The sequence below is a fragment of the Argentina silus genome, assembly GCF_951799395.1.
Source record: "Argentina silus genome assembly, chromosome: 9".
NCBI classification, from domain to species: Eukaryota; Metazoa; Chordata; class Actinopteri; order Argentiniformes; family Argentinidae; genus Argentina; species Argentina silus.
In genome coordinates, this window is record NC_139663.1 from 18,858,856 (window position 1) to 19,106,355 (window position 247,500).

The 247,500-nt window shown below is 43.1% G+C and overlaps 13 protein-coding genes and 1 long non-coding RNA gene across 28 annotated transcripts; 5 read left to right on the plus strand and 9 right to left on the minus strand.

The window, feature by feature from the left end:
- Positions 1–2,518: 2,518 nt before the first annotated feature.
- Positions 2,519–27,522, minus strand: trpm4a (transient receptor potential cation channel, subfamily M, member 4a). Its single transcript, XM_083677120.1, has 28 exons — positions 27,341–27,522; positions 22,238–22,299; positions 21,636–21,813; positions 20,843–21,023; positions 20,367–20,536; positions 19,994–20,171; positions 17,711–17,775; positions 16,533–16,772; positions 16,260–16,362; positions 15,930–16,048; positions 14,130–14,435; positions 13,581–13,682; positions 13,254–13,382; positions 12,590–12,719; positions 11,601–11,746; positions 10,988–11,100; positions 10,643–10,750; positions 10,446–10,492; positions 9,775–10,007; positions 9,391–9,506; positions 9,110–9,242; positions 8,400–8,574; positions 7,924–8,089; positions 7,548–7,729; positions 6,952–7,084; positions 6,293–6,365; positions 5,910–6,003; positions 2,519–3,539 (listed from the first exon to the last, which is right to left on the minus strand). The coding sequence occupies exons 1-28, from the start codon at positions 27,410–27,412 to the stop codon at positions 3,511–3,513; spliced, it is 3,783 nt and encodes a 1,260-aa protein (XP_083533246.1). The 5' UTR covers positions 27,413–27,522; the 3' UTR covers positions 2,519–3,510.
- A 5,798-nt stretch (positions 27,523–33,320) lies between these two features.
- scaf1 (SR-related CTD-associated factor 1) lies at positions 33,321–44,190 on the minus strand. 6 transcript variants are annotated; one of them, XM_083677113.1, is made up of 11 exons: positions 44,038–44,190; positions 43,737–43,894; positions 43,094–43,147; positions 42,843–42,956; positions 42,208–42,287; positions 41,653–41,753; positions 37,712–41,554; positions 37,462–37,544; positions 37,043–37,354; positions 35,993–36,121; positions 33,321–33,932 (listed from the first exon to the last, which is right to left on the minus strand). In XM_083677113.1, exons 3-11 carry the CDS (start codon positions 43,145–43,147, stop codon positions 33,795–33,797), a joined length of 4,854 nt encoding a protein of 1,617 aa, XP_083533239.1. In that variant the 5' UTR covers positions 43,737–43,894; positions 44,038–44,190; the 3' UTR covers positions 33,321–33,794. The 6 variants fall into 6 exon arrangements, with proteins under 6 accessions (XP_083533239.1, XP_083533240.1, XP_083533242.1 ...); XM_083677114.1 differs by lacking the exon at positions 43,737–43,894; XM_083677116.1 differs by having other exon boundaries at positions 37,043–37,282; positions 43,737–44,190.
- Positions 44,191–48,188: 3,998 nt separating this feature from the next.
- On the plus strand, positions 48,189–59,153 carry LOC310809875 (chaperone Ric-8A; the record flags this gene model as incomplete). The annotated part of the gene is made up of 13 exons (XM_083677395.1): positions 48,189–48,278; positions 48,551–48,598; positions 49,576–49,593; positions 50,325–50,423; positions 50,821–51,431; positions 52,876–53,011; positions 54,032–54,220; positions 54,661–54,755; positions 55,883–56,033; positions 56,856–56,951; positions 57,773–57,917; positions 58,628–58,898; positions 59,018–59,153. 13 exons carry the CDS (start codon positions 48,189–48,191, stop codon positions 59,151–59,153), a joined length of 2,085 nt encoding a protein of 694 aa, XP_083533521.1.
- A 3,376-nt stretch (positions 59,154–62,529) lies between these two features.
- On the minus strand, positions 62,530–92,514 carry prr12b (proline rich 12b; the record flags this gene model as incomplete). Its single annotated transcript, XM_083677111.1, has 16 exons — positions 62,530–62,874; positions 64,785–64,880; positions 66,238–66,369; positions 66,783–66,880; positions 67,798–67,917; positions 68,243–69,030; positions 69,658–69,791; positions 70,358–70,474; positions 71,285–71,802; positions 74,486–75,314; positions 75,993–76,067; positions 77,489–77,692; positions 78,486–83,080; positions 83,465–83,626; positions 84,643–84,800; positions 92,432–92,514. The coding sequence occupies 16 exons, from the start codon at positions 92,512–92,514 to the stop codon at positions 62,740–62,742; spliced, it is 8,244 nt and encodes a 2,747-aa protein (XP_083533237.1). The 3' UTR covers positions 62,530–62,739.
- Positions 92,515–94,929: 2,415 nt separating this feature from the next.
- Positions 94,930–99,765, minus strand: prrg2 (proline rich Gla (G-carboxyglutamic acid) 2). Of its 3 annotated transcripts, XM_083677160.1 has the most exons (8): positions 99,515–99,764; positions 99,362–99,379; positions 99,159–99,266; positions 98,619–98,782; positions 98,412–98,445; positions 96,917–97,049; positions 96,489–96,632; positions 94,930–96,142 (listed from the first exon to the last, which is right to left on the minus strand). In XM_083677160.1, exons 3-8 carry the CDS (start codon positions 99,241–99,243, stop codon positions 96,100–96,102), a joined length of 603 nt encoding a protein of 200 aa, XP_083533286.1. In that variant the 5' UTR covers positions 99,244–99,266; positions 99,362–99,379; positions 99,515–99,764; the 3' UTR covers positions 94,930–96,099. The 3 variants fall into 3 exon arrangements, with proteins under 3 accessions (XP_083533286.1, XP_083533287.1, XP_083533285.1); XM_083677161.1 differs by lacking the exon at positions 99,362–99,379 and having other exon boundaries at positions 98,709–98,782; positions 99,515–99,765; XM_083677159.1 differs by lacking the exon at positions 99,362–99,379.
- An 8,279-nt stretch (positions 99,766–108,044) lies between these two features.
- On the minus strand, positions 108,045–114,278 carry rras (RAS related). 3 transcript variants are annotated; one of them, XM_083677163.1, is made up of 7 exons: positions 114,139–114,278; positions 113,455–113,564; positions 113,039–113,126; positions 112,550–112,652; positions 111,485–111,593; positions 109,704–109,822; positions 108,949–109,497 (listed from the first exon to the last, which is right to left on the minus strand). In XM_083677163.1, the coding sequence occupies exons 2-7, from the start codon at positions 113,539–113,541 to the stop codon at positions 109,410–109,412; spliced, it is 594 nt and encodes a 197-aa protein (XP_083533289.1). In that variant the 5' UTR covers positions 113,542–113,564; positions 114,139–114,278; the 3' UTR covers positions 108,949–109,409. The 3 variants fall into 3 exon arrangements, with proteins under 3 accessions (XP_083533290.1, XP_083533289.1, XP_083533288.1); XM_083677164.1 differs by lacking the exon at positions 108,949–109,497 and adding an exon at positions 108,045–108,134 and having other exon boundaries at positions 113,455–114,278; XM_083677162.1 differs by having other exon boundaries at positions 113,455–114,278.
- LOC310809742 lies at positions 108,857–121,494 on the plus strand. The gene is made up of 3 exons (XR_014554409.1): positions 108,857–108,955; positions 112,084–112,147; positions 121,355–121,494. It is a non-coding gene; the product is annotated as an uncharacterized lncRNA (long non-coding RNA).
- Positions 116,061–119,273, minus strand: LOC310809713 (uncharacterized protein). The gene is made up of 5 exons (XM_083677126.1): positions 119,142–119,273; positions 118,728–118,835; positions 118,439–118,598; positions 117,900–118,023; positions 116,061–117,573 (listed from the first exon to the last, which is right to left on the minus strand). The coding sequence occupies exons 2-5, from the start codon at positions 118,818–118,820 to the stop codon at positions 116,373–116,375; spliced, it is 1,578 nt and encodes a 525-aa protein (XP_083533252.1). The 5' UTR covers positions 118,821–118,835; positions 119,142–119,273; the 3' UTR covers positions 116,061–116,372.
- On the minus strand, positions 120,701–141,930 carry ap2a1 (adaptor related protein complex 2 subunit alpha 1). 3 transcript variants are annotated; one of them, XM_083677122.1, is made up of 22 exons: positions 141,454–141,930; positions 141,191–141,278; positions 137,582–137,793; positions 135,815–136,008; positions 135,550–135,679; positions 135,194–135,295; positions 134,797–135,056; positions 134,083–134,251; positions 133,602–133,739; positions 132,724–132,906; positions 132,153–132,250; positions 131,755–131,986; positions 129,452–129,637; positions 128,815–128,969; positions 127,580–127,651; positions 125,423–125,505; positions 125,198–125,288; positions 124,928–125,050; positions 124,700–124,816; positions 124,478–124,547; positions 124,139–124,273; positions 120,701–123,263 (listed from the first exon to the last, which is right to left on the minus strand). In XM_083677122.1, exons 2-22 carry the CDS (start codon positions 141,255–141,257, stop codon positions 123,186–123,188), a joined length of 2,895 nt encoding a protein of 964 aa, XP_083533248.1. In that variant the 5' UTR covers positions 141,258–141,278; positions 141,454–141,930; the 3' UTR covers positions 120,701–123,185. The 3 variants fall into 3 exon arrangements, with proteins under 3 accessions (XP_083533248.1, XP_083533247.1, XP_083533249.1); XM_083677121.1 differs by having other exon boundaries at positions 141,191–141,930; XM_083677123.1 differs by lacking the exon at positions 127,580–127,651 and having other exon boundaries at positions 141,191–141,930.
- Positions 141,931–145,548: 3,618 nt separating this feature from the next.
- prmt1 (protein arginine methyltransferase 1) lies at positions 145,549–151,240 on the plus strand. Of its 2 annotated transcripts, none has more exons than XM_083677140.1 (10): positions 145,549–145,598; positions 146,675–146,770; positions 146,919–147,074; positions 147,489–147,552; positions 147,906–148,048; positions 148,353–148,440; positions 148,530–148,645; positions 148,756–148,906; positions 149,572–149,693; positions 149,830–151,240. In XM_083677140.1, the coding sequence occupies exons 1-10, from the start codon at positions 145,572–145,574 to the stop codon at positions 149,911–149,913; spliced, it is 1,047 nt and encodes a 348-aa protein (XP_083533266.1). In that variant the 5' UTR covers positions 145,549–145,571; the 3' UTR covers positions 149,914–151,240. The 2 variants fall into 2 exon arrangements, with proteins under 2 accessions (XP_083533266.1, XP_083533267.1); XM_083677141.1 differs by having other exon boundaries at positions 145,553–145,598; positions 146,684–146,770.
- Positions 151,241–160,087: 8,847 nt separating this feature from the next.
- Positions 160,088–162,714, plus strand: tmem11 (transmembrane protein 11). 2 transcript variants are annotated; one of them, XM_083677166.1, is made up of 2 exons: positions 160,088–160,335; positions 161,902–162,714. In XM_083677166.1, exons 1-2 carry the CDS (start codon positions 160,289–160,291, stop codon positions 162,416–162,418), a joined length of 564 nt encoding a protein of 187 aa, XP_083533292.1. In that variant the 5' UTR covers positions 160,088–160,288; the 3' UTR covers positions 162,419–162,714. The 2 variants fall into 2 exon arrangements, with proteins under 2 accessions (XP_083533292.1, XP_083533293.1); XM_083677167.1 differs by having other exon boundaries at positions 160,321–160,379.
- A 29,473-nt stretch (positions 162,715–192,187) lies between these two features.
- Positions 192,188–198,330, minus strand: lin7b (lin-7 homolog B (C. elegans)). Its single transcript, XM_083677157.1, has 7 exons — positions 198,213–198,330; positions 197,843–198,042; positions 196,477–196,595; positions 196,000–196,071; positions 194,336–194,545; positions 193,500–193,663; positions 192,188–193,338 (listed from the first exon to the last, which is right to left on the minus strand). Exons 2-7 carry the CDS (start codon positions 197,916–197,918, stop codon positions 193,317–193,319), a joined length of 663 nt encoding a protein of 220 aa, XP_083533283.1. The 5' UTR covers positions 197,919–198,042; positions 198,213–198,330; the 3' UTR covers positions 192,188–193,316.
- Positions 198,331–200,506: 2,176 nt separating this feature from the next.
- On the minus strand, positions 200,507–212,205 carry snrnp70 (small nuclear ribonucleoprotein 70 (U1)). Its single transcript, XM_083677169.1, is given in 11 exon segments — positions 200,507–201,987; positions 201,989–201,995; positions 202,528–202,627; positions 202,869–202,970; positions 207,968–208,049; positions 209,444–209,506; positions 209,741–209,805; positions 209,891–209,945; positions 210,122–210,184; positions 210,592–210,745; positions 212,022–212,205. Coding segments are annotated over 10 exon segments (1,494 nt in total). The 5' UTR covers positions 210,739–210,745; positions 212,022–212,205; the 3' UTR covers positions 200,507–201,177.
- Positions 212,206–221,184: 8,979 nt separating this feature from the next.
- Positions 221,185–237,564, plus strand: pitpnbl (phosphatidylinositol transfer protein, beta, like). 2 transcript variants are annotated; one of them, XM_083677150.1, is made up of 10 exons: positions 221,185–221,282; positions 228,164–228,194; positions 231,553–231,698; positions 232,552–232,657; positions 233,687–233,755; positions 234,505–234,588; positions 235,177–235,254; positions 235,482–235,589; positions 236,200–236,361; positions 236,751–237,564. In XM_083677150.1, the coding sequence occupies exons 1-10, from the start codon at positions 221,263–221,265 to the stop codon at positions 236,796–236,798; spliced, it is 852 nt and encodes a 283-aa protein (XP_083533276.1). In that variant the 5' UTR covers positions 221,185–221,262; the 3' UTR covers positions 236,799–237,564. The 2 variants fall into 2 exon arrangements, with proteins under 2 accessions (XP_083533276.1, XP_083533277.1); XM_083677151.1 differs by having other exon boundaries at positions 236,200–236,322.
- Positions 237,565–247,500: the final 9,936 nt, after the last annotated feature.

Here is a 247,500-nt window from a genome sequence, read left to right on the forward strand (position 1 = left end):
TATTTTAAAAATAGGCTGTTATTTATAGTGTAAGTTTGGGTGTTCTGAGGTGAAAAGGGGAGAGAGTAATTTAAAATCCTCAGCCTAGTGGATGCAGTAAGACTTTGGCTGTCCAACTGTTGGTTAGATGTGACGTTTCAAAACCCTGCTATCCATTCACCTCCGCCAACCTTATCCAGATCTTGATCCGACCCAAGTTCTTTCCATGTAAGGATCGGCTGAGGTGGGACATCGTTTTCCACGATAGAGCAAGGGAGGAGAGAGATAGAGAAGGAGATGGGGGTGGCGGGGCAGTGTTAGCATTAATGAATTAACAGTTGCAACAGTTAATTAATTGACCGTTGCAAGCTCAATTCATAACACAGCAGGGGTGGGTGTTACTCCACCACATACATAAAAGGGTATATACAAATTCACATATAGGGAGAGAAGCTTGTGATGGGGCTTACTAAGCAAAGGCTCTTTGAACGTGTTAGATGAACACAAATTGTACCTTAAAATAGTTAAAAACATACAATATAAAGGCAGTGTTGGGAGGCGTTCCACTACATGTAGCTCAACTATTAGTTTAACTACATTTAATCGTAGTAGTGTTCAGTAGTTAACCACTTGTTTGCCATGTAGCAGTATAGAGAACTACTGTCACTACTCAAAAAAAAAGTTACAAAATCACAGCAAATAAAAAAGGAATTTCATTATTATTCCAGCCTTTGGACTTTAAAATACCCTACCACCTCCCTCTTTCCTCTTGATTGCACTTCACTCTCTCTCTTGATTAAAAAATCTTGTGTTTTAACTCAGTTGCACGCCTACGTCCGTAACACAAACTGTTTTGTACGAGTTGCAGTACAGTATGGACCAGGGCCGAAACGTCACAGAAACACTGGCCACACTGAAGCACATTTATGAAACTAACCAATTCCACCGAAACTACTTATGCGTTCACATGTGAGCTGTGCAAACCTAAAGGTAATACACTTTCCACAGCAAAGACATCGAAAACAAACTGAAGAACACATATCAAGGTGAGTTTGTTTGCTAGCTAGCTAGCTGCCCGGTACAGTAGACTCTCCGGTAGCCTAGCAACCTCGCTATCTTAGCTAGCTAAATATCAGCGTCATTTAGACTCAAATGGCAAATGTCAGCTAATGGAATAAGGGATCTTGCAAGATTTGGATGAGAGTTCGTAGTCCTAGATTATCTCTAATTCCTAAATGGAGTAGAAATATGCATAAACACTTCTCTGTAATTGAATGCATTGTTGGAATAAATTGCAATTATATGAAATACATATTTATAAGAATAACTAGTAGATCACTACAGAGGTGTACGACAGGCCTCCCCACGGGTACAACCCTGTCTAGTTTACTGCCAACTGGTGGAAATATATTATAACTGCATAACATGAAACCGTATGGAGCCTAACATACCAGGTATATACACTGTACCGTCCTCAAGTTCAAAGGACACTATGCGATTTTAGAATTAGTACAGTGCCTTCGGAAGGTATTCAGACCCCTTCACTTTTTCCACATTTTGTTGTGTTATAGACTCAATTTAAAATAATTTGCCATCAATCCACACACAATACCCCAGAATGACAAAGCGAAAACACGTTTTTTGGAAATGTCAGTAAATTTATTAAAATTGAAATACAGAAATACCTCATGTGCATAAGTATTCAGACCCTTTGCTATGACACTCTTAAAATGAAATGCAAAAGCTGAAATACAAAAATGTCATCAACAAATCACTCAATAAGTTGAATTGAGTCCATCTTAATGCAAGAATAATAAAGTTCATGTAATTTTGGAATTAATATCTTTGTTTTCATAGGGTCTCTGATTTGCATAGGAATCAATTACACACTGTGTGGAAAAAGTGAAGGGGTCTGAATACTTTCCGAAGGCACTGTATATAGATACATGGAAAACATTCTTAAAATTATTCTTATCATTATTTGCCTGTGTTTTAAATGTGTCATTTTTTTATTATCAGAGGATACATCCATCACAATCTGAGGAAATTGATACATTGCAGCAAGATTACCAGAAAAGACCAAGACATCATCTAGTTCTGCAAATACTTATTATTTAAATTCAATACAGGTCTGTCTGCTGCATGTGAGCAGCATTTCAGTGTCAGATAAGGACAACATTTGTTATTGGCCTAGAAACATGTTCTGCAAAGTGTTTCAACAATTTGCCTCTTTGTCTACTAAATTACACATCCTGTTAACATTCTACTCCAGAGCGATCTGTTCTGGCAGTCATATTTCTTAATTTATAATACAACATATTCACATATATTTCATATAATTTCATGAAGTAGTTTTGATGTATTGAGCTACTTTTTTTCAAAGTAGCTTTAGTTTGACAAACTATATTTTTCTCAAGGGTAGCTTTGGTGTAGTTTAACTTCAATTGTAAGTAAGTAATTGGTAATTTGGTTAACTACATTTTCTGAGTAGCTTCTCCAACACTGTATAAAGGCCCAGAAATCAAGCATGACACAATGAGGCACTTTAACATTTATTGAAATCAACTAAAATTCTTAAAGACCCGGCACAGAGAAAAACATGATTTCCAACATTTTGGTTTGAATTTGAGCATCACAAGATCAAGTAACTCTAGTTCAAAGTAACTCACCAAAAATAAATAGCATCCAACTCAACAAACAGGAAAGCTTCATGAATCAACAGAGACATGCTGTAGGCTGCTAATGAATTGAAAAATGTGTTAGCCAGCTGAATAAATTAAATTCAGCGGGCATACAAAGTAATGTGAGGCACATTCCCTGGCTTGGGAAATTGTGGTCATCACAAAAGCAACTTTTTGTTTATTTTTTACCACTGTAGTGAGAATTGTAATGAGTAACCTAGCGTTAACCTAAATAATTTGATATTGAAATCAAGGTCGGCATGCAGGGCCTTTAACAAAGAAAGTAAACAGGTCCAAGGACTCCAATAGCAACATTAAACAAATACAAAGAATATAAGAAGGCATAAAATCATGTTTGCGTCATTTTAAAATCACATTTAACATGCATAACCTTCAAGAAAACTCAGCAATTGATACTTATTTACATGAATCTTAAGTGTCACCACAAACATTTTTGGATGACTGGAAAATCTTTGCAAATCTTTTGCAAAACCAAAGAAGGAAAGGAACATGCATGAATTTCATTTAAACTTGCCTGTGTTTATGCTTTGTTTCCTTGCAAAAGGGGGCTGAAAAAGTATGGATAGACCATTCTATAGCCCACAGGAACATACATCGGAACAGCATTTCCAGGTAAGTGTAACATAGAGCAATAAAGGTCCTCATACAACTTGTTTTTTTAAAACAGTAAAAAAACAAGTTTTTTGGCATTCTTTCACACAATTTTGCCCTGAGTGACTGTGTGTGTGTGTGTGTGTGTGTGTGTGTGTGTGTGTGTGTGTGTGTGTGTGTTCGACAAAGAGAGAGAGAGTAGATGAGTTGTCCACATTTAATTTGCTAGCAGAATGGGTCAACTAGTTGGAGAGAGTGGGGTCAGATCTGCAACAGAAAACACAAAAGAAACTGGAATTAACACTCATTGTCCTGAAATGTGCTTTAGTTTATTCCCACATTATCCACATAATTCCTGTCCTGTTGGAGACATTGTAACAATCTAGCAACAGCACTTTCACATAATTTGTCTAAATGACAAGAGCATTAACTAATTAAATTCTTTGTTAAGGGCAAATTACTTGTCAGACTTTTCCCATGCAGAAGGACTTTTTTTCTTGGATCTGAAATCAAACAATAACTAAAAAGTAGAGATTGAATGCGTTTTGGATTGTTTTGACCAAGTAAATGTGTCCATTGACACAATGTTGTATGCTACGTTGTGTGTGTTTCTTTTTTTATGTATAACTGTGTGTATGCTGCCTTCTTCTTGGCCAGGGCTCACTTAAAAAATAGATGTAAATCTCAAGGTGACTTCTCAAAAATACCATGTTTAAATAAAGGATAAACAAAAACATTGTTTTTTTATCTGCATGATTGTCAAATTATTCTCTGTTAGCTTTGGCATATACTGAGTGTACAATCGGGAGTCCTTCAGCATGTTCAAGGATTTAACAAAGTATTGTTTTGTCCTGCTTTGTGTCAAAACAAGGCAAGTCTGCATATCTTTCACAGAAAGTATAGATAGACATGTTATAGATAGACACAAATGCTTTCTGTCATGTGAAATAGGTATAATAATAGGTATAATGATACCATGTCAGCTCAGCAGTAGGCATTTGCGACATTATTACTAAAAGGGACATTGCACCTTAAAATACAAATTAACAACGTACTGTACATTGGCTGTGGTCGATTCACTGACACAGGTTTTTGGATATTCAGTTCCCATATTTTATTAGCATTGTCTTAGGGTTCCATTCATTCTGAAAATATGTCTAAAACGACTCAAAAACATGCCAATCCACCTCTTCTGTGGATCTCCTCACTAGTATGCCCCTGAGTCTGCTATAGATTTTTTTTATTTAAAAAAAACACTATTATACTACAACCCACTTAGTGTCCAATGTATAATCCAATTTGGATGACGTAATCAAAACATTCAAACTAAAAAAATGGATCAAAATTACTTTTCAAAAATCTAGAGCAGACATACAATTCAGAGAAGCATACAAATGGGATAGGAGTTGGATTGTGGTGTTTGTAAGCTGTTCAAATATTATGAACGGTGCAAAATATGGCTATCAAGTATCTCAGTAAAGGAGTTAAATATACAATAAATGTCTTGGTGAATTGACCATAGCCAAGGTATGTGTGAGACCATGTCAATGTGTATGTTGGGTGAACTATCCCTTAGTCCCTTAATTAAACTTAACAATTTGCTCCCATTGACACAGTTGCTGTACTTTTGACAGTGAATTATAGACCAAACTTAAGTTTTATGGCCAGCTCTTGTTCTCATTGAAATCCATGACCACAGCTACCTGAAAAAGGCCGGCCAAAATAGATACTGCACTGCATGTGTATATGTATATGTACTGTATTTTGAGTGTCAACTTGAGCCTGCCTGGGGTGCCAGACGGGCTGGGTTTACACGTTTGGGATAATTGCACCAGGCAAAATCTGTCAAGCACAGCAAAGTATTTCAAATGGTTTCAAATACTACTACTTGTACAGTGCCTTCATTAAGTATGGACTTTTTCCACATTTTGCTGTGTTACAACCTGGCTTTAAAGTAGATTTAATAGATTTTCTTTGCCACTGATCTACACAAAATACCAAAATGAAAATGAAAATTATTTTTTACTAATTAATTAAAAATGAAAAGCTGAAATGTCTTGAGTCACATCCTTTGCTATGACACTCCTAAAATTAGCTCAAATGCAAAAATGTCTTCAACAAATCACTCAATAAAATTGAGTCTGAGTGCAAGGATAACAGGTCAGGTAATATCTTTGTTTTTATAAAAACAAAGATACATGTGTATTCTTTCCGAAATCACATTAACTATTATCCTTGTACTCAGATGGACTCAATTCAACTTATTGAGTGGCGTGTTGAAGACATTTTTGCATTTTAGCTAGTAATAGACTACTTATTGCCTCAATACATTTCAGCTTTTCATTTTTAATTAATTAGTAAACATTTCTAAAAAATAATTTTCATTTTGACATTATGGGGTATTTTGTGTAGATCAGAGACAAAAAACATGAATTAAATCTATTTTAAAGTCAGGTTATAACACAACAAAATGTGGAAAAAGTCCAGGGGGGTGAATACTTACTGAATGAAGGCACTGTCATACCGTATAGGGCAATTCAAAACATGTTATCGACCATATTCCTAAATCAAACGTACAGTAAATAGCTTGTAAATGTCATTGCTGTGGCAGGTCTAAGAGTTAGGTGGTAACTGTACCTCTGAAAGTGGGTGCAGGACGTGTGGGCTTGATCAAGCTACTCTGAGAGAGTGCCTCTACCATCCAGGAGAGGGCATTAGAGCAGTACTCCAACTGTGAAACAGAGAGCGAGAGAGAGAGAGAGAGAGAGACGGAGAGAAAGACCGGTGAGTGACCATGACGGATGGTGTTTGCACAGTGCTGAGCAGGCAGACACGACAGCTGCAGTCCAAATGCAGACAGAGAACGCACACACCAATCCACAGAGAGAGAACACATACACCAATATATATTACACACATACGCACACAGAGCCCGCCATTAGGGTTACTGGAACATGAGGCACATGTGTCTCATCACCACAAGGGCACAAAAAGTGGGGTGTACGGCGGCCCACACTGACCTCTGTCTCCAGCATTCTCAGCCTGCGGTCGTGATCGCGGATCTCCCCCATCTGTTTCAGGACACTGTCCACCCTATGGAAAAAAACCAACCCATCCAAGCTATCAATCATGCAGGGGCTCAGTTCAACTTCCATTCCAACATCTCATCGATCACCCGAATTGATTCAGGGTTCCATAATTCCAGTTCCATAATAGAACCAAAACTCTACACCTTCGGAGCATGCTGTTTGCAAAACAAGTCCCCCCCCTGGCTTGATAAGCCTGGTCGTGTCAGATGGACTGAGAAGTAAACCAATGGTGAGCGAAAAAAGCACCTGCGCTGAGCTTTGGCATGGAGAGAAAAAGTAGCGCAACGGCATTGAATTCTGAAGCATTAAAAGATATCTAAGTTGGATAAATTGCCGAATTGCATGACCATCCACCTCGACTATTAACCGACATAACCCTCCATGTACTCCCCAACATAAATTACAATTAGTCCTTAGTATCACTGAGACCTTAAGTAAAGTAGGCTAACCACTAAATAACTACTTCAGTGAAAAACAAAGGGAGCATGCAAAGTGAGGGAGTAGGGGATGAAATGAGGCAAGGAGAAGTGATCAGATAAGTGAAGGCCAATGAGGCAGCACTAAGCACAAGGGAAAGAGGGATGGCTCACTTGACAGAGGTACGTTTGAGTCTCTCCGTGTCACTCTCCCTCTGTATTTTGTTCTGGGCCGAGAGTAGATTCTCCTTCTGGATGGCCTCCCACGTGTTCAGTCTGCTGGCCTTCCTACCTCGCAGCTCCAGGACTGAGGGAGGAAAAGGAGAGGAGGAGGAGAAGGGAGGGAGAGAGAGAGGGGTAGAGTGGAGGAGAATAAGGAGACAGGTTAGGGTGAGTAAGGGCAAAGAGGGGGATTGGTAAGAAGAGGGAGGAAGAGATATCAAGGGGGAGGGGGGAGGGGGGTGTGGAGTGATGAGTTAGATTGCCCTGTCATATTTTTACATCATCAAAAATAACCCATTAAATAATAATCTTTCCTTTCATTCTTCACCCTCTCTGCCTCTTTGTTCATCTCCACAATTCTCTCTTTCTCTCCCCCGATGTACATGTTCCATTTCCCCCCCTTGCTCTTTCCTTCTCTCCTACATCCAAGCACTTCTCCCCCCTCCATCCATCTCTCACTTTCTCCATCTCTTCCCATCCACCCTGCCCTGCTGTCTCCTCCTCCATCCCCTCTTCCTCATCCCCCCCCCCCCCCTCTCCTCTCTCACTAAAGTGTCGGATCTTGACGGAGGGGATCTGGCGGATGTATCTTTTGATGAAGAGGTGGATGTGGGAGATGATGATGAAAGGCGGGGCGAGGGAGGGCCTGGCATGGTACTCCACGATCAAGTTGTAGCGCTGGAACTTCCAGTAGGTGTCACTGTGCTCCTGCACTTTGTTGAAGGTGTAGCTGTGTCGGGTTACAGATTCAGAATTATGATGCAGCCATTAGTGCTCTGTGTTTTTAAAAACACACTCAACCAGAAAAGTTCTACAGGGTCTAGTCTTGTGAAAGTCAAAGTGCATGTTAGACACATAGGTTCTACACAGTGCATTTCTATCTGAACGTTTTGTAACGTTCCTGCATGAAGGTGCCAGTGTTACCTGAACATGGCGATGAGCAGGTTGACCAAGAGGATGTTGGTGACCAACAGGTAGATGACCAGCAGGATGACCACCAGCCAGTTGGCGTAGGTGCTCATACAGGGCTCTTCACCGGCCTCGATGAGGGTGGTGTTGTTTGTACAGCTCACCTTCACCAGCTTGTCAGCTGTTGAAGAGGTTGAAACAAGTTCAGACTATCAAACTGTACCAAGCCGTACTCTGCTGGCACTTCCCTTTCACATTGCATCTTTCAGCATTGTTCGGGTTGTTAAAGGGATGTTCGGGTTGTTAAAGGGATGCTCATCTTGTCCCACAACATATCAGGTCCAAGCCTGCTTGTACCAGTGCTGAATGGCCATGACGATGTCTAAAACCACAGAGCAAGATCCAGTAGAGATGGGAGAAATGGTTGAAGAGCAAGAAGACAGCTGCACTTTTTAGTCAAAAGGACATACCATACAAACTTAGCCACATACCATCCATTTCATTTATGGGGATTTGTCCAAATATGTGTAGGTATGGCCTGTAGAACACTCTGCGAAAGATCCAATCGGGACGGGGGTCGTAGGAGTAGAGAAGTGCCTGATTGGCCACACCATAGGCCATGAGCCACACGGCCAGGAAGAAGAGGAAGAAGAACACGTCCTTCATCTAAGGATCAGGAAGAAGGGATGAGGGGTAAATGACCACATCGCTAACCCTTATCTGGGATCCATAAGCACACAATTACCGTTTCATTCATTCACATAGGGTGAAATCCTAACTCAAGATCCGTGCGCATAACTCGAATCATCACGCAAGTTTACGCAAGCAGATCTTGAGTTAAGATTCAACCCTTATTAAATTCATTCATTCACTTATTTGATTTACTCACATATTGAACCTTTATTTTATTAGAAAGTCTTGTGGTTTTTTAACCTCTTTTTCACACGATTACATTCAGATCCCTGGAATAGCTGCATGCAGACTAAATGAGGACACCTAAAACTACCTCAAAACTACCATCCAAAGTGCTGCCCATAGTTATAGACTTGTTAAAAAACAATGTTATAAGTAGTTTGAAAGCTGTAGGAAGAGATTTTTTTTAATTTCCACCTTCAAAACAAACCGAAGAAAAAGACAAATCCTAATGAAGTAAATAAAGTAATCTGTCTCTAATCTCCCTTATTCGTTTTTTGGCTCTCACCATTTTGCCCACGATGATGATCTTGGGGCCTAGCTGCTTGTGGATGGCAAAGATGTGGATGAGCCTGAGAGTGAAAACCATGTAGTCCAGGGCCATCATGGCCCGGCCAAACTCATAGGACCAGGGAAACATCCTAGAGTAGAGAAAACACATCTGGTTGCATTTGCAGTGTCCTACACGTACAAACTGTACGCAGAAACACGCACGCACACACGCAATCACCCACCCACCCACCCATTCACACACCCAACACACCCCCACACACACACACACACACATACCTGCAACACAAGCCCAGTGAAAAGAGTAGGATGGCTGTGAGATCACACTTGTTCCACATGTCCTGGATGTACGTCCTCATTCTCTGGTACACAGTGGTGCTGCCCACAAAGAAGGTCTGAGAAACAAATATAAAAGAGAGAGAGATGAGATGGATGCACACATTTTTTTATCTTTATATTTGTGTGTATGTCTAGAAATTGTGAGCATGTGTGTGTATGTGCATGTGACGTGTGTGTAATTCCTTTGTGTAACACATGTGTAAGTGTGGGTGTGTGTTTGGGTAATCATGTGGGTGAAGAGTGTAATAAGTGGTGTGTGTGAGTGTGTGTGCGTGCGCGCGCGTGCATGCATGCATGCGTGCACTGTCTTCTCTTCCAGCCTACCTGTCGGATCTCCTCACACACCAGGGTGAAGACCCAGAAGTAAAGCACCAACTCTGTGGTGGAGGGACCGTCAGGGGGCGGCCCCTTGAAGTCCACCAATAGGACGTAGGCAAACAGGCAGAGGAAGAGGAAGTACATCAGCACATTGCCAAGGAACGATGTGACGGGAGCAAACCAGAACTGCCGCCACCGCAGGAGAACAAAGGGAAGCTTAGGAGTGGCGGGAGAGGAGCCTGTGGAGAGATACACCATTAATGGGATCCTGTGGAGAGATACACCATTAATGGGAGTCTGTCATTCTCCCATTCAAACCCTTGGCCTTTGATCCATTCATTCAAAGATGAGACTCTGGTTAGATTCCAAACCAAATAATTCTCTCCTCTGTGTGGTTGACTTGCCATCAGATGTCTAGGCCTTAAAGATAATTTCAGTATATTTTACATGATACTGTATATACCCCTTGCTAATGATGAATATGACTTCAAGATACTGTAATGACACTGCGATGTCAAACATCGCACCCCTCTCCTTCAGTGAGAGCTGCGAATCGCCGATCAAAGGGGCTGTGCCATATGGTTACATGCCCCACGCCTAACCCTAACCGCAGTGTTAGATAGGGCTTTATGACAATGAAATAAATATTGCTTTTTCTTTTGCAGATCAAAACACACCTTTAGGATTGGCCCTTAGAGCAGCATAGTCCTCAGCATCCTCTTCACTGAGACAGGAATACAAGAGAATTACTGAGAGTCAACATGACCCCCCCCCCCCCCCCCTCCTCCACACACACACACACACACACATACTGTAAAAGTACTGAAATGTATGCTAAATAACTGGCAAATGATGTCACTGAGAGTGTGTTTACGTTTGCATGATGTCTGTGAGGGAGAACACAGTGGCATCTCCTCCGTCCATACTGTCGGTGTCTCGCCCATGAGGCACCTCCTCCGACTTCACCTCGTCATCCTGCTCCCTGAGAGCGAGAGAGAGAGAGAGAGAGAGAGGGGTGTGTACTCAATGTGTCCCCACCATGTGTTCTCCTTGGCAATGTAAGATGTACTATGGCCAAGCAAATAAAGTTTATAACACACAAAAACACACACGGAAAGAGAGAGAGAGAGACCGACAGACAAACCCAGAGAGACAACTAGACAGACAAACAGACACAATGACACAGGCACACACACAAGTACAGTGTGTAGCTGCTTACCTGAAGCAGATGAGTTTGGTGTAGACGAGGGGAGGCACAAAGAAGGTGGTGACCAGCTTCCACACCTCGGTGCACCTCTCCATGTCTCCCCACCAGATCTGAGACAGCAGAGACTGCCGGAGAAGAGAGGAGATCACTCACTGTCCTACGGTATGCTCTCAATCACCCGTCTTCTTTCTTTTCATTGATATTTTGCACCCAGCATCTGAAAATGTGTTTGACTACTTTTGAGCAGGTTTAGACCCATAGACCCAAAGCTGAGTGACCAGATCTATACCTGGTCCCAAGTAACAGAATCTAAACCAATTATACATAAATTTAACAACACTGACCACTGGATTTTGAAATACCTGCCCCTGCACTCCGGGTTTAGGACCTAACCCTGAATTCTGGGTTCAATAGACGATACGATAGCTTTATATATATTTAAAATAAATAAATAAATAATAATAATAATCCTGGATTGAGTAATTACCTAATAAATAGATGTAACCCTAAACTCTGGGATTGGTACAGACCAAAACCCTAAACCCTGGATTGAGTCCAGACGACCCATCCCTAGTCCTGGTGTTGAGTAAAGACCTAACTCTTGCCCCTGGTTTTTGACACTGACCTGCACCCCGTCGTGGCTGAAGAAGAGACGGGCGTCTGCTGCGGTGGCCATCTGCAGACAGGTGCCACCACTCCACACTGGGGACTTCCGAATAAGGAGAGTGAAGGAGCGGCTCTCGCTGCTCTGGTAGCATTCACTGAAGACGTCTGGACAGAGACAAAAGGGTCACATGACACACATTGTGACACACATGACACTGTACTGAGCATGACAAGAGAGAGGAAAGGGTCAAAGATTCAACAACAGGATTTGTCTTTCTTTTTTTTTTAAAGGTGGAAATTCAAAAAAATATCTTCCCACATCTTTGCCATCCGCAAGCAGCTAGGCCCCAAGATCATCATCGTGGGCAAAATGGTGAGAGCCAAAAAACGAATAAGGGAGATTAGAGACAGAGGACTTTATTTACTTCATTAGGATTTGTCTTTTTCTTCGGTTTGTTTTAAAAGGTGGAAATTCAAAAAAAATCTCTTCCTACAGCTTTCAAACTACTTATAACATTGTTTTTTAACAAGTCTATAACTATGGGCAGCACTTCGGATGGTAGTTTTGAGGTAGTTTTAGGTGTCCTCATTTAGTCTGCATGCAGCTATTCCAGGGATCTGAATGTAATCGTGTGAAAAAGAGGTGAACAACAGAGTCATGTTCAGCATAATCAGGGAGTATACGTCACGACTTGAAATGACTTGAGTGACGCTCAGTGTAACACAACACAACGCACTAATTGGTCATGCCTGTAGTATTCTTCATACACTGTCTAATCATATTCAACTCATTATCCATTGTCCACGTGCATGAAAAATGTATGATTTCTCCCCACATTGAATGCTATACACCCTCAACAGATCCGCACACAAATAGGAAGAAGGGTGAACAAATCACTAATAACAATAATAACAAACAAACAAACACACTTGCCCAACACAATTAACACTATAAGTACACAAACTACAACACCCTCACAGAACATACACACAACTAGGCTTAACTACCATGGGCCAGGTTCTCAAACTTCTGAGCCAGCTCTTTCATGGACAGTTTGGTCTCCGTCTCACTCTCCATCTTGGACAGCTCCCTCAGCATCTTACAACCACTCAGAGCACTGAGGACAGACTCCCCCGCCTGGGAGAGAGAGAGAGAGAGAGAGGGAAGAGAGAGAGAGGGAAGAGAGAGAGAGAGAAGAGAGTAAAGCAGAGCGGAGAGGGGGAAGAAAGAGAAAGGGAGAGTGAGAGATTATTATTATTTTTTTTTTTTTTTTGAATTTCCACATCTAGTGAAGCAGTGGCCTCACATTGCCTCAGAACAAAAGTCGGGTGTTCCTCTTCAGCTTCAGCTGTCCCCTTAAGCATGTACAGAGCACAGACAATCAGGTTAGCTGTCATTATGCCTCTCAAATAAACACCCAGTTTTGGCAACGTGAGGGCACTTTATCGTGAGGGCACTTTATCGTGCCCGGAGTCAAACTGACAGTAAGAAGGAGAACAAGAAAAGGTGTGAGGGACATGGACTATTGATATCTGTAATTCCTGTTGTATTGTTTTGCATTGGCAGCATTTCCTTGAGTTGTTGTTGCCAAGTGTTCTTATTCCAAAATGTATTAATTGGACCAAAATGACACCGGCACTAGTGTTAGGCGCTCTTGTGTTAAAGTGTTACCATCTCCCAGAAGTAGACAGCCATCTCGCTGCGATTCTGTAGCACGGCCCAGATGAAGAGAGAGGCCCAGGGAGAGGCACAGCGATGTTCCCTGTATAGACACTCACCCAGGAGCAACTTATTCACTTGCTGAGGGGAGAGAATGGAGAGAGAGAGAGAGAGAGAGAGAGAGGAGGGGTGGGGGGGGGAGAGACCATTGTGAGTCACAAACAAACTAAGGGGGCACTTCTTAGAGATAAGGACAACGCTGCTAGTAACAGGAGTTCCTAAGAGAGAGGTAATCAGAGATAAAGGCAATGCTGCTAGTAATAGAAGTTCCTGAACTACCTTGAGAGCTCTCCTTGTGCTCGTGCTGGGGTCCAAGCCCAACGGACTGTAGTAAAACGGCTGACACACATCCCCCAGGATATCCCATAATAAGCGTGACACCTATCAAACAAGAGGAAAAGCATACAAGTCATGCACATCGTGTAGTTGTAGCAGAGCACTGTTTAACTGAGCAAAATCAGTTAAACAATGACGTTAGTCTTGTGATGTTGACGACTTCACAAGCTCAATACGGAGAACCCCATTACGGTTTGGAATGTAATGTGCATTCTTTGTATGTGAGGTGCAGTATGTCTGTAATAAAAAATAATAAAGTTACATTTTATTTGAAATCTGCTTTTCAATCTCAAGAGTGGTATTGGTGAGTCCATTATGAAAAAAATGTTTAAATTTAAATCTGATTACATGTTGAACGGCAACAAAAACTCCTGACGAATTCAATGAGGTCAAGATCATTATCATCGTCTCCATGATCATCATCAGCATCATCAACTCGACACGCGGTGGGTGACCACATGCAACCAGCCCCCCCCCCCCCCCCCCCCTTACTTCATAAAGGCTGAGCTCCTTGGCCGACGCGGGTCCAGTCAGGGGGCTTAGGGGGCTCTTGGGGGGTGGTGACCCCCCTCCGTCCAACATGTTGGGCAGAGACCCCGCCAGACCCTGCCTCTCACTAAGGCGCCGCTGAAGCAGCGTGTAGACCAGGGTGCTGTCCGACAGCGAGTGGTAGAGGCTCTCCAAGCGCCGGTAGGTCAGGTAGTCCAGGATGTTGAGGCCGTTCTCGGTGAAGAGGCGCACAAACTGGGGCTTGTCGTTGACCAGAGCGTCTGTCATGGAGTCCTCAAGGTCCTCGTACTGCGAGGGGTTCAGAATGATAGTCAATATATTGTTAAACTTTGACATAGTGTTCATTAGGGACCAGCGCCTATTTGCTTCAATATCATAGGTCACCCGGCTGTTATTGGAGACAGCCGTTTGTTGGAGATTCTGCGGCTGCTGGAAGTTTTACTGTATAAAGTTTGCAAAAAAAAGTGTCCAGTAAACAATATTTTCCATTTGAATGTCTCCTGAATGCAGCGCAGGTGTGTAGCGCAGGTGTGTAGCGCAGGTGTGCAGCGCAGGTGTGCAGCGCAGGTGTGTAGCGCAGGTGTGCAGCGCAGGTGTGCAGCGCAGGTGTGTAGCGCAGGTGTGCAGCGCAGGTGTGCAGCGCAGGTGTGTAGCGCAGGTGTGCAGCGCAGGTGTGCAGCGCAGGTGTGCAGCGCAGGTGTGTAGCGCAGGTGTGCAGCGCAGGTGTGCAGCGCAGGTGTGTAGCGCAGGTGTGTAGCGCAGGTGTGCAGCGCAGGTGTGCAGCGCAGGTGTGCAGCGCAGGTGGTTCAGTTCGGTGAACTTGACTAAGACTTGACTGTTAGTTTCTAAAGCCAATAGGCTTTAGCTCAATGGGCTAACACTTGACTCTAGCTTATGCGGTACATCTAGAAATCATGGACCCAGCTTTCGAGAACTTTGAGAAGGGAGGGTCTTCTACCTCTGCCGACAAATGACAAGTTTGGGGCTCAGAAAAAAAGGTGGAAATTGTGCTTTCTATAAATCGAATTAAATCTCTATAGCTTGTGTAGACAGCTGACATCAGCAAGCCTCTACAAGTTAGCAACAAACGCTTTGTCCATGGGAGACATTGACGATACGACACAACCAGATTTGGAAGAGGAATAACGGTGCACGTGTATGTCCCTCCCCACCCGTCCATATGGAATGTTGGGAGCATATGCAATTTGTGGGAGGCCCTACGAGACCAGGCTAACACAGTGTGGTAGCACATTATATATGATTTGGGCCGGGTTCAAACCCAATCTGTCCATACATATACAAATGTTTCCGCACTACAGTATGCCTTCTCACATTGTCGAGTCGGATTGGGTTGGGGTATTATCTTGACAGAGTATTGCTTTTCTCAGTTTTCTGTATTCTATATTTCGTAGATTTTTTTGGGTCTCGTAATTTGTTTCCTGTTTTTGTCTTGTGATGCAAGATGTATTGCTACAGTTGAGGACAGTGAGTGAATGCACACACTGAACTGGAGCATGCAGATATCAAGAGTGTTTAGAGCAATGTAATTGATTTGATTTAAGACTTGTAACGTGTGACTGAAGAATGAAGAATTGTTTTTATTTATTTTTTATCCCATTTCAGAAGTCTGTATCCGAACAGGACAGAACTGTCTTTGCTTCATATAACTCTTTTACATTGATGTAAACGGCAGATCAATGGACACCATAAGCTAAATTACATAAATGAAAATAAACAGGTCAAATCTGTCACAGTGCTGTTTACTGGCTATAAGAAACTCACCCTCCATTGGATATCTCCGTTGAAGAGTTCACTCTTAGCGATGTCCACCCTGTTCCAGGCTACGGCAAGCTTCAGCTCCTCTGTGTACTCACTGGCCTCGCTGGACACCCGTTTACTGGCTGACAACACACGCACACGCGCACACACACACACACACACACACACACACACACACACACTATTAAAATTAAGTGAGGGATTAGAGTGCTGAATTGAATGCCAACCACATCTCAGCTATCACCAGTCAGGTTCTACCAGTTACTGTTCACTTGAATATTGGTTCAACTGAACACGCACGCACGCACGCACACACACACACACAGCAATTACCTCTGACTAGAGCTTTCAGGAGCACAGTGTCAAAATCATCAGGACCCTCCTGCTCGCCATGGAAGACTGTGATCAGATCTCTGTTCTGATATATACTCAGAGCCTACAGAGAAAGACAGAGAGAGAGAGAGAGAGAGAGAGAGAGAGAGGGGGGGGGGTATTAGAAATAAGGAAATGCTGCTAGTAGCAGGACTTCCTAAACTACCTTGAGAGCTCTCCTTGTGCTTGTGCTGTGGTCCAAGCTCCCCCAACCCCATCCCAACCTCCACTCACCCTGTCCACTAGTTTCTCCAGGTCCGCCTCAGCAGGAAAGTATCTCCTGACCCTCTCGCGGGCCCTGTCACGGAGCTCCGCACTGGGCCCCTCGCCTGCCTCGCCCTCAGGCAGGGGAGAGGTGGGGCTCAAGGGCACCGCCGAGAGGTCATCCAGCACCTCACAGATGAGGTCCGCGGCCGGGCCAGAACCAGCCAGGACCAACCAGGGAGTGGCCTTCTTCAGAGAGAGGTCAACTCTCTGATATAGAGGGAAAAAGAGAGGGAAGGACAGAGAGAGAGAGATCTGTTTGAATGTTGAATGTTTCATGAATGTTGTGTTCATGAAACATAGCTCAGAGTCAGAGATAGGTCAGAGTCTGAGATATTATAGAGCCCTTTCTCAAAAGTCAGAAAATCTGTCCTCTCCTCGATTCCTCTGTCCTCAATTCCTCCGTGACCCAGAAACCGATGTGTGGTCTCCATATTTAAGAGTGTATAAATTGTCCAACAGGTCGATTCCTCCCTGTCCTCGCCTCCTTGAGGAGGCGTCCCACTGAAGGACACAGGCTCGTACCCTGAATGAGTAAGACTTTGCAGGCATTCTGCTTACGTGTCAAACTCATGCCCACTCGTGGATCCACTGTATCTTTGACGATACGTAAATTAATTATGAAGATTCAACAAAGCGCGGAATACATTATCCACTAATTATTTTCATAATGACAAATAATAAACGTGTGTGGGTGAGGCAAAATCAACTTTCTCACAGACGAAAGTGGCGTCTTATATAGAGTTGAGCAGCGGACAACAAATTGAACCACTCATCAGATATAAATATTTACCATCTACAGTTAATGATCATTTTTGTTGCGGAATCCTGTAAAAGATCAGGCTTCCATATTTGCTAGGCTATTGTATAATCTTTCATATAATCATTCACTAGCTGCTAGTCTAGGCTACACAGCATTTATTCGGTCATTTCAATAGGTGCATCACCATGTAGAAGAAAATCAGGTGAGGAACATCCAATTTCTTACGTTTGTTTCCTTTCACCCTCACGTCCTCGTTCACTCTCCTAGATCCCTCTCCTCGTTTCCCTGTGACGTTTTCAGTAGGACGCGAGCGGAGGACAGAGGAGAGGACACAAGGAATCGTGTGACTAACAAATGAGAAAAGGCTATAGTGTTGTTGTCATACCTCCAACATAGCGGCTTCCCCTGAGATGAGCATACACAGCACCGGGATCTCAATACTGCCGCTCCCTGTTAACACAACAGGTCATGGGAAGGGTTTTAGGAGAATGAGGGTGTTAGGAATTCCTGTGCCTAGACTCCTTACTCCACTCACTCAGTCCCCCACTGGCTCCAAGGAGGGTGGGGTCATGTGTTCACCACATCTGGCAGGTGCCGGGGAGGTTGGGGTCATTGGGTCATGGGTCTCTGGCCAGGTCCTTCCCCACCTCTGATTGGTTCCAATCAGGGTCTACCTGCTTACCCTTTAAGTCTGTTCACAGTTCACAGTTCCAGCACTATGCTTACTTCATGGACAACCATACCTTGGCTATTGCTTTGTGTGTACCTAGTGTTGAGTGCATCAGTACTACAGTAAGAAGACATTCTTTGAGTTCGGGTGCAGGAATAATGACTCATACCTGGCCTTAATGGGAGTGAATTTACTGAATAAAGTATTTGTCATTGTTTGATTTCAGCAAATCGCAAGACTGCGAGGCGTGGCTCAGAATCAGAAATGTATGGTGAGCAGGTACTGGGGGAAGGTGCTGTGGGAGATGATTGATGCAAGGTAAAGCCAAAGGCTGTGCAACCGGCAGTTTCTCCCGGTCTTTCTATTCAGTAAAGAAAATCCAAGTTTGAAGGGTGGAAATGTCTGGGAACAGGACTAGCTACGTGTGGTTTTAATTTCTCATTTCCAATTATTATGTACATTCATTTATGCTCATTCAATCTGTCATCACCCTCACCACTACGTATATTTCCTCTGGTTTCCTTCTGTAGACCACTTCCAACACTTCCCGTCAATAAAGCGCTCTGTGTTACAGCTTGCCTTATTCCCCCTGACCGGGCAAGGTGTCAGTGGGCCAATAACCCTACACCTAGACAAACTTCAACTGTGGCCTGGAGGGTGTGAAACCAACTGAGGAAGACGTTTGTCATCATTTGAACTTGACCAATCACACCAATGCAATGTGTCTTCAAACGGAGGAGCTTCAAAACCGGCACAGAGGTGGGATGTGGTAAAGAGAAGGGGCACGTGGGGGGGTTCTGTGGGAGACAGTGGTAAGGAGAATAACCAACGGCTAAACGGCTATGCGCTGCTCGATATGGCCGGCGCTCCTGTTCAGTGAATGAAGGCCAGTCAATGAGTGAGTGAAGAGATTCTGGTGAAGCGAGATTGATGGGTCACAGACCGGCAAACAGAAGGGTCTCCCTCACAGATTGTTAGCGATAAAATGATGGCAAGATTGTATTCATGAATGTAAATCACTAAACCATCTCACCTATACCTAACATTCTAGGTCTTGAGGTACCTGCGTCTGGTCTCCTAACCTTTGTCTCCACTGCAACACTACAATTGTTTTTCCCGATTGTGGTACCTCATTGGGAACCTAAAGTCTGTGTTTTTTTCACTCATACAAATTGATTAATAATCTAAGCTGTGTTCTTCTGGCAACGATAAATAACAAATAGCAACAATACCACTGGTTTTGCACGGTTTGAAATGTATGGAAAGTGATGATGAAATAACTCTGTAAGTGTCCCACACATTGCAGCAGGACACAAATGCAGCCCCAGATTCCTTGCTGGTGGTTTTTATCAGATACCCAAATGTAATGGTTTTATGTTACGTCAAAGAGGATAATGCAAAGTAGGCAGCCTATCCTCGGGTTCATGTAGTCTACTTTCTTCTTGTAAAACTAGTTTTTGCCACCAGTGGGCAAACAATGACCACCCTATAGTCGAGCCTGTAGTCGTTACTTCACCTCGGCCGAGCAGCTGTGCCCCATTTTTCATATAATGCCCCCTCTATAACTTGTGGCAGCTGATGGGAGGCGCGCGACTTATTGATTATATCCGATTAGATTATGCATCAGCAAAAACACCTGATTCTTTTATGAAATATTTATGCTGTTGGTTAATGAAATACAGTCATGGGTCTACATCATTTTGTGTAGGGAGGAGAAACCGGCAAGTGGATAGGAGTCAGTTTACCGTCTCAACTTGGCTGCATTTAGCAGACAGCACTTCATATTACAGAGTAAGGTTTTTGCACACAATGTCTGCACAGCCTAGGGTTCAAATCCCATCAAACTTCCTACTCCATCATCTGTTTTATCTATCGTTTCTGCTCTCAATAAAGCCAAACAGCAATGCCTCAAAAAAGAAAGAAAACTAGGTATAGAAAAAGTTTTGCCTCCAATGTCCCAGAGTTTTTCCCCACATATGGAGGGCATGTGTGTCTCACCCCAGATCCCGGTGCGCTGGTGGGAGATGTAGTCCTCCATGTTGGCCCTGAAGGCTGTCTCCCCTCCACGGCGGCCTACACTCCCATCATCCACCAACAGGAAGGCCTGGTAGTTATTATCCAGACAGCAGGAGTCACGTGACGTGTTCTGCACATAGTAGCGTGCTGGGAAACTACCCTGAGGGTGAGGAGGAGGGGGAGGGAGAGATGGGGGAAGGGAGATTTAAAGGGAGGGAATGTAATACTGTAATTGTATACCAGGGTACCAAATACATTGTGTATGTGAGTGTATGTGTGAGTGACAAAAGAAAGATAGTGAGCGTGTGCATATGTGTGTATTTGTGTTTGTGTGTGTGTGTCTGCATGTGTGTACCTGAGCATTGACAAGCTGCTGTCTGTTGTGCACCAGACCCCAAGGAGCCACACCCACTGCGATGACCTTCTTCTGGGAAAGCGAGGGGGCGGCCGCTCCATGATCCCTCACTGCCTCCCCCACGCAGCGGCCCACCCCCTCCCTCAACCCCCCTGTGAGTATCCATGCCCCTGAGAGACGGAGGGAGAGCAGGGCAGGGTGAGAGGAAGAGGGAGAGAGAGTGGAGGAAGGAGAGAGAAAAAGAGAGAGTTGTACGGACCATAGCTTGTTTAAAGTGTTTCAACATGATGCAACACAGCTTTAATGTACAATGCACACACACACACACACACACACACACACACACACACACACACACACACACACACACAGAATAAATATAAACATTCCAGACAGACAGACACAGACACACACACACAGGAATAGGGGGTAGGGGGCTTGATTTAGAATTCAGTTTCCGAGCTTGCAGTTCTCACCAGTGCTCTGTGCTGCCCTCACCAGCCCTTGTCTCAGTACCTCCCTAACCCAGGTCTTGACCTTCTCACGGCCCTCCCCCCCCACCACGGAGACCACCAGGTTGGGCGAGGGCAACCCCCAGTGGGCCGACATCAGGGTGTACACGATCTGAGGGGAGGTGTCGCACGACAGACGCAGGTACTGACCAATAGGGAAAGAGAGACGGGTGAGGAGACAATTAATCGATAATCATTTGGTAATCACACCCCTGTTTTGTGCAAGCTGTATCAACTGAACAGCAATGATAAAAAAAAAATACAACAGTCTTGTTATGTGATATGTGTCTAATTATGTGATGTCAATGAATGACCTATTCACTTCCCTAGCCATAGTTAGCATCAGAAGACTTGCATTAGCTGTAATTGCTCTCTGATCCAATCAGTCACTTGACAAAATCATCCAGTTGCACATATTAGTCATTCCATTGTTAAGATTTGATGGGCACTAAGCCAGCCTCCTAATACTCTAATTAACCTGCTGCCAATGATGCTGATAGATGTACGTTTGTGTGCGTGTGTCCTACAGTAAGTGTTAGGGTTAGGGTTATAACTTTGTTATACCTTTGTTATAACTTTGTTATACCCTGGGTTAAATGAGTAAGTGATGAACACACACTGCCATCAGTGGCGTCATCAACAAAGGCCAGAGGGCAAACCTTTGACACCACAGTGTATGTGTGAGTGTCCGCGCACACGTGCGTGTGTGTGCGTGTGTGTGCGTGTGTGTGTGTGCTGTTTGTGAGTGTGTACCCACATGGCTGTGCCTCCTCCCAGCCCCAGCGAACTCTAACTCTCCAAAGGCATCAGTGGGGTAGTCCGAGGAGTGCTGGGCACTGTCCCACTGGCTGACGATAGCCGCCCCAAAATAGTCACCCGTGGCGATGGAGCCATGCGTCTCCCGCACGCCCCCGCACTGACACAGTGCACCATTACTGACAGGGAGAGAGATGACACACACATATTTACAATGCGTATTACTGAAAGAGAGGTAGCTTTACATAGACTCGTGGACATCTCGCCCCCAGCCTGTTGTGCACAGTGCATATAAGCCTGGAATAACACAGACTCAGATGTGGCCTTTGTGGTAGCGGACTTAGTTGAGTAAAGTATTTATATTGTTTTTGCTTTTAGCGAATCATTTGACTGCAAGGCATGGCTCCGAATCGGAAATGTGTGGTGTGTGTGTGGGGGGGAGATGATGATTGCGAGGAGTGTGTCAGGAGTTTTTTCCGATATTTGTTTGGGTAAACAAAGGGCAAGTTTAACATCATTAGAGGCACACCCACACATGAACACAACACAGAGGAAATGACAACGCAACTGTATTGTAGTACTCCAGAAATCGAGAGGCTTTACCTAAAGGAATCCTCTACGAAAGTAGTGCACACCCTCTTCTTGATGATCTTTGGGATCCAGCTCTGTTGGAGAAAGACAACAGTATGTTAGTGGATTGTAACTGTGAACTCAACATCTTATGCTAACATTGGTTTGGTTGCACTTTTATTACTGTAACATTTAAAGGTGCAGTATGTAAACACTCCATCTGCAAATAGCCATAACTAGCCAATTACATATCAGTAGTAATAAATTAATGAAATTTCATAGTAAAAGAATATAATTCTTGGAACGCTGTCTGAACCTAGAGGTTTGCTGCCATGAGTATGCGGTCCAAACATTTGAGTGTTTTTTTTATTGTACAAACAGTAGCATCTTCTTGTTTCATGATTGATCGTTTTTAGAGGTTGATATACACACACACACACACACACACACACACACACACACACACACACGCACACACACACACACACACACACAACAAAAGCTTGCAGAGGTCTGGAAAAAAGTATTGTGGACAGACTACAGTCAACTTGCACTACTACAGTCAACTATTGTCAATTATTTTTGCTGCTACCCTGAACCCTGTCATTGTTTTATTATTATTATATTATATTGTTGATTTGTTTGATTGTTGTTGAACAAAGAGCTAGATTCCAAAACCATTTCAATATATCACTTACAGCTGTTTGCAATGTACATGACCAATACAATTGTATTTGATTTGATCCTCTGGCAAAAATCTGCCTCAGGGGGTTCAAATCCTGAACACGATCCAGAACAGAGGGCAAACTTTTCAACCTCAACAGATTCAAGGCAAAGAGCAAAATCACCAACACTTGTATTGTAGAGCTCCATTTCACTGCTCCCTCGGAAGAGGACCTCTAATGCATCCTGGATTCAGAAGAGGACCTCCTGGATTTTTTTACAAAGGCATACAAGCTCCTGGGTCTGGCCCTGAACATAAAAAAGACTAAAATCCTCAACCAATCACTGCCTGGTAAAAATACACCAGTCCTAGCAATACATGCTGTCAATACCACCCTTGAAAATGTGGACCCCTTTCCCTACCATGGCAGACTCTCCTCCCAAGTGAACATTGACATGGAAATACACCATTGCCTAAACTGTGCCAGTGGAGCCTTCTCAAGAATGTCTTTGAGAATCGCAACATCCGGATGAGAACTGAAATCGTGGTCTTAGAAAGCAGTAGTGCTCCCCACCCTACTGTGGACCCCATACATGGACCCCATACAGTAGGCACCATAAAGCCCTGGAGTCGCACCACCAAAGATGCCTCAGCAAAATCATGATGATCAGCTGGGAAGACAGGCTCACCAACACCAGCGAGAGGACATGCACATGCTATTGGGTCAGGGCTACTAGGGATTTAAGAGCCGTCTGAGGGCTTTAACACCAGTGTACACAGAGTGAGAGAGATCATAAGATCATGAGAGGAAGGGGGAGAGAGACAGTGTATGGAATGGCTGGAATGCAAGGAGCCAAAAAACCCTATTCATGTCGATATAAGAGGGAGAAACAATACTGAGAAGGAGATTCCATCATCACATGCTCTATAGTCAGCTGACTGGCTCTGTGTGTGTGTGTGTGTGTGTGTGTGTGTGTGTGTGTGTGTGTGTGTGTGTGTGTGTGTGTGTGTGTGTGTGTGTGTGTGTGTGTGTGTGTGTGAGTGTGTGTGTGTGTGTGTGTGTGTCCATTTTGTAACTGCACATTACTATTAGGAGATTTCCGAACATATTTTGTGAGAGTTAAGAATGTTCGGTTGAACAATATTCAAGTGAACAGTAACTGGTAGAACCTGACTGGTGATAGCTGAGATGTGGTTTGCATTCAATGCAGCACTCCAATCCCTCACTAAATTTTCATTAAAGGTGAAAGTGGAAGTTCAGTTGTTAAGTGTTTATCTACAGTACATTTTCTGTTTCAGTGTTGACTGTGTTTATCATATGAAATATTGTCAATACATTGTTGGCCTCATTTAACCACACTATCCTTCATTTTAGGCTAACAGATGTTGGCAAAAAAAAACTATGTTCATGGCGATGTGGAGGGGTGCCTTTTCTGTCCAATAAGGTAATTTCTGGACATTATTTTCACTATTTAGAGGACCCCTTTTGACTAAAGAGCACCCCCAAGAGTCAAGAGATTCTCAGCTTTTATTTGATGGTATCTGTGTACATAATGGTTTCACCATTCAGAAAATACACTTTTTAGACCTCAGACTACCAAAAGTGATGGGACAGATTCATCATATGTCCAAATTAAGCAGTCATGTTCAGTATTTGGTCAACAATCCTTTGCATGCAATAGCTGCCTAAAGCCTGCAACCTATTGACCCCTCCAGGCACTGGGTCTCTTCTCTAGTGATGCTCTGCCAGACCTGTACTGCAGCCATCTTCAGTGTGTTTTGAGGACGTTTTGCCTTAAATCTTCAGCAAATTAAATGCATGTTCAATAGGATTTATGCTGTGGATTTTGGGCAGTTGCTTTTTTTCTCCACACTTTACACTTGTCATCACTCTACATGTTAATCTTTGTCTCATCTGTCCACAATAACCTTTTCCAACACTCAGGATCCTTTTGGTACTTTTTAGCAAACCATAACCTGGCCAAACTGTTTTTGTGGTTAACTAGTGGTTTGCACCATGCAGTTCTGCTGGTGAAGTTTTCTGCGGATGGTAGTCTCTGATACATTCATGCCTACTTCTTGGAGAGTGTTCCTGATCTGTGGGACAGTTAGTGTTTTGGGGGGTTTTCCTGATATTTCAGCCTCATAATGGCTTCCCTGACTTTCATTGACGTTTCTTTGGTACTCATGTTGACAAGACACCAATAGCTGACTCCAAAGGTAATCTCCAAAGGGCTTTACTCAAACATAAAGCCTAGAATCAATACTAGGCATTGACAACTCTCTTATGACTGTACAAATGATGTGACAGAACACACCTGATGAACCAGAAACACCTGTCAAGGCAATATGCTGGTAAAGATGCATCATAATCATAGAATACCATGACAACAAACCTGTCTGGGGACAAACATAGTAAGTTTTTTTGCGTGATAAAATATTTGTATTCAATATTCGAGACATGTGTACTGGTACAAGTAGCGTGGCAAACATGAGCTGTCACTAATGAAAACGTACTACGTAAACGTTCTAACCTGCGCCGTTTTTGACAGTCTCCGTTTCTGTGATGATGGGGAAATCGAAATATTGAACACTAGTCAATTTTATTACGGTGGGATCAAGTTTGACAGCCAAATATCTGCCTTGTCATGTCTGTGTTAAGCATTGTGCGCTTTTATAGGGGGACTATGCATACAAAGTGTTGTAATTTCAGAATGGTGAAACCAATACGTATACAAATACCATAAAATAAAAGCTGAAAATCTCTACTTTAACGTCATAATAATTGTATGAATTCAAATCCAAACTTTTGGAGTTTAGAGCCAAAAGAAGACTTCAGTGTACCATTACTTACGTAGGGCACCGTATATCCTAGCTTCTCTTCAAAGTACACTTAGTACAAATTAAATGTATGTATTGTCTGTGAACCTGGGTATGTGGCCTTACAAGACAAAGTGCAATAAAAAGTCTCTCTCTCTCATAGCAATCAAACACAACCATTCAACCAACCAGTGTTTCTCTTGTTTATAGCCAACCTCTGCCTATCCTCCTCTTTTCTTTTTCTCTGATCAATGAGGTTTGTGTTTTGCATCATTGGTTTTCAAGAGCACAGTCCTACATGGTCAAGCTAGAATTTTGCTCAAAACTTACAACTAGAAATCGTTCAAATTGTTGGTACAAAGATTTTTGCTACACGTTTTTGGCGTTGTACAGAATCTTTCTGTCAGATACTTAACAGCTGCCAGCTGCTGTGTTCAGATGACGTGTCATGTGTCCGACCTCGTCTTTTACTGTCAGTTTATGTTGGCAAAGGGTCGACAACCGGCAGCTTATGTTTGTTTGTTTTTCAACGTATGTTTTCACAGCAACACCGACTGAGACTCTCCCGCCAGTGTGTGTGTGTGTGTGTGTGTGTGTGTGTGTGTGTGTGTGTGTGTGTGTGTGTGTATGTATGGAGACAACAGACAAATTGCTGAAATTAACATGTGTATGTGTATACAGGGCTCCTTTGCAAAAGAGACCTTGGTCTCAATGGGACTCCCTGCTAAAATAAAGGTTACTTAAAATAAAATCTTTCAAAAGGAGAATAGAACCAGTGTCTTACTTTAATAATTCTCAAATTATGGATAATTCGATTCTCTATCTACTTATTGTGCCTAACTCTGTGGAATGTATGATCATATTCTGGCGTGCTGGGGGAACATATTTGATCACACTAGGCCATTGACAAAAGTTCTGTCTTTCACTCAAGATTAAGTTCCAACTCGTCTGATGTAGAGAAAACAAAGAAGTAAGTCTTCCTTCTTCTAGCATTGTGACCCCTGGTCCTAGCATAGATATGTTTTTCTTATGATGACTGATGTATAGCTGATTCAATTACTTTAGACAAATATAGTTGTTGTAAATCACTTTGGATAAAGCCGTATGCTAAATGTCAAAAATGTAAACTGCCGTGATCGAGCCCCGTTTGAAAGAAATACCACCACATGCCTGAGGAAATGACATATGACAACCACATGTCTGAGCTTGTTTTGAGACATTCTTGAATTTTCATCACACCTCCATAAAGGACTTTCTTCTTTGCTGTCAGTGGACACGCAACACAGGCAGACTGACAGTACTTTGTCCATAGGGCAGGGCTATAGGCTTACACTACCCAGCATGGGTTATCTGTTTTGACCGCAATGGTTTTGACAATTGACTGGCGTCAGCGTTTTCCATGGCTGCGTAATACTTGGAAGGAGTTGCCATCCCAGCACAGTACAGCACTTAGTCTGCATCCTACACTTCCTTATGCTTGCATTAATGAGTAGCCTACTTTATGTAGCAATTGACAGTCAGTGAAACATTAACCCAGAAACAGAATCACCTGGTGCAAAAAAAGACTAGCCACAAATGTGGCATGCGTCCCATGCTCGCAGCCAACAAGGTATGGGATATTTAACGCACAGATGTTTTTAGTGAACTCAAACCTGATCTTTCTCGGATTTTCTTGTCCCCTTTTTCCCTCCGCCTCCTTCGTTTTCTTTCTCCGTTTCGTTCATTGCGCACTCTCCTTCTGTCTCGTCTCCACTACCGAGCGGCTAAATCCTTGTTGAAGTCGCAAGCCGAGCCACATATACAGTATAGAATCAATGTAGAAGTTTGAAGTTGGCCGATAGAGACCAGTGCACTATAGCGATGTGAAAATATGTGGAGTGGCCGCCTTGGGCATTCGCTGCGCTCCTCCCCCAAACAGTCACGGAGAACTACATCAAGACGTTTAGCCTTTTCGCTCAGGAAAACACCTGCAAGGAAAACAGGTATGCCGAACCGGTATGTCACAACAGAGGAGTTCTCGAGTGGAAGAAGAAGGATGTTGCCTACTTGGGAAAGGGGGCAGTAGATAGTACCATGGCGATGTAATGTCAAGCCTAGATGCGTCGCGCATTGCCCTCCTGCTTCTCCATCCTTGACCTAAATGATCCAACTTTGACCAAACTTTAACTAGGCTATATTTTGTCACCAAGCATGCAATATTTGTATTTACTTTCGATTATTTACCTTAGAAAATCTAACCTATCACTATCCTAAAGCATTCTTTATAACATTTATGAACCATGTGACTAAGTGCCATGACAGAAAAATAACCAAAATAGTTTTATGATAAAGTTTTGAAAATAATGTCATTTTGTCATGTCAATAAAAGATATAAATTAAACATAAAACTTGGACAAATAAAATCTTTCAGTGTTACAACGGTTTTGGGAACATCAGGAAAGCTAATGTATCATTATGTAACAAAAATGCACTTCAAAGATAATAATGCACTTCAAAGCGTATAATGTTACAGTGCATTCGGAAAGTATTCAGACCCCTTAATTTTTTCCACATTTTGTTATGTTACAGCCTTATTCTGAAATGGATTCAATAAATGCTTCCCCTCATCTATATACACACAATATCCCATAATGACAAAGCCAAAACATGTTTTTAGAAATGTTTGCTAATTTATTAAAAATAAAAAACTGATATCACATTTACATAAGTATTCAGACCCTTTACTCAGTACTTTGTTGAAGCACCTTTGGCAGCGATTACAGCCTCTTGGGTATGACACTACAAGATTGGCACAACTGTATTTGGGGAGTTTCTCCCATTCTTCTCTGCAGATCCTCTCAAGCTCTGTCAGGTTGGATAGGGAGCGTCAGTGCACAGCTATTTTCAGGTCTCTCCAGAGATGTTCAATCGGGTTCATGTCCGGGCTCTGGCTGGGCCACTCAAGGACATTCCACTCCTGCATTGTCTTGGCTGTGTGCTTAGGGTCATTGTCCTGGTGGAAGGTGAACCTTCGCCCCAGTCTGAGGTCCTGCTCTGGAGCAGGTTTTCATCAAGGATCTCCAAATCATGTCCAATCAATTGAATTTACCACAGGTGGACTCCAATCAAGTCGTAGAAACATCTCAAGGATGTTGAGATGGATGTCTCAATGGAAACAGGATGCACCTGAGCTCAATTTAAAGTGTCATAGCAAAGGGTCTGAATACTTGTGTAAATGTGATATCAGTTTTTTATTTTTAATAAATTAGCAAACATTTCTAAAAATCTGTTTTCGCTTTGTCATTATTGGGTATTGTGTGTAGATTAATGACGGAAAAAAATAATTGAATCCATTTTAGAACATGGCTGTAACAAGAAAAAGTTAAGGGGTCTGAATACTTTCCGAATGCATGGTATATATTGTATATGTATATACAATGCATACCATGCACGGTATAATTGCATGGTACGCATGGTATCATTTTTAAATTTGAGTTGAAGTCTAATCTTCTCTCGCCTTAAGTTTAGCGAATTTAGATGACAAAAAATATTATTATAGCCTAGAAAAACTAACATTTCTAAACAAGAATACAGTGCTGACGTTTGGTTCTTCTGTCCAGAAGACGGACATGCAAACTGGTGTAATGGTTGCAGACTCTGATTTTAGAAGGCATTCGGCTAGCTGGATTGAATCACCAGGGAGATTGAAATTCCTATGGTAGCTGTCAGGAAGTATGTTGCATTGCAAGCAGTGAACAACAGTTGGTGATTAAACTGTTTTAAAATGATACCCCACAAACAAATTGGCCCGAGACATGTGGTCTAAAACTAGCAAAAGCTATGCAAGATGCGGGATTGAACAGCTGTCAGTTGCCACGTCGTTTGCCAACCATGATTTGTTTATTTCCATTGTTGTCTCAGGCATGTCCACCTACAGTACATGTCCTGTTGACCTGTTTATGGCTGCTAGGTTGGATATAGGGCACAAAGTACACCAGCATGCTTTGACCAACTTGAAATGAGGTTTATTGCCGTTACAGCGGTGCTTTTAATGGGAAATGAGTGACTCCACTTGTCCTTGTCCTTATTCTAAAGGTTGAGGGGAGGTGAGCAACGGCAATGGGATCTGCTGTTTCGTATAATTCACCCATATATGATTAGTTGCAATAGTTTGACCATGGTTTTACAGTATTTTATACTGTTTTGTCTTGGCAGAGTGGTAAGCTTGGTGTGGGACAAGGCAGAAGGATTCGTAGAGAGAGACGATAGATACAATAGTTCTCCTGTGCTGGGCTCTCTCTCTTTGTGGCCTTTTGTTTTTCAAACAAGGTCAATGCTGGGCGGTACCTGCAGGCATCCTCTATTGTTAATTCCAGACTTGTATAGACCCCTTGCATCTCCACCCTAGTTCCATTGTGGTGCCTCACCCCTTCCTTTTAACCTCCCATAACCCCTACCCTTCATTGCTCACAGATCAGAGAAAGGACTGGATAGGTGAAAGCAATGCACTGGAGACTCCACTTAGCCTACTGGAGAGCTAAGGAGTTACCGCCTCAATGCTTAGACTCATCCAGCCCTCTTCAATCGATATATAAAAGCTAAGCACTATGGAGGAATGGGCTAAAGGCCCAAATGTAACTAGGGGGCCCTGTGTGGAAACAACCAACCAAATCTATCAGAAGGCAAGAGGCGGAGCTACTGCCATCTTGTTTATACCCATTCAATCCATTCAGATCTACACGTATCTAGGGAGTAGGGGCAAGGTTTTGCCCATACAGTAGGTCTCAGTTACTCCTTGGGGAACTATGCCATTTCCGGAACTAGAGGAAGTCACCATACAAATATAAACACCCCTCTCCCAAACTCGGGAAGTTATTACGTCCATAGTTTCCCATGATGATAACTGTACAACATCCCTCTTCCCTGTGATCAAGCACTTTGGGTGTGAGACTTCTCAGAACATGTTCTTTTTTTGTAGGCAGAACTGGGACAAATGTAACAGGGGTTAACTGCTTTTCTCCAATCAGAAACAAGTTAGAGAGATGAAACTCACTCAGTACATGCTGTTAGGTTTACTCCCTGCATGAAACAATTCAGTCAAATACATTGCCCTGCATCAGTAACTGGACAGTGAAGCAATTCAAACAATTACTATGAGGTTGAATAATAGATTTTCTGCTTTTATTCTATGGTATTTGTGTACATACAGAAATGACAACTTTTTTTACATAGTCCCCCTATTTCAAGGCACCAAAAGTAATGGGACAGATTCAATAATCCATTACTTTTGGTTCTCTGAAATAGGGGGACTAGGGCTAAAAAGTGTTTTCAGTTGAGAATCTCTACTTTAACCACATAGTAATTGTTTGATTTCAAATCCAAACCTTCGAGTATGGGGGGCACTTAGTGGCGTAGCACACTAATGTGCTTGCCATGTAATCGCAAGGTTCCTGGTTCGATTCCGACCCTCGACCTATCTTGCATGTCATCCCTCCTACTGCCTCTATCCCAATAAAGCAGAAATGCCCTAAAAACATATTTTAAAAAAAACAACCTTCGAGTATAGAGCCAAAAGAAGAAAAAATGCTTCACTGTCCCATTACTTACGCAGAGCACTGTATCTCAGCACTGTGTGTGTGTGTGTGTGTGCGTGTGTTTTGTGTGTGTGTGTGTGTTTTGTGTGTGTGTGTATTGAGGAAACATCATGCACACAAACATCCTGTCATTTTAACTAGCATACACAAAAGGTAGGTGTGTGTGTGTGTGTGAAGAGTGTGGGGGGGGGGCTCCCTCAGGGCCAGGGAGGGGACGTAGAGAGACAGTACAGGAAACCGTAGCCCTGTATTCGGACAACTCAGGAAACCCACTTCCTGCTAGCCATGACTAAGGGCATATGCTAATCTTTGAGGCTACAATATACAGTGCCCTGCATAAGTAACGGGACAGTGAAGCATTCTTTCTGCTTTTCATTACTATGAGGTTAAAGTAGAGATTCTCAGCGTTTATTTGATGGTGTCTCTATGTATCGGAATATCGAGACAGTTGACATTGGTTGGGGTTTTCACACTAGAGAGAGACTGACGAACATGAGGAGTCAGTCACAAACAGGAGAAACCGAGTGAGGTACTTACAGGAGCTACTCAATACTTACAAAGAAAGCATTCATTCAACACCCATCTTCAACTTCCATTATTTTGGCGTTGACATGAAAGATAATAATAATAATAATAATAATAATAATAGGACTCCTTTAGTTCCTGTGGAGTGAAATACTTACGTTAATTTCTTTCAAATATGAAATCGTTTGGTCCAAAAGTCGAATGTCCATGAGAGATACAGAACAATGACTAACATTGGGAGACAGCATTCCTTTAACACTGATATCACATGTGCTTTGCATTGGCCTGGATGTGTCACACACCAGCAAACTTGAACAGAGCCAGATTGTGTTCAGAAAGGCCTAAAGGCCAGGATGAACGCAAACTAGGAGCCACTGTTTTGGTAACAGAGGTAGAGATGCACAGTTGTGACAACATCAGACGGCCACAATCTCTCGCTTGTTTCTGACCCACTACCTTTCTCTTGGACCCGTCACACTGGGTCCATATAATGGCCCAAAGAGTCCCAGAAAATAATTCCTGAACTTCCCTCAATGATCATTGATGGGTTTCACTTATCCAAGGCCCTATTCCATTATTTTTGAAAACGCAACCATAGGGTGATTGGATGTGAAATCAAGGGTCCCATGACACAAATTCAACCAATTCAGTCAAATCACGAGTGAAAACTCTAGAATGGCGAAATGAGGCATTCGCATACTACTCGCAGGATTCAGAACTTTCATGGTCACTGGACAGAACCCTAAATGACAATTATATATTTGCAGTGGCAAAGGAATCCATTCCTATGATTTCATTTTCCAACAATTGCTTCTTTGTGCGAGTGTTCAATGCACTCAACACTGCTGCAATGACTTCACCTCCCTGTTATGGACATATTTTGGATTAAGATAAGATAATGAGAACAGCTTGTCGGACAGCGCCACCTAGTGTTCATCCATGGCTTTTTCTTTCCTCTTTGATATGCAACCCACCCCAACGAATACACAGACCATTCTTTTCAAAGGAAGTATGTTCCAGTTAACCCCTGATATGCATTTTTGGAGCTGCGTGACACGTCTCTAAAGGTATACTGCGTATTGTGACAGTCACGAAACAGCAGTGTGACTACCAGCAGGGATAATTAGCCGAATTGAAGACAATTCACTTGGCAGCCTTTTTGTTATGAGCCTGTCATCTTGCATTGCTGTGCTCGTGTGCCTAACAGAACCACTAGGCAATGAAACTTGAATGAATAAAACGTCTTGCTTGGGTAAATGTGAAACATCTGTCATTCCACTTACCGTGGTAACATCATGTGGCATTAGGTCTACTTTTAAAGAAACAGGACATATTTAAGCTGAATTTGGTGAAAGATGTGATGCCGTATCACTGTATTTGTTGAGTGATTAGTTGTGTGGTGGAACTGAAGAGTAGATGGAACTTATCAGAGTAAGTTTTCCCAATGGGAAAAGGGGGAAGACCCTGAGCACTGGGACGAAACACACACACACACACACACCCCAAACACACACACAGAAAAAGACACAGAGGGTTGAGTGTTAAATCTCTATATTTAAACCATCCATTCATTCAACCAATCAACATCCAATCAGACTGATACAGGATCAGCTTGGATACCACTCAAATAGCAAACGAGAGGGGAGTCTGTGTAGTGTACTTACAGTATATACAGTGTGTGTGTGTGTGTGCGCGCATGTGTATTCTGCATCTCTCCCTCTAAATTGCAAGAGTTTTTTTGTTTCATATACCGCGTGTACATTCCGCGTTTTCTACTCAATACGTCTGTACAGCAAGACAGGTAGGAGACAAGGAGGGAGGTAGAGAGGGGGTACATACGTTTACATGGGGACGACGAAGAAAAAAGGGAAAAAAACAAGTGTCACTCAATGGCCTCAGTAGGCCCAACCACGTGCAGGAGTGGGTGTGGGTGGTAGGATCCTTGGGCGGCAGGACCAATAGGAGTCGGGGGAGAGCAACTCCTGGTCTAATCCACTCCATTATCTAATCAGTAATGCAGTCCACCCTGCTCTTCATCATCCATCTTGCGACCGTGCTTCCTGAAGTACTTGTATCTTTGAACGTAAAGCTTGACCAGGTTGCTCACTTTGACCGGGTTGATCTCTCCTGTTCTGCTGTGGCAAATCTGAGAAACAAAAGACCACACCCAGACAGGTAGGCATCATCAACATGCTATGTCAAGTAAACAACGCAGTAATTACAACAATCACATTGTAGGAACGTAAACAAGTAAATCTTTTTCTATAATCCCCAATATAATTGTTATGCAAGACAATACATGTGCTATGTTGCTATTGTGAAAGAGTTTGGTTTATAGAAGCTATGTTTTGAATAGGCCAATTAGGGTGGAATCCTATCTCGAGATCTGGTTGGAATCCTAGCTCAAGATTTAAAATTCAACTGTCTGCCTCTGACCCAAGGAAACTGCCGCATTTTCCTCCCTCCTCAACCCACCTTCCCCTCCCTCTCTGCAGATTACTTTTGTCACCGACTTTGTAAAGAATGTTGATGACATTAGCAGCTCTTTCACTCAACCTCTTGCCATTACCACTGTTAAGAATTCATTTTAACCCGTCTGTGCCGTGGGTCTGCTATAAACATTTCTCTGGGTCACGAGTCATTGCCCAAATGGCCTCCAAACATCGGTCTTGTTTCGTCTAAACATACCCCTACCCTGTGGAAAATTCATTGTCTGGTCACCCAAAACAACAAATGGTTTGCACCAAGGACAAAGTCGATAAAACTGTGTGTTCTGCTCTTAAGTTAGTTGTGCCTTCCAACTGCATCTGAGAAAGGTTTGACTTTGGAATCGATTTGGTTTAAAAAATAAATTAAAAAAAACTGGACCCCAACACTACTACTAGATTAGGCTGCAATTTATCATCCCTTTCCCCTCTCTCGCCTGATGATGTCCTAAAACTTCTACACCTGGACTCCTCCTAATCAGACCTCTCCACCCCTACATTACCTGAACTTTCTCTAGCGCTGCGACTACCAATGGCACTTGTTCTTATCAAAGGTTTACTTACGATGACTGATGTATAGTTGATTCACTTACTTAGACAAATGTACTTATTGTGAATCGCTTTGGATGAAAGAGTCTGCTAAAAGACTTAAATGTAATGTAATGCAATATTTACACAAATGTCAGCGTACGTTCTCGAGTTAGGATTTGCCTCATAATCATAAAAAGGAGCTACACTTTACCATCACTTCCTTCTCTATCGCAGGACCCAAAAACTCACTCAGTCTTTGACTGGTTTGTAATGATAATTAGATGTCGATAGTGTGTTAGCAACATGAGGGAAGGGATCAATCCATTAACTGTTTGTTATCTTATTAACATAACTGTCTGTGTGCAGCAAAACATGGCTCCCTTCTCCCTTTAGACCCACGCGCACGTTGCACAGACTGATGATCTTGGAGAAAGCAACTGAAGAATGGCAGATTCGAGAAAGCAACTGAAGAATGGCAGATTTGTGCTCTATGGATCCATGGTGGATGAGTGAATGATTCCCTAAAAATATTTAGATTTGCTGCTTATTTGTGTAGTTTCTACTAGAGATATCGTACCTGCGTACTTTGACCCCCAAAATGCAGGAAGGTTGTCAGGTCTGCCTAAATAACAGAAACCAATTGCTTACACCTGCGTAGTTGTCACAGCTATGGGAATAAATTACCTCAGACAGGAGGGGACAACTTTTTGTAATGCGAATATGGATGTTAACAAGGGCTTTCAGGTGCAAAATGGCTGCCATGGCATCATGACATTGCTAGGGGATGAGGTGAGCTGAAGCGCCTAAAATGTTAAGCACTTCCAACATCTGATGGAAAAGCACATTATAAAACAAAACCATAATAATCCTGTTGTATTATATCATCATACTGATTTAGTCATCCCCAGAGAGCAAGGGGCAGGTCTTTTTCTTACAGAGCACCATCAATGGTGCAATGTTAACCCATGTTAAGGACTAAGGTTTAAATCACGATTGAAAACATGTCCTATTCCTAACTTTAATTTTTTTTTTTTCTTACTACTATTTTCCCTTACTTACCCTCATCATATGTGCATGCTTTTATCTCACGTATGCGGTTTTTTTATCTGACGTAAAGTGTGTTGTGAAGTTTGTGAAATGCACTTTAAACTTTCATAAACCTAACAGAAGGCCACTGCAGATGGGCTACCTTGTGTACAGCCTTCCTCAGGATGTCTTTGTACTCGTCTTTGTTGATGTCCTTGCGCTGGTAGTAGGGCTTAATGGCTAGCTTCACCTCCTCCACAGCCCGCTCCTGAGTGTGCAGCTTCTTCAGGTACTGGGAGAGAAAAATCATAAAAATAAAAAGTGGTGCAGTTAAAGAACCACGTACCTTTACAAATAGGTATTTTGACCAAGTAAGAGTTCAGTAACTGTCATAAGACATAAAGGCATAACTAAGTGCTTATCAATCATTTGTAACGCTTTTGATTTGTAATGCTAAATGATGCTTGTAACATGTTAAATACTTATCCATTTCATATGCGACTCAAAAATAGTTAATTAATTGTTAGGATTTAGGCAGGTTAGGGTTAGTGCATTTAGACCCTAACCCTAAGCCATAGCCCCAGAGGGCAGTGTTCCTTAGAAGTGCCATCCTGTTTGAGGAATTTCCGACCTCAACATTGTAAAGTGTAAGGGTGTGTGGCCCTCGCCATCTCTCAGGCCAAATCTTAAAAGTCTTTCCTTCCTTCCTTGCGTCCTGTATCCTTGCCTCCTTCTCAAAAGTCATTGGAAAAGAAGGTCTGAGGGTCACTACATTCCAACCTTCTCCTCTGATGCATCTTGAGAAGGAATCGAGGACAGAAGGTGCCTCTGGACGCTGTGGCTGAATTGATGACTCAAGGCAGGAGATGCAATGTGGATAAACTTGTTCACCATTGATGTGTGTGGACCTCATGGACCTATTATGGACTAATTATGGTTCCCCTCAAGGATTATTTCTGTATAGTTTATGTCACCTCAACTTTTACCAACAAACTGACATGCAACTCAACAAGGGAACGCACTGGACAACCGTAGGTGTCAACACCACAGTACTGAAGTTGAGCACAGTACTCAGAGCACAGTGGCTTGACAGACAGACATATTTCACTTTCATGTTATACTGCATTCACATAGGCATGCAATGCAACCAATGCTACCATAGTTAGGTTGTGCTTTCCTCAAGACTTTTGTTTAGTATTACCAATGGTCTTACCTTATCGGGGTCTTTGCTCTCGCTGTCCCAGCCCATGTCGCCCGAGCTCCCAGTTGTTCCTGAAAACCCGGCAGGCATGGGTGGAGGTGGGGTCTGAGCACAGCCGCCACCCATGGATAGGCCGGGCTGCAAGTGAGAGGGCGGAGTTTTTGTGCAGCCAACCAATGGGAGGGAACCATGGAGAATGAACTGGGCAGAACTAGGACCAGAAGGCGGTGGGAGAGACGGAGGGGGAGGGACCTGTGAGGAGGAAGAGGACGAGGAAGTAGGAGCATGCTGCTGTGATTGGTTCTGATTGGCTTGCGAGAAGACCTGCAGCAGACATGGATGGAAGATGAGAAGTACTTGGTGAGATCAATTACTTGTACACACATAAACTCACCTCACTCACTCTCTCTCTCTCTCTCTCTCTCTCTCACCTGGCTTGTAGCCTGGATGAACTCTTGCGCTTTGGCTCTGCTGGCGATATTGGCCTCCTCCATCTTGAACAGTAGTGCAGTCACTGAAGCAAGGAGTAGTGTCATAAGAGCAATACACTCCTACATCATAACTATGGCAACATAACGTTTTCTAATAAATTAGTAAGCTAACTTAGAAACATCTGGCTACCCTCACATTACCAATGTTCATGCTAGCCTTGGCTAACCCATGCAAGCAGAAGAGACTCACATGCCAGAACTCCTCCAGCGGTGCAGTCCACTCCTGTCTGCAGACTCCAAGGGAGGGGTGTAACAGTAGGAGGCGGTGGCGGCGGCGGTTTGTTGGCTGATGAAGAGGAGACTGACGAGGAGGAAGAGGAGGAGGGGTCATTGGAGGAGGGAGGCAAGGAAAGAGAGGCGGGGGCGGAGCTGGAGGAAGAGGTGGAGCAAGGAGGGGACACCAAGGATTTGGGGCCATCGTCCAGGGGGAGGGGTTTCATGTTGGGGGCAGAATGCGAGATGCCGGTCCCCGCCCCTTGGGAGGTGGAGAGCGCAGGGGGGCTAGAAGGGACTAGCTTGGGGGTGGTCGGGGATGGGCCGTCCTCGGGGAGGAAAGAGGGCTCAGGGGTCTTGCAGCTGCTGTCGACCGTCTGGGAATCCGGCGAGGACTCCCTGGTCTCTCGCGAGGGGGGCAAGGAGGGCGGGGGGGTGTGAGGTGGCGAGGAAGACGGGGGGAGGATGCTCGTGGAGGAAGAGGATGAGGAAGAGGAGGACGACGAGGAAGGGGTTGGGCCGGCTGGACCAGCGTGAGGACTTGAGGGTTTTGCCACGCCTCCGATCCCTGATTGGATCTCAGCAGACGCCCCATCCCAGCCTATGCCCTCTGAGCTGCAGTTGGCTTTGGTGCCATCAGAGTCTGCCAAACCCCCGGCTTTGTCCTTTTCCCGTGTCTTCTTCCCCAGCCGGCGCCTGCGCTTGGTCGCCAGGGACGACGAGGGAGATGACGCAGAGGAAGAGGTGGATGTGGTTGAGCTTGGCTTGGCCTTCTTGGATTTCAGTGCCGTGGGATTGGATAAAGACGAAGGGGGCGCCGCCAGGGAGCTGCGCTTATCCACCTTGCCCATGTCCTTGTTGCGGACGGTCAAAGACAGGGGCTCAGCACAAGGCTTGAGGAACGGAGACCTGCTTTCGTTGTCCCTCCGGAAGACCACCGCGATGGATCCTCCAACCACAGCCCCGCCAGAGCCTCCTCCTGGCCCGCCCGCACCGAGGAGCTCCATCCCCAGCTTCCCCGAACCCACCGAACTCCCCGTGGTGCTACTCACGCCCTCACGCACTAGCACAGACACTTTGGACTGCAGCTTGGCTTTCCTGCCGCCACTCAGCTTCTTGGAACGACCCGAACGACCAGACTCCTTCTTCCCCCCTTTCTCCACTCGTTCCTTATCCTTCCCCAACTTCCGCCCCCGTTTGACCACAGGGAGGGCAGGCGGGATGGAGGCAGAGCCTGAAGTAGCCTGGTTGGGAGAGAGCGAGGAGAGCCTCTTGGCTTTGGGTCGAATGGCGGAAGAGGATGACGATTCAGACTGTCCGGCTTTCTTTCCCGTTCGGGATTTTTTCTTGAGATGGTGGCGCCCAGGTTTGGGTGCCGCTTTAGGTTTGGGGCTGGGGGCAGGGGGCTCCAGAGGTAGGGGAGGGGGTGGAGAGTCTGCAAGGGAAGGGTAGTCCGAGTCCAAAGCCTCACCATCAAGGGACAACATGTCTATCTCGAGTTTATCGGAGAAGCAGTCTGAGTCGTAGCCGTGGTACTGGGGTGGCGAGAGGGATCGGCTCTGGCGGCTCCCACCGTCTGCCGCCTCCTCTTCGGAGCGCCGCCTTCTCTTTTTCTTCCTCTTGTGAGGCTTTTCGGAGCCCTGTGCTGGACTGCGGGGAGGAGGCAGGGCCAGCGGAGGCGAGCCTGGAAGTGTGGTTGTTGTGGTTGTTGTGGTGACGGTGATAGTTCGCTTGATGGCGAAAAGGTCAGAGCCATTAAGGTCCTGGATGGATGGTGGCACCACGGGTCGACCGTCTCGCCGCCTCTCCCTGTCCCGGTCCCTCTCTCTCTCAGTTTCCTGGTCCCTTCTTTCTCTGCTTCCTTTAGACCTCTTAGAGCTTCCTCTTTCTCTGCTGCTCGAGTCGCGGCCGCCATCTCTCTCTCTTTCCCTCTTTCTCAGGCTAGAGTCTCTGTCCCTCTCCCTGTCATCTCTCCTTCTGTCCCGGTCTCGATCTCTGTCCCTCTCTCTTTCTCGGTCCTTCTCTCGTTCTCGGTCCCTGTCTCTTTCTCTGTCCCCCGCTCTATCTCCGTCTCTTTCTCTATCCCCCCCTCTGTCTCCGTCTCTTTCTCTATCCCCCCCTCTGTCTCTGTCCCTTTCTCTATCCCCCCCTCTGTCTCTTTCTCTGTGGCGTTCCTCGCAGGGGCTTGACCAGGAACGACCCCCATGTGCCTGCCGCCCTGAGGAATTCTGGGAGTTGGAAGGCTCCGGGCTGTACTGCCGTCTCTTCTTCCTCTTCCGACTGTCGCTTCTGCTGCTCCTCTCCCTCTCCTCCCTCTTCCCTTTCTCCTCTTTCTCGCTCCTTCGCCCCCTCTCCCTGTCCCTCTCCTTCCTATCCTCGCTCTCCCCTCTGCTATCCTTCTCTTTCCTCTTGCGCCTCCTCCTCTCCTCCCTCTCCCCGGCTTTCCCATCCTTACGCTTTCGCCGGTCCCTCTCTTTGGAGCCCTTGGACGACTTGTGGCTCTTGCCATCCTTCTCCACTGGGAGGGGGAGAGAGGAGGGAGGCAAGGGAGGGGGGGTAAGAGGCAATGGCAGGGGCTGAGGTGAGAGGGAGGCAGAGGAGGGGCAGGAGCGGTATCTCTCCTTCCGCCGGCTGACCAGCTTCCTCCTTAGATCCCCCACCCCAACCACCACAGACTCTGGCTCAGCGTCCCCTGCCCAGTCCGCCTCGGCCCGCACAGACACAAACCCATCCCCATCTAGTACCCTTAGGATCCGCTCCGGCTTGGCTCCCCCGAGAAAGGGACTGCCAGATGGGATAGAGATGGGGAGTACTGCTCCTTCCACGGCTCTCTCCCTCTTTGCTCCAGCTCTCTCAGTGGCCCCCACGATCTCGCCCTCTTCGATTTCCGAGTGGTCAGAGCCAGCCTTCTCCCTTCTCTGCCGGCCTTTTCCACGCCCTCTTGTTCTATTGGGCTGACGGTCCAGCCTCTTCCTGAGGGGGAGAGGGAGGGCACGAGGGGAGGTTGGGGGAGCGACAAAAGTCTCTGTGGAGTCTGGAGGAGCCTCTTCTTTCTCCTCGTCTTCTTCATCTCCTGTCCTCTCCCCAGTTCTCTCTGCCGCTTTCCTCCTCGCTCCTCTTGCCTCGCTCCCCTTGCTGCTCACACTGCTTCTCCTCTCCCTCCCTCCCTCCATCTCTTGCGCGTCCTCTCTTTCCGAAGCCGGGGAGCCGGTGGGGTCGAAAGGATCGTACTTCTCCCCTTCTTCCTCCTCCTCCTCCTCCTCTTCGACAGACGCAGCCCCCTCTCTCTCACCCTCAGTGGGGTGGAACGGGTCGTAGATCTCAGTCTCTCCACCCTCTCTCTGTCCATCTGTGCCCGGACAGGGGGATGGCAGACGGAAGGAGGGATTTGAGGAGGCGGAAGGAGTAGCCGAGACAGAGGGAGAGGCTAAGGAGGCGGAGGTTGATGACACCACATCGCCTGTCGTATTGTTAACCCCTCGCCCTTCAGCACGGCCCTGGACACCGTTGTGGCAACTGTTCGCTGTGGCACTGGGAGAGGAGGAGGAGGAGGGTGAGGAAGAGGGGGACGAGGGCGGAGAGGATGGGGAATAGGGAGAGGTTGAAGGGGAGGGCGGCAAGGGTCTCTTGGTAATCTCTGTGATTCCGTGCGGAGCAGGGACAGAGGGCCTCTCTTCAAGACCTGGGGTTTGAGTTAAGTCCATGGCCCAGGAAGGGGGGGAAGCTAGGCGCCAGCTGTGGTCCAGTGCTCCCTGCTGTACAGAGTTGTCTGTGGAGGGGGGCTGTTTCAATGCTGAGGGCAGGTGATCAGGAAAGAACCCTGAAAGAAGAAATGACAAACAGTATAACTTTATCAACAACATAAGGATCAATCCCTGTCATTTGTGTGTGTGGAGAGGTGTTGGCCCAGGGCATTACCTGTCTTCCTGCTACCAATACGAGGAACAACTGAGGAAAATATACTGAGTGGAGAGCCCTCGACTCTCACCTCAGCTGTGAGCTCCACCTCAAAGTCAGAACTGAAACACAAATAAACCACTTACTACACTGGGTTACTGAGATTCCCTGCAATGTGGTCTCAAGTAACACAACAACAGCTTAGCACATTCAAAATAAATGCATTTTTCAACGCATGTTCTCCAACTATCTGTACACTGCAAATTGAGATTCCTTATAGCACAGGCATTGGCAGTTCAGGGATATCACCTCACTTGTCAGTCTACGGTGTTGCTGGCCTGGTCAAAGTGTCCATCTGTGTGTCAAGGAATTTAATCCATAAAAAGGTTCAGACACCCAATATTACAGGTGTGTAAAACCCCTCACCCGTATCCATCTCACCTCACATGTTATAACACATGTTATAACACAGTGCGTCCATAAACCTCGCCTCTGTATATGTCTGATACACTGAGACACACATAATGTCTCACGCACACATCTCAACTTCATCATGACGCACATTGACTCTCTTACCTGGTGAGGAGCTGGTGTGGAGAGCAGTGAAGAGAGACTAGACGGGGGAGTGGCTCTGAGGTTGCAGAGGTAGCAGCTCCCTGTGTCAAGGGGAGAGAAACAGTGAACACACACCCATCACAAAGACCAATCAGTGTTTCCACTGTATGCATTCAGCAGCGACCCGCCACTGCAAGATCTTTACAGCAACATGAAATATGAGCCACACAGGCTCTCTGTGCTCCCTCCACTTTGAGCAACTGAAGCTGGCGACGGGGCGTCAACCCGAGTGCGCAGTCACCGTGGAGTGGAGATGCAAGAGCGGGACAGACAGTTGAGTGACAGCGGGTCAAGAACAGGGTTGAGCAGCTACAATAAGGAGAGTTAGCTAGCTACACCTTTTTTACTATGAGGTTCAAGTATAGATTATCATCTTTTATTTTTTGTTATTTGTGTACATATTGGTTTCACCATTCAGAAATTCAAACACTTTATAAACATAGTCCCCTTACTTGCGTGTGGCTCACTGGCTACCTACCGCCTGGAAGCTGCAAGCATTTCTGAGTGGTGGAAGCCGACCTAACCAACGAAAGCCTTTGTTTGCAAATACATTTGTAACATGTCTTCTGATGACTTTCCTAGTCTTATTTACTCACCAGGTCACTAGGCTTGTCATCTGGGGTCTCGCTGTCGCCTTGGCAACACCTCAATCTCGTCCGACTCCTTTCTTCATCTTTCTCTACCTCCTCTTCGTTTGGATTTTTTTCTGTCTACAGAAACACAAAACAGCTGTCAGATATATTATAAAACTCATTTTTCTGCAAGTTATCAATCAAAGGAAGACGAATGGAATGAATATAGCAATGAATATAGGCATTCCTTTGAGGAAGCGCAGTGGACATAATACCTTGGTTTCTGGGACGCAGGTTTCGTCTTCATCAGTTTCTTCCTCTATGCCCATCTAAACGAGAGCAAAGGTCATTCATCACTGCCAGCCCTGGCGATAGCAGCCAACAACCCTGTCCAATATATCTGTTTTAGGGGGAGCGCTTTTATTCTGAAGTTCTTATGTCTACCAACTTGACAGATGTTGTACAACAAAAAGCGTCGGCTAGATCCTGTGGCTGAGATCTTTATTCGAAGCAGAAACACTGTTCTATCACTAGACAGTCACAGTCAACAAAATTGCCAGAGTGTGAAACACTGTACTGATTGCCTCGACGCGGGAGGCTTGCTGCTACAGCACTTGCTGCAGGCAGCTGCAAGACTAAAGCGAACCAAAAAAGGCTGCAAAGTTAGCTAGGCGGTATATGCTGGTGGAGTGGAAACGACTCCCCGCGGAGCCAGATGCAGCGGTTGACCAGTTAGCTTGTTTGATAGCTAGCTACTAAACAAAGTAAAAAGTACTATTGATTCTGCAGAATATAGCTACTATGCTATAGAATTGAACGCTCACTTCTCAACCCTGCAAGTCCGTGGTGGCATTACAATTTGCATCAAGAAAGCTAACTAAGCTGCATACACACGACATGATTTAAGAAATATCTTACAATACGATCATCTTTTACACTGCAAGACGATACTCAGCATCAGTGTGGATCGTTGGTCAGGAATGGAATTGGAATGCGCATTGGGCCCCGATCATCGTAGTCTTTTCGAAAACGTTGGAAGAACTTTTCAGATTGGCCAGTTTTAGTCCCTGATGTGCCTCAAATTTCGGGACGCCAGACGAACAAGGAATTCTTGGTGAATATCGTGTAATGTGAAAGCAGCTTAAAAACATCAGTAGCTGACGAGCTAACCTGTAAACGTTAGCTATTTCCCCTTGGTAAACCAATGCATGCTATTTACCTTCGATCGAGTATATCTTGTCCGCTAAAAAACACACTCTTTCTATTGCCTTCTTGATTTCTTAAAACGTGATTGTGAAGGTTAAAATATAGTATAAAGAATGATAGCTACATTTTTCTTTCAGGAGCACAATAAAAGGCCCATCCCATCCATCGCCGCCATTCTTTTTCTTCTTCAGTAGGGTTTTAATGGCGTTTGGCAACCACACAATGGTGCATTACCGCCACCTACTGGACTGGGGACTCGTAAACATCATGCACATGAAATAGCTTGTCAACAAATGTTATTATTTGTTTAATCGTTGCTAAAATGTATTGTCTCTCCCACAACGCGATAGCATTTTCGCTTAGTAAAAGGATAATAGTGCAACGGTATAGCGTTGTTTCCTAGTCAAAAGATGTCCTGTTGCCTTTTGACAACATAAACGTAGTTTCTTTGACCATTCCCAGCAAATATTTCGACGTCGATTGGCCTTGAAATCGCGTCCATCTCCGACGTCGGGTCCATCAACCCGTCCATCAATGGACGCGATTTCAACAGCCAATCGACGTTGAAATGTTTGCTAGGAAGTAGTTCCCACTAGACATGTCCGTTAAATACGTTTCAACCGTTTGGGGGGGGGGGGTATATTTATGTATGTAATTAGAGCATCTGACGCATTCTGAATTAGGGCCAAAAAGGAGCCTGATATTTCATCGTCCAAGATCCGTCAAATGTTCGCTGGGTTGCTTTTCACAAAATATTTCAGTTGTCCTCATAATAATTTACTGTGCTGTAACAAAATCACTTTAGCTTTCCCAGTCGTCACTGGCCAGGTCGTCGTTGTAAATAATAATTCGTTCTTAACTGACCCGCCTGGATAAATAAAGGGTAAATACAAATACAATAACAGAATAAATAGCATTTCATTGATGGAAAATATGGAACAAATGAAGCCGGCAAAAACAGCCTTGTGGGCACAGTGGTGCCTCTGCTCTAACTTTACAGGCAACATTACAAACGTTTATTTGAGGGGGGTGTTACCTGTTACCAATAAATTGTCAACGGGACAGGCAGATAACTAATCTGGATGACGTCATGCGTCTTTAAAAATGCATAGTTCATTTTCTAAGGACTTTAACTTTGAGTTTGGGCTAGTTTTTTTGTTTGTTTTGTTTTTAACAAAATTGCTTATTTCTGACCAAAATGGTTATATTGATAAACTTATACTTAAAACATGGATTTTGTTATGCGTGGAATTTTTTGCCTCACTATGTAAACATGTAAGTTCACACAAGTGCTGTCAGGCAAGGACTTTGGAAAAGCAGTCCTGGACCTCAAATACTGTCTTTGTTCTCATGAAATCCTCAATGACATGAAAACCTTTTTCAAACAAATTAATCTTTACTCTATCGGAGAGTGACATTTTGCAGGTTTGTATGCTTTTATTAACACAATAGCACAGTTGAAAACACAAGGTACATTTCAAGACTGTAATAATATTTGTGGCCTCCTATCCTATAAATAAATTTAAAAAAAACAATCCAAAGCAACTTAAAACAATTACATTTGTCTACATGAGTGAATCATCTATCCATCAGTCATCATAAGATGATTTTTTCTTATGATGACTGATGGATAGATGATTCACTCGCATAGACAAATGTATTTGTTGTAAGTTGCTTTGGATAAAGGCGTCTGCTAAATGCCATGAATGTAAAATGTAAATGTATCCACATACAGTAAATCCTGGGATGAAGTTGGACAATAAATAAAGTGGGATGCTTGGGATGACGCAACTCTAACGTCACCCCATTGATGTTGATATTTAAAACGGGTAAGGTAAGGTAAGGGTTAAGGTAAGGGTTATGGTTAAGTTTAGGGTTAGGGTTTAGGGTAGTGTCGTCCCAAGGATCCCACTTAGCATCTATCATCTCCAGACTCTTTGACCTATGGCTCCCAAGTGCAGCATAGTTTCCAGCCCCCTAAGTGTTGCAGTAATTCTCCAGGTCATTGTAGTTGCAGTAGAAGTGGCAGCACTGCTCCACGATGCCCCTCTTTGCCAATCTGTGCCCCAGTCTGCTCTTTCTCCGTTCTCTAGCATTATCACTCATCATGATACTTGTGTTGAGGGTAAACAGACACGCACACACACACACGCAAACGCATGCACACACACACACGCACACACATACTCACATGGCATTAAGTAGATTATGTACACACACACACAGTCAACGAGACACACACATATGCACCCACTAACACACACATCTCTCTCTCTCTCTCTCTCTCTCTCTCTCTCTCTCTCTCTAACCCTAACCCAAAAGAGAAAGGAAGAAAGAGAGAGCAAAAGGAATAAAGAGAGAGGGTGAGCTAGAGAAAGCTCAATTGGAAAGTGTAAAAGTGAGAAAGAGACAGACACACACACAGACAGAGAGAAAGCAAATTGCTGTGTGAGTGGAGAGAATGAGAGATAACAGTAACTCACCTTGGAAGGTGGCTGTTATACCTATGTAGACTCTACAGCAGCTCACTCCTGACTCACTCTTCATGCGCTCATCTCCTACAACTTTGTGTGTGTGTGTGTGTGTGTGTGTGTGTGTGTGTGTGTGTGTGTGTGCGTGCGTGCGTGCGTGTGTGTATTTTTATATCCCCCTACCTCTCTATCTCTGTCTCCCACCTCTCTGTCCATCATTTCCTCTACCCCCCACCCCCCACCCCTACAATGTCGCCAAACCAATATGCAGGTCCGTCATAGACCCAATGCCCAATACCTCTGTCTGTACCTTCAATTAAACACCCACTAAGAGCCCTAATAATTATCATAATCATAACTACCCCATTTCACTCCCCCCCCCCCACCACCCACCCCCGTTAATAATTACCTCTATTAAATGGACCCATAGCCCTCAGAGGCTTTCACCTCTCCACTTTTCCATCCAACGCCCCCTTTCCATCCTTCTCTTGTCACAGTGGTGATTACTGTACCGCCAGTACCTGGCCAACTTCCCACTTATTCACCCTCTTCTTCTTTGATGATGATGGTGACCCCCTTCCTCACCGACTTGTTGCGTTCTGAATCTGACGGGCTGTCAGTCAGTACGTGCGTCCGCCTGTCTGTCCATCCTCTGTCTGTCTTTTGTTCTTGGTGGCTAACATTTCCCGATAAAATGTGTCATTATATTATCTCTCCATTTCCCATTGGATGCTGTGGTTTGTAGATGGCTGTAATAGTCATTTGAATATCCCTGGGAAAAAAAAAGATCTAAAGTCTAACGAAGATCCCAGTGGTTTCAAAATGTTTGTGGGTCTACACATAAATCTATAGGGAGCATGACATAGTTGCGTATATAGTTGTAGTTGCTGATCCGTTTTTTATGTCCAGCTCCAGCACATTTTTCATTTTTCCAATGTGATCACCAAGTTGTAAGGTGGTCATTAGAAGTAAGACTTTCTCATTCTAAAAATAAAGAAAAAAACATATTTTAAAGTCAGTTTTAAAAAAAAAAAGTTGGATAGCAGAGAGACTAAAATGGAGAGGACTAAAGTGTGCCCTGAGAAAGCTTAGGGAGGATTGAGGGAGAGTGGCAGACAGAGAGAGAAAGAGAGAGAGGGATTAGATTAAGAGCTCTCTGACCTAATAGCTACATTAAAATCTTAAGAAGAGAGTGAGAAACTGACACAGAGAAATACAGAGAGTGAGACAGAGGGAACACTGAGGCTGTTATCTGTGTCCTGCCTCGAACGGACACTGACAGGTTTGTGGATATATTAGGGTTGTATAAGTTACGATGACAGTGTAGGATATTCTATCTATGTTATAGGCTATCAGGTGTAATAATTTCACTGCTTTAGTACTCATAGTTTGTGTGAGACTATTGTTATGCATCGGACAGTACTTTGTAGTGCTTTGGTCTGTGTGTGTGTGTGTGTGTGTGTGTGTGTGTGTGTGTGTGTGTGCGTGCGTGCGTGCGTGCGTGCGTGCGTGCGTGCGTGCGTGCGTGCGTATGTCTGTGTCTGTGTGCGTGTGCGTGTGCGTGTGTCTGTGTGTGTGTATGTGTCTGTGTCTGTGTGTCTGTGTCTGTGTCTGTGTGCGTGTGCGTGTGTGCATGTGTTTATGACCCACACACAGTGTAATGTTGTGTATGTTTGTGCATTGGTGTTCAGGCATGGCGTTGGACTTGGAGAGGATCATTCAGTGTATCAAGCAAGGGGATCAGGACAGGGTTCAGTCACAACTGGGTGACTACAATAATGAGGTATATCACTGCCTGTGACCATGACTACAATACCGAGGTAGCTTTCTGTCTGTTTTCGTGACTACCACAAAAGCTACGGTCTGTAACCATGACTACAACACAAAGGTTCCGTCTGTGTCATGACAATATTGGAGGTGCGATCTCTCTCCTAGTCTAGCAGTCTGAGACTGAATGATCAAGTATCCATGACTCCATTCTGTCACTGTAACTCTCTTTCTCATTCCCGACCTGTCGTTCTCCCTTCCCCCCTCCATCTCTCTTCCTCTCCACAGTATGCAGAATGCTTCTTCTATAACGTTGAGGAGAAGGAAAGGAGGAAGGTAAGGGGATCTCCCCTCTCCTCACTCTCGACACTCTTTGAAAAAAGGGTTTTTAACTAAAACCATTAAGGGTTCTTTGGGTTAAAATGATAGAAACCTACAGTATACCCCTCTGCCGACAGCCCTTTCGGAAACCCTAGTGAGTGTACTATCTGCTCCACACTCACTCTCTCTTTCTACCTCTCTCTCCCCTCTCTCTCTCTGTTCCACGGGCCCTGATCCTCATGCCCTCTCGGTGTCAGGCCAGCAACGGCTCAGATTAACCATGTAATTAGCTAAAAGCCCACTCATCCCTCTTCACTCATCTTTATCCCTCTCTCTCCCTCTCCCCCTCTCTCTCACTCTCTGTTCCCTGCTCCGCTGTCCTTTTCTCTCACTGAAGGACAACCGAAACGTCACGTTTTTAACTAGCATTTAAACTAGACTTTTTGAATGGGCAGAGTATCGCGTATCAGTGCAGTGCAGTTGCTTTCAATGCAGTGACTTTGTAATTTAGGGTAGCACCTCTACTCACCTCTACTGCTTGAGCATAAACTCCCTCTATATCTCTCTGTCACTTGCTTCTTTACATTTACATTTTATCCAGAGTGACTTACAATAAGCAAGTTATCTAAAGTAGGTGAATCAACTGTACATCAGTCACAAGCAGTCACCGTACTAGAGAAAGGGAAGAAAACTATTGTTGTGTTATTATTGTATTGTTTTACCCTCCTTCTTTTGATGTTTCATTCTGTTTTCTTTTCTTAATTTCTTACTTTCCATCTATCTCTCTCTTCTCTCCTCGCCACCCCCATTATGTTTTCCTTCCACTCACTGTCTCTCCACCTCCCACTTTATTCTCCTCCTCATCCTGATCTCCCTCCTCTCTCTGTCATATGTCTTCATGCTGATGTCATAAATCACTGTTTTCCGTTTTCTTTCTTTTTATTTCACCCTACGATGGCTCATTCCACTACTGTGTGAACGAATGACTGCAGCAACAAGAGCTGGAGGAGGTAAAAAAAACATCATAGCATCAGAGAGGGGGGGGGGGGGGGGGGGATGAGCGATGAGCTGACAGGTCCTTACTCTACATTACGCTAATCTCTATTTGCTCACTCACCCTCAGTGTTTCATTAGAGGTGTGTGTGTGTGTGTGTGGTGTGTGTGTGTGTGTGTGTGTGTGTGTGTGTGTGTGTGTGTGTGTGTGTGTGTGTGTGTGTGTGTGTGTGTGTGTGTGTGTATATGTGTGCCAGCGTGTCTGCGCATCCCAAATCTGTTTGACCCAAGAGTATTCATCCCATTCACCCTTACAGATTTCACTTCATTAACACTGAACTAACTCACTGGCCCTCTGTTGAGCTTACAAGTGTTGTCTTCTAGCGTAGATGAATTAAGCCATCAAGAGACATCGTGAAATTCAGTAAGACATTACTTCAGGCTAATAGGTATCATGCATTACAAATTATGGATCGGTCCTTGTGACAACTTATAATGACTGTCATGCTTGTGACAATGTAGAAGAAAGAGTATTGCCATTTAGTTAAAGGGATGGCTTTCACTCCTGGCCTATGAGGCAAACTCAGGGTAAGATGATATTTCACCTGAACCTTCCCTTTACGCCGGGACTGGGTGTTCTTTTCTAGGTGAGGTGAGTGGGTTTTCAGTCAAAGTGACTATCCCTATAATCAATCCTATAATGTCTCCACGTCTGTCTCTGTCACCCTCCATCTTCTCTCTTCATCAGTTCAGGATAAACAAAGTGAGGGACTATGTTCCTGACTCGGACTCGGATTTCAATTCTGACTCAGACGATGCCGAGGACCCCGATCTTATACTCAGACGGGTGAGTCACTGTGTGTGTGTGTGTGTGTGTGTGTGTGTGTGCGTGTGTGTGTCTGTGCCAGATTTTGATGAAGTGATTCACCACTTTCTCCACTATATCCAACACATTTGCTCCTCCCTGCCCCCTTCATGTCTGCCTCAATATAGTCCAAAAGTACAGGATGGGGTGGGGGGGGTCAGTGGGATTCTCTCTAGCCCACGTGTGTAGGCTGACTGTTTGTATCCCTGTCTCTTCACTCCTTTCCTCTCTCCGTCCATCTCATCTCTCTCCATCTCTCTCCTTTTCCCCATACTCTCCTTCCTCGTTCATCCATCTTTCTGCCATCTCCTCTCTTGTTCCTCCTTCTTTCTCCCATCCCTCCCATCCCTCCCATCTCTCCCACCCTTCTTCCTATCAGAGGCTGGCCGCAGCTCTGGTGTGGTTCATCCGTACCCAGCTCCAGCCGGGGGTGCTGCGGGTGTGCCTACGCACGCTGCGCATCCTCTCCCGTGACCGGCAGGCCCTGGCACCCCTGGTGACTGACACCGCCCTCCTCACCCTCGCCCGCCTGGGGGGCATCACCTCCCTGCCCATCCTCGAGGGCCAGGAAGAGGACGAGGAGGGAGAGGAAGATTACTATGCGGAGGCATATAGCCAGATTCAGCATGACGACATCACCACTGGTGCTTGTAAACAGAGCGACCCGGAAGTGAATGCTTGCCAGGCTGCCGCAGTCACTGATGCTAGCCCATTAGCGGCTACGGGGGGCGATGATGCTACCGCTAGGGCGACCCAGCACTCCTTGCCCCAGACGAGCGCCCAGTCCTGCCCTGCAGGGGCCAACTCGAGAGGCGAGGGCGCTTCTTACGGAGTGCTAGCCCGTGGAAAAAAGGATGCCAAGGAAGAGAGGGATGAGGAGGACCAGGAGGAAGAGGAAGACAGGGATGTGTGGAGGAGGGAGGCCATGAAAGCCCTGTGTAATGTCATCTACAACAGCCAGAGGGCGCAGGAGAGGGCCAGCGCACTGAGGTGAGAGAAAGTGAAGGTGTTGGTGGTAATATAAGCGGATACACAGTGTGCACTGTTTGCATTGCCCATAGAGCAACCAGTCTTGCTATACCTCTATTGTTCTCATGCCTCCTTTGGAGACCTGGAGAATTTTGTCATTACTTGTTGTTATGTGTGTCGTCTTTTCGGACGAGGTAGGACTATTTTGTATGAGAGTTGTTGCCATTGCTAGAATGCAACATTGAGGAAAATGGAAGAAAACCGGAAAGAAAAACGTAATTCTGTTTTGCCAGAAGTGTGCTCTATAGACAAAATCTAGTCGATGAAGGCATGAGGTATATGATTGGTTTTGACGTGTGGCGAGGCCTCGCTCATTTCACAGGTTTCCACCCCTTTGTAGCTGCTTTCTGCAAAGCAATTCACCAGGCTTCCCGAGCTAGGAAAGCCTGGTCTCAACAAGGTTAAGCAACGAGTAATGCCCACCGTAGAAGAGGTGGTATTTGGCTGGCTTGGCTACTGTTAGCTAAGCTAAACAAGCATTACGAATACAACACTAATATTCACACTTTGAAAAGCAAGTTGAACACAGTCTAGGTTGCTACTGCTAGCAAGCTTGTATTGTTTTATGGCGGTCAGAGTCACAATAGTTGTAGGGTGGGCGAAATGCCGTTAAGGGGCAAAATGCCATGATTTTAGGGAGTGCCATATGTTTATATTGACATTTACATTTTACATTTCCATCATTTATCAGATGATTTTATTTAAAGCGACTTACAATAAGCACATTTGTCTAAAATAAGTGATTTAACTATACAAGTCATCGTAAGTCAAATCTTCGAAAACCACATTGACAGTGCTAGAGAAAGAAAGAAAACAAGTTGTGTTTGTTTTTTTGGGTTGTTTTTTTTAAGTTCATGTATTAGGGGATGGAGAGGTCTGAGGAGGAGGAGCCCAGGTGTAGGCTTAAGTGTTACTGCTTCTCCTGTTCATTACTCATTCACTTTTATTGAATGATAAGGTATGTAGGTATACCTTAGGTCCTTGTATACCACAATGCAGCGTTACCCTAAAATGCTAATACGCGTCTTGCTCTGCATCATCCTCTTTGTCTTGGAGCTCCAGGATTTGTTTTTGTTGTTCGGGTTAGAGTATGGTTAGGTGGTATGGTAAGGTGACCCAAGATCATTTTTTAAACATCACAGGAGAAATAGGTTTATCCTTATTATTATAGAAAGGTATGGCTTTCTTTTGTCATGTCTAATCCTTACCTCTACCCCTTTCTTCTTTCGCACCCTATATTCTTTCTCTCTATCGCTCTTTCTCACTATCCCTCTAATTTTTTTATTTTTTGTCTTTCTCACTCTATCTCTGTTCTCCCCACTAACATTCCTCCCATCTGTCATCGATCTGTTTTCCCTATTTTCATTCTTCTCTCTCCCGCCATGACATCACTTCTCTCTCTCAGGCTGCTGCCCGGTCTATCAGATAGGATGAAGCAGGGGATCAATGCCATGGAGCCGCCCAGTGGTCAGTTTTATGAACTGCGACTACTTTTCCTACTGACAGCTCTGAGGCCTGAGCTCAGGGTGCAACTGCAGCAGGTAAATACACAAGCATAATTGGCAATGCATGGCCAGTAAACTGTTTAATTGAAAGTAGGCATTTGACTACCAGTCAAATTACACTTCAATATTCACACATTCCAAGGGCCTTTAAGCATCAAAGTGAGAGATCACAGTGTGGCCATTTTGTCCCATTGGGGGAAGGGATCTCAAGAAGGGGGGCAGAATTGATTTATCTTTAATAGACCACACAGTAGTGGGTGAACAGGGAGGGGAGTCAGTGTGGAGGAGGTGTTGCTGCCTATCCTCACCACCTGGGGTCTGCCCGTCAAGAAGTCCAGGATCTAGTTACAAAGGGAAGTGTTCAGACCCAGGGCCCTGAGCTTGGTGACGAGCTTGGAGGGAACAAGTTGTTGAACGCTGAACTGTGTTCAATGAACAGCATTCTCACATCAGGGTTCCTCTTGGCGGGATAGAGCAGTGTGCAGCACAATGGCGATTGCGTCATCCGTGGATCTGTTGGGGAAGTGTGCACATTGGAGTGCGTCCAGGGTGTCTGGTAAGGTGGAGTTGATGTGGGCCTTGACCAGCTTCTCAAAGCACTTCATGATGACAGATGTGAGAGCTACAGGGTGATAGTTTTCTAGGGCACAGGAACAATAGTGGTCACCTTGAAACAGTTGGGGATTATGGACTGGGACAGGGAGAGGTTGAATATGTCCGTAAAGACGGCTGCCAGCTGATCATCACATGCTCTGAGGATGCAGCATTATGTTTTGCTAACTCACACCACATGGTCTGGACAGGGAGCCAGGCAAAGGCATCAGCATTCTGGAGCGAAACAAATGCTATTTTTCAACTTGAGGCTCCCAGAGTGCTCCACCAAGAAAGGGAGAGATGAAGGAGTGTGGCAAACACATCCGCACTGTCGAAAACAATGGAAAGAAAGGCACAGCCTCTTCTGAAAAAGATTATAGTGTGATCGCCAACTGAGTGAGGTCTCATTGCACTCCTTCCTCCATCTCTTCTTCTCGCTTTCCTTTCCTTTTTCTCTCCCAGGAACGAGGAGTTTCCATGCTGACCGCTGCCCTGGAGCAGTGTCTGGCAGTGCAGTGGGGGGAGGTCTATGAAGTACTGACCGACCACAGAGCGCCCCCTATCACCAAGGAGGTGTCACAGCGGGCCATTGAGATCCTCAAGACCCTGTTCAACATCACATACACCTTCCACAAGCAGGATCCAGATGAGGTGAAAGAGCAGGCCAAAATGCCACACTTCACATTGAGGTCTTTACACTGTTATTAGCATGACATTACAAATGTCAGAAGCAGAAGATGTTGCAGCAGAAGACAGCTGACTTTTTGTATGTGAAATTATAATCTGAGGTCACCTAAAATTAGTATTCCTGTGACTTTGCCAGGTTTGTGATAATAATTTTATGATGATGTGATGGGAAGACCACACAATCAATCAGGCTTCAAATGATAATCTCAGAGGGAGAAATGCAGGTTTCCATTGCCTCCCAAGTGAACACTCATTATCTTACTTCATAAAGTTTGCTTCTCAATTGACCTACTTGGTGCAAGTAAGCACTTATGTGATGGACACACGTTTGTCAAATCCAAATCAACTGAGAGAGCGGAGGGGACTCAGCCGCAGGACCTTATTTCTCTTCCTTGCACCCTCAGGAGAATGCTTCTCTCTATCGCCGCCTGGCCGCAGTGCTACGTCACTGCCTGCTGCTATCCTGTAACACAGAAGACCTCACTGAGGAACTACAAGGGTAGAAAAGCTTTTGTTGCCCTCTTGTGTTTCCCTGTAATTGTCGTCTGAACTGTCACTACATTTCTTGTGTGCTTGCATGGTTAAAGGCGGGGGAGACTGGTAGAGGAGGATGGGCTCATTGGGATGCATGGAAGGGAATGAGGAATGGTATCAAACACACAGGCTCATTCTAATGCACGGAATAGAATGAGGAATGGTATCAAGCACGTGTTTAATACCATTCCTCATTCCATTCCATGCATTACAAGGAGCCCGTCCCTCCGAATTAGACCAGCCTCCCCTGGTTCAAAGCTATTTCTTGGTTCCTTGGTTCAAGGTTATAACATACATATACAGTGCCTTCGGAAAGTATTCAGACATGTTTTTATGTTATAGACTCAATTTAAAATTAAATTTAAAAAATGTTGCCATCAATCCACACACAATACCCCAGAATGACAAGGCAAAAACTAGCTTTATCGACTTTGTCCTTGATGCAGACCATCTGTTGTTTTGGGCGATAGGCAATACATTTACAACAGGGTTGGTGTATGCTTAGACAAAACAAAACCATGTTTGGAGGCCATTTGAAGACCATGTTCACAGGCCATTTGGGGATTGACTCATGACCCAGAGAAATGTTTTATAGGAGACCTAGGCATAATCAGAGAGGTTAAAATTAATTCTTAACAACCAGACCACACCCTTTAATGAACATTACCAAGTCAATCTTCAGATTTACATCCAATTGAACATGCATTTAATTTCCTGATGATAAGATTTTAGGCAAAAAGACCTCAAAACAAACAACAACTGAAGACTGGCTGCAGTACAGGTCTGGCAGAACATCACCAGAGAATATACCCGGCGTCTGGTGGGGTCAATAGGTCACAGACTTCAGGCAGTTATTGCATACAAAGGATTGTCTACCAAATAGTAAACATGAGTGCTTAATTTGGACATTTAATAAATCTGTCCTTTTGGGTACCCTGAAATAGGGGGACTAAAAAAGTGTTGTAATTTCTGAATGGTGAAACAAATACCATCAATATTAATATAGTTTGGAGTGTAGAGCCGAAAGAAGAAAAAATGCTTCACTGTCCCATTACTTACACAGGGCACTTTACTGTACATAACCCCTCATAGGCACACAGTGAACGTCCTCTCCGCCCTGCCCCTGAAATGTCTCGACGTCCTGCTGTCGGCGCGTGTGACAGGGGGCTCAAGGGAGTGTGAGGGGGTCAACATGGACTGCGTCCACGCCCTCCTGCTCTTCATGACGAGAAGGCTGGACTTGGTAGGTCAGGGGAGGAGAGGGGGGAGAGGGATGGAAGGGGAACCAGAGGGGCTACATCTCAACAGTCTACAGTGGTTTTTCTCGTTGTCTCCTTTTCTTTATCTTCACCGATGTGAAAGCGACCACGGTATGGCGACAGCACAAGCATTTGCTTTCAAGTTGACTTTCATATCAGAGTGAATGAAGGCAAGGAAGCATAGAGAGGAAGCCACTTCAGACTATTGAGATTCCCACAAGGAGTGTGTTGCTTTGAGGGGGTTAGATGAGAGAGATGTTTGCAGATATTCATGGTTAAATTACACATTTTAGAATGAATTAGAACTGTCATAAAAATATTGTTTAAGTTATGTGTAATAAGCATGTTCTTATAGTTATCATAACCAAACATTAGCAATTATATTTGGTTGTCCTTAGGGTTAGGGTTCATACGTTGAAGAACACGGCTTTGTACTCACATGTGCTCTTATGAACTGTATCATAACACTTTATTTTAACTTAATGTCATAACAAAGTCATAATATTGTCATAAACATGACACAACAAATATCATAAGACATCTTAAGTCACTGAATTTCAAGTAACAAAACAGTGTCATTTTTGCATGCACTGAAAGTTAGGTGTTACGATGTTATATTGTTGACATAATAATAGTTAATGTCAGTTGCTCACTTTTATATTTACAAAATCGTGACCTGATACTTTTATCTTTATATAAACAAATGACGTACAGCTAGCAAAACTGGAAATGACTGAGCCTACCTTTAAGACGTACTAGATTGAAGGAGCATACAGTGACATAAGCATGTGCTTCTTGTTATGAAGGGTCAAAAGTTGAAGGAGAAACTGACCCCTGTGCTGAATCTGTTGACTGAGAGCTGCCAAGCACACCGGGAGACTCGCCATTACCTCAGACAACAGGTATTTCTCTCTATTTCAACATCTTCACTCTTTTCTTTTTTTTCTTCTCTGTCCCTTTCTCCCTGCACTATTCACTTTATTTTCTCTCCCTCTCCCTCAAAGCTAGATTGTGAAATCATTTTACAACACCTGCAAAGTAGATAAAGTCAATATCCCCATCTCACTGTGGACCTACAGTATACAATACACGTATGTTTATGTTAAATCTTACTTTAGGGTAATGAGTATGTGTAAATGAGATGGGTTAGAATTGCCTGAGAGCTGAGGACTTCCGTTAGCTCTCGAGGCTATGCTACTTGCCCCATGTCAGGTTGGATTTCTGTATTGGTTTTAATTGATAATCTAGTGAGAGTATGATGTTTTTGTTATGTACTTAGTCTGTGTTGGATCCTTTGATTTGGAGGGTGCCTGGAGTGTGTATATTTCTCATCAGATGCTTCATGAATGATTTATTAACAGGCATTAAATTCTTAACATTGACTGCATATGCAACCTTATATTCGGTTAATAGTCCAAATAACATGCCTTGCGTAAGAAATGGGACAGTGAAGAATTCTTTCTTCTTTTGGCTCTCCACTCCAAAGGTTTGGATTTTAAATCAAACAATTGACACTGTAAATAATAGAATAAACTGAATAAAACACCCTCATGTAAACACTTCAATCAGAATAGAGTGTCCACTCAAATTAAATGAATTTCCAAATGGAAGGGCCACTGCGCAAGTCAAAAATGTATTTATTCAGTTTGTGACTCTGCGGTCCAAGTATGTCCATCTTGTGTCCATTTCACTGTGATATGACACTCTGTCACCCCCCCACCAGATCCTGCCCCCACTGAGGGACGTGGCCCTCAGGCCGGAGCAGGGGGCAACAGTGAGGGGTCGTCTGGTCAGACTCATGACCCACGTGGACACAGACATCAAACACTGCGCCGCGGAGCTGCTTTTTGTGCTCTGCAAAGAGAATGGTACTCATGTCATATTCCTATCACACTTATTTACTAGGGCCAGATTTACACGTTTTTAACCTGGTTCGAGTGCAGAAACACATTGAGCTGAACTCACACTCACTACTGAAAACTACTTTTAAATATGACATTTGTATGCAAAGAGATAATTTGCGTTGAGCAATTAATAGACAACAAAAGTTGTATTGTTATGTAGGCCTTATGACAGAGGGTTCAAGTATGTTATGTAGGCCTTTTGACAAGCTTGTGGGCTAGCAGTTATTTGCCAACAACAGTCTTGTCAGTTATCATAAGCTCACAGCCATGATGGCTTAGGTTAGTTTATTATAACTGTTTATAGACGGTTTATACATCTATAATGTATTTTTTTTTTACATTATTTATGTAAACCTCACAACAAAGGGCTTGACTTCTATGTTACCAAATGTTGTATCGTGGTGTTGAGGATTTGTGTTCTTTGATTGGAGCATGATTTGAGTTCATGATGAGAAATGAATGTAATGTGAGTCATCTGTGGCTGTGTCCTTATTGTGTCACTGCATGGGACTTATGACAGGTTCGAGGGTTCAAACACAGTGTTACCCTCACATGATTCTCTCCTGTTCTTGGTAGGATTACTTGTATTGCTAAATATAATTTGACATGCACTACATTCAACATGTCACGTACCTCACTGAGGTAACTATTGGTTGGTTCTCTTCTCCTCGCAGTGAGTCGCTTCGTGAAGTACACAGGTTATGGGAACGCGGCAGGTTTGCTGGCTGCTCGTGGCCTGCTGGGCGGCGGTGGATCGGCGGCACATGCCCAGTACTCCAGCGACTCTGACTCAGATACGGAAGAGTACAGAGAGGCCAAAGGACGGATTAACCCGGTGACGGGACGAGTGGAGGAGGAGCAGCCTGACCCTATGGAGGGCATGACAGAGGAGGAGAAGGAGGCGGAGGCACGGCGGCTCATAAGCATGTTCAATAGGCTCTCACGGTGTGTGTGTGTGTGTGTGTGGGGGGGGGGGGGTTGCCATCAAACATACGTGAAATGCTTTGTGAAGATAGGCTGAGTGTGTGGGTTTAAAGCTAACCTGCCCATTCACTTTATCTCAGGGACAAGATCATCCAGCCCATGGGAGTGACAGCAGAGGGGAAACTAACACCCCTGTGTGGTCAGATGATGGGATGCACTCTGGAAGAGGAGGAGGAAGAATCAGAGGAAGAGAGTGATGAAGAGATGGATCAGTAGGCAGAAGGAGGTAGAGAAAGGGAGGGATGAGTACAAGAGAGGGACGGAGAGAGCGGGGTGGCTGAAAGAAGATTGTAGAGACACAGAGGGGACAGAAGGAAGAGGAAAGGGAACATGAGCAGAGACAAAGGGAGAGAGAGATAGAAAGTGTAACAAATTGATTGATGTAGAGGAGGGGAAATAAATAAATAGTGAAACAGAGGCCCATGGAACACTGGTTAAAAGAGATGGTGTAACAGAATAGAATGGCGAACAGGGTTGCTGTCTATTCCATTTAAATTAAGTAAATTGAAATTACCGTTAAATAAATGAAAAACCCTTGTTTGAAAATGCATGAATAAATAAATAGTAAATAAATAAATAAGAATAAATGGCACTTCTCGATGCTTGGAATTGGAATTTCAATAAATCTCCTGGATTGATGGAATGAAGTTGAATTGAGTAATATGCAATTGTTTTACAGTGTCCTGTAAAAGTGCCCTGCATAAGTAATGGTGCAATGAAGCATTTCTTCCTCTTTTGGCTCCACACTCCAAAATCAAACAATTACTATGAGATTAAAGTAGAGATGCTCAGCTTTTATTTGATGGTATTTGTGTACATATTGGTATGTACACTTTTTATGCATAGTCCCCCTGTATATCTAGCGCCGTTCAACCCTTGATTTGAAAGAAATTTACTTTGGTGGCACCCGTTCAGATCTGCTTTCAGCAAGGTAGATTCTGCTTGAACAAAACAACAAAGCAGCAAAAAGGAGCAGAGCAAAAAAAAAGGTTCTAAGATTTGTTTCTCACCATGGCAACCACACCGTTGCTTCCATTATCCTCTCTTTTCTGGTTCTGGTTCTGCCCTTGAGCGTGAATAACCCCCACTAATGTTCAAGGGTGCATTGCAATTAGCTTGAAGAGTGGTAAAGGGGTGGGGTTTGGGGAAGAAATATTTTGCACCCCCCCCCCACCTCACAGGAAAATAGAAATGACAGAGGACATTTTCACAGTGTAGTTGTCACAGTGACACAAAGAAATCAGTTCATAGAAATCATAGAGAAACTTGGATCTCCTCAAAAAAACAAAAAGGAAATACCTTAAAACAAACAACAACTGAAGATGGCTGCAGTACAGGCCTGGCAAAGCATCACCAGAGAAGACATCCAGCATCTGGTGGGGTCAATGGGTCGCAGATTTCAGGCAAAACATGAGTGTTTTATTTGGACATTCAATAAATCTGTCCCATCATTTGTGGGTACCCTGAAACCAGGGGAATATGCATTGTAATTTCTGAATGGTGAAACCAATATGTACACAAATACCATCAAATAAAAGCTGAGAGTCTCTACTTTAACCTCCTAGTAATTGTTTGATTTCAAATCCAAAGAGTCACAATAAGAAAAAAATGCTGTCACTGTCCCATTACTTACACAGCGCACTGTATATGTACATAAATATTTGTTTTGCATAATATTTCCCATGTTGAAATAGAAGTACATCATTCCTGTTATAGTGTCTGGCTTAGATCTCAGCAAATCTGACTTTATGAAAATTAAAAGCAATTCTGAAACTCTTCTGGGACTTCACTGAGAATATGTTTTGATTCGTCAGCATTTTCATGTTGAAGAAAATGATTAACGTGACTAAATCTGATTGGATATTGGAAACTTCAGAGGCTGATTTTTTTTTTTTTCACTAACGTAAACGTGACACTGGGTCCAGACGTGACACTTGGCATTCAGGCCAAAGAGTTCAATCTTGGTTTCATCAGACCAGAGAATCTCGCTTCAATATGTGGAAAAAGTGAAGGGGTCTGAATACTTTCCGAATGCACTGTAGTAATTGTTTGATTTAAATTCTGTTGGAGTATAGAGCTAAACGAAGACTAAATGCTTCCTCTTTCCAGTACTTATGGAGGGCATGTGTCCTATGCAGTTCAGATAGACTACTTTGAGCCGTATGGCCCCAGTAAAGAGCCAGCAACATTTGCTAAGACATTGCTTTAGTTTTGTCGAATAGATTGGTACCAGACATGAGTGGAAATTATTGAATAATTGGAGCTCAGAGAACACCATACAAGTGGTGTACGGGAGCGAGATAAGACTACTTCATGTAAAATAGATGGCCTACAGTTTTCTGTGTGGCTACATATGGTAGGGAACACCTCCCCCAGATTGTCTCCAGTTTGCAGTGTTTCACAATAAGTTTCATCTCCAACCCAGCCCTTTTGAAGGCTGCATTGGATGTGTGCATTTCTGACCCATTCACCAATTAAGTTCAGTATGATATCATGAATAGAACTATCATAATATCAGGAATTGGTATCATATAATATCATATACAGGAATGAAGGTTTTAAGATTTTGTAAAACAAAATAAAAATAATACACCTGAGATAGTTTTTCCCTGTCATTTTCATAATTTTAACATTTTTATTTGTTTTTGTCAAATACAGGAAGTTCATGTACAGAAGAGGAACTGGGCATAGAGACTGAAGTAGCTGTACAATATTTACACACAAAAATGCCCTTCAAGAGTTTCAACAAATAGGTAAACCTCTAAAATAATAATTATCATAATAAACAACAAACAGATAAAAAACGAACAATAAACACATTTTTTACGCCTTTTAACCGTTAAACCTTCCTAAAACGCCACATTTTCTTTGAGAAAATGGACACATACTTATTTCTTTTTTTGTTTACTTCAGGCATTAACTCCTCTCTTGTTGTCTTTTGAAGAACAAACAGAAAGAACAGTTTGCTTAGTTTTAAATACATTTCTTCCCTCATTCTAGTCTTTTCAGCAGACAGAAAACGAGAACAACATAATAGTGCTCTCATCCCCCCTCCCCTTCACCTCAATTTTGTTCCTCCAGCTTTTGAACAAGGGATTGAACAAGGATTGGGGGAGTGCCATTGGGAGTGCCATTTCATGTATACCCAAATAAAACATTATTATTTGAAATAATAACAGCAAACAATCCCAGCTAGGGAGGGTACTTATAAAAAAATGTCCTCGTATAAATAATACAAATCATAATTAATACATATTTACTGTATACATATAGTGTCTGTGTGTGTGTGTGTGTGTGTGTGTGTGTGTGTGTGTTTGTGTGTGTGTGTGTGCGTTTGTGTGTGCGCTTGTGTGTGTGCGTGTGCATGTGTTTGAATGTAGATCACAAGAACAATCTTTCTTGTAGTGCTAACTGATTCACTGTAGCCCCCTGCTTTCCCTGTTCAGGTATAGAGGGGCGTTGTACCCTTTTCAAACATTCACAATTTTCACTTTACTCCTCAGTTCTCCTCCTTCCATCTCTTTCCTTAAAGTCAAGAGAATACTTCATGAGAAGAAAAAAAAAGAAAAAATGAAAAGAAAAACAATAAAAAATAGTTCATAGTGTCATTTTAAGTTAAAACCAAACCTTCTTTCAAACCGAAAAAACACCGCTTGCTCTCTGAGCAAGGATTCAGTGGGGTCGGAATCCTCCTTCTGTTGCTCTTGGTACGGTCCAGTGTCCTCCACTCTCCTCCTCTCTTTGTCTCCTAAATACTGTATACATCTCCGTCTTGCATCTCTCCCAGCGCATGGCCTCGTCCTCAGGCCTTGGTGCTCAGGGTCAGCAGCTCGATAAAGGAGTTGAAGAGCGTTTCCAGCCAGCCCTGGTTGGCCATACACTGCTGCACCACCTCCTCCTGTCCAGGGTCCTCTGTTGCCTGCTCAATACTGTCTGTCTGAAAGAGGGGGAGAGGAAAGGATGGAAAGAATGAAATACTCTATGTCTCCTTAATTCTAAATCTAAATTCTAAATCTAAATTCTAAGTATAGACTTTCATTCCTCTATTCACCCCCTGCACAATTTTCACATTTCGTTGAGTTCTTAATCAGGATATATTCATATGGATACAACAGGTTGACCAAATCAAAAACTGGGATTGGCCGAAAAGCATTCCAGCCGTTATGATATAAGGACATAAACCAATACAATATATAATGAAAAAATTACAATCGCACCATTGCTTGTAGTCAGAATTGTTGCTGTCAGTGTAAACCTGTTGTATAAAAGAAATAACACACTCAAGGGTGTACTATATCTAGGATATCAGTACGGCTACGATGGTCGACAATACTCAGCTACCATTCCGATATCCACGATATAGCACACCCTCTTGTATTATTGCTCAAAATATTATATACAGTTCCCTGTGTAAGTAATAGGACAGTGAAGCATTATTTCTTCTTTTGGCTCTACACTCCAAAAGTTTGAATTTGAAATCAAACAATTGACTTGACAGCTGTTTCTGGTTTGTCAGGTGTGTTCCGTCATGAGGCTGAAATATCTGAAAATATCGATCAGAAACATAGCCAAATCCTTAAATCAATCACTCAACAGTTTGGAACATTATTAAAAGGAAAGAAAGCACTGGTGAGCTCAGAAATCTCAAACAGCCTGGTAAGCCAAGGAAGACTTCTACAGTGGATGACTGCTTCGGTTGCTCACCATGATTAGGAAAACCCCCAAAACAACTATCCCACAGATCAGGAACACTCTCCAGGAGGTAGGCGTGAAGTTGTCAAACTACCATCTGCAAACCACTAGTTAGTCACAAAAACAGGACGGCCATCTTACGGTTTGCTAAAAAGTACCTAATAGAGCCTGCAGAGTTCTGGAAAAAGGTATGTGGACAGATGATACAAAGATAATGGCAAGAGTAATGTGTGGAGAAAAAAAGAACTGCCCAATATCCACAGCATACCACCTCATCTGTGAAATATGGTGGAAGGGGTGTTATGGCTTGGGCATGTATGGCTTCCACTGAAACTAGCTCACTTGTTTTCATTGATGATGTAACTGCTGATGGCAGCAGTAGGATGTATTCTGAAGTGTACAGAAACATTGTGTCACCCCAAGTACAAGCAAATGCCTCCAAACTCATTGGACAGTGCTTCATCATACAGTAGGACAATGACGCAAAACATACTGCCACAGCAACTAGGAGTTTTTCAGGGCCAAAAAGTGGTAAGCTGTTGACTGGCCAAGTCAATCTCCAGATTTAAATCCTATTGAACATGCATTTAATTTTATGAAGAGGAGACTTAAGACAAACGTCCTCAAAACAATCAACTGGAGATGGCTGCAGTACAGACCTGGCAAAGCATCACCAGAGGAGATACCCAGCATCTGATGGGGTTAATGGGTCACACACTTCAGGGAGCAAATGATTGCCAAACAAATACCAAACATGAGTGCTTAATTTGGACATTTGATAAATCTGTCCCATCACTTTTGGTGGCCTTAAATAGTTCAATAATAATACTTAAAGACACAATTCTTCACTGTCCCATTACTTACGCAGGGCACTGTCTATATATATAAACAGTGCCCATATATATTAAAGCCTATATATTCTCTAATCTTTTTTCAACCATTACATCAAACGTATGTTATGTGTGATTATGAAAAGGGGGTACACCAGTCAGCAGAGGAACGAGCCCCTTCATTATTATTTTTTGGCAACAAAAGGACAGGAAATACAGTATGTCCTTTTAAAAACATACAATGAAGAGAACAGAAAGAGCAGAGAAAGGCAGCATAGCTGAATGAGACATTTTGAAGGTCACTGTTCAGACACGCGCAACTTACCTCCTTCTTGCAATGGACAAAGGTGTGGTACTTGTAGTGATGGAGCGAATGATAAAGGCTGTAAATCCGACATGTCTCTGTGGAGAGCTTTAGATCCTGAGAGTGAGGAAAAAAAGGGAAAGAGAAACGGAGGAACAGAGGAGAGAAAATCATTTTGGGATTCTCCAGTTCTCTTTTTGGCCCAGAAATGAACACAGAGCCTTATTTTCTGGTATTTTAAACAAGGAACTTAATGGCTGAGAGAAGGGTTAAGACCCAGTGGTTTAGTTTTCTTTGCACTGGCGTAAATGTTTCGTAAACCGGGGCTGGACGATTGCAGAACATAGGGGTGTTGGGCTGCAAGGGCACGTGTGGAACAGAGTGGGTAGTAGTGCAGCTACCTATGTTTTATAATGCTTTGATGTGGTATCCTCTGAGCTCTGTACTTTTAATCTGTAATTATTTTTCTACCTAAATGATACCTAAATGATAAATACCCTATAAATAACCCTAATAAAAAAGGTATCAGATAAGGGATAGTGATTGAGTGGGTTACCCTGTCATGTATACTGGTTTGAATCTTTTACATTTAAGGGTGACATCTTACAGGCGCTGTGCATTGAATATCATAATTTCAGGCATTATAGGGCAGTACTATTATTTTGAAGGACTTTCAAAACATCACAAACCCGGAAGTGCGTTTGACAACCTATATGTTCAAGCTCTCTAGTTTGCTATATTCTGCATGGGGCCACTGGTGTTGCTCGCTAGCTAGCTAAAATCAATGCCAAATGAGGCTAGGTAGTAGCTAGTTAGCCTGTATCACCTGGAGCAAGCCTGTAAGGTGATGTGAAACGCACCTTTGAAAACTGTTTAATAATTTATCTATTTTCATTCCGTAGAAGGCCATTAGCCTTGCTGCAGTTTCTTATCGGGTTATGTTTTGTTAAAAGTGAATGACATCTCTGTCATTACTATAGTATACACAGGCATGAATAAACAATTGATGTGAATTATTTGTTTATAACTACTTATTATGAATCATGCAACTTCACTTGATGTCCCCCATAAACATGCATTACTGTTCATAATTGCTTATGAAAGGTAAGGCTACTTCACTTGGAGTGCCTTATTTTAGACGTTATAATGTAGGTGCACATTAATTATGCTTAGTTACAAATGTTAGTAACTCAATAATTAATGTTAGTAACTCATTCATAAATGATCAACGATGTCACACTTTACATTAAGGTCGCATTTCATCAGTTACTCATTAATAAATGGTTAACATTGTGACAATTCATCAATTATACATGTTGGCACCTCTTATATTGTAAAACAGAGGTTTTCTCCATAAGTACACAGGATAGAAGGGTAGCACTCAGAAACTACCAAACATTTGACATATTGGTGTCAGCCGTGGGATCCCTTCTGACGAACAACATCACAGTTAATATGCCCAACTGGGTCTCACCTGCTGCTTGGGTATGCTCTTTTTGACCCGGTTGAGGGTTTTACGGTTGTAGCCCTCCCCGCCGAGGTGCAGTTTGACTGCTCCAGAGTCCAGGGGGTCTGCCGTCATAATGGGGAACATGTGCAGAGCATCCTAAAGAGCAAGAAATTATTATATCATCTGTTTTACAGATTTCACAACACAATATAATGGTGGGAAAGTTGGATAGAGATAAAAGGAACATCTGATAATTGCAGTCTTCAGAGGACACAGATCTCTTTATCATAGCAACGTACCACACTGTATTACACAAGGTAATTCAAGTGAATGGCAGGTGAGATTTTATAATTTCAAGCAAATAAATAAAAGTAAATAATTCAAGCAAATAAATGAAACCGACTAGCAATAGCTCGAATTGCACCCAATGCGCAGCCCATCATTTTAAGCATTTCAATCGCACCCCCAGTTGTCCGACCATGAGTATCATCCAGGTACGAGAATCAAGTCCTATAAACGGACACGGATTGACAATTATAGAGATATACAGTACAGGACGATGGATGTACCTGGTGCTGGGCGCTCATGTTCACTATCCTCAGAAGTCTCCTCTTCTGTTCGTTGAGTAAGCTGTCAATCTTCCTCATGGGTGGGAGGTACAGCTCATCTAAGGGCAAAGAGGAAGGGCAAAGAGTCAGTGGTCACTTCCTTTATTTCTTTAGTCTCTTAGAACTCTGTCATCTGATGGCTCTTTCATGATCACATGCCTCTTGCTGACTCCAAAACCAATTTCCCAGATCATCATTCTGTCTCTCTCTTTCTCTCAAGGTCCTGCTTTTAAATCATGTTAATTAGTGGGCGTACTTCAGCATTCACACCATCGTGCTACCTCTCTCGTTCCAGGGTTCCGAAATTACACTGATTAAACTGTGCAGGTAGCATATACACACATTTTATTAAAGGTATACTCAGCGATGTGACATTACCACAGGAATTTTGATGACTTCGGAGACGTTTCTGATTAATTCAAGCAAAACATTTTACTCTAGGTGCACAACCACCTTAGTGCAATGTGATATCCGTGTGACAAAAAGGCAGGTGAGTGAATTCTTCACACTCTCTGCCAGAAGTCGCCCCACTATTTTGTGGCTGTGTCATATCACTGAGTCTCCCTTTAAGTTGCATCATCAGTTACATCAGCAAAACAAATAATCACACATTTCCCAGACATGTCAAATTCATATTTCATTTTTTCCCTGGCTAAATTTTGGCATTCATTTTTAAGGATTTTCAAAGAACTTTGGCTGTATCCGAATAGTCTAAAGCAGCTTCCTCTCCTCTACTTCTTCGCCACTGATCTGAAACAATAGGTCAGGTGAAAGCAATATGATGGATGCCCACTGGGAATGTGCTTTCACCAGTCCATATTTTCCTACATCAGTGCAGATAAAGTACAGGAGACATTGAAAGGAAGCCAGCTTAGACTATTGAAATGCATTCCATCTTTCTCTTTTTTTTCCCACAACAGCCCACTCTTTCTTTCACAACAGCATACTGCCCCATTTACTCACGCCCTCTTCTCACCGTGTGTGTCCTCCAGGGCCTGGATCATGTCAGGGTCCAGAGCGGTGCTCACCAGCATCTCCACGTAGCTCCTGAACATCTCCCTCATGGCTCTGCTGTTCACCCCACCTCTGACTGGGGCTACGGGACGGAGAGTAGACACACGGGGTCAACCAAGACAGCTTCTCACACGCAAACACACGTCCAAACATACACACTTGCATACAGAACTACATGTACATCTACATGTATTTCAAACATGTAACAGAAAGAATGCCCATCTCTGTATAGGTATAGCTAATATGTAAAAGAGTTTGAGACAGGCACTCACACAGATAGTACACATATCCACAAAGACGTATACATACAAACGTATTATGACGTCATAAAGTATGCATGTACATATAAAACACAGACAAAGGAACACAAATAAATCCAACATGACATACAGTGTACAGTTCCTCACCTTCATCCTCACTGGGGGGATCCGCAGAGGAGTCCGACTCAGAGGAGGAGGGGACTTCCTTTAGCCACTTCTTCCTCTTCTTCGGTGGAGGCTCCGCCTTCACTTTCACAGGCCTGACCCTAGAGGGCCGCTCCACCTTTTTCTCCCCCCCCCCTGCTCTTTTCACCTCCTTAACTCTCCCTCGCTCAAGTCCACTGCTCCTCCTCTCCACCTTCTCCTGAGACAGCTGGTTTTTCCTCTCTTTCTCCTCCCGCTCCTTCTCTTTTTCCCGCTCCCTTTCTCGCTGTTTCTCCTTTTCCCTTTCTCTCTCCTTCTCCCTCTCTCTCTCCTTTTCCTTTACCCTCCGCTCTCTCTCCCTCTCCTTCTCTTTCTGCTCCCTCTCCTTCAGCTCCCTCTCTTTCTCCTTCTGCTCCCTTGCCTTCTCCTTCTGTTCCTTCTCTTTCTCCTTCTGCTCCTTTTCTTTCTCCTTCTGCTCCTTCTCTTTCTCCTTCTGCTCCTTCTCCTTCTGCTCCCTCTCTTTCTCCTTCTGCTCCCTCACCTTCTCCTTCTGCTCCCTCTCTTTCTCCTTCCTCTCCTTCTCCTTCTGCTCCCTCTCTTTCTCCTTCCTCTCCTTCTCCTTCTGCTCCCTCTCCTTCTGCTCCCTCTCCTTCTGCTCTTTCTCCTTCTGCTCCCTCTCTCTTTCTCTCTGTTCTCTCTCCCGCTGTCTGTCTCGCTCCCTCTCCTCTCGCTCTACATGGGGCTGAGTTTGGTTAAGGGCTGGGGGTGGCAGCTTGGGCAGTGATTGGCGCCTGTTAATTGGCAAAAAAAACAGAAAAGATAGATTCCACTGAAAGCCGGCTCTCCACTTGGAGGGGGAATCATAGCAAACAGACAGTGGGCGGCAACGACCCCCCATATGCTGTCAATGGAACAATGGTGAACAGCCATAGAGCAGCTCCAACAGCGTTGATGTAGACTCAAACTAATAAACCTTTACCTTCCCTCCTCTGTTATCCTGCCTGTTATTTTTTTTTACATTTCAGCATTGCTAGAATTTCGAAAATTACAAATAGTCACTAAACCATTCTCTCTCTCGTTTTTATTTTAGTGATTAGAAGGATGGATCTTTTCAAACATCCTTTCAAAGCTCTTGTCACCGCCTTGTGGTGGCTTTTCGGCAGCACTTCACACGTCTTCACAACTCGTGTCTGCTGCAGCAGCAGCAGCATTGAGGTAAACCACCATTGCGATGGCAGTGTGAACCTTTTAAACACTGGCCTATTTGTAGATGTTAGCAATATGGTAACCGCCCAGTATTGATTTAGAAGCTACTCCAGCGCACAGGAGATGTTGGCTAGGGGATTAGCCATTAAGGCAACACTGACAACACACATTGGAGTATTGCACAGACAAGGGGACACACAGAGCGAACATACCTCAAAGTGAGACCGGGTCTGTGCCAAGGTTTCCGCGAGCACACTCGTACGTAGTCCTTTTTATTGACATTCTCCAAGAACTTCACATATAGACGCTGGTACCGCATTTTGGCATCGCCGAAGTAACCCAGATACTAGGGAGAAAGGTAAAAAGAGTAAACACTACAATAATCCTCTGTTCTGAAAAGGGGGGTTAATATCATTTTTTATTAAAAAAAATTTTTTGGAATGTATCTATGCAAAGCTTTCCAACTTAAGGGGAGGACCGTGACCACAGCCTTATTATATCCCTAACAGGGGATGTGTCTGACTAATCACGTTGTCCATAAAAGCACAATCCGCAACTCAGTCCTTCACTGATGTCAGTTCGACACTTACTATGTTACCCAAAATCTAACTCGGTCTCCGAGTGAGCAGGTTCACCAACAAAATGTGAACAAAGGGGAAAATGGTCATTTAAAATGGAAAATTCTAATTTTAAATCTGTTGTGCTCAAGGAATTTGATAACATGACTTTAAGCTATACATAATTTGTTACAAAATCCTGTCAATGAAAACATAAACAATACAGTAATTAGTCCTTATTGCTTTGATTATGATGAGGTACTACACTTGTTCTACTGTCATAAAGGTATTTAGTAGTGATATTTAATTTTGAGGAGAGTGACTTGATTTAAAGGGAAAGTGGTATGTAACTAACGTTGCTGGTGGCACAGAACTGCCTCTGTCCATCTTTGATCTCAGGGCTAAACTTCTGCAGCAGGGCTTTCTGCACCCTCCAGATGGGTGGCGGCTCCCGGCCAGTCTGCAGGGCCATCTGCAGAGACAGAGGAGGACATTTCTCAAGATAGCAATTGTAGCCGATACATTTGGTTATAACTATGGTGATCATTGCAATTGATTCTCTGCCATACTTATGAAGCAATTATATGTAAATTATTGGCCACGGCAAATAATCATAACCTGCGTAATGCCTGAATTCTCCACCCACAACTAAACAGCATTTGGGTAATGTAATTCAGCAGTGCATTCACCTGTGCACATATAGGCCTATTCCACCCAATAAGGACTTGAATATTTGCATGGAATAAATGATCACTTGCGTTAGTAGCCTGCATTACATACACAGAACCTCCAATTACAGAGCAATTTGATTTGATAAATAGTCATTGTAATTCCGTGTGAAAATGGCCCAATGATCAAAACAAATTACCCCAAAATAGAAAGCCATGTAACAAAGAGAGGAGGACTAAAGGGCATTCCACCGTTAGTATGTTCTCAAAATATCATCATTTTGCGCATCCGTGCCTCATAGGTATCATAATAGCAAGCTTGTATTTACTTCCTGGAATCATTTTATAATTACGCATTTTAGGCTGAAATTATAGCAATAATAAGAGAGAAGATATATCAACAATGTATTCAACACTAAAGCAGACGACACAAGCGGATACAACAACACATAGGGTGGGTACGATGGACCAAAGCTCATACAAATGTGTACACCCACACACACATACACACACACACACACACACACACACACACACACACACACACACACACACACACACACACAAAAGACAAGACCCCCAGGCCGAAAAAATACCACTGCCAAACCCCTCACCTTGAGAGTACCGATGTCCTCAGTCCGCACAACAAACTCGTCTCTCTCCCGGAAGATGCCCTCACCACCGCTCTCGCTGTCCTCCTCCTCGCTCTCGCCAGCGATGGCCGCGTTGCCCTGCTTCTTGGCCAGGTGCAACGAGGTGATCTTGGGAATGGGCGCGTCTTCTGGGGTAGGGGGAGACAGCGGGGAGGAAGGGGAGGAAGAGGCCTGTGCCTGCTCCAGGTCTGTGGGGGGAGGTGAGGAGGAGAGAGGAGGGGTGGCAGAGGGGGGGAGCGTTGGAGGCGGTGGGTAGGGGGGAGAGGGGAGGGCCATGAGAGATTGGTTTGGAGGCGGATAAGAGGTGGGATGGTGGTGTTGTTCGGGGGATGGCTGTTGTTGTTCCTCTTCCTCGTCTTGCTGGAGGGGGAGGGGAGAAGGGAGGGAGAGCGGTGGGGGAGAGGAGGAGGTAGCCGGGGAGGGGGAGAGGGATGGCGGGGAGAGGGGTACAGGGGCAAGTGGAGGCTCAGATGGAGAATCTGTGGGGAGAGGAAATGAGTCTCTTTTAGGGTTATTATCATTGTATCTGAAACAATTCCAGAGTGTTCAAAAATGTTCTTAAGATTTAAATTGTTCTTAATGCCTGCGATTTTAGAATGTCGGAATGTAGAATGAATGTCTGAATGTCTTTTCCCGGGTGATGTTATAATCAGTGAGTTGAGGTTGAATTCTATTAATACGCTATGAAAGTCCATACCTCATACCTCCATACCTCAACTGCAGAATGTAAACAATCCCAGCTAAATTCAAACATTGTATAAACAGACTGTAAAGGAACGAGGTTGCCCATTGATTCCTAACCAAAGGGAAGTAAAAAAAAAAAACATTCATTACATTCATAGAACTGGAATGCTTTATGAGTTCTTTCCCCACGCATTATGACTGAATAAACACTGTTCTTTATGCCGTTTGGAATTCCAACCACATCCTTTTGGTCTGCAGTACATTGTTCTTTCCCCCTATGCCACTAGTCCAATGCTGCAACACAATATAGTTGAATAATGGGGTTCAGATTGTGCATCAGCGGAATTAAAAACTCTGGGAAATATTTTCCTTGAGGTTGTAAGACATTCTGTAACACAGAGAATAGTTGGGACATGTTGAACATTTGTAAGAAGAAAAGGTTTTCTTGTTGTAATAGCCTTTTCAGCCTGGTCTGAACGTTATCCTCTTCTACTTCTATCTCTTAATAATATATATTCATAATTTTTCATGTTTTTGAAAAATGTCATAATGTTCTCATGTGCATGAAGTGTGTGGTATTGTTTTATTATAACATTATGACATAGGCTATGTATCATGTTAATTTTTTAAACTTCTTAACATTGTGAGTATGTATAATTTGTGTTTCTGAACTGATTTTTAAAAAATACATAAATAAAAATTATTGTACAGTATGTGTACAATGTGTGTGTATGTGTTATATGTATTTATTATTATAAAACATAAAATATCAAACAAAATATGTATAACAGATATATATATACATTTTTGTAATGGGCGAGTAACATTAACAAGGTTAAATAATGTATACTCATTCATTCTTATCATACTTTGAGGACTAAGAAATCCTCAGGATGTACTGTAATAGAACAGATGTGTATCCCACCAACATTACATAACTATGCAGAAAACTCTGAAGTTGTTGAAATATATGGGAAGAAGTCACTTAAATCAATGGTTAGAGTTAAACTGAAACACAAGGTAACAATTTATAGCCAAGTGCAGATGTGTGTCCTCCTAAAATGTAGTCGTGAGGGTGTCATTTGAAATCTGCACTGACCTGGTGGTGCACAAAGTAAGGCAACACAATGTCTTACAAGAGGTTATAAGTTTGAATCCCAAGGTGAGGACACATCAAAAAGTGAGTACAGTGAATTCAAATGTATCCTGATTTTAAAATGCTGAATGTAATCCTAATTGTAAAAGTTGACCGTTGCACGACTGTGACACAATATAAAATGCCCATGGAGAGTGGTCCGTTGTCACACTGCCATTGGCTAGCTGAGTATTCAAATTGGTCAAAGATAGGACTGCCATCGGCAAGTCAACACCTGCAACCAACCCTGCAACCAACCCTGCAACCAACCCTGAGTCAGTCCACTAGTGACAAGCCATCCTCTCCACTCCGCTCCTTTGCCACCCTCTTCCCTCTCCTTTGTTGACTCTTCCCACTCCTATTCCCCTTCCTTACAATCTTTCGACTTCTTTAGTGAGCTTCATGTTTACCTCAAATGGCTGAACCATGGGTCTTTACATACTAGGGTTATGGGTTTGACCACCGGTCTACCATTTGACGCCACACTGACGTCTTTGCACATTGTAATGACAACCGTAGGCCTACTAGTGGCATGCCGACTGTCAGCCCATTATTAGTGGTACACTGTTGGGATAATAGTGGCACAATGCCACGACAGATGCCATCATTTTACTGTTAGGGGTCTGATATTGGCTGATGAACCGCTATGTTGCCATCAGTTGCCTGATATGCACTTGCTGGCTGGGAAAACTGGAGACCATCAGAATTTTTGGAGACAGGCGTCAAGAGTTATGATTGCTAGCCAACATAATCTGAGTGGTAACTAATTAAAGGTAAATTCAAGTAAATGAATCAATTCACCTTGCCTGGAAAGCTTAGTAAAGCAATGGGCTTACTTACCGTAAGTTGGCTACCGCTCAGATATACTTTTAGTAGCAATCATAACAATGACACCTGTCTCCAAAAAATTAGTGTCTCCAGTTGTTTACATTCTGCAGTTTGTGATGTACTGACTTTCATAGCGTATTCTGTTCTACAAGTTCTACATGTTTTGTGAATTAATGTGGTCCCAAAATATTAACGTTTTGCACAACGGAGCCTCATAGATGCTTATACTCTGGTAATGTGGAATGTATATACTGTAAGCTTATATAAGTGATTGCTAAGCTACCTCAGAAACTTATTCCACTACAATGGAAACACTTTCAGCCAACTGAAGCAAGCCCACACATTTTCTACAGAAAATTCCTTTTCTAGTTTGACCTCCACTTCCTTATCATGGCATTACATTCCATCAATTCCTTTAAAGCCCTCTCAGAAACTAAATAAAACTAAAATAATACTGAGTAACAGCATGACACTGTATACACAATTTTAGTACCATGACTCTGCCTGTATCTCACCTTCCACTTTAGGAGCATCCAGCATCTCAAAGTCAGGCTCTATCGCCTCTTCCCCCTCTTCCTCCTCCTCTTCCACACCTCTCCAGTCTACATTCTCAATATCCTTCAACCTCTCCTCCTCTTCCTCCTTCTCCTCCACCCCCTCCTCCTCCTCATCTTTCTCCTCCACCTCTTCTCGTCGCTCGTCCTCCCTTTCCATCCCCTCATTTCCAGCAAGCTCTGGGGATGGCGGATTTGACTGAGCGTTGGCATGCACATGAGTTTGTGTGTCTGTAAGTGCGTTGGCCTCAGCCTCTGTATCTGCCATGTCCGTATGTGTCTGCGCCACAGGCGGCGTTGGTGGCAGCGGTGGGCTTAAGGCTGGGGCCTGTGGGGTGGGCGGAGAAGGTGTGGGTGGGGGTGGAGCCACTGTAGCAGTCAGCGTGTGGGGTGTGTCATAGAGGGCGGAGATGGCCGAGGAGATGCTCTTTTGCAGGTCCTGGTTCTTGCCTTCCGAGTCCTCCTCATCAGAGGAGAACGACGGCAGGGTTTCCAGGTTCCTCTTTAGCTCCTCGTCCAGGCGCTTGCACGGGCTGGGGCAGTTGCTCAAGACCAGTCCAGCCTCACCCTCCCCTTCCACGAAAGGAGGAGGGGGGGGAGGAGGTGGTGGAGGAGGAGGTGGGGACATGGGCCGCATCCCGTCCTTCACAGAGTCTTCAGCCTCTGCTACTCCCACTGGTCCCAGGCCCTGTGGCCCTGCTCCTGGTCCGGGCTGCTTCTTTCCCGTTTTGAGAAAGTCCAGGAAAGACGCCATGAAGCCGGATTTCAGCTCTGGGGTCTTGTCCTCAGTCTGAGGAGAGGAGAGGAGAGGAGAGGAGAGGAGGGGAGGGGAGAGGGAGAAAGAAGAAGAAGGAAAACAGAGCAACAGGGGAGGAAAATAATAAGAGGGAGAGAGGAAATAATGAGGATTAGGAAGAGGGGATAGAGAATATCTTCAGTGATCCTTTAAAACCCCTTTCTCTCCCCCTGAATAGAAGTAGTTCACCTTAGCAAACAGCAGGGGGGGTCCGAGGGTGGTAGCTATAATTGAGTAACCGTGGCAACAGCTACCCTGGCAACAGCCTTCTCTCTCCCTTTCTCTCTGGTTTATTGTCAGTCAGAGGGGGCTGGCCGTCAATCACGACTCTAGGTTCAGTCTCCTTTTCGCCCCCTATTGGCAGCTAATATGCCACACATATCCTTAGCTACCCAAGTTATCTGTTGTGTTGTTGGTGAATGTGATATTGTCTCTCCACCTATGATAAATGTTATGTTTATAAAAAATTATTTGTGGACTCTGTCCTTATTGTGTATTCTTGTTGCTGTTAATCAATACAACATTTCATCATGTTTTTCCTGCAGACAGTTTGCCCACACCTCTGAGGTATAGCAGCCTTTCTATCTCTGAGTTATGACTTGTGAGCTATGAGTTAGGAATTATAAATGATACTCTGAGTTATTAGGTGTTGTAGGCTTCTGGGATCCTTACCAAACTGGAAAACTTCTGCATGGCAGCCCACGCCTCCGGGGTCAGCTGGTCATCCATTTCACTCTCCCACGTCATCTGTGGTGACATCAAGAGAAAATCAATACTCAAAACCCTACTCAATCAAAAGCCATACCCGCACAATTTAAAGGTATGAGTAAAGTGGCTCTCTTCATCTGCCGATAGATTGTTCATTTTGGAATTAATGCCCTGGTTGAGTATCTTTTTGTTTCACGTAGATTAGTTGATTATATGATGCAAACAAACGTTGTTATAGTCAAGAGACGTCCAGACAATATTCTATATTTATTGAAAAGAGTAGAACAGATTGGGGGTCACTGAACACATTGGATATTGTGAAATTGGAATAAAATTAAAGTATTGGGAGTTGTGGGGATCAAATCAGTGGAGAATTTACCTAAATCCTAATATCTAACCCCCAACCTCTGCAAATCACACAGCCTACACTTTTCATTTCACTGGCTACTTGCCTGTGTCAGCACTCCCACTGTTGCTGAGGCAACTACAGCCATTTTCCTTTTACGACAACCAACCAGCAGACATAAACAGACGGAATCCAGAACATCAAATGTTACACAAAAAAATGACTTAATCTTAACTAGTCTAACACAATAACTGATGCCACACATGGCCGCTACTATAATGTTCAAACTACTGATACATAACTCCAATCAATATGTTTCCTCTCAAAATTAGGTGACAGAACTGTGAATTGAATATGTTATAGGAGTTCCCTAAACCATTCCCTATGCCTTTCAGACCATTAACAATAAGGTAACAGCACTCACATCAGAAATGTCCGTTTTCTAACCAAAATGTTTACCAGTTTATCACACATCACAGAGCATCAACCTAAAAAATTTGCATTGTAAAATGATCATTGATAAGATGTGACATCCCACAATCGTTTTTTTAAAGTAACAAACCAACAGTCTGTGCCTGACAGAAGATTTACACTGGAAATACCTTTGTCATTTCCCGAAGACGAATCCAAAATTTACCACAGTACAATCTGTATGAAGTACGAAGCCAAACATGAATTATTCACATACTAATCTCTTCCTAATGCAGTTGCATGACAACATTTGTTAATAACAATCAACCTTAACAGCGAAGGACAGACTATGTTCATAGATTTGCATTTTAAGAAGGCGAAGATTACTTTATAATTCATTATAACAGGAGAACTGAAATCTGTGTTTTTGCATACGCAGAAAGGTCAGAGCACCTGAAGCAGTTAGGGGTTAAGTGCCTTGCTTACATCGGCAGTAGTAGGCGCCTTAGATGTGATGCCAACTGCCCTCTATTTGCCTGCTCACACCCCCTCTATCTGCACTGAGCACTGAACCCATGACCTTCCGAATTCTGGCCCGCCTCTCTAAGCTCAAGGCTACCTGCCACGATATGATGTATGCTATCATATAAAGGTATCATTATCTAATCTCTGAAATGTAACCCTTTTTTGTTCTTGCACTGACCTCCTGAGATTTCTGCTTCATCTTCTCCTGTGTCCGGTTCATGTCGGTTCTGTTCATATCCATCCCAGCGGTGGGACCAGGGCTGAGGCCAAGGGACGGTGCTGAGCCCACCGAGCCGTCAGAAAGAACTGGGTCGGTGCTGGACAAAGAGTCCGTCCTCAGTAACGAGTCTGATGGGGGCATTGAGGGGATGGGCAGCTTGATCTGAAAAGGGGGGGGGGGGGGGGGGGTTGAGAGTGTTGGATAGAGGGAGATGAGGAATAGTAGATGGGGAGGAGGGGAACAAGAGTATTGGATTAAGGGAGATGAAGTGATATTCAGAGGAATGGAAAGAGAGGGGTACGCAGGGATAAAAAGGAAGAGAGAAATTGAATTATTGGGAACTAATACCATCACTCTCATGCTCAACATAAACATGTCTAGCCACGTCTTGGTACCATTCAAACTCTGATTTGGCACAAGTGAGCGTGCTCACCAACCATTAAGCTAGCCAGCTAACTTTAACAATCACTTTGATACTGTGTAATCTCTTCATTTTCTTGTGTGAGCAGAGAGTTGAATATGGGTTATACCATGCCTGTTTCAAATGTCTTTCTGAACTGGGAAGTATTGACCTTAGAACGATTGAGTTAGGAACGTTAAACTGGCTTATTCATGGGTTCTGCTCTGTGAAATAACAGGACACATACAGTAGAACCTCAGGATTATGATCCCCAGAAAACTTCAAATAAATGGAAAAAAATCCCTGAAGGAAAGACTGCAAGGCTGCACTGAATTACTGTACAGACAAACCTTTGTGTTGCTGCTTTCAAGTGCAGAAAATATGTTAAAGATTTGCAGTACATGGTTTCAAAATACATGCATTTCATAGCTTGTTTAAGGTTTAGTGCAGTCTCCACACTAAAAGGAACCAATATTTCAGTGACCCCCATTCCAGAAGGTCCTACTGTATGTCATTCAAATACCCCCATCTGTTTATAATTCAGCTCTCCCTTACCTTGATGGGCCTAATAGACTCCTGATGCTGTGATTGCTGGGGTTGCTGTGGTGGTTGTTGTTGATGATGGTGGTGTAGCTGTTGTTGTTGTTGTTGGTGGTGATGCGGGATCTGTTGCTGTGGTTGGTGATGCTGCTGTTGGTGGTGGTGTTGGTGTGGATGCTGTTGAAGGTGCTGTTGTTGGTGGAACTGCTGTTGTTGCTGCTGCTGCTGCTGATATTGGAGGTTCTGTACTTTGTTCACATCTCGGTGCATCTCCATCATCCCATCCTCCTTCCTCCCCCGCCCCCTGCCCCGCCCACGACCCCTTCGGCTCTCCCCACCAACTGCTCCCATAAGCCCCCTGCAGTAAGAGGGTTCTGGGAGTGGGCGAATGCGGGGTCGCCCTCGCGGCCGGGGGGGGCCTTCCCGTTTGGGTTTTGTCGGTTTCCTGCCCCTTTTCTTGGGCCCCTCGTGGGGAAGGAGCTGAGGAGGCGGGCCAAGAGAAGGGTACCCCGAGGGATGGCAGAAGTCAAGGTCGCCGATCAATGGGCTAAGGGCACCCCCCCCAGAGGCCCCGCCAGACTTCCTGCAGCTAGACACAAGGTCAGGGAGCAAATCCGGGAGTCTACGACTGTTAAGGCGGATGTCGGCTGGAACGTCAGCCTTATCCTCATCGTCCTCAAACTCGTATTCCTGCGCATAGCTTTTCTTGGCCTGAGGCTGCGGGTCACGGCGCTGCTTTAGCAGGTGGAAGGAGCTGGTCTTGAGCAGTTTCTTAGGTCGAGAGGAACAGAAGATGGGAGATGTCAGTCCCCCTGGGCCTGAACCTCCGCCCATGCCTGGGCCACCCATCATTTTGTTGCCAGAGACATCCCCAGGTACACCTACCGGGCCACCCATTCCGAGGCCGGAGGTCTGCGACTGGATGAGGCCAAGCTGCTCAGTGTTCACAGTGGAGGGGAGCTCGTGGGTCTTCATGGAATCCAGGTCCAGGTGCATGGTGCCATTTCCAGTTTCTGAGAGGCTGTGACAGTACTGTCCGTATCCTTGGTCACCATGGTGACCCATCATGTGGTAGCTACCTCCTTCATCACCTGCCTTGATGCCCTCCATGCCTTCTTGTCCCTGTCCACGTGCCTCAGGCATACCCTCTTGCACCCCTTGGCTTGCCCCAGCTCCCCCGGCACAGCTTGACTTGAAGTCATCAGAGCAAAACATGTCCTCCATGCCAGGGAAGAAGGAGCGGTCCTCATCCTGTAAAAGGGAGTCCGGAAAACAGATGGAGGTAAGAGGCACAAACCTCTGCTGCTGCTGCTGCTGCTGCTGCTGCGCTTGGTTCTGGTCCGCCTTCCCCACAGGCCTCACAGTGTCAAACTGATGTTCTTTGAGCTGGTCCAGCTGGGATTGGGAGAGCTGGGGCTCTTGGTCACTCTGTTGAGGCTGCTGCTGCTGTTGGGGCCCCACATTGGGAGTCAAATGGTGGGAGTGGGGGTGAGCGTGGGGGTGAGGAAGGGGGTGGTGAGGGTGGGGCTGCTGTTGATGGTGAGAATGGGGGAGAGCGTGGTGTGGATTGAGATGGTGCAGGTGAGAGGGTGTCGATAGGCCCAAGTCTGGCTCGGAGAGGAAATCGTGGAGCTCAGAGGCGGTTTGTTGGGGATGATGGGACTGGTGATGGGACGGCAGTCTATGCTGCTGTTGTCTGTGTCTGTCACTACTGCCTCCATCTCCTACCCCCACCCCAACCGTGCCACCTCTCTCTGGAGCCCCCCCACTGTCCCTGCTATTGGTCCGAGAGAGGGAGCGCTCCAGCATGTCCAATGGTGACACTGAGTTCTGGCCGGCTTGGCTCTGGTCCCGCTGGGCTCCCCGGCCATAGTGTGTCTCCATAGCCTGGGACTGGAGTTGGAGCTGCAACTGTGATGACTGAGGCTGGGGATCCACCCCTGTTGGCCCCCCTGGCACTGCTCCTCCAACTGACCCCATCATGGCCTGCTGGCTCATGGGGTGTTGCGGCTGCTGGGGTGGAGCTTGCTGGGCCTCCATCTTGTTGCGTGTGGTATGAGACAGGACGGACTGAAGCATGTGTGCAGTGGGGGCTTGCTGGGGTTGGTCAGGTGAGGAGTCCATGAGTGAAAGGGAGGATTGGGATTGCCGTGGCTGCTGCTGCTGGTCGGGGGTCTTCCGCAGGTACGGCAGGTCTGATGGATCTGGGGGCTTTTTCAGTTCCATGTGAGGGTGGCCATGGGAGTGGGAGTGGGGGTGTGAGTGGGCATGTTGGGAGTGCTGGGTGTGTTGGGGATGTTGCTGTGGGTGCGAGGTGGTGTGCGAGGGGTGAAGCGGGTGTTGCGAGTGAGCGTGCTGCGAGTAGGGGTCACCCCTCCCGTAGTGCACCACGGAGCCGAGGGAATCATGTTGGTGAGGCTGGGGGGCATGGGGGTGGGGGTGAGAGAGGGACTCAGCCCCCCGTCGACCTCCACTGGCCCCTGCTCCAGACAACACTCTTTCATTCTTTGCCTGCTGCTGTTTCTTTAATGACATTTCGAGCTGGCTCTCCAGGCCACTACCTCCCGCAGCGCCTGCAATACCAGGAGTCGTGCTGTTGGTGGCACTGTTGGTGCGAATGACACTCTGGAGATGGTAGCGCTCCTCCGAGGCCTTGTTAAGGTCATAGGCCAGCCCTTTTCCCCCATCTCTGGCCTGAGGAACTGACTGGGGTGGCTGCTGTGGGGGCTGCTGGGGGTGGTGCTGCGTTGGGTGGGGTGCCGGGCTCTGGACATGAAGCAAGTGCTGGATCAGGAAATCGTCATCATCATCCTCTTCCTCATCATGAGAGTGCTCCACTCCCAGCATGTCGGAGTCGGGTTTTGACTTGGGAGGTGTGGGATGGTAGGACTGCTGCTGAGGACCCCGGGTGTCAGGGTAGCCCTGTGGAGAGGACAGGAAGGCAGGGGACATGACGGAGGAGAGGTATTTGTTGCCTCCAGCTCCCCCAGGAGACTGGGCAGGGCGGGTGGGAGCAGGAGAGTGCAGCCCAGGTCGAATGATTCCAGAGTTGCTGGAGGGGGAAGGGCTGGAGTCGAGCAGGTGGTATGAGCCACCTCCTCCACCCCCACTACCCACACTGCTACCCCCACCTCCAGATCCTGCGCCTCCACTTCCTGCACCACTTCCACCAACCCCGGAACCTGCCCCGCTTCCGGCTGATCCTCCACCTCCTCCAGACCCCAGCAGGGCAGGAGAGTGCCCCGGGCCTCCATACCCCAGCGAGGGACTGCATGCTCCCGCTAGGGAAGCTGGCAGTGAGCTGTATCCTGAGTCTGTCCCATAGACCACCTCGGCAGAGAATGAGCGACCCCCTGTCCCTAGTCCTCCATATACTTTTCCTGTGCCACCTGCTCCAGAGCTCAGGTCCTGGGCCTGAGGGGAGCTGAAGCCTCCGTAGGGCTGGGGGTGGTGTGATGGCGGGGGCTGGCTGGGGGAGTAGGACTGGGGCTGCTGTTGCTGCTGGGGAGGGGTCTGGCCTGGGAGGCCTGCGGTGGGTTTCACGGGGGCCACAGGCGAACCGTAAGCAGAGAGACAAGGCTTGGGTGGGGGCTGCTGGACAGGGGTGGAGGACACAGGAGGGGGTGGTGGTGGTGGGGGAGGAGGTGGGGGTGCGGACTGAGGCAGGGCCTGTTGTCTGGTTGGGGCTGATGCAGAGCTGGAGGAAGGGTTGGGGTTGGAGTTTGTGGATGATGAGGAGGAGGATGAGGTGGAAGAGGCAGAGGGTGGCGTGTGGGGTGTCCGGGATGACGAGGATCCCGAGGAGGAGTAACCACTACTGGAGCTGGAGCTCTTAGCCCCTTTCCCCAGACCCCCACTTGACCCTGATGAGGCGGTGGCAGAAGAGGTGGAGGACGTATACGGGGTCTGGATGATGGGCCGGTAAACCTGGTCTGCCCGCACCGGTTTGGGGTCAGAGGAGGGACTCTGGTCACCAAGTGGACTACAAGACACCCCTCCGTGCCGATGGTGATGGCCGATTTGCTGGTACCCAGATGCCCCACAACTGAGGTAGTGCTGCAGGGGGTGGGGAGCCGAGGAGAGCTGTGACTGGGCCGGAGAGGAGCGCTGGTAGTGCTTGATCACGCTGTCCTGCCGGGGGATGGCCCTCTCCTGGGGGGGCTGGGGCTGGGGGGGAGCAGGCGCAGAGGAGAACACAGAGGCATTGTACAGCTGGGACGACTGGTCCTGGAGCTGGGAGGAGAGCAGGTTGAATTGGGGAGGGGGCAGGTGGCGGCCGGAGGAGGTCGCGGGGGCTTGCGGAGGGGGCAGCGGGCCTGTGGGGTCCTGCGACCCTCGGTAGGCGGCGCTCTGCGAGGAGAGCAAGCGGTCAAAGCCCATGCTGGATTGGGAGGGCGTCTTGATGTGAAGAATGGGGTCATGGGGTGACAGAAGGCCGTTGGACGTCGGGCTAAAGGTGGACGTGTCCTGGAGGGAGACGCCGGGGAAGGAGCGGCCTGAGAAGGAGGCCGGGTGCTGGTAGGCAGAGAGTGCTGAGGAGGAGGGGAAGGAACCAGATCCAGGGAGGGCGCCGGAGATGAAAAGCTCAGCCGGGGCTGGAGTGTGCATCGCTATGGGAAACAGAGAGAGAGGATGAGAAGTAACAGAGATGGTTCAAATTCAGCGATATTTTGACAACAATCAGTTGGCTGTTACAGTTGAGTACTTGGAAATGAGAAAGGCCATAGATAATAGTGGTACATAATTCAAGTGCTAAAAGGCTAAAGTGTGGCTACTGGCTCTCATTTGTCCTTAGTGCTCACATTATCAATTGCAGTCATTAGCATGGGAGACAGTCATCTTATTTCTAATGGTGTAGATCAGGTTTAATGGCAAGGAGGTCAAGATCAGTTGACGGATAAAAGCAAAAGCAGAAACTTGCGTCCCACATACTGGGTTTTTGTACATTTGTATACGCTTGTGTACAGTCCTACATGACTGGTTCCAGCACTCACCAGTCTGCCAGGTGGGTGTGCGGAACTGGGAAAGGAGGGAGGAGGCCGAAGGGGGTGGCTGCGGACCCCGGGATTCCAGGGCAGAAATCAGGTTCATGACAGACGGGTCTGGGCCTGAGGGACTGGCGTGGTGAAGCCCTGCATCAAACAGCCCAGACAACCCTGAAGAAGATGTGTACAAAACAGCCTTTACTCAACAACAAAGTCATTCTGATTGTAGGGAGAAACGCAGTACCCAGCCACACTTATGCAAAAAAGCACATTCTTCCTGACTGAGATACACTGAAGATACAATAGTATTAGATACTAAAATCACTTAATTTAATTGCAAACAAAACATGTTAAGTGAAAACAACACACTTATACACCTGGGTCATTCAGTGCTTTGACAGCTGCATCTTTCCTCCACACACTTACCACCCTTGTAATGCAAACATTTGTAAAGTGCATCATTTTCTTTATGCTTTGATGAAATGCGGACGGGCAATGAGCAACAATGGTAACATGTCGGCCTGCAGTAACTGTAATTTTACCTCAGATCTGGGTTGAAAAGTATTTGGGACTATTCCATTGGTTTAATTGTGCCAGGCAATCTCAATCAAGCTGATACACAGCCTTAATACGTTAAGGATGGCTCCCAAAACTGTAACCATATTTCTAACCCAATGAAATGTGAACTGACTAAGTACTATCATCACTGTTATTCAAGAGAGCAGTGAAAGCCGCAAAACGAGTAGCCTTTCCATCTAAAAGTGCCCCCAATCCAGCTGCATGAAGGTCTAGTAATAACAACACGCACGCAGGTATTAGAAAAGTGAAATCCGTGTGTAAGATGTTACTGAATTTGGTTTGCACCTTGTACTGAATTTGGGGCACCTTTAAGTATGCTCCATAGCCTAAAGTTTCATAGACAAATTGGATGGGGGTCAAATGTTTTGATACATTTTACACCTAGCTACCTCGCTTTCAATGGATACCAACCGCCACGTGTTACCAATGAGATGGTGTGGTTAAATGAACAGTCAATCTGTTTATACAGACCAAGAAACATGCCAATGCACTCAGTATTAGACAATATATAATATACTGACAGGTTAAGGACAGGTTCTACAGTATATTACACTTAAGCATTCAGACACCTCTAATAACACACATTTCAATATTATAGTAAGCCTTACCTAGACTCCGCCCTGCTGCCCCCCATGCCCCGCCCTGTCCAGAGCTGCCTGGGTGGTGATTGGTTGCATAGCCCTGCAGGGGGTGGGGGGTGGCATAAGCCTGGCGATGGAGCAGCTCTGAGTCTGGGTGGGATGACCTGGAGCTCCCATACACCAGACTAAGAGAAACGGCAGGGAGAGAGAAAAGAGAGAAATTGTTAGACTAAGACATCTGAAAATATATATATATATATTTTCCTGAAGCTCAAGATCAACGGTGGTATTATTTCCTCTTTGGTAATTAAGCTAAACTGGCCTTAACATACTGTTTGTATGTTTTGTGGTTATGCACACATTTGCCACTATTAGAAAACGTAGTATATTGTACTCATGAAGGAGAGCAGCAACACGCAAAATGACATGCTACTGTATACCTTTAATATAAGCACCTCAATACAAAATGCCCTGGCTGGCGTCCAACAAGATGTGTCCAAGACATATGAGACACACACACACACACGCACGCCACAGAAGGCATACCTCTGTTATTTAGTTTCCATAGAAAGTATGGAAGTGTGTGTGTGTGTGTGTGTGTGTGTGTGTGGTTTACAACTGTGGGTTTCCTCTATCTAGAAGTGTCCCCAGTATGAGATACATCTAAACTACCGACGACCCATTTAAACAACGGAACATTTATGGAGACAGTTCACTGGTGAATCCTGTCAGCCTTGTTTGTCACACATACGTCCAACTGCAAATGAATCAATGGCATGTATTACTTACTGCTCAGACGCAATGTTCAAATGACCGCACAACCTTGTTGCTTCTCGTCATAATTTCTCTTCCCTCCTGACTACTTCTCCTCTCTGCTACTCTTTCTATCCACTCCTCTCCACCAGCTACATCATTTGCCACCCCCCCCCCCCCCCTCTCTCAGTCTCCTCTCCTCCTTCTTCAACCAGTTCTACTCCATTGTTTTACGACAGGTGGCGTTATTCTTACACAACCAACCTGTCTTGTATGGCGTGGAACCAATCATCAGGTCTGAAGAATAGAAAGCATCCGCAATAAAATACACCCTGATTTGTGAGATTCATGTGCCTTCCCATTGCTTTTCTGGGACTGATACTTTACGTTACAAAACCATGAAAACTCGATATACGTAGTTAGTTAATGTTGTTCGAGGTCACTTTTCGAATAATGTATATGCACTGTTAAGTTTGCACAGCTGCGGGTAAAGCACCCATTTCGTTTCATGTGAAATGTGAGTTGCTCAGCTGGCTGTCTCACTGAACAATCTATGCTAGTTTTTGTGTACATTTCCAAACTAAATAACAGCTGCAGCTTCAACCACCAAAGTTGCTAGTTCTAAGGTCAACTAAGAAATTCGCTGGTGAAAAACATTAAAATAATTGACAGATGTATTGTTTCAGTTACGAGTAGTCTACATATTGTAACCAAGGTAACGATGTGAGAGAGATTTTAGCCAGGCTTTTGATCCATCCCATGACCGTTATGAGATACGAGACAGGTCCGTGCAGATGTAGCCACGCTATCTGACGTGAGACAATGGTCCTCCTCTCCTCCACTCTAACATACATCTCTTCTCCTTCCCCTTCAGCTGCTCACTCCTTTCCTTCTATTCCCCAATCCTCTTTCTCTCTCCTCCATCTCCTCCTCATTCAATGAGTCCTTGTATCCTTGTATCCTCTCCTCTCCTCCCGCCTTACTTCATCTCTCACCCTCCTCCTCCACTCCTCTCCACCGTTCTGTCGGTCCTTATAACCATGATGGAGTGAGCTGCAGTCCTCAAGATTGTGAACAAGGGGATGAATAAGGGGGGGAGACTCCATTAATCCTTCACTCTTGCAATCAAGTGCTGTTCATTTGACACAGCCTTTTCTGAGCAGGCGTATGACGATGACAGACTCACTAATAATACAGTCCTACAGGGTACCATTGATGAAAAACAAAGATTATAAGCAAATAGCATTGCTGGTATTCCACTAATACCGTGTGTAACTGTTAACTGCAGCAGGAACTCAATTACAATGACAACACAATAGGATTCATCCAAAACTTTGTATTTGAAATCAAACAAGTACTATGAGATTAAAGTTGAGACTCACAGGCTAAAATAACAGAGTCCTTGGTCAACTCTCAGCTTTGTTCATTCTTGTCCCAGAACGGTATTTTGAACACATTTCAATCGGGCTTTAGGCCAGGACACATTACTATTTCAGCTACATCCATTGTAATCAATGATATTATTTGTGCCCTAGATAAAAAAGCAGCATTGTGCTGTCCTGTTTATTGACCCATCAAAAGCTTTTGATACAGTCGATCATTCACTGTTAGTGAGTAGACTGTGTTCAATAGGTTTTGATCAGAATGCTTATCAGTGGTTCTTTAACTACCTCACGAAGAGAACTCAGTGTATAGTTGCTGACTATGTTCAGTCACAATCTCTAGAGATCACAAAGGGAGTGTCTCAGGGTTCAATTTCAGGTCTGTTACTGTTACAAATATCTTGGTATCTGGATTGATGATAAATTGTTGTTTAAAACACATATAGATGAAATAACAAAAAAGCTGAAAATTAAATTAGGCTGCTTCTATAGGAACCGGTCATGCTTTTCACTTGACAGTACAATGAAAATTGTACAATCAACGTTCCTATCAGTCCTCGACTATGGGTACATAATTTATATGCATGCATCCTCCTCCACATTGAAACAATTAGATTCAGTCTATCATTCAGCACACATTTTATTACAGGTGATACGCTTTGTACTCATCATTGTCTTTTATATTAGGCAGTGGGGTGGCAGTCCCTAACCACTAGAAGGACCCAACACTGGCTCTTGTATGTATTAAGGAATTATCCATAAACTCCCATACATCCCTTTTCACCTGGAGACCTATCACTAATCAGACACAATCTCAAGATTGGTTAGTCCTTGAGGTCCCACATGTCTCCTCTGAGCTGGGTAAAACTGTCTTTAGTCATTGTGCTCCTCGGGCATGGAATGCCCTGCAGGATACCCTAAAACTGGCTGCTATAGTATCATTGGGCCCTTTTAGGAACATGATTAAGGATTCCTCAGTGGAGAAGTCCTGTTGTTATAATTGATTGTTGTCTGTAAAAAGAAAATTGTATTGCCTGTGCAAATTGTGTTCAACGATGCCCCTTGTGGTTGTATTGCTGAAGTGAAACACCTAAAATAAAATATGTGGAGAAGGCCAGTTTACAGTTGTGGTACCTCTGTGATAGCGTCGCTCAAGCATGAACCATTTAAGCTCTGACCTACTGTAAACTCACAAAAAACACACCACCATATGTCCAATATAGCCTATAGGATTACTCTTGATTTTGAAACAGACAATAAGTGTAAACACAGACCTTGAATTAAATAAACAGAGCAGTTTCTAAACATCTCGATGTAATTAAATGCGTTTGTAATCATTGGGCTTTGTGGCACAATTATACTATTTATTATTATAATCCATGAATTAAACAGGGCACAATGTGCATACAATAGGGTATACAATAATATTCCATTAAATAAAACAGGGCAAAACTGGGTCTGTTGGAAACACATGTGTGGAGGGAGGTTGTGCTCCTGCTGTATAGCTTTGGTTCAGCTTGCATCCGACGAGACTCCACCAGGGGTTGGGTCTCGCTCGTATTTCTAAGAATGAATAGGGACCGAAACGCGTCATTTGGGTATTGCATTTTGGCCCAAACCCTCAAAAACATAAAGGTTCCATAAACGGTTCTGTAGTAGCCTACCTTGCAAATTATGTTGGTAAAGGAGACAAATGCAATACGATTGCTGTAAGAATAAACACTTCAGTTTACTGTGAGAATAAATCACTCACTTTAGGCCTATAATCACATTATGTATGTAAAATCACATATCATTGAGTTATATAATAATAATCTCATACAGTATGCTGAGATCATAGACCCTCCAACACAATATTAATGACTTCAATGCGTGTCAATGAGGTACTGTACCGTAAATAGGTCAAAGATGACCCCTGGTGGTTGTTTTGCCTATGTGTAATACCCCCAGGAAAACGGCAAATAGACTCACTACCGCTGTCGCGGTAACCATCCTATGCCTTCGTTGACGAATTAATATATTAAATACTGACCTACTGTATATGCTACATCATTGTTTTTTTGTAGAAATAATTAATGAACGTTTTTCTATGACTTTGTAGTTGTATGATTGAATGTGCACTCATTAAAAAACATAATCAAAAGCAAAATATGAATTTTATGCCAGTGTGCTGCCTGAGTAACTCCACATAATAGTAATTGCTCAGTTGCTCCATGTCTATCCACAACCTGATAGTCTTCAGTATACCTGGGTAGTTGGGTTGGGCGGATATTAGATATTAGCGAATATCGTGATATTTGGAGCATAGAGCATTGTGGTATTGTTGCCTTACAGAAAACTGTCTGTTAAAGTGCTGAAAACTCCAGTTTTGTTCATAACTACAGATGCAGTATCCCGTTTTTTCCAAAAACATGTCTTTGTTTCACCAGACTATTTACAACACCAGCCATACACTCTATGCACGTCCCCACCATACTTCAGCAATGAATTATATTATCGTAAATTGTGATGAAGTAATTGTTTATTTTGTGATAAAGTAATATTGTGAATAAGAAAATGTGGACATCACCCAACCCGTCTACCAGTGCCATTCTGTCCCCTCACACCACCCTAGAGAATTCTAACATAGGCTATGAACGGTGCAACACATGACCACATTAAAAACATATATGCTAACATTTTAAATAAAATGCTCAAAATAGTTATTGCAGACTGCAGATCAAGAACCAATGTAAAATTGGGAGAATATGCTATGTGGGCATTTAATAACCTGATAGCCAATCCACCATTACCGATATTCTGCAATCATTCATTTATATATATTTCATTAAAAAAAATAATTAGCCAATTGTGCACACAATTAAGACATTATACAATGCAGTGTAACAGGCGAATGCAACTTGCCTTATAATAGCTCAACAGGAACCTATCACCATTTAAATAACAAAAACACAAAAACTAACGTTTGGCATGAGACTGTTGCATACTGTATACAATATATGCCCTCTGAATTATTGTAATTCTATGGTATGCACTCTGTCAAAAATGTATTTGGTTGTCACGGCGACTGGTAAAGTTGGTACTAACCGAGTTGCCTGTAAGTAAGACAAGACCTTGAATCACAAGCATTGTTGTTTTTAATAGTTTCTATTGTATTTTGTGTGTTAGGGGGAATTAAACTATTTTAGGTTTGTTTTTGCAATACTAGCTGGTTATCAAACTGACAGGTAAAATAGGTGGTTAGCTTGAACTAGACGACGCAGTAGCCAGGCTAGCTAGGAAGCCAGTTCAAGCAAACACGTCAGTCAGCCATACAAATTCATCATATCCAGGTAGAAAAAAAGGTGGGTAAATGCTGGACAGCGGAGAAAAAGACGAACGTAAACACTCATGTTAAAACATGCTCATTTTAAACTAGTGAAAGATGCGTAAATACAAACTGCAAAATGTAAACATAATGGAGACACGCAATTTTGGGAGACAGACGTTATGACTGCTAGCAAAAGAGTCAGCGCGGTGAGTAATTAGCGATGAAGTCCAGTAAATTACTCGAATAATCTTACTTGCAAGCTTAGTAAATCTTGGGCCAAATCAGAACATTACCGTTCGTTAACTATCGCTCAGATTTACTTTTGCTAGCAATCATAACGGTGACCTCTGTGTCCAAAAATTACTGATGTCTCCAGTTGTTTACATTTCGCAGTCTGTGACCTTAACGCCTTTGACGTGCATTTGCCATCCTATGACCAGCGTTTTTACTTATTTTTCATCGATGTAGTATTGAAAAGTGAGACGAATACGGCGAATCATAACGTAAAAGCTATCTGGCAACAATGTAAAACGTAGTCCTAGTTGTCACCTGGTAGGCAAAACAATAAATAACCACTGCCACTTCGTAGTTGTGGGTACGTCCCTAGCCGGATTGCATCCTTCTCTAGACAGTCAATGGGAGACTGTCATGTATCGAAATAAAAATGACCCCGTCGTTCACTTTGTTCCGCTGCTGGTTGCATTCTTTGACGGGCATAAAGCTTGCCAAAAGTGCCATCGCACATAAACGCACTTTTAACTACTGTACTCGAGGAGTATACTACAGAAGCGAGCTAAGGGACAACTTCGCCTTTACTTGCTATTAAATTACTTTGGCAAGCTTCATGCCCGTCAAAGGGGACACAACCCGACGAACCACCAGAGTCAGTGAAAGAATTATTAAAAGCTGCGGGTTCATTTTTTATACAGATACATGACAAAGTCTCAGACTCTTATCTGTCCATAGGACGCTATCCAGCTAGGTACGTCCCCTGACAAGGTTGTCCATCAGCCGTCTGCACTTACGTTGTCGTGACCCTTAAAAGTATTTCATTGGTATGTAATGGCTACCTTCTGACAAGGTTGCTGCTACCAAACGGAGTAGGTTGACACTACGTTGCAACAACGTGGCTGTGTTTGCTGGGTATCACAATATTAAAACATATTTACGATTAGATTCATGACGCTGCTTGTGCATGACATTTAATTTAGCCACATGTGTTTGGAATGAATTTACAAAGGTTGTTCACTGGCTGTCATTACATGCGCTGAGTTAAAATGACACTAAAAAATATAATGTGTGCATACAAGCCTCATAGATATCCTAAAGCTGAAATGTACTTCCTGGAAAAGTGAGATGATGCATCACCATCTCACTATTCCAAGGAAGTAAATATGCATGTCATTAAGATGTCCATGAGGCATAGTATTTTGGGACAATACTTATGCTGGACTGACAACATATACATAAATATTATTTCGGAGGAAAGTATTCCTTTAAGTAGAGTACTTGGCAGTACCGGCACCTCAAATGTTCTACTGCCAGTACCTCTTATAGAATATTCACTCTAAACTATGAATGAGTACCAGCACTTAATCCAAATAAGTACCAGCACCTACATTGAGTATGAGCAACTATTTGATTCCACCTCGAGCTGTTCTGGAAACACTAGTATATTGGTAGATGATTTCTTGATTTGATTTGGCTCTACTCCTATAGGACCTGCAATAGAATTTGGTTGCTTCTGAAAGGCAACACTGCACCACCATTTCCAGCTTACAGGCCGTTGCATTTGTTGACAGAGAGAGCTAACTACAGTAGCATACCGACAGTAGCAACATTGCATTGCCAAATGCATTGATTTGTATAGCTAATTAGCACCCAACATTGCTTTACAAACATGTAATGCAAGTAATGCTTTTATTAAAACAACCCAGACTGCATCAGGAAAAAACTGGTATATGGTGAAAATTGCACAATTTCTCTGTAACTATCATCATATGAAATTTTCTTTCATTTTTGATAATGTTAGCCAGCTAGCTTCTACAGCTAGATGTGTCATCCATCCCATCCCCCCTCGTTTCGCCCCTATACCCCCCCCCCTTTTTTCTGTCTCGGTCTACCTTCCGTATCACGCATTAACCCTCAATCGCATTCCTTGCATTTTAAAGATTCCCCCCTTCCTTGCTAATGACAATACAGCTATACCTGGAGCTCGCAAACAATGTAATCTATGTATATGAATGTAGTGGAAGCGATAGAGGGAACACGGATTGCATTGCCTCTATCGGCATGGGCATTGTTACAGCAAGCTAAGCATATTTATGCATCCAGTGTATGAGGGTGCACATGCACGGACACAAATGCATACCTTGCCTTCGCCGATCTCTCGTAACTCCATCCCGTACCAGCGCCCAGATCACCGAATCCTGTGCCAGGATAATTTCTATCCATTAAAGAAAAGACGAGGGATGAAGATGGAGAGATAGTGAGGGGGAAGGGGGGGAGGAGATGTCTTAAATTCTCGCACGCAGTCACTCCCTGTGTCCTTTTTTCCTCTGCTCTCTGTCTGTTTATTTCTCCCGTTTCACGAGCAAGTCCTCAAGACTGGGACTAGCGCGAAGGGGGAGAGGAATGGAGGGGAGGAGAAGGAGGAGGGGGAGATGGAGGATACAGAGAGGGGAGGAGGGGGTGGGGGTCACACCAACCACCACCACAAAAATCCTGTTTCTTCCTTCCTTCCCCCCTCCCCTCTTTAGCTCCCCTATATATTTCAATGTCTATTGTCCTCTTCGGCAGAACCAGCAGTTCAGCTGATGATGCCAGCTCGCAATGTCTGTGCACGGCGAAATATGTTATGCCCATGGATGCAGAGCGACACCTACTCTGCCCCCTAGTTGAGGTATTGGCGAAGAATTGGGCAAATATAAAGATGTTCTTTTATAAACAGTTGATTTTGTTTCTATTTTGGCTTGCCAGTCCCCCCTCGAAAACGCATTTACAAGCACACCCTTTCCCAAAATACCGACGCGTCCAAATATGTGTAGTCGTCCTCGCGTTCCCTCTCTAGTAACTATTGTGTGTGTGTGTGTGTGTGTATGTGGGAAAATAGAGTCGACAAAAAAAGCATTAATGTGGTTTCGTCGGAATGGGGCTTTCATGTTAGGCCTCGTTACAAGACCTGTTTTCAGTCATTTTGCTTAGAAGACGCCATTTTTGAGAGCGAGCGGCTGGCTAGCGCGTTCGCACACTCCCCCTGTCCTCACTCACGCACCCACTCACTCACTCACTCACTTTATCTCCATTTCCAGTGCGCGCGCATACACACACACGCGCAGTATGTCTGCCTTCCCTCGCTATCACAGACACAGAGACCACTCGAGCTCTGCACAGTGCAGATCAGGCAAACCTGGAGACTGACATTAGACCCATTTACACAGCGGGGCTAACGCCGTACGTGCCAAGGCCATTGCTTTTCCACAGTCACTCCGGCTTTAACGGTGCTTCCTCCGGGCCTATTCGGGAGCTTACAACTCGGGATCTTAGCCTCCTCTACACTCCCTGGTCCTCATCGGGCCCGACGGGGTCCAGGGGCGCGGTTTAGAGCGAGGGTGGGATTTTCTTATCAAGTGCTTTAGTTGGCTAGCAAGCTGTAACTACACAATCGAAATGATTTATGATTTGAATAGCGCTTTTAAAAAGTAACATTTTAACAAAGTGCCCCAAGCGTATTTTCACCCAGTAATCCAGTGGATTTGTTTTCATTATTAAATGGTAGACACATTCAAAAAAATCGCGCTTTGATCTCTGAGTCAAGATATCTGGCTTTGAATGCCCTGATCTGTACTGATGTTCCTAATTGTCCATTTGAGTCAATTCAATACAACTCCCAAGATTCCCCTCTCTCGCCCACGCGAAGTCCTTCTGTTGAACACCGCTGGAGCTAGCGCGTTCTGCTCTCTGGGTATCACTGGCAGAGTAGAGCAGGGTCGGAGTGCAAAAACTCTCCTCTGACGTATTTTAACGCGGTATGAGAGGTTTTTTTAGGAAGTCATCACAGACCTCGCTTTTTCGATAGCTATGATTCAGCTGCACGCGAAATGATGATAGTTAAATACATTTTCCTTATCTCTGCAGGCTTTTTAGGTACTTTTTAGCAAACTGTAACCTGACCTTCCTTTTGGAGAACAACTAGTAGTTTGTACCTTGCAGTGAAGTCTCTGTAGTTTGGCTGGTGACATAGTCTGTGGATGGTAGTCTCTGACACATTCACGCAGACTTCGTGGAGAAAGTTCCTGATCTGTGGGACAGTTTTGTTTTTTTCTTAATTATAGTGAGCATTCTTCGGTCATCCACTGTAGAAGTCTTTCTTGGCCTACCAGCCCATTCCTGATCTCACAAGTGCTTTCTTGCTTTTTTCATGATGTTACAAACTGTTGATTTTGGTCAATCTAAGGTTTTGGCTATGTTTCTGATTGATCTTTCATTGATGTCTCTTTGGTCTTCATGTTGACAGACACCAATAGCCAACTCCAAAGGCAAATCCAAAGCCTAGAATAAATACTGTACATTGACAGCTCTCTTACGCCTGCACAAATGATGTGACGGAACACACCTGACTAAGCAGAAACACCTGTTAAGCCAGTTGTTGTAGGGGGACTATGTATAAAAAGGGTTGTAATTTCTAAATGGTGAAACCAATCTGAAAACATAGCATTAAAGCTGAGAATCTCTACTTTTTCTTTTGTAATTCAAGATTTGTTATTATTTTTAACATCCTTAAGCACAGACAGCATAAACAACACACACATACCAATAAAGCACATGTTTACAGAAATCTAACTGAAAGAGAAAATGTTTAAACATAAATGCAACTGAAAATAATGTTTTTTTAATAATCAAAAATAAATCACAGTGCTCCAGTGGTTACATAACAGAAGAAGCGATCTCAGGTTCTTTTGAAGTTTTCAGTTCTATCATTAAGTCCAGCCAGCATGTGTTCCTGTGATACAATCTCTTAACATTTACTCTGTCCACTTTTTTAAATCAGGAGAGGTTCAAGCCTTAAGATCAATCGGGCAGCCATGGTAACACCTACATTCACAACAGCAAACTCATACTTTGTTACAATTCTGTTCTATCCCCTAGTTGGCATGGTCTTTGAACACTGGTACCATCAAACCCAGCCAATTTCCAAGGAATTCCAAGACCTTTTCAAGAACGGAAGCAGAAGTGTACATTCCCAGATTGGATTTAGATATGTTCCTGTTTCTGTCTTACATTTGCAACACAAATTGTCATTTATCAAACCCATCCTTTGAAGCCTACTGGGGTCAGAGAATCTCTACTTTAACCTCTTAGAATTGTTTGATTTCAAATCCAAACTGTGTATAGAGCTAAAAGAAGACAAAGTGCTTCCTATTTTTAATACTTATTGAGGGCACTGTATATGATATCATATACATAATTACAACATAGGCCTTCATGCATAGCCTTCTCACACAAAATTGTAGAAACAGTTTTTTATTAAGAAATGTATATATAAATATAGGCCCTAGACATGGATTCAGGGGAGTCAGGATTGTATTTAATATACACAAATACATACTGTAGAGACTGAGAGATATTCCCCATATGTATTAAACCTGTCTGTTCGATCCTTTCAGATTTGCACAAGTGCCCCATGGCCAATTAGCCACTGGGGCATAGCATCTCCATCCCTTCATTCACCTCAAATCTCTCTATTACAACATCCTCTTACCCCCTTCCATCTTCACCCCTTTCCCCAAATAAAAGCCCTAACAACTAGGCTAGAACCAGGGTCAATTCTATCCAAATGTTACAAGTTCAGGGATTGAAATGCCCTCCTATGGAGAAATCCCATGGGTAATTCCACTGGCAAGATTGAATTGAAATGGAATTGACCCCAACTCTGCTCACAAACATTCTGGAAGCCCAGTTGAAAGCTGTAACCTAAATAACCCCTTCTAGATTTCATTCATCTCCTACTTCAGAAATTAGAATATCGTTCCATCCTTTTCATTCATTATCAGCTGGGTTAGGAGGTTCTGACGGCGCCCCCCTGTGGGAAAGAAATGAAGTGAGAGGGAAAACAAGAAAGATATGTCAAAGAGGAACCAGGTGATGATGCGTATAGAGCTAAAAGAAGACAACATGCTTCTTCTTTCCAGTACTTATGGACGGCACTGTAGATGGGATCCAAACACACACTGTAGATGGGATCCAAACACACACTGTAGATGGGATCCAAACACACACTGTAGATGGGATCCAAACACACACTGTAGATAGGATCCAAACACACACTGTAGATGGGATCCAAACACACACTGTAGATGGGACCCAAACACACACATGATTCACAGCACACATTCAGACCAAAGTTCCACACTCACACTCTCACTTACCCAGAGTAAGGTGGCGGAGGTGCGTCATGCTGCCCACTGCGGTTCAGGGCTTCGCCGTAGGTGGGCAGCCCTGGGGCGATGATCCCAGAGAGAGGCACTGTCTCTGGCACTGGCTGGCCATCTACACCCATCCTCACTGGAGCACTGGACCAGGAAAAAAATGTCATGATGCATAATATTCATGACAAATGAGTAATACTGACCACACACACACACACAATGCATAATACTAACCACACACACACACAGAATCCAGTCAAACACTTGAAAAAAAACACTGGAAAATAGGAATTATGATATGCACATTGGAAGTACACACACATGTTTGAGCAAACTACAAGGGTACTGATAAACACACACACACACACAAATGGATGTACAAAATCGTAGTCTAAGATAGACACACCAATACACACACACATTCTTACCTGCCAGCTCTCCTCCCACTTTTACTCCTGGCTTTGTAACAGTAGATGCCCAGCACGGTGGCGAAAACAGCAGACACTAGAACTGCCAGAATCCCAGCCACCAGACCAGACACATCCACTCCAGGTAGAGACTCTAAACCAATACAGTCATTCAGCTGATGAGCCCTTTGATCATAGTAACTCAGTTACTCATGCATTCAATCTTCTAGTATTGTGACTGCCAATGGCCCCTGGTCTGAGCATTGATTACTTTATGATGACTGATGGACAGATGATTCACTTACTTAAACAAATGTAAAGGCGTCTGCTAAATGCCATAAATGTAAATGTAAATGTAATACATTTAATCATGTAATAATTAATCAGTTCAAGTGTTATTAGAGCAATTGACAAATACGGTTTTCAAGAGTGGAAAAAATGTAAATATATAGATTTGCATTTTAACACTGATCGGTACGTGTTGTCTAGAAACTAATGATGGTTAAAATTGAAATTCAGTTTATAATAACACTTTTAAACAGGATTCCTTGCATAAAAAATATCATACCACTCTATTTTCCAATTAATTATTTTCAGTAAAAGTTTATATTTGGTCATTCTAAGAATATTTCAGATGCATACACATTGCTAAATCTAAAACAGTTATATCATGTTAGGAGCCATGCCATGTTCTTTAATTTTTAGGAATTGTCCTTGAGGACAATTAAATAAAACATTAAAAAATCATCTACTCCTAGAAATAAGACTGTTGCAATATGTTTGAAGTATTGCTGTAATTGGAAGCCTTTGGGAGTGCATAATACAGGTTACCCGTATGGCAGGTTTAATTCCAGAGGGCTATGAAATCTAATGAATTCATCACATGCATTGTTAACCGTGAGTTTAGAAGGCACATGCAGTGCTAGGAACACATATGGTAGGGATGTTAGGCCTAGTCTTACCACCTAGTCTTGACCTTGCACATGGCCCATTTTTTCACCTTTCTGCTGAAGTGTGCACTCCCCCACATGATTTAGATGGGAATAGTTTGGTGTAAAAGCCCATACAGACCTATTCTATGCTTTTCAATAATGGGACACAGGCATTGTCTAACCCAAAACTGCAAAAATGTATCATGCTTTGTGATGAATTGAAGTAGTGTCATGTAAAAATGTGATGTAATTTTTTGTTGTTGAAATATTGTCTTTCAGACACAAAAATAACACGTTATGTCAATTTCCTTTTAGTCAATTCATCACCATTCTTCAATCATGTTTTCATTCATATGTTCAGCCATCAATCCGTTCGATTGTTTGTAAATCTTCAGTTAAGTTCAGTCTTTCATGCAATCGTCAATGCATTATTTAGTCATTCAATATTAGTCTTATCAATTAATTAATCACTTATCAAATTAGATGATGAAGCAATCATTTCATTGAAATGTCCAACCAACACTATCCATCCTTTTTCTTTTTTTCCCCAGCTGACAGTAGACCAAAAGAAGTTAAAATGTTACCTTGACTGTTGGTATATGAGATCCAAAAGGCATCCTGAAAAACAAGAAAGCAAGAAAATAAAAAAAAATACGACAATGATGACTTTTGTCTGTTTGTCCACTGTGTTGCTTTCACCTATCCATTCACAGCAATGCAGATGAAGGACAGGAAACAAGGAGAGTAGATCCCTTCAGACTACTGGGGCACGTTCCTCACTCTACCCTTACCGTTAGTGCTGTGTCCTCGAACACCTCCCTAGCCTCCTCATAGGAGCACATCTCCTCCACACACTCCCTTTCCAGGTTGTCTGACCGTACCAGCTCAAAGTCCCAGCTGTTGTAGAGCAGCGAGCGTGACAGGAACGAGGCCGCAGACTGCTCCCCCAGGAACACTAGACCCACACAAATGAAAATGAGCATCAGCTTGATTGTACAGAGTAGGGAGACAGACACACACACACTCTCTCTCTCTCTCTCTCTCTCTCTCTCTCTCACACACACACACACACCCACACACATACACTGACCAAATATGAAAGAAAAGAAAGAAATATGATCCAAAGAAAGAAAAGTCTGAATTAATGGATATAACCACACAACAAAAGAGAAGAAACAAGCACATTGCATCAGAGAACTTATATGCCCACTATGTGTGCTAAATAAAGTTTGATTGATAGATTGAAAATTAGCTATTGCCAAACATGGCCTCAAAGATGGAACTAGCCCTTCCAGTTATTACAGTGTGCATGTATAAACAGACTTGTTTACCTTCATTGTGGTTGTAGATGACTCTGGTCCAAACCAGATGGAGCAGGGATAACATACAAACACATATCTCTCCTAGGCGCAGCATTTAGAAAGCTGAAAGGGCAACAACTGCAAAGCACAACATTTATCATTTAATTACACCAAATAAATATGTGATACAGATACATTGATTTATTAAAGTATTATTTGAGACAAACTCATACTTTTGTTGACTGCTCTTGCTGGAAAAGAAAAGTTATAATTCATGTATCAGTTGGATTACAGGTAAAAATCGTAAATCAACTGCATCTTTACATCTTTCCTTCTCAATTTACTTCATTTATCAGACGCTCTTATCTGGCGATAGACTTCCTTACCTGAAGGACTTCCTCAATGAGTATTCGCCTCGAAGCCAAAAAGACAGAATACCTATCCCTTTTTAGTATATGATCTTTCACCGTCTTCGCCGTCTACTGTTGTATACGTTATATATACGTTATATATACGTTTAGGATGAATGTTTTCAAGCTTTTAAACTGATTTACGATGGGTAGAACCTACAGGAGATACACATTCACCTGTTTCTCACTAGATACTACCCTGCCATAATTGTCACCTGAAATACCTGTTCAACAGCATACCTCACGACAGCGGGGGTGTGAAGAGTACGAGGGAGTTGCCTAAATTGTGTGTGTGTGTGTGTGTGTGTGTGTGTGTGTGTGTGTGTGTGTGTGTGTGTGTGTGTGTGCGTGTGGGTGTGTACGTGGGTGTGTGTGTGTGTGCGCGCGGTGTCTGTCTGTATATATCTTTCAAATAATAACCAAAACACCAAGATGTTTTTGTGACATCGAAGCAATGATAGCCTTGATACTTTAAAACACGTGCTGTGCAAAATATTCTAGATTATTTACAGAAATACAGATTTTAAAAGTGCTTTTCCCACAGCGAAACAGAAGTAAAACAAGAGCAAAGTGGATTTACATTCTGATCTGCGTTATCTGAGCTCCAATAGTGGAACTCCGCCCATCTACTTAACGTGCTGACTCAATACTCATCATTGGGGCCGAGGAATGTGGACGTGAGCTTCAGTACCTCCAGAGTCCGCAACATGATACCATGCAAACATGAACTGATCAAATAAACCTTCACATTGTTTTACATACTAAATATACGGTTATCAATCTGCGTGCAATACAATACATTAACAAATTGTTAAAATCATATGTTTTGACAGATACACAATTATTTTATTCAAGACATCTCTACTACTATGAAGATTAAAACAAATAATAAAGTCAACACAAATATTAAAGTATTTCACTCCAATAGTAAGCATTTACCATTTCGAGCCACGTTGGTTTCAATTAAAGCCACAATCAACTTCAATACACTTTTCATTTTACAGAATATGACTTGTACATACATACCTGAATGATATCAGTACAACTGTCTTACCTTATCATAACCCCCACATAAAAACAAAAAAACTCAATTAAGAAATTGTGTGCTATGCATGTAAAAATGTGGGTATTTTTCAATAGTTTTTTTTTGGTTGGTGGCATGCTCTTTGAATGTATGCACATCTTAGACTGTAACCCTATGGTTTTGTTGTATTGAAGAGACATATTAAACATGAGCGAGTAAAGCTTATTTACGAGAATTGGCTCATGAGTAAAGCTTATTTACGAGAATTGGCTCATTTTCCGATTTCTGCCTTTGTTAGGGAATCAAATAACAGTTTGGGGAAAAAAGAGAAATGACAAGAACTATTTTTCATTTGTAATAACACAGGTTATTATAGGTGTGGCCAGTGTTGAAGCTGCCCACGACACTTGCAATTGGCCAAAAGCAAAGCTAGGATCTCCCGCCCTAAAGTTCCTCTAATTTCTCTCACAACAGAGAGGGAGGACATAAACATGATTGTAAAGTTAGGCTTAGGTTTGGAAAATGATCACATAGTCCTTGTAGTTACAGCGCGATAAATGTTAGGGTTACACCTCCGCATTTATAGGGCTACGCAAGCCAACTCATGCACGCAATGGCCAGTCTGAAAAAAGTTGCGTTGAAGAATAGGATAGGCACCTGGCTCACTGCAGGAGATTGAATGAGACATTAAAGGAAGTCTTTCCATTTGTTATCCTCCATTATTAGCCTATGGGTTTCATGGTAGGCCTACGCCTATGGGGAGACTCTCTCACTGATCAATCAGCGCTTTCTTACTGATTAATCGGCGTTCACCATTTCACACCTATCGGCAGGATGCGCCTGTCCCCCCATTATTGCTCTCTCTCACCACTCCCCCCGAAACCACCACTGTTCACATGGTAAATTATACAGTGCTTCTTAGAACAATGGCTATAGAAGGTGTGGCAAGAGAAAATGTAATCACAGTAGATACACAAGTTGTATCAGTCATATGAAAGTGTAGAACCTGAAAATAGTTCTATGAATGTCTTTTCCATAACACTATGCAGCAGCAGCAGAATGAAGGACCAAAAAGTGGTTTGATAGGTTTGATTGTAAATGTCGGGGGGACAGTTCGGGCGGGTATGGCGTCCTCCCATTTAAGTCAATTTAAAGCTAATTTCCTGCATTTCTACACAATTTAACAAGAATCATGGCAACTCTAGCAGGTCATTTCTAAAAAAGGTTGAGAACCTCTGGGCTATATCCTATAATTTGGCTTTTAAATTAAATCTCTTGGATATAAAGTCGGGTGAGTGATACGTCCCACCCATGCTTAATGACACTGACGCCCCTGACCCAGCATCTACCCAGCAATGGTCACAGACTTCAGGCAGTTATTGCATGCAAAAGATATGTGACCAAATACTTAACATGAATGCCTAATTTGGACATAATATTTGTCTGTCCAAATACCTTTCATGCCCTGAAATTGGGGGACTATGTATAAAAAGTGTGTTATTTGAAACCAATATTTACACACATACCCTCAAATAAAAGCTGACAATCTGTACTTTAACCTCACATTAATTGTCACTGTCCAAATACTTACGGAAGGCACTGTATTTACACAGGGCACTGTATGTCAGTTCATAAGGACTTTGACATTAGGTCTAGATATATTACAAAATTGCTAATTTTGTATATTGATATACTTATCTTAAAACATGGATTTTCAGCTTAAAATGTTCGATTTTCGTCAGAGGGAGTCTTAATGTATGGAGAGAGGAAAATGGAGAAACAGAAATTCAAATTCTATCAGGGGTTGTTCCCAACTATAAATTATACACACATGCACAACAACCTTATGTAATGTATTGAACCCATTCCCCAAAAGTCCAAGCCCACTTCTTCTCTGTTATGTCACCAAGCTAGGATGAACACATGCTTAGCTCTCCAGAAGGGTCAACCCATGTTGAGTTGTGCTTCTTTGGTTGGTCAGTCTCATTCCGATTGAACCAATGCAAGGGGTTGAGGAGAAAGCAGAAAGTAGAAAGAAAAGGGGTGTATTCACATTGAAACTAGGCTGTCACTAGGCAGCCATTTTTGACACCCGAGATTTGAGTCATAAAACCGAGAGCAGGAACAAGATAATGTTAACCTTAACTGAAACTAAGCAGGATATCTGTGGGAGGGATGTCATTGGTTCACTGAACTCTATTATTTTCTATCATGAAATGTATGATTGAATGTGTTTATCAACAAACTCTAAATGTAGAGCACCGAGTATCAATATATGGAAAGATACTTTTTATCATGTTTCTTCTCTCTTACATACTCCTATACACTGTTTAAACATACAGTACTTGTAAGTCACTAGAGCTGCGTTCAGAAGGGTACAATGTTGTGGAGTGTTCAGAAATAAATGATGTAGACACACTGCGCTGAAAATAAAGATTAAGGAATCATATAAGTACTATTCATTTACTGTACATCTGCAACACTGCTCCCTCTTGATCATGACCAGGAACAGCTATTTGTGTGTGTGTGTGTGTGTGTGTGTGTGTGTGTGTGTGTGTGTGTGTGTGTGAGGGGGTGGGTCAGTACCAGTAAACTGGAGAGGAAATAGCTTTGCCTGGACTTGTTAATGTAGATGTTTTTCATGTGTATAATTCACCAATGCTGTTGTCAGAGTAAAGACCATAGAAATAGAATGAGTAGAAAGGACATGCACATTCAAGTCAACATTCTATGGTAGGTGTACCGTCTGTCATCTTTTAGTATACTATTTGGAAGTTTTAGTTTACAGCTTTATTAACAACCAACTCAACTCAACTGACATTGGAATGTTCAGTCAAATGATGCTCAATACACTGGTGAAGTGATTGCATCACAATCAAAGAATACCATAACAACGAAAATATCTGGAGACAAACATAGCAAGCTTGTATAAAAAAGCTCCATAAGGAGACTGTAAGTGTAGCTATTTAAGCTAGATTGTTGAGCGTGATAAAATAATAATTATTATTATTATTATTTTAAAGATATTCGAGACGTGTGCTAGTACAAGTAATGTGGCTAGGTGATCAGTCGCTAATATAACTTGAAAAACGATTTTTGGAAATAAATAAAATAAAAAATCTAACCTCCGCAGTTTTATACTGTCTCCGTTTCTGGGATGATAGGGAAAGCGAAATAGTGAAGAATATTCAATTACTAAGGAGTACATTTAGCAGCCAAATACTGCATGTGAGTTTTGTATGAGTGAATGTTTGTTTTGGCGTCTCCAGTGACGTTTCACGTTACCAGTGTATTGCTATATTGCCACCTATAGGCCAAGGCGGCTATACGTAACAAATGGAAGTTCATGGAAGACCACGCCCCTCACTTTGGGGGAAACTGCAGGGTCGTGCCATTGACACCCCGCAAAAATACACCAAACCTATCCTCACAGTACTCTTAAATATGACACAAATGTTTTCTCATCATTAGCCTGATATGTTGTTTTGGGTGTCGCTAAGAACATATGTTAACGAAATCATTGTACACCGTCAGCAAACTGTCACCATGGATACAGACAATATGACCTAACATGCTAACAGCCGTTACGATAGACTGGTTGCATTGCTAGCCACCTAGCATCCGCTGGTTGATGTTGAAGTAACTTTTAAGTGTGATGCAGTTAATTGGCGAAGATCAACGAATGAATGAAAATCCTGTTACAATTCAAAAAAGTGTTTTATGAACATGTGTCGCTAATGCGTGACTTTTTAAGCTACTTTGACCAGGTTGCTATGGAAGCGTCCCAATGTTTTCCCAAATCTTGACTCAAGTTCCGGATTTTCGACCGAGTACCCGAGTCAGAACGAATTGCCGTCTCACCTTATGAATTTTTCGAAAGACTTCGAAATTTCGCTAGTTGCTGGATTGGTGAACACCGACATTGTGTCTCCTGGAAGGAACATCTCCAAGTGGACGCCCGGCGATGTCACATGATGCACTAGTTTCATTTTCTCATCTCCTTAACGACGAGGACCGTGTGTGAGAGGCGGTAACGCTGGTATGCAACACGTCCTTGATTGTTGATTGTTTTGCTTGATAGTCACGAAGAACCAACAACATTTTTTCCTCTATTGTTTTTTTTTTTGTGTTTTTTTTTACTAGAGAGAGAGAACGGGGAAAAGCAACAATGGCTCAAACACATTGCCAGGTAAACTCATCAATTTACATCTGTACTCATTTTAACTTTGGACATGCATCAAGTTGGGATCAGGGAAAGCATATACCCTGTATCAAATGTAATGTATCAATGAAGTAAGAAAAGTGCTCTGCTGAAATACTGTTTGAAATGCAAAACTGATATCAGCCATCCTACTTCTACTTCTGTATTGAGACCAAGAGTAATGTATTTGATAGATTGAATCATTTAATTTAGTGTAAAGTTAGTCAGCTGTTTTAAGACTTTAGGATTGTGCTGCCGACTCACCCTTTATCCAAGTAGATTCAAATAGTAACTTATCCTGAAGGTCTGACCTGCTCCGGGGAAGGCTAACTGCACATTGTCCGCAAATAATTGCATAATTTCATTAATTGTCGTATCAGAGGCTTATTGCAAAATAGACGATTGTTCATAATATATTGATCAAATATGTGCTAAAACATCACCAAAATGATTGCGAATACATGCAGACTGACAGTAAAATAACATAAGAATGCATTTGACACTTATCGCATTAACTATTTATTAAATAAAACTGTTCTTATGCATGGTGTAGGAAGCATCTTGACGGTTAATTCAAGCAAGCTAAATCAGCTGACATTCATTGATTTCGGTAACAATGACAATGCGGCATGGACTCACTACTTCCTGCATTAATTATCGACTGAGTGGCAGCACTACTCTGTCTTTATTGAGTTAGCGCCAGGTATTAAACCAGGATCTGTGTTTGTGACATCAAGAAAGCCAGAATTTGATAACTCAAGCACACTAACTTAGGATAATCTTGAATTTGTAAACCTTGACTCGTAGTATAGCCCTCTGAACAGTATACAGTAACATCGTCAACACACTCTGTAAAATGTGTGTATTAATGAGTAATAAAAGAGCACCAGGTTTAAATAAATGTAAAGATCTATATTTAAAAAAAAAAATACATTTTCAGAATTCACACATTTAGAGGAAGTCAAAGTAAATACTACTTTACCGTTGTACAAAAAGTCTTTGGTTTTATTTCAAAATTTGTGGAAGATTACAGGGTGCAAGTTAGATATAGTTTGAAATTAGTTTGTAAGATGTCAACAAACCACATTCAACAATGAAAAATAATTATAAGATTGACAAACATGGACCTAATACAAGATTGACTGACATTGAATACATTTCCAATGACAAAGGTACTGCAGGAATAACACTGTCAAGTGATGTTATTCTAGAAATAGCTGAGGTGGAGCAGAACAGAGAAAGTATATGAGCAGGGTTCTATTTCACCAAGCAGGTTCACCAATAAGTTAGAAAAATGTCACGAAGACAGAAATACACACTAAAATCATTAATTACTTGTTGACAGTTGAGTAAGGTTATAGATTCATCTGTGTGTGAACCATCAAACATGGAGACAAATACAAATACTTGAAAAAGTAAGCTGGCCAACTTGACCCTGCTTTGTGAAATACCACCCAGGGGGGTTAGTAAGCTAACTGCAAGAATGTTAATTACATCTATGATAAAGTTAGTCAGACCAGTGCTACATATCTCCCCCTTAACAATAGTGGACATGCATAAAGATGTCGTACCTACTGCGTGAAGCTATACTTCCTCCATTTACCACAGTGCATCGACTGCTGATTTGGGCAGCAGCCTATGCAGGATAGGATGCAAGTAGACTACAGTATGTTATCATTTCTTGCTCATCTACGTTTCTTCAAAATGAAAAGAAAACGACGCACTGACAAAATGTTCCCATTACTGTGGTAAGTGTGTGTGGAGCAACCATGGCAGCAGTGACGGCGCTAAATGACATCCAACTGTAAGCACAACATCTTTATGAGCGTTCACCATTGTTATCTCGGTGCAATTTGCAACTTTGCTCCACCTTTGGCAACAAGGTGAATTGCAGCTCAACAGCTGCCTCCCAGGCAGGATAACCAACAACCCAAACGTTTTAGGTCTCCATGTTACTTTCGTGAAGCAAAAAAACATTTGAAACCGATTGGTTTCACCCAGAAAAAACAAACAAAAAACATTAAATGAAATTAAACTGAAATGTGCATTGATTCCATGTGTGTGGAGATTATTTTCATTATCAAAATAAAAACGTACATAACAGCAAGATATAAATGAATGGATTATATTTGTCATTGTTGGACCCGATAGGTAGGCATCAACACACGTAATAGGTTGATAGGATACCTGAAATGTTTACCTTTAAAATAAGAATATTTGTTCAAAACTTAAAGCATTACATTCTGCTATAGATGTACAGTGCCCTCCATAAGTATTGGGAAGAGGAAGCATTTTGTCTTCTTTTAGCTTTATACTCCAACAGTTTGGATTTTAAATAGTATGGGGTCAAAGTTGAGATTCTCAGCTGTAATTAATTTTTTTTTTTTTTTTTTTTCTCCCCAGATTGGGTTCACTATTTAGAAAATACAACATTTTTTAAACATACTCCCCCTATTTCAGGGCTCCAAAAGTATTGGAAAAAATCATATAATGTCCAAATAAGGTATACATGTTTAGTATTTGGCCGACAATCCTTTGCATGCAATAACTGCCTAAAGTCTGTGACCCATTGACGCCACCAGATGCTGGGTATATTCTCTGGTGATGCTCTGCCAGGCCTGTACTGCAGCCACAACAAAAGTTGTTGTTTGTATTGAGTTGTTTTTTTTGCCTAAAATCTTATCAGGTAATTAAATGCATGTTCAGTTGGATTTAAATCTGAAGATTGACTTGGCCAGTCAAGAACTTTCCGCTTTTTGGCCCTGAAACTCCCTAGTTTACTTGAGCAGACAATATGTTTCTGTACACTTAAGAATACATTCTGCTGCAATCATTAATTACAATCATTAAGTTAGCTAGTTCTTGCAGCAGCTATAGATGCCCAAACCATAGCACCCCCTCCACCATGTTTCACAGATGAAGTGGTATGCTGTACATTTTCCAAACTTTCCTCTTGCAATCACTCTGGTACATGATAACATTTGTTTTACCTGTCTACAAGACCATTGTCCAGACCTCTGCAGGCTTTTTAGGTATTTTTAGCAAACTGTAACCTGACCATCCTTTTTGAGGATAACTAGTGGTTTGCACCTTGCAGTGAAGCCTCTGTAGTTCAGCTGGTGATGTATTCTGCAGATGGTAGTCCTTGACACATTCATGCCTACCTCCTGGAGAGTGTTCCTGATCAGGACAGTTTTTTTTCCTTAATTATGATGAGAATACTTCAGTTGTCCACTGTAGAAGTGGAAGACTGTTTCTGATTGATTTCTCTGATATTTTAGCCTCATAATGGATTCCTTGACATCTCTTTGGTCCTCATGTTGACAGACACCAATAGCAAAGGGTTGTAATTTCTAAATGGTGAAACCAATCTGAAAAAATAAAACATTGAATTTATGCTCGGAATATCTTTAACCTCATAGTAATTGTTTGATTTCAAACTGTTGGAGTGTAGAGCTAAAAGATGACAAAATGCTTCCTCTTTCCAATACTTATGGGAGCACTATGTCTCTCACCTAGCTGTGCTGCTCACAACACCAATGCATTGTAAGACAGTTGGGGCAAAGCAGTTCAGTCTCACAGCTGATGTAAATATTTGTGGTGGGCAGCATTTCTGAGTGGTGCCCCCCTGCCTGCGATGCCAATCAACTCCTCATACAGGTCTTCATTTAATTTATCCATTCAAAGTAAACACTACTTAATCCATGCATGATTGTTAGCGGTGTGTGACTAAAACATTGCAAATGGCATAAAATAGAAATAAGCAGGCTTATACCTGTATATGCATAGACAAAAGTACCTGGACACAGTGGACACACTCAATGTCCACTGTAACCCACTCCCCCATTCCCAAAAAAACACTTTAAAAGAATAGCACTTTAGTGTCAAACTACTTTTTCCTACCAGTCCATAAATGTAAGTTGTGCAAGCATAATCTGTGGCCATGAATACTACACTGCTGACAGGTACCAGTGTTTGGAACACCCTCTCTCAATCTGTCACCTTTTCTTTTGCTCCCTCAGGCTGTATTAATGAGGTGAAGGAATGTCATGTATCATCATAGTTTGACTGGTCTTTCTTCCTCTTTTGTTTTAGGTTAGAATGACTGCACCGTCCGGTTTCAAAATGACTGGCTATAGAAACGAATCATATCAGCTAAACACTGATGGTAATTGTGAGATCCATAGACATGGTGAGATCTACTACCCTAACATTGCCTCATCTCTCCATCTCTCCCTTCCTCTACAGCCTGTTGTAGGCCTCTTCCCTTTACATCCTTGCTTTGGAAAATGACAACCTGAAATACACAAAATCTATAAAAACATCTTAAATGTCTGAAGATGTACATTTAAAAAAAGAAAACAAAAAATGTTACACTGCACCACTTTGCCCATCGTTGGACCCTTCTGTAAATAAAACACCCCCCCCCCCCCTACCTAGAACACACATACCCATCTACCCAAACCCCCATCTTGCACATTCTGCATCTTTACATATATACCCCAATCTCTCCCCTGCCACGCTCATCTGATATCATCCATTTTCCTTCATGTAAGCCAGACAGATTCGCAAGGTGTCAAGCATGTCAGTGGTAGGGTAGGGGTTTGGTCTCCATGGCCACAATGTCGCGTGGAGAGAGAGGGCAGTTAGAGGAGGGTGCAGGGGCAGCCACCACTCTTCTGTTTCCCTGAGTGGTTAGCAGGGAGAGGGGGACTCTCTGTCTCTTGAAACTTTCTGTGTGTGTGTGTGTGTGTGTGAGAGAGAGAGAGAGAGGGCATGAGTTACTTCAAGGAGGAGAACCCTTGAATCCCAATTTGTTATAAAAACGCTACAAAACTGGCCGCTGGTTGCCAACTATTATCATCTGGCCATAAATGTAAACAATGATTTATTCAACAGCCTCATAGCGCACTGTAAACTTAATGATAGCTTGAAATTACCTTATAGCTCGCACAACCTCCAGGAAAGCCTCATCCACGTTGTAGCGATTCTTAGCGGAGGCCTCCATGTAGTGGATCCTGTTCTCTCTGGCAAATGCCTGGGCCTCTTCTCTGGAGATCTGCAAGCAGGATGGAGAGAGTTACACTGATGTTTAAGATGCACTATGCAACATTTCCACACAAATAACCATCATAACACGTTTCCACTACAAGGTTAAACCCAAGCACTTGGGGTAAAGCCTCAGACTGGTGCTATTCCACCTCCGGGGGCAAATGTTAACCCAGAGCCTGGTGGATTGGGGACTTGGGAAGAGGTTTGGAGGTACGCATGGGACGTAGTTAAGAAAAGAATGGAAGCAATTGTTCTGCCCTTTTTTTCCTCATTCTTCTTGGTCCTGTTCTCTCTCTGTGACTGAAACATTTGACGGCAACTGCCAACCTAAAATGCTCTACAGTTGGTATGTAACAAAAACAAAGCTCTAGCTATCAAGTTGGGGAAACAAGAAAAACAGATAAGTGATACCATTTCGTAAAACAGATCACGTACATTGACAAGAAACAATCATCTTCTGCGTTTTGCCTAAAACAGCAACAGTGAGCTAGTGCCATATATCTATATTAACATTTCCATTAGCAACAATGTTAACATAAATGTTTGAGGCAGTCAAGCTAGCTGCTTGGTTAACCATTTTAATCACACAAAATACCTTAATTTAGGGAACGCAAAAGTCTATACCCCAGACTAAGGAATTACATTTACTTAGTCTGGGGTAATATAAATACAGATGCCTGCCAGCTTTCCGATTTCACCCGTCCAGTTTTTTTCTCCTGTCACCACAGATGAAGGGACACAAGGAGAGGAAGCCTAAGCTATTGAAATAGTTAGGTTTCTATAACCTCTTAAACTAGGTCCCAATCATATAAGGAACCACTTTTAAAAGTGAGAACAGAGACTATTTCTGGCACCTGGATTTGCATGCTTTGCTCTTCCTCTTCCCAGAATGGTTTTGATTAAAATAAATACACAAGTACTATTTAAATGGTGTCATCATACTTGGGAGTGACCGCTGATGTGACTGGTTTGTTTGTATGAGTTATGTGGGGGAATCATTGGTTTCACGTTCCTCGGCTTTCACCTGTCTGACTGTGTATCAAACTTGGGTTGTCTGCACACCACAAAACCTCATTAGCCTGCAGAGAAGTAGTCAGAGCCATAATGAAAATGAGCTCACAGAACCTCAGGTCTCAGGCAAGGTGTCTCAGCGCATGTAGTTCACAGAAGCACCCCCCGCTACAGACGCTTGTACAGGTTATTAAAAGGGCTCATGAATGTCACAGGAATCACTCTCGGTGTTGAGAAACTCAAAGCATACAATTAACACTGCTGTTAGCATTAATGTTTCCATCAAAGCTGTCATACGCATTTATGTCAAGCATTATCAATTGCATCAGAATTGTGTGCATTGACATCAATATTAGCATTGTAGCTTTAGCAGTTGTGTTTATATTGAAACATTTTACTAAAATTGTCTTATCTCTAGCATTTGGGTGAACAAATGTAGCAATGCTACATTAGATTTGGTTAGTTTTACCATTCATTGGATGTCAGTAGCTGAACAGCTAGACTGGGTACCGGTCTGTCTGTATCAGCTTAAGCAAACTCCTTTACCATGTTGTTGTTTGGTTGGCTAAAACAGAAACCCACTGGCAAAGAGGCTAAATGTCCAGCTGAGGTAATTCTGGGATGACAGTGAAATTAAAGTAGTGCCAAATGGGAGTACCGCTCTCTGCTGGTCCAAGTCGGCCTTGTTCCCAACTAGGACCATGGGGAAGTCGTCCCGATCTTTCACCCTCAGAATCTGTGTGTGGAATTTGTGGATCTCGTTGTAACTGGGGAAGAAGAAAAGTAGGAAAAACATAAAGGGACTGACCATAATCAGTATGATGCTCTGGGAAGGCTTGTTTCATGGAATAGGATGAATTTAGTTCAAGTTACCCTCTAGATACTGATATAATGACACCTTGACAATTTTGGGAGGTCTTTGTGAGTGGAAGCCAAAAAATAGAAGACAAAAGGGCGCTCTCATTGGAGTAAATACATGTTTCTTCAGTTTGAACAGGTCTATTGTATTAAGTGCTTATGCTGAATTTCACTTCTCTACCTTCTGCATGAAGTGAGCATTCATTCAATCTCCTCCATGGATTTACAAGAGAGGTGCACAACTTATTGAAATACAATTTATTGCATCAACAGTAATTGAAGGAGTGGGCTGCTGGACTTAACAGCACAGGCATGTTAATACATTAACACAAGTGTATATAAATACATATGAAGCACTGTTTAAGATCAGAGTGTTAATTACAGTTTCACTTCTTCTAGTTAGAGTGAGCCAACAACCATCAGACCATCCATTCCCACAGACATCCCAGCTGACAAAGCTACCGTGAGTGAACACACCTTTGTACCTTCATTCACCCAACCTTGTCCCCAGGCTATTGCACATAGCACATATAAGCCTGGAATAACAACGACTCAAACCTGGCCTTAGTGGGAGTGAATTTAGTAAAGTATTTGTTATTATTTGATTTCAGTGAATCACACGGCTGCAAGCGTAGCTCCAGATCAGAAATGTGCAATGTGCAAGCACCGGTGGGAAGTGCTGTGGGAGATGACTGATGTGGCGTAAAGCCAATGGCTATGCGCCGTCCGTTTTCTACACTCTTTATTGACTTAATGAAGGTCACGTTTAACGCGTTGGTTCACCAGACCTTTTGCTCATTTGGGTGAACGAGACTACACACCACACACACACACCACACAAACAAAAGTGTTTTCAGTTTCTTACCTGCCATTGTCATTCAGGGCAAAAACCAGCAAGAACCCTTCTCCTGAGCGCATGTACTGCTCCCTCATTGCCCCAAACTCCTCCTGACCTGCAGTGTCCAAGACTGACACCCACCCACACAAAGACTCAGATGAACAGTATAGACCTCGCACAAAGATGTGCATACAGCACAAACATACTGCAACAAATTCAGGGGGGGGATGAAGGAAATTCAGCAGATGTGAGACTGAGGGACAGTTTCCTAAAGATACAGGCTCCTAAAGATAGGGTTGCTTAAATATGAACACGAATGGAGACACAATATGATTTTGGCATACAAGACTACACCTTGGCTTAGAGCAACAACATTATGCCAACTGCATGACAAGTCATGACAGGGCAGATCAGAGGCATTACGCAGGCTTGGCCTTGCAAACTGGCACTCCTATGTACTAATTTTCCCTTAGTATCAGAAAACGGCAATGTTGACAACCATCGAGTAATACTTACTGTCTAACCGTGTCTCTTTCCCATCCACTGTGCAGATTTTGGTGTAGGAGTCCTCAATGGTGGGGTCATAGTCTGATACAAAGTAGGACTGTGGAAGAGATGGGAATGCAACGTTTAAAACAAGAGAGAAAGATAGAGAGAGTGCGTGCGTGTGTGTGGGATCATCCATATAGACGACAATGAACTTATTTGGGGGCTAAGAAGTGAATGCTATAGTTCACTGCCATATAATTTAGTGCATTTGATATATATATATATATATATATATATATATATATATATATATATATGCTATATAAGCTATTATGCACAAGAATATCAGAAAATATAGCCTTCACTATTAGATAAGGAAATGGCACACACTGAAACCAATTCGCCTATACTAACAATGTATACATTTATAAATTCGCACTCACCTGAATGAATTGTATCGTCAATGCGCTTTTGCCCACACCGCCTCCGCCCACGACAACGAGTTTGAATCTCTCCTCTTCGGCAGACATGGTCGATAAAATATTTGGCTGCCCTTTTAAAAACGTAATAAGCGAATGATGAAGTGTGTTTTCGTCAGTAGGCCAGAAGGTAGAAATGGACAACTTCAAAACAGTTTGAAACCGGGTTGGGAAAAAAGGCGTAAAAGAACGTAGTCCGTTTGTTTTAACCTTGATCACAGGCTACATATCCCACCGTAGGTTATCGACATGTGTCTCAAATGTAACACCAAATAGTTAGGGTTAGGGTCTTGATATTATTTCCGTTAATATTCAGTGTTAAGTCGGTCTGCATTCACTGTAACTTTAGCTTGTACCCTTACTTTCCCAAACTATCCACTGTAACAATAGCTACAGTGAATTGAATCCCGTGTAGAGTTTTGTATCACAGATTTTTCCTAATTTATAACACTCCTATCTCGCTACATAAACCGGTAAAATAGCAGCAATGTAGCCATATGGGCCTAATTATGTTACAATCGGAAGACGTAGAGGCCTGTCTCATCATTTTTGTCCGAAGAAAAAGCCTTCCGCACCCGCCTTGAGTACCGAAATTAGGCTATCTATGCCAACTTTTTGACTCCAGTAAAACAAATTAGGTTAACCTACTTCGTCAAATAAAAACCGATTTTCTTAGGCTACTTCGATTAACATTAATTATCACTATACTGATCCAGCTAATTATCTCTGCATGCAGACAAAGACAACTTCGTGGAGTCTGGTTAACTTGCTCTTGACGATTTCTTCATTCTTTCTTCGTCTTAAGTAACTTCTTTATTCATCGCCCCAAGGCAACGTTTTTTCTCTGCCAGGGGTTTCTCGAAATCTGGGGTGCGTTCGGATTCGTAAGGAGGTAAACATGTTTTCCTTACTTTGTTAATTTTCCGTCAAGGCAAGGATGGGAGGAAAAGTCACGAGGAAAAATGTGTGCTAAAATTAATTTGAGTATCTTTCACTCCAATGGCACCGAACTGTGACAAAGACAAAGTTTACTGATTTATAAATACATGTTTCATTCAACAAACTTCCGGGACACCAAAGGCAGCGAGGAAGAAAAGTTACATTACTGGGAAATTCAAACGCAGCCCCAATGCGTGGTCTACGAGTGGGCGTGTTTGACATACCCGTTTCCTCATTGTAGCCAATGCATTGTAGCCTTTAATTCGCACGCATCTTTCAACTTCTGCAGAGGTTGAAATGAAGAAAAAAAAAGGTTGCAATTTTACAATACGTTTTTCTATCAGCACAGGTACAGCAGATTCGTCGAGACCTTTTATTTTAATCGCAAATGAATAAACAGACCATTCGCACCTTGTGCCCACTTCCTTATTTGGCCTTGAGGCATTTGTTTATGGGAGATTTTACAGTAGGGCGGGTGTGATTACTAATATAATGACATAACAGAGGACTAAGCCTACAGGCCCAACCTACTTTAAAAACAACATGGGTCTATAGCTGGTCTATAGCCTCATTTGGCACATTTGATTGTCATTTGATTTTCGGCCTTGAATGTCTTATCACACAACTGCATTTTTGCCTCATCTTTGCCTTACCTTCTTTCAAGTAAGTAGCCTAAAAATAAAAGCCTTCTATATGTAATTTGATATTTTGAAGTTTTCCTGACGTTTTTTGGTGTTAGGGTTAAGGTTAGGTTATTAGCCTGATGGAACCAGCCTTATTGTTGCCTTCACCATTCCTACGATCAGTCTGGTTCTAACAAGCTAGGCTGTGTATGCCACTGTGAGACCAAAGGCAAATTTCCACATGTGTGTGGATTCTAACGTTTCTCGATTAATCTCTTTGTCAGTAACGGTGTATGAGCAATCATCCTGTCAATCAATCCTATAGTTCTACTAACTAGAATAGGCCTATGTACAAAAAAAAAAGAAGAAAAAAAGAAATACACTTGGGGACTCAATCAATCATTCTCCCCTCCCCTTAACCGGACATGAGTCATTTATTTATGGGCGTGTTGCTCATACACCGTTACTAGGGACTCTGCTGAGTGTTTTCCACCCAACTTTCATTGAGTCACACTTAATATTCTTTCACATGTATTGATGCAGTTGTTAAGCATAAAGCATTCTAATATGTTTATTACATTATTTATTAAGACACAAACTGTCTGATAATATTATTTGTTCATGTCAATCATGTCATATTCAGATTTAACCTGATGATTATGTATTGTACGTGCTATACATTAAATGGTTTATGAGGAACTTGTTCATGGTTTTGAAGGGGTCAAATATAAAATGGAAGCCTAGGCCTATCATCAGGCTTGATTATGAATCATTTATTTTCTTCTTGAGAGTCGTCTAAAGAAGAAAAGTCTCTCTTGAAAATAAATAGCTTATAATTTCAATTATGTAAATTAATATTTATTTTAATATCCTAGACATTCCAGATTTCTGTGCTCTGTTTCAATAATGTAAAATGACCGCTAACGGGGGCAGCACTGCACCAGAGTCAATAATGCAGTGAAAAGCATACAATAAAAGAAGCTGAAATATGTAACCTTTAATGAACACTGTGATCTCATTACAAGCCAGTGCCAAAATACCATCCTCAAAATATTCATTTTATAAATAACAACAATAAACTAATCACTTGACTCCTGTCAATCAATAAATAAGAATCAAGATGATCAAGTCTTTAAACATATGCATTAGTGCTTTCAAATGTCAACAATAAATAGGCATTTATAAGACAAAGTATTCCTTCAGACCTCTGCGAACATGTCATAGACAGACATATTATACATGCATTTCAGTTCTTCAGTTACTCTCTCACTCACACACACACACACACACACACACATTTTTCCATGGTCTCTTCCCCCATCAGCACCTGTATGGCAGAGCAGCCTGTCCCACTTTAAACCGTGGGCCCAGCAGCACTCCCAGCAGCATTCTCTCCCCCCAGCCCAGCAGCTTGTTCATAGTCAGGTTGAGAGGTGATAGGAGGCCCTCCTCCTCAGCCTCCACAGCAGAGGCAGCTATCTTAGTATCTGGCTCCACCTGCTGGTGAACTACAATATTATGCTGGCTCTCAATGTAACTGCACTGGCTCCCAGTCTCTCCTTCAGCCTTTCCACTGCTGTGGTCCTTCTCTGGCTTTGGAGCTTGGTTAAGCCTTCCCTTCTCCACACTCTTAAGGCGGATGGGTTCTCCCTTTCCCGGGGTCCTTCCATCTTTCTCTACCTTTGCCTGGGTTTGGGAGGGGCTGCAATTGGGCCCATCTGTCTTGTTGCGAGACATGCTCTCCTCTCTTTTCTGTTTATCTGACTGAGAGGAGGACTTGGCCCCTGCTGAAGGCTTTCTACAATGCCTCTTGGTACCACTGATGGCTCCTGTCTCCCTCCGGTGGACGCTGTTGGAAGAGCTGATGTGCATCAACTGGTGGATAGCACTGTTGCTATTGTTGCTCTTTGAGGCCCCCTGGTGATGACTCCGGGTGATTGCACCCACTGGGGACAGAGACAGGGTGAGGCTCTTGCGTTTCTCAGAGAGAGACGCAAAGCCTGATGGGATTTGTAGTTGAGTGGGCTTTAGCATTGATTTAGATGGTTCATTGGTGTTGGGGGTTGTAGCTTTGCATGGTGTCTCGTTATGGTTTTGGTTGAGCGTGAGAGTGAGAGTCCTGAGTTTGCTGGAAAGTGACAGTGTCAGTTGTGATGTGCTCCTCTGGTCTTGAGAGTTCTCTGACTGAGCTGGAGTTACAATTTCACCGGAATATGAGTATCTCTGCTCTACACTCTCTGTGTTATAGTTTGAATTATCACTGCAAACTTCATCAACCTCTGAAAAGTCCTTGGTAACAAAACTGTTGTCCTGAATTGTGCTCTGATTGGCTGACAAGGGTACAGTGGAACTGTGGCTGATGTTTTCATTGGCTGACGGCAGGCATGTGCCCAGTGAGTTGATTGGCTGGATAGGGGAGTTGCTGTTAGTGGTTTTCTGAGTGAGGGTGCCCTGGAACTGCTGTAGCTGACCCAAGAAGTTAAAGTTTGGGGAAATTGTGGGCCTGCGTTCTTTGACAAACCTGAAAGTGAGGAACAGACAAGTTAGGTTAGTTTAGTTTAACTCTTGATACGCATTGCATTGCATTGCATTGCATTGCATTGCATTGCACGCACGCACGCACGCACGCACGCACGCACGCACGCACGCACGCACGCACACACACACACACACACACACACACACACACACACACACACACACACACACACACACACTGACTGTAGCCAACTACAGCAAAGCTTAAGGAAAGTAACTAACTACACCAAAAACTACCCAATAATGTCAAATGCTATAAAGTAGCACACACACACACACACACACACACACACACACACACACACACACCTGTAGGCATGGTCAAGGTCCATCCCCTGGTGATACATGATGTAGGCCACTGCCAGGGCAGGGGAGCGAGATATTCCTGCAGCACAATGAACTAGAACAGAGCTGCCAGATGACATGGCCCCATCTGAGAGAGAGAGAGAGAGAGAGAGAGAGAGAGAGAGAGAGAGAGAGAGAGAGAGAGAGAGAGAGAATTAAATGCATTATTATTCACATTCGAAAAACACACTGCATGAAATGTTGCACAGGACGCAAACGACAGAGATCCCAATGACTAGTGAGCGTTACTCTGCACTGAAGACCACTTCAAATCGAGACATAATCAGATATGATTAGATTAGATAAGATAGACAAGCAGAAAAGGCTTCAACCGAACTGATGTATTCGCGTTTACTTCAGTCAAGCCGCCTGTGTGCATGGACTATTTTCAAGTCCCGCCGCAAGACTTTACAGCTATGCAGCATTTAGTGGTACATTGTATTTGATTAATTGTCTTCAGATGTAAACCGCATACAGCGGCGGGAACCCGGCCCGATCTTTACCGATAAAGCGCAGTGCCTCCGGAATCCATGGTAGCAGGTCATCCCGGAGGGAGTCGTCGATGGGGATGCGGAGGTACTGAGAGCACGGCAGGAACGTAGGCTGCGGGCAGCAGCGACTCACGCTAAGCACGTAGGAGATCCCACGGGTGGTGAGGCAATCCTGTGTCCAGGAAGAGGGGAGGGGGATACAGAGGAAGATAACCGTCAGACAGAGGATGATAACCGTCAGTGCAAAGAGGTGTATTTTCGGTGAATGGTCACATATAGTCGCATGAAAAGTATTAGCAACCTGCGTAACATCAGTCTCTGCGCCCAGGTAAAGATGCGGTAGAATGAGCGACAGCGGTGGTCGCTCGTTCCCCTTTTCTCTGTAGAACACCATCTGTCTTTTGCGTGTCTGTATTTCAAAAAAGAAGTGTGTTCGTTTTAAGATTGAGTAAGGTAATTAGTAGCAATAAAAAAAATATAGCAAATAATACAGCTTAGAGGCTATATTCATATCTTTGCACTTTATGATACGGCTGCAAATACAAAACGAAAAACCAATTGCAATTTAAACGCATTTGATAAATTGTTGCAGAATGAGGTTCTTTTTATTGCGTCATGCATTTTGCGAAATAGTAGGCTAAACATGCATACAATTATGATTTAAAAAAAGCAGAACATTACAAAACGATGTAAGATGTTTTATATAGATACTTACAATAACGATTTTGACCAAACCGAAAACAGCAGGCAATATCGCACGAATCAACTTGCTTGCTGATAACCAGATACAAATCAACCCAAAAGAGCTCAAAAGCAAATGCCTGAAGAATCTAATAGGATCAAACAAGCTAAACAACTAGTCTAACTAGTCAGCTCGCTCTGTCGACTTTACTCCCTTCCTTTTCCTCGTCCAGTCTGCGACTGTAACAGCATTTGTTGTTGTATGTCTATACCTGTGCGAGGAAAAAGATGAGGTAATGCCGTTTCTAGAAGCTAAGAATAGTACATATGTGATGTCATTTTCAGCCAATCAGCGCTCGTGCCTGACTCTGACGCGCGCGCGCACGCTCCATTTATTTACACCATCATCAATTCGCCTGAAGACCTCGGCATTTTATTGTGATGAATCGTACCTTTCGATTGAATGCTAACTATCCCTGACGCTATTGTTGCACAGACGTTTACAAAAACCATTTATTTGTGCAAAACCCCAGTAATCTCATGACGTTCATTCTTTTTATTGCCGCATGCACAACCCGCGTTGTCGCTTTCTCGCTCATGCATAAACAGTAACCATACATTATTGAAAACACTGTCTTCATTGTTATATTTGTACCTACACAATGCAATCATGCATATCTCCAGTGAACCACGATTGCAATACGTAATGAGTTACTTGTTCTGCATTACGTCATTGCAGACTTTGCAACTGACATACGTTGCTTGATAATAATGTTATATAATAATTAAAGAGTTATTAATCAATCTGTACAAGAATGTGCATTGGTCCAATAAATAATTCCCATCTGAGCCAAGGGCTTTCTTTCTTTCTTCTGAGTTACACCCGCCAGCCTGCACCACACCAAACTACGGTGTGCGTTTTCTTGTTTTTTTAACCGTGCGTTTTCTTTTTTTTATGTTACATCAAGGACATAGCTTTGATTTTGTGCCAGGACGCATCACGGAACGCTACTTTACCTTGCAGCCTGGTTGCTGGAGCCTCTTTTCACATGAAGGCCCAGAGCTACTCCTCCCTCCGGCAACATATTCCAATTCAGTTGAAATTAAATGGGGGTAATTGAAAGTGGCACCTACCCTATGAGGGGCATTTCATTTGAGTGAAATGTTATAGATCAGTGGTTCCCAAACTTTTAACAGTCATGTAGCCCCTGTCGGTTATTTTGTAGCCGATATTTGATATTCTATGAACATTATCCCTTACATATTAGACATTGTGATAATATTATTCTGTTGGATAGGGTGCATGCATTTATTTTTGGTACTGAGACTGCAAACGTCTATTCAACAGGACTGTTTGGGAAGGTAAATCAGATTTATTTCACGTACCCCACTTTGACAATAGTGGTTATAGATGATGTAATACAATCATAAATTCCAGATGAATAAGCAAAAATCAGTGCTCTGAATCCACAGCATACCAGACAGGACAGTTTGGTGTGGGTCAGGTTAAAAATAATTACTTATTCTATTCATACCCAACAATCTGAAAACATTATTGTCACACCCACACACAAAGAAGGGACAGACAGTAAGTGGAGTATATGGCATAGTTTTACTTTCACATTATTCAGTACAGAGTGAATCTTAATCTAACACAGGTATCTGACAGGTTTAACACCGATACACGGGGCTGCATTAGCTAGCGGATACTGCATAGACGCACACGCACGCACGCACGCACACACAATGATGCTACGCTTTCCACTACAATGATCAATGTCCCACAAATGCTCCATTGTGAGACATAGAAGTAACTCGTGTTGAACTAATCTGACCATGTATCAAATGTCATTAGGGTTTTTATTCCACGTGGTTACACCAATACACACACACACACACACACACACTCACTCACACACGTATTATGCCCACCCTCATGGACACAATCCCTGTAGTTGTGATTGACAGTTGGCTGCTGCCACGTTGGTCTTTGTGCTCTGTAAGACTCAAACATGCGTGTGTGAGAGAGAATATATTGCCATCTCTTTTAAACCTGTTTGAAATGTGAATTAACACAAATACAGTAAGTGCTGTTTAGGATGTGTGTGTGTGTGTGTGTGTGTGTCACATACACTCACAATCTTCTCCCAATTAATACCGCATGGGAGGTATGTGCGTGTGTGCGTGTGTATGCATGTATTTTCTGAGGTACTCATCTTTTTTTTTTCTTTTTTTCTTTTTTTTCAGTCAATGGAGACATGAAGCGTCCTCTCCCAGCCCATCCCTCTTTTTCAGCACAAAAAAGACGAAAAGACAAAAAACGAATAAAAAGAGAATACTTGGTGTCCGTCGCAGCACTCTTCATGTGCAAGCGGACCTCCACCTCCTTCCTCCTTTCACTACACATGACACATTAAAACACCACCAAGGGGCCTGTTCAATGCTCTGAAGCATAACACAAGGCATCATCAGCAGTCACGACAACTGACGCCAGCTCACAGCCAATGATACCACAGAAATGTTGGTACAATAAACTGTAAAATAAACTGCTATCAGTTCCTGTGACGTCTTCAGAATCCTTCTACATTTATGTCTTACTTCTGACAGTGGTAAATAGACTTCACGCCGATTTGAGTGTCGGCCAGCCACGCCTTTTTGTCTGTTCAACACTGTAAACCAGACCAGCTACCCTGCCACTCTGTTTCACTCCTCTTCTCTCTCACTCCATCCCTTTCGAGCTGACCCATCTATCCTACTGGCAGAGGGATACACACACTGCTGGCCCTACAGAACTGACAAAATGGAATGTCAAAAAAAAAAAAACCTCAATAATACACCATTAGAGATACCACATACCAACACGTCAATAACGCCACTACGAAACAAACAAAGAATCAAAACAAACAACGAGACAAATCAATAAAAAAAAAAAGGGTCATTAATTATGATTTTTTTTGATATTTCAAGAACAGGTACGGAATCATTCGAGTTTATATATAAAGTACGTTACGCGAGGGGTGGGGGGATTAGGGGTGTAATGTGTGTGTCTTGGATTACGGAAGTCTCTTGGAGCCACCTAAAGTGCACTGGCCATTTCCCACTGGAATAGAGCAGGTGGCAGAGACTGGGAATGTGCTGAATTCTAGCTATAAGGAATATCTCGGGAATAATATTGATTGGACCTATGTACAAGTGATGGGCTCTTGCAGAGAAATAGCAGAGGCTGGGGAAGCAGGGGGGGGGGGGGGGGGGGGTGACAACGATGACTACTATGTAGTAGGACCCACTCAAGGTAGTCCAATTTCTTTAGTGTAATTTTGTTTTGCCCCCTCCCTCCTACAGAGATATACATGCATGTGTGGGCCCACAAGGATCCAGGTGTATGTTATGAATGTGTGTGTGTGTGTGTGTGTGTGTGTGTGTGTGTGTGTGTGTTCAGAAGAAGTCCTTCTATACAGTACATCTCCTAGAAATGGTCTACGGTTGAAATGTTAGCGGAAATTTTGAGGAATCAAAACAAAAGACCCCCATTACCAATCCCCAAGACACACAATCACACACACACACCCACCCACCCACCCTTACACGCACACGCTGTCATCACAAGTACAGGAGCACTCTGGGCTTGAACAGGCAGGACGGAGAAGAACAGGACACACCAGCACGTATCTAGAATATATACACACACACACACACACACACACACACACACACACACACACACACACACGCGCACGCACACACGCACACACACACTCGCGCAGACACGCCACATACACAGGTAAACACCAATTAAAACAAGAATTGCAGCGCTGATGATAATAATAAACAGTAATAATAAGAGGAATCAGAATCATAAAGGTGACAATAATAATGACAATAATATAGCCGTCGCGGTAAGTGGCGGCTGCTTTTTTTCCCTTATTTAGGTTTTTTACTCATAGATTCTTTGTTGGGAGTGGGAAGGTCGGGGGGGGGGGGGGGGGGGGTCTATGGGAGGATCTGGAACGTGAAACGCTGGTCTCAGTTGGGGGTTCTAGAACGTGATGGTCTGGGCGCAGGGGTTCTAGACGGGGCTCTAGAACTGTTCAGCCAGCAGGTCACACAGGCGCTGGGAGACCGTGTCCTTACTGCTGCGCAGGGTCAGCCTGTACATCTGAGTGGGGAGAGAGGGCGAGAGGAGGATTAACATGCATGCGCACAGGCACATACAAGCAAGCACACACACACACGCAAGCACATACATGTACGCTTGTGAGGGAGCCCACACACACCAAATATATATTGGATCATCAAACCCTAACACAAGACACGGGTGATTTTTACACTGATGACACATTATTGGCCTGGAGTCTAATACAGCACTAAAAGAAAGAGAGAGAGAGAGAGAAAGAGAGAAAGAGAGAGAGAGAGAGAGAGATGTGCAAGAAATACGTGCGAGTGGGATGTCAAAAGATTCGTCAATTTCTAGGGTTTTGGCCAGTGAAAGAAAATGACGAGGAGAATTTCTTACATTTGAAAAGAAAGGAGATGAAGAGAGGATAAGAAAAGGAGGAGGATAGAGGGAGAGGAGCGTGAATTACATTTTTTAAATTTTGGGGTGGATTTATTTTGGGAAGGATCGAAAATGATCTCAACAGTAAGAAAAAGAGAAATGGAATAAAGAGAGAGGTAGAAAAGAGAGAGGGAGGGGAGGGAGAGAGAGAGAGAGACAGTACAGGGACAGACAGTACAGGGACAGATGAGTGTGTTACCTGCTCGCCAGGCTTGAGTTGCAGCAGCACACAGAGAGACACAGACAGCAGTGAGTGATGCGATGAGAGCAGCACAGAGAAGGACAGACGGACTCTGTGTGTGTTTGTGTGCGTTTGCTATTCCTGTTTGACTGTGTGGGTGTACAAGTGTACATTTTATTAAAAAGAACAGTGTGGTGGGCAGGGTTCCATTAGTGTGCATACGGTCAGTTATGGCATACTGTATGATGTGTTTGAGTCTACTTAAGTATGTGTGTATGTGTGTGTGTGTGTCTACCTGGGCTGTGGCATTGGGCTCCAGTCTCAGCAGACAGCCGACCTGTTGGCCCTTGGTCTGGATGACTCCTGCACACACGTAGTTTTCTGGGTTAGGGTCCACGTTCTCCAACAGAGCTGTCCCCAGACCCAACAACTGGAGAGAGAGGGAGACAGAAAAAAGGGGAGACAGAAAAAAGGGGAGATAGAAAAAAGGAGAGATAGGGTTGAGGTAGGCTTGGTGTCAATGAGTAACACATTCAGATATACAATGGATAAGAGTGTGTGTGTGTGTGTGTGTGTGTGTGTGTGTGTGTGTGTGTGTGTGTGTGTGTGTGTGTGTGTGCGCGCGCATGTGTACCTTGGCCTTGAGAACTTCTGTGTCCATGCCGTGGCTGGCCTTGAAGATCTTTTGTGCTTCTTGCTGGGGCCTGAGAAAAATCACAAAATGGAGATACCAATGACATACTCAAGATACTCACTCTCACACACACACACACACACAAAAAAAGACAAACAACCAAAACATTAGCACAGTCACAGGCACCTACACACACACACACACACACACACAAACACTCACTGGCTGAGTTGTTTCCAGCGCTGAAAGAAGTCGTGGGAGAGCATCTCAGTGGGCTGGAAGAACTTGTTGATGGTGACCGGCAGCTTGAGTGTGAGGTTCTGCAGGGCTCCACCATACCTGTGAGGCACACACACCAAAATGCAGGGGGTGAATACACTGTGTGTGTGTGTGTGTGTGTGTGTGTGTGTGTGTGTGTGTTTGTGCCTGTATGTGTGAGGGATTGTGTACCTGAACTTGATGTTGAGCAGCGGAGCCTCAATGAAATCAGTAATACACTCAATGTTGATGACCTGCTGCACCTGTGCTCCTCCTTCCACCAGGGGCTCCACTGGTTTGGTCTGGACATTGAGTTGTGAAAGCATCAGTCAAGGAGAGCAACAGCAGGTGTGTATTCATGCACTCTGTATGTATGTATGTATGTATGTGTGTGTGTGTATGTGTGTGTGTGTGTGTGTGTGTGTGTGAGAGAGTGCAGTCAGTCCATGCAATTAAAGGATATGAGACTGTAGCTCCCCAGGGCAGCTAACTGTAGTGCTGAAGCTGACAAACTGCACGGATGTCTTATTGCCGTAGAACAGGTACATCCTCCCTATGGAACGACACACAAACACAAGTTACAACACATTATGGCTCATGTAGGTGACATTTCCTCATTTCCAAACGTCCCATGTCCAGGTTATGATACACTGTGCACGGTAACTTATACTTTTATACACAACTCACCCAGGTTCTGGCGGTACTCTGATTTGATCCCGATCTGAAGCAGCTGGTTCTCAAACAGCACTCCGTTGTTCTTACATACAAACCTGGGGGGAGGAGGAGGAAGGGAACAAGGGATAGGGAAAGAGGAGAATGAGGGGGGGTGGGACAGCATTTTCATCCTATCCCAATATCACTCCTCCTTTAAACATTGTGTTCGTCAGCTGACTACTGAGCACCATTATTCTGACATCCAGGATTCGATCGGTTGCAGATGGCAGCTGTGTGCACCTTGCCTTCAGATGTGTATTTGATTTGTACAGCAGTGTGTCCTGGGAAGAGACGGTATAAATCCTAAAGTAAATGGATTGATTTTGAAGTATTGGAGTTCATAGTTGTACTACGCGTCCTAAAGGGTTTAAAGGTAACAGACCTAAAGTATTTGGTTCAGGACTTTTGAGCTGAAGGTCAGGGGCAGTAGATGTGTGTATTGTTCCTAAAGTAATTGGAAAATGGTTTCAAGGGGTTGCTAACATTGCTGGTTTGGTTTCCTAAAGTAATGGGTAAACAGCCGTTGGGAACACTTCCGTCGTTTTGTTTTGTTTTTTGAGAAAGGGAGACAGTTATTGGGACAATGTTATTGGGACAGTATATTGATGAGCATGGACTACCTGATATACCACAGTGATTAGAGAGCCAAGATGAGCCCCGTCTCAACAGTAAACCAACAATGTTGAAGAATAAGGAGGAAACGGTGGCCACAGCATTACAACCACTTCTTGTTTCTCACAAAGTTCAAGTCAAGAATATCTAACCCTAAAAAATAAGAATACAGGACCGGGTTGAACAACAAGCTTCTGCAATCAAAACATATCAATCCTAGACTAACCTTAGTGCACAAGTTCAGTTAAGAGCTAATGAAGGATGTTTCTGGGCAAAAGGAAATCATTGCTGCCACACAAACAGCCTCAGAGGACACATCTGCTGCTTTAGCAAAAGTGCAGACACTTATGAATATACAGACAAAGAATGCAGAAGCTAGGAAAAAGGCTGTGCTTGCTGTATTGTACTTGTTCAGTAGACTAGGAAAAGATAAAGGAGGTAGAAATGGCATCAAGAAAGATCCAGCAGGACATCCATCCAGGTTGCGGGAGGCTTTCAATTCATACAGTGGCATTTGTTGGGTTAACTCATTATTGCAATGAGCGACGCCAACACACGACAAGTCCTTGGCACTACACAGATTCTAACACTCCGTACACAGACATGGTGATATAAATCACCAACGCCTACAACGCTACTGTCAGAAACTTAATGGCAACTACAAGCTACCCTGTAGCTGCTTTTGGGGACGTACAATGTCACCGCTTTCCTTAGACGACGGAGGTCCACTGGGTTGTTTTGTAGTGCTGTGTTGCCCCCTTGTTTATACATAGCTTGAAGGAGCAGGGCGTAAGTTCATATGCCACTCTGGCCACCACGGCGAAATTCATTCAAAATATCCTCCCTAATAATATAACCCCAACAATGGACATGCCATGTTGGACTTCAGCTGTTGAGTTTCTGCATGCGCGCACGATTCGAAGAGGTAGCCACCACAGACAGAAAGGCAAGTCCACTCCCCTAGAACACCCCTGGCCCCTCCCCTAGAACACCCCTGGCCCCTCCCCTAGAACACCCCTGGCCCCTCCCCTAGAACACCCCAGGCAGTGACAACATGTTTATATGCAAATCGAGTGTCGGGTAGGACACTCCAGAAAGCGCTTTTTTCCGGCCCCAAACCAAAACAGTGTTTGTAAATGAAATATTTCTTTCAGGGGATCCAATTCCCTGATCACTACCAATTAAACATAGTCATCACAATTGTAGGAAGCTTTTAGAAAGCTTGAACTTGCAACTTACTAGACCTACTAGTCGCTTTAAATAAAATGGAATATAATATTACAAAAGCGTAAGAGTAGAAAAAGCTGATACCTGCAACTGATCGTACCCTGGCCATATCATGAGAACATGATGTATGATGTGAACACTGTCGTGGTATAGCAAAAGACTCAATGACACAAACTGCTCAGGTTGTGAGAGAATAGAATGCGTCAGTGCAGTGGATTGTATTATAGCCCAAGATAGACCCCCCAACACAAAGCTAAGCACGGCAGGGGGTGGGCAGGGGGGGGCTCTTACTTGTTCAGAAGCTCCTCTGACTCAGGCAGAGGAGGGGCAGCATCCTCAGAAGTCACAGAGGGGGGAGCAGAGCTGAGAGACCGTAGGAAAGAAGGGGGGATGGGGGTGGGGGTGGGGCAATGGGGAGGAAAAGTGTGGGTAAGTGATGGAAGAAAAGTGAGGAACAGAAAAATGGACAGATGTAGAAAAGTGATGGAGAGAGGTTTTTGAGGGAGGCCAAAGCAGTGGGGCGTGAGAAAGAATGAAAAGACAATTGGGAAGGAAAACAAAGCAGAGGTGGTTAATACAAGCATTTCGAGATCCGGCGTAAGTAAAATGACAGCAGAGTGAAATATAAGCTGACTAACAAAAGCGTGGGACATTTTAGCGTTCAAACAAAAACAGGACATACAATTCCATAAACCAACAACCCACGCAAGATATTCTACGTATACAAGTGACTATAATGTTGACATGTTTCTGCCTCCATATGGCTTCTGAACAAGTGTTCATGTGTGTTTGGGTGCAACACATGACTACAGTACATCAGCCATTTTGTGGTACAGTATTGTGGTTGACGCTGTGGCGTCTACTACTGGCCCCTTACTCCGAGTCACCAGGACCCTCAACCAATAGGGAGTCAGAGGTCTCGGTGGGAGGTTCCAGATCTCTGCCAATGTCCAATCACAATCGGGGACGAGAGACAGACAATCAAGTGCACACAGCCAGACCAAGCGCGCGCACACGCACACACACACACACACACACAAAAACACAGAGAAAGGGAAATGGAGAGGGGAAGGAGAGAGAAAGCAAGAAAAAGAGAAAGACAGTCACATACACAGCAAGATAAAAAGAGAACAGACAAGATTACACAAAAAACGCAGAGAAAACGAGAAGAACGAGTCAGAGAAAGTGAAAGACAGAAAAGGACCAGCACGCCTCACAAACAGTGACCACGATTAATGGTAGATTAGCATTTTTAAAATGTAATATTCGACTACAATGTGTCTGAGAAACAACAACGCACAAACACACAAATAACACAACACCACAATAGAAGGAGCGGGAGGTAGTTGGCCCTAGATGCTGATCGAAAGTATGTTTTGCAGTTTTGCAAACAGCGACCACAACAACAGTAAAGGAGGCTCATTTCCAAGAGCCCTACGAATGGTTCATGTTACTGAGGAGGAGAATAAGCCGATCCTAGCTCAGCGGTCAAGTGAACAACTTCTGGTCACGGGATGAACTTTCACCTCAGAAAGCCGTCGTCATTCACACCAGCAGAGGGAGCGGCGGGACCCGCCTCTGAGAACACGTCCACCAATAGGCTGCCAGCACCAGGGGCGGATGAGCCAAGGGGAGCGGCCGAACGAAGGCCGAGCAGGTCCGCTGAAGGGGAGGGGGTGGACTGAAAGAGAGAGTAAACAACAACAAATATTGGTTTTATATGTTTTTTTGTTGAATCAAGCAAGGATGAAGACTTACGACTCTTTCCCCCCCCTCAGCCTATATCTGCTCCACTGTCATGGTCATCTGACCATCCCCAGCTTATAATTGGCATAACAACGACGCATCTCTCCACTGACGAAGCCGAGCGCATCCTGGCACAAAATGGCTGCTGCACATTACTCAGGTAGGTGCTAGCATCGATGACTGATAGGTTGAGCGATCAAAATATGAATTTAAGCCCCAGGAGTACTAAGAGACGGGGACATGCAATACATGCAATCCGTTGTTTGGACAATAATTATTGTGGCTCTCTCTTTTAACTGCTATTACCCCCGTCAGAGCCAATCTTGGAAGATTATGTTGTGTCCTGTAATTGAAGCAAACAAATTGCGACCTTAGGGAAGACAACAGATTTATTGGATCACTTCCTCCCCTACTCACAGCGTTAGAAGCAGCAATGCCTGTGTCGGCGCCCCTGTCTGCTCCACCGTTCAGTTCTCCTCCCTCTCTCTTCCCATCCTCCAGCTCAGACACGGACACAGCGCCCGGCCCCTTCTTCTTCTTCAGCTTGGCCAGGATGGATGACTCCCTCTCAGGGAAGGGTGGCATCTCCTCTAGCACTGTAGCCTGGAGAGACAGAAGGAGAGAGAGAGGGAGAGAAAGAGAGAGAGAGAGGGAGAGGGAGAGAGAGAGAGAGAGAGAGAAGAGAGGGAGTGATTGTAAAACTGTTTACCGATTGCAGAAATACAGTTGACAGAATCAGTTATGACTGTGGTTCAGGTGTTGACTGAATGGTGATGGTTATGGTACTAATTGTGGTTACGAGTATGATTAGGGTTGTTGACCTGAATCCTTCTCCCTTCTGTCTACTGATGCTGCCTCCTCCATCCTCATATCCACTCTCTCTCCATCTTTTGACTATCTCTGTCCACTCTCCTCTAGGCCAGCACCATCCTCTCCTCCATGGCTGTCTGAATCCCTGCGAACTAGTAGAAAAGGCCTTCTAGCAGCTGAGAGGAAACGGAGGAAAAGTGACCATCTTGACAACCTAGCCTCTTATCACTCCCTCCTCCCGAAGTTCTCCTGTGACTGCTGCCACAGCTTCATTCTACCATTCTAAAATTCCATCATCTGCCTCTGACCCAAGGAAACTGTTTGCCACATTCCCCTCACTCCACCTCCCCCTCCCTCTCTGCAGATGACTTAGTCACCTATTTTGTAAAGAAGGTTGATGACATTAGCAGCTCTTTCACTCAACCTCTTGCTATAATGACATCCTTTCCTTTCCTTACCATCCACATCAATTCCTCCCTGACCACAGGCTCTGTCCTGGCTGCCTTTAAGACAGCCAGCGTCAAACCTCTTCTAATGAAGCCCTCACTTGACTCATCTGTTGTCCAAAACTACAGACCGGTGTCCCTTCTTTCATTGTTATCTAAAATAACCACCAGATCCTTCTCTCCACCCTCTCAGAGCTGGGCATCTCAGGCTCTGCAATTCTCCTGGTCTGTATCCTACCTAGCCAATCGCTCATACCAGGTAATGTGGAGAGGGTCGCTGTCCACATCACGCACCCTCACCATTGGTGTCCCCAGAGCTCTGTCCTAGGACGCTTGTTTTCTCCAAATCTCTTGGCTGTGTAATTTCCTCACATAGCAGTGGTATGAGGAACTACTCCCCAGAGCTGCTCTTCCTTCCTGGGGAAGCCTGCCCTCTCCAAGAATTCTCCATCAAGGAGGAGAACTCCACTGTATCCCACTCCCAGACAGCAAAGGATCTTGGGGTGATCCTAGACAACCAACGCTCCTGTGCGGCTAACATCACAGCGATCAGCGATAGCCCGCTCCTGTAGATTCTTCCTCTACAACATTAGAAGGATACGCCCATTCCTCACGAGAGAAGCAGCGCAACTCCTGATCCAGGCACTTGTCATCTCCCACCTAGACTACTGCAACTCACTTCTGGCCGGGCTCCCCTCCTTCACCATCAGACCTCTGCAGTTCATCCACAACACCCGTCTGGTGTTCAATCTCCTCAAATTCTCCCATGTCACTTTACTTACGTATAAATGTAGTTACAGTGTTGACCTGGCTAGGACTGCAGTTACAGTGTTGACCAGGCTAGGACTACAGTTAGTGTTGACCAGGCTAGGACTGCAGTTAGTGTTGACCAGGCTATGACTACAGTTACAGTGTTGACCAGGCTATGACTACAGTTACAGTGTTGACCAGGCTAGGACTACAGTTACAGTGTTGACCAGGCTAGGACTACAGTTACAGTGTTGACCAGGCTATGACTGCAGTTACAGTGTTGACCAGGCTACGACTACAGTTACAGTGTTGACCAGGCTATGACTACAGTTACAGTGTTGACCAGGCTATGACTGCAGTTACAGTGTTGACCAGGCTATGACTGCAGTTACAGTGTTGACCAGGCTATGACTGCAGTTACAGTGTTGACCAGGCTATGACTACAGTTACAGTGTTGACCAGGCTAGGACTGCAGTACAGTGTTGACCAGGCTAGGACTACAGTTACAGTGTTGACCAGGCTAGGACTACAGTTACAGTGTTGACCAGGCTAGGACTACAGTTACAGTGTTGACCAGGCTAGGACTACAGTTACAGTGTTGACCAGGCTAGGACTACAGTTACAGTGTTGACCTGGCTAGGACTACAGTTACAGTGTTGACCAGGCTACGACTGCAGTTACAGTGTTGACCGAGTAACAGGTCTGTCCTCTCACCAGGACGTCGGTGCTGGCAATGGAGGAAAGCTTGAGGTACTCCACAGCCCGCTGCTGTAGCTCCACGTCCGAGTTGCGTATCTGGCTGTCGGAGCGCAGCACCTCCTGGATGGTGCTCTTGGTCTCGGGGAACAGGTTGATGAACTTGATGTAGGCGGAGAGCAGCAGGGCTCGCGTGGGCACCGAACACAGGTGGAACTTGGAGTGGAGCAGATTGAACTGGACCAGAGGACTGAGGAGAGGAGGAGAAAGAAAGGAAAAGAAAAGCATGGGGGATTGAGGGAAAGAGAGAGAGGAAAAAAAAGAAAAAGAAAATTAGCCCGGGAAACAACAGCAGATATCAGACTTGGGTTTTGTGTGCTTTTTGGTTGTGGTTATTGTTGGCAAGGCCCACTCACCTGGAGCGCGGGTCCCCAGCGATGAGGTTTCCAAACTCTCCCAGGATGTACCCTCCCACCTTTACCATGTTCTCGTGACATGCTGGGGCCTGCAAGGCCTACAGAGGAGGGAGGCAGAACCGTAAATTGTTATTATGACTGGAGATGTCAGTTTGGACTGATTTGGGTCTCTGTCAACACAGATACAACTGGTATCAAACAACTGGTTGGGCTTGCAGTACACCATCTACAAAACTACGAGGAAGCAATGATAGCTGTAATCTTTTGTAAAAACGTCAATTTAGTGCTTGTCCTCAACACTGGTCCCAACCATGTACAGTATCAGCTGCATGGGTATTGCTTCAGATTGTGGCAAAATACTGTCCCTGTCAAAATACACAGTTAAAGGTTAATTTGTTGTACTACCTTGAAAAGTGCAAATTGAACATGTTTTAAGACTTCTACTCATTCTAACATTCCTTCTGTCCTCATAACCCGAACAGTAAAACTTAGAAACAGGAAAGTTCTCCGGTTAGGTCATTCTTTGAAGCACGTCACGATTCCTGTTTCTCAGCATCGGGGGAAATCCTACCTCGAAGACCGTCTTGGCAGCGTAGCCCTGCACGTCGTCGCGGTTGATGACGATCTGGATGACGCGGTACCACACCTCCTCACTGACGTAGTCGCCGGCGATGCGGATGAGGTTGAGGATGGTGTCCACGTACCAGGAGTAGTCCACTGCGTACTTCTCGGCCAAGATGGCTACCTTCAACACCTGAGAGAGGCAGGGGCAGGAGGGTGAGTTATACCTCAGGAGGAGGCTGGTCCGTAGAGGAAGCGAGAGGAGAATGGTTTTTCCCTTCAATTTTGAGGGAAAACTGTAAACATCTAAAATGAAAACTTCAAATCCACGAAACGTATTTCTGCTGCACAGAATGCAATCACAGAAAATATCTGCTAAAATAAAAGTTCAAGTCACCACTACTCGGGAGTACTTTCATTACTTACAATGGAAACATCTATTGTCATACTAAATGACGACCTACGCCTGCAGTGCAGTACATTATTGTAATGGATACAGTGGGTGCAGTCAGGATTGTTGATTGAATGCGTCACCTTGATTACTGCAATTCGTCATCCCTCCTGAACCTACGTTATAAACTTTGATTTGTAGGCTGTGTTGTAGCAAAGCCATGGTGGGTGGGTGGTGTGAGCAAGGATTGCACCCAGGCTGGATATGTTAACAGCCTATCATTGCTGAGCTAGGTGAATTGGAATATGAATGACTATATTAATACAATTATAAAATATATTATTAATATATATATAAAAAAAATATTAATCTATTTTTTATTAATTAATAAAAAAAAGTAATCTTCATCAACCTTGAACGGCACCAGCTACCTACCACTGTTGTACAAGACACACACACACACACACACACACACACACACACACACACACACACACCATCTCCTCCCTGATGGAATAGTCTGCAGTCTCAAGGTAGCTGAGCATCTCTGCGACGATCTGCTTGGCGTTGCTGCGGTCACACATGGCATAGAGCAGGTCAGCAGCCCTCTGACGGACACTGACATCCCTCTCAGTCTGGAGAGAGAGAAGGAGGGGGAGAAAGAGGGGGGGGGAAAGGGAGGGATGAGATATGAGGAGAGAGGGAAGAAGAAATGCAGAGAGAGAGAAGAGAATGAGTGAATTCCGAGTGATTGAAGCAAATCTGTGTGTTCAGGACCGTGTTTAGTCGGCCTGAAGGTGTCAATAGATACGAGTGTGTGGAGGCATGCATTTGTGTGTGTGTGTGTGTGTGTGTGTGTCTTTAGTATATGAACAGACGCGTATATATACAAAGTGTGTGTATTTGATGTGAATGTATTTGTTTGTGAATAGTGCGTTTCTGTGTGTGTGTGTTGTTGCCAGTTGGCATGGGGCAGACCTTTAGGGCGTTGATGACGGTCTCAATGTGCGTCTTGACGGCCTCGTGGGAGAACTCGGAGCTGGCCAGCGTACACATGCTCTCCAGGGCCAGGTAGCGCAGGTTGGTCTCCCTATGCTGCAGGAACTGGCCCAACTGGTTGCACGCTCGCACCAGCAGGTTGGGCTCACTGCAAGCGGAAAGGGAGAGGGGGGAATGACGGAAAGGGAGAGGGGGGAAAGGGGGGACAGACAGCGAGCAAGAAGGAGACGAGAAAAAGAGAGAAATTAATGGGGGGGGGGGGGGGGGAGCATCACTTCAATGACACAGCAAACAAACCCTCACCAATAGAGAGAATAGAGAGAGGGAGAGTCAGAGTGAGCTCTACATCGCTCTTCTATTCCTTTAAAGGATTTAAATTCATTATTACTCAAGTATATTTCTCATTAATTCAGCATAAGTATGGTCCCAGGATGTCATTATTTTGCGCCTTATAGACTTACAGCCTATACTTAATTCCTGGAAAAGTGAGTTGATAATGCATTTTTGACCCAAAAAAAGATTTTGGAGTAAAGCACTCCTTTAAAAAGGACGGAGACAGAAATAGAGGGAGGACAGAAGGATACAGACACAGAGACAGAGTTATCTTTTCATCGGATACAGACACAGAAAGAGAAACAAAGAGAGCTTCGGAGGAAATAAGATCAAAAAGAAAAAAGGCGCAGCCTCTACTACCTGTCGTAGTGGATGATGAGCGAGATGGCCTCGAACAGGATGGCGTTCTTGGCGTTGGAGTGCTGCACCTTCTTGGACTTGGGCGGCTCCTGGGCCTTGTTCAGGATGGTCTCCAGGCACTCCACCAGGCGGCCCTTGACGGCGCCATCTTCTGGCGGGGGGTAGCACTGCAGCAGACGCAGGAGCTTGCAGGAGAGCCACGGCGCCGGGACAAAGTAGTATGTGTAGTCCTGCAGGTCGGTGGACGCTGAGGAGACGATCTGGAGGGGAGAGGAAGGAGGAGAGAAGAGAAGGGCGGGGGGGTGAAAGCCTGATGATGGAGATATGGCACTACTAAGTGAGATGAGATGTGGTTTTGTATGCACACACGCCCGTGCGTACACACTCACTCACTCACCCTGCTCAGACGAGAGACGGCCAGAGAGACGCAGGTCTTGAACTCGTCTGGGTTCTTCGAGCTGAGGCAGGTGATGAGGGAGATGGCTGCCGTGACAACACCCTGAGAGAGAGAGAGGGAGGAGAGAGAGAGGGAGGAGAGAGAGAGAGAGAGAGAGAGAGAGAGAGGAGCTTAGCAAATCAAACTGTTGAAACAGAAGGTGCATTCCTATTCTCAACTGATGGAACGTCCAACGTCCATCCAAACACACTGGACTGCGAGATGACTTTCGGAGAGAGGGCGGCGACGGGGTGTGCGTTTGTGTGTGTGTGTGTGTGTGTGTGTGTGTGGGGCGGGGGGAGGGGGAACCCTCTCACCATGTGCTGGTCATTGAGGAGGTGCACCACCCTGGAGGTCCACTCGCCCATCAGAACCAGGTCCGGAGAGGTCTTGTACAGGCGCAGGAGACAGAGGGCGGCAGACTGCTTCACACTGTCCATGGTGTCCCTGTAAATCACAATGACAAGCAAGGGGCTCACTCCCAAGAACCTTACAATTATTCATTGTATCAAGGTGTGTATTCATGTACGTGTGTACTATTCCTTAAGTGTGCAATAAAGGTGTGATAAAACTCAAACTCACCCAGCCACCAAGATGCGGGGGATCTCTCCGGCGAAGGCCTCAGCCATCTCGCGGCTGCCTACGTTGGCGATGCAGTGCAGTGCCAAGCACATGAAGGTGGGGTTGCGGCTGGACAGGTCGTTCTTGATGGCGTTGTTGATGAGGCGGATCAGCTCGCTGTTGCTGTTCACCAGGACCGAGATGAACAGGTATCCCTGTGGAGAGGAGGAGGTGGGGAGAGGTGAGGAGGAGGAGGTGGGGAGAGGTGAGGAGGAGGTGGTGGGGAGAGGTGAGGAGGAGGTGGTGGGGAGAGGTGTGGTGGCAACACCTGCTTTTCACTCACACTAACGCGCGGAATCAACTGAGAAACATTATATCGCTATGAGTTAATAATATGCAATTTCGCAGACACACATATTCCACGTCTGACAACATTTTATGAAGTATCCATGAAGACATGATTTGTTCTAAATTCAGGTTTATCCAGGGACATCATTTCGAATTTCTCCAGCGAGACAATAATTTGTCCTTTTCCAAACTGAAACAACATCTCATAAGCTACTCTTCACATAATTCATCAGGCGGCAATGTTTGTAAACACACTTCAACACACTTTGAGCATATCCATCATGCTCAATGACGCCTCCTAGTGGTTGTTTTTTTGCTGAGGCGAATGACTAGAAATAAAACCTCACTAGTGCCGTCATGGTACTCCCGCGACATCGTCACACCGGCAGACAATTTCGAAACTTCTGCCTACTGCAGAATATATACTGCAGAATACACACACACACACACACATACAAACACACACTGTAACACACAACAATGATCTACTAAATCCCTTGACAGGCCTGTGTAGTTTATGAGCTTTGAGAGGGGCTGGCAGTCCTTTTGGGTTGGGTGAGGAAGGAAACGGATACTCGAAAAAAACAATGACCTCAAGAGAATGGGAGCTGGGTGTCTCCACATTGCAAAATAGTTGTGTGCCATTGTTTTGTCTGCGGCGCACTGGAGCGCTACTCCACTCCTTCTCCGGGCATGACATCATCGTTTGAACCTGTAGTACATGGCTCTGCGCCAACACTTTTCAAATGCATCCTTCCTTCCTCCTTTCCTTTCCTTGTAAGCTTATCAATCGATCTGACATGATCAGAAAGGTGAAAGAGTGGTTTACTCTCCTCTGCTTTCACCGATCCTGTTATGCCAGGTCAGTGATTCCTTCTCGGACGGAAGGGAGGGACGAAGAAAGGATGCACTTAGTATTCAAACAGGGCCAAAAGGTATGCATTGTAAAAGAGTCTGTAGTGAGTTCAACCTTTGACCGTATATGCATGTTGCGTAACACAATAGCGAGGCAAAAAGTGAAATACTCATAGCAGTTTAAAAGTCTTAGCTCTGGCAACGGAGCATGCTAGTCACGAGTATATGAACACCAAAGGGATGACACGAAGTTCACTGATCTCCAGCTGCAAAGGTGAGGGAGTGCACTGGTAGTGTTCTAGAGTCTGAAAGAACAGTCGGACTGACAGCGAGGTGAGAGAGAGAGAGAGAGAGAGAGAGAGAGCAAGCACAGTCAAGGGCGGTGGGAGCAAAACAGACACACAAGTTATCCCAGACACACAGACAGAGCCGATGAAAAGATAACACAGACAGGCAGAAACACAGACGCCTAGACATGGAGGAGTGAGTGCACACATTGGCATGGGTCTACACGGAAACGCTGTAATCTCTCTCTCGGACAGACAGACAGACAGACAGACAGAGACGCAGAAACACACAACTTACAATCTGTTTCTCGGTGTACTTGTTGGAGCTGAGCAGGTTGACGGCCTCCATGTGGCCAAAGTCGATGTCATGGCCGAGCAGGAAGATGAAGAGCAGCTTGCACACGTACTTCTTCTTACTGTAGCCATCCAGCGCCTTGTCCCCCTTGAACTTGGAGCGGATGTTGGCCAGCTCCTTATTGATCCGCTTGATCTCTGCTTCCTTGCTCTTACCTAGTGGAGGAAGTGGAGTTGGGGGACGGCCATTTTAGTTGGGGTTCTGTTGTTGCAGCAGCAAACCATGCTCTTGTCAGTAAACGATGTGCAACATCATATAGGTCAAACTGCTTTCATCAGACTGCTTTTATCTGGGACTCGCTATGACACAGCAAGGTCGATGCCGTTTTAGTGTAAGTGTAATAGTGTAATAGTGTGTGAATAGAAAGTGTAATAGTGTAATAGTGTGTGAACAGAAAGTGTAATAGTGTAAGATGGAGCTATGCTGATGGTGTTAAAACACTATTTCAGATTGCTTACAAGTGGACTAATAAAGTGCACATCAGATATGTGCACTAAAAACTCCACCACCCACAAAATCCCTACATGCTAAAAGTACATATTCTGGGCAGTTCTGTCTAAAAGGACCCATGAGGATCGAAATGTGAAAATCATCAGAGCATATCAAATTGGGTGACAAATGAAAGCTAAGAATACATTTCTCAACCATCATAAGAATGGGGATAAGCAAAAGCTTTGAGTTCTGGTCAAACATATGGAAAAGTGTCTAAAAAAACATCTACTAGAAAAAGTCTTGAAAGGTGTTTAGAAAAACATCAAACCTCATATTGACCCTGGCCAACTAATATCAACACTTATATTTCATTTTTAGGAAATGGTTTGGCTTCTGTAAGTTTAAGAATCATTGCCCACTCTTTGGGTCATTCTGTTCCCAGAAGCCACAGTACACAAGTGTAAGATATTTTCAAATTCCTCTGCCTCATGAGGAGGGAGGATAATGAAAGTCAACAAAAGTAAGAAGTATAGGTAGAGCTACCAAATACTAGTAGTGTTTTTACTGATATCGATTTAGTTTACGAAAGAATAAGTGATTAAAACAGGTCATTCTGTTACCAAATCCGTAACAGAATGACCAAATGAAACCCGACATTGGAACCCAAAAGGGTTTTACATGGAAATGTAATAGCAGACTCCAAAGGAAAACACAACGCCTAGAATCAATACTAAACATTGAGAACTCTCTTATGACTTCACAAATGATGTGACGGAACACACCTGACGAAGCAGAAACACCCGTCAAGCCAGTAATGTCCCATCACTTTTGAGTACCCTGAAATAGGGGGACTATGCATAAAAAGTATTGTAATTTCTCAACGGTGACACCAATATGTACACAAATATCATAAAACATAAGTTGATAATCTCGACTATAACCTCATAGTAATGATTTCAAATCCAAACCTTTGGATGAGAGTGCACAATACAGTATGGTGCGGTGTCCCTACGGCACATTCTTAGGATCCTTCCCACACCGGTTGCAGACAATAAATAATGTTTTCATTTTGCAGAGCCTATCTCTGAGGCAAACTAGCAGCAGATTGGGTGTCAGTGTGCGTCCACACATGACACAGGCCTACTTGTATTTTATTTTCTCCAAATCAGTTTTTTGCTGCCAAAAGTGTAGACTATTAGGATCATGAAACAAACCTCCTTGAGAGATTGGACAGGTGGGGAGAGGGGGTGGACAAGGGTGTCTCAAAGGCAAACAGTATGTAATTTCCCCCCCCCTGCAGAGTCTGTCCAGCAGCAAAACTGGGCTCTTATTGTGTTGGATTACAGCAGCCCCACATTATCCGCAAAGCATGCACAAGCATTGCAAAAATAGCTACAGTTTACATTCTCATCAATTCTGCCATCCACATTATCCATGGACGGCAGCACTAATTAGCAGCACTGAACTGTTTCTATTTGAGACATGCCACGCCAAGCAAACCTTTGAAAATCCTGCCCCTTCCATTGTCCTCATTGACTTTTACAAACTGCATATTCCACAACTGCATATTCCACAACAAGTAACAGAAGTTAATGGATTCTGGGAAGAATGAAGAGAAATGGCAAGGATGATGCACAACATTTGGTCAAGCTTAGGTATGAAATAAAACGTTTACTTAACTGGCTAGCTAGTTTTTGTTTGGCTGTACGTTCAAGTCATTTTAGTATTTTTGCTCGCCTGTCCTGATAGTATTTAGCTACTGTAGGGGACTGTACTGTTGGGGCACCAATCAGGAGCCACTGTTTTTAAACTGAGGCCTGTGCCATGTGGCTGGAATTACACCCATGTTAGCCAGTATTGTGATAATGGTGAAATGAACAGTTATCCATATCAGCCAGCCCTACCGGTCAACACAGTCTACTGAGATGAGGGTTCAGACCACAAGGATCATATAATTCCAGGGTTCAGACTACCTGGCTGATAGCCTCCACTTTCGTCTGTTATGTCTGTGGTCCACCTATCTGAAATGTGGCTGCAAGGCTGGGGTGCGCATGTAATTTTGTTCCCCAAACTTTTTAGTGTATTGCCCTACAGTGACTACAAGGTCAATTCGAAAACCATGTGTGGCATTTTAATAGTTACTACTGTAAGAACCCAACAACAACTAGCCTATCAGCCTTGCAGCGTAGGTCTCATGTTTATTGGCTGTTTTTCAGACTTTGATCATTTGTGTACCTACATTTTTTTTTTCTTTTTCTGAACCTAATACTGAATTTTGCTATGAACAAGACATTTGAGGGTTGTATTTATAGTGTGTTATGCGTGAGACAGCGTTACTCTCTGCCAGGACAACTGTCAGTGTGCACACATTTGAATCATGTACATGTCAAGCAAAATATACATGGAAGCCAACTCAACATTGTACAGGTAACATGTCCAGGTGCTATGACTAACAGAATCGGCCTGCATAGTGTTTCCAAAAACTGCGCATAGCAGCGCACCATTTCTAGCCTTAGTATCCGACGCACATGAATGTTTTATAGGTCGAATATAAAATATTTTATGCCTACAATCTCCAAGTGCCACCAAACGTAGTCACCCGACACAACAGTCATTTGGATGTCAGGTTCGCTGTATCTGAACAGTGATAGCTAGAACGTCCAACATTTCGCCAAGGCTTTGATATTCTGATAAATGGACCATCACAAAAACACCGAGCCTTGCGGCCCGCCGTGAGAGTAACAGCTCCTGCTTCTGGTGCAGGTGACGGGAAGAGAGGCAACATCTGATGGATTATGTACGCTAGGTTGTAAAATAGCAACACGTTCCTTGTAGTAACGGCCTAAGTAGCTACGGCCCCATACCACATCACGTGAGCAGAGACAGAAAATGTCATCAGCACAGGCAACGCGAAAAAGGGATGCGATGCAGCAACTGTGCCCGCGAATGACCTCCGTTAAAAACCACTCCTTCCCTCTCTTACCATTTAGCCTGTTGATCTTTGCACCATCGTATTTCAGGCAAAACACATGTAGGGACAAATGTGTAACGTTAGAACAGATCAAAGCAGGTGTCATAATAACACTGTAAGTTAGTGGGGAAAATGCAAAGGGCACTTACAATTCCGTATGTCCGAAATGAACACCGCTAATCCGCGCATTCCATCTCCCTTCGACACAGCCGGCATTTTTGCTGGATTCTCTCCGGCCTTTCACGTAAAAAATTAGTTGACGAAGGTCAGTTATCAAACGCAAACTGAGGTGTTGCAGGTTAGCTTGCTAGCTAGTTAGCCAGCGAACCAACTTGTTCTGTTGCTTGACGTTTATCCTCAATTTACAAGTCCGCTGATAATAGCTATTTGCGTGCTAGCACACCAACGTTACCTAGTTAGCTTGGAATGGATGGCCGTGGATCAGGTAGCTAGCTGGCAAGCTAGCAGTACGTTTACTCCAATAGTGAAACAGTCCGTGTATTCCCGTTAACTAGCCTACGTTTCCGCAGGCTAATTCATTCAAACCTTCCCTTCCTCCACGACTAGATGACACGACGTGTATGCTATTGGTTAAGGATGGCTGTGCACACAGTCGATAGCTAGCTATATCTTCCTGCTCCTAGATATCCAGGTATATCAGGCAGGGGAGAAAGAGAATGTCAAAAAAATAACCACCCCGATCGGATCTTTGAGTCACTCACGGCAAGATAGCTAAACAGAGCTAGCTAGCTGGCTGGCTAGCTAGCTATATCAAATGTTGAAATACATCACCAGTTGACCGTGAGCAGTCAGCATACAATCCTATTTCCCCAATTTATCTACTCCTGTAATTTATGTCCGATGGTTAGCTAAATATAGGTAACTCGAGGTCGTCAATAATTTATGTCAATTCGCCTCTGCTATTCAGTCTGTAGCCTTGGACAGGGCTCGTGACAGCACACGCAGCGGGACTCGGCGCATCTGCGTTCTGTGAACCGCAATAGTGGAAACCCGCCCACTTCGCTCGGCTGTATGTAAATGAGGATTTCTTCAAAATAAAAGCGCCCAAGTTAAACTTGTTTAAGCATTTCGAAACACTAAATATGGATAAGGGAACCACAAATTACATGTAACTATATCTATATCTGGGAAAAATCACTGTACGCTTTCAATGTATTATTTGTGTTTTTAAGGGTTTGTAATTCTTCTAATATCCTATACCTGATGAAAGACTGCTGCACTGCATAATGGACTGTACACAAATCATTTCCAAGACTAAACATGATTTTTACTACCACTCTAGTCAGCAGCATTTCTAAAATATGAATCAAGTTAGTTTCAACAACGAAGGGTGTCATACAGAGTGTTGTTGGCCCTTTACTGTGGCCCAACAGTTCAATGTGTCTCATCTAGACTGCAAATGGTAATGTTGACATTTCACACTGTATAATGTATAATGTGTTGCTTGTTCTAAATGAAATAAATTCTCCAATATTAAGTCATCGGTTTTGTCATCTCTTTCCTGGACTTGCTTGAACAGTACCTTATACTGTTATATAAGGGACATTGTTTCAGGACCTTGGACAGCACTTCAAAAGACTGCTTGACAACAGTGAAAAGCCAAGAACACTCTGTATGACACCGCTCATGGTTGGAACTCACCTGATCCACATTCTAGAAGTGCTGCTGAGTAGAGTGGCTCTCAAATTCGTGTTTAGCCATGAAAATGATTTGTGTAACCCTAACCCTAACCCAGTCCATGATGTGTTCCCTTTGCAGTTTAGAGCAGTTTGAACTGTTGGGGCAGAGTAAAGGTAAAAAACAACACTCTGTATGTCACCCCTCATGGTTGAAACTCACTTGATATGTATTCTAGAAGTGTTGTTGAGTAGATTGGTAGTAAAAAATCATTTTTAGCCTCGGAAAATTATTTGTGTGGTCCATTATATGTGCCCTATGTAAAATGACATACTTGTACATACTTTCTGTTAGCTAACATTTCGTTAATTCATGAAAAATAGTATTAAATATTGTGATCCCATCACTTTACAGCGATCTATTACCTCGCGCTTTTATTTAGAAGTCGCGAAAACGAAACCGGACATCTTAATGTCGGAACTTGCCGGTTATTCTTGTTCAGAGAACACAGCTTCAAAAATACAATGAATGATTGGTGGAATGTAGATTATTTGCATGTCGCAAACTTGATGAGCTCTTGGACCCCTGGTGGTACAGAATCAATCAGTTGACAGACCAAGACAAAAAATAAAGTAGCCTAGCGTAGTTAAATATACATAAATATGTAGGAGGATGATTAATTAAAAATAGTTTCAAATGTATCTCAGCCTGTATTTTTCACTAAAGTTGCAAAACGTTGATTTCTTATTTTGTTCCCATCAAATATGTGGCCAATAGCAAAGGTGGAAGGAATAAGCCTACTGTTACTTCAGTGAAATGTTACTCAAGTAAACGTTCTAGTCTGGGAAACAACTGAAGTAAGAGTAATAAGTAGCTTATTAAAAAGTAAAAGTAAGTTACTTTAAAAATGAAACATTATCCTTGATTATTGCATTTCATCATCATTAAAAATCAGTTAGTTCAGATTGTGTGCGTGGTTTGATTTGATTGACCTATTTAGGTGCCATGCTCACTATTGAATATGACTGGGCATAGTTTTTCTCTAAAAACCTGCCATTACACCAATTATCACACAGTCATAGATTAGGGTCACTGACAGATGTTTTTCCTGGGACCAATAGTGTCTTTCCTGTGCCATTGCGCAGAGCAATGCGTGTGTAAGACTAGAGCGGTTGGCGAGGACGGAGTCAAATAAAGTATATTTTTAAGCCATTACAACAGCTTTTTACGTTCAAATCACCGCATGAAATGTTTCTACACACTTTAGTGATGTGAAAGACCAAAAGGAAAAGTGGCTAACACATATTATTTGGGAAATGTAGTTTGTTTTGCCCTCACATAGACGACCAGTCTAAAAAACATCCTGCTTCCTTTAGATTACAGGAACCTTTTAGAGATAAGAATGGGGCCTAACCCTCACCCAGCCGAGCTGTAGAAGGCTGACCTGGTTACGCCTCCACCAGTTGCTGAATCAGTCCTGGAATGGACAATGTGAAAGGAACACATCCAAACCAGCACAGTCTGGTTTGCTGGCCCTGCTGCGTGTAAAGCCCTAGTTACCCTTGTAAGCGACTTTGGTACCAGTGTAACTGCATTCAAAAGGATGATAAAAAAAATATTCTCAAGCACTGCAAACCCCCCATTTTCTGTAATGAATGTAGGTTTACTTGTTTCTTTTTTGTAATATTGTATCTTTAGTGATTTCATTAGCTAGGCCTACTCAGTTTTTTAGTGTAGGCTATGTATTCTCAGAGTCGACGGCGTGGACGGCTGGGAGCTCACGGCCCGTGATGGACTGGGCCATTTTCACCACTCTCTGCAGGGCTTTACGGTCGTGTGCAGTGCAGCTGCCATACCAGGCGGCGATGCAGCTGGACAGGATGCTCTCAATGGTGTACCTGTAAAAGTTTGTGAGGATCTGGGGGGACATGCCAAAAAACAGACGCTGGCGTGACGACTTGATCACTGTGTTGGTGTGGTTTGACCATGTTAGATCCTTAGTGATGTAGACACCAAGAAACCTGAACCTGTTAACTCTCTCCACTTCAGCTCCACCAATGGTGGGAATTTGTGATTGGCTTTGATTTTGCCTTCTAGTGAGTGCCGCCTTAGTTTGGGGTCTGTATTCCCTGCAAAGGCTTGGGCCCATAGGTTTTTCCTCTCTTCATTAGTTATAGTGTTTTAATAGGTTTGGATGTGATTGTTTAGTGACTTTAAATCTGTATATTGTAATATAAGTGCAATTTAAGATGTGTTCATGTATCAATCAATAGACTTCAGATATAAATATATTAGTATTTGAGAGATAAAGTTAAGATCTATAATCTTAATATATTCAATATAGCGGAGGGTAGGAGTTGGGGTGATTGCTGCAGAACGATTATCGCAGTGCTTAGTGACAGTGACTTTCTGGCAATGGAGATTCAATTTGAAACTATATCGTCACAGCCTTGGTGAATCACGCTCCGCCTTACCGCGAGGAGAGGGGAACATCGGAGAGGATGATACGCCCGGCTGCCTTGCACCGTCGGTCTTCGCACGCGGCACTTCAACACTCGAAAAGTATTCAAAGTTTGGTACGATATACACACTCCCACACACAGTAGCTCCTTTAATAGGTTTCCGTATTGACCAACAGTACAAACTAACACGTTACATGTTTATAAAATCGCTTCACATAGATTGTGCAAAACCACCTTCTTATCCAATAATGTTAAAGAAGCGCAGCAATTTAACCAACCAGAAGTTGAGGAGAACATATAAACCAATGAAGAAGAATCTTCGTTCATATGCGCTGCCTTTTGGGAGGAGTCGAGTGAAAGGGTGGGCCGTGAGCTGGTGTGCGTTTTTAAAGCCAACGTGCGTCCGCTTACATGCGCACACAGGACTGAAATGGCGGAGACGGCAGATACTATGGAGGTAAGCGTCTTGATTGAATATTGACTAATTAGCTGGTTTTAAACCATGGTCATCCACTCCATTTACGAATATAGGATTTTCACCGACCTGAAAAAGGTGTGCTTCACATATTGGTCACGTATCTCGGCTGGCTGGCTAGCTAGGTCAGAGATGTACTCATTAGCTCGTAGCACGCAGCATCCATTTTAGCATCTACACAGCAGGCTCATTCATTTGTCGTCACGTGTTGTTCGCTGCTAGCACAGTAGCCAAACCAGTATATGTCAATGTTACTGAATCGGCACGTACCGGTGGTTGGTGAATTACACATATATTTATCAAAGTGTTATGTTATTGTAACTATAAGTGGTAAACCTAGCTGGCGAGTTATTTTATGCTACAACCAGACGTAAATGTAAGACAGCGTATGTATTTTTTCACGGCTAGTGCGCGCTAGCGAGTAGAAACCGCATGGGGCTAGCTATGGCTATGCTAGTTCACTAGCTTTTCAAAATGCCCGTTCACCACATTAAAGTAAGCCTGTTTTAACGACATTAGAACACGACTTAATTAACTAGTAGATGTACCTCCAATTTCGTCTGTTCCTTTGTGAACTTGATGATAGTCTACCAACTATCAACTCGACATGCCGTTTGCTACCCAATTCATGGCACATAATGTTCCCAGACTTTAGTAGTTGATAACGTTTGTTAGGCTCTGTAGGACTGCGTGTACAATAACATTTATGGGATTCAGCAGACGCCTTTATCCTAAGAGTTAAAGTAGTCAACAAACTTGTGTACTATAGTAATATTTTTCTTCGAGTATCAATGCAAATTAGCCAGGGCCTGTAGCCATCATCCCCATGTAACCATGTGCTCATCCTTTGTGCAAGGAAAAAATCAGTCATGCTACAGCATCTTCACACTTTGTTAGCTAGTGTACTTAGACTCCCGTACACACCTTTAGCGGTATAGTCAATTTCAAGTGTAACGTGTTACTGTAACGGTGCTGTCACCTAATATCGTATTAGTTGGTGGGCCGGCTCTTTGTCACCAGTAACTGTTGTGGTTGTGACTTGAGTCTCTTTTTGTGAGATTTCTCAGGGGGAGAGCTCGGTCAAGCCAGCAGCTGAAGACATGACTTCTAAAGACTACTACTTTGACTCCTACGCCCACTTCGGCATCCATGAGGTAGGTACACTCAAATTGGAACGTCACCATGTTTCAGATGTTAAATTAAGTAATGTAGCGGCAATACATTTGAGTCAACAATATGACTTCCATCTCAATCGGTGTTCCCTAAAACAATTCCCTCCCGTCTTGTCCGCTGGCTCTGTAGGAGATGCTGAAAGATGAGGTGCGCACTCTGACCTACCGGAACTCCATGTTCCACAACAAGCATTTGTTCAAGGACAAGGTGGTGTTGGATGTGGGCAGCGGGACTGGTATCCTCTGCATGTTCGCGGCTAAAGCCGGCGCCAAGAAGGTCATAGGCGTAAGTCTTCCGACCGTGGGGTGGGACAACTGTTGAAAATATTTCTTGTGATGCACACGCAGAACCTGTTATACTAGCTTTCAGAGTGTGTTCAAATTCTCTCACCATCACCCAGAAGTGTGCACTTCCCTCCATGCATTTAAGATCACTAGATTGGTGCGAGTATGGCCAGAGTTTCCACCATATTCCTCACTAGTGCTTTCCTTTAAACCCAAAAGGGGAGTGTACAAGGGGGGTAGAGAATTGCGACAACCCCAGTCACTGTTACTCCTCTCCCTTCACTCACCATTATTGTTGAAATTCTTTGACATTTTTAAACACATTGGTGTTATGGCTCTGGTTAGATCTAAATCTTTACCATTGCTTGAGGCTGGTCATGGACCACTCCCTTGACCCTTGTGGTTGTGTTTTCAGATTGAATGCAGCAGCATCTCTGACTATGCGGTGAAGATCGTCAAAGCCAACAAGCTGGACCACAGTAAGTCAATACACTTTTCAAGCAGAGATGAGAGCCTACCCATGATCTTCTGACGGTGTCAGAAGACAATAGTTTTATAGATACACAAAGGAGAAAATGGTCACTCCGAATGCAGTCATGGCCCTGTCATCCAATAACTGTTGAATTTACGTGGTGTAGTATTAAGTGATGAAATTATTCAAATGCAAGACCTATTTACTACTCTTTGTAGAGTTAATCTGATTCAGACAGTGATTTGTAGTTGTTGCTCCATGGATGGAGCAAATGAGCATATTTAGTGTTGGAATTTGGTCCATTCCATGTTGAATGTGCCCCCTCCTATTGTGTAAAAATGTAATTTGTTTCCCCTTTAGTTGTGACAATTATCAAAGGGAAAGTGGAGGAGGTGGACCTCCCTGTGGAGGGAGTGGACATCATCATCTCCGAGTGGATGGGCTACTGCCTCTTCTACGAGTCCATGCTTAACACAGTCATCTACGCCAGAGACAAGTGGCTGGTATGTCAGTTCACGTACAAACTTTTGCATACAGTCTTACCAGTGGCTGGTTTGTCACGGTCAACGCTAATCTCGGATGCCATGCACAATGTTGGCTTGGCTAAAAGTTTAGTCTGTTTGTGAACTGTAAGTAAACTCTCAGTGTATTGACTCTGCATTGGATTTGGACTGGCTTCTTCAGACTTAATTGTGGCTCAGCATTGTGACATGATTCCACACAGCTGCTACTAAACGTCAGGTCTCTGAATAGCCTCTGATGTGTTATTCCTGAGTGTATTAACTCTCCTTCTCCTGCTGTCCTCAGAAACCAGACGGCCTGATTTTCCCTGACAGGGCTACCCTGTATGTCACGGCCATTGAGGACAGGCAGTACAAGGACTACAAAATCCACTGTGAGTATACCTGCCCCTTTTGGTTTAAGAGAATCCCCCACCCACCCCATGCCTGTGTTTAACCCCCCCCATCTCTGTTTCTATCTAAGGGTGGGAGAACGTGTACGGCTTTGATATGTCCTGCATCAAGGAGGTGGCCATCAAGGAGCCCCTGGTGGATGTTGTTGACCCCAAACAGCTGGTCAGCAGCGCATGTCTCATCAAGGTAAGTCCTCTACTTATTGTTATACCACTAGATGACGAACAATTGATTTCCACCACAAATAACAATCATGTTAGTCCTCAAGTTGTTGTACCCTGTTCTTGTGTCTGTAGGAGGTGGACATCTACACTGTGAAGCTGGAGGACCTGTCCTTCTCCTCGCCATTCTGCCTGCAGGTGAAGAGGAACGACTACATCCACGCCCTCGTCACCTACTTTAACATTGAGTTCACCCGCTGCCACAAGAGGACAGGCTTCTCTACTAGTGAGTTATTCCCCTCAGCTCTCCCAGACTATGTTTGTTTGATGCTGACTCTGTTTTCTGTGTGCTATTTTCTTCCCTCCTGGGACTGGAGGGTTGCAGTTTGTGTACAGGACGACACTATGATTCCAAAGTTTAGAACGATGCATTTCCAAATCCCAAGACTTTGGTCATGCTGTCTAACAGATGGGGGTGAAAATTTAGCCTGCGTGTGACACTTGCGAGGAGAGGCGAATGTACTACTTTGCTAAAGTTTGTCTTGGGGCTGGCTGGAATAAACCATCATTGGAAATAACAGGGATTGGCAACATGAGTGCAGGAGTTATTCTAACATTATGTTTTTTTGTGATTTACATATAACTAATGAAACACTGCAACAAACACACAATCCAAAACATTTCTATCGGCCCATTTGTTTTCCACAAACTGAAACGGTTTGACTTTGTTTTTGAAATGAATATTCCATCACTTTGTAATTGTATGAATTTGTGTTCATTGAGGAGCAAAATATTTTTATTTTTATTTATTTTTATTTCATGCCAGTGTACAAATACTAAATGTATAACAAAATGTTGTATTGGCTGGTTGATTTGTGAATATCTGTACAGGCCCAGAATTTTCATACACTCATTCCTTAACATTTCTCTTCTCCCCCCCCCCTTCCCCAGGTCCTGAGTCTCCTTACACCCACTGGAAACAGACAGTGTTTTACCTGGATGACTACCTGACTGTGAAGACAGGAGAGGAGATCTTCGGCACCATCAATATGAAGCCCAACGTGAAGAACAACGTAAGACCTTCCACATCTGCCTGTTTGAAAACCTGTCCTTACCCTTCCATTTATGTCTCTTTTGCTGTCATATTTTCAAAAGTCATTCAAACCTGCCTAGCCACCTCTAACCTGCTCCTGTGCTTTTCACTTGCAGAGAGACCTGGATTTCACAGTTGACATTGACTTCAAGGGTCAGCTCTGTGAGGTATCCAAGAGCTCAGAGTACCGAATGCGCTAGATGCCCACCCCCCCCCTCTCTTTTTTGTGTGTTAGTGAGTGTGGGGGGGGGGGCGGGCTGAAGGGAGTGCAAGGGGTTGGTGTGTGTGTGTGTATCTTCATTCTCATCCAAAACATGTTGAGTACTCCTAAGCAATGTTTTAAAAGATTGTCTTGCTTTTGTGTAACGCTTGTTGTTCAGATGAGGTTTTTAAAAAACAAAAGATTTTCAAACTTATGGGGCCAAAGTGGAGCAACAATGCAATTCATTGTGCAATAGTCACTCAAATGTTTGTTTTACATGTGCTGATGTCTGTGACCTTAGACTATGCTTAAACTCCATATACACCTACACACACTCTTACCCCTCTCACTTGCCTGTACATAGTGTATTGTTCAGTCACTTTGGCCTCTGTTGTACAGTCATGGATCCTGTTGACATGGCACAACTTTCCCCCGCCCCCTCTTTATTTGTCTCTTTTCATAAGAAGCGCCTCCTATGATGGTTTCTCCCCCCCCCAACCAGCCAATCAGATTGTCTGTCTGTTGGAAGGGATGCAAGTCAGCCATTGGTGTATTTTTGAGTTCCGTATGAGCATTTGGTGAAATCCCCATCTGGCTCTTAAAAGCAGAGTTGTAGCTGCAATGAAATCTGACTACTATGAGGATCCTGCTGGATTCAGACGAATCAAACTGCCCCAAGAATTCTCATCTGATTGGATGCCCCATTGCCATGCTAATGATAACATGCCTCGCATGACGCTGAAACGGTTTGTGTGCTTGTCGAAGGCGGTGTAATGTAACCATGATTCTGTATTGTCATCGATCTCCATTGGCTTGTTTCCGCAGCACCAGTTCCTTGTTGCAGTCAGAATTCATTATAGCTATACCTAGACCTCCCCCTTCCCCCCATGAAAGTACAACAAAGTATTACAGTTCTCTTGATTAGAGGGGAATTTAGCCCGGTGTTCTTTAGTGCTGGACCTGGAAGGAGAGCAATGGTTTGTTGGGACCACTTAGAAGCGTCCAATCGTCCCAGACCTGGGTCCCTAGGACCTAGTCAAAATGAGATCCCATGGCCCTGTTCTCGCCTACTGGATCCTTTATTCAGAGTATTGGTGTAGGCCTTGTGCTTCTGCTGGATTCTCTGCCAATGCACCCCGTTTGAGCAAAGTGCTGCACTTAAACCTGAACCGAATGTGAGTGTTGGTGAACCACCATGGTGGCAGAGTTGGCTTCTGAGATTGTTTATCACCTGTGTAGGATGTGCAGTTGGGTCGGACCGTACTGTTTTGTTATGTTTTTTTTTTGTCCTCTGCTTTTTTTAATAAAACTGGAAAAGAAAGGTTGTCTTGATTTGCGTTTTTAACAACAGTTGTAGTATAATCACAATAATGGGCAACGGGAGAGATGGCTGCCTGTATCAGTAGCTTCGGCTTTTTTTAGGTATTTTATAGTAGTTTTTATACTGTCAGTTAAAACTGACATAGAAATTTAACCAAAATAACCATTGACATTAAACTTTTTAATTCACTATTTACTTTTCCACCGTTTTACTACTTATGGGGACTTTTAGTCCTGGTGGATTCGCGTCCTGCGAGACTTGTTTCTTTCTGAGAACAGCTGATCGCGTTGGCTCAGCCAGCAATGGTTGTCGGCCAGCGGCCCACTGTACCGGAGGAAATAAGGAGACGGCATCGGGGAAGCAGAGCAGGGGTGAAGCAACGGATGAAGAAAAGGAGGTATAGACTGTATTTTCCTTCTATCATCTCAGTTTAAGTTTTGATTCCGAAAATCCGGATAATCTTGATCCCAATGGGAGGGTAGATTCACAATGGATTTTGAAGGTGAAAGTCTTTCTAACCAATAAATGGACATGTTAGGAGAGAAAAAAAACGTCTTAAATACAGGTTAGTAATAGTGTTTAGTGTTATCCAGTGAGATGTTGAGAAATGTTTGTCAATGTGTTAACTTATGAGTTATGCAGACAAGTGAAGACATTTATTTAAAAGTGACTCTTTTGTCTTCGCTACCTTTTTTCATGTCTTTCACATATTTTTGGGGGGTAAACAAAATGTAACGTTACCTCGCCCAGTAGATCTGAAGGCCTATGCGAAGCACTGAAAATCGAGGTTCTTGGTCTTGTGTTGTCTGGATCAGAATGTCCCTATTAGATAATGTTTTGAAATGCCCAAAATCAGCCAAATTCATCTGATCAGAGATATTAGATGGTATGTTAATCTTAAAGGGGCAATCTAGGATTAGTACATCAATTTTTGGGATTTTTAACTTAATGATTCTTGAATATAACATGAGTGCTTCATGAGCTAAGTTCAGCTGTCCTTCCCAATCATAACCCCAAATATAAGCTTGTTTTATTGTTTTTACTTCCGTAAAAAGTGTATGAATAAACATCCTACTCCATTCCATCACTCCTTTTATAGAGGGGCGCTACATCATTTGTGGGAGACATGTTTACTGTACACTTGTTTTGGTATTGTTTCCAGGCGAAGTGTGACATCTACTGTCCAAAAATGTTACTGCTGGTAGGGAAATGATTTCAGGAGTAATCTATAAAGCATAGGCAATTTATGTTAGCCTTCATCTACTGATATTTGATGTCACACACACTTGTGATGTGTATTCCGGAGGGACATTACATTACACAACAATGCAGTATGCATGACTGTAGGACTATGAAGACCAAGCTTACAGTAAAATGTCAGTACTCTAAACACGATATAGTGCCTTCAGAAAATATTCACTTTACTTTTTCCACATTGTTGTTTAAAATAGATTAAATTAAAAGAATTAGCCATCAATCCACACACAATACCCCAGAATGATAAAGCGAAAACATGTTTTTAGAAATTTCAGTAAATTTATTAAAATTGAAATACAGAAATACCTCATGTACATAAGTATTCAGACCCTTTGCTATGACACTCTTAATATAGTGTCAAAACATATATATATTTTTTTTTTAAATGTAAAATCGTAACGATATTTGGATTGTTTGACAAATGCTATCACTACAGTATGTGATTTACATCTTTCTCTTTTTCTTCGAGGCAGCAGCTGGCCATAGCCTACTGATTGTTTGTAGGTGTTATATATTATTTGACAGATTTGACCAAATACTGAGTAAAGATAGCAACACGAGAGAGCTGTCAAACCCAGTTCCGTGTTTGTGATGTTTTTTTTGCATTTTCTAATGGGATTCTGACCAAAGACTAACCTTGCTACCCTCATTGTGTAGTGACGGGTTATCTGCTTTATTATTACCTTTTTATTGACTAAGTCATTGACTAAGTTAAGTAGCAATTGTAATACTTAAATTGAACTGCAAGCTAGCCTTGTAGGTAGAGGTGACATGGGTGGTGCCTACTAGCTAGATCTTATGCTTGCAAATTTCATGTTGTCAATGCATAATTTAAAGATGACAACTACTAGGGTGTGTTGGCTAGTTTTTGGTTTTATTACATGGTGTTTTATGTGGTGTTCTACGTCACTTTAACGTTATATCGTGTAGCCTTCTACTCCTAGCTAGCTTGCTAGCTACTGTACATACAAGGAGGACAGTTAGCTAGTTTATGTCTGACCAAAAAAACTGTTACCATCAGAATATACAAATGACAGCTAAAGACTTTATTAGAGGTGTAAGTAACAAGTTCTGTACAATATTTCCCTTTATCCAACTACAGAGATTTAAGCGTAAAATGTAAGTAAACGTGCAGGTTCAGTTAAGGCATATGGTAAATTTCCATAGCAAATAAAGAGAGAACATAACAAATAAGACGGGACAAAGAGGCCAAGAGTGAGTTATGGGAAATCGAGAAAACTATTATAAATGTTCCATAAGAAACAAGTTGATGTGTAGAGGGAGTCATACCAAGAGGTACCCAGATGTTGATTTAGGGAGGGAGTGGTACCAAGAGGTACCCAGAGGTTGGTGCATGGAAAGAGCAGAACCAAGAGGTACCAGGTATCCAGAGGATAAGGGCAGGAATAGTACCAAGAAGTACCTGGGGGTGATGTAATATTTTTTTTGATAATCACAATGGGCTCGCCACCAATGTTGTTACAACCTGATAACTGTCTTTTTCACTGGACTGCCCCTTTAAAGTGCTAACGTTAGCTAGGTAGAAACCAAGCTAGCATTTTGTTCACATGGACCTAGAGGTAATGTGATACCTAGCCTATTTTGTTTTGGGTGGTTAATATGCAGAAGTTTATCAGTAGAGAAGTTTATCAGTAGATGTTACTGTGGTAGCCTATCATGTGTTTGGTAACGTGACGTTCATGCTGAATAGTGAATACATTAATTATATTATCACTCCCAGCCAGTTGGCATGTTCCTTTTTCCAGATAAATGTAGGCATGAGATACAGCAGTCTTGTTTTGCATTGTGACAAGAAATAATATCAAATAACAGTTACCTAGGGATAGTGTGCTGCTGAAATCAGAGCACAGGTCACTCTTTGCTTGTTTTTGGTGGCTCCATAACTGGTTTATGTTCTACGGCACATTGTGAAACACCTGCCATCTTTTGTGGACCGAGCCAGTCAGCTATCAAAAATGCTAATTTTGTAAAAGCCTATAGCTAACTGTACTTAGCTAGGTGATTTTTAAAGCCGCCAGCTTTGAAATTAGCAGAGTAAAAACAAACTTCCAGGTAAATTACCCAACATATGTTTAAGTCTATAAGTCTGTAAATGAAGGCTTAACAGTACCATTGAAGCTGACAATCAGGCAATCATACTAGTCTAGTATGAGGTTGTCAAGTTGGCTGCAAAAATATGGTATTATATGTATGATTACTTTTATTTTCACTAAAAATCCTGGCTGATCATAGTTAATTTGCCCCATAACTAGCTCTACTACCACGAGTAGTATGAGTTGCTTTGTTGATGCACTCACTCGCACCACTTTCAGTTTCCATTTACCCACTCTACCACATTAAAGTTCCCATATCAAGGTAATTTAACGGCGGACATGCCCCTTTGAGGGGACAACGAATGGGTCTTCCCATCTGCCTCAATGGATAGCCTATTTTTGTCTAGCTCGGGTTTTCGCTGTGATTGCTTTTTTGTGTTTCAATAAACGTTCTAGTATGTCTGTGGTGTCGTTACTAACATTTATCATCGTTGTTGGAGAAGATGCTACCTCAGCACCATACACTATATACCATACACTTAGCTGCGTGTAAGGTGACCATAGGTAATCATACAGTGATCTTTGAGTTAGACCTACGTGTATCCTGAAAATGCTTTTAAATGAAATGCTGGAAACCATAACAACTGATGTTTTCATTGCTATGCTGCTGCCAGCATGTGTCATTCCAGTTGTTTGGTTAGCCAAAACATCTTTAAAACATTTGTCTGAAGGGCCTCTTTATTTCAGAAAGCCCAGTTTCAACATCCCTGCTACAAGATACAAGCTGTGCCAACCAACATAACGGTCTGCTGTCCTCAGTGCTAGCTAGACAGCAAAGCTAGCTAACCAGCTGTTAATTAGAGATTTCTCTGTTCAACACTTTCTCTGTTCCCTCATACTAAACAGTCACATACTGTATGTCAACAATAGCGGACATATGTGACTTGCTCCATAATTTTCACTCAACGAAAATCATGGAGCAGAGAATCTCAGCGAGCTAGCTAACTGGCTGTGTTCACAGTTCAGCTAATGTCAGCTTGACTTTAACTAAACTGTAATGTAAGACAGACAGTTAGCTAGCCAGTGAGTTTACAGTTGCTGCAGTTGTAAGGAGTTAGCAACTCATCTCGAACTGAAAGCTCTATTCATATCATATGTGTATATATAGGTCATTTAAGGGTTTTTTGACGAAAATTGTCATTAGGGACTGCGGAATGCGACTGGAAATGATAGAACACATCACATATTAGGTTTCAAAAAGCGAACACAGCCAGCAGGAATTGACTGTTTTAATTTATTGCTAAATTGATCTAAAAGTGTGTGTGGCAGAGAGGATATGGTGGAGGGAGGTAGATAGATTAAGGAAGAGTGGGTGGAGGAGGATAGTAAAAGGTGGATACTCCCTCAGGCTGTCCGTAGGCCACTGACCTTGCCCTGCAGGTGGTGTCTTAGCTGCTGCAGCAGCACTGTCTGCAGTGTCTCCTGGGTAGAATAGTTATCCAGGGGCAGAATAGTTATCCAGGGGCAGAGTAAAAATGGCATCTAGAAATGCCAGCAGCATCATCTGGAGAAAAATATTGAAATAACCTTTTAAGGCACTTAATGTCAAGTTTGATCAAATCTGTGTGTGCCTGCATGCGTCTGGGGTATGTGTTAATACCCCATTCTCTAGCGGATACAAAAACAGGGACCTTCACCGTGAGCATATCCAGGTAGCGCTGGGCCTGGGCCTGCCATTGGCCGGCTGGCAGGACAACCTGGAGGAGGGAGTGGAGCTCCTCAAACACCCCACCAGACACCTGGTAAAACAACAGGAGAGTCCTGTAGTCATCCAGCTGTGGTACATATACTTTATCCAGTTATGCCATGGTGTGATCCTGTACTGTACAGTATGTTGAAAATTCGACTTACATTGACAGCTGGCTCCCTCTTGTCCTCCCCAAGCATTCCCAAAAGGACCAACTCGTAGAGGATGTCAATGAAATTGACATGCTGGATCTGAAAGGAGTTTGGAGAATTTATAGATGATTGTGCAACTCAGATATTTAGATGTACATGCTGTGTACACACACTGCATTGTACTTGAATGTAAAACACAATGAGCCTACCCCTTCCTCTGCTAGCTCCCTGGCAATAGCTTCTTTATTAGCCTCGCCAATAAAGAATCCGGTCAGTCCGTCATACTGTCCGTAAAACCTTTCCTGTTCCTGTCAGAGGAAACAAGCAGCAGTAATACATGAAATATGCATGTTTTTAATCAGAGTCGTTTAGAGAGTTTGGTCAACTTGGAGGACACTGGATGAGATGTCGCTACCTTTGAACATTCCATTCAGCCATTAATGACAAGTGTTTGGATTCTAGATTTCACTGTAGGCTCGGGTTGTTACTCTTCAGTGTCACTGAGACCTCAAACACAGAATATTAAATGTCTACCTTATGACCGGCATCGACCAGGCCACTGAGCAGGAGACTCCCAGCCTCAGTGATGATTCTCTTGATGCCTTTGTTGCTCAGGAGAGTCTATGTGGAGACAAATGGAACAAGACACCATGTTGAACTGTTCTGATGTCCACAAAAGCCTTGAGCAATACATCAGTAGAGATAAGAGAATGCACCAAGCTGGAGGTTAGAGTACTGCACATAGAGGAAATAGTGATTATAAGTACTCACAGAAAATGCCTCCCTCAGGGCTGCCAGCTTGAGGGGGAAGTCGAGGAGATTTCGACTGGCAAAGTAGTAGCTGTGAGAAGGTCGTACTCATGTTAAAATGTGAGGTCACCCCTGATTGCTTGTGAGGACTGATAGTGTACGTGAACAGAGAACATCATAAGAAATATGTAATACATAGTATATTTTATTCTTGTAGTCTTTTTTAAAAGCAGGCACATAACAATACTAGTATAGTGAGATATGAGCAGTCTTTGGAAGAGGACAGAGAGTGTACTCACTTCAGGTAGGGGACCTCAATCTCCTCAACTGTGAAGCTGATGTGATCCGTCTGGAACATGAGACAACTTTCACTTAAACTCTAAATATAATCAAACGTGATGAAATGGTTAATGTAATTAACTGACTGTGTTTAAACTGTGTTTAATTTGTGTGTGTAAAAGATATAATGTGGCTACATCAGGGAAGCTCTGGGTCTCAGACTCGGCCTCAGACCCTGGCACACTCTCAGAGTCAGACTCGCTCTCAGAGTCAGTGTATGACTCGCTGTCTGACTCTGCCCCTGAGTCAGCCTCTTCTTGGCTGTCAGGTTGGGGATCAGCCTGGGTGTCCGTAGGACTGGACAGAGACTCATGGAAGGTCTGGGCTGTGGAGGAGAGCTTCCCATCATGTCCCATAAATAGTGTGGCTGTGGCGATTGACACATCTGTCTGCTGTTAAAAACACACAAACATACACTCCTCTCAGACTGGGCTGTAACATTGAAGCACACTTGGGTATCTACAGTGAAACATACTGTACAGTCCATGTAATAATTACCCAGTAATGCGGGAACGGTATGCTGACCGATGTCTTTTGACACAGGTGAGACTGAACCTGCCTCACCTGACCGCCCAGGAGCTAAAACAGCCAAGACAGAAACAGAATGTCACACGGACTCATACTCCCATACTGAATCTGCTGCTAGCTAAAACTCAACTTCCTTCTCATCTCAAGAGGTTGAAATCTCACCTGAATGCCGGTAACAGATACCACTGTTGTGCTAGTGTATGGGTAACCCTTCAGACCCTGTTCTACGGTACCTTGGACCCAGTGACATGAGACCATGAAGTCTGGAACTGGAAAATCCTCTCAGAGCTCATCAGCACTCTGCATGTGTACCTCCATGGCAACAACTGCCCGCTTGGCACCGCCACCTCCTGTAGCACAGAATGCATGGACATAAAGTAATGATGATGTCTGTCTCTCTACTAACATACATACACCTAGACTAGAGAGTGTCATAATTCTCTGCTAGTGGGAGATCTTACCTCATAGATGAGGACAGTGGATGGGTCTTGGTCTGGTTGACCTTGGTCTGGGTTTCCCACAGGGCGGATCAGGACACACGCCTGGGTCACTGCCAGATCCACCATGGTCAGGACTAGTAACATCAAACACGATTATGTTTATTGGTAGGGTTTCTAGAATTTTCTACAGGCCATATAGGTGGTTCACAAAAACAAAAATGTTTTATCACCATTTATGAACTCAGAAATGCACTATATTCTAGTGGTTTGATGTAAATGTATTGTTTTTAATTGTGTTTTTTATGCTGTGATTTTCATGTGCCTTATGAATATTACCTGTATGAGCCTGACACAACAATTGTAGTTCCGATAGGAAAAATAAATGTATTCTAATTCTAGCCATGCTTGCCATAGCTAAATTACCTACCTACATTGTCCACTTCTTGGACAAAAAAAAACCCAGTAATGACATTGACATTTGTTATATGTCCACTGGCTAACTGTAACTTACCTTGCTCATCAGTGATAACATGGGCCTCTTCAGAGCCCCAGATCCTCTTATCCTCTTATATATATATATATATATATATATACACACACACACTCACTTAACACTTTATTAGGAACACTATACTAATACTGGGTAGGGCCTCCCTTTGTTCTCAAAACAGCCTCAATTCTTCGTGGCATTGATTCCACAAGATGTTGGAAACATTGCTTTGAGATTCTGGACCATGATGACATTATTGCATCACGCAATTCCTGCAGATTTTTCTGGTGCACTTTCAAGCTGTGTATCTCCCGTTCTACCACATCCCAAAGGTGTTCTATTGGATTCAGATCCGGTGACTGGGAAGGCCACTTGAAGAACTCTGAACTCATTGCCATGTTGATGAAACCAGTTTGAGATGACTTTCGCTTTGTGACATGGTGCATTATCGTGCTGGAAGTAGCCATTAGAAGATGGGTAAATTGTGGCCATGAAGGTTGATTGATTGGTATCGGTGAGTGTATGTGTGTATATATATACCAATTATGTGATCAATATCAGCTAATCTGTGCACTCCCTTGATGACGCCTTTTCTTTTTTTAGGGGTTTCAATGTTTGGTTTTCTGTCTAAATAGTGCGTTGATCAAGTCTCCCGAGACAATAAAAGGTGGGTAAACGCTCTGAACTCGTTTACGTACGTTTAGCCTTCACTACATCACTGGGTTTGGCCTACTCTGAGCCCCATAGTGTTGTCAGATATTGTATATTACTGAGATGCCCCAAATCTTGATTGAGTAAAAAAAAAAAAAAAAAAACGGGCATAAAGGGACAAGTTTGTAACACACCAGTAGTTTCCCATGCATCTCAGAGGCAAAAGAGGGGCGTTTCGTCACGTTATAGGAAGTAACCGAGAGTTGGGACTCTAGGTTTATATGTTCTATGGTGTTGTCCTTGTGTTCGATTGGTCATCTCCGAACATTACAAAACATAAACCTGATTGTTTTAGGGATATTATGTCGCACATTTATATCAAGCACATTTGAAGTCACAGTTGACTTCAAACGAAGGTAATGTAAGTACAAATACCTTCAGCATTTACATGATATAGGCATTAATAAAAAAAGACCAGCGGTATATACCCTCATAAGTTGCATTACGGGAAGTAGAGTCTGCGGGATCGGTCGAGATGCATGAAGTCGTCTTTATAGCATATAGTAAGTATAGCAAAATACTACACTGCCTAGAATGCATCGCGGCGCATTGCGTTGACAGCAGTGGTGTGTTGCTTCTCCAAGATGGCGTCGTTGGGAAGGAGGCGCGGTGTCCCAGTCAACAGGGAGAGGTCAGTTGCACTAAAACATGGCTGTAGAATGAAGTTTTTTTTAAGTAAGATTATCTTAGATATCGATTTTATAATATGCCACGCGTTCCTCTGTTAAACACGAGGGTTCTCTAAGTAAAAATGCTGCTGTCAGTAGCCTGTCCGCATTCCTTCCTTGATTACCGCTCATGTGATGTTTTGATTAAATTGTTTGATGCTCGCGACGAGTTGCCTGATCTAGCCTAGCTTCTATAAAATGATGAATATGCCAGCTATTCCGTTAAAAAACATGAAAGGGAAACACGTACTGAAAATACAGGTGAAAGGCAGGCGTACAACACCCACAATATTCTGTTCGTAAGATTGGTCGCTAACCAGCTAGTAGCTAGCAATCTAACATGATCCCATTGCAAATGAGTGCAGCTAGCTGGCTAACCTGTTATCGATGCTGAAGCAGGTATAACGTCGTTAGCTATCGGTGGCAGCTAGCTAGCTAACAGATCACAAGTAGCCACCTGGCGGCATGCTGGAATTCATTGGAAAAATAATATGTGAATGAACACAAATGTGAACGACCGAGACGAGTGATGTTTACGCTAGCGACCGAACAGCCTGCTTGCTCACAATTTAGTTGGCTTCCTAGCTAGCAGCAGCATGCTAGTTATGAGTTAGTCAATGTTATAGTTAATAATGTTATGTAACTATATCTCTCTTACGCGGGAAGGCTTATTCGAGTTTAAAGATAACGTTTTTTTTAGGGGGGGGGACAATGGACACTGTCGTTCCCCAGATTTTTTTCCGCATGGCATTTTGTTCATGAATATGTACATCGTCCATCAAGTTCTGGCTTTTGCTAGCTAGCTAAACTTTAGCCAGCTTTTCATCTTCTATTCTAACCAAGGCCGCAGGCCACTGACACTGACAGTTTCCTGGCGATCGTCTAGTTTCTCTTTTTATGTTCATCGCAGCTATTGGTATGCTTCTTTTCATTGTTATCATTTGAGATGTCAAGCAACATTGCATGTTAGCTATCTTAGCTATGTAGCTAGATGCCCTGTTACATGGACTTTTTTTTTTCCCACGCGAGGCTGCAGTCTACACATTCTCCTTTAACCCGAGTATTTTAAACGCAAATAATAACCACATTTACCCTTACAACAGTTCTAATTTATGTTGATTAATGTAATTAGCAAATAAAAGTGCAAGTAGCAAATACGAATGTATCCAAAAACAGCTCTTTGCTTATTAACTAATTCAGTTGAGGAATAACTTAAACTAGGCCAATGTTATTAATTACAGTTATCGAAACTGTAATGGTTGAAAGTTTCATCAGACTACTTCTAGTCATTTTCACAAACACTACTGAAACACAGTGTGACTTTTCAGGGATCAAGGTCATAAGCTACTTGCAACTCAAAACATAAGAAAATAAGTGAAAATATTCCCTTTCTCTACAAATAAGAATATCAATCTATGCACTGTCATTCTGAAAACTGGCGCAACAGCTCACAGAAACAATTGCAATTGGAATCTCTCCCCTTGTTCTTTCTTATCTTAACCATCTTAACCATTCTCTCTCTGTACCAGGGGAGTGATGGCGGCGACAGACTGCTACATCGTGCATGAGATATACAACGGGGAGAATGCGCAGGACCAGTTTGAGTACGAGTTGGAGCAGGCGCTGGAGGCCCAGTACAAGTACATCGTGATCGAGCCCACGCGCATCGGGGACGAGACGGCCCGCTGGATCGCTGTGGGCAACTGCCTGCACAAGACGGCGGTGCTGTCGGGCACCGCCTGCCTCCTGACGCCGCTGTCACTGCCGCCCGAGTATTCACGGTACGTGGCGCTGCCGGCCGGAGCCCTCAGCGTGGCCTGCTCCGCCCTCTATGGCATCTCCTGGCAGTTTGATCCCTGCTGCAAGTACCAGGTGGAGTACGACAGCCAAAAACTCTCGCGGCTGCCCCTGCACACACTCACCTCCTCCACGCCTGTGGTGCTGGTGCGCAGGGATGACGTCCACAGAAAGAGACTCCACAACACAATAGCGCTGGCCGCCCTGGCCTACTGCGCCAAGAAGATCTACGAACTCTATGTGGTATGAGCACACTCTGAAGAGGGTGAGAAAACAAACAAACAAACAAAAAAAATCAATAAAAAAAAATAAAAAAATCAGATAATGGAAAGAGCCCACCTTCCTTGAAGTAAGCAGAGTGGAAGCCATGCTCAGAGTCGAGGGTCTGCTTCACATGTGTGGGTGCTTCCTTTTGGGCTGTTGTTTGATGGATCAGAGGGATATAGTTAAAACTAGAAGGAATTCTTTCTCCCTTCTCATTTTCTTCACTTGTAAGTGACATCACCAGTGCACTTATCCGTATGGTACCCGTGCCCCCCCCCCCCCCCCATACACTAAGTTAGTGCACAAGGGTAGAAGCAAAACCGCTGGACTGTTAATCGTGTTGCAGTTGAAATGGACCGACATGTTTTAAGTATTACCAACATTTTTGTCCCTACCTTGTAGTTTTACTGTACCCCTTTCTTGCTGATCAGTACGTCACCCTTTCATTAAACATTAGGATATTTCAAACTCACCTTTCTTGTATTTTATTTTACTTTTTTTTTTTTTTTTCATTAAACAAATTCTACACCATTTCATGAGTCACAAAGCCAGATGTGTGTACCTCTTCTTGTACGTTCAGGTTTTCCAATTTAATTAGACTTTCAACATTGATTTGAAGTCTCACTGACCATTCAAAGCCTCTAGATCAATCTTTTCATTAAAGCTGTGATGTCTAGCATCTAACACACATGCTACTGAGTTAAAAGAGTGGATGTGAATTGATCATTTCACTTTGCCCCTCATACCTTAATCAAGGTCTGTATGCCTAAACTCTCCTGCAAACGTCAAATGTCTGTTCTGTTAGTGTCGTTTTTGGGATGGTGCACCAAGAGAACCTCATGGAGGCAGATTCATCAATGGCTTTAAGCGTCAGAGACACATCTTGGCACTGAAATAGAGATGGCTCGTACAAGATGGTTCAGTAACGTGAACCACACTTTACAATATGCTGCTTTTGCGTCCGGTGGACCAGGTCTTATTTATTACAGTGGTTTGTTTCAGCTGCGGTTGATGGACAGTCCAAAAAAGCTTACAGTGAAGTTTCATCATTAGTCCAACCAAGCCATATCTATAGGCACTTGCTGAGTGTAGGGGCAGAGTCTGTATTAGGTCTGAATAAGTAAGACTCAGGAATATGACCTCATCGTACACAGTGACATCATCAACATTTAATTCTTCCAAGACTAACATGTGGCTCCATGGTAGGCTGCACATTGGGAACAGCCAAAAGGGTCAGTAGAGTGGTCTTGGCAGAGGTGACGTTCTTGTTGTTGCTGTATGTAAGCAGGAAGTGGCCCTGCTGTGTATGTGGTCATATTACTGAGTTTGAAAAATCTGATTTGCACATCTCAAACTTTGACACTGGTGCAGGGCCAAAAGAAGAATCAAATGAAGAACAGCCATTGCATTGCAAGTCTAACTCTACCTTTAATGGGGATATCGAGCTGGGTCCTCTGGTTGTCCATTCAGGTGCATGGGATCGTCTTATTCAGGTGTGGGGTCTTCATTTTTTACATTTCAGTCTAATGCTCTTTTCTGTAGTGTGTGTAGAAATACAACAATATGTACCTATTGAACATTCAAGGGACACCCCAACAGGCACAGTTGTAGAAACGTGTTTTACATGTCGCACCTTATTTGAATAGTGATCCATAGAAGGCCAACAGTTGGTCTGACTATCAACTGCAACTAGGTTGAAAAGCAACAACTTGCTAGGATTAGTGTATAGTTAGTGTATAGATTAGTATATAGTTAGTTGAACAGTTTTGAATAGCTAATTGAACATTTATGAAATGACTTATTGAAATCAACAGCCTTGGAAAGGTGAGATGTCAGTAACAATATCATACCCCTTGTAATTTCATCTCCAGACAGTGTTCTGTTTCATCTGTATTGTCCTGTCCTGGGCTCTTTCTAATTCCCTGGATTTCCTTAGATGCGTCACTCCAGCGCCAAATGGCCTCCTTATCACGAGAGATCATCCATGACCATAGATACAGGAGCTACACTATGCCAATTTTATTTCACAAGCATGTCCCAAAACAAGATATCTGCTATATCACTACATTATTGAGATTGGTCCGATGTAACAAACCTTGTTGAGATATAATATGACATGTTCCACGTTTATTTAATTTAAGCAAGCTATCATATGTTAGATTAGATTAGATTAGATTAGATTCAACTTTATTGTCATGTGCAGAGTACAAGTACAGAGACAACGAAATGCAGTTAGCGTCTAACCAGAAGTGCAAAAAAAGCAGAAAAGTGCAATGTGAACAATATATACAGGTAGTGCAGTATAAGCAGTATATGAGCAGTATAAGCAGTATATGAGCAGTGTTGAAACATGAAACAGGAGGGAGACCACACACAGGCCATGACCAAACGATCACAAGGCAACCTATTTACTAGGCCTTTTAAGTATGCAAGATTAGAACGTTTTTCAGTATGCAAAATTTACTAAAATGTAGTATATTTAAAATGCCAGGATGTCTTTCTAGATTCACCTTTCAATGTAGTATGATTTCACTGCACATTTATCAAGTCAATTCAGATTTTAGTCCCATAATTCAATGGAGCAGGGAAGGGGGACAGGCAGTAGAGAAATGGAACAAATACCTGTGAACAACATGGAAGAAGAAGATTTCTCAGTATGAATGAGAAGGGTAGGTAGGGTGGGTCACCCTCTGAAGTTGCCTATCCCTGATGTAATTGTACGACAGGAACGGGCTGTAGCCTAGGAGACGGGGTATAGCCTAGGAGCCTATTGGACATTACTGACATTACATATCTTAAAAAGTAATAGTTTGAATAAAGGATATAGGCTCATGAGACCTATTTCAAAAGACCTCCCCACTCTGAAGTTGACTTGTAATGCCTTTGTGGGTCTCCTAAAATGAAATGCTGGTTAAATTCTGAATGTCAGCCTGCTAAAATCGGCTATACATAACACTTTTGGGAAAGGGGAAAGCAGAGGGCTGAGAGGGCTATTATTTACTTTAGAATCTCAGCTCTTAAATCTGCCAAAACATTTTATTTTTCTCCCATCTTAAATGGCACAAAAATCGACAAAGGAACATCAGCCTGTGGTAGATTCGGATCATCGGTAAACCCTGATGTACTCCTCCAATCGCCCAACCCAAGTATGTTGAAATTTGTTGATTACTGCAAAAATATTTACTAAACAGTATGCCCTAAATAGTATGTAGTATGTATGGTTAGCATGAACTATACTTTTGTAATTAGTAGGCAGGCAGTATGATCTTTTGGTCACGGCCATACTCTCAAAATCAGTACCTGGATAGCATCATTGTCCAGGTGTGCTGGAATCTGTTGGTGTATCTCCGAACAACAAACTGCAGGCAGCGATACTGGGCCAGGCTGTGCACACATGCAAGGTTACCTCCCAAGTTCACTGAATACCGCTGTCAGGAAGAGAGAGGAGCTAAATTGGAGGAGGAAGTTGTCAGAGACTATGTAATGTTCTATATGACAACTCGCAACTTTATGGCACAATAAAGTAAAGGTTGTAAAATGTGATCCTTGATAATTATGTTGTATTGGAATATTATCTCACCCTCTGCCAACACACCTGACAAAAAAGATAAGAATAAAACACAATTTGCATAACAAGAAAGTACATAATAGAATTTTAAAATGTAGGATTACTACTGATATTTCAGGGCACCAACAGTATTGGAACAGATTTTACATGTTTTTTTTATCATGTCCAAATTAAGCACTCATGTTTAGTATTTGGTCGACAATCCTTTGCATGCAATAACTGCCTGAAGTCTGCGACCCTATTGACCCCACCAGATGCTGGGTAAGTTCTCTGGTGATGCTCTGCTAGGCCTGTACTGCAGCCATATTCAGTTGTTTGTCTTGAGGACATTTTGCTTTAAGTGTCCTCTTCAGCAAATGAAATGCATGGTCAATTGGATTTCAATCTGGAGATTGTTTGGCTAGTCAAGAACTTTCCACTATTTGGCCCTGAAAAATGGCCGTATGTTTGAAGACAAGTGAGCCAGTTCCAGTGGAAGCCATAGATGCCCAAGAAATGACACCCCCTCCACCATATTTCACAGATGGATCTTGGGTAGTTCCTTTTTTTCTCACTCTGGTACATGTTAATCTTTGATTTATTTGTCTACAAAACCTTTTTCCAGAACTCTGCAGACTATTTACAGTAGGTCTTAAAAGGTTCATTGTTGAGCAACGGTATCACAGAGGTACCGCGACAGTCAACTGGCCTTTTTCACACATTTTATTTAAGGTATTTCACCTCGGCAATACAACCACCAGGAGACATCATTGAAGAATTGTAATGGATGGGCTTGTTGTGAAACAGTAGCTAATATCTGCATCTTCACTTGCCCTATTTGTGAGCTGGACCAAAATCTCTGAGGAATGTTTCCAGCACCTTGTTGAATCTATGCCACAAAGAATTAAGGCAGTTCTGAAGGCAAAAGGGGGTCCAACCCGGTACTAGCAAGGTGTACCTAATAAAGTGGCCGGTGAGTGTATATACACACACACACACTCACCGAACACTTTATTAGGAACACTACACTAATATTGGGTAGGGCCTCCCTTTGCTCTCAAAATAGCCTCAATTCTTCATGGCATTGATTCCACAAGATGTTCGAAACATCTTGAGATTCTGGTCTACTTGCAAGCAATGGTTAGCCGCCAAACCCCTGCACGATCACTCCGCTCTTCCACCTCGGCTGCCCGCCTGGCACCGCCACCTCTACATGGATGCAGCAGCCGCGCCACTCCGTCATAGCTTTTCACTGTCCTGGCGCCCCGCTGGTGGAATGAGCTTCCACCCACTGTCAAGATTCAAGATTCTTTATTTGTCACGTGCATACAAGTATACAGTGAAATGCAAAAGTGACAGTGCCACAGAGTAGTGCAACAATAAGTTTTAAAATAGAATAAAATAAAATAGAAGTACTAAAAAATATAACAGTATGAATAGTATGAACAATATAAACAGTATAAGCAGTATAAACAGCAGTGAAGCAATGTACGCAGGACTGCATGTCAGGACTGCAGAGTCACTACTGATCTTCCGCCGTAGATTGAAAACCCATCTCTTCAGGCTACATCTTAACAGTCCTTCCTAAGATCTCTTCACCCCCACTACCCTCCCTGTACTAACCCTAACTCCAACCCTAGAGACCTCTTCACCCCCACTTCCCCCCTGTATAAGTTCTCTCCTGTTAATTAATAATAATTAAAAAAAAGAAAAGGCCTTCTAGCATTACGACTGCCAATGGCCCCTGGTGTGAGCATTGATTACTTTGTCTTATGATGACTGTTGGATAGATGATTCACTTATTTAAACAAATTCACTTTGGATAAAGGCGTCTGCTAAATGCCATAAATGTAATGTAATGTAAATGGTCCATGATGACATGACTGCATCACGCAATTCCTGCAGATTTTTCAGGTGCCCTTTCAAGCTGTGAATCTCCCGTTCTACCACATCCCAAATGTGTTCTATTGGATTCTGATCCGGTGACTGGGAAGGCCACTGAAGAACACTGAACTCATTGTCATGTTCATGGGGTTGGGGTTAGGGTTAATACAACGCAGACATAATACAGTTAGAACCAACGTCACAGGTTATTGAGATAATGCAACAGAAAGAAGAGAAACTCTGAATTACCCACAATGCCCTTGCAAAAGAAGGGACCATATTTAAATATTTGCTAGGGAATTGTGGGTAACTGTGAATTTCAATTATTTGTGGTGTATTATCTCACTAACCGATGTACCTGTGATGTTGGTTCCTTTTTGATTCTCCTGGGATGACGGACATGTGTCAAAGACATACAAACACTCTTAGAATTAACAGTAAAGGGTCCATGCTTTGATACGTACAAGGCACCCTCTTCTGAAAGAACCGTGTGGGGTGCCATTTATGACTCATGGTATAGAAACTTTTTTTTATGTCTAAGGAACCTTAAATGGTTACATTTTGTGTATATTACATGTTTAACTAGTAGATGCTGTAGCTTTAGGAAGTATAGGCAATTTCACATTGGCAGACAAAAAAGTGCTTTTTGGAAAATGTTCATATATGAGGTGCTATTTGTTAACTTTCTACTCATCTCATTCCACACAACGCACCTGTTTGAAGTTGGCATGTCACATGAACAGGAGCACAGATGTAATACAGTTGGGAACAAACTGGCTCACTTATCTTCACTGATGATGTAACTGTTGATGGCAGCAGCAGGATGAATTCTGATGTGGACAGAAACATCTTGTCAGCCCAATTAAAGGCAAATTGTTACGATTCCCCCTTCTAACCATCCCTCTGGTACCACCTTGAGGCCCCGGCGATCATCGCTGGAGCATCCAGCCCCGAGTCGACAGCGCACCTGGACCCGATCCCCAATCAACACACCTGCGACTCATCCCCAATCAGCACCCTATAAGAACCCTGCCGGGTCAACACTCCAGTGTCAGAACGTACTGTAATCTCACGGTAACCTTTTGTGAATCGAGACCTACAGACGCTTCAGCCCTCCTGTGTGTATTGCAAATTCCTCGAGCCTTGTCTTCCTCCGCGTAACCTCCTGTTCTCCTGTGCCCCCATCCAGATACCTCGTCCTCCTTGGTTTCCTCTCATCTCCCCCCTTCCACGGAATCCTGCTATCCTGCCGACCCTGAACTGACCCTTGACTACTCTCATTGGATTCTCCACTTTTCCCCTTTCCCTTATATTTATTTATCATTAAATACGCCTTCATCTACCCTCTCTGTGTGCCGTCGTTTGGTTCCTCAGACTTTCTGTGTAACACAAATGTCTCCAAACTCCTTGGACAGCGCTTCATCTTACAGTAGGACAATACTCAAAACATACTTCCATAGCAACTAGGGAGTTTTTCAGGGCCAAAAAGTGGAGAGGTCTTGACATGTCAGTCTTCAAATTACTTTTGGGTACTCTGAAATAGGGGGACTATGCATAAAAAGTGTAATTTCTGAATGGTTGAACCAATATGTACACAAATACCATCAAATTAAAGCTTAGCATCCCTACTTGAACCTCATAGTACTTGTTTGATATCAAACTCAACTTTTGGAGTCATATTTTGGAGTGTAGAGCCAAAAGAAGAAAAAATGCTTCACTGTCCCATCTCTTACACAGGGAACTACATATATATATACATAAAACTCTCACAAATGTGAATCTCTAAACAAATTCTATTTGTCTCGTCTAACCAACGAGTTATTTGTAGTTGCCGAACTCAGTATTTTTACCGTTCTTTTTCGGCCCTGTCCAGCATATCATGTTGACTACAAATGAATTTCCACATACAGTGCCCTCCATAAGTACTGGAAAGAGCTCTATACTCCAACAGTTTGGATCTAGAAAGAAGTTGTTTTGCAAGAGTTATTTATCTGGTCCCAAAGTACATGGTCGTCAGCATGTGCATAATATACTATACTAATATAATAAAAACAATGTCTTTGGAATGATTGAAACCACTGTTTCCCATTTATTTTATCTAGATTTTTCCAGTAGGTTGCAAAGATGCGTTTTGCATTCTTTGCATACTATTTTCTTGCTTGCCCTATTAGCTCCTGCTATACCTCCAGCACAGCCACATTGATTGGCTCTTGTCTTTATAGATAGTTTATGTTTGCACCATCAGCAGAGTCATTAGCAGATTCCTTATAAATGGTGCACCCACAGATAGATGGATCCACATACTGATTGATTGTGTCTGCAGTGAAGTTGCAGCTCTTAGGATTTATACTCTCGCACGTGAGGCTCTCCTAGAAAGCCTGATGGCAGCCCCTAACCCCGCCAAGTGTGATTAAGCTCTGCTCAGCTTGCTGTGTGTGTGTGTGTGTGTGCGTGTGTGTGTGTGCGCGTGTGTGTGTGTCTGTCTGTGAGTGTGTACAGTACAAGTATAATTTAGTGTTGATCAGATGGCTGTGTGTGTGTGTGTGTGTGCGTGCATTTGTGCATGCACAGCATTGGTCAGACGGCACGTTAACAGAATTAGCCACAGTGATCTTATAAGGATTAAAGGGCAGTCTCCGGGGCCTATGTGGAGGTGGGGGGAGGGTTGCTCTACTCTGGTGTTCATTGTCAGAGGTGGGGCCAAGAGAAACAGAGGAGTAATGCCTACAGAATTAACCAAAAGGTAGCCTTTTTTTACTCATTTACCTCTTACCCTTCCTCTTTCCTCATATTCTTTTCTCTCTCTCTCTCTCTCTTTCTCTCTCTCTCAGTATCGCTGACCTTCACATAATGACACAGAATTGCCTTTGTATTCACATGACAGGGTTTGTGCGGTTAGTATTTATATATATTAAGCTTATTTGCATCTCTTTTACATTACTTTTATGACCACATGTTATTTATATCTTTATAAACGCATAACAACGTCACGTAAATCTGAAACTGCTTCTTTTATACTCTCTCTCACATTCTCATGCCCTTTCTCAATCTCCCCTCTCTACCAGGAGCCAGGACAATCCCAGGTGACTGGTAGAGGCGACCAGTATCTGGTAGCAAGCAGCAGCAGTGCTAGCGGTAGCAAGTAGCAGCAGTGCTCGCGGTAGCATTGGCGTAGTCAGGCTGGATAGAGACCCAGCCATGCGGTCTGGGCGGGGGCAGCATGAGCAGCAGGGCAGAACGGCTCTCCTCTCCAGCAGCCAGAGCTCTCCCTCCATCAGCGCCTCCTCTCTCCCTGAGAGGGGCATCAGCGCCTCCTCTCTCCCTGTGAGGGGCATCAGTGGCAGCTCCTCTCTCTGCCAGCTCAGCCAAAGAGCCACCAGAGACGGTAAGCGGATGGATGGTAATTTGGTCTTTTCTGGATCAGTGAATGCTCTGAAAGTGTATTTGAAAGTAACTGTACTGTTCAGAATGTACAGTACAATTAATCTAAAATTGTCTGTTCTATGTTACAGAAATCAGGTTTTGATAGTTACGGATGAATGAGGCAAAAGTGCAGACTGTCACCTGTCATTTGAGACTTTTGATTTGAGTAAATCATATGTATTTGGTCTAATGAACTTAAAGTGCATTCAAGTCATCTAAAGATTAATATTTTATCCCATATGCCTTGCAATAAGTGCACTAAGCCTGCAATTTTATGGACTCTTTGGAGGCATTTACAATTTGATTTGGGTCATGTCTTGTCAAATGGTGACTGAATGGTGAATGTAGTCGACAATACGCAGACTTCTACTGTTTTTGGTTCTGACACAAGGTTAGCATCTTTGGGTGTAGCCTCTATAACTTTCTTATTCATCATTATTCTGATTTGCGATTATTCATTATCATTGCGGCATAAACATTTATATAAAGTGTTCAGAAACAAATTGTCAATCATTCAAATGTATTTGTATAGAGCTTTTTACAAAGACAATTATCTCAAAGTGCTTTACAACAAGAAGAATACAAACAATATAAACAATAAATACCATACAAAAAATATGAACTAACACCCAACCGTAGCCCCCAAAAGGCAAGCCAAGGAAAAATTCCCAGTGGGGAGAAAAACATAGGCCACAATGGCAAAGAACAACTCCCTGGTAGGAAGAAACCTTGAGAGAAACCAGGCGGGACCCATCCTCCACCCATCCTCCACCCATCCTCCACTGGCTGAACAGTGAACTCATTTGGAATGGAGTGTGGTGTGGTGAAAAATAATTTAGGAGGGGGTGGACTCAGCCAGACAGACTTCTGGAACTGTAATCTAGTTTTGAGTGGCTCTGAGCCCTTCGGACAGAGAAGCTGTGGAAAACTACTGAAAATAGTCCTGAAAATAGATACATTAAATAGGAGAGAGGCAGCATAAAAGCAGGTGGCCTGAGGCCCCTGGCACATCTAAGGGACCAGCGCCCACTTACCTGCTTACACATACACGTCTGTGCTCACTTTGACACATGGCCCCTAAGCAGGAGGAATTCCAAATAGGTTGTGTTTTGTTTGTGGGTCAGGGTCAATTCTGAAGTGAGTTGAGAACTGCTGAATAATACCAATTCAGTTCACTACCATTTAAACACATTTTACAATAAGGGTGCATTCATTGACATTAAAGGCACCATCTGCAGTTGTGAATAAGCTGGCCCACAAAACATGCCATTGTTGAAAGTAACCAGGGAGACAGTTTATCAACACGATAACCCTGAAAGCTTTATGTTTGTAGAGAAATTGTTTGGAGATGGCAGCTTATAAGGTTACCTGAGTGCAGTATGCATCTTCCTTGCTGCTCCGCAGACCGAGAGAAGGTGTGTAAACAACTAGCTATGCAGATTGTCAGTGTGCTGCTGTAACCTCAAACCTTACTATGATTTTACTTTTGAACAAATTGTTTAAGGGCAGTTGCTTGGAAAAACTATCTCGGTTACTTTCATAAGCCACAACACCACGGTTTTCGCATTGTAAACACAAGTGGTGGGCCGGTCAAGTCGCCACCGCAAAGGACAGCTTTAACCATGTTGTATTTACCTTACCTTTCTGGTGTTCTTCCTTCCCCAAGATGGGACACACTTCTCTCTGTTTCCTGGACATGAGCCTCGGGTGGAGAGTGGTTACTCGTCCTTGGAAAAGACAGCTCCGGACTCCAGGCAGCCATCTTTGTCACTCGTCAGTGATGAAAACACCCCTAGGTTTGTCCTCCCCTAAATGGTCCCTCATGCCCTCCAAACTCATCCCCCTATCCTTCCTCCTCCACTTGCCCTCAGTCTCCTATTCACCCTCTCTATGCCAGCCCACCTCTCAACTCCCTGGGCTCTGAGCCTGGCAGAAGCGTGGTCAAAGGCATGATTGGGCGTGGCAGATGGTTCCAGGGAGGGGGCAATGGAAGTATGCATCACTGGCAGATGTGTACAGAGCAAGAAGGCTGAGGCACAGGGAGGCGTTCCAGCCCCAGACATGGAGGCTGCAGGTCAGAGCACCACAGGCCTCGCAGAGAGGAGGTCAAGAAGCGGTTTGGACTGGAATGTAGGTTAGAGTGCTGAGTGCTGAGTTCCAAATTGACCCCTTGATCCTATCTTCCTAAGCACACCTGAAGATCTGAGAGGACTGGATATGTAATAATACAGTCGCATTTCACCCATCGAATCAAAGGTCAATATGGGGCTATTAGCACACAGTATACTTGTCCAATCATCTCAGGTCTACAGGAGTATAGTAGGTAAAGGGGCCATTTGGAATTGAGCAGTACTTTACACAGGAAAAACACACACATCACAAGTTGTTGTTTTGAATTGTGTTGTGTGTTAATGAGCCTTAAAGCAAAGATAAATCTTTTTTCATTGACAGTCAAGCTTTGTATTGTGAACCTGTATAAAGGCCCTGTCATACATCAAACACCCTTTCCTTCTAGGTGTTCTTCTCAAACCCTGGCCCCCTTGCCTCTCATCCCTGCTGGGGTAGCCATTTCCTGCCACTGTGCCCCCGCCTCCTGGTGCTGTGCCTGTTGGCCACTGTCCCAACCCATACTTCGTCTCTGCATTCCTTGCCATTGCTATGCCAAATTTCCTTTAAACTGTACAGTATTTCAAAGTACTTTGTGTACGTTTGAGTATTTTTTGTTTGGCACTGATGTGTTGTGCTCTATGTGTATATTTGTTTGTTGCTATCAGGAGATTGCAGGTCACAGGCCAGTTTGAGGGGGATCATCGTGAGTATGTGGACAACAGTTCCTCCTCTGAGCTGTCTTCCTCCTCTTCGTTTTCCAACGCCACACAGCATGTCCGCCACAACAGACTCCACTTCAGCAAGAAGGAGGTAATTCAACTGCCAAGTCGTGAAATGTATATATTTTCCATTCAACCAGGGCGGTCAATTAAGTACAAATTCTTATTTACCGTGATCAACAAAAGGCAAACGACTTTCCCACTAACTCCGTATCCAATAGTACAGAGGGATTTGTGGAATGAGTACTTGAGGAATATTCCCCATTAATTTTCCCCGTCTGGTATTTAGGATTAATTATTGTTGTAGCATAATTGTAGCATTTTTTTTTTTATGTTTGTGGTCTTGTAACTTTACTATATTTACATGTAACAACAGTTTCTGTTTAGTAGTTCTATTCACTCTAAACTTGGAGAAAGATTTTAGGATAAGTTGGCCTACTTTTTATTCTGGTTTTGGTCGATATTTAACTGCCTGAAATGTTAGTCATTAAGTTGAAAGAAACCTGCGATTCCAGGACAGAGTTGAGTAGGCTTAAATGTAAGAACTAAAATTCTCACAAAACCATCCTGCTGTCTCTCATTGGACTCATTGGATCTAGTCACCCTACTCCCTTCACCAGCCACTATTTTCGGAGTTAGCATGGTACATCAACTTCACTCGCCAATTTCACTTGGGGGACTCCTCAAAAAGCCTGGATGAGGCAATATGCAGTCTGTTGGAGTGTGGGCATGTTTTCCTTCCCCCTTTATAAAAGAAGTGAAGTGATGTTTTTCAATCAATCCAATCCTCATCAATCCAGTGTTTTCAAATCCATGAGGGTGGCGGAAGAGTGTACACTTCAGGAAGAGGGGTCGGCAATCACAATCTAAATTCAGCCCCAGAATATTGTAAGCCTCAATTCTCTCCACTGGTAGGAGCAGTCTCTGGGCTCAGCGCTGCAACAAGCAAGTCCTGGCGTCCCCAGGTCCGCCCTCCCCAGGTCCGCCCTCCCCCGCTACCGACCCTCCAAATCCCTCGACCGCAGAGCAGCAGAGGCCACTACCACAGTATGTCTGGAACATAGTGAGCTTTTCAAGATAAGACACATTTCATTGTAAACATTTAAAAAAAAAAAAATTATGAGCACTTCCAAGCGAAAAAAGTATACATAAGTGTATTGAAAATAAATTAAAGGAGTAATTAATAATAATTAAAATATATTAATGTTTATCTATACTTTCCAAAAGTACACTAAAGATGTACTGACTTTGTACTTTTGTACCTACATATCCATATAAGGATCTGAGAATACAATGCAGTAGTTTTGTAAATTAGAGTGAAAGGGTGGAATAGGGTGACACCTTGCTACACCCATAGTCACCCTGTGACAATATTGTTAATGATGATGATTTCAAACTCCTGTCCACTCCTCAGCCTGACCTGCTCAACTTCAAAAAGGGATGGATGACCAGACTAGATGACGATGGACAGGTGGGTGTGTATACAATTGTGTCTGTGTAGCAGAGGTGGTTTAGCTAAGCCCAGATATAGCCTTCTTTACGTCTGTGGCAGCCATGCGAGAGGTCCCCAGTTCAAAACCCGCCGGTTACATCTGCATACCTTGAATATGTCTGTGTGTGCTTGCGTATGAATTTTATTTAAAGTGTTGACTGTCAATATCTTCCTTTCAGTGGAAGAAGTACTGGTTCGTCCTGACCGACCTCATCCTGAGGTTTTACAGGAACCCTATGGCTGAGGAGGTACACAGATGTTTTTGTTGTATGATTTACGTACAGTATAGTTCTGTATAGATGCTTTGTTGTGGTTGAGCCTACTCTTGTTATTCCTCAAGTGGCCACTGAGGCATATTAAGATAGCTGACAGCTGCCTTGAGCTTGCCAAGTGCAGGTTTTGAAATAAACTAGAAAAGGAAAGTTGAAGAAGCTCTGTGTTATCGATCCAGTTAACAACCTCCATTGCCTCCCTCTATTTGCTCGCTTCACTTTCTTTTTTTTTCTTTCTTTTTTTTTAATCTAACCCTAACCACCAATTTGTCATCATCATTGCTAAGTCTACAATTCCTTTCATCACGATGCGATTTTTTAAGGGGACTTGGTGTTTCTCAGCCATTTGATCATCGATTTATTCCATTTCCTATGTCTCCTCACTATGCCCCGCCGTTGGTTTCAAGACGTGGATGGATGGGTGGATCAGACCTGGGCTATGATATTCGCTGCGATCAAATAAACTAAAAGGCTTAGTAAAGACTATGTGGTTTGTGTGTGATTACTGTAATTATTTTCGTTTTACCGATAGCTAATTTAATAATTACTTTATCATCACACAACCTAGAGGACTAGGATATGTATGTGAAAGTTAGGCAGAAAAGTATTAAAAAATCCGGATCATTCTGATGCAGAGGAAAGGTTTTCAACAATTGGCCCCAGAGCACAGCAGGAAACCTTATCTATGTCTGTTGTTTAATCAATGTGCTGCAGTGGTTGTGATTGTATCAGACAAATAACCTTACGGGTGTGTATGTAACTGTTAACTTTCTTTCCTCATCTGTTAATTTTAGGCTGCAGATATGGATGGCGAGATGAACCTTTCAACTTGTTACGACATCACAGATTTCCCAGCTCAGAAGAACTATGGGTTCCAAATCCACGTGAGCTCATCTTTTGACTGATCAGTAGGGATAAATTATCATAATTTATCTGTAGGTCAGCGTTGGGGCCAATTCAGAATTTTACAATATAAACAACTTCCAGGATACAGAAATGCAATTTGAATTTAGGTAACAGGAAGTAGGATTCAATGACAGTTTAAATAATTTCAACACATATATAAAATATTAGAGCCTTTTTTATACAGACAAATGTACTAATATAAGCCTCTCAATACCAACAATTCTGAACTGGAATCAGAATTGATCCCAACACTGCTAACAATATTGAGTTGAAGTTCATACAGTGCCTTCAGGAAGTATTCAGACCCCTTCACTTTTTCCACATTTAGTTTTGTTATAAACTCAATTAAAATGGATTAAATTAAAAGAATTTGCCATCAATCCACACACAATACCCCAGAATGACATCTACACAGTGTGTAATTGATTCCTATGCAAATCAGAGACCCTATAAAAACAAGATATTAATTCCAAAATTACATGAACTATTATCCATGCATTAAGATGGACTCAATTCAACTTTTTGAGTGATTTGTTGATGACATTTTTGCAATTTAGCTAGAGTGTGTCATAGCAAAGAGTCTGAATACTTATGTACATGAGGTATTTCTGTATATCAATTTTAATAAATTTACTGACATTTCTAAAAACCTGTTTTTGCTTTATCATTCTGGGGTATTGTATGTGGATTGATGGCAAATTCTTTTAATTTAATCCATTTTAAATTGAGTTTATAACACAACAAAATGTTGAAAAACTGAAGGGGTCTGAATACTTTCCGAAGGCACTGTAACAATGGTTAAGGGCCGTCGGCAACACCCTGCCATGCCACCTGACCACAAGGTGGTGCAATACCATGCAATTGAAAATCCACATTTGGAAAGGCCAAAACTACTAATGAGGGTGTGTCTTATTATTTACATGCTTAGAAATCAGACATGGTGCGATGCATCACCACCAAACTTGGCAAACATATGTTTGACTCTCAGGTATTTCAATTTTAATAAATTTGCAGAAATTTCTAAAAATATGTTTTAGATTTGTCATTATGGGGTATTGTGTGTGGATTGATGGCAAAAAATAAATAATTGAGTCTAGAACAAAACAACATTTGGAAGTGAAGGGGTCTGAATACTTTCCGAAGGTATATCTCTGATCTGTTTGACTTAGAATCTTAAGAATTTAGAATTTTTTTGGTAATTTTTCACAGGTGGTCGGAGGTATGATTTCAACTAACTCTAACTGGAGTATGGTGTCTGACCACAGGGAGGCTTTATTACTGTTTTTTGTCTTTTGTGCCATGGTTGTTTTAGCTAATCTAATTAAACATTTTTCATGCGAAGACCTTTGCCCATCGATCACGTACACCAAATGTCATGCAGATCTGCAAAGCAGATGGAGCAAAAGATGTTTAAAATCTGCTACATTGAAAACAATACATCGTGAGCATTTCTCAGACCTTTGAAAATGACAGAAAAACGCTAACAAAACTCCATCAGTCACTGAAACACATCATAGTCATTTTTTCCAAGTGTCCTGTTGGTGCTCTGTGACTATGTGGTGCGATACTATGCCATAACTTAGACCCCGGGCATAGCTGCTCACAGCTATATTTATTTTTACTTCTGTGATAACACTGCACTGTTGAGCGGAAGCTTACAAAGTAACCATTTCTTTGTACATTTACTACCTGTATCCTGTGTATATGACCAATAAAGGTTGACTTGACTTGACTATACCAATTTAATATGTTTTGACACCCTGACAAACATGAATGAATGCCTGACAGACTAGGGAGCATAAAAAAGCTCAACATTGTAAAGCTTTCTGCTGTACGTTTACAGTAATTTACTGGCACCACGGTTGCCAGCTAGTTACTGTATTTTGCCTATACAGTACAGTATTGTAACATTTTACAGTAAGCAAAGAAGTACTGTATTATAAAAAATAAAAAAACAATACTGTACTGTTTACTGTATCAACTACATTACTGTAATTTATACAGCAATAGCTTATTGATTTGTAAAGCAAATAATACACTTTACTGTAGGTTTAAACGTTTGCAAATCAGGGGTAAGTTCCCAAAAATAACACAATAATGTCAGAAACAACATTATAACATCGAGGGTTGTAATGGAGGATAGACAATGACTTTAAAACAGCAACACTTTACTCAAGCCAATAACATCAACAGATGAGCAGTCACTTGTCATTGGTCTTTACATAATGTAAATAACGTCTGGCCACAAACATTTCACTAAACTATCACAGACAATACTTGAACCAATAACCTAAGGTGTTGGACCATACAGCAGAGAAAATAAAAAAGTGAAAACCCTGCGAACATACAGTAAGTACAGTATAATGGTCAGCATAATGCAGCAACATGAACATAGGAACTGGACTGATCCACATCCTCTAGCCCGGTGTGTATTATAAATGGTATACCAATAGCCAGTGATGTATTAGGAAAAAAAAGGATTGAGGGTAATTATAATTCTAATTCATCCTCATGATGCTGTGTCTTACTTACCGTTATACCTACCGGGATGTTGCTTGGGGGTTTTCACTGTTGGTTCTTCTGCTGTATGGTCTAGAAAGGTTGGTCTAGAAAGGTTGGTCTAGAAAGGTTGGCAAGTAGCAAATTGTCTGACTTGACACTGCCACAGATGCACCTCTCTGACTGCTTTCGGCTGCTTTCAAGACATTCCAATAATTTACCTCAAACACGCATTTTTATTCCTCTCCTCACCCAGACTAAAGATGGCGTGTACACTCTCTGCGCAATGACCGCTGCGATCCGACGCAATTGGGTCCAGGCAGTGAGGAAGAATGTGAGGCCCGCCGCTGCCCCAGACGTCACAAGGTAAGGGCACAGACACAAGGGGGTCATTTGGGATCATTGGTAATTGGTTTTGACTGTTCTATTGCCTCACCTCCTCTCTTTCAGGTCTCTCCCAGACCAAAAGGCACCGCAGGGGCAACAAAGGCCGGACCCCGTAGATCCACACCCACTTGAGAGACAGGGGAAGTTAGAACAGCAAAAGAGTGACATACGAGAGCTTTGCCTAGAGGGGAGGTATAACACCTTTGATTGGCCGGAGTTCAACTGCAAAGAGCAAGAGGAGGAACTGAGTAGACAGCCAAAGGGAGGGCGGGACACTGCAGATGGCAGCTCGGCCTCACCCATTTCCTCTCCAGTTTCCTCTTCCATTGCCTCCTCTTCATCCTACCAGTGTCTCAGGGACACAGCTTTACAAGAGGATGAGGGGATAGAGAAGGGGAGAGGACTCTGTCTCCAGGCTCAACACATGACCAGGCCTTCAGAGACAGGTGCTAACAAAGACAATTATTTTCTAGTTCCAAAGAAGAATTAAAAAATATGATGATGCAACATTTATAATTCATTGAACTGTGAACACATTGTTTAAAATAGCAAGAGATCATTTGGCTCCGTTACATAACAACCAGGTTGGGTCGAAACTTGTTGCACCATTAATAACTTAATAATAATCATTAGGAAGCTGTCGGACCTGGGTTGCAATACTATTAATTTTATATTAATTAAATTCAGATACACTTTTAAAAAAGTAATTAGGGGTCTAAGCAGAAAGCTGCGCAGAACCCTATTGTAATTATTGCCATTGCCTATCATTATTAGACCACACCCTGTCATCGTCATGGCACCTGGCCACAAAGTGGCACAATACCATGCAATTGAAAATGCAAATTTTGAAAGGCCACAACTCTGGATGACTGAGAAATCTAAAATTTTGGTACAAATGTCTGTCTCTTCACAAGGAACAAATTTGCCTCAAGGACCCATAACTTCTGCTATGATGGATTTTCCATTTTGAATTTTGTGGAAAAACACTCAAATGACATCCTCTGCAACCGCTGGGTCACTCTGCATGAAAATTCATGTACAGCATCTTTTTTTAGTCAAGAAGCATAAACAACATGGCCGTTCTGAACCAATGAACTTAATAATGAGGGTGTGTCCTCTTATTTCCATGCTTAGAAATCATGCTTAGAAATCCTCTTTGATGAAATGGTTCTATAAATGTTCTAAGAGTTATAAATGTTTTTCTAAGAGTGTAGAGTTGATATGCAGCACATGAATTGAAAACAATAGTAGTGTCAGTAACAAGAGGTGTCTGACACTCCTCATATGTGATGGGTTATAGTTATAGTTATAGTATAGATGTTTCCCGCACAGTGCCTCACGAATAACATTTGCATTTGACTTCAGATGCTACAGGTGTAACAAAGACCACAACAGCTGGTACTCCAAAGGACCGTTCTGAGAAAGGGTTAGACTTAGAGGTTGATATCTCCACGTCCACCTCCGACCTGCGCGCCGATGCCGCTGACATGCAGGTGAAGGTTGAGCAGCAGCAGGTTGAGAACACACCCGAGAGGGAAGAGAGGCAGGTGCCCACCAGTACCACTTCTGAGCTGGCAGAAGAGAGGGAACGATTGTCCTCTGAGCAGCATACTGTGGAACTGGTCAGAGAGGTGAGCCCGAATGTGTCTGTGCATGTTCATGTTCATCCCTTATGCACCGAGCACCTTACGTGACTTTTAGTGCCTCTGTTGTTGAACTTGTTTGTCTCTTGCACGTGCACAGCTGGAGCAGACACAGAGGGAATTATCTCGCCTCAAGCAGATAAACGACAGCCTGCAGTATCAGCTGGAGCAAGAGAGTGAACACGATCCCAGGGAGGGCCACCAACAGGTAAAGATACAGCACAAGGGCCAATCACTGTCAGCTTAACTTTATGCCATAATCATATCAAAAGTCACCATCATAATGTGTTGCAGAACAATTATTTTCTGTCATTTTTGGATGTGTTAAAGGTAGACAGCGATATGACGTAGCGACTCCCAGCAGACATAACTAGCCAAATTGAAGACAATTCACTCACCAGCTTTTTTGCCTTGAAGCTGTCATGTTGCACTCCTGTGTTTATGTGGCTATGGAATCGCTAGCAAATTAAACACCTTGCTTGGGTGAATCTGAAACACCTCTTCAGTCAATCAACCTACCGTGGTGATAATATCGATTAATCTACCTTTAAATATATATATATGACATGCTGTTTGGAAAGCTTAACCAAATCTCTCATCATTCTCTCTTAGAACTGCCTCCTCCCACCTACTGACTCATTCTCATCAGATGAGGCGAGTGCCTGGCAGCGGCTACAAAAACGTAACGAAGACTTGTGCTTAGAGCTAGAGGCTCAGAGGAGGAGCCAGAATGAGGTAGAGTTGCAGCGAAGAGTGGAGGTATTAGCCCTGCAGGCACAGGTGTTAAGAGCAGGGGAGGCAGCGGCGCTTGCAAGCCCCAAGCTGGGGCAGGAGCAACAGCACTGTCAGGAACAAGAGGAAGAGTGGGATCGCTGCATGGCCTCAATGCAGGCCCAGCTGAGTAACAGCGAGGAGAGACGCAGGGAGGCAGAGTTTGGTCTGCGGCAGGAGGTATCGCGGCACGTCCTCCAACAGGAAACAGAGCGCCTGCGTAAGAGGCTGCAGGAGGTGTCAGCCCGGCTGAGCGCCAATGAGGAAGTGCAGGCTCAGAAGGAAGAGCGTTTGCAGAAGCACCTTGGCCTCCTCCAGGACAGCCAGGACAGAGAGAGGAGGAGCCTGGCAGCTAGCCTGGCACAGGCAGAGCGTCAAGTGCAGGTCTTGCAAGAGCAGCTGCAAAAGGCCAAACAGCATCAAGAGAGCGTAAGAACAGGGGAGACGTGGACCAGTGGAGTTGAGGAGGCCCAGAAACAGCTTCAAGATGAGCTGGCCTGCACGGTGGCTGCTGTGATGACACTGCAGGAGGAGAGGGAGCATCTGGAGCGCCGTTGCCAAGAGCTGCAGAACCAGTTGGCCGAGGCAGACGGGGAGGTGAGCCGGACGCAGAGCCGCCTGCAGACAGAGGAGACAGACTACTACAACCTGGAGCACTCCTACGAAAGGGTGTGTGAGGAGCTGCAGAGGGCCCTGGGCCAGGCACAGGACAGGGAGGCAGCAGTGCGTGATGCCCAGGAGGGCTATGAGAGGTTGCTGGACAGGAAGGAGCAAGACTTGAGTGAGGCCTTGGTTAAGATGTCCGCCCTAGGGAGCAGCCTTGAAGAGACAGAGCTCAAACTGAGTGAGGCAAAGGGAGGATGCACCTGTTCCTCCTGTCCACCAGAGAGAACATATGATGAGTCTATCCAGCAGGAGGACATGGGTCAGCAGCAGGCGGTGGGACCTCTCTTCAAAGTGACTGATAACAGGCTGAAGATCAAATCCAGCAACCTGCATTTGGGAGAAACACAGACACTTTACAACTCTAATGGAGCAGCAACAAACTGTAGCATCTCTGAAATGGGGTACTCCAGAGCTCGGTCCCGGTCTGTTGACCCAGCATATCAGTATATAGTCACTGAAGGAGATGACCCAGATAGGTTCATGTCAATTATCCAGGTCCTGGAGAACAAGCTGTATGTGACAGAGGAGAAGCTGAGGGACATCACTGAAAGGCTGGAGGAGCCACCGGGAGACATTCCTCAAAGGCTAGAGGAGCCCCAGGGCCAGTGGAGTGGGGCTGATCCCCATGTCCGCTCCCAGCTCAACCAGAGTCGAGCCAGGGCACAGCAGCTCAGCCTCCTACTCCACAACCAGGCCAAGCAGAGCCAACGTTTTGCCTTGGAGACTGAGAGCCACACCAGGGTGTTGAGTGACCAGTTCCAGGCGGCGCTGGCCAGCATAGAGGCCTGTAGGGAGAGGCTCCAACCCCTGCTGCAGAACCCTGGAGCAGGCACCGCCAACATAGATGCATCACTATGTTCTCTGGAGATGCAGTTAGCCACTGCTGCTGCCTGCCTCATGAAAGGAGGGAAAGCTGCAGAGGAGCAACGGTTCGCGTGCCTCCAAGCTCAGAGGGAGGAGGAGATTGTTGTTGATAAAACACTACCTGAGGTTAAGGTTGAGAAAACAGGGAGGTGCATGTGTACTAAAATGTTATCCTTGGAGGAGGGTGGAGTGGGAACTTTCAGCAGAGTGTTAGCCCTGGAAGCGTCAATATTGGAGAAGATGGCGTCTGCACTGCAGAGCCGAGATTACACTCCTGGCACGTCGGACTCGCATCTTGGTGGAGACGAGGGTGATGTGGTACATATGTATGTTAAAGTGCTTTCTAAGAGGATGGCCATGGAGATGGAGGAGAGGACACAGGATGGCAAACAATCAGGGAGCTCCACTGAGTTTGAGATGAGCGTCATCGGCAGGGTATGTGCCAGAGCAGAGCTGGCCTACATCGCTCTTACCCTACAGCGTCGATATGAGGGGGAACTCCGGGGAGACCTGCACTCAGATGACACAACCGGGGAGCACCTGTGGCAGGGCTCAAAGCCAGAGGAGCAGTGTGGTGCTAGTAATAAGTTAAGCTCAAGTCAGAGCAGGAGCCTGGCAGATGTCAGTCCCCCGGAGTTGGCCCCTTATGAAGAGCAGGTCCAGCCCAAGACCAGAGAGGAGATGCTGGAAAGGAACCTAGAGAGGAACCCTTTTGTCTGGGGCACAGACAATTCGGAGAAGCAAGACTGGATAGAGAAGTTAGCAGCCCAGCTGCAGAGGAAGGCTATGGTGCTTCGAACAGTCTGCCATGAGATCCCCAATAGCATAGGATCAGAGGAGAGTAGGGAGGGCCATCCCTGGTTGGATGTTTCCGACTCTGCCATGACCGTGTACCCCTTGTGGGAGTTGCTTGCCCAGGCCCAGGTGACCTATGTGGCGTACAGTTTGCAGTTGGATTATGAACAGAAGTTGCAGACGTGCAAGGTGCAACTTGACAGCTTGCAGGCCTTGTGCCACGAGCAGGAGGCCACACTTAGCAAGGAGCGGCTAACCCTCAGCCACAACCTGTCCCACCTGCAGGAGGACAGTGACACCTTACGAGAACGGCTGGAGTGGGCGGAGCAAAAGAGGGTTACAACAGAAACCGAAACCCAGCAGAAGGTTGAGGTACTACTTGCAGACATAGACAACATTGAGTACCGTCACGAACAGCAAGTGCAAAATCTGGAAGAGAAGTTTCAAGGGAAGATGATGGAGTTACAGCAGATCCATGAGAAGGAAATGGAACATCTTCACTGCCTCTATGCATGCTCTTCCAGTGTTGCCATGGATGCACAGACCACACCCCACCCACTGACAACGTCCCCTCCTGAGACAACCACCATAGACTCAGCCCTGCAAGCAGATGGACCACGTAAAGACCTGATGTCCACGGCAATCCATATGCTTGAGACACAGGTGAACACTACGAAAGAGGAGCTAGGTAGTCAACACCTGGAAGGAGATGCTCTTGCCATGAGAGAGGCTTACCAGCGAGATCTGAAAAACCTTAAGGTATTTATTTTTGACACACTCCCTTTCCTAAAATTAACCCTTACCCTAACATCACCCCTTACCTAAAGGGATGGTTCACTATTTTCACACTCAAGTTTGTATTTTTGATAGAGTGCACCTTACCTGTAGAATACATTCATACAGGGTTCTCCCCACGATTTTGGTGGCATCACCCTGGTCCTCTAGTGTCGCTATCCGCTTCTCTGTATTGATCACTCCGCTCAGCACAGCCAGTGTCTTTTTTTAGCGTTTGATGGAGTCATTGAGTTCATCAAACCTCCGTTGGACTGAGTCCTTAATGCTGGTGACCTCAGCCAACAGGTGCCGTGCTCAGCTCGGCATCTCCTCCTCGCTCATAGTTTGTTTGATCGATGGATGTATATTTCGTTTATTTACTGTCTGCCTGGTCTCCCGCCAGTCCCCGCTACCAGTCATTCATCCAAACGTGCTTTAAAAACAGTTTACAGACTTGAAGTGGGCGTTTTTATAGGAGGCTATATTTTAAGACATTTTAAGGTCCGGAATGCGAGAACTCAAGCACGTCATACCGTCATGTCACGTGATTCCCTTTTTGATTACTTTGCAAATATATCCAAATTATTGTTATTGTACGTATTATTATGTAAGAAAATAACATAACATAGCTGCTGTCCTTTCAAAAGCATCATAAGGGTTTTTACTATATGTCGTTACAGCAATCATGTTTTAAACAAAACTCTTAAAATACTATAAAGGTAAAATGGATGTCTACTGCCCTTTAAATAGAAGAAAAAAGGATGTTTCAAAATAGGGAACCTTCTCTTTAAATACAATGGAGTACATTGTTTCTTTCTGCTGCAATCCAATGTGCAGGAGTCCTGTGAGCGGGGCTTCAATGCCATGAAAGAGGTGCACCAGAAGCTGGTGGGGGACCTTCAGCGGCAGCACCAGAGGGAGGTGACTACACTGATGCAGGAAAAGGACCGACTACTAGAGGAGGAGACTGTTGCCACTGTTGCAGGTAAAACAAGGGCCACAGTCAGGAGAATGTGGTTACAGAATGCTCATAGATGCAGACTTGAGAAACGTGTCTTCTCTATTCATTACATTTCTATCTTTAAAGTTGCAAACAGTGTAATTCAGTGTGTTCTTTTTTCAGATTGGGCCCTGAAATAGGGGGAGCAGGGAGTATGTTTAAAAAATATTGCACTTTCTAAATGGTGAACATTTTGCTATAGTGAATAAGGCCACTTTTTTTGGTTTTCAAGCAAAACATTCCTGCTCTTGATGGCCTCATATGCATTATTGACTGAAAATACATTCTTTCTCTCTTTTTTTCTTATGTAGCAATCGAGGCGATGCGGAAGGCTCATAATGAGGAGTTGGAGAAGAGTAAGCATCTGCAGCTGAGCGGAGTGAGCCCTGACATCACAGTCCTGCGATCCAAGTATGAGTGAGTGATTGCCCCAGTTCCAAATACAGCTTGCTCTCAGGCTATTGTGCAGATCCCAAAGCATTGGATAGGTATAAGCAATAATAGATTAAATTAGATTAGATTAGATTAGATTAGATGAAACTTTATTGTCATTGTACGGAGTACAAGTACAGAGACAACGAAATGCAGTTAGCGTCTAACCAGAAGTGCAAAAAAACAGAAAAGTGCAGTGTGAACAATATATACAGGTCGTGCAGTACATGAGCAGTATAAGTAGTGCAGTATAAGTATAAGTATAAGTAGTGCAGTGTAAGCAGTATATGTATTAGCAGTAAAATTATAAGCACAATAAATAGAATGCAGTATGACTATAATAGTAATAGCCCAACCTTTTCCTCTGATAAACCAGGTGGAATTGCATATTCCTCAAACCGATCGAATCCTTTCAGATCCACAGAGGTGCCTTGTTAGGTTGTCGTCACGTTGAACTCTCGCACCTGGGACAACTGCTTGCACTTAATCTATCTGTGATAAAAAAATATATTTCAATTTAAAATTATGTAAAATAATTAGAATACCTGGCTGATACATTTCAAATTAATCAAATGCGTTTACTTTGACAGCCCATAAAATACACTTTATGTTTTGTGTGGTAATGCCACAAATGTAATGTATAACAATTGTTTACATTTGTGTGGGGATTTTTGGGGTATGTGTACAGGTAATTGCCTCTCACCTTTTGCCTTGCAGGGACGACCTCCAGTCCCTGCACAGGGAGCTGGAGGTCTTGTCAGGCCAGTACTCTCAGAAATGCTTGGAGAGCTCACACGTGGATCAGGCCCGGGAGGCTGAGAGACAGGCCCGTTTACAGTGTCAGATGGAGATCCAGGAGCTGAACACCCAGAAGCAGGTAAGACACCTCCACACATACCAGACCTGTGATACACTGTATTCCGCTACACCCACAGGGTCTGGCTATAAGGGCTACTCCTTCCCATTGAATCTCTTTTGCAACGGCAACATTCAGTTGCAATATTTGAGGGTTACACCTGATTAGTTAACTAATCTGTTGTAAGGGAATGTCTGTTGAGTAGGCCATGTCTGGAATCACATGTTTCTCACGTATTCCCTTTCTCCTCAGGAACTGACTCATAGACTGACAGAGGAGATCTCCCGCATGTGTTCCTGTCTCAATGGGGAACTGGCAGACACAGGCCTCCAGGAAAAGGACTTCTATGAATTGGAGGTTGGCCTACTCTATAACTAACACACACACACACACACACACACACACACACACACACACACACACACACACACACACGGTGCCCTAAAATATTGGGACTATGTATAAAAAGTGATGTCATTTCTAAATGGTGAAACCAATATGTACAAGAGAATCTACACTTTAACCTCATAGTAATTGTTTTATTTCAAATCCAAACTTTTGGAATCGAGCCGAAAGAAGAAAAAATGCTTCACTGTCCCATTACTTACGCAAGGCACTGTACGTGATTTTGTAATTTGAGTGAATCTATCTCTTTAATCATTTGAATAATCTGTCTCAATATTGAAATGGCCCCTGACAACATTACCAATAAAAAGATTGGAGTTTAGCACTGCATTAATTGGCCCACAGCAAAACCCAAGCAGCAATCGAGCACTATTTGAAATTAAGCAGTTTGCCTGGCTTGGCTACTTCCACACTCACATCAACAAAGAGCCTGAAGTGAGGAGTCTCTGAATAAAACAAGGTAGGTAGGCTACTGTAGATTAATCAGTCTGGGGTGTGGGGGGAGAGAGATGCTCAAAATCCAATGGAGAAAGGAGTGTCCTTGAGTAAATAAAACATCTTAAATTAAGTAGGCCTAATGTAGTAAATAACCCATTACGTTTTTTTGTGATACACCTTGTTCGGGCTGAAAATCAAAGCTCTACTTTGTACAATGCTAGTCTCTGCTTGTATGTAAGCACATCGAAAGATGGAAATAGTGAATCATGTTCATATACACACAAACACATTGAGTTCTTGTTGTGTAATTTGTTTTGGTGTATTGATACCCTCTTTTACCTTATTCTGTTACAGGTTATTCTTCGGGTTAGGGACACAGAACTGCATTGCCTCAGACAGGAGACCCACTCTCTAAAGGAGGAACTGAAAGCTGCTCTTAGGGTACAGAAATCTATTCTACACATCCTAAAACCAATGGAAGCTCAACTACATTTAGTGTGCTGTAGTGTGCTGGTCTAACCAGCCATCAAGTGCTTATCAGGCCACTGGTGCAAGAGAGCAGCTCATCAGCCAATATCGGATCCCTAATGGTTTTGTTTCATTTGTTTCAAAAATACTAGACATTGACAGCTCTCTTATGCCTGCACAAATGATGTGACAGAACACACCCGACTAACCAGAGACACCTGTCAAGCCAATTTTCCAATACTTTTGGTGCCCTGAAATAGAGGGACTATGTCTAAAAAGGGTTGTAATTTGTAAATGGTTAAACCAATTTTTTTTTTTTTTTAAAGAAAACATTGAATTAAAGCTGAGAGAATCTCTACTTCTGCTGTTTTTGGTAGAGAGAGATGTCTGCCATGTTTCTTGTTTTGAAAAGCCATCCGGTTGGCACATGTATATGTTAACCCTTAACCGCCCTGGACCCCTTTCTCAGCTGTGTGATGTCAGAGATTGTCATGGCTTGGAATGCAGTTTTAGCCAATCAGATCACATATTTCTCTGAAACTGTTTTATAATTACCTGTATACCTACGGGTATGTTGTTCAGGGTTTTCACTGTTCCTCTGCTGTATGGTCTAGCAGGGTTGTTGGTTCAAAAGGCTGTGTTAAGTTGTATGTAAATGTATGTAAGTTACAATACCATACTGTGTTATCTTACAGTAATTTCAGTAAGATCTGATTTCAGTAAATTACTGTATAATGTTCCCCGCTTTGTCAGAATTTGCCCACAATGCAATGCAGTTTATTGTACTGTAAAACATATATGGTATTTTCTGTGTATCTTGGGGATTTACTGTAGAAACCAAGTTGTACAGTGTATTTGCTCTAGCAAATAAAAAAATAAAAAGGTCTTATTGATGCTGGCACGAAAGTGTTGAGAGCTGAGTGTTTAAGATGTATTGTATGATGTTTGTGTATCCTGCTGTGCAGGATAAGGCGTATGCCACTGACAATCTCAAAGCCATGTGTGCTGAGCTGAGCATCAGCCAGGAAAAGGCCCAATATGACATCACCGGACTCAGAGAGGAACTCTGTGCTGCAATAGGGGCCTCCAGGGATGAGGGTTGTGGCAGCTCTACTGGTGTTCAGGGAAATGGTGAGTAAACTCAGTAAAACCTATGCATACTCTTGAAGTACTATTGCTACATGTGCATTCATATATACAGATTCAAAATACAACAATTAATGTTACAAATTGCTACAATTATGAACAAACAGTTTTTTTATTTTTCCCTCTATGCTTTAGGCATTGTGCAATCAAAAAGCAATCCTGATTTCCTGAAGGGGAGGACGACCCTCACCAGGCAGATCAGAGGGCTGAGATCAAGGGTAAGGGCTTACCTGAATATAGAGAAGAAACTTCCCATACATAGCAAGCACTCTGCATATGCAGCACAAACTATAGCAATGGATAACTATGCACCTGATCTGGCTTGCTTATGTCGTAAGACAGCGGCTGTGGAAAGAGTTAACCATCCATCAAACTAAATTAGCATTAGCATCTAGCCCATTTATTGGGAAAGATTATTGCTCCTCTCTCTCTCTCTCTCTCTCTCTCTCTCTCTCTCTCCTGTTTGGTCTGCCTATCTTATTGTTCTGTCTTTTAGAGTCTGAAAGAGGGCCTCTCTGTCCAGGAGAGAATGAAGCTGTTTGATTCCCTGGACTCCCAGAAGAATTGAACTCTTTTGTGCTACACTCATACGGTGTCCGTTTTGGGGGGAAAACCTACGCCCACTAGAGTCGACAGGATGTGCTCTGTTGAATATTTTTGAAGTTGAACTTGAATGGAACTTGCTCACTTAGTAGATAGTTCATATACATTTAACATACTTTTTTTTTTAGGACTTTGCATATTGTCCAATACCTTTCTGGGCAACATATCATGCTGAGGAAACGTATGTGAACCCCATAGTTTCCCCATGTTGTTGTGTTGGATTTATTTTTTTAACCGATCTGCACAACCTACCCTACACATTCAAAGTGAAAATATAATGATGTTTTTTGTCAGCCCACCATTTATATGGTCCCAAAAGATCATTATTTTGCACAACAGCATAGATATTGTAATAGTAAGCTTAGATTTATTTCCTGGAATAATGATGATGATGTGTTTTGACACAAAACTTTCTCCTAGTAGTCTATAGAACAGTGTGACCAAAAGGAATCCCTTAATGAAATAAAATCAATTATTTTTGCATTTGAGATCATTTCAGGAGAGCCACAGCAAGGGGCGTGTATACTTTTGCAAACAGGTCTTCTCAGCTTTTCATTTTTAAAGAATAATTTACATTAATTCAGAATTGTTCAGTAGACTGTGCAGATCAGTGAGGAAATCCTGATTGAATGTATTTAGATGTCAGACTCTGGGACAGCAGAAGGTCAAACATGTGAAAGAGTGTGTTGACCTTCTATAGGCTATTGGATGTTTTTTTTCTTTTCTTTTCTCTGATCTTATTTTTTTTCCTTATTCTTTTCATAGAGTAATTTTTTTTGGACCGATTTTGTTGTTGCTATGGATATTGTCATCTCATGGGTTAGACAATTCAATGTCTTGTTTTTGTAAATGTTTTGTCTTGTGTTTATTGTTTTTATCATTGTGTTAGTAGTTGTGTTTTTGAAGGGCTACACGTCCATGTGGCCACTGGTCGAAATTGCAATTACAATGAGTTGTTTGTTTATGCTAGCCATTGGTACTAGCTAGCATCCATCATGAAAATCGGCGATCCAGACCATTGAGATAAGATCCAGACATGTCAAGTGAACAGTTAATAACAAATATATGCTTTGCAAATATAGTTTGTATTTGCCTACTTTCTGTAACAAGCTAAGATTTTGACAACAGTGGCTGTACTGACTGTATTGATATGCTAATACCATAGTCAATTGAAACATTGGTCAAGAGGTATTACTTTTAAACACTATCACTCCACAATCCCTGCAGATTTGTCAAAGCCATTATAGGCTGTAGTACCGTGAAAATGTCATGTATCGCCTTTAGGTTTGTGTTTTCTGTCAATATAGTTTTTGCCATTGTTTGTGCTGTGAGATATCTGAGTAGCTGTTGCCGGTGCATAAGGTAATGGGGATCTGAATAAACCAAAAGATATCTCGACCCTGTTCGATATTTTCACTTCAAAACTGCCCTATAAACGGTTTCATTACTAGTCATGCTGAATTGTAACCAGATAACCTGCTGTAACATATATTTTGATGTAATGAGGGTTTGAGGAGGGTATGTCATCATTTCCTGTAGAAGTAGAACAACTCATACATACTCAAATAAAACACACACACAAGTACAACACATATTTCACACAGAAGACCAAATTCAAACCTTAACAGGCTTTATTTAATGAATAAATAAGTACATAAATTAACATACATAATGATATCAAAGCCTTGGAATGCTTACTTAGGAAGAAGTTGCCCATATCCACTGATGCAGGGTCAGATATTTGTCCTCCCGTATGGTTATGGGTGGATTGGGGGTAGGACATCTGTTCATAGATCTGTGGTCAAGGGGAACATCTCCCTTGAGTGCCAACCTATACTTCGCCACTATACTTGATAGTTATCAGTTGTTATCAAGGTACAGCGCAAAGGACAGTGAACACTGCTTATAGTGCCATACAGAATCGTCTCATATAGAATACAAAAGTAAATAGACCTATGCATTTGACTACATCCACCATGCTTACTTGGCTCCCCTAGGTTGTAACACTAAACTTATTGTTGCCGTATACGCTAGGATGCAGATTTTACACCGGGAGAACAAATCACATATTACAGGGTTTAAGGTTAAGCTAGGCAGTCTCCCGCTAACAGTTAGGAGGGCCGAGGTGGGGTATTATTCATGTCTAATTATGAACGTGACACATTGGCTCTCACACTAAACAGATTGCTGCCATATAAGTAAGGCCCTGAGAAATAATTGACTTGTTTTCTTCTTTGGTAGTTCCACAACCTAGCACCGAGAGGCACCGTCTCAAAATGTGAAGCTAGACACACAAGTTAGACTTCTGTTTGTTCCGTAATATACTCACAATACGACCGGGATGTATATAGACTTTTCTTTAAACAATGTTGATGAGAGTCTAATAAAAATCGCATTTTTTTTTTTTTATGTCACTGCATGTACAGAAGAAAACCTGCAGAACCGCCGGGACTGTGGAAGTACGTGCAGCGGCGCCTTATGGATAAGCTTTGAATGACATGGTGTGTGATGTGTGATGTGTCAGGTGGTCAATCATTTCTCAGGGCCCTACATATAAGCTACAGTATGATGCAGATTTTACACTGAGAGAAAAAAATAATATCAAGGGTTTAAGGATGAGCTTAGCAGTCTCTCGCTAACAGCTAGGAAGGGAGAGGTGGGTTATACTTCATGTCTTATTTGGACAGTTCACAAACATAAATAACAGGTCTAAGTTGGCTACTTTGGTTTCTCCGTCCTTATCTATCATCTGAGATGGGCTGGTCAACTGAGGGTAGGGATTGGCTAGCCCCGGGACTCCAGAGACCTATGTTAGGGAGAGAGAAAGAGAGGATTATCCCTACAACATACAGTCTGGCAGCTGTTGTACAGCTACATAGGTAAGCAATTATCACTGTGTGTTTGTGTGTGTGTGCATGCGTGTGTGTGTGTGTATGCGTGTGTGTGTGTGTGTGTGTGTTCACTCACGAGTAGCTGGTGTGCTGCTGGCGTCTCCTGGCGCTCCTCATCTTCTCGAAGCGGGCCTCCATCTCCTCCAGCACTTTGGGTGTGTACCTGACCACCAGCTTGACCGAGCCCTGGGCAGCCTTCAGCAGCTCCACCGCCTTCTCGTGGTGCTCCCCCTCCACGCTCTGCATCGACACACACACACACACAGAGGTGATTGTACACACACGTACACACACACACACACCACCCACATTAACATGTGAAATGTTTTCAAAAACAAACAAAAACAGTTTTTGAAAAAATATAAATTCCTATTGAAACGACTTCCATCTGTCCATTAATTTTTACCGTCAATGGATAGGCCGCGTAGAATATTTACAGAATGTGCAGTATCCTAGTTTAATGATGGTTTTTGTCTGTATCTAATAAAATGTTAGTTTCTCCACAATTATTGAGATCATGCTGAGAGTAACTCGTCTGCATGGCTTATAAACCTTTATAAACTTTGTAAAGGATGAGTTGTTACAAAGATAATATACTGCAAAACACTCTACAAAATGATGTATACATTATTGATGAATGCATTTACAATCATTTGCACCACATGAGTAACAGGTAGGTGTGATATTAATAACTAACTAAACTAATCTGTAATTTATACATGTAGTAACTAATAGTTTACTTAGCATTTAATAATGTTTATACATGTTGGAATCATTATTTGTTAATATTGAGTTCATCATCTATAAATGGTTTATAAATGGCTTATAAACCATTGAAGTGTTACCCATTATTTTTTGCAATGGTATTTATTTAATTCAATAATTGTATGACTGAAAGACGCCCCCTCGTACCACTCCGTTTACAGACAGCAGCTGGTCGCCCCTTTTCAGCCCCCCCTGCCTGTCTGCCACACCGCCAGGGATCACTCTGGAGATGTAGATGGGAGAATTCTGCTCCTTGCCCCCCATGATGTTGAAGCCCAGGCCCTCCTCTGTCTTGGGGAGCTCCACTACCCGAGGGTGGGCATGTCCCTCGCTGGCTGCGAACGCTGCCACTGTGGCCTAGGTAAAGAGGAAAAGAAGAGAGGGAGAGAAACAGAGGAAGTAAGAGAGAGACAGAAAGAATGACAGTGAGAATAATCATTTTGCATTTCTAAGCAATTATTGATATTTTGGATCAGAAGCCCATGGTTTCACACATGCTACTGCCCACATGGTAGCCATGAGGGTGAGATTGAAGGCAAACTTAAAATCTAAATATTAGCGATATTGAAGCGAAATAATAGTATCTGTTTATGTATGTACAAACTGAGTTTGAGGACATACTTTTTATAGAGCATGGAACTGTGATGCTCCCATGGCTTCCATTCTAACACTAAGGTCAATTGTTAGTCTGTAGCAAGCTAATGCAGTATATCTCCCAAAAGAGAGGGTCTACTACAGACACACTCTCCTGACAAATCACGAGTTTGGGTAGGTGGGGTTCAGAATGAAATGGAGGAATCAGAGGAATAACGATTATGGATGTTAACGTTTAAAATGTAAACATTTAACCAAATACCTTCTTGAGAAAATCCCTAAAGAAAAAACGTTAACATTTCATATTAAATAATGAATACCACATCAAACTGTCTATTTATGATAACCGAATATTGCCCCCAAATAACGCATTAGAGTACAGTAGGCCAGTGTTTAAAAGGTTCATACTGTCATCGCAACAGTGGTCTACATAATGCCACTGCTGCAGCAGACACGAGTTGTGAAGATGTGTGCTGCCGAAAGCCACCACAAGGTGGTGACAACAACGGCAAAGGATTTTATTTATTTACTTTTTTAATTCATCCTTTATTTATTCAGAAGTCCCTTTAAGACCAAGGTCTCTTTTTCAAGGGTGCCCTGATATATACATATCGCTATTATTTACAATAAAGATTTTAAAAAGGACTACAAGATGTATTGTTCTGCTGCTCTTTTTTGTAAATTTGTAAATTTGTTTGCTATTTTGTTAATATTTTGCTATTTTGTAAATTTCTTGTCAATATTTGCTATTTATTTTTTATGTCCATGCACCAACCTCACCAAGTCAATTTCCTGTATGTGAAAATATACTTGGCCAAATAAAATAATTCTAATTCTGATTCTGATTCTGATTTACACAGGCAATACAATTTTCTTTTTACAGACAACAATCAATTATAACAACAGTACTTCTCCACTGAGGAATCCTTAATCAGTATTCCTAAAATGGCCCAATGATACTAAAGCGTATCCTGTAGGTCATTCCATGCCCGAGGAGCACAATGACTAAAGGCAGTTCTAACCAGCTCAGACGAGACATTTGGATTCCGCATTCAGCATTCAGTAATACTTGGATTGTAACTGTCTCTCTCTCACTCATTATTGGGAGTTGTGCCACACATCTTCTTATCTTTTCAGAATCTCAGTTGACTGAGAGCAAAAATGCCAAAAATGCTGTGTGTGTGTGTGTGTGTGTGTGTGTGTGTGTGTGTTACTACCTTTGCAGTCGCCTGGGCACGCACCTCTGGGCCCCCCACGATGTCAAGAGTGTCATAGAGCTGCTCGTAAACCTGTCAAAAGAAGGGAGGAGATGGGGGGGATAAACAATGAAACAGCTGGGTCATAGAAATGGCTGGGCATGCACTGAGAAAAGTTTAATTACATTTTCCTGGATACTGTTCAATTATATTTAGCTGTTTATACTGTCAACACAGATGTCATAACGCTGTGTATCAAGTTGGTGTGGCACACAAAGTGTGGGGTGGAGTTTTGTAATGTAGTCAGTGCCGGCCAGTCCATTAGGGCAATAGGGGCGGTAATAAAAAATGTTTTTCAAAAATGATGTTTGTAATACTCTTAAAAGTGTAGCCTATACATTTTACTTAAAAGCAATGGTCCAAACGATTTTTTCAGTAGGCTTACTTTTGCGGCGGCTTATGGCTAGCTGTTATGGGAAGAACTGCATTATGTTGTACCTCTCTGATGGCGGCGCAGAACTTGCTCTGCAGGACCCTCTGCAGGGCCTGGAGTTTGGGAGGGGGCAGCTCCCCGCTCCTCTGTAGCCTGTCCAGCAGCTCTATCACCCTGCATACATCTGGCATGGAGAGAGGGAGGAGAGGACGGTGGAGGATGGAGAGTTAAACAAGGGTAGACCATGAGCTTACCCAAGGCTAATATTTGTGCAGGTGTTCAATGCCTAAGTGTGCTCATCAGCAAAGATAAGACAAGATATTTTGACAGGATGACAGCTTATTTTGACCATTTTTAGCGTAGTTTTCTGTCACATTTCTTTTAAAGGACACACATACCTGGCACACTTTTGTCATGTGTGTGTCCTCTACACTCAAACATTATAAACCATCATTGGTCTTACTGCACCAATAATATATTCAGGTATGGCCATTCAAAATGAGTGTGTTTTTGGCCTTAAAGCGATAAAGGGTGGGTTGAAGACCAAGACCAAAGGGTATAAGATCAAATCTGTGATGGCCCTATAACAAAAAATGCTCCCTAAGACCTGCTCTGTGTCAAATGTGGTGCTTTTATTACAAAAGGCACAATATCTTCCGAATGTGGCCTCTAGTTGGCCCACTAATAGTTGAACTACAACACTGAGGAGGAGTAGCATGCAGAAGAATTGGAATAATAATAATGCAAGCCCACTCACAATAATAATAATAATAATAATAATAATAATAATAATAAAAAGAAGAACATTAAGCATGACAAATAATAGTAGTGTGTTGCTTCGCAAGCCCACTAATTATGATCAAATGTAAGGTAAATGATAGTAAAATATACCGAATTTCTTCAGGTGTGAGTTAGTGGGGCACTAGGGGGAAAGGTTAAGACACCCTGGGTATGCAACATTGACTAGTGTAGGGCATGTTCAGGGCGGGATGGCTACGTCGTACGTAAAACTGTGCACTATTATCAATCGAAATGATCGCAGCTATTGCCTTAGACTAGTTGGAATAGGACGATTCATGTGCTTAGAAATAGAAAATTGAATGGATGAATCCGACCAACAGTAAATGCGCTTTTGACCTGCTCACTAATCCGCACGGTTCGTGGACACTGCATCTATAGAAATAAATGCACTACATTGGCCAGCATCAGTAAGCTTTTCTACGTGAGATTTAATTGTCATTTGAATGAGAATTGCGATCTGACTGTATGTTATTAATTAATGTTGATCTTGAAAGATTAGGCTATGATGGGTTAATAGATATCTTAATAAATAAACAAACAAGCTACTCTTTCTGTATCCGTCTGATTTTGGAACTGCTTGTCCGAATGGTGCAAATGGTTGAACATATATGTTGTGCCCAGTTCGCCTACCTCTCTCTAGGCAGAGCGGCTCTGTCATCGTCGCCATGTCTGTTTCCTTTCCAGAATGATAATACGATGACATCATTGCGAGGCTTCTTCTCTGGCACTGCGGTGAAGGGGTGGACGTGATTGGAGAGCCGAGGGATGATATACAGGATTGTCCTGTTCACCACACTAGTGGAATCACACAATGACGATAGGCTTTCCGTCTGATCCAAGACACAAAAATAAACGAACAAAGCGGCGGGTTACAGGAAAACACGTCTTTGGGATCACTTCACAAAGAAACTGTGCACCTGCCAAGCGTTGCTGGAGAGAAAAGGCAACTCAATGAATTACGCAAATACTACGTAAAGCGCAATTCACACGTAGAACGTACATTTTACGTGCGTAAATAGAGGCTTCGGTCCGATCGTCTAAATGACAGCAATCGTCCCCTTCACTTGCTCAGTTGAGACTCGGGTGACAGACATGGGTCAATCAAATAAGAATGCAGTGATAACCCAGGAGAAACGACACAGGAATGATTTGAAAGCTGAGCATTTGTTCATTCAAGAAAATGTACTTCAGTTTGTAGCAGTACTTCAGAGTACTTTACTCAAAAATAATTTTCAAGTATGTCTCATCAGCCTGACGTCACCACAACATGTAACGTTCCAGCCGTTGTAAAGATAAATCCGACTGGCGCTCAGATGCTTCACCAGAAATAGATGCCCACGTCTATTTCTGTATCATTTCCGGGTTTTGATATTGCGCAACAATCTGAATTATGAGTGCATGTGTGCAATTTAATAGATTTTTTTTTTCGCACGCAATTTAGCTAATAGCCTTCGCGCTTGTATTTATGGATTGTAAATGTAGTTAGTATTTATCAAATTAAACATTAGGCAGCCATAAGCACTCTTAAACTCGATCATTAAAATCTAATCACCCCAGTAAATGTTCACACCGAGTCAGATTTCCACAACGTGATTTTATTTTATTGATTGAGTTGAACAGCGGTTATGACTGCCTAATTTTTAATTGGATAAATACTGTAGCGGCTCTCTACATTACATAAAGCTAGCTCAATACATTTTAGCTAAATTACACCTAATTTACAATCCATAAATACAAATGCATATTAGCTAAATTACAACAAGTTTGCGATCCATAAATACAAATGCATATTAGCTAAATTACAACAAGTTTGCGATCCATAAATACAAATGCATAGTAGCTCAATTGTACCTGAACAAATCCATTAAATACACATGCACTCATAATTCAGATTATTGTGCAATATCAAAACCCGGAAATTATGCGCCGAGCATCTGAGCACGCTACCCGAGCATATGTGCACCCTGAACACTACCCGAGCCATCTGCGCACCCGTGTCGGATTTATCCCGACACCGACTACACTAGATAGCTAGTCCTAGAGCTGCTGCTGATCATCCAATGCCTTTCTCATTGGTTAGGCTTAACATTATGGTTTTCAGATCTAATGTCATCCCGTGGCCCTGTTCCGAGGCAATGTGCCACTGCTTGTTGGGTCGGAAAGAAAGATAGTAGCTAGTTCAGGTCTTTCTGGGTTGGAAAGAGTTGAAGAACAAATGTTTCTATAATATCTTCATGTATGGTTCTTCTACACTTCCATAAGTATTAGGACAAATAAGCACCTTGCCTTCTTTTGCCGCTATACTCCACAATTTGGTATGTTAAATAAAACAATGAACATTAATTGTTTTTTAAACAATGAACATATTAAAATGTTAATTAAATACCGTAGTTGGAAGTCAGGTATAAAACAGAAGTAGAGCACAGATTCTTGCTCTTTTCTCTTGGTCTTGATGTGTGATCTCAGCTGAACCTGTGAGTACTTTAAAAGTGACCATGTGGTCATTTCTCTCTATCTATCTATCATTAACATGAGGGTAGTATGTAACATTTCTCTATGACGTATTTGCATTAATAATTGTATTAGTTTACAGTATTATTAAAGCCTCATTTGATTCATTCTAATGTGATTATTCTTGCACTAATCAGCACAAACTCAACAATTCTTTGCACATAGTATTTTTAAATTCCAAGTAATTTAATTAACACTATCTGGAGGGACCACCAATAGTCAGCAGTCAGTAAAGCAGTCACAGCTCGTCACCACTTCACGTCTTCATAACTGTCTGCTGCAGCAGACAGACCACAGTTGCGAATACCCTTTAAAACACTGGCCTACTATAACCCCATGACAATATGAAAACACCATACCAATTTCATACAGATAGCCTGGACATTTTGGACTGGCTTTAACTGAATTAATTTGTTTTTTATGGGTCAAATAGTAAATGACTTAGAAAGGAGAACATCTCAATAAGGGCATAAACATTAAGTGTACTTTGCTTTTTTCATAAATTGCCAAATTAGTATTCAAGTTGCATTTATGAAAATATGCACAACATTATTGATATTTGAGTCAACTCTGCTCTAGTGCCATCTTCTATCAATCTTATTGTAATGCATGTAGAACTCTGTTCATGTCTGATGAAAATGACATTGTTTTTCTGCCCTCCAAATGGTGTTGTGAAAACGCAGGAAAGTTGCTTTAAATGAAGTTGTGAACGTATTGACTTTTCCCCATCCCAACTAGTCCAACTATTTGGCTGAAAAAAAAAGAATTAACGATTGCACATTTAAAAAAAACAAAACCTTTATTTAGAGAGAATTATGTTGCTTAACAGAACAATTCCATTCAGAGTTTTGCAAACATTTGTGAACACATGTCCTTCAATTATTTCAAACTAATCACTGTATACAATTGCCAAAGGGAAGAAATATGGGTCCAGTTTTGTGAGAAGTACTGAAGAGCTCTGGGTTGTACTACGGTAAAAACAAAAACAATAAGGCCTCCAAAGGAAAAAAAAAACAAGCATGATAAAATATGGCTACATCCTCACAGGTTCTTGAATTTCTACAAAAGTTCAAACCTTAAGAATGCAGACCCACCCAACTCTGCCACAGCGGAGAAACACCATAGCAACCCAGGTCAAATGATAAAAGACGTAACGATTTGTGACATGGGTTCAACATCAAGACAATGAGTGAGGACTGACTAACCCCCATTTTCCTTTAGTGGTCGGTCAGTCAACTATGAATACTATGACTTTGCTAAATCGAAACATACCTAACCAATAAGTGGACTGCCGTTTCCTATGCCTACTCTGTCGTTTGGTAGTTGTGCTAGTGGGGCAGAAGTTCAATACAGTATCATTCACACAAACAGGAGGGGAAGGTGCAGCTTTGAGATGCATGTGTGTTTAGAAATTGGACATGGGTGTGCAGAAGATGGCCACGCCCACCGCACTCTCAGTACTCGTCTCCCTGGGCCTCCATTTTGTAGCCGTTCTCGTTGGAGACATAGCCCTCCCCAGACTGCACCGACTCCTGGTCCATCATCATTCCGTCCTGGCTGTTCTCCTCCGGCTGGGGGAGCGCCTCTCCTTCCTCCCCGTTGCCCATGTCATCCTGCTCTGCCAGTGGCATGCCGGCGGCATGCCTGTCCTCCCTACGATCCCCAGTGCCCCTCTCCCTGTCCCCGCGATCCCTCTTGTGCTCCCTGTCGCGATCCCTGTCACCCCTGCGCCTCTCCCTGTCACGGTCCTTGTCCCTGTGGCTGCGCCTCCTATCGCGGTCTCGATCCCTCTCTTTGTCCCGCTCTCTCCCACGCTCTTCTCCTCCCTCTGCCCCTTCCTCACCCCCACTGGGATCCTCAGGCATCCGTTCCCCTCCCTCACCCATCATGCCATCCCCTAGGCCCATGGCACCACCCCCCTCCCCCCCATCTCCACCTTTGGCCCTCTCCCGGTCCCTCTTGCGCTCTCGGCTGCGGCTCCTCCTCTTCCTGTCCCTGTCCCTGCTTCTCTCCCTGCTGCGGCTGTCACCCCCTGCTCCCCCACCGCCCCCCCGCTCCCTCTCTCGGTCGCGGCGCCTGCTGCTCCCGCCGCCGCCACTCTCTTCCCCAGGCCCCGCCAGGGCCATTCCCGGGCCCCTGTCACCCCTTTCCCTCTCCCGGGAGCGGGAGCTACGCCTACGTCTTTCTCGGGAGCGGGATCGCCGCCTCTCACCACGATCTCCCTTCTCCCTTTCGCGCTCCCGACTGCGCTCTCTCCGTTCGCCTCCTCCTCCTCCACCACCTCCTCCTCCACCACCACCACCACCTCCTCCTCCTCCTCCTGCTGCTCCCCGCTCACGCTCCCGCTCCCTGGGGTGGGCAGAGAAAAAGAAAATACAACCGTTCATTAATACTGCCCTATAGAGAAAGTAGTCAGTCAAAACACACAAACAGCCAACCCCAAATCAAGGGAAGCATGTTCCAACAGGTGGCCCAATGCAAGGGAGTATGGGAAAAAACATAGGATATATGCTGCTAATGTGGATTATCACTGGACACGCAAAAACACATGTGCAGCACAGCTTTTGGCCGGTAAACATAATGAAAAGTCGATAAATACAATTGTTGTCGGCCAAATTGTCCGGGAGAAGATAAAAAACAGTCCGAACAGATTTATCCATGTAATATGATCAATAATACATACTAAGATATATTTATTTAGACACTCGATACAGCGCGTTGTGGACAATTTACCAACGTGTTTAATAAGACATCTTTTCAAAGGAAACATCTGTGGCACAAGGTGGGGCAGTGGAATAACTCACCCTCCGATGGGCCGGTCGTCGTAGCGTGAGGTGTCGTCTCTTCCAGAGTGCTTGATGTTGACGTCTGCCCCGCCTCTCCTGGTTCCACCCAGACCACCACCTGGTTGGAGACAAACAATCAAGAGTTCATGGTGAACCAATGACAAACCACAGGAATCAGCAAATCAAAAGATACACCCACTGAAATTAATTCTATTAGAGCTGAAGTTGCAGTGTAAAATCGAGCACTCGCACATTTATGAAAAAAAACTCAATAGGGACCAGTTTGGAAGACTAGTCCAAAGGACAGCTAATAAAAGACAGACAGACAGACAGACACAGACAGAGACAGACAGACTCACCTAGCCTGCGGGGCTGCCATCCTTTCACAGTACGACCTCTCTCCACGTCCACCAGCACTCTCCTTGCATCGATTTTCTTCCCGTCCGCATGCTTGTAGGCGGCTGGAGGGGGTGAATGGAGAGAGTGGAGACTGGAGTAAGTTGCAGTACCAGTTTGCCATCGTGGCCAAGAAAACAAGACTCCATGAGAATACTGACCCGGAGCAGGTGAGCTTGTAGGGGCTGCTCTCTGGGCAAAACCTGTAAGTAGGGTACTGTAGTTGACCTTTTCCCACCACACCCCAGGTGTGTGTTACTAGATTTGGCATTTACCTGTAAAATCTCAATACAGGACCACAGGTCTTGGAAGCTTGTGTTGGACACATTATTTATGCATTTTCCCTGGAATAACGAAGTAGCCAGTGACAGGCTTAAACCTTGGGAATGAAGAGCATACAAGCCCTTCTGAGTTAATTTGAAATAGGTATCCAATTTTTACCACAGATAAAATGGATCCGTGAAGATGCATAATAAAATGTGTGAAAGCATTGATTGTCTCATTACACTCCATGCATTCTATCAAAACGTTGAACTTATTTGAATGCTGATGGTCTTGAGGCATTGGGCAAGACCATCACTGGAGGATCGCGGCCCAAGGATGGGTCCTTTGGAGCACCTGCAGGATTCAACCAGTCTAAAATCACGGTTCACAGAATTGTGATGCCAAACTTACACCCTAGCACTCACTTACTTCACTGTGATACGCAGAACCAATAATCTCCTAAATAGGTTATTTTAAGAGTTGTGTTAGTTTCATATTACCACAAAACATGTGTTTAAAAATATAATATAATATAATAAATCCTTGTCCGTTACTGGATCTTTAATTTTTTTTTCACCTCCCGTTTGGGGCTCGAAATGGAGCTATAGTCCACGTATTATATACACAGTACATACACATAGTACATACATGTACTATACATCACATCACTCACTTACCTGGCAATACAGTTGGCTGTAATGCCAACTTTTCAAAAAAGCTATTTCCTCGTTGAGGATTTTCTCTTTTTGAGAATGAGTGTCTTTTTAAAAGTCCTTCCAGCAAAAAAGAGACACCATACTGTATGGTTAATATAGACATTTAGTGTCTTAGAAACTAGTTTCAATATTCTACATGCAGCTGCCATGTGTGGTGCAAAAGTTCTTTATTTTTTTTAAACCAGTGGCTGACGGGATAATTTGTATAATTTCAAATCACTTGGTGTCAAGTTAATATTAAAAAGACAGGTCTGATGGGCATTACCAACAGGTCATCTGTACAAAACAACTACTTATACAAAACAGCTTTTTGTACACTTACAGTTCCTGGATATAAGTTGGATAACTATACTGAGAACGAGAGCAAAAATGCTTTAGTGATTTTGAAAATGCCAATCCCTTTCACAACTTTGAAATGTAAGGGTTCTTCATGCTTGTGTTTATTCAATAGCAAAGGACAACAGGAAGTAAACAGTAACTGCAGTCATAATAGATCAGAAGGTGATTATTACAACAGAAAATATGGCGTTCATGAGTAGAGAAACACACATAATTTTGATCGTGAATCTCCAGAGACTATTTCCTGAACATCCATGGCTGTTGCAAATGTATCCTTTTAAGTCACGTGGCCACTTGTGGAATGCGTCGTAGAGATAACGCTTATATACTTGAAATAGGACATTTCATGGCAAACTCCAGCAGGAAGTGCAGTTGTGTGCATATTCACTGAAACAGCACACAACATCACAAACCTTTTACCACAAAGGACCAGAGGAGGCATCACCTCCCCAGTCAAACTGACCCCCACCTCACTTACCACAGTGTACATCACACCACATTCTTGCCAGGTGTACTGGGGGGTTTCTACACAGAATGACAAGAACAACCAACACTGCTGATCACGAGGCACGTCCTGTGATTGAACTAACGATGGCAAGAGGACACCACTGCTGGTCTGGTGCTGTTCACCCAAACCCCCACCCTGATGGTTCGGTCAGAAATAAAACACCACTCACAAGTTGGTTTAAGAGTTTCTGAAAATTTACTGTCAGTCAATGTCAGAATACAGGGCCTCACATGGCAATGGCTTTCACACCAACATACCTTTTAATACATGTTGTACTCTGAACCACATAAGGAGTTGCCTTACATACAACCCCCCTATTTGTAATAGGTTCTACTTGCTGGGGGTGGGGGGAGTGGGGGGTGGGGGGACACACAACGATATGAGGACCATGTTCACATACCTTTGTGAGGCTTTGAGAGCTGCTGGGTACGTTTCACCTTCAACTAGCTTACCACTGAGAGTACTGTTGGAACCATCGGGCTTCCAGTAGCCAGTCACCTTCTGCCACTGCCAAACTTGTACCACTCCCTTATGACTTAGTCCAAAACACAAACACACACACACTTTGCCCTCAGACACTGTCTTGGAATCCATCTCTTTAGACCGAAGAATTCGGCGAGATCCAGATGACCCATCGTGGGCGTAGCTACACTGGTCTGTTGTGGTGGCGATCCAATGGGAAACAGCACAGAGGACCCAGGGGGGCTGGCCTTAGCGTAACCTTTCATATCCACTCAAGAGGGCCTTACCATAACCTCTCACTGTAAACATCCAATCAGAGGGCCTTACCAGAACCCCCCATTCTTATAGCCAATCAGAGGGCCTTACCAGAACCCCTGTATATCACAACAATTTAACAACAACACCATACAGGTTTATACTAATCAGGGGGCCTTACCACAACCCCCGTTCCCTGGATATAGCAAATAAGACTTCACTATCCTTTACAGAGGGAGGGCCTTACCAAAACCCCTCAGTCCTAACCAATACTGGTTTGTCTTACCACAAACCATAACATTCTCATCCAATCACATTACTTAACTCAAAGGGGTTACCTTACCATAACCCCATGAAACTAGGCTGTACAATCTTACTATAAGCACACATACAGTGCATACAAAGATGTGTTTACAAAGTAAAGAAAAACTAAAATCAAGTTTGAAAATAAGTGTACACTGGAGATTAAATGTTATGACTGATTTCTCCCCTGATTTCTAGCAGGTCTAGTAATGGAAGTTCCATCGTCTACATTAACATGATCCCTCGTTGTGATCTATGGCAATGTGGGTGGGATGACTGAAATCATGTCTGCTCTTCCTCCTTTATCATCTGTATGATTGTGTCGTGTCCTCTGGTCTCTTATTTTAGAAATGCTGTGTGTGTGTGTGTGTGTGCATAAATATGTGTCCTAGAGTAAAAGCGGTTGAGTCCCATCGTAAACCTATTCCATTAAAGCCAGCTTGACTCTCAAATACACAACCGAGAAATGTACTTTATGCTTTTAATACTTTACAAATTGATTTAAGCTTGGACAGGTGGTCATTTTGAAGAAATGTTGTGGAGAGGATTCTGTCCCTTAATGTTTATGCATGAGGCAACCCGACAAAAGTCTCATAAGACTTATAAAGTCAAATAAGAGTAAAAGTACTTGTGTTTAAGGGTTCGGTTTTAGAGAAAATCTCAATTAATCCGAGGTGGCTTTAACACAAAAGGCAAAGTCATCGGGCACCGGTTAATAAAATGTCCTTGGGTGCGTTCAATGGTCAAAGCACTTGCTTCATATTTTCCCAATGTCATCCAAAGCAAAAACTTGTTTCAAAACTGGGCTTTGCCCATTGAACGTAGCTCCTCTTTCCTAAATAGGATATGGAGGGAGGAAAGAAATCTTACCCATCATACAAACCCATTATACCAACCATATACTGAGCTGTGGTAGTAGGGTGTAGATGTATCATAACCATCACCATCATCTGCAAGCCAGCTCTGGGCAATAGCCATCACAGATAGGCGGCTGCAGTGGCAATGAGAACAACACACAGTTAATACACTGCATCCCCACTCTAAGTCAACCCTAACTGCATCAGAAGATACCAGGGGTGGGCAACCCTGGTCCTGGAGAACCACACTACTCCCTGGTTCAATCGTGTTAGCACCCTACGATGTGTAGCTCACAACCTGGGAGGTTCCAGAATGAAATCGGGACATCGTTTAACCAAATTACATCTGGAACTCCCAGATGTCGCGACGACTCGTCAGTTGAACGATCGATGAGATCTGAGCAAATTTCCAGTGGGCATAGTTCAGCTCACCATGACCAGGGTTGAGGACCACTGATAAGAGCTTTTAAAAACAGGCCTAGCGTCACACAAAAGCACAGAAATGAGGGCACCCAAAGCTAACCAGTCATTATGAACATACAAGCTACGACTTACTCCCAATTGTATGACCTTGAGCTTACCATTGATGGTCCGACCAGCAAACCGGCTCTTCCATAGATGATTTACCACTCCTAACTACAGGCCTGTCCTACAGCAGGCCAAGGCATTCAAGTTGACCGAAGAACACTGTTAAAAGATGTCTGTGCATCTAAAAAGGCCTGGCCTACACCTGCTCACCCATCCCACCTCCCTTGACTCCTGTTGAAAGGCATAGAATGCCATTAATAATACTTTATACCCACAAGTGCAGTACAGAAACAAACTCTCACAACCACACTTTAGTTGGTTAATCATGCGACACAAACTCAGGCAAGTCACTCATTCCGCATATAGTTCCCTCTGTCACTGTCATAGCATGGGGTGAAACAAAGCGTGACTGCATTGGATAAATCCTGTTTGCCTTCTTTTAACCTGGATAGACTCCAGGTACAGCAAATTCATCAACTAAGCTGCACTCCTGTACAAGGCAGCCTCCACCTACAGTCGAGCACCACCACGGACACGTTAAGCTGCTGACGCAGTAGATGAGACGGGGCCCCACCTCAACATTTAGCCTCTTCACCGAGGTATTTAGGAGCATACGCCAGCACCCTCTGCAGCCGGAGTTTACGGTACGGCATCTGAGGTAACGGCTAATCTCAAACGGTTCATAACCTCCTATTACCGCAGTCTTTAACCTGGTTTAGACACGTCGATAAGATACACTAACCGCTCTGCGAACGCTACGACCGTTAAAACTCTCCGCTGAAGAGGTGTGTTAAAGGGGCAGACGGACGGTTGTTTCTCGGGGTACTTACAGTGCATGTCTCTCTCGTGCTCATACTCGATGAAGGCGTAGCCTCTCGGCTTCTGCGTCCTCTTATTGTAGACGATGTAGATCTGGAGGAAGGAGACGGCGAGGTGAGGGACTAAGACGGCCCAGGACATAAATTGAACACTGCCGAACCACACAGAGCGCTGCTACTACTACTACAAGGCTGCGTCAAACAGAATGTAATGTAGGCCGTCACATTACATCCAGGTCCATGTGATCACCATGCCTGCTAGCTTATACATAACGTTAGCTAGAGAACCAGCTGCAGAAAACATCATGCTTCATTCCTCAAATAGACCACTGATGATTGCTAGCTATCAGTTTCAGTGAATCCTACCTTTGATGCAGCCTCCTGCTGAAGCAACAATCTCCTATCATTGGTTCTTTTTTAATAGACAGACGGAAAGTTTCCGATTGTTAATATGGGCCTGACTAACCCCTGGAGTGGAAACGTTCCATTACGTTCAATGCTGTCGGAGTAACTAGTTATATTGACCCACGAAGCCAGCTAATGTTGAGTTGGTAACTTGTTACATGGCTATATGCTTCTTTTCAAAGCTGTTTGTTTACTTGTTTTAACCTGAGTGGGCATTTTGAATGTCTCATGACGTTTTAACAGCTAGTGAACATGAAAGTTGTGTGGTCCACCTGGAGAAAATCCTAGGTTTTTTGGCAGTCATGGGAGAGACTAGGAAACTGAGATCAACACGTTATTGGAAGAGGTAATAACTATTCAGACTAAGGACTGGTACTTGTATTTTCAGATTAAGCGGAAAGACCAATAGCATAGATTTTTCCAATTTTGGTGATGCTAATTTCATCTGCCTTAATCTAAATGTGAATAAAATTCGACAAATCAGTTTTAATTGGACTATCCCTTTAACTGCCCTGGGTTCCCAGAACACTTTGAGGGTCCCTAAATATCACTGATCTGATTAAAACATGTTTTTTTATGGCTCCATAACAGGTTTATGTTCTATAGACAAAAGTAATATACCTGTAATCTCTTGTGGACCTAACTGTGAAAGCTAATGTACTTACTGTAAAACTATTTCACAGCTAGCCAGCCACTCTCCTTATACAATGTCCAATGATTTTCAAATATAAAAATGAATTTCCAGCTAAATAACCTGGTATTAAATGGTAATCTTGCAAATCTAGACTTAACTGTGCCACTGAAGCTGACAATCAATAGTGGCAAGCCGACTGTTATGAGTTTGTCAAGTAAGTTTTTATTTATTTTTATAATGTAATGGCTGGTATTCCATCTGGTTGACGTGAGGATGAGGACATGTTGTCATTACTTTTCAGGGCTCTGGAGTGCAACCGTTTTACAATCATTTCACTTTGCTGTGCGATTGAGTGAAAAACACCAAATTGCCCCCAGCTGTCCAGAACGTCCAGAATTCCGGCAACAGTAGTCGCCAGGGCAATTAGTTAAGGAGACAAAGCCACTTACCCTTTTGATGGGTCCATAGACCTCAAACTCGCGGCGAAGCTTGGACTCCGTGGTGTCATAGTTCTGTAACAATGACAACACTTAATAGCTGGCATAACATTTCCAATTCAGGAATTCTCTTTTTTTGCTTCTAATATAAATGCCCCATTCACAATAATTGAATTGTAAGACTCTACAGGAAACCTTAATTTCCTTGAATCATGGTCCTAGGATTGTCTTGTACTCACTAATACAGGCCCTTATCCTACCAAATTAACCATTGATTCCTCAAGATTGATTAATGTATAATACACTTACCACTCTGGCCACAAACAGGGTTTTGAAGGCATCCCCTTGTGCATTCGGGTCATTGTGGGGATCCCCTAGAAAAGTATAGACGCAAATTATAAAATCTGACACCACCTAAAAAGCAGGCCATGAATGCCCCGTTTTCCCGTGTGAACTTACAGAGCTTCAATTCTGTCTCCACGACTGTCTGTCTCCTCTCAATTTTCTCTCTCCTCTGTGACACAGAAACACACACAGGCTCTTTATGGCACACTCTACAAAATGGTTAATGTAATTGACAATGGAGGCCATCCGTCTTGAACAGGCTCCATTGTTCAATTCCACTCTGCATTGCGGGTGAAACCCAAGGCATACTATAAAACACCATTCCCACACTTCAGATGTTCTTACCTTTCTCTCCAGTCTCTCATCACGGGTCTCTGCCCTAGTAGGAGGAGGGGCATCTCTGGGGTCCTATCAAGTGAAGGAGGCATAAAACAGGCCCTTGTTATGGGGGGAACCCCTTCAGTGCCAGCAGTTCAACTGTATTAATCCCATTGAATTCTGTAAACCTTGCAATATACAGTGCCCTCCATTATAATTGGAAAGGAAGCATTGTGTCTTCTTTTAGCTCTATACTCCCAACAGTATGAATTTGAAAACAAACTGTGGTCAAAACATAGCCCCTGCGAGTCATAGTGAAAGCGAGAAGCAGTCGTGAGAGAGTCCTCTGGCTTCATACTATGCATCTGTAGCATCATGAACTGCAATACAAATGTGATTGCTTCGTGGTTTGTCCTATAATAAGGGACTGTTTTGTTTCTTATCAAATATCTTTCTAATCCACGTATGAATGCCATCATATGACGGCTTTGCCATACCTCAAACTGCCTTATGAAGGGAGCAATGCCGCAGTAGGGCTGGTTATGATGTTTCTCATGGGGAAGCTTCTCCAACTGGGTCAGAAACGGTATGGGGTCCCGCGGCGCAAACAGGGCCAACAGATTAGGGGGCAAAAACTGGGTCATCTTTCACCTGAAGAGTAATTGCAGTTCGTTAGCAGTTAGTACAAATGCATTGGAGTCGAAGATAGTGTGGCTAAGCTAGACATAGCTAGATTCGTTACATCACACGGCTATGTATATAGTCTAGCTAAGCTATAGTCGAAGCGTATTAGCTAGCAAACACCAGAGCAACATGCGTTGACTAAGGCAAAATGAACAAACTAAACCATGTAAGGCAAATATATATATACCATCGCCGTCGAGCGAGCCTATGTATTATTCAAGCCAGGTAGCGCACTTAGCTCGCTACCCTCTGAACTAGAGTCGGGCAAGCATTCGTCGCTTTACAACGATTCTTGTTCAGGGTTCACCGTGTCTATCTATACCTTTCTTCTTCCCAGCCAGTCCGCTGCAGAGTTAGCTGGCTAGAAAGCTACCAACAACTCTTCCGATACTGACTGACTGTCCAAAAATACCCCGTTTCAGTTTAGCTCAGCGAGGCAGACAATTGACTCCACCCTGCCGACAGGCATTATTCGGTAGTCAACCAATTTAATAAACGCAATCTTAATATATGGCCCAATTACGAGGTCTTTCAGTTTGTCCACGCGTCCTATCCTCGTCTCATTCTATAAGGACAGGTGGAACGCGGTAGACAGCTAAGCTACAAACGTTTGGGACACAGTAGTACTCGTTGTCTCCGTATGGAGGCTTACCATATCAGGGCTATATCCGAGTACACTATCGGTTCTCCGCCTGGGTTGAAGAATACGTAGGCTCGCTAGCTAACTGTGTTTAGTGATCCTACATGCTACCGTAGCTAGCTAGCTAACTGTGTACAGTGGATCCTACATGCTACCGTAGCTAGCTAACTGTGTACAGTGGATCCTACATGCTACCGTAGCTAGCTAACTGTGTACAGTGGATCCTACATGCTACCGTAGCTATCTAGCTAACTGTGTACAGTGGATCCTACATGCTACCGTAGCTATCTAGCTAACTGTGTACAGTGGATCCTACATGCTACCGTAGCTAGCTAACTGTGTACAGTGGATCCTACATGCTACCGTAGCTAGCTAACTGTGTACAGTGGATCCTACATGCTACCGTAGCTATCTAGCTAACTGTGTACAGTGGATCCTACATGCTACCGTAGCTATCTAGCTAACTGTGTACAGTGGATCCTACATGCTACCGTAGCTATCTAGCTAACTGTGTACAGTGGATCCTACATGCTACCGTAGCTAGCTAAACGCTCCACCCCACAGCAAAAACGTTGGCCCTCGTGCACCACACAGCTCACTCACCTCAACTCTTCATTCAATCCCTTTTAAAACTCCGTGAGCCCGAAGCAGGGAACTTGAAGTGAGTGTGTACTCTCGTTTTAAATGGGCGATGTTCTCCCACAGACACTCGATAAGAAGTACCTGAGCAAAGGCAAATATTTTTTCTGAAATGTTGCTATCTGCTTCCAGTCAGTATAAAGACGAATTGTCTTCACCATAAAATGGCGGGAGGCCGTAAATCGACTACTACTATATTGACATTTGACGACACTTTGCAGCAGATGGATTTATCCCACGGTAGACGCTAAGCCTTTAAAAAAAATGTGCGACAACAAAAGCATCTTAGGGATACATAAACACGAAAAAATGAGCTGACAAGAAATGAAATAAAAATAAGAATATAACCCGTTAATAATTAGAGACAAATTAAAATAATTAAAAGACATAGAGCTGGTTTGACTTCAAAATTGAACCCGGCTAGAATTCAGACGAGGCTAGGCGAGAACAGACAGGCAGTGTGTCTGTGCAGTCTTAAGTTGGACAATTAAGTTCAATTATGACTGCAGACCTTGAACACATGGCGGTGATACCATGACAGCTGTTGAAATCCTCAACAAAACGTCTTAAGAATTCTCTTTGAATAATCACCACATAACACAACCAACAACTGAACAAAGTTGTTTGCCCTGCAAAGTAATGGGAGAGTGAAGCATTTTATTCTTCTTTTGGCTATACACTCCAAAAGTTTGGATTTTAAATCAAACAATTACTATGAGGTTAAAGTGGAGATTCTCCACTTATGGTTATGTATCTGATGACTCTTATTGGTAATCCACAACCAAACTGGTTTGTATTCAAAACACAGCACCAATGATGAGTGAGAATCCTCCAGCCTACCTGAACAGACTGTTTTCCTGCTACACAAGAAATGCTGGGAGTTGAAATCCCAAAAGAAGTGATCCAGCTTTCCTGGCCCTGGTCATGCAACAGTATGGTTTATTAATTAATGAAGCCACCAAACTTGCACTGAACCAAAAGCAAAAAGAGGGAAATTTTACTTTTGCAGATGTACGTAGTGTATTGAGTAGCTGGTATGAAACAACACAAAGCAGAAGTGGAAAGTATCAGTAATAGTTACCTAGGAAGGTGGAAAGAAAGTTAATCACAGAATCAAATGTCACAATTGTGGAAAAATCGGCCACATATGGAGAGATTGCTGGGCCAAGGGAGGCAGTGCAGCCAGAAAACATCCAAAACAGCAGCACCCAGCGATTCTGAAAGATCTCTGCAGGACTATCAAAACTTGCTGAAGCAAGCCCACTAGTAATAATAATAAACAAAATAATGTCTTACATTTCCTCATAATCTCAAAGTGCATAATATAAAAGATAAAATCGAAAAATTGTTAAAAAACAAACAAATGTATACAGTATATCCATATCATAAAAGCAGCAATCAAAGTCTAGGAGGAAGGGTAGCCCAGTCGATAAAGATGTGTCTTAAGGCCTGCATTAAAAGCCCTGACAGTCTGAACAGCCCTCAGATTGTCAGGAAGAGAGTTCCAAAGAAGTGATGCGTGGGAGGAAAAGGCACAGCCCACCATTGTGCAGAGCTTGGTTCTGGGTATATGAAGCAGTTTGGTGTGGCTTGACCGTAGAGTGCATGGAGGTTCATAAGGGGTGAGTCATTGGAGAGGGTAGGACACAGATAGACACAGGTGATCAGATCAGATCAGAAAACTCTATAGTAAAAGAGGCTGTTTGTTTTAGGGGGGGCGATAGCTCATACAGTATCAGAGTGAGAGGACAGGGAGGCTTAATTTTAAAAAGCAACACACAACATTTTCAAGTCAAAACAGTATTTGTGGAAAACAGCAAGACCACCACCTTTTCCAGATATTTTTGACTTAAGAATGGAATTCATACCGTCTCGCCATCCTTGTTTGTTTGGACTGAATTGGCTTGGAATGGGTGATGTCAATTGCCTGAGGGTCAGCCTGCATAACTGCCATGTAATTGGGTTGTCCTAACCTGTCGTGCAAACAGCAGTACTGTAAACTAATGAGCAAATAGATACCAGAATGTTTAGCATTCATCAACATAGTAAACATCCAGGTGAGGGCAAAGTGACAAAATCTTACACAACACCATAAATGACTACACTTTCATGCTGCGGACCAACTGAGCACGTCCCAACTATGTCTGGTGAGTTTAGTTTTTTACCAATTGAGATATTACATTTGCCGGTGAATGTGTCAGTATGTTTTCTTAATGGTAACGACTATTACTACTGAATGTGTATGAAATTGATTTGTGTCACCGTAGTGTATTGTAAAAGAAATGATTACATTCGGACTTCCCAATTCATTATTCAGTAAACAAATTCTATACTTTGTCTGAATCCACATGAGGCAAGTGTCTATGGAGAGATGGTGTGTTTTGGGTGAGTTGAGGGGCTCCGTAGAAAGGGATCTAAATCTTGGTTGGCCAGAGCACAGCTAGGAGACTGGTGCCATACTGTGTATGCAGCTCTTAAAGTTGTCATTTACAACTTTATTTGACCTAATTTGCTGTAATACATATCTTAGAATTTTGAATAAGCATATGGCAATAAAAGTATGTTATGACGATTTAACTTGTTCAACAGGTTGAGGGAGCACCATTGTGATTAATCTCAGTGTAATTTGTAAAATGTAAAAATTACGATATTTAAAGGGATAGTTCAGGGTCCTCCAGACACTTTGGTCATATGAGCATTCTTTGGTTGGCTCAGGGCTAGCATTTTGCCATGCTAGTGGCAGTGAATGGGAGCACAACCAATAAGTATGACTACTTAACATTAGTAGTGCCAATGCATGTCTTACGTTTTATTTTTTTTTAAATTGAAATAACTTTGCTGCGGTGAAACCCACATCCCCTCCTTCCCTGACTTTTCCTCAATAATTGGTTTTACATGTTGGTGTTGTTAGAATTTCAAAATCACACAGAGTGAGATATAGTCTGCATTTTATAATTATTCTATCGGCATTACCGCTGCCAAAGTGTGACACCGTGAAATGGCCTGTATGTGTGCGTAAAGGCGCATTGCCCATTCAAAGGGGGGTACAAAATTGGCTTGACAGGTGTTTCTGGTTTGTCAGGTGTGTTCCGTCACATTATGAGTGCAGGCGTAAGAGAGCTGTCAATGTTTAGTGATGATTCTAGTCTTTGCATTTGTCTTTGGAGTCTGCTATTGGTGTCTGTCAACATGAGGACCAAAGAGGTGTCAATGAAAGTTAAGGAAGCCATTATGAGGCTGAAATATCAGAAACTCAATCAGAAACATAAAACCTTAGACTTACCTAAATCAACAGTTTGTAACATCATTAAAAAAGAAAGAAAGCACTGGTGAGCACAGCAATCGCAGGTAGGCAGACGGATGACTGAAGAATGGTCACCATAATTTAAAAAAACTGTCCCACAGGTCAAGAACACTCTCAAGGAGGTAGGCGTGAATGTGTCAGGGAATACCATCCACAGAATAAGTCACCTGCCAAACTATAGAGGCTTCACTGCATATAATACTCAGAGTATAGAGCCAAAAGAAGAAAACATGCTTCACTGCCCCATTACTCACACATGGCACTGTATACACATATACTGTTGTTTTCTCTTTAAACCAAGTGAATATTTGGTAACAATGGTTACTTTCTGATACGTCAAAGAATTATACACATTTGGTAACAAATATGATAAATCTACTGTAATTAATTGCTAATATGTTTGCTAACCTGGTAACACGGTGTAACAAATGGTGCTTATTTTGATTAATTCTTAAGACAAGGTAATAAGAAATTTAACCGAGCAAACGCTACACAAAAAAAAGTTTAACTGAAAAATCTCTCTCTTAGTATCCCGGGACCGCAGGATCCTGATCCTCGGAGATGCAGGCTCTGGGAAGAGCTCTGTTGGGAACGCCATCTTGGGAAAGAAGCTTTTCCCTGTGCCATTGCCTTCACTGGCAGAGGGGCAGGAGAGAGAAAACATATTCCTGAAGAAGACGAGGAGGGTGAACGGAGGTGGCCTAACGGTAGTGGTCACTCAGGGGCCGAGAGACTGTGACGTGGCCGACCAGACACGTGCCCCTGAGGTGGTGGGGTGGCTTGCAGAGTGTGCCCCAGGACCCCACGCTTTTATCATTGTTATTAATCTGCACTCATACAGCCGGGGGGTATTAGAGGGCATAAATAGGGTGAACTGGGCTACAGAGGAGGTTATAGAGGAGAGCAGGGGTACAGAAGTGGCAGGTGGGGAAACAGAAACTGGTATGAACGTGCAGACAGAGAGACCATTGGGGCGATGCCCAGAAGAAGTGGGAAATGGCCGCAAGGATGTGGAAGGACGGAAGGAGGAACAGAATCAAGGGATTGAGGGCAAGTGGTGGAGCGTCCAGCAATGTTTTGGGGATGAGGCGTTAAACTATACCGTTGTAGTGTTCATACACGGTAGAAAGCTAAGTCGCAAAGATCGTAGACAGCTGCTTCGGGAGGACAAGCATCTGAAGGAGCTTATCAGGAAGTGCGGGGACCGCCATCACATCCTCAGTAGCAAGAACTGTCAAAAGAGGGGCCAGATCAGGAAACTGCTGAGCATCATAGACACAATGGTGAACCAAAATGGAGGCAGACACTACACCAATGAGTTGCTTCGATCCATGGCCACGGCTGTACAGGTAGAGGAGCCTGAGCTCAGAAGACCAACACTGAAATTGCCTGTTGCAATTGCTATGCCCACAGAGTTGACACGTGAAGTGCTGGAGAGCATGAAGAAAAAGCTAATGAACATGGCAGTTGGGGCAACTGTTGGGGCACTGGTGGGAGCGATGCTTGGGATATCTTTGAAAGTTTCTGTGCTATTGCTTAACAGGTTGGGCCCTAGTATGATTGTCTATTTTTCAGTGCTGGTTGTGCCTGCAATAATGGGGCGGACAGAGATAGGTGGGTTCTCACTGAGTTCGCTGTCTGGCAGTGTCATCGGCGGCTTTTTCACCATGATGTGCATTGTGGGCGCAGTGTTAGGCGCGGTACTGGGGTCCAAGGTGGCAGCAGAGTCGGACACGCTAAAAGAAGCGGCACATGTGGCAGCGCGGAGTCTCATCGAAAAAGAGAAGGCTGCCCTGCGGAAAGCGTGGCAGAAAGGTGTTGTGCAACGTTTCCGAAGTTCCACGGCAGCCCAGGATGTAGGGCCATCCACAGCATCGCCAGATACTGGACCCGGGGATGTCAGTGAGCCCAGCGAGGAAGTCGGCACATCTGAGAATAGCAAAACGGACCCAAAAAATATCCACCCTGAACCCAAACCTGATTCTGCAGAGAACCAGCATCATGGAGTGGATAGCCAGATAAGCATTGTTACTATCCATTCATCAGAAACTAGTGACAACAAAAAACACCGCAGACTTACACAAGTTTAACAATTACCTTGAAGAGTCCAGTGTGCAGGATAAATCAGGGAATGAGATATATTAATAAAGTCATAATAAAGAATGTTCAGTGAAGAGCACTGTTAAAGTGTTTTCTAAAATATGGTGTCAAGTTCAGTTGTCAAGCAAACCTTTTTACGTCAGTTGTATATAAGGACAAGCACATATTTAAAGCTATTAAAAAACAAAGCATAGCATAACAACGCATAGCATAAGAAGGCATAGCAAAGCATTATTGCGGCCACAGAGGGCAGCAAAGCGCAAAACAACACTACCTTAAAGATGCTGCCTGCAACATAGTTGTCAATTGTTTACCTCTGAATTTGAGATCAAATCTGAAACTTTGATTCATAAAGGCATAATACAGTGCCTTCCCTAAGTATTTGGAGAGTGAAGCATTTTCTTTTGGCTCTTTACTCTAAAAGTTTGTATTTTAAATCGAACAATTCATATGAGGTTAACATTGCAGATTGTCAAGGTTTTATTTGATGGTATTTGTGTAAATATTGGTTTCATCATTTCGAAACCACTTTTTATACAGATCCCCTAATTCAGGGCACCATAAATATTTGGACGGATTAATATACAGTCATGAGAAAAAATTAGGACACCCTATGAAAACCTTTGTCTTCTTCAACATATTCAAACATATGGACATTTGATATTCATTTGAACAATATTGAAAAATTGAGGTAATATAACTAAACAAATACAACTGAAACAAATTATTTAAAAAATTATTGGTAAAATGTAATTAATAGAAATGCAATCTTCTTGTGAGGAAAAAGTTAGGACACCCCTACATTTAGTTCCACTTAAAATGCCTAAAATTATAATAAAGAGCACCACATCAGGTGCAAATGATTAGAACATCGTTACAGAGGATTTTGGAGGAGCCTGTCCTATTTAAACCTCAGATATTTAGTTTGGTTTGCTCTTGATTGTTGAAGTGAGTTGCATCACCATGGCGAGATCAAAAGAGCTCTCTGAGGCCTTCAGAAGAAAAATTGTAGATGCATATGAGTCTGGGAAGGGATATAAAAAGATCTCCAAACTATTCGAAATTGGCCATTCCACTGTCCGGAAAATAATTTACAAGTGGAGAACATTTAAAACCACCACCAACATGGCCAGGTCAGGCCGCCCAAGCAAGTTCAGCCTAAGAGCTGACCGAAAGATGCTTAAAGAAGTCTCCAACAATCCCAGAATGTCATCACGAGACCTACAGGTATCTCTTGCCACAATTGATGTCAAAGTACATGCATCCACCATAAGAAAGAGACTGAACAAGTTTGCATTACATGGGAGGTGTGCAAGGAGGAAACCCCTGCTGTCAAAAAAAAACATCAGGGCAAGACTAAAGTTTGCCAGAGAACACCTAGAGAAAGACCAGAACTTCTGGAACAATGTGCTTTGGACAGATGAATCCAAAGTTGAACTATTTGGGCACAGTAAGAGTAGACATGTTTGGCGCAAAACCAAGACAGCATTTGAGAACAAGAACCTCATACCAACTGTGAAGCATGGGGGTGGAAATGTCATGGTTTGGGGCTGCTTTTCTGCAGCAGGGCCTGGTCAGCTCACCATCATAGAATCCACTATGAATTTTGTATTGTATCAGAGGGTGCTTGAGGAAAATGTGAGACCATCTGTTCGAAAGTTGAAGCTGAAGCAGATGTGGACCATGCAACATGACAATGACCCAAAACATTCCAGTAAATCTACCAAGGAATGACTCAAGAAAAATAAATTGAGAGTTCTGGAATGGTCAAGTCAAAGCCCGGATCTTAATCTTATTGAGATGCTGTGGATTGATTTGAAACTGGCTGTGCATGCAAGACACCCCTCGAACATCACACAGCTGAAAGAATTCTGCAAGGAGGAGTGGGAAAAACTTTCTCCCAATTGATGTCAGAGACCTGTAGACAGTTATAAGAAACGTCTAATTGAGGTTATTTCAGCCAAGGGGGGCAATACTAGCTATTAGGGCATAGGGTGTCCTAACTTTTTCCTCAGTAGGAATTGGCATTATTGTTAATTTTTCGTTAAATAAATGATTACAAAGTTACATTTTCATAGTTTTTTGTTCAATTACATCCCCTTTATCTATAGACATTGTTAGAAAGAAGATAACATATTGATATGTCCATATTTTTAAGAGAATAACTTAATATTTTGGGGGGTGTCCTAACTTTTTCTCATGACTGTATATATTCTAATCTGCAAAGTCTCATTTACTTTTGATGCGCGTGTGTTATTTTCAATGTATGTGTGTAATAATGTCTTGCTTTTTTGTAGGACATCATCCGAGTCCAATTAAAACAAATGTAGCCAAATCAAATGTAATAGTTTTGTATAATACACATATTGCTAAATAATGTTGAACACATTTAAGCGGCAAATGTGCACAAGGACCAATCAGAAGTAACTATGACGCTAAACGGGCAAAGTGCCGTTTGGGAGAAGACTTAACGGGTCTTTTAAGTGAACGGAGCCGAATAATCCAGCTCACTGAAAAGACTCGGAATGCCTATCACTACCAAACACACTTCTTGCATACAGCCAGGGGGTGGGGTAGAGGCTTGAGAGCTATTTTATCTCATTTATCAAATTGGATTTTCTTTACTAATAAATCCTTAATTCATTTTTCGTTTAGTATTGTGGGTAGTATTGTTTGAAAATAATGTTAATAATTATCAGGGCATGTGTTTTTATTGATCCCCAAAGGGTGAATGGTCAAGACGGCTGATTCCAGTGAGATAAGCTATTTCTAAGACCCAAAGACGCTCCTTCGCTGGTACGCAGGGGTACTGAAATTGACTCAGCATGCCTGAAAGCATTTCATACTGTATAGATCTTTCATTTACATTTAACAAAATAAAATCAATCAGAAATCAGATCCATAGATGTACACAAGTGATTCACAATAAAGTAATATAATATGTAAATTAAGCGAAATTCATAGCATTACATATGTCAATAATAATGAAAAATAATTTGGTGGATGATCGCAGGATCCTTCACATGGTAAAGAAAAACCCCTTCATAACATCCAGCCAAGTGAAGAACACTCTCCAGGAGGTAGGCATATCATTATCCAAGTCTACCATAAAGAGAAGACTTCACAAGAGCAAATACAGAGGGTTCACCACAAGGTGCAAACCATTCATAAGCCTCAAGTATAGAAAGGCCAGATTAGACTTTGCCAAAAAACATCTAAAAAAGCCAGCCCAGTTCTGGAACAGGATTCTTTGGACAGATGAAACTATGATCAACCTGTACCAGAGTGAAGGGAAGAAAAAAGTATAGAGTATGTCTCCCATCCTCCTCAATTTTTCAAGTCACCAGCCTCCATTGATGTGGGGGAGGGTTCTTGGATTGCAACATCCAATGAAATTGAGGCTGGTTCATTGAGGAAGAGGAGGAAGGTTCTCCCTTGAATTTTTAGAAAGTAAAATAAAAACTTCTGTACAAAAACTGTACATCTGCTTGATTCTGCTGCACAAAATGCACTGGAACACACACACACACGGCTCAGATAGAAGTAGTCTCAACAGTGGTCTATGTTGATTGGACAGATTCAATCAAAGACTCTTTCAAAGAATGTAAAACATCACTGTTTGAATGTTGCTACCTTTCCCCTTTAGGGTAGGGCCGTTACAGGGATCCCGTTTAACATCTATATTGGAAAAATGTGATCCGGAAGTGATTCATTCGCTTTGCTGCTGGTGTCCTTTGCTGCCGGTGGTCGAATTCTGTTATTGAATGTAGCTAGCTAGCTACTATTCTATCCAGATTCGGGATGGTACTGATAAAGGAATAGTGAGTACATCTTGCACGCAAATTCTATTTAAATAATTGCGCTCATTAGGACTCTTTCACATTTCTACCTAACACAACGATTCGTTAGATATTAAGCTTGCTAATGCATAATAATGCATGGTTAAATAAGAGAGGAATGCGAAGCAGTGATTTACGATAGGGGGCTAGTTAGCTATCGTTAGCGAGCTAGCAGGGTATATTTCTGTGATCTGTATTCAATAATCAACTCTGTCTAACAAAGCCGGTAGACCCTCTTCAAAGTACCAAGCACACGGCTAGTTTGACATTACTTCCATATTATATTTGGTCGTGATAAGATAAGTCGTCATATAGCAAAGAAAATAGTGGCGCTGCTTTATGCCATTAAGATCCAATAGGTTAAGCTAACGTTAGATGACAGGTTGATGATGTTAGCCAGAACATATACCTTATATTACACCATACATGAGGTCCAATAAGAAAGTCTAGTCCTGGCTGTACGTCACGAACAAGGCAAGTTGCAACCCTACGAGAGGTTCTCTCTGGAGTTGCACAGAAAGACGTCGCTGGACTGTATCGCAGAATTACAAGAAACCTGCTTCAAGACGATGATATCCTTCTTGTTTTGTTCTGTTGTTCTTTCTTGCGGGAAGTTGAGATGAAGTCAAAAGCTATGTTTTATCAGTTTTTCCTGTGACCGTGGTGTATTCATGGTGCCGGCTAATGCCAAGCGCACCCTTTCCCCTCAAGTCGCATATCAAAATAAGAGTCTTGCCCGTCATTGTCTGCCAGTCCTATAACGATGCTTGATGTTGAAGACTCTTATTTTGATGAGCTGAAAGCGTGCGCTAGGCAATAGCCGGCACCATTAAATATACCATTGATAAAGAAAAAACAGGGAAAAACAGATAAAACATCTTGAGTATTCTGACTTAATTTAAACTTTCTGCAAGAAAGAACAATAGAACAAACAAGGAGGATATCTTGAAGCAGGTTTATATTCAGCGATAGAGTGTGTCAGTGTGTTTTCTGTTTCAGTCATGATGGCTTGAATTTGCTTCCACTAAACAGTGGTGGGCAGCACTAAAACCATGTGCAAAGACTGTTTTGGTAATTTGGTGTCATCTCAAGGTGCGTCTACTCTGACCAACACTGACTTTTCACCAATATAGGCTGGGCAGTAAATGTCGTAGTACTTGCCAAGGTGTGTGTGCAAATTTCCCATTCCACGTTAAATAAATACCAATAGGTGAAAATAGACACTTATTTGACCATTAAAGGCACAGCAGTTTTTGGGGATAGTCTCTCATACCACCACATTGAATCTAGTCTATATTATTGCATTACTAAATTCTGTAAGCTCTATTCCCTAAAACATCGAATGACTAATGTTGCATGTAAATCGATCGCCTCCGCACTCTCTGCCAATTACTAATGAAATAATGCAACAGTGCATGTCTTTAATAGGATATAAAATCAAATAGGAAAATATCTTAAAGGAGTTACTTTACTCAAAAATAATATATTAAGTATAAGTATATTTCTGATCAGTTCACCATAAGTATGGTCCCAAAATACCATTATGTTGTGCATTAAGGCCTCATAGATATCCGAATGAGAAGCTTATATTTCCTTCCTGGAAAGTGATTTGATGATGTGCTTTGACACAAAATGTTGATTTTGGTCGATGAGATCTGTTTTTCTCCTCAATACTCGTGACCCGAATAATGAAAATATGGTGTAACGGTCAGATTAAATGCACACCTCATGTAGGCAGAGGCCATTAGAGGGATGGTTCACTTTTTTTACACTTAATTTTTCACTCTGTGATTTGTTTTTATTTTTATCTCTCGTTGTTGATCAATCCAGATTTTTCTGTGTTTTAAGCTACGTCCAGCAGCCGGCCAACTCTAATCTGCGATATTGTGGTACAAAAGTAACGAGCAGCTTTCTACTCTAAAAAAACACAACAATGTCTAGCTCTGGTCCAAGGTGTGAGTGCAGCTCGCTGGTGCTGAGCCTTCTGTTCTGCCCTGCTGGACTCATGTCTGTCGCTGGTCTATTGTTCAGTGCTTCAATATACTTTCCTTACTCACCAAAGTAGACATGTTGCTAGAGTGCTAATAGCCTGTTCAACCGGTCTAATTTCTCTCAAAGAAAAGAAAAAGGCTTCTGGCATTACGACTGCCAATGGCCCCTGGTGTGAGCATTGATTACTTTGTCTTATGATGACTGTTGGATAGATGATTCACTTACTTAAACAAATGTACTTGTTGTAAGTTGCTTTGGATGAAGGCGTCTGCTAAATGCCATAAATGTAAAATGTAATGTCTAAAATATGAACTAAAAGGCAATCTGAGCACTTTTGTTTACCTGTTTATGTGTTGAGTCGGGAGGAGTCAGGTGGTCAGTGCAGGGCAGTCCACAGCCACATTCTAATACCAACACTAAACAAGTGCTCAGATTGCCTTTTATTTTATATAAATGAGACCCATTGTAATTTAGAAACGAATACCAAATAGAAAGTAACAGAATCACATACAGTCGAATTGGATACAAACACCCATCACTCAATTCGATATTCCATATTGCAGAGATTTAAAAGAGTCCAAAAAAAGCAACCCTACTGTTGTAAATAGTCAGTAGAGTCTTTTACACATGAATGACAACATAAGAAAGAGGAGAAGGCCTCTGTACAGGGTAGACTTCAGGGCAGGGGAGAAGGCCTCTGTACAGGGTAGACTTCAGGGCAGGGGAGAAGGCCTCTGTACAGGGTAGACTTCAGGGCAGGGGAGAAGGCCTCTGTACAGGGTAGACTTCAGGGCAGGGGAGAAGGCCTCTGTACAGGGTAGGCCTCTGCTTCAGGGCAGGGGAGAAGGCCTCTGTACAGGGTAGGCCTCTGCTTCAGGGCAGGGGAGAAGGCCTCTGTACAGGGTAGGCCTCTGCTTCAGAGCAGGGAAGAAGGCCTCTGTACAGGGTAGGCTTCAGGGCAGGGGAGAAGGCCTCTGTACAGGGTAGGCCTCTGCTTCAGGGCAGGGGAGAAGGCTACCCTCCTCCTGGAGAGCTATCCTCAGTAGGTATACTGTATCCTAAAGTGATTCCCAAAGGGCATGTAGGAGGGGGGGTCCTCTATGCGAGTGGTACTTCATAGGCAGACCCCGGTCCAGACTCGAATCGAACAGTACCAGTCAACCAAAGTCAATTAGTTAATTTCAAACACACTGGCCAGGTGGGGATAATTGAATGAGATGAAGATATCAATTATCCTCATCAATCAACATTTCACCATTGTCTCACGTCAGAGCGACTCTGCCTGCACCGATCGAGGCTCCGATGATTATTTATCTTTTTATTAAATACAATAGTTACATTTGTAGGCATTTGTGATGTGATATATTCTAACCACACAGCAAGCATGGCCGCTGAATTCAAGCTGAGAGTCTCTGTAGAACGGTTTAATGAACCTGTCGTGACTTTCTCATTCAGTATTGTATCATTTGCATCAGCTGTATCCTCCATTATCGCTTGTGACCCCCAGTCATAATCATTATCAACTGCCACATTGGTTTAGACTTACTTCACTTGCCTTCATGCATTTGAATTTTAAGCCTACATAGGGTATCTGGCAATAGTAGACAATATTTAACATGAAATGAAATGCATAGGAAAGTCAGGACGTGGTATCGCTGTTGAGCGCCTTAAACTGTTGAGATTGCGTTGTGCACAGTTCAAATGGTCAGTGGCGGCTATCATGCGTGGGGGGTAGCCTTACATAGGCCAATTGTATGGTATTTCATATGATCTCCCCTCCAAATATTACCATGGATGAAGAAGTGGAATTTGACAACTTTCAGGATGGTATGGTATGAGGGATTATCACAGAAAACTGCTGTGCCTTTAATGATCAAATAATTTTCACCTATTCTATTTTCACCTATTGTTAATTTTTTAACATGGAGTTGATACTTGTCCCACTCCCCATGACAACCCTCTGAACACTCCCATTTACTGCTCTGCGTATATTGGTGCAAAGTTTTGTGTTGGTCGTGGCAGCTGCACTTTGCGGTGACGCCAAATGACCGACATTGTCTTTGCACATGGTTTTAGTGGTGGAAATTGGGGCTCTCAGTGTGGAAGTAAAGTCGCCGTCACCGGAGGCATATCGTTAATTAGCCGACCTCGTGGGTATCGCTAGTTCAAATGTAAGAAAAATTAAAAGCGAACATGTGTGGACAGAAAAGTATGCATTAATTCTCTCCGCGACACATACCAGAGTATAGAGTTGAGGACTAACAAAATAAATAAGCTGAAACAACAAAAAGTATAAACAAATCAATTTTTTATTTACCAAATGATGTAAAGTGCACCATTGTGACAACATTCCAGAAGGACAATAATGGTTGTACAGTAATGTTTATGCAAAAAAAATGCACTGTGGGCTTTAAAATGTATCAAATGATTCTCATTAAATGTATTACTATTCCCCAAAACATTCTACCACCTAGGAGATTTGTGTGACTGGACCTTCACAAATTGTAATTGAGTACCCTTGTCAATGCAGTCTCCATCTCCAACACAAGGCATCTTGGGATGTCCAAACGAGGAGCTAAGAAGCCGACTACCAACTCATTATCAGCTACTTTTTGAACTTCATAAACTACTTTCATTTAGTAATTTACACATTATAATCTATTGATAAATGCCAATCACAAGACGAGCAATGTCACATGAAATCTGGGCCACTCTACTCGTTGGTCAAGTGTTCCAGTGGCCAGCGAAAAATAATTAGAACTTGTGTGCATGGTCAGAACATGAAACATGAAACTATAGTACACAACAATAAAAACAATGTCCCTACATAATGTTTGCTCCAAAGCGAACTGCAGCTTTGGAACAAAACATTTTCTGTAGAGTGGAAAGGGGGAGAGTAGCAGATCAGCTCATGAAGAACAGATGTGAGGAGAGGGAATTGTTTAAATATCAACAAATAACTTGGGTCAACTTGTGTTTTAAAATATCTGTATCTACTCACACCGTTTGTTGTAGTCATCAAGCATTCTCTCAACTGTCTCAATGAAGCTTTTATCTGTAAAATTTAAACGGGCAGCTTTTATACACGACAGCGTGGAGAAGCGGGGTAAATGTTTTAGCGGTATTTTGATAATAGACGCGACATGTAATGCAACCTGTAACAGAATAAAGTGAGGAATTTTCATCGAGACAAGAGTTGTTTTTTAGGTTTCAAAGGGATTGGTAAATAATAGGAAGACAGCAGAGTAGTCTCTAGGACAGAAGATTAATGTTGTCTCCCATGCCATCCTCTACTCTGAAGTTAAGACTTCATGTCTATGGTTTGACAGGCAGGTAGGGTTAAGTGTACCTATTAAGCCCACTACCATTTTTGGATTCAAATAAAAAAGGAAAAAAATAAATATGTTTTTGTGCTTTTTAATATCTCTACCAATCGATCTGCTTGTTACATCCATGTCAGATTTGTTGTTATTAAGTTATGGATGTTCATTTGCTACAACTTCCTGGTGGTCATTTTAGAACTTGCAGGAAAACGTAGGTCTGTAGAAGTTGTGACCTGCTGTGTTGAGTACCAGCTCATAAAACCGATCTTTTCATTTGGCAAGAAATTATATGAAACATTAGTAATAAGTAACCTGGTCATCTATGTATGAAAACAGTAATCTGTTCATGAAACATTAAGTATGAGTACAAAACAAGCACATAAAATTTCAACAAATTTGATACCGACCAAAGTTTTTCTGCAACTTCTAAAATGACTACCAGGAAGTTGGAGTATGAATTATAGGTACACTTACCCTAGGCCTATTTTGACTGTCTGATAGATTCGCAATGACAGCTCAAAGAGGCAGAGTTATGTTAAATGACCTGTAGGCCTAGGGATACCTGTATCTTTGGTGATGTATATAGGCTACCTTTTAGGATTCAAGGCTCTAGATGGTAGGAAATGGCTGTTACAAGTGTTTAAAAAAACTAAGTGCTCCAGCTTCCCCTCCTCATCTCAACTCAGCAAAAAGAGATATTGTGAATTCAAATTGCATATTTCATTGATTATTTTGTACATTTATTATTCAGAACAAAGCACTGTTCATGAATGCGCTTTTGCAATTAAAATACTGTCCTTTCAGTCCACCCTTATTTTATTCGAGAAATTATTTTATGTGTTACAGTAGGCTTTTTTAAACACAAGTAAAACATCTTGTAAAATTTGCAAGGCGAAAAAAAAGAGCCTTTTATTGGATCGGCACTTGGTATCGGCCGGTACTCAAAGTTTAGAACTCTGAATTGGTATCGGTGCATCCTTATTGTTTAGTCATATCCACCATTTCCTCATATGTTCCGAATAATAAATGTTGTTTATTGAAGTACAAACAGCTTCTTTAATCAATTTCTCACCAAATATTGACAACATACAATGGGATTATACCACATAAAATAATATCTTTGGTTGTAGTAGGGGTATTCAGACAAACTACATTTTGATGGCACGCTTCGCCTCCCTATTAGTTTTTATGCAAGCCCTGTTCAAACCTCCAAAGTGTACACTGAGCCCAGTCCACCCAGTCTAAATTGATCTCTGGCTACGTTTACACTGCAGCTTAAATGCGACCTATATCAGATTTGTTTTGCATATCCGGTACAGATCTGATTATTTTCTAGCCGTCTAAAAAGCTAAAAAAAACCTTCACCTTTATTCAGTCTGCCAAAAAACCCCCAGATATGACAAAAAGATCAGATTTAATCTCTTTGCTTGCAGTGTAAACGTAGCCTAGGTGACATATTTGTGTCTAGCTAGTAAAAACTGTTGTTGACCATATTGTATTAGTTAGCTAACTTCTATCTCCCCTTCTTACCCTCTCTTTCCATGCTAGCCAAGTGCTTTTGCCGTGTTCAGTTGAAGAGGTAAGAGCATGGTCACATTTTTATGACTTTTTCGTAGCTGCTAACCTATGCAGGGGTCAGTCAAATTTCTGGAATGAAATGGGAACGTTGTTTACTACTTACAAATGAAAAGTTTCATGTTCGTATATTATTATTATTCTGTATTGGGAGCTTCTGATCAGTAAGGACATATAGTGCCCAACGTAATTAATGGGACAGTGAAGCTGAATTTGTTCATGTTTTGGCTCTACACTTCCAAAGTGTAGGTTTGAAATCAAACAATTACTGTGAGGTTAAAGTAGATGTTCTTTGCTTTCATTTGATCATATTTGTGTACGTATTGGTTTCACCATATAGAAATGATAACACTTTTTATAGATAGGCCCCCTTCAGGACACCAAAAGTAATGGGACAATTGGCTTGACAGGGGTTTCTGTAGTCAGGTGTGTTCTGTCACATAATTTGTGCAGGCATAAGAGAGCTGTCAATGTATTGGTAGTATTGAAAGTATTGATTCTAGGCTTTGCGTTTACATTTGGAGTTTGCTGTTGATGTCTGTCAATGAAAGTCAAGGAAGCCATTATTAGCCAGAAACATCTTAAAAAAAAAAAATACACATATCCAAAACCTAAGGCTTACCAAAATCAACAGTTTGGAACAACATTAAAAAGAAACAAAAACGTTGGTGAGCTCTGCAATCGCAAACGGGCTGGTAGGCCAAGGAAGACTTCTACAGTAGATGACAGAAGAATGCTCACCATTATTAAGAAAAACTCAGAAACAACTGTCCCACAGAGGCTACCATCCGCAGAACACAGCACCAGCTGAATTACAGAGGCTTCACTGCAATATGCAAACCACTAGTTATCCTGAAAAAGGACGGTCAGGTAACAATTTGCCAAAAAGTACCTATAAAGCCTGCAGAGGTCTGGGAAAAGGTCTTGTGGACAGCAGATCAGAGTTTAAAAGGTTCATGGTTGCGTAACTCTCACGGGAGTACCGCCACGGCAGTAGAGAGTCAACTACCAGGGGGCATCGCTTACAATGTGTTATAGACCCCTTACAAACATTGCCAGCTGTGGGTTATAGTAAACAAAATGTATCTACTGTAGATGTCTTCTCTGGCTTACCAGGCTGTTTGCGATTGCTGAGCTAACAAGTGCTTTCTTTCTTTTTTAATGATGTTCCAAACTGTTTTGGTAAGTCTAAGGTGTTGGCAATGTTTCTGATTGTTTTTTGGGGGGATATTTCAGCCTTATAATGGCTTCTTTGACTTTCAGTGATGTCTCTTTGGACCTCATGTTGACAGACACCAATAGCAGACTCCAAAGACAAACACAATGCCTAGAATCAATACTAGACATTGACAGCTCTCTTATGCCTTCACAAATGATGGGACGGAACACACAACATACCTGTCAAGCCATTTGTCCCATTACTTTTGGTGCCCCGAAAGTGTTGTCACTTCTAAATGCTGAAACCAATATGTACACATATCAAATAAAATATGAGAATCTCTACTTTAACCTCATAGTGATTGTTCGATTTCATATCCAAACTTTTACAGTATACAGACAAAAGAAAGACTGCATATAGCCGACTGTAGGCTGCTTTTCTATCCAGTCTCAATCCCACTGAAACCCAATGGATCTTTTTAAACATCGGTCACAACTCTTAACCGCAAATTTATGACACGGCCTACCTCAATTATGTAGTTTTGTCTGTTTGACTTAACCAGTCAAGTATGGTAGGGAATGGAAATGATGTTCTCCTATCCTGAATAGCCTATTTTTCTGTCCAGTCCCAATGCTTCTACAACCTAAAATACCGACTCCTGCGTCATGAAAATTCCTTTATTCTGTACTTCACAAGGTGTGGTTGTTATAGCACTTGTGTCAATCCTCCGCTATTCTCGTTTTGTGCCTAATCGCTATTTTCGCTCTGTTTATCTAGTGTCTGAAAAGCTGCTAATTTCACAGCTGAGGGCTAACGATTTAACGTTGTCGTAGAGCGTCTTATGTATGTTTAACATGGGCTAGGAAGACACAGATTTTCCCAAACGCAGCTGATTCCAATTGACGAGAGGGTCTCATATCCGCAAGACACATTCTCCAGCTCACGGTCTTGATGTAACGTGTCTACCGATGGTAGCTTTAGCCCCCTCTCACCCTCCCCTTCAATGATTGCTCATTGCCAGAACAAGTTTTTCTCCTACGATATCAATACTTTAAACGGTACAGGGAAGCTAGAGTCACAGCACACATCATGCATAAGTAGAAGCACAATTTGAATAGATGGGGGCACAAGAGGAACTACATGTACCAGTACACTTCACACAGACAGGGAGCAATAATAATAAAAAATAATAATAATTGGCTTCTGGCATTACGACTGCCAATGGCCCCTGGTGTGAGCATTGATTACGTTGTCTTATGATGACTGTTGGATAGATGATTCACTTACTTAAACAAATGTATTTGTTGTAAGTCGCTTTGGATAAAGGCGTCTGTTAAATGCCATAAATGTAAATGTAGCACAATATCAAATGGCAAACCAAGGGGTTGTAAAACAACTCAAATGGGTGCTAAGGAAAATAACCACTGCACACTTCAAGATTACAGTAGGAGAGGCCCCTTAAACAGGTCTCATTCACCTTTTATGCCCTGTCGGCATCACCTTTCCGGTTCACCTGTGAAGACGAAAGCACCAAACAAAACACAGCACACCCAGTGGCAACAATAGTGTAATCTCGAGGCTCGATTTAGAGTCTCTTGTTCAAAAATGTTCATGATTTGCACAGTATCCCGTACAATGTCTGGGAATGTCAATGTCTCCACATTACTGCAGTCACGGTAGTCGCATCCGCGACAATCGCGTCTTCTTTTCATGTTGTAACTTTTTTTCAACTCTCACTGTGCGAGTCAAGGCGTAAAGTTCACAGCGTTTACAGTCGATATGTACATTTCGTGGTGAGAACTTGACTTGTGGCAAATTCATGGCTGAAATTGTATAGTGTCTGCCCAGCTTTATGAATTAAACTGTTTAAACACAATCTGCACTGTTGCACACAAGTTGGCGCTGTATTTAGTCGTCTGTAACGTACATGTAAAATAGAAACGTTACCGCGAGTCACCAATTAAGGCTGTGCAGGACGCGCAATGAATATGTTGCACTAAGACCAGGTTTGACTCCCAATGGCCTGGGAACAATGTTACATTTTACACACATGATGCAATGTTATGTTGAGAGTGTCCTGCATATCCTAATTTTCCTGTGAAATAAATAGGCCCTAAGATTGCAAACTGTGTAGCAGGTTACTTTACTTGTAGCTAGCAAGTATGCTTTCTCAAGCTAATTCCCTCACGTATGTACGTTACAGTATCAGGTCGGCCAGCTGTTCTCGGTGGCAGAAGCTAGTAAGAATAACACAGGAGGAGGAGAGGGGATTGAGGTGCTTCAAAATGATCCATACGAAAAGGATGGAGAAAAAGGACAGTACACCCACAAGATCTACCACATACACAGGTTAGTTCATCTGGAAAACGTTTTCCATGTGTTTGACTAACGATTCCAGACAGGCAATGGGGACCTGCACCGTGCAATAATAAGGGCGTACCACCATTTTCAGGTAGGGTCCAAACAAAGATCATTTACCTATTTGCAGATAGCAAATAGGGCTTTTGGTTTAGCAATATTAGTGGGAGGTAACGGGTCCCAACATAGCGTTCAATTATGCTAAGGCTAAGATAGTTTAGCTTGGACGGTACGGTACCTTTTGAGGTGCAGTGAGTTTCGAACAAATGCAATTTGTGTTCCTAGTGACAAGAGCCCAGCGATGACCCCTGCGGATCGGAATCTACACTATAACTGCTCCACACTCACCTTCACGTGAAATTCAAGATATTGTAAATATGATTTTACGACTTGAAACAACTGTTCAAGTGATTTACAAGTGGGAAACTTGGGTATCATCAGAATTGCTCTCATCTCCTCGACTTCATGAACTTTGTGCTCTTATCAATATGGCCCTTTCATTTCCACAATGCAGAAAATGAGGACGGAATCAAAGAATTCAGACATAAAATTTAGAATTTGACAATATGGAAAATTGCATTGAAATTATAAGGAAAAAAAAACGTTTTTATGAAAAGTATGCAAAGCCGCCCATGTTTTTCATGCTTGTATCATAAAGTCCATGAATCAGTTATCCACTGGACTGCTTGGGGTTTCTTGTGTTTCCCTACAGCTGCACAATGTCTACCCCTTCTTTTGATTTCATGTCACTTTTCTTTGTAGTATGTGTGCAGCCCCAAAAAGAACAATCTAAATAACTCTGTGAAACCTATATGTCACATCAATTAATTCCTCCTCCTTACAGCAAGGTACCCAGTTTTATCCAAATGTTTGCTCCAGAGGGAGCCTTGGTCTTCCACGAGAAAGCTTGGAATGCCTATCCCTACTGTCGCACCAGTGAGTATATGTGTGTGTGTGTGTGTGTGTGTGTGTGTGTGTGTGCGTGTATGTATGTGTTTGGGGGGGAGGGGCAATGTAGAGCCATATATGATTTTTTTTGTTTTTGGATGTTTTTTTGTTTTTTTCTCAGTCACAAACACTGCGCCGTCTCCTTGACAACCCAAAATTAAGTCTTGAAGGAACAGTTGCAGAAAGTTGTCATTGCCTTTCAGACAGAATGCGACTTCTGTTTAAACTTCCGTATCGGATATTGGACGCATGTAAAACGCCCAAAATATCAGATATGATAACTGGATCGGAATTGGGGTTTTTGTTGTATAAACTTAAATTCTCTATTATAATGTAACTTAGTCTTCTTCTCTCTTTTTTTCTGTTTACCTGGCTCGCCTGGCTGTAAATCTGCAATCATGCAGTTGTGACCGTAAGTGTGTTTTTCTTTGTAATGTTTTAAACTTAGTTTGAAGTATCCTGTGCACATGGGTTATTCCATAGTCAGGCGGTCAAAGTGTTACATTGAGATTACTTTTGATGCAGATATCTTTTTAATATAATACATAATTTCACATTAGTAGTTACAATGTGGTACTTACAAACAACAGGTGTCAACATCACTTAATCTCAGGGATCTTGAGTCAATGATTATTACAATGTAACTGTCTTCACAACGTAAGAATAAGACATCAATCTATTCAGGGGACATGACTAATTCCTGCAAATTGGCTCTTGAGGCCTTGCGTTTGTCACACTAGAGACTAGAAATGGCCACACACTAGCATATATTACACCCACCATATATTACAATACATTAAACACAGGTTTCAAATTAATTCACACATGTCTTTGAGTGTTGTATATTTCTCTTTTATATGTAAATGTAAACAAAAAAAAGTTGTACACGTAGGGTACACTACTATCAATGACCTTTAAACAGGTCTAACCAAGACCTCACTGACCCCTTTTGTATGGAATGACCCTCATGCTTGATGTGCATCAATGGCATAGAAATTAACTGCTTTTTTAATTTTATTTCACAGAACGAGTACATGAAGGATGACTTTTTCATTAAGATTGAGACCTGGCACAAACCAGACATGGGAACAACAGAAAATGTGAGAATATGTCTGCATTGGTTTTTCTCCCAAAATCTCAATGATCTCTATTTTCGGCAAGACGTAAGACGACGGTAATGTCAAACGCAACCGTTTTGTCAAAGTTTAGCATTTTGAAGTTTGCAATTGTTCATCACGTCGTCCTGTTTGCATCGGCATGAATCGGGGAGGGTTTGTGGAGGTTTGTTCATGTGAAATCAGGTGAAATGCTAGTTTAATTCAGGGCATGTACATGTAAATGATGGATATGTACCTTCCAACAAAACCACCCTTAAGCATATACAAAACAGTTGTGGTACTTCGTATGACAGCGGTTTTGACAGTAGCAGCACATTGGATTCTGGATAATGTCCTGGTTAAGAGATGGCTAACTGGAAAATGTGTTGTCACACAAGTGTTTTGTTTTCTTGAGGAAAAAGTGTCACCAATATTGGTTTGTTGTGTGTGCACCCCTTCTTTTTTTTTATCAGTAAAGGTGGTGTGAGAGAGAGGAATGGTTAGAGGCTTTATGTGAATTATATCTGTAAATAGGAAATACTTTTGTAATACTATAGGAAATAGTTATACAATCACAGCACACCTGAGATAACAGAGGAAAATGGAATTGAATGGAAAACCAAAAGCTGTGAATCTTTGGTGGCAGTATAACGTTTTCAACATAACTTTTCAGAGTATATGTTTGAATAATTTGTAAATATGGAACAGAAGAAGTTACCATAACCTTTTCTCATTTACTCTCTTCCTGAAAGCCCCATGGTCTTTCCCCAGAGGAGTGGGAGGAGGCTGAGGTTGTGCCGATCGACATCGCAGACCGATCCCAAGTGGATGATGTGGTATTGATGTTAATATGTAATATCTGAATGTGATATTAGTTTGCAGACCTTCCTAATGAAGCTCTAGATGTGATTCAGTTGTTTTTGCTCAAATGTAAATTAACACATTTCCCTTCCATGTTCAGACTCAACATAATTATTTGGAAAGAAAAGCCGAAATGTGTGTGAAGCTATTGTCAGACACATCTGTTATACTATCAGATGTGAAGGTATTGTCATATACATCTGTTATACTACCATATCAAAAGATGCCAATCCCTCATCAACAGGGAAGGTGGAACTCATTACTGTTCATAATTGTAGCAGCATCAGATCAAATATAGAAGTGTTCTGAAACATTATTTCTGCTCACTTAAAGATAGACTCTGGGATGTGACGTCACGGTTGTGAAAACAGAGCAGCTTTCATCAAAGTCGTTGTAGTGAACACTCATTTCACTGCCCTCCGACATAAGATGGCAGCGCATGCGCCAATCGCATTCAACTCTACCGTGTCATCTTTTCCTCCAAATTGCTCAAGTAAAGATCCAACATTTACACTTTACTGTCAAAAAACTTATGGAGGTCACTGTATCTTCCCCATGCTTAGGACTATAAGGCAGAGGAAGACCCAGCCATCTTTCATTCTGAAAAAACTGGGAGAGGACCTCTGGGACCAGGATGGAAGGTATGCCCAAAATCACACGTGCATACTGTATATTCAATTATTTAATTTCCCATAGTGGAGCATAGTGTGTGTACCAGCATGTAATGTAACACAATGGCAGCATGACATTTAACTTCTGTCAGTCTTCTCAATATATAGCTTGTGTTGGATGTTGAACCATGTTTTGGGTAATTAGGTCCCAATTTCCTCTTTTCCTATTTTTCCCAATCTCTTTTTTAACTGTCTAGAAGGAGCTCCACAACAGTAAATGTCCCTATATGACTGCCTATAAGCTTGTAACAGTACATTTTCGCTGGTGGGGACTGCAGGGACGAGTGGAGAACTTTATACACCAGGTAAGCGGCCAAAATAACAAAAAGAATCCCTCAATTCCAAAGAGTGTCTAATCCACATAAATGCTGCTGATGCTATACTGTTATCTGTAGCACAGGATTATAGTGCCAGTAATATGTAATAGTTTCCAGCTGAAAATGTATACAGATGGTCACCTCTCTGCTTTTCTTGTCAACTGTAGTGGTGTTTGATTGTCCTACTTTACTGGGACAGGTCCTCACTACTACAATATTGCGAAATTTCTTCTGCTCTTGAGCGTTTGGATATCAGATCATATGGTTCATGAATTCTGTTTCTTTTAAACCAGACTAGGAAGATACATTTGTGGGAGCATGTGCTGATTTCTTTTTTTTTTTGCGTAAAGCAGAACAAAACTGTATTTGTAATGGGTTTAGGAGAATCGGGCAACAAGATCATGTCGGGTAATAAATGTTTAAGAATCCCTACCTTAGTTCCATAGTAATGCACCCCTTTCACCACACCCTCATTTCCCCTCATCTGCCCTCCATTTCCCCTCATCTGCCCTCCATCTCCCTCCATCTCCCTCCATTTGTCCCCATCTCCCTCCATCTGTCCCCATCTGTCCCCATCTCCCTCCCTGTCCTTGAGCAGCAAGAGAAGCGTCTCTTCACTAACTTCCATCGGCAGCTCTTCTGCTGGCTGGACCGTTGGGTGGACCTGACCATGGATGATATCCGCCAGATGGAGGAGGAGACGCAGAGGGAGCTGGACCAGGTACACACTCCCAATCGTAGATTGAGAAGAAAAAAAAAGGTAGACTGGACATTGAGACTGCGGTGAATCTTTGAAGAATCTAAAATATAAACCATATTCTGGTTTGTTTACTACATAATTCCATATGTGTTCCTTCATAGTTTTCAATATTAATCTACAATGTAGAAAATAATAAAAAATAAAGAAAAACCATTCTATGAGAAGGTGTGTCCAAACTTTTGACTGGCACTGTATGTGGGGTGTCATGCCATGTGTTTTAATTGCCATGTGTGTACGGTAATTGCCCTGAAAATGCAAAAAAAACATTGACAAACATGAATTCCATTGGTTATCTGGAAAACGCTGTGTGGTACATGATGCCATTACCCAGTCAATGCATACATGTTACAGGGGCAGGATAACTCACGTTATTCCTCTGTGTTTCTCAGATGCGGAACGAGGGATCTGTCAGAGGGATGAAAGCAGGAGAGGACTAGAGAGAAAGAGGGAGGGAGAAAGAGAGGAATGGAAAAGCGGGATTATGGGGCTACGTCCGATCAATCATTATTCAACCTCCTCCAGTCCTCCCATGGCCAATGACAACATGCCATCATGCCCTTCCACGCAGGAAACTGTCATCCCTCATCCAGGAGTTGCTTTTGTTGTATGTGAGACTGTATGGTTTTTATGAGAGAATGGATATGTTGGTGTATTTGTCGATCTTTGTCATTGTTTTTGTGCTTGTTTTTTTCGTTGGGTTAAGCCTCATCATTTGCTACCAAATAATTTGTTTTTTACAGAAAAGCATTGAGTGATAGCAACATTTCTTTTTATATATTAGGTATTATAACTGTCATATTATCTTGGGTTCTTTTTGCAACCATAACCTAATGACTATTACTGTACCAGTGAGTCACATAAGACCCAGCCCACGTTTAAGATTAATGGAGCAATTCTCTAATTCAAAGATGTATCTCAATGATGATAAATAATGATAACCAAGTAATTACCTATTTTAACAAAATGTTAGGCTACTTCAGAAGTCAGTGGTAGCTTCTGCTTAAAGAGAACAGTCTCTGATTTTTGCGAGACCTATGAAAAAGTCCTTGTTGAGACGGTTGAGTGGATGACATGTATTTCTAACTAAGTGGAACCAGTGGAACCCCTCCCACCTCTGCCCAGGCCACACCACTGGTAAGTGGAATTGGCAAGAACTTTTTGAAAGTTATGTCTGATTTACAATAATAATAAAAATATTGACTATCATAAAACATGGGAGTACTGTAAATCTGTGGAGAACCATTTTTTTTTCTCCAAATCTGCTGTATTTAATTTGTTATTATTTGTATTTATCCAGGTCAGTTATCACTGTATCTATGGCAGTTGTATCACTCTGGGTGCCAATCTAATTTCTGGATCTCTTGACATTTGTATTTCTCTGTCTCTGGCTGTGCTTCTTAATATGATAACCAGGTTGCGAATGGGACTGTGTTGAAATTCAAGGTAAAAAAAAAAAAGAAATGTGGAGCATTTTCCACCCCATTTCCAGGAGTGTAGTATGTAGTGGATGATAAATTTCATGAATATAGGCCTAATTTGCAGTACTGTAAATAACCATGTTCCCTTTTGCTTATGTGATGAATGATACAGGTTATGATCAATTTCTTTGTGGAATACTGGAATATCAGGTTCTCATATCAGCTTGGGCTTGTATTGTGATTGAGGTTGGGATTGTATAATCATCCATAGCATTAACAAAACGTGACATTCACTTAGAGGTAGATTAGTTAGTAGATGTCATAGATGATGGACATTATAGATTTGAGTGTGTTCATATGGTACTACAGTTGCTACAGTCTACACACCTCAACAGCATTTATTTAATAATGTCAGTAGGAGTGAATCACGCGAGGAACATCACATTTCTTACAAGCTAATTTCCTCTCACCCTCATTTCCTCGTTCACTTTCCTCGACTTCTCTGCGACATTTTAAGGAGGATGCGAGTGAAGGAATCGTGTTTCTAACAATTGAGAAAAGACCACAAAGTAGGCACATGTTATCTTTCCACACATTCTCTCCTCCTCCGTATCTGACAATACTGCATGCACTAAGTCCTTCAAACCAAATCCACTTAGAGCAAAATACGTCCCCGGTTCGGTTGGCGAACACGTGCTGGAGCCCCAACCAGGGGCAGGGGTGTGCGGTGAGGGCAGGGGCAAGGGTGCGGGGTGAGGGCAGGGACGGACTGGAAAAACGGCCCTGGACTTTCAGCAGACGGGGAGTCGCTCGCGTCGCTCACCGGTGCCGCAGCCCACACATCGACCACCGGCCCATGGCCCACAGATCGACCGTGCTCCAGATGACCAGTCCGTTTCTGGGTGAGGCCTAGGTTGGACGAGCCAGGTCGGATGGGTGAGGGTTGAAGGGCGAATAAGAGAGAGGAGAGGAATGTGAGATATCAGGCGATGGGAGGCTGACACGAGAGAGAGGTAGGGGTAAAGTTATTTCATGCACCCTTAAGTCACTAACTTATTTCATGTGACGGACCGCCTCGGCTGGGTCGGCCAGACGCACCAGTAGGGACACTCCGTATGTAAACAAAAGTTAACGAGATACAAAACTCATAAAACTCGCAGGTACTTTCCATCCTCATCATGAGCTGGTGTTAACAGACAGTTTGTTTAGTTTGAGTCGACACTTAGTAGGATGATATCAGCCCAGTCTTTCTGTCAGAGTTCAATACGAGGAACTAGGCTGCCCTCAGGTGGTGGGAAAGTGTACATGCATGGTCTCCGAACAGAATCACACTGGTAAGTGTGTCTCATTAGTATTTCCTTGTATCCTTCTCAAAATGCTTTAGAGGATCACACACACACACACACACACACACACACACACACACACACACACACACACACACATTGGTGGCTTATAGCATTCTGGAACACTGAGGATATTCCATTTGTAGAATATTTGTATCTGTTTTTAAGCGTGACGGAGTGCATCCAAACAGAAGAGGAGCAGAGATCCTACCTGACAATATGTAGAAGGTGTTAAAGTGGTGAGGGGATGCTAGTCCTAGCCCTGGTAAGGTGTTAAAGTGGTGAGGGGATGCTAGTCCTAGCCCTGGTAAGGTGTTAAAGTGGTGAGGGGATGCTAGTCCTAGCCCTGTTAAGGTAACCCCAATCCATTTACCTCATAGACTGGTTGGACATTGGCTACCAATGTTAAATCACAATTGCCCATAATTACTTGCTCTTTCACACTCCCAAATCAAAACAAATGATCATGTTAGAAAAGAATGAAAGAAATTATTATTGCAATAAAGAATGGCAATGAAATAAATGCAATTCTCTTTTATTATGTATAATCGCTGGTGATTATCATTATTTTTTTCCAGGGAATGTGAATAGGCTGGTGAAGACTTTGGTGGCAGATGTCTTCATCCTGGTGAGGAGGGAAGGTTTGCGGCCCTTCTCTGTGGGTGGAGAGGAGGATGCAGGATCATCTCTCCCTTGAACTTTGAAAGACTCTGCAAAGAAAGGCAGATGGTATAGGTGTGCAGCTTGTCTCGTCAATTCAGTTGAATGTGCAAAATCTTTAATCAAAGTACATGGGTCATGTTTTCAATCTAGACTGAGCAGTGGTTTACTTACCTGTATGGTAGACAGTCGGGGAAGGGCTTTGAGATTGGCACTTCATGGACTTGTGGGGACTGCAGTCCTTGTTGCCAACTTTCTTGGAGCCCTGAATGTTGAGAAAAGGTGCAATAATACCCCTCTGGAAATGCCTTACATGTTGTAGTTTATCAATCCCAATATGCAATGCAATTATACAAACTAAAATACTCCACAAATATGCATATGAATATGTAATTCTGTATCAATTAGTTAAAGACAAGCCAGTGTTATCGATGAACGTTTTGAAAGATCTGTAGTATGTGTAATATACCTTTGTGTTGGTAAACCACATTTTAGGTGACTTCATGTCAGAGAACAATTTTCTCCTCCTCCGTTTCTTGTCTGCCTGTGCTGCACCACATGCGCCGAGAAGTTCCTTTGTCAATGAGGCGACCAAAACATTGACAATTGCTGGGTCTTCAGATGTCACCGCCATCTGAAGTCCTTCCTTGCTACCGAACTCTCGCACGAGCTCCTTGTGCACATTCCTGTGGATTTTATGGATCTTAAGACCCTGAGGATAGGCCTGAGTCTGTGGGAGGCCTGATGCTGCACAGAACTCTGAGAGGACCCTCGCTGGGACACCTCTGCACTTCTCACCTACATCTCTCTCAGATGTGGTGGGGAATATGTCTGTCAGCAGTTTGATGCATAGTAAATGTACCAAGCAGCTATAGTCATCCTTGTCCAAGTTTGGCATGACTTGGGAAGGGGAGGAGCCATGTTCGCTGATATCTGGAGTCACATGACGATGCAGGGGAGAAACCCTTTTTGATAGGGTTAGGATCTCATCTGTACCGTTAGTGTCCTCATCTACCAAATCTATCACTCCTTGAATGATATCGCTTATGGCCAAGCTGGTGCCTGACTCAAGGGAGGGTTTGGCTGCAGCTTTGATGAAACTTTCACTTGATCCAATTGACAGCGCATCCATCATTTGCCTTGTCATTGCCTTGGAAAACACAGTTTCATCATCTTCTGACTCTGTCTGATGAATTTGTATCGGAATGACCATACAAGTAGAGGTGCTCTGGTCCCTCTGGGTTTGAAGATCAGAGACAGCCGTCTCTCTTTCATCAGACTTTCCTGATGATGCTGGTCGCAGATCGCTAACAAAGCGGTGAACCAATTCCTCCGCAAAAATATGGAGAAGCTGTGAGGACAGCTTCCTGGATGCGACACATTGCTTCTGTCCCCATTGCAGTCTTGACAGAATTGAATCAGAGGCACTCCTACCTGCTGTCCATGTTAGGACATGTGGAGTGCTGTGGCTATCGCTAATAAGCTGGCTAACCTCATCTGCATATTCACTGCTGAAGACGTGGAAGGTCCCAGTGGAGATCAGGCTCTCTACCTCCGTAGCAACAGAGGGTGGTCCATTCGTCCGAGTTAGCTTCACACTTCGCACCACCTTCTCAGCTATTGCCCCGGCAGTTTTCCTGATTTTATCAATCAGTGTACCTGGCAGCGTGTCCTCAATGCCACATGAGTCCTGGATAATTGTTTGCCTTATAATAGGACATCCAGGATCTGGGATCTCATCAGGGATAGGAGTGCCTGGTAAGGTGACCTCCCATTCTGACCGTCTGGCCGTTGAGGAGGACCTTGAGTGGGAGGAGTGGGGAGAGGGCTCTCGTGCCTTCAGGACGTCAGCACCCCTACAGCTCAATGTGTCTGTATCCTCCACACTAGCAGCATCTTCCACACCAGCTGTGACACTGCTCTGGTCATTGATGAAGGCAGGTATTGAGTCATCACATTTGCTGGTTGACCTGTCTTGGTGAATGGTTCTCCGCTGTGTGAGAAACCCCTTCACTTTCCTCTGCACACTGTGGTACATACTGAGGGCAACAGTCCAGATCCTCTTCTCAGACACCTGAGCTCCAGTTTCACCAATTATGTTCAATGATGAGATGGGTTCACTGAGCTCCCGGAAGTCTGTCACGATGCTTTCAACAACATCAGTGGCAGTATCAGCAGGCAGGGAGTCTTCCCCCAGCATGCAAGAGGATTCAAACAGGACTTCGCTCACACCCTGGACAGCTTTAGAATGAAACTCCTGACTAAGAAGTTTTTCAAGGCTCTGGGTGGAGAGAGAGCGGAAAGATGCAACATCTTTGTTAGATGTTGTGCTGCCATCTGGATTGAGGGGGGAATTTGGCACACAGTCATCCTGCAGAGTTTCTTCAGCTGGCGATGGTGACCTTGACATGTCTCCCAGACAAGAGAGGACTCCACCTACAAGCTTGGTGACCTCAAGTGACTCATTCGATCTGCTTGGTCCCACAGTGGAGAAACAGTGGTCCGTTGACATTTCATCCTCGTATGTCATTAGGATGGTTGAAATGACCTCTTTGGTGGAATTGGTCAGTAGAGGCTCATTTCCTACAATGTCCGGTTGAGCCCAGAGAAGTTTAGAGTCCTCACTGAGACCCCGTCGTAGGGTTACTTCAGCACTGCAGCTGGGGAGGTGGAGGTCACTCTTACTCACTTCCCTTTCCTGGTGTGACTGATGCACGCGACTCGTTGTATGTCCAGATGGCTCTAGACATTTCTTGCCAGAAATGTTCAGTATTTTGGTTTTCTGTTGATGGGCAAAGTCCTTTATTTTGTCATGGATTCTGTTATACAACCTCACAGAAGCAGACCAGATCCTTCTCTGGAGTGTCTGAGCATTTTTCTGCTCTCCCTCTGTGGGTTCTGCCATGTCCTTCATGTCCGTAACAAAGACATCAACAATTCCAGATGCTGCAGAATCAGCACGCTCCTGGTTGGTAACAGCACTGGAGGCCTCATTTGGTGAAGCAACCTGTTCACTAGTTAAGCTACTGTTAGACTTAACTAGGAATTCACTCACTGCGTGAGTGGCTTTTTTCCTAAATTCCTCACTTGCGACTTTTTGCAGGTAAAAGTTACAGGTCGAAGAATTGCTTTTTAAGCTGAGGCTGCAGGTGGAACCATTTTTACTCCTATTTTGGCTTCTCTCGGATCTGCTCATCAGCTCGTCGAGATCTTCCAAAGAACCACCATGTAATGACAAAATCGTCATCTTCTCAGTAAGGGAATCCATCACATCACGATCACTCCCATCAAGTTGATCCTCCATTATTCCAGAGATGGTGGTCATAACTTGCCCTGTTAGACACCTGCTCTCTTGCTCCACTTCTGTCTCATCAGAGTGGGTGGTTTCCTCATCAGCCAAAGACTCTCTGGGGGTGATTGTCTTCAGGATGGCAGAGATTTCGCTCATCATCTCCTCAGGGGTCTGGGAGCGTGAGTCTTCCTCTCTTGCAGCCGTCACTGGGGAGGTGTAACGTGAAGATCCACTCTGAATGGCCACTGATATGACCGAATCAATTTGTTTGGCCACACCAGCCATCATGGCAGCGGTCAGATTGGGAGAGGAGCTTCCAGATGAATTCCTGGCAAGGTCGGTAAGTGACTGCTGCAGGCTGTTGTGGAGACAGGTGAAGAGGCTCTCCTCTGAGACACCTGAGAGAAGTCTAAGGGGCTCTGTCTGCACCTCAGACTGAGGGGTTGGGGTCCTTAAGCATAACACAGAAATCCTTACAGTCCAGACTTACATTTTTTAGATAGATTTATATGGTATGGGAGTGTTAGATTCATCGAATTTATTATTATGAATTGCTTGGAAACGATAATGGTAACAGTGTAACTACCTTATAATTACCTAGGAATAACTTGGTTACTGGGTAAATCATTGTAACAAATACTAACAAGTGGCAATTGTCATTTTGGTTAAAAGTTGGTTAAAACATAACCAAGTACCCATTGTTACCAAGTAAATACATAGTAAATATCAAATCATTATGAGTGGTAGTAGGACTGTAAAATAAAGTGTTACCAGACTATGTATAGAGGTCTTGTGGAACTTATGTATAGCATATAAAACATCTAAATAGCTATCAACATCAAACACTTTATAAGCACACAGTAACAAGTCTGCAAGGAAGAATATTTGTGAACTTACCTCAATCTTGTAGGCAGGGGCACATCACACCCACCGCGGCCAATCGTACGGTTCTCCTTACTGATGCTGTTTGTTCTACGGCTGCTGGTGGAGGACTTCCCACTACCGCTCCTCTTGGGAACCTCAGCCTCATCGAACCGAACCTCTCGAGAGTGGGAGTCAGCCTTGTGGCTTTTCCGGCTTGATGCTGATAAGGATCTCGTTGACGTTGGAGAGGTCACATCATGCCTATTGACCCCCAATACCTGGTAGAGGCCTGGCAGGATGAGCTTCATAAAGGCCTCTGAGAGGAGCTGTAAGATCCTCAAACACAGGTTGGCAAGCTGTGCTTTTGTCTCCTGTATTCCACAAAGAAGATACAGTATTTTAAATGTACGTCTCTCAAGTGCCAACTGAACAAAGAGTTACGTAACATAAAGCAGAGTAGTAATGATATTCTGAATTACATATCAGCAGAAATCTTACCGGGTCAAAGTCGCCATCACGGATCGTGATCCACTGCCTGAAAACAAGATTGTAAGATTTGTAAGTGATAGTACACAAAGATGAACAGTCAATCAATCTGGTTTCAAATATGATCCTATTGCCTAGAGGGATTGATGGTACCAAAGGAGAGAGAACATACTCCTCAGTTAGGTTCTGCAGGAAGTCGATAATCAGTGAATGATAGTCCTTCTGATCTCCATCACTGCTGGATCTCTGCTTTTCAGTGCCCATCGTACTGCTGAGATTCCTCTTCTCCTAATAGAATTAATTCAATATGGGTGCATACATAAGCTACACACAAGCTACAAGCTAGAGCGTATTGTTCTATGAACACATAACTATCCACATAATTATGTTCAATGGTCACACTCATGGGATGAGATGAATAATACCGTGTGTAAAAGTCATGACAAACTAACCATCTCATTTACAGCTTCAGAGGGCAGGTCTTCCACCATGCAGACAGGCAGGTCAGGAGACTGGGACGGGCTGCTATGGTCATAAACAGAGGAGAGTGACAGATAAATAAAAGCAACTTAATCTCACAGTCTCATTCTAGGGGCTCCAACTTGTGCAAAAATGGGTCAAATAGATTAAATGACACACAATCCAATGGGAATTTTGAATACTGCAACTAGCGTTTCCATGATATGCAAATGCATTTTCACACTGTTAACTATAACTCTGGTTGGATAATCACAGTTTTCTTAAGCACTTTGTTAAAGACACAGTACAAAAATCATGCTGCAGAGTATTCTGAGTTGTTAGGTATGTTATGCTCTGCTCAACACGATTTGCTCCAGCAAATTGGGGCCCTATGACTGAGTTTATGTGTAATCAAATAACTGGTGGTTGAAAAAGATTTGAGGAGTTGACTACTAGGACATTACATTTGGACTAATCCAATTGGCCAGGAGGTGAATGGCCTTACCTGACTGGTTAATGGCCTTACCTGGCTAGTTAATGGCCTTAGCTGACTGGTTAAAGGCCTTCCCTGACTGGTTAATGGCCTTACCTGACTTGGTTAATGGCCTTACCTGATTGGTTGATGGCCTTACCTGACTGGTTAATGGCCTTACCTGACTGGTCAATGGCCTTACCTGATTGGTTGATGGCCTTAGCTGACTGGTTAATGGCCTGAGCTGACTGGTTAAAGGCCTTACCTGACTGGTTAATGGCCTTAGCTGACTGGTTAAAGGCCTTCCCTGACTGGTTAAAGGCCTTCCCTGACTGGTTAATGGCCTTACCTGACTTGGTTAATGGCCTTACCTGATTGGTTGATGGCCTTACCTGACTGGTTAATGGCCTTACCTGACTGGTCAATGGCCTTACTTGACTGGTTAATGGTCTTACCTGACTGTCTCTGTGTCAATGCTCTCCAGGATCATCTTCACTTCAACAGGAGGTGCAGGAACAGGGGATGATCTTTCAGGCTGCAATAACCAAATACAATGTTGTTAAGGTTAAGAGTAGTCCTCGAAGTCTGATCTAAAGACACTTTTAACACAGCTTTGATGAGCTGTTTCTACATGTTTCTAAGATGTCTGTTGTTAAGACACATATCACACCAATAAAAAGCTTCTTCAGAATAAGCTGGGTATTCAGGTATAAAACATGTCCAAACCTTGTTAATGTCTTCCATGATGGGAGCTCCAATTCATTCAAGTAGCCGTAGTACACAGAGAGCAAGTGAGCGCATCAAATGTTACTTTCTGACTGACATCCCAGGTTTCGTCGCTATATATAGTCTGCCGGTGATATGACGTCATCCGCTATGACATCACTAAGGCGCAAGACAGTTTTGACATAACCACGAAACCGGTCGGTTCACGCTCCGTGAACCTGGGGATAATTTCCTATGTAATTTGTAAACGCAAAACGAAATAACCAATAAAACGGCTTGTTTATTCCATTTCTAAAGCTTCCAACTGGTCGTCGATGGCGATTTTAAGCCGTTTTTTTATGTTGCTTTTGTATTCATTTTGTATGAATGTATGAAATGAAAATACAATTAAACGGCATGAAACAGTATGAAAGGAACTTTTTCAGGGTGAAATGTGTTTTTGTCCTGTCCTGTTATTAAAGTGGGATAAAAAGAACCAGCTGAGTAATAAAAGAACCACAGCAACCACATCACGCGCAGCTGCTCTAACTGCGGTGAGAAATGTTTAAAATGTCTTTTCATGATGATATGAGCATCAGTATGTTTCTGTGTGGTGTTTCTAGTACAGCAATAATGCAGTGATCACTGATACCATAAACAAAGACCCCACTGGATAAGTACTTAGGCTATTTGTCAAATTTAAGTCAATCAGTGAGGAGTTTGCTACGTTTGCTACGTTCTTTACATTAATCCGAGGAGGTTTAGTGATTACAGTAGCTGAGTCAGGTTGAGGTCAATACAGATATTCTTCAAATAATCAGAAACCGGGGTTAGCCAATCAAGGTTTAAATCCCCTAAGACCACCAGATGACAAAAAAGGTCAACATTCAGAAATATTATCAACAGCATCCGCCAAGGCTGCCAGCTGGCGGTAAATCCCTTGAACGTTGCCAATAATGAGCATTTCAAATTTCTTGGGGGTGGTAATATTTAACAAACATGATGCAGAGTCTATTTTTTACATATATAACAACTCCTCCCCCTTGTCGGTGCCTATCACATCTGAAAATACTATAACCAGATACAGACAGTGACCTCTCGGTACAACCCATGTTCTTCTATGTTATTTTTAATCCCAAAATGAGAGTCTTTTAGGACATTTTGCCCTTTCTACCATCTGTGAGTCCCATGATAGGGATTACAGAGATTGAACTAATCCCCCCCATCAGATCCCTCCACCAGATTGTGGTTGCTTACAGTAGTTTTAGTGTTTTGTTCATTCAAAAGTCAATCTTTCAATTGTTTCATGACCTTCCATGACCTTCCTTGTTCTTACCATGTAAGTGCCAGCAGACAATCAACCTTGTCCAATAATACTTGCAGCTTCTCCAGAGACACACATACTGTACACACACACACACACACACAAACGCACAC

Bases quoted from the DNA above. Each gene is read 5' to 3' on its own strand.
- prrg2 (XM_083677159.1), bottom strand. From the start codon at position 99,243: ATGCTGCGCCTAGGAGAGATATGTGTTTGTATGTTATCCCTGCTCCAT. The intron at 98,783-99,158 runs GTAAACAAGTCT...GTGTGGGTCTAG, and splicing joins CATCTACAACCACAATGAAG to TGTTCCTGGGGGAGCAGTCT. The intron at 96,143-96,488 runs GTAAGTGAGAGT...TCTTTCCCACAG, and splicing joins CCTCCGCCACCTTACTCTGG to GGGGGCGCCGTCAGAACCTC.
- tmem11 (XM_083677166.1), top strand. From the start codon at position 160,289: ATGGCGTCGTTGGGAAGGAGGCGCGGTGTCCCAGTCAACAGGGAGAG. The intron at 160,336-161,901 runs GTCAGTTGCACT...TCTCTGTACCAG, and splicing joins GTCCCAGTCAACAGGGAGAG to GGGAGTGATGGCGGCGACAG.
- prmt1 (XM_083677140.1), top strand. From the start codon at position 145,572: ATGGCGGAGACGGCAGATACTATGGAG. The intron at 148,441-148,529 runs GTGAGTATACCT...TTTCTATCTAAG, and splicing joins CAAGGACTACAAAATCCACT to GGTGGGAGAACGTGTACGGC. The intron at 148,907-149,571 runs GTGAGTTATTCC...CCCCTTCCCCAG, and splicing joins GAGGACAGGCTTCTCTACTA to GTCCTGAGTCTCCTTACACC.
- lin7b (XM_083677157.1), bottom strand. From the start codon at position 197,918: ATGATGTCATCGTATTATCATTCTGGAAAGGAAACAGACATGGCGACG. The intron at 194,546-195,999 runs GTAGTAACACAC...CTCTTTACCTAG, and splicing joins GTGCCCAGGCGACTGCAAAG to GCCACAGTGGCAGCGTTCGC. The intron at 193,339-193,499 runs GTGAGTGAACAC...TCCCTAACATAG, and splicing joins CAGCAGCACACCAGCTACTC to GTCTCTGGAGTCCCGGGGCT.
- pitpnbl (XM_083677150.1), top strand. From the start codon at position 221,263: ATGGTACTGATAAAGGAATA. The intron at 232,658-233,686 runs GTGTGTGTGTGT...TCACAGAACGAG, and splicing joins GCACCAGTGAGTATATGTGT to TACATGAAGGATGACTTTTT. The intron at 235,255-235,481 runs GTATGCCCAAAA...TTAACTGTCTAG, and splicing joins CTCTGGGACCAGGATGGAAG to AAGGAGCTCCACAACAGTAA.
- LOC310809713 (XM_083677126.1), bottom strand. From the start codon at position 118,820: ATGGTGTTCTACAGAGAAAAGGGGAACGAGCGACCACCGCTGTCGCTC. The intron at 118,599-118,727 runs GTTGCTAATACT...TCCTGGACACAG, and splicing joins CAGAGACTGATGTTACGCAG to GATTGCCTCACCACCCGTGG. The intron at 117,574-117,899 runs GTGTGTGTGTGT...CCTCACTTTCAG, and splicing joins GACCTTGACCATGCCTACAG to GTTTGTCAAAGAACGCAGGC.
- trpm4a (XM_083677120.1), bottom strand. From the start codon at position 27,412: ATGAACGAAACGGAGAAAGAAAACGAAGGAGGCGGAGGGAAAAAGGGG. The intron at 13,383-13,580 runs GTAGTTCAGGAA...CTCTCCCCTCAG, and splicing joins GCACAAGGAGAGCTCTCAAG to CAAGTGAATAAGTTGCTCCT. The intron at 11,101-11,600 runs GTCAGTGTCAAA...CTTCTCCGGCAG, and splicing joins TCAGCCACGACGGGGTGCAG to TCTCTGCTGTCTCAGATCTG.
- rras (XM_083677164.1), bottom strand. From the start codon at position 113,541: ATGTCTGCCGAAGAGGAGAGATTCAAACTCGTTGTCGTGGGCGGAGGC. The intron at 112,653-113,038 runs GTAAGTATTACT...GGTGGGTGTCAG, and splicing joins GAAAGAGACACGGTTAGACA to TCTTGGACACTGCAGGTCAG. The intron at 109,823-111,484 runs GTACTCCCATTT...TCCTGCTTGCAG, and splicing joins ACTTGGACCAGCAGAGAGCG to ATCTCCAGAGAAGAGGCCCA.
- ap2a1 (XM_083677122.1), bottom strand. From the start codon at position 141,257: ATGCCGGCTGTGTCGAAGGGAGATGGAATGCGCGGATTAGCGGTGTTC. The intron at 135,296-135,549 runs GTGAGAGGGTTC...TCTCTCTCTCAG, and splicing joins TCCTCAATGACCAGCACATG to GGTGTTGTCACGGCAGCCAT. The intron at 127,652-128,814 runs GTGAAAGTTCAT...ACGGTCTCTCAG, and splicing joins AATGACGACGGCTTTCTGAG to CTCTGCTCCCCCCTCTGTGA.
- scaf1 (XM_083677114.1), bottom strand. From the start codon at position 43,147: ATGGGCATAGAGGAAGAAACTGATGAAGACGAAACCTGCGTCCCAGAA. The intron at 37,545-37,711 runs GTGAGTCTCTTC...TCCTTGCTTCAG, and splicing joins CGCTGGAGGAGTTCTGGCAT to TGACTGCACTACTGTTCAAG. The intron at 36,122-37,042 runs GTAAGACCATTG...TTTCTCTCCCAG, and splicing joins AGAGCAAAGACCCCGATAAG to TACCTGAAGAAGCTGCACAC.